The 280757-nt window shown below is 47.6% G+C and overlaps 4 protein-coding genes, 2 long non-coding RNA genes and 1 other non-coding gene across 20 annotated transcripts; 3 read left to right on the forward strand and 4 right to left on the reverse strand.

Moving 5' to 3' along the window:
- Window positions 1–4634: 4634 nt before the first annotated feature.
- On the forward strand, window positions 4635–22646 carry BID (BH3 interacting domain death agonist). 3 transcript variants are annotated; one of them, XM_014478071.2, is made up of 6 exons: window positions 4635–4728; window positions 16681–16739; window positions 18538–18742; window positions 19912–20051; window positions 20503–20715; window positions 21750–22646. In XM_014478071.2, exons 2-6 carry the CDS (start codon window positions 16728–16730, stop codon window positions 21756–21758), a joined length of 579 nt encoding a protein of 192 aa, XP_014333557.1. In that variant the 5' UTR covers window positions 4635–4728; window positions 16681–16727; the 3' UTR covers window positions 21759–22646. The 3 variants fall into 3 exon arrangements, with proteins under 3 accessions (XP_014333557.1, XP_014333556.1, XP_005895269.1); XM_014478070.2 differs by having other exon boundaries at window positions 21747–22644; XM_005895207.3 differs by lacking the exon at window positions 4635–4728 and adding an exon at window positions 4735–4878 and having other exon boundaries at window positions 21747–22644.
- Window positions 22647–25541: 2895 nt separating this feature from the next.
- Window positions 25542–76102, reverse strand: BCL2L13 (BCL2 like 13). Of its 11 annotated transcripts, XR_011464338.1 has the most exons (8): window positions 75962–76102; window positions 67579–67749; window positions 50456–50563; window positions 47489–47645; window positions 43861–43930; window positions 39616–39731; window positions 38986–39129; window positions 27478–27616 (listed from the first exon to the last, which is right to left on the reverse strand). XR_011464338.1 is itself a non-coding variant. In XM_070371647.1 (7 exons), the coding sequence occupies exons 2-7, from the start codon at window positions 67697–67699 to the stop codon at window positions 26900–26902; spliced, it is 1317 nt and encodes a 438-aa protein (XP_070227748.1). In that variant the 5' UTR covers window positions 67700–67749; window positions 75962–76102; the 3' UTR covers window positions 25542–26899. The 11 variants fall into 11 exon arrangements, 8 of the variants coding, with proteins under 8 accessions (XP_070227748.1, XP_070227749.1, XP_070227753.1 ...); XM_070371647.1 differs by lacking the exon at window positions 39616–39731 and having other exon boundaries at window positions 25542–27616; XM_070371648.1 differs by lacking the exon at window positions 39616–39731 and having other exon boundaries at window positions 25542–27616; window positions 75873–76009.
- On the forward strand, window positions 75962–97699 carry ATP6V1E1 (ATPase H+ transporting V1 subunit E1). Of its 2 annotated transcripts, none has more exons than XM_070371655.1 (9): window positions 75962–76410; window positions 85660–85725; window positions 86851–86960; window positions 87341–87407; window positions 92578–92667; window positions 93436–93504; window positions 95209–95303; window positions 96254–96341; window positions 97181–97699. In XM_070371655.1, the coding sequence occupies exons 1-9, from the start codon at window positions 76084–76086 to the stop codon at window positions 97241–97243; spliced, it is 975 nt and encodes a 324-aa protein (XP_070227756.1). In that variant the 5' UTR covers window positions 75962–76083; the 3' UTR covers window positions 97244–97699. The 2 variants fall into 2 exon arrangements, with proteins under 2 accessions (XP_070227756.1, XP_005895266.1); XM_005895204.3 differs by lacking the exon at window positions 75962–76410 and adding an exon at window positions 83991–84149.
- A 7208-nt stretch (window positions 97700–104907) lies between these two features.
- On the reverse strand, window positions 104908–222117 carry CECR2 (CECR2 histone acetyl-lysine reader). The gene is made up of 18 exons (XM_070371646.1): window positions 221836–222117; window positions 147096–147190; window positions 136084–136267; window positions 135113–135252; window positions 134324–134428; window positions 131611–131660; window positions 130812–130981; window positions 121681–121834; window positions 117598–117727; window positions 117282–117319; window positions 117104–117195; window positions 116791–116917; window positions 115969–116258; window positions 115382–115510; window positions 114450–115266; window positions 110036–111386; window positions 108753–108864; window positions 104908–108289 (listed from the first exon to the last, which is right to left on the reverse strand). The coding sequence occupies exons 1-18, from the start codon at window positions 221959–221961 to the stop codon at window positions 108284–108286; spliced, it is 4116 nt and encodes a 1371-aa protein (XP_070227747.1). The 5' UTR covers window positions 221962–222117; the 3' UTR covers window positions 104908–108283.
- Window positions 198682–198785, reverse strand: LOC138988095 (U6 spliceosomal RNA). Its single transcript, XR_011464430.1, has one exon. It is a non-coding gene; the product is annotated as a U6 spliceosomal RNA (small nuclear RNA).
- A 12751-nt stretch (window positions 222118–234868) lies between the features above and the next one.
- LOC138987864 (uncharacterized) lies at window positions 234869–244408 on the forward strand. Its single transcript, XR_011464142.1, has 3 exons — window positions 234869–236173; window positions 239854–240290; window positions 241859–244408. It is a non-coding gene; the product is annotated as an uncharacterized lncRNA (long non-coding RNA).
- A 9572-nt stretch (window positions 244409–253980) lies between these two features.
- LOC138987865 (uncharacterized) lies at window positions 253981–255872 on the reverse strand. The gene is made up of 3 exons (XR_011464143.1): window positions 255757–255872; window positions 255446–255581; window positions 253981–255144 (listed from the first exon to the last, which is right to left on the reverse strand). It is a non-coding gene; the product is annotated as an uncharacterized lncRNA (long non-coding RNA).
- Window positions 255873–280757: the final 24885 nt, after the last annotated feature.

The following is a 280757-nucleotide window of genomic DNA, read 5'->3' on the forward strand; positions in this document are numbered from 1 at the left end:
TCGTTCCTCCCCGTGAGTCCCCAGGGCACAGGCTGCCCTCCGCAGTGGCAGTGGGTGGGTCAGCACTGAACAAGGCAGCTGCTTCCCAGAGCCTCTGGCCCTGTGTGGGCGTTGGGCAGAAAAGAGTCAGCGTAGCCCGAGGTTCTGGGCAGGAGGTCTGGGTTGGGCCGGTGCCTGCAGGGGAGGGGCCGTGGTGACCCCCTTTGGTTCCTCAGGGCCCTTGATTAGAGCTGGAGACGGGCAGGGTTGGCTGCGGTTCATAGGTGCCCGCATGGCAGGAGGCGGTGGTGGCTTCAGGCTGACAGCAGAGGGCAAGCCGCCTGGAGCTGCTACTGTTCCCCTGCAAGGACCCACCTCATCTGTGGCTCCGAGTCTGTCTACAGCCTGGTGCCCACGGCCCTGTCGTAGGAGCTACAGTGGGAAGTGGGAAGCACACACGGGCTGTCTCTCTGACCAGGAGACTCTCCCCGTGGGATGCTCAGTGAGGAGGGAGGAAGCCTTCCATCCTGTTAGCTGGGCCAGGGCAGGACACATGGGCCTCCAGCGTGGCTCCCAGATGGCCTGTGGCTGCGGGCTTGGCAGGTGGCGTTTGGTGGCAGCCCCACCTCCAGACTTCACCTGGCAGTGGAGCCCCAGATGCTGTGGGCCTGAGGAGGCACCTGTTCCCAGGAAGACACAGAGGGAGACAGTGGCCGGAGCGCACACCACCCCATCCCCACGCGGCTTCTCAGAGCCAGGTTCTGGTTCTCGGGTGGGACCGGGCTGGATGGGATCCAAGCCAAGGACCTTACCCCAACAGTGCACAGCCTTGTTCCTGGAGACTAGTCCCCAGAGGCCCTGAAGGGCTGAGGCTCCTGCATCTTGCAGATGCCTCACCTGGCATGACTTGATGTTCTTGAAAGGTCGGAGACCCAGGAGGACAGAGGAGCTGGTCCCTCCAGCCCAGGGCTACCTCACATGGTCTGTAGAGCCCGCAGAGTTGCAGTTTCTTCGTGATGATTTCAAATGTTGGCCTGAATCTCTGTTTCATCCCAGGAACTTAGTTTACTGCTCTGCACAGACAGCGTCCCAGGACGTTCCGAGGGGCCACCACCAGGAGACCGTGAGGCTGGATGATGCTGGGCCTTCCACAGTCAGCTGGAGGGGACCCCCAGAAGGCCTCCATCCCCCTTCCTGGAAGCTCCGGAGAGAAGCCTGGGCTGCCAGGTTCTCCAGTGGGGAGATGTCCGAAAGAGGCCTCCAGAAGAGCCAGGTGTCCTCACCCTCCTAGGGAGGGTCGCAGAGGTAAACAAGGATGAGGCCTGTTGGTGGTGACCATGTCCTTGGCCGGAAGGAGGGGGAGCAGGGAGGAAGTGGCAGGGCTAAAGGCAGGTGCTATTTCTCCTTCTGTGTGGAAGAGGATCTCTTTCCCACTCAATAAGCAAATGCACACCCTCGGGGCAGGACTCCCCCATTAAAGCCCCTGCGGGCCCCCCTACTAGTGGGCGTCCAGTGGGGCCAGGCTGCCATGTCTCAACAGCCCCCAGCATCCCCACCCCCAACAACCTCCACTCCCTCCTCTGCCGCAGGTCTGGAAGGAGTGGGCAGAGGAACAGGGCCTTCTGCCCCGAGCTCTTTGTCCAGGCTGAGGACAGCCGCTCCTCCAGCGTCGCCCAGGGGCCCTGGGGTGGGGTGGTGGGAGGAGGCTCACCTCTGTTGGTGGAAAAGCTGGGTGGGAGGGTGAGGGGTGAAAAGACGTGTCGGAACAACTAGGCGCCCGCTGGTGTCACCTGGGCTCTTCGCTGGAGTCTGTTCTGACTGTAGCCAGGCCACGGAGCCCGGAGGGTCACGATGGAGTTTTCTCAGGCACCAGGTAGTCCTGTGGAGGTGACTCTGCTCTGGTTCCCAGAGTGGAGGCCTCCCTAGTTAATGTTGGTTGTTGGCTGGAGCTTTGCCCACTCCAGGGCCGGCAGCTCTCCTCCCCGTCTCCACCAGCAGGATTTGCACTACGGTCCTCTCTCCTGACTCTGCTGCCTGTCCTTCAAGATCCAGAGCCTCGACTCTGTCTTGGTGGGAAAGCACCTTGGAGGTTGGGAGCTGGTCCACCCCCTCCCAGCCCCAGACCTTTCTCCATGGACGGGGTAGTGGCCCCTTCCAATCAGCCACTCGCCCTCAGCCTCCACTCCCTGGCCTCCCACAGTGGCCCCTCAGAGCGGGGCAGGGAGCATAGAGGAGGACCCTGGAGGGCCCTGGTTCCGGAAAGTGCTCTCCCAGACTCTGCTGGTCTGGTTGATGGTCAAGAGCTGAGAGGGCCCAACCTGCAGGAACTGACTGTCAGTCCTGATCCCTGCAGTGAAGCGCTGCTGTGGCAGAAATGGAGGACGGCTTGGCCCCACAGATTAGGAGTCAGCTGGGTGCCAGGTGTGAGCAAGTGGTGTCTGGGATCCCTAGAGGCAGGACAGGGGCATCTTGGGAGGGGCACCCAGGGGTGGGGCATGAGCCCCGCTGCCGTCTAGAGCCCCCACCCCAAAGACATTTGTTTTCGGGAAGTCAGGCCTCACTTCCCAGGTTTCAAGGGACACGAGCCCATCAAAACAGCAGCAACCGTGTGCATGGCCCCTCAGAGTCCCAACCTCAGCCCTGCAGGCTCCCAGGGCCCTTGGCTTGTCTGCCCAGCCCAGGCTCCATGGTGGAAGCAGCTCAGGAGGAAGGTAGGGGACATCCCTGTGTCTCTCTCCTCTTCCTGTCCCTTCAGAACCCAGTGCCCTGTGCCTGGATCACCTTCTAACCCTTGCTTCTGACTCCTGGCCACCCACATAACAGCTTGATATTTGTACACATTACAAATTGATCACCAATTAGTCTAGTTAACATCCATCACCTCACATCCTGAAATTTTTTTTTCTCTGGATGAAAACCTGTAAGGTCTACTGTCTCAGCAACTTTCATGTACACAACACAGCAGTGTTAACCGGTCCCCACGCAGAACATTTCATTCCCGGGACGTATTTGTTTTATAACTGGAAGTTTGTGTCTTTCGACCCCCTTCACCATATACCACTCACACCCACCCTGCCTCTGGAAACCACCAGTCTGTTTTCTTATCTGAGTTCAGGTGTTTTTAGATTCCACATGTAAGTGAGATCACACAGCATTTGTTTTTCTCTGACTTATCTCACTAAGCATAATGCCCTTACGGTCCATCCACATTCTTGCAAAGAGCAGGAACTCCCATTTATGGCTGAACAGTATTCCATATATATATACACACACACACACACACACACACACACACACACACACATCTTCGTTACTGGTTTATCAGCCCTTGGACATTGAGGTTATCCCTGTACCTTGGCTATTGTAAATAATGCTACAGTGAATGTAGAGGTACAGATAGCTCTTCAGGATAGTGATTTCATTGTTTTGGATAAATACCCAGATGCAGAATTGCTAGATCATATAGTAGTTCTGTTCTTAATTTTTGGAGGAATTTCCATAGTGTCTGCACCAACTGACATTCCCTGCATCAGTACACAGGGGTTAGTACACTTTTTTGAAAGTGAAGTCACAGTCAGAAGCCTGGGTAAGGAGACCGAGAGGCATGTCGTCTGTCCGTCACTCAGAACGGGTGAGTGCGAGCTGGTGCTGAGGCTTGAAGGACGACTGGTTGTATGCACTGGTTAGAAGTTATACTCCTGACAAAACTGCAGTGAAAGCCCGGGAGCAGCTTTTAGGGAACATGATTGGGCCTGGCTGGACCCCATGGCGTACTGGCAATGCATTTGTTGCCCTAGAATGTAGTGGAGGTGGCGGTTGGGGTGGCTAATGGCTTATGCAGGCGGCCTCAGCGGCAGGTACTGGGGTCTGTTTCCAGCCACTGCGGGGAGAGAGTGCTGAGCTGGGGCCCCGACGGGTGGCTTGTGCTGTTGTCCCTTCACACAGTCCTGTGTTGATTGTCATGAACGTGCCCTTGTTCAGATTTCCTAGATCGTCCCTGTTCACACTTCCTTCACAGGTGCACATAAAAGTCAGAGAGTTTCTTTAAAGTTAGGTGTGAGATAAAGCCGGTCTCCTGTGCAGTGGAAATTGGCAACTTTGTCCTTTGCTTGTAGGATGTGAAATCTGTCCCTCTGTCTCTCTTGTGTTGGCTGCCAGGAGATCCATTTTAAAGAATTACTTGCTGTGTATACTTTAACCACTTGGATACGCAGCTCTGATAGAGAAGCCAAGCTGGGACGTGGATAACACGGCCTACATTTGAAACCTGCTCCATTATTTGACCTTTGTTACATAGCTTTCATTCATTGTAAAATTGGGGCCACAAGTCATTTAAGAAAAAGTGGAAAGTACAAAGAGGAAAATCCAGTGACTTTGTAACTTTACTGTAAGCATTCGATGGTTTCTGGTTATATTTCCTTCCTGTCTTTTTGTTTGTCAAGTTTGGTTTCTATTCCTGAGTTCCTGTCTAGCGACTGCCCTGGTCCCTCTCGGCCTCTGTTCCTGCTTCTCGGCACTAAGCCTCCTGGCACCGGGGGGGGCGGGGCGGGGCCTGGAGGCGGGGCGGGGCCGCGGAGCTCTTTGGGGAATGATGATGGGTTGGGGCCGTGGCCGGTGTGGGCGGGGCGGGAACTACAGGAAATGGGCTCACGGCGGCTGCGCGCCCCGCCCCCGGGACGTGGTCTTTTCCCGCGCGCGCCCGGTGCGCTACGTCGCGCTGCTGTCCGGCCGCCTCGCTCTGCGGTGGAGGTGAGTATTGCCTGCCGTCTGCGCCTCCGGCCCCCTGGCTCCCCTCTCCCGACCCCACGCTCCGTCCTGCTGTTCCTTCCGCGTGGGGCGGCCGCGGGTCCAGGCGCCTCCCCGGCTCGCGCCGCACTGGACGTGCTGCGGGCGGTGAAGGTAGGTTTATGGAGTGAAATAATGACCGGAAACCCCGGGAGGGCGAGACCTCGGCCGGCAGGCCGGGCGCGGGACGCCCTGCGCTGCCGGGGTAGGAGAGCCCTCACGGGGAGGGTGCTCGTCACCCGGAGGGATGGTCTTCACTGAGGGGGCCTCACCACGGAGACGTTTCCGGGCGACTCCCCCCTCCCCCCACGGCTGTGCCCTATCTGCTGGTCTGTCTGCTGCCCAGGCCTCCTCGGCGGCCTCTGCGGGGGCAAGTGGTTCCAATCTCGGTCCCGCCGTCGGGGCCCGGGTGGGTCGGGAAGGGGGCGCTCTTGGACCTGCGTCCCTGCCATCTCTGGGCAGAGCCTGAACCCGGGCCCCCTAGTCCTGGAAGAGAGTCTGTGGTCGAGCCGGGGGAGGGTGGGAGGAGCCCGCCGGCTGCCGAGATCGAGGTGGCTCTAGGAAGGCACCGGGAGAAGCGGATGGGGTGGCCAGAGGGGCGGCCTGGAAGGGTCGGTCGTCTCTGGGCGGGGCTCGGGGGGCTGCGCGGACCCCGTGCTGTGTGGTGGGAATGGCGACCTTGGGACTCGGGGATATGCAGGCTCTGGAGCAAAGAGCTACCCGAACAGGGACTGGGTTACTGTTGTCTTGAGTCAGTCCATCTGAGATGGACTCTGAGGTGCTGGGGAGGGGGCTCTGCTCCCAGGCTTTCCCAGACCCAGGACTGGAGGTCCCACTCATTGCAGAGGAGAATGGCCCGCCAGGGAGCCCCAGCACGGAGGAGGAACGATGAGGGTGACCGGCCTCCCAGGGCCAGGGTCCTGGCAGCGCTGGAGGTGGTGAGCGATATTGCTGCTGTTTTTTGCCTGTTGCAGGGAGAGGGCCTGGGTCCTGATCCCGGACCGAGTGCTGTGCTGGGGTTCTGGGACACTGCCTCTGGGCAGTGGACCCTCAGAAGCCTTGCTCCAGAGCTGTGGCCAGTGCTCCTGTGGCTGCATCTCTGGTGGTGGGTGTCGGGTGGAGGGAGTGCGGGCGTGGAGTGCCTGCCCCACTGGACCTCCAGTGCTCACCTGGCTGGGCCCCCAGAGGTCACGTGAGTGCTCACCTGAGGACAAGCCTGGAGATGGCAGCTGTGACAGAGTTCACAGTGCCACACACACACACTGGTCCAAGCCTGTGACCTCAGAGTCCAGCTCTTCTGGTTGGAGTGGCCTGCCTGGGTTCCCCATGCTGCCTTGCCTGGTACCTCGACCTGTTAGAGACGGGGATGGGGTGGGGGGTGGTGGGATGTGGGCAGGGCCCTGCCTTTCTGCGCACCCCTCCCTGCTGGCAGCTGTGGGGGTGGGGAAAGCATTGGGCTGGTGCCTGGACCCTGGACCCTTGTTGGGGCTGTTCTCCAACAACTGTCCTGGCCTCCCGGTCCCCAACCCCCACCCGGAACCCAGCTCTTCCCTCCTTCCTTTCCTCCTTTTCCTGATGTGTTTCCTTCCTCTTTTCTTCCTGCTGTGCTGGACTGATTGGGAAAGTTGCCCATGAATAGCAAACGTGAGCACCTGGATGGACCACAGAGCAACCACTTCTGGAGGTTGTGTGAAAATTGAGTTCTCATTGGCTCTTGTGTACAGTGCCCAGCGTCCTGGAAGCCACCCACTTAGATGGCAAGGAAGTGGCTCGTTTGCAGTCACCCTCTGCCTGCAAGTGTCCTGTCAACTTGGGCAGGGGAGGGAACCAGTGCCCTCTGAGTCAAACGCAGCAGGGTTAAGAGGGGCTGGTGACCTTCAGGTGCACGAAAACCTTCTGTCCTTGGGGAGGGAGGTGGCAGCCAGGAGCAAGCTGCCACACGTGAGGAGAGGCCTCTTCTGGGTCCAGGGCTCCTGCTCACCAGAAGGCCATGGAGGCATCCCTTTGCTTTTCTGTGGCTCTAAGGGGAGAGTAGTTATTGCAGAGGTCAACCTTGACGCCCCAGGGGGGCTTCAGGACACCTGGCCCCCACGGGTCATCTTGCCCCCCCCGCCCTGTGCACGCATCTCTCTGGGGCCAGGGAGGGCAGGGCAGCGGGAGACATGGACACTGGACTTGGAGCACCTGGTGGGGTGGGGGAGTTGCACTTCCAGGGCCTGTGTGTGGGGTGGCTCCCCCACTTATCTCACTGTCCCCTCCTTCATGCTGCGTTTTTCTAAAACTACTTTTTTGAGATATTTCCTATGCTATAAAATTTGCAAACTCGAAGTGGTTTCCAGTGTATTTGCAAAGTTGTGCAACCATCACCACAGTCTAATTTTAGAATGTCTCAACAGCCCCAGAAGAAACCAGGCACATCATCGGTTACCCCCAGTCCCTTCATCCCCACAGCCCCAGGCAACACTTTTTCCTCTGTGGATTCACCAGTTCTGGGACGTTCACATCAATGGAATCATACCATGAATCATTCCAGGAATGAACTCTGGTTTTCTGTGACTAGATTTTTTTCACTCAGCCTCATGTTTCAGAGTTCATCCATGTTGCAGCCTGTATGAGAAATTCACTCCCATTTTTATGGTCAAATAATACTCTATTTTATGGATCTGCTACATTTTCCTTATCCATTCAACAGTTGATCGACATTCGACTTTTGGTTATTTTGGATGGCGTCGTGACAAACGTTCATGTGGGCGTGCGTCTTCATTTGTGTTGTGTGTATACGTAGCTAGGAGTGGAATTTCTGGGTCATGTGATAACTCTTAACATTTTGGAAAGAGTGAAGAGTCTTCCCGACCCCGGGATCAAACGCGGGTCTCCTGCGTTGCAGGCAGACTGTTCACTGTCTGCGCCACCAGGGAAGCCTAACGTTTTGAGGAGCTGCAAAACTTCAAAGCGTCTGCACTCTTTTCCACACCTGCCCTGCCCCCCGGAGATCTGTGCATGTGATGTGGGGTCCCGGCTGAGCCGCGTCTTTGCTGCCTCTTGCTGTCAGCTTTCGATTCCAGCCCTCGTGGATGTGAAAGTGAATCTCCGCATTCACTTTTCTTTCTTTTCTTACTTCCTCCCTCCCTTCCTTTGCACTTTATGCTTGGCTTTTAGTAAAGATTTTAGTTCCCTGACCAGGGAGCCCTAACCACCAGGAAATTCCCCTTCATTGCGGTTTGATTAGCATTTTTGTAGTGGGGTCACACAGAGTCGGACACGACTGAAGTGACTCAGCAGCTTAGCTGTTGACCATCTGTATGTCTTTGGATCCTGTTAAAATCTTTCACCCAGTTTGCAATTGAAATGTGTTTTTGTTGTTACAAGAATTCTTTATATATATTTGAGTACTAGTCCCTTGTCTGATGAATTACTTGCAAGCATTTTTTTCCCCCTATCTGGATTGTCTTTTCATTGCTTATGTCCTTTGAAGCGCAAAGGTTTAATTATCAAGTTCAGTTTATCTATTTTTCTCTTTGTATGGCTTGTTCTTCTCTCATATGGTGTCGTATCTAAGAAATCACTGCCTCATCCAAGGCCGTAAAGTTTTATGTCTTTGTTCTCTTCTATGATCTATGCTGAGGTAGATTTTGTGTATAATACGAGGGAGGGGCCTCAACTGATGCTTTTGCTCCCAGGTGTCTCAGTACCGTTCGCCGAGGAGCCTGTTCCTTACGCGGCTCTTGACCCCTTGGTCAGAGGTGGATGCACCGCAGGCATTAGGCTTTGTGTCTGGACTGTCACTTCTGCGCCACTGCCGGTACCACACGGTCTCGATTCCTGTCACTCAGTCATATGTCTTGAAGTTGGGGAGTGAGTCTACCAGCTTTGTTCTTTTTCTCATTGGCTATTCTGTGCCCCTTGCATTTCCTAATGAAAGAGGAACCATTTCTCTCTTTCTGTGAAAAAGCCTGGTGGGAGCTTGCGGGGATCCTGTTGAGTCCATGGGTGTTCTTCCAGCTTGTGGACCGGAATGAGCCCGCTTATTTGGATCTGTGCTTTTCTGCAACGAAAAGCGTGTGCACTTTTCAGGGTACAGCTCTTACGCTTCTTCTGTCCAACAAGTGTTCCAGAGTATTTAACTTTTCTCGCTGCCATCCTAGTTCTGTTTCTCTTTCGGATGCTAATCGCTGGCACACACAAGTACAGTGGGCGTACACGGTCTGTGTCCTGCAATGTTGGTGAACTCACTTGTTACTTGCTGGGCTGTTTTAGTGGATTCGTTGGGCGTTTCCACATGTGAGCTCTTATCTAATTGGGATGTCTTACAGCCTCTCTGTTGATTCCAGTGTGTGCAGCCAGGGTTGAAAACCAGTGGTCCTTTAAGATGGAGCGGGGACCAAGTAGGGGAGCAGGTGAGCAAGCGGTGGGGTCTGTGGGGAAGCCTGAAGGCGGGAAGCCCAGCACAGAAGAGGCAGAGATTGGCGTCCCACACTCCGGCGAGTCCAGGCGGTGCGTGGTGGAAGTGGGGCCCCAGTGTGTCCCGGGTGAGTCGTCAGAAGGAGCTCACGAGGGCGCTGGGCTGGGCTCCCGCTCGCTTCCATTCACTCGCTTCAGGGGAAGGACTGGCACAGGTGATCTGAGTGGAACTGGCAGCTGCCATACAAACCCATGTTTTCAGAAACTGGCTGAATCATCTTACTGGTTTCTTCGTTAATTAATGAACTAAATAAAATCTTGGACATATTTCATTTTATTATTCTATATTTGTGGGGAAATCATGGTTTTGCGCTTTCTGTGTTGGCAGTTTTGGAGCCATCCCCAAAAGCGTGCCTGGTGGACTTGGCCCCAGAGGCCGTGTCTCAGGCCAGTGGAACAGCTCTGTCCAGACAGTGTTTGGCTGGGTTTCAGGTTTGCGCGCGTGGACAGGTTTCTCCACTGGTGGTCTTGCTGACCGTGTCCTTGTGCGAGACGTGGAAGGTCTCTCTGTGTCGAGCACGAGAGGACGGAGAATCCGGGTGGTCAGACGGCGGTTTGTGTCCTTGGTCTTTTGAGCTCAGTTCATAATTTTGTGCCACCACAGGGAACCAGTCCTTGCATCTGGACGCGTGAGCCTTGGCGTTTCTGTGTTTGCTCTTGACTTGGCGCTGAACTTGTGGGACCGAAGCTGGGTGCTGTCTGTGTGTCTGCTATTCAGAAAGACCTTTGCCTCTTGGCGTGTAAATGTGGGAAGCATTTTTTTCATCACTGAGGAGTTTGGTTGTGAAGTATCTTAAATTGGAAGAACTGTGTCCTCATTGGCTTTTGGACCTAAATAAATATGCTTATGTAAGTCAAATTTATCTAAAATTTCCATGAAATGAGGAAATCTCATTTCTAGTAGTTTAAATACATTAGACTTTCAAAAAATTAAAAATACACCAAAACAAACTCAGAAATGTTTTAAGAACATATGTTCACAAACACTCACAGATACAGAAAACAAGCCAGTGGTTACCAGTGGGGAGTGGGCTTCCCTGGTGGCTCAGATGGTAAAGAATCTGCCTACAAGGTGGGAGACCCAGGTTTGATTCCTGGGTCAGGAAGATCCCCTGGAGAAGGAAATGGCAGCCCACTCCAGTACTCTCACCTATAGAAACCCATGGACAGAGGAGCTGGGCAGGCTATGGTCCACGGGGTCACAAGAGTTGGACAAGACTTAGCAACTAAACCACTGCCAGTGGGGAGAGGGAAGGCGGGGCACGGTGGGGTTAGGGGGTTAAGTGTAGAATACGTGAGCTCAAAGGGCAGTGCCGCACACCACAGGAACATAGTATCTTATAGTAATTATGAAGCCGTATAACCTTTAAAAACTGTGGATACTATGTTGCATACCTGTAACTTATATAATACTGTATATCAACTATATCTCAATATAAAAAGAGTACAGGTTCACATAGTTAAGGTAAATCTTTGGCAAATGAGAATAAATTAATTTTGGATTTTAAAAAGCTGTGTTTTCTCTGATTTATCAATATTACTGATAAATCAATACTTAATATTGATTACATGTAGTAATCAATATTCACTATACTAGTAAATTGTATATTATATGCTAATTGGTTCCTCTCTGCCCCACCCCCCACCCCCTGCAAACTTCTATAGGTTTCCTTCTCAAATCAACTGATACTATTCTTAGTGTTTAAGGTTACGAGAAATGTAAATTTGTTTTCACCTAAACTGAATAGAATTCTGACAGTGTTTCTAACAGTACTCCAGATTACAGCATGAACACTGAATTAATGATGGCAATCATTGTACACCCAGGCGATTTCTAAATAAGACAGGATCCAAAAGCATTGGGTACCAGGTGTATTTTAAGTGTTTTCAGTGTTCTCAGCAGGGCTTTGTCGTTGGCTGGCATCACTGAGTGTGTGTGCGCCTGGGGGAAGCTCAGGATGTGTGTGGCTGGGAAGTGACATCTGAACTGTGTGAGACCTAGTCACCTGATTCTCTGTGAAAGAATCAGTCACTTTGGTTAAGTCTCTTAATTAAAATGGATGGCAGAGAAAACTGTTGTGTTAATAGATATGCTTTTATTTTCAAGGGAAAGGTCTAGTTCCTCCCCCCAACCTTTTGGTCTCTAAGACTTACACACAAAAATGACTGAGGACCCTGAAAAGCTTTTGATTAACCAGGTTTTATCTATTTTCTGTGTTAGAAAGTAAAACTGGAGAAAATTTTACAATATTGTTGGTATGTTTGGACGTATCAGTGCACGTTGCTTGTTAACGTTTTTAACACAGTGCGTTACAGGACAGAGCTTTTAGTGACAACGTGGTTTCATAATGTTGCAAATCCCTTAAATGTCTGAGACTGAAAAGAAGCTGTGAAAGTTTGCTTGGTTTGTTTGTTTTTGGATTTTTGGCCTCACCGCATAGCTTGCGGGAAATTAGTTTCCAGATCAGGGCTTGAGCCTGGGCGCCCTGCGTTGGAAGCATGGAATCCTAACCACTGCACCGCCTGGGAAGCCCTAAAATGATAATTTTTGATGCTTTATGTTCTAAAGGGAAAAACAGTCCCACCAAGAACAAAGGTTCGTCACTTATGAGGAGCTAAGGGGTTCTTAGTTCACTGACAACCGTGCCCTGTTCCGCAGGCTTCCCTGACCCCGTCGTAAATGACCAGGTGGGCTCTGATGGTGCTTCTGGAGGTTGGACCCTGAATTGAGAGGAAAAACGTTGTTTTCAGGATATGTTTTACACCTACAACTGTCATTGAGACTTCCCAGAGAATCCCACAGGCCATTCATCTTCTAAAAAGAGCGATTATGTAATCAGCTTTGTTTGACATGTTACTGTGGGAAGAGCAGCTGTCTGAAGAGGTGCTGGCTCACGCTTCCTTGGTCTAGTTTACAGGAAAATGTAACACACATGTGAGTGTTGCAGAAACTCTGTGCTCCGTGGGGACGCCGTCGCTGTCCATAATCTGTTTATTCTCAGGGGAACACAGATCACAAGAGACTCTGACCCTCTCCCGTCTGCTCTTGTTGGAGAAGTCTGTGAGTCACCGCTGGCAGGCCCTGCCCTCTGGAGGCGACTCAGGGCTGTTCGGTGTGTGTCCGCAGTAGAGGACAGACTCCGAGGCTCATGCCAGTGGTTATACCGGGCACTTGGAACTAGTGCTGCTGCACAAACGGGCTTCAGGAGCTCAGAGCTGCACCTGGGGCTGCGGGAGGGCTCCGGGCTCTTCTGGAGGCAGCAGGGGGCGAGGCCACGGCGGGACCTGGTGGTGCGCTTGCAGTGGTGCTGAGATGGCATTTGTTCCCTAGACACATGAGGAACCTTTCTCTTTCTGAAACTCTCTGTAGCCCATACACATCTGTTAGATGGAACTGACATCTGGTTCCCCCCGATAGAATTAAGTTTCCTCATTTTGTGTGGTGGCTCAACAGTGAAGAACCCACCTGCAATACAGGAGACCTGGGTTTGATTCGTGAGTTGGGAAGATCTCCTGGAGGAGGAAATGGCAACCCACTCCAGTATTCTTGCCTGGGGAATCCCTAAAGACAGAGGAGCCTGGCGGGCTACTGTCCACGGCGTTTCAAGCAGTCAGACATGACTTAGGAACTAAATAACAACAAACTGTTGCTTGCATAGGTTCAAAAGGAAGTTTTTTTCAAACATTTTTGATTGTGGTGGAACAGATGCAAAATTATACATATAATCATTTTATGTGTGCAGCTCAGTAGCATGAATAAGGAATTAGTAATTCTCTAGAAACGGACATGATTGCTCGTGTAAGTGGAGCCGGGCCGTGTGTGTCTTCCTGTGTCTGGCTTGTTTCATTCGGTGTGACGTCTCAGCGTTCCTCCATGTTGCCACAGTTTCCCTGTTTTTTGTATGTGGGGGAAAATGTATGTCCACCTGCAGTGAGACCCCCCACCCCCACCGTCCCGTCCAGAACCCTGCGTCTTACCACCCGGGCCGCCGGCCACTTGGGGTCTGCCCTTGGGGTCTGCCTCCTGTCACTTGGCACAGCGTCCTCAGGGTCCCGCGTGCAGCAGGTGCCAGGATTTCCCTCTTTCTGAGGCTGAGTGAAGCTCACTGTGATGGGCACAGTGCTGTCCGCTCACCCGTCGTGGACATTTGCACTACTGTCCCTTGTTCTTTTTACTGGGATGTAGTATAATTTGACAAAACAAGAACTTTCCTGGGAACGTCCTATCTCTGAATGGTGCTTGTGTGAGCCGCTGTGATATGCCACTTGTCTCAGAACTGAGCTGCCTTTTAGGGAGCGAAGCCTGTAGAGCCTCTCGGGAAAGCCAGTCTGGGCCAAGGGTCCCCGCCTACTGTGATGGAAAGGAAGGTTGCCTCCTGCAGGCCAGGGAACCTGAGATGACCAGAGTGAACATACAAGTGGATGGTGGCGGAGCAGCCGGCCCAGTCCTCACCCACAGTGACCAGTCATCCACTCACACAGAGTGACCAGCCCAGGGAGGTCAAGTCAGACTGCTCTCTGGGACAGTCCAGACACGATCACTGACAGCTCCCTAATTTTTGTTCCTGCCTGTGACGTGCAGCCAGGCTGGCCATCACATAGGTGGCCCTGGCCAGCAGGCCCCCAGCTCTCTCCACGGCTGCCCCACAGACCTGCCCCCTCCTTTGTCTGCCACGTGTGAGTGTCTGATCAGTGTCCCTGGTCCCCTGCCCGGGCTTGCTTTGCTCCAGACAAGTCCCACACGTTTAGGGGAGCTGCAGGTGGTGGACCCCGCACACTGCTTCACCTGTCTTCTGCCCTCAGGGTGGCAGAGTTCAGCCCAAGGTTCCTGGTGAAAATTTCCAGACGGAAGGTGATCTTGTGACCTTGTGTTGTTGTTCAGTCGCTCAGTCGTGTCCAACTCTTTGCGACCCCATGGACTGCAGCACGCCAGGCCTCCCTGTCCTTCACCATCTCCTGGAGCTGGCTCAAACTCATATCCCTTGTGACAGTGATGCCATCCAACCATCTCATCCTCTGTCATCCCCTTCTCCTCCTGCCCTCAATCTTTCCCAGCATCAGGGTCTTTTCTAAGGAGTTGGCTCTTCACATCAGGTGGCCAAAGTATTGGAGCTTCAGCTTTAGCATCAGTTCTTCCAATGAATATTCAGGACTGATTTCCTTTAGGATTGACTGGTTGGATCTCCTTGCAGTCCAAGGGACTCTCAAGAGTCTTCTCCAATACCACAGTTCAAAAGCATCAATTCTTCAGCGCTCAGCTTTCTTTATGGTCCAGCTCTTACATCCATACATGATGACTGGAAAAATCATAGCTTTGGCTAGATGGACCTTTGTCAGCAAAATTATGTCTCTGCTTTTTAGTATGCTGTCTAGGTTGGTCATCAGAGAAGGCAATGGCACCCCACTCCAGTACTCTTGCCTGGAGAATCCCATGGACAGAGGAGCCTGGTAGGCTGCAGTCCGTGGGGTTGCGGAGTCAGACATGACTGAGCGACTTCACTCTCACTTTTCACTTTCATGCATTGGAGAAGGAAATGGCAACCCACTCCAGTGTTCTTGCCTGGAGAATCCCAGAGACGGCGGAGCCTGGTGGGTTGCTGTCTGTGGGGTCAGACACAGTCGGACACGATTGAAGCGACTTAGCAGCAGCAGCAGCAGGTTAGTCATAGCTTTTCTTCCAAGGAGCAAACATCTTTTAATTTCATGGCTGCAGTCACCATCTGCAGTGATTTTGGAGCCCAAGAAAATAAAGTCGCTCACTGTTTCCATCATTTCCCTGTCTGTTTCCCATGAAGGACCAGATGCTGTGATCTTTGTTTTTTGAATGTTGAATTTTCAGCCAGCTTTTTCATTTTCTTTCACCTTCATCAAGAGGCTCTTTTATTTCCTCTTTGCTTTCTGCCATAAGGGTGGTGTCATCTGCATATCCAAGGTTATTGATATTTCTCCCTGCAGTATTGATTCCAGCTAGTGCTTCATTCAGCCCGGTGTTTCGCATGATGTACTCTGCATATAAGTTAAATAAGCAGGGTAATAATATACAGCCTTGACATACTCCTTTCTCAATTTGGAACCAGTCCGTTGTTCCATGTCCAGTTCTAACTGTTATTTCTTGCCCTGCATACAGGTTTCTCAGGAGGCAGGTGAGATGGTCTGTTATTCCCACCTCTTTAAGAATTTTCCACAGTTTTTTGTGATCCACACAGTCAACGGCTTTAACATAATCAATGAAGCAGATGTTTTTCTGGAATTCTCTTGCTTTTTCGATGATCCAGTGGATGTTGGCAGTTTGATCTCTGGTTCCTTTGCCTTTTCTAAGTCCAGCTTGAACATCTGGAAGTTCTCAGTTCAGGTACTGTTGAAGCCTGGCTTGGAGAATTTTGAGCATTACTTTGCTATCGTGTGAGATGAGTGCAATTGTGTGGTAGTTTGAAGATTCTTTGGCATTGCCTTTCTTTGGGATTGGAATGAAAACTGACCTTTTCCAGTCCTGTGGCCACTGCTGAGTTTTCCAAATTTGCTGGCATATTGAGTGCAACGCTTTAACAGCAGCATCTTTTAGGATTTGAAATAGCTCAGCTGGAATTCCATCACCTCCACTAGCTTTGTTCATGATGATGCTTCCTAAGGTCCCCTTGACTTCACGCTCCAGGATCGTGGTTATCTGGGTCATTAAGATCTTTTTTGTATAGTTCTTCTGTGTATACTTGCCACCTCTTACATCTTCTGCTCCTGTCTCCTGGAGGTGAACTGGTTTTCTTTTCTGTTTTTAACCTCCTGTGTATGTAGGAACCATATGGAATTGCCAAGTTTGACTTTGCCCTACAAAGCAGCGATTCATTGGGTTTAGCCTAATACTGTGTATAAACAGAGTATGCTGTGCATACATTTTAAAACGGGTTGTTCTGTTGAGACTGATCTGCAGACACTTGTTACTCTGTTTGGGTGTCTCTACGATGCACACAGAGCTCTCAGTCTTCTATATTTTCCACGTCGGGGGCATAATCTTCTAAGATTTGGTCTGATGAGCTTTCACCTATGCAGTTGTTTAGTGTGGAATTGACGCCATCCCAAAGCCTTAGTCTTCCGTGACTGTCAGGTAGACATTCTTTCTCCTCCTGTTACACACCTTGCCGTGCAGCCACGGTGCCTTGGGGCCGGCAGCCGGGTAGGGTCTGCAGTGGGACAGATCTGTGGAAATGTCTAGGAATTGCTCGTGGAGGGAGCCCAGTGCTCTGAGTGTTCACTTAGAAACTGTCTGGGAGCCAGATGGCCCTGCCTGCCTGACCAGTGAGCTCAGGGTGGGAGGCTGGACCTGAGGTGGGGGGTGGTCTTGGTCTCAGTTACGAGGAAACTCAGGTGTGTGGCCCGGGATGCAGATGAGGGGAGCCAGGGCCCAGATGACTCCGTTATCCCCTGCGGGGCTCCACGCCCACCCTGCATGTCCTCTTCCAGGCCGTCCACCCGGAATCCTGTGAGCCGGAGCCCGTGAAGCTTAGGCCATGGATTTGAAGGTCAGATGATGCGGTGGTCATGGCGGGGGTGGGGCGGGCCTGGGGTAACTGGAGCACACAAGCCCCTGTCTGCTCACTGCCTGTGCCTGGTCGATCCTGGAATGCAAGATGGGTTCAAGGATGTAGGGTCCTTGAGCAGGTTTAGGGTTCAGAAGGGAAGCTGCAGCCGAGCCAATCAGGAGCTCTCATCCATCTCCTTCCCACCGTGGCTTGTGTGGTGTCTTGGGGCGCCCCCTCCCCCCGGGCCCTCCCTCTACATCCCCTCCAGCCCTTCGGGTGCGGCTGCAGGTCTGGGGCCCTCCTGGTGACTTGTGAGCTTGGGCCAGCTTTCTGAATCTGAGCGGACAGCACTGGGGAGGAGGTGTGCTTGGTGGGAGCTTCTGGAGCAGCGCTGTGCCAGGCACGGGGCCTTATGCTTCCCAGCCTGGCGGGTCAGGAGCCACTCAGGCAGGAGGGTTTCGGGGAGCTGCCCCTGTGCGGCTTACCTCAATGGCCTCAGGGTGAGGGGGATGCAGAGACTCGCTCCCGGGGTTTGCTTTCCCCTTTTCCCTCGACATGGGAGTGCCCCATAGTTGGGTTTGTGGGGAGACATCCTTCAGCTTCCTCTTTCTCCCTGCCGTCAGAATTTTCATCCTCTTACAGATTTTTCTGATTTTTCACCTTTGTTAAGCGCTCAGCTCAGCAGCATTAAGTTACTCACGTGGCCATATCCCCACCGGCTCTCCCTCAGCCCTGTCCAAGAATAGAGCCCCGAATCAGGATGACCTGGCCTCAGCATGACATCTGCAAAGACCCCCCCTTTCCCAGTTAGGTCCTGCTCTCAGGTTCTGGGGGATGCAGTCCAGCTGCCACAGCCCCCTCCTCCCCCGAGCAGGACGCCTCCTGAGGTAGAGGGAGCACCTTCGGCAGTCTCTCAGCTGCCATGCTGCCTGGCCTCCCTGTGAAGATTTAGTAGAGCTGTTAGGTGCATTTCCCCTTTTAGGACGAATTCTGGAGAAGTAGAGGCTGCATAGCAATACGTATGCATTTTATTTAAAACACTTTGCCCTCTAAAAACTGTCCTCTAAGCGTTCTCTGATTTTTTTTCCCTCCCTTTTCACACTTGCTGCACTGATCTTTGTTGTTGTAGCACGCGAGGAGGTTTTTAGTTGAGGCATGTGGGATCTAGTTCCTTGCCCAGATTGAACCCAAGCTGGACCCCCTGCTCTGGAAGCTTAGAGTCTTAGCTACTGGGGCACCAGGGAAGTCCCTCTGATTAATCAGAGTATTTTTCTAATCTTTTCTAATGAAAAATATTAAAGACTCAGGAGTACATTTTACTAGGATCTTTACTTTCTCCCCTTGGCCCTCCCGGCCCAGGCTGTGAGCTAGGCGTTCCTGGCCTCTCCAGACGCCCTCTCACCCCAGCCCTGCCCGCACATGCTCTTCTGGTTGTAGCATCCCGCCTGTCCCGTGCTGTTTGTGGGCCCGGCAGGGGCTTACCCACCTGAGGGTGGCCAGGCCTGCTCAGAGGCAGGTGGTGTTTGTGGTCACCAGTGCCCAGGTGTGCTGAAAATCTGCTTTAGCACAGCGCCATCCTGGGCCCAGGAGACGATGGGAGCGGAGGCGAGCAGGGGTGGCCCCGACCCGTGCCTCCCCTGGAGGCAGCAGCTGGATCACCTCTTGCACGGTTGGAGCCTTTCTCGATGTCTGCAGGAGGGAGGCTCTGCTCACTGGCCCCTGCCTGCCTAGAGGGTGCTCAGGCCTTGGACCAGTGAGGCCAGCCCAGGACCACATTCCCACAGTCCTCTCCTCGCAGGTTAGCAACGGCCCCAGCCCTGGGGACGAGCGCACCACGAGCCTGCTGCTGCTGGGCTTCCTGCAGAGCTGCCCCCACTCCTGCTTCCAGAGGGAGCTGGAGGCGCTGGGTCACGAGCTGCCTGGGCACCTGTTCCATGATGACGAGCTGCAGACGGACGGCAACCGCTGCAGCCACTTCCCCTTGGCAGCGGAAGCGGAGACAGGTAGGCACTGGCCAGCCTCCTCGGCCCTGGGGCCTTCAGGCTCGGCCCCCCATGTCCAGTGGAACAGGCCTCTTGGAGTCTGATCGGTGAAAACCCACTAAGCTTCCGGAGGACTCTGGGCATCAATGTCCCCCATGGATTCACATCTGTGTGCTACAGCCATGCCGACCTCCACGGTCACCAGGCAGTGGGGACCCCGGGCTCGTGCCTGGGGCCGGGCTGTTCCCCCAGCTTCAGCTTTTACCACAGTGCTGCCTCCACAGAGGCCGCCGGGAGCCCCTTGGGAACTCCCCAGGGAGCCTTTTCAAGTTGTGAGTCAGCCTGTTCCCAGGAGGCCTGGCTTGGAGCCACCTCTTAAGAGGTCCCCACCAACCAGGGCCCCCTTGGGGACAGAGTAGGAAGGTGTGGGGGCAGGAGGAGCTTTGCTATCCCTGGGGCCCCCCCCCTCTCACCACCCCACCCTTAGACTTCAGAGCCTTGCTGGAGGCACAGGGCAGGGCCCTCAGGTAGGAAACTGGCCTGTGGGTCAGGAACCTGATGTTTGGCAGTAAAGCGCAGGACAGGCCTGGCCGTGTTCACTCGGCTGGATGGGGAGGCCGAGGGGGCACTGGGGGAGGTGGCGGCAGCTGGAGCAAACCAGAGGGGGGCCAGGCTGCAGTGGCATCTTGGGGGTGAGTGGTCTTGTCAACCAAGTAGTCCAGGTCAGAGGTCGTGGCTTATCCCCGAGCAGAGGGCGGGCACGTGGGGGATTCTGGGGGCAGGAGGGGACTACATGCATGTCTCCAGGTCCAAGCATCTCACTGGGCCGTGTGGGGCAGGAGGGACGCAGCGCCTGCCCCTCTGAGTGTGCACTTGCCTGTCCTGCACCCACTGAGCTCTGGGCTGTGTGGCTGGGAGTCAGCCCCACAGCCGAAAATGCCCGAGCCCGGAACCTTCTCTTCTGGTAGGGGGAGCTCAGAGCACTAGGAAGGAAGTGCGGAGTTGGGGGGCGCTGTGCGTTGGAGCAGACCCAGGGACAGCGGCTGGGGCGACAGATCACTGCCGCTTGCTGGACGACGGCTATTCGCCGCGTGTGAGCGCTTCGCTGCTCTAGTCGCCCTAGTAGTTGTGGGGGCCCCGGGGGAGGGTGTGAGCAGGCGTCACCTCAATCTGCCTCGTCTGGACGTTAGATTCTGAGCGTCAGGAGGAGGCAGTCCGCGAAGTCGCCCGGCAGCTCGCCCAGATTGGGGACAGGCTGGAGGGCAGCATCCGCCCAGGGATGGTGGCCGGCCTGGCCTCACGCTTCAGTGTCAGGAGCCTGTCGGAGGAGGTGAGTGGGGAAACCACGGGGCCACTGAGGTCTGTCCTCTGCCTCCTGGCAGACAGACCAGCGTGAGCTTCCACAGAAGCTGGGGGGAGAATCAGCTTAGAGAATTGTCTCCCAGAAGAACTGTCACCCGGCCTCTGAAAACCTGAACCTCAAATCAGGCTCAGGAGTTGGGAGACAACACCCTCAGTGTCACGAGTAGGACTCTTCCCAAAACGGGGCCTGAAACACACTCGTGCCGGGCCCGGCCAGTCAGCTTCCTGCCCCCGGGAAGGCCATCCACTTAGGGAGCCTCCCGGCCATTGTGGCTCCCAGGCCACTGGCGCCTGGCGCCCACCTCACTGTTAGTGCGGAAGGTCCTCTGGGGTCCAGGGGTTCACGGAGGCCTCTCCCTGCACCCGTGTGCTGGCCCCAGCCCTGGGTGGGTAACCACACCCCGCTTCCACGTGCGCAGGACAGGAGGCAGTGCCTGGCGGCTGCGCTGGAACAGCTCATGCAAACCTGCCCTCCTGACATGGACCACGAGAAGACCCAGCTCCTGCTCACCATGCTCTTGGCCAAAAAGATAGCCGACCACTCGCCAGCCTTGCTCCGAGATGTCTTCCACACAACGGTGACCTTCATCAACCAGAACCTCCTCGCCTACGTGAGGAACTTAGTCCGAAATGTAAGACCCAGTGGTGGATGAGCCCAGCCTTGGTCTCCCTTCCCCCTACCTGCCCCCTCCCTGAGCTCTAGGATCCTCACTGCGGGAGTCATGGAGGAGATGGTTGTGGTGAATGCCTTGTTTCTGAGGTGGCTGCTGTCACAGGCTCTTGGGAGGTGGGAGTATGGGGGAAGGGCAAGCACAAGCGATGTGCCAAGCTGGGCTTCCCTGGTCTGCTCTCAGCTCCACCTTTTCACAAATGAGCATCAGTTCAGTTCAATCGCTCAGTCGTATCCGACTCTTAGCAACCCTGTGGACTGCAGCACGCCAGGCCTCCCTGTCCATCACCAACTTCCAGAGTTTACTCAAACTCATGTCCATTGAGTCCATGATGCCATCCAACCATCTCATCTTCTGTTGCTCCCTTCTCCTCCCACCTTCAATCTTTCCCAGCATTAGGGTCTTTTCAAATTAGTCAGCTCTTCACATCAGGTGGCCAAAGTACTGGAGTTCCAGTATCAGTCCTTCCAATGAATATTCAGGGCTGATTTCCTTTAGGATGGACTGGTATAGTTTAAATTAAAAACATGCTTTACCTTGGGTGAGAGGTCGAAAGGGGGTTAAAAACCACACCATTTGTCCTCCAACCAGGGTATTAGAAAGTCTGGTTTCACAGACCAGCTGGAAGGGAAGTAGACATACCTTGTCTGTAAACTTGAAGATACTGGTGAGTGGAGTTTTATGTGTCGGCAGCACTGCTCAGGTATCTGACCCTTTCTTTCACTATGTACTGATGAGCCTTGAAGGCATTCTCTGTGCGTGGCTCTGAAGTTACATAGGCATTTACAACCGGAGGGTGGCACCAACTTGGCGTCAAACCAGGCTAACTGGTGGAAGGAGAGAAGCCTTTTCTAAGAGCTTCCAGACCCTGCAGGGCTGCAACAGAACCTCTCGGTAGAGCCGCTCGGGTGCTGAGTGTGGGCCTGGAGGCCCCGGTGTGGGGTCCTGGTCTGCGACCCTGGCCCACCCCAGCTCCTCCTCTCTCGCTCCAGCAGATGGACTGAGTGACCACTCGGCAAAAGCAGACTGTGAAGACGCAGGCGGTGTCAGCGTTGTAGCTGCCGCCTCCACGGACACGAGCTTCGGCCACTGATCCAGGCCCAAGACGATCACGGAGTGCCACCTCACCATTTTAAAGCCCGGGGCTGTTTAAGACTTGCTGCGCTAGCGCACTTGGACAGAGATGTTCACGTGTGCCTGTGGACATTTCTTCTGCATCCACCCCCACACTGTGCCTTTGTCTACTGTTGGCCAGGAAGGTCCCCACCTGAAAGTCACCCAGAAGCAGACTGGGACTTCCTGTGGTCCAGTAGTTAGGACTCTGCACTTCGGCTGCTGGAGCCTGGGTTTGATCCCTGGTTGGGGAACAGATCCCAAAAGCCTTGTGGTTCAGCCAAAACAGAAAATAAAGGCAAACTGTTCAGACAGAAAACAAGAACACACTTGTTGTTAAAACAACCTTACTTTTTACAATAGTGTGGGACTTACCAGTGGTCCAGTGGTTAAGACTCTGCTTCTACTGCTGAGGCCTCCATCTGATCCCTGATTAGGAACTAAGATCCCACCTGCCTCATGGTGCAGCCAAAACCAAGGGCCACTGCCTGCCATGTCCGAGGAGGACCAGAGAGGGCTGGAGGGGAGTCCCTGTACTCCTTAGAGTGGGAAACTCCCCTGTGAACAGCCTTCATACCAAGCAAGTGCAGGCTTTCTGTTTAAAGACCAAACACCACAAGAGGTTCTGGACTCAAATCAAGGTATAGAGGTGATTTAGAGGCCCATGGTAACCAGTCTCCAGTGTAACTAAATGCACCCTTTTCTCTGACGGAAGTCAAGATTTTGATACGAATTTTAAGCCGCTGGAGCAGCTACTGCCTATCTGTTAGTGATCTTACCTGTGCACCTTCCAGCCCTGCCCCCCTGCTCATCTGTGCCTAAACTGCTTCAGGCAGAACACGTTTCTAGGCGTGAAAGATGTAAGAACAGACTTAAACATTCAGCATCTTTGGCAGTTTCCTTTCCTGGAGACAGAATACAAGAAGTACCCAAAGCAATCGGGACTTCCCTGGTGGTCCAGTGGTTAATCACCTGCCTTGTAACGCAGGGGACACGGGTTCAGTCCCCGGTCAGGGACCGGAGACCCCACACGGGGTTGGGGGCGGGGGGGGCAGTGGAAGCCCTGCAACTACTGAGCCCACGTGGCAACAAAACAGCCCACGTGTTGCCAGTAAGACCCAGTGCAGCCAAGCAAGTAAACACCAACAAAGCGATCACTGCCCACTGAAAGAAACGGAAACAGGGAGCACTCACGCTTAGAACAGCACAGCCTCATCTGCTCCCGGCGACAAGCGTCGCCTAGGACCGGTCTGTGTTCCACGTGCGTTTGATGCTGGGTGCGGCTCCAGATCGCAGGTCACTGGTGACAGAACACCCGTGTTAACTGAACATGGTGTCCTGGGGAAGAACGTGAACACGAGTAACGAAGTACTAACACATTCTTGTTGCCAAAACCACTTCTCTGTTCCATGAGTTCAAACTTACCAAAAAAAATAGCTACACGGTTCGGCGTCAAACGCACAGCACCCGAGGCTGGGCCTCAGGCTGACAGCTGCAGGGGGGCGCAAAGTCAATGCAGGTAGTGTGGTCGAGCGTCCGGAAACAAATCTCCCAGGTTTAAAGGGTTCACCTCAGTGGGAACAGTCACACACACACACACCAGTCAGTACATCTCAGCAGGGAGATATTTTCTCTCAGGAGGGGGATGATTCTCTTCCAGGAGCAATTAAAAGTGTTGTAAAAGAAGCTCTAAAGCACCAAATAACCCCACTATCTCTTAGAACACTTCACCTTACCTACCACTGTTCTGCTTATGTTAATTCAGTAATCCTCTCTTGATAAAGTTTATGCAGGTTTTGGTGTCGGGTTTTCTCTGGTGGCTTAGAGGTTAAAGCGTCTGCCTGGAATGCAGGAGATCCGGGTTCGATCCCTGGGCCGGGAAGATCCCCTGAAGGAAATGGCAACCCACTCCAGTACTCTTGCCTGGAGAATCCCATGGAGGGAGGAGCCTGGTAGGCTACAGTCCATGGGGTTGCAAAGAGTCGGACATGACTGAGCGACTTCACTTTCTAGACCAAGTGAGAGATACTGTCGGTCACGAAGCAAGATGCATGGTGTGGCTCTTCTCCCCGCAGCGGTCTCTCGTGTGGATGTCCCGACCCCGAGTGTGTCCCAGCCGCCTCACTCGGCCTGTCCAAGCAGCTGATGCCTCTTAGGTCAGGATCCTTGTGGACAGAGGGGGACGTGCATGATTACTTGAATTAAGCAATGGTTACAGAAAACAGAAGATGCTCAGTCACTGAAGTCTGGAGGCGGGCTTGCTGTGCACATGGGCTCCTGAGGACCCAGCGCGCACGGCTGAGCTGCCTCTGGGGTCACAGCCCAGGAGCCACTTGCATTCTCAGCAAGTTCACCAGCTGTGCCCGCTGGGTCTCGGGCTGCTGTCAGACAAGGCTGGTGGTCTGGAGGGAGCCCTGAGTTACCATGTGGACGGAGTCTTCAGTCCTCACTGCACTTCACCTCCAGTGCGTTCTCCCGACACTGCTTCCAGCAGAGCACGCTCTTCCCAGAGCCGAGCTCTGTGCCTCCCGACGACAGGCACAGACGCAGGTGAGGAGAGAGCAGAGGGGCCTTGGGCAGGAAAGGGGCCACGTCTCACCTCAGCACTGAGTAAGGGTGAGGGGCGGAATCCAGAACACGCCAACCTCCGTCAAGGAGGCATAAAGAAGCACTTTTACTCTGAGGAAATGGACAACTAAGACATCAGGAGAAACAGGAGGCCCAGGAAAACCGTGAGCTGCTGTCTGTCCCTTTGGAGCTGGCCAAGGATCCAGCCCCTCCAGACTCAGTGGGTGAGGAGGTGTCAGCCCGCCCTGGGCGGGCGGCGTCAGCAAGCGCTCTAACCGTGGGTCACACTTCAGCCGCGGTCTCCCGTGAGCGTGTGCCCCGTGCATTGGGAGGGCCCCGCAGGACACACCAGTGCTGCATCTGACACCAGACACAGGCGGCGGTGCTGATGTCCCGGAGGCACCCTGGGACCAACCAGGCTTTTGCGGGCCAAGACTGCTACCATTTACCACAGAGAACATAAATCAGCATTCTTTAATTCTGGTGTTTTCCTCAAGAAACCGTGAGTGGCTTTCGCCAACTGATGAGAAGTCATGACATTCAATAGCACATTAAGAGTGCTGGAGACCCACCAACCAGAACCAGCAATGGCTTGGCAGAGAAATCCCCGCTCAAAGGCAAAGCCGCCTGGGTCACCACTGAGCACTGCACCCAGCCCCGCCTCACTCCTCCTGCCGTGGAGGACGTGGACCCCAGACCCCAGCCTCCGCCCGCTGCTCACAAGCAACCCGGCTCCCATCGGAGCTTCAGCACCTTCAGCCAGTGGGTTTGAGGATCCAGAGTTTAAAAATGTAAACGCTGGAAGGAAAGCGTTATAAAAGGGAAAAGGACAATGCCGATGCAGCAGACCACACGCGAGGAGGAAGACAAGCTCCACGACACGAGCCCCACCTGCTCTCCGCCGGCTCCTCAGTCCAGGTGCAGAGCTCAACACCTCCCTCCCCAGGAGTCACAGGGCACGCCTGGGGCAGTGCACACACGCGCACACGGACACACACACGCTCCAGGCCCTTCTGCCCAATTGTAAACAGTACTGCTTTAGGAGGATTTAATTTCAAAAAATGAAAATAATAAAGCGCATTTAAAACATCAAGTTTTGGTGATGGTGATAGGTAATGTAATTTTATTACAAATTTCAGGATCTAAAAAGTAACCTGTTACATTGACTAAGGTAACTCTGAGATGACCCGTCTCAGGCACGGTCCTGTTAGTGACTCGACCTCGGGAGAAGAGACACAGTCCCCCCGCCCCCCACCATGTGAGGCGCAGGCCGTGCACGGGGCTATGCCGTATCCCCGGCACATGCCGACCACAACCTCCGTGGCCGTCGCTCTGGCATCTGGGCTGTGATGAGCTCTGTGTGAGCCTCCTGCTGGACTCTGAAAGACAAGCAGGAGCCTCAAGGGTGGCCCCTCTCCTGCTTTTTAACTTCAATGGTATTTAGGAGACTGTGCTGAAGAAGAGTACGTCCCCTGGGCTGAAGCCCAGTATGGGAGCTCTTACTACAAGCAGGTGACGAAGAGGGGCCATGTGACCAGTGAGAAGTCTGCAGCCAGAACCCAGGCGAACCCAGGCTACAGACAGTGACCGCTGGAGAGACACCCCACCAGGTGGCCACCAACAGAAGGGCTGCAAGCCACCTCAGGGGGTCAGCCAAGCTACCCTCCTGCTTCTGTACAAGAGACAGCTTGCCCACAGTCATGGGCAGGGCCTGGGTCTCGTCTTATATTTACTTTTTAAAAGACTACAGGCAGCATCTTTATGAGGGGAGCCGAGAGAAGCATTGGGCAAGACCTCTCCACGGGCCGGCAGGGACCCGGGCGCGGAGGGCAGGGCAGTACCTGAGAGGCGGTGGAGACCGCAGAGCACTTGGGCTGCGGGACCAACGGGAAGAACAGAGGAGCCCAGAGTAGGGGTCGTAAAGCGCACGCTCTTGGCAGAGGGGAGGCTCCAGGCCGGAGTGCGTCAGCAGCTGAGGGGCCCACAGCCAAGCCCTCCTGCCTGGACCCCCAGGTGCCCACGAGAACCCTCTGCCTCTGAGGCTCTCACGGGACCCATTACCCCGGGGACGTTTGGCAACATCGGGGGGTGCTGTCACCAAAGGGGAAGGTGCTACGGGGGCTGATGGGGGAGGCTACGCACCCTCGGGGGCACAGGTGCTCACAGCCGGGGTTGCCCAGATGCCACAGACAAGACTGAGGAAGCATTTGACACCCTAGACCCTGAATCTCAGAGGAACCCAGGCCAGGGACCGCCCAGCAGACCGCGTGCACAGCCTCTACCTCAAGCCCCGGCAGGTGGGCCGCCCCTGCCCTGCTGACCCAGCTCCTCACCCCAGAGCGTCCTGCGGATGTCCAACCAGCTGCTGCCCATTCGGATTCAGTCGAGACAACTAAAACCCTCGTTCTTTCTCCTGGGTCCCGAGTCCTGGCAGCAGGTCACGGTGGACCCCGAGGAGGAAAACCTATTTCTTCCGCAGAGCCAGTGCCAACCCGACCGCCACTGCTAGGATGGCCATGGCAGCCGCCCCTCCCAAGAGCAGGAGGGACCTGCCCTCGGGCAGCGGGCCGGCCTTCTCGAGGTCGCCTGGGCGGGGCCCTACCCTGAGTGCCCCCTGCCCTCCAGTGGCCTCTTCCCGGCTCGGCGGGGCTGAAGGGGGCTCCGCTGGGGACTTGGGTGGCAGGACCCCCTTCCGCTCCAGTTCAGAAGCTTCTGCTGGGGCTGCTTCTGCCTCCTCTTCACCGAGCTCCACAAACAGGGACGTCGTGGGACTGGCCCTGGGGACGGCCGCCATCAGGGCAGGGGCCGGCGCGGCCGCCTCCCCCACGCCCTCGGGGATCTCCTCCCGCTCCACGTGCACGATGTCGGAGTTGGAGGAGTTGTTCTCGCTCTTCTCTGCGGCCCCGTTGCTATCCAAGCTCTTGACCTCCTCGGGGTCCACTGTGACCTGCTGCCAGGACTCGGGGCCCAGGGACACCGGCAGGCTCTCCGTGTGCCAGCTCTGGCTGGCGGACAGTGACACGGGCAAGCTCTCGGCCTGCCAGGAGGCCGTGGCCGTGGAGGGCGACTCCGGGGGACTGACGTGCGTGGAGCTGTCGCTGGGCAGAATGTAGATGTCGTTGCTGTCCTCCGCGGCACCCGCGGGGCACTCCTCCTCTGACTCCAGGTTAAAGACGGTGCCCTAGAAGAGGAGCACGTGGTCAGCACAAGGGCACTAAAGCAACCTCTGTGAACACACATCGGGAAAACTCCCTCCTAAGTTGAGCCTGAGGAACAAATACATCATTTAAAATGATGGCGTTTCTGGACTGAACACACTCGCCTGCAGACCAATGCAGAGGAGGAGTTTCCAACAAGATGGTTCTCTAAGCACGTCCTGAACGCTGCATCAGCAGAAAGCTGATGCACATCCCATTCGACTTCACACACACTTAACACAGTAAATAACACGGCCCGGCAGAGGAAGAAGCACAGGCAGGCAGCTGGTGCTCCAGGCTCACCACTGGCTCAGCAGACCAGGACAATATGTTTTGGCAGCGGCTGGGGAGGCAAGGGTGAGTGGGAGCCTGGCCCAGGAGAGGCCCAGAAACACGGAGCAGGGGACTGAACAAGCCTGGAGTGACCAGGGAGGGGCTGGCAGTGGACAGAGGGCTCAGAGCTACGGCCTGAACTCCGCTGCACGGGACCGCTTGGTCACAGATGGAGCTGCCCCCATGGGCGGCACAGGCTCCTGCCCTTCCACTGGGTGGGAGCCACAGAGAGGCAGCGTGGCCGTGGCCACGAGCTCCGGTCACAGGGAAGAACGGACTCAATTTTGGTGCTTAACAAATTGACTGTCTAGACATGAAGACGAGTCACGCGTTTCACGTGACACCGGCAGCCCTGACCAGGGGCTCATGTTGGAGATGGACGGGAGGTCTCGCCGAGCCTGGACGATACCACAGATGGTGACAAGAGGCTGCAGAGTGTATGCGAGCACACTGGCTCCCACTCTGTCAAGGAGAATAATTCTGTTCTTCAGCCAAGACCAGACCCTTTCTGGTCAGACATGGTTAACTCCCTGCGTCCTTGTCCTTAGAGTCACATCTGCTGATGCTCTGCGCACCACTGGTTCTGCAGTCACAGGAGGCATGGCTCCACTGGGCTTGGAGCAGCCTCATGACGACTGTTCAAGCTGACTCCAGAGGCCCTGAGAGTCAGCGTGCTCCCGGAAGGGTACTCCCAGCAAGGGCTGAAAAGAGACCCTCTCACAGCAAAAAAAGTGAAAACAGTGAAAGTTGCACAGTCGTGTCCAACTCTTTGCAACCCCATGGGACTGTAGTCTGCCAGGCTTCTCTGCCCATGGGATTCTCCAGGCAAGAATACTGGAGTGGGTTGCTATTTCCTTCTCCAGGGGATCGAACCCGGGTCTCTTGCATTGCAGGCAAATTCTTTACCAACTGAGCTACTAGGGAAGCCCAAGAGTTGGTTTAAAAAGCAAAAGCAAAAGAAACATAACAAAAAAGGTAAAAATTTTAATCCTCAGAAAGGAGACTTTTGCTAATTTTTGTTTTTGGCCACTGGGCATGTGGGATCTTAGCTCCCCAATCAGGGGTTGAACTGCATCCGCTGAAGTGGAAGTGTGCAGCCCTGACCTCTGGGCCACCAGGAAAGCCATCCTGTGATGGTACTGTTTTATTAAAGGCTCGAAGCCCAAACAAGTGAAACGGGAATTTCAGAAGTTCCATTATGATGAAATGAGGGAAAAGTTAAACTAAGACCGCATTTAGTACAGTTACTTTTCTCTTCATTTTTAACAACTCAAAGCTGAAAGTTAAGAACCTTCTGTCGTTATCTAGTAGACTTCTTCACCACACAGCACTATCAGCAGGGCTGTCAAGACAACAGCTCGGCAAGAGCCAGGGGCTCAACACCAGTCAGGCTCAGCCGCTTTTTCCCTGCTGTCGTGGACTCCTTACAATTTATTTCTGTATATTGGTCGTGACATTTTAATCATGATTTACCCAAAATTTTGTGCTTTATGTAAGAAATTTTAAAGAAAGAATAGATGATCACTGAAACTTTTGCTTCTGGTCAGCTAAAGCAAGAATCTCAATTGGAGGCCCCTCCGGCGACAGTCACGGTCACTACTGGAAGGCAGGCTGTCTCAGAGAGAAGGCGCCAAAGAGAAGCGGGGGAGGTCTTCACCTACACGCAGCACAGCAACAACTTCAATCACTTTCAGCACAAAATACTTGTATCACTGCAAACAGCGGTATCTTTAGTCCCACTGACACAAAAACACAAAGGAATAAATTCAAGGGCTCAAAAATATAAAATTAATTGGGACCAACAAGAGTTTAACAGAGAACTGTGTTCTGTTTAAACAGATGGCGCCCAAGAAGTAGGAACTCGCCCAAGGTCCCTCAGCTACTGTGAGAATCGGGCAACCATGTCCTTCCGAAGACCGGACTTAATTCATTTTGCCGTCAAAATAAGGAAACCGAAGCACCGAGGAGGGTGCACACCTGGCCTGAAGCCCACGGCGGGGGCTGGTGCTGACCGGGCGGCTCGCCTGGGGGTCCGAGCCCCTGCCTCCCACATTGGTGCTTTTCCTGAGTTTACGGCGAGAAGTAACTGGAAAATGCTATTCTTGGTGTTTCCATCAAGCAAATACAGAAGTTATGTTCAGGAAATTCTTCAAGTAAAAAGGAAGGCAGAGAAGAAACTGAAATATCTGAAGGGACCACAGTGGAATAGGTGGGTACAAGTGAAGCGGACTGGGATCACCCGGAGAAGCACCTCGAAGCTGCAGCAGCGCTCTGCCGCGTCTGCATCCGCCGCACTGCTTCCCTTCTACTCCCATTCACACAGGTACAAGCTGCTGTGCCACTTCAGGCACTGCTTCACTCGCAGGGCCACAGCTGCCGAGGAGCTGATCCCCTGAGGACGTTCAAGACCACGCTCCCCGGGGAGCTCATTCAGGGACTCAGCCCACCTGTCACCCCAGCCCTTATCACCAAGAAGATAACACAGACGCCTGCTCCTCTATACTCGGTCAGACAGGGTACTAGCAATCAAAAGGCTCTGAGATCACTATTAATCTAAAATTAGAAAACAGAGGGACTTCCTGGCAGTCCAGTGGTTAAGACTCCACAATCCTGAGGCAGGGGGCCCAGGTTCAGTCCCTGACTGGAACTAAGACCCTGCATGATGCAGCCAAAATAATAAAATAAAAAATAAAACTACAAAAACAGAAAAAGAAAACAGAGTGTGAGAGAGATTTATATTAAGGTAACTTTCCACCTTAATATGATGACTAAGACCCACAAAGGACACATTTAAACACAGTGCAGTAAACACCCACACTCACACATGAAACGAGCAGATCTCGCGAAACACTGAGCCATTAATACACTAAAATTATTTCAGCTGCACAACCCCCTGAACTGACTTTAGATCACAAACTGTATGTCACCTCCCAGAGTGTGAAAATTCAAACAGATTCCGACCTAAAAGTTCCCAAGTCTTCTGATGTCCTTGATTCAAACAAAACCTTTTTGAGGTTTGCAGTTCTTAAAATAGAAATGGGAAGCTTCAAATCAAAGGAAAAAAGACAAAAATTAATTTTATTCAAGCTATTTATTATTATTATAGATGACAAATCCCCCCATGATCTAATCTTTCACAGTGAGGTTTGATTCACAACACATTGTACAACCCCAAGGAGAAGCCTGTCCCACAGTGACCCTCGCAGGCGCAGAAGCTGGGGCAGGCAGTCCTGCTCACAGCTGGCTGTGCCCTGACCACTGCCCAGCAAAGTGAGAACCAACACTTGAAGGAAACTTCTATCAGACTTGGGAAGAAGAAGAAAACACACACACTAGAGATGCGTCTGAAAACCTGATACTTGTAAAAAACGTCACGTGTTCACAGAATACTCTCATACCATCTGCTCCTCCATATTGTAACAGATGAAACTGAGGCTCAGTGACATTAAATGAATTCCCCCCAAACTCAGGGTTAATGACTGGCAGAGCTGGGTCCACAAACAAATCGTGATTCCAACCTCCCCTTCCAGAAGCGTGTGCGCGCACGCACACACGCCCCCACCCTACTGTCCCAGTACAGACCAGCAGTCACTTTCCACATCTCTCTAGAAAGCTGCTGCCGGTCCATAAGATGTGCGCTCCTGACTGTACCCCAACTGACCCCGCCTTCCCAGCCTCTGAATACTGTGACACTCCCCACAGCACAGAACGTGCCGCCCAGCCCTTCCCATCTGCCTCCTCAACCAGACCTGAGCTCACAGGAGGCCTGCTTCACTCAGCACCCAGAAAACCTACCCTGTAACTGAGGAACTAGTGGGGGCTCAGTGAGAACAAAACAGAAAACCTTCCCAGGGGCTCAGACGTCTCCACTCTGCCCTGCAGTGGGTTAAAAAGCTCAACCACCAGAAATCTCAAGGACTGTGCGAGAAGAGAGGAGATGACACAGGGCCAAGGGCTGCCCTGGGGCTGGAGGAAGCCAGGCGGGCTGGGGGTGGGGGCACAGGGACTGCCAGAGGGAAGCCCCACAGTTCTGGGAGTCACCCCAGACCCCTGCTCTGGGTGGGCGAGGGCACAGGAGCCCCTCTGAAGCAGCCAAGCACCCCGCTCTCCCTGACAAGCTCTGCCGGCAGGGGAAACCAGTTAACCACCGCCTGACCCCAGAGGAGGGAAATGCCCAGCACTGCCCCACCCTGGCCATCTGTGCCATCTGGGGAGGAGGGAGAAAGAGAAGCTCCTGTCAAGTTCAGGGGTGGGGGACCCCACAGGCTCGCTCACCTGCAAAGTCCTATTTACAGGCCTGCAAACTCATCTCCTCCTGATGCCTCACCACGTCACCCAGACCTCCGGACGCAGTTCCTTCTATCTGGGACAGCAAGCCTGGCTATCCAGAAAAAAGGACAAGGCACAGCAAAAAGAGAACGTACACACACACCAGAGCCAGACATGGCAGGGATGCAGGAGTTATAATCAGGCTCTTTCTGGGGACTTCCCTTGTGATCCAGTGCCTAAGACTCTAGGCTTCCAAAGCAAGGGGCAAGGGTTTGATCCCCAGTCAGGAAACTAAGACCCACCTGCCTCATGGCACAGTCAAAACTTTAAAAAAAAAAAAAAAAAAATCTGTTTTACAAAAATGAACCTAGGCACCTATTCACTCAAAACAGGTCACAGGGAATCCCCGGTGGCCCAGTGGGTAAGGCTCTGCACTTTCACGGCTGAGCGCCTAGGTTTGATCCCGGCGTCAGAACGAAGATCCCACAAGCCATGTGGTGCGCGGGAGCAGGGGCGGATCGTACATCTAAATGTAAAATGCAAAACTCTGAGAAAATGCCACAGGAGAGAAGCTAAAAGATCGTGGGCCTGGTGATGACTGTTTAGAAAGAAGGCACAATCAATGAGAGAGGTGAATGAAAAGCTAGACTACTGAAGAGATAATTCTGAGAGAATGAGAAGAAAAGGCACAGACTGGGAGAAAATACTTGCAAAAGACACATCCAATAAGGGACTGTTACCCAAAATAACACAAAGAACTCTTAAAATTCAACATTAAGAAAATAAACAACCAATTTAAAAAATGCGCCTGGGTCTTCCCTAGTGGTCCAGTGTTTAAGACTTCGCTTCCAGCAGGGGATGTGGGTTCAATCCCTGGTCAGGGAACAAAGGTCCCACAAGCCACTTGGCAAGTATTCAGTGCTAACAAGGAAAGGAGGAAACTCAAATGCATATTACTAAGTGAAAAAAGCCAATGTGAAAAGGCTACATACTTTGTGTCTCCCAACAGTATGGTCTTCTGGAAAAGCAACGCTATGGGGCAATTCAGAGGTCAGTGGCTGCCAGAGTTCAGAGGGAGGGAGGACAAACAGGGGAAGCCCAGAGGGTTTCTAGAGCAATGAGACCAGCACTCATGGGACACATGTCACCATAAATTCATCCCAACCCACAGAATGCATAGCCAGCATCACCAAGAGGTCTGGACCCTAATGTAAACTGCGGACTCTGGGGGATGCTGGCGTGCCTCTCAACAAGTGTAATGGAGGCTCCATCTGGCCAGGGCTGCCAGCGGGAGGCTCTCCTGTGTGGAGGCAGGGAGTTAATGTGAAATCTCTGCACCTTCTGGTAAACATTTCCATAAACCTAAAACTGTTCTGCTGCTGCTAAGTTGCTTCAGTCATATCAGACTCTGTTCTAAAACCTCTCAATTCAGTACAATGGCAAATCATCTCAAACACAGTACAATGGTGGGGGGGGGGGGACACTTGAAGACAAAATATTCATAAAACAAGACCTAGGACAAGCAAAGGAGAAGGCAATGGCAACCCTCTCCAGTACTCTTGCCTGGAAAATCCCATGAATGGAGGAGCCTGGTAGACTGCAGTCCATGGGGTCGTGAAGAGTCAGACACGACTGAGCAACTTCACTTTCTCTTTTCACTTTCATGCACTGGAGAAGGAAACGGCAACCCACTCCAGTGTTCTTGCCTGGAGAATCCCAGGGATGGTGGAGCCTGGTGGGTTGCCATCTATGGGGTCGCAGAGTCAGACACGACTGAAGCGACTTAGCAGCAGCAGCAGGACAAGCAAAACTCCCTGCAGACCTCCAAAGACATTTATCCCAGCCATTTCTTTCTATGATTCAGACAACAAAGAATCACTTTTCTTTCTTCAAATCTCTAAGGCCAACACCTGCCTTACAACTCACTACACAGGGTCACCCCACCGACTACACTACACAGGGCCACCCCACCGACTACAGCTCAGTACACAGGGCCACCCCACTCACCCCAAGTCACTGCCTCCTTCACTGCCTCTCCTGCAGGTTTGAGAAGCCAGCTCCACTTCAGGAGCTCACGTTCAAGCGGCTGCAGACAGACACAGCCGGGGAAGTCATATGACAGACCTTATGTAACAGACATGCACCACCACGTGCCCAGTGACCCTCCTCCGGGCCGGTGTTGTCAGGACCTGTCAATGCACGTCCACACCAAGTGCCTGGAAGGAGATGCGTGCTGACGCTTTCTGTCAGAGGATGTATTTTCCCCAATTAGCCAGAAAAGCATGCTCTTGGTTTTAAATACAAAAACACAGGGTGCTCAAATGTAACAGTGTGAAATACAGATTGGGCACTCACATTTATAAAGGACACATTTTAAATATTAACACACTAATCACTCATACATACTGTTCTATTTTAAGCGTACAGATTTTAGTTGAATAAAATATTTTATAACGAATTATAATTACCACCAAAGTTTGAGGCACTCCATCATAAAGAAATAGAACACTGAGAAGGGGATAAACAATGCCCCCTCTACGCTCCTCCTCCTCCATCACAGAGCACCATCCAGGCTAGGAAGGTCCCTGGGGGAGCCGCCCACGGGCAGCAGCAATGACAACAGTAGGAGGGCACTGGGAACCCGAGGCTGGAGCAGGGCATCCTGCCTCTGTCCACGAAAGTCACGGGAAGGGCAGGCACGCGGGGAGGGCTCTGCTGGAGGCAGTGGCAAGAGAAGCGGCTGCCACCATGACAGCCCTGCCCCCAAGGAGATAGCAGCAACTGTGTCTGCCGTGAAAACCTCACCAGCAGAGCCCCCACTCCCACAAGGGGAGGCCGTACAAGGAGGGAGGGAAGGTGATGCTCTGAAGACACGTGCTGACAGTATCTGACCCCCCACCCCCCCCACCCAAGGAGCTCCATCAGAGGCGCCTGAACACTCACATCTTTACAAAGGAGAGAGAGGGAGCCGTGAAAAAAGGGGGCACCATCTCTGCAGAATCTCTCAAGGTGTCTCCCCTCTTCCCTCCTGGTGTCTGCTTCAGGGCTGGGCATCTACACTGGGGATGTTCCTACAGCACCCACCCAGGGCAGGAAAGCTCCTGGTGAAGAGAGGAGGGTCTTGTCACAAAAGTCTCTTTGAACCCAAGACCACTGTCAGCATGATCTCACCGACCTGACCCACACCATCTACTTTGATGGTCCAAGTTCCAGCAAGCTCAAATCCAGTATTTCATTCAAACTCCGAGAAGCATTTTACTAACCTCATTCCCTTTTCAGCCTGTTAGACACTCTGAATGCTAAAAGGTTATCTGATGATATGAAGGAATTATTTTTAATTTTTTTGTGATGCAATAATGGTATTGTAATGTAAAATTTTAAATGAACCTTATCTTCAGAGATACACAGTGAAATCTTTGCAGAGAAAATTATAGGATGTCTGGATTTCGCTTCAAAATAATATTAAGACGGGAAGTGATTAGGCCAAGACTGATGCATGACTGGCAGTAAGTCAATGGTTGTTAGGACTAAGGGATGGGGCTCGTTACATGCACTTCTCTGTTTCACATATACTCAGAATTCTGCAAAAGAAAACTCTTTTTATAAAAGTAAGTAGTGTAAGGGATCCTCTATGACCCACCTCCCAGAATACTGGAAATAAAAGCAAAAATAAACAAATGGGACCTACTTAAACTCAAAAGCTTCTGCACAACAAAGGAAACTATAAGCAAGGTGAAAAGACAGCCTTCAGAATGGGAGAAAATAATAGCAAATGAAGCAACTGACAAACAACTAATCTCAAAAATATACAAGCAACTCCTACAGCTCAATTCCAGAAAAATAAATGACCCAATCAAAAAATGGGCCAAAGAACTAAATAGACATTTCTCCGAAGAAGACATACAGATGGCTAACAAACACATGAAAAGATGCTCAACATCACTCATTATCAGAGAAATGCAAATCAAAACCACTATGAGGTACCATTTCACACCAGTCAGAATGGCTGTGATCCAAAAGTCTACAAGCAATAAATGCTGGAGAGGGTGTGGAGAAAAGGGAACCCTATTACACTGTTGGTGGGAATGCAAACTAGTACAGCCACTATGGAGAACACTGTGGAGATTCCTTAAAAAACTGGAAATAGAACTGCCTTATGACCCAGCAATCCCACTGCTGGGCATACACACTGAGGAAACCAGAAGGGAAAGGGACACGTGTACCCCAATGTTCATCGCAGCACTGTTTATAATAGCCAGGACATGGAAGCAACCTAGATGTCCATCAGCAGATGAATGGATAAGAAAACTGTGGAACATATACACAATGGAGTATTACTCAGCCATTAAAAAGAATACATTTGAATCAGTTCTAATGAGGTGGATGAAACTGGAGCCTATTATACAGAGTGAAGTAAGCCAGAAGGAAAAACACCAATACAGTATACTAACGCATATATACGGAATTTAGAAAGATGGTAACAATAACCCTGTGTACGAGACAGCAAAAGAAGACACTGATGTATAGAACAGTCTTATGGACTCTGTGGGAGAGGGAGAGGGTGGGAAGATTTGGGAGAATGGCATTGAAACATGTAGAATATCATGTATGAAATGAGTCGCCAGTCCAGGTTCGATGCACGATACTGGATGCTTGGGGCTGGTGCACTGGGATGACCCAGAGGGATGGTATGGGGAGGGAGGAGGGTTCAGGATGGGGAACACATGTATACCTGTGGTGGATTCATTACGATATTTGGCAAAACCAATACAATATTGTAAAGTTTAAAAAAAAAAAAAAATAGTAGTGTAAGGGACTTCCCTGGTGGTCCAGTGGTTAAGAATCCACCTTGCAATGCAGGGGATGCAGGTTTGATCCCTGGTGGGGGAACTAAGATCCCACACGCCATGGAGCCAGTAAGCCCGTGCATGGCAACTAGAGTCCGTGCGCCTGCATGAATGATCCCACATGACTAAACGAGGACCCAGCAGCTCAGATCTGACTCAGCCAGAGACCCACGGGAGTGACCAGAGACTGACAAGAAAAAGAGACCTTCCCCCAGAGAAAACACCAGGTGGTTGTGAAGAAATGTCATGGGAAGCAAGGCACAGATAATCCGAATCTCATACAAACTGTTCCAGTGTACAGGGGGAAAAAAGGAGACATTCTTCCCAACTGCAAATTCTTTTATGAAGGCTTAAAACTGAAACACAACAAGGAAAGTTACAGACAAGCCTCACTCATGGAGGTTGATATAACTAAATGGTGACATGTTAAAGGCACTCACATTAATATCAGGAAAAGGACGAGGATGGATTAACACCAAAGCTGTTAATACTGTGCTGGAGGTCCTGATTAGTACAGTGCCTTTTTTAAAAAAAAAGACTCAAAGGAAAAAAAAAAACCTGATATTATTCACACATGGTGCGGTTTTCTATGTAGGAAACCCAAAGGAACCAGAGATAGTCAGACTCATAAGATAGCTGAGCACATGTGCTGGATAGAAAATCAATATGGAAAAATCAATTTAACAAAGGAGCCATAGTTATGTAAGATGCTAACGTGGGAAACTGGGGGAAGGGGATGTGGGATTGCTTTACCTTCGTAACTTGTAAATTTACAATTATTCCTAAACAATCTTATTTTAATAAATAATTATTAAAATTAATAAGTCTGACAATAGTAAGTGTTATGGAAGAGACAGAACAACAAAATTTCTCACATTAAAAAAATTTTCACAAGCTGCTGACAGAGGACAAGTCGGAAAACACTGTGAAAACAGTTGGGCGTTGTCTTGCAACTCAGAACATGTCTACACTGCTGGAACCGGAAATTCCTTCCCAGGCGTATGGCCAGAGGCACTCCTGCACACGTGCCCGACAGTGTTCCAAAGAGCAATGCTTCCAACCGCAGAAAGGTGGACCTGTCCAGCGGCAAGACTGTCGTTAAATAAACTACCGATAAGCTGGGACATATTTAAAAACCAAACGCCCACCAACACGTGGACTCAGATTACGCATTCGCAGAGGGAATCCACAGAGGGTGAAAACTGGTGTGGAGAGGGGAGAATCGTAGCCACGTCAAAGGCCTTGGCCTCGGCACACAGACAGACTTGGATGTGCACTTTGAAAATCTCTCATGGGGAGGGAGATGATAAGAATAAACATGTCTAAAAAGGATCCTCAGGAAGGAAGGAGATAATGAAAAAAAGTTGAGAAACAATGACCTAGATGAATCTCAAGAATATAACAGTGAATGAAAAAAGCAAATTACAGAGGAATACATATGACACTATTTACATAAAGTCCAAACAAACAAGATAATACACTATCTGGGAATACGTGTATATTGAAGCTACAATTCAGACAGGGGCCGCCCCTGTATGTGGAAATCCAGGGGCGAAGAGGAGACCCCGAGGGCTGGCTGTGCTCTTCCTTCCGCGGGACGGTAGACACACAGTTGCTCATTTACTAGTCCTCATCCCTTGGTTACCTCTGTGCTCTTTGCTAGTGTAAAATGTTTCATAAACACTTTTTAAAAATACCACATATGTACTCAGAAGTATTGCAAAATCTTAGTAGATTAAACTGCATGAATAGCCTTTCCATTGATCACCATTCAATCACAATATTAATACTGAATGATAATACCAATGAATTTAACCTAGGCTGTTAAAAACAACCATGAAAGACTTAATTTTTTTTCTTAAAGAAAAAATTTAGAACAACCACAACAACTTGCAGGCACGTACCCAGCCACCCTGCTGGATGATGTACTCGGCCGCGTGGTCCTCCAGGAACGTCACGCCGAACTGCAGCAGCGCGCCCAGCGGCTCCTGGCCGCGTTTCGTCAGCTCCAGAAGCATTTGTCGTAGCAAAATCAGAGGCACCAAAATCTTCAACACAAAGATGAGGGAGTAAAACACAAACTGAAATTCGTACAGGTCATTCTACATGTTCAATTACTAGAAAACACATTTCGTGCATCTCTATGGAATTCCCTTTTTATTATAATAAACAGTGACCTCAACATGAATTTTGGAGAAAACTGCATGTACGTTTTATACCACAGGGTGGTACAAATGTCATTATATGAAAACAACCAGGCCTCCGTGTGTGCACACACGCATGTTATGTGTAATTACATATGTACAGGAAATTCACTGAAGCATTAAAACAGCTAAAGACTGGAAATGACCCAACAGGCACTGTCAAATTTTGGTCATCCAGAAAAATATCAAGAAGCTGTTAAAATGAATTAGACTGTGCACTGCCCAACTGCCAAGATTTATCTTCAGTGAAAAAAGATAAAGCAGGGTGTGTACAATGATGGCACCATTTGCGTGAACACTGTAGAACCCTCCAGTATTTTTGGAAAATACCTAAGAAACTGGCGACAGTGGCAGCCTAGGAAGAGCGCAGCGGGGACACGGTGCCAACACACTTTCAAGTGTGCATCTTTTGCACTTGGTGCACGCTGTCCTTGTCCGTTTATTACCTAATTGAACACAACACTTTCAAAGTCATGAACCATCTTACACAAGTCATCAAAAACCAGAGTTGTTAGTATCACTAATAACCTTATGGCTCAATATTAAAAAGTCATTAAAATTTATGACAGAGACTAACTAGAGTCCTTTTCCTTCCCCAAAACGCCCTGCATACTGAAGAGAACTAAGTACTTTCAGCTAACCATCTGCCTGAAATCCTTCTGACTACAACATCAAAAAGGACCGCCAAAGGAAATGAAACCAGTTTCCTGTCACTGACCTGCCAAGGTCATAGCTGAGGGATTACAATATATTTCTGCAGAAGAGGACAAACAGAAAAGACAATGAGTTTATATCCTTACTAATATTCTTTGTTTGTTTTTTTTTTAAGTAAAAGCGGCTCCGAGGGAATCTCTATTAAAAAGTCTGAAAGAAAAATGTGGCAAACACACATCTTCCTTTTTGGTATTCTAAAAGAACTCTAGCCCCAAGTGCAGTCAAAATCGCTTCTCAGCACCAGCAGAGGGGTGCAGGGCTACAGACAGGACTCCACAAGGCTTTCTGCACGAGCAGACACCTGCAGCACTCCTGAAAAGAGGAGCACAGCTGCTCGTCCAGCTCCATATTCAGTCTCAGCTGGGGCAGGGAGGGGAGCTGTGAACCAGCCCAGCAGACACATCACACCAACCCCTAGGGCCTGGGGCCCTGCAGGCCTCAAAACATTCTCATTTCCCACAGTAATGTACTACATGCAATGTCTTAAAGTTATTCACATTTAAGCTCTACTGCCTCTCAGAAATGAGCCGCAAATGTTTCAGACTTGCCATATAGAGTAATACTCTTATTGTTTAAAATTCACCTCTTTCACGTATCAAGCGTAGCTGCCCTAGTTTTATGATACAATAATCTAGAGATAAGCCTGTAATCCTCTCACTGTCTTAACGTTAGTCCTTAACCGTATTCCCTCTGATTCACTATTACTTTTTACGCTGAAATCTAACCTTCTAGTCCATTCTTCATATAGCAACTGCTCCACCGCTTTCATCATTTGTTACTCTTTCCTGAATCTTCTTCACTGCAATTACATACTCCTTGAAATGCAGTGAGTGCAGAGGCTTCCTTTTGTAAGACTAGCATCTTCTACTTGGTTGATGACACTCTCACAGTTTATAACTTAGATCGTCTTTGTACAGTCATACCCACTGCCCTCTAACTGCTGTGGTCACAAAGCTTCATGGGTATTTCTACAATTGTTTCCATCAACTCCACATTTCACTATTCACAAGAGTTCTGTATCATCTGTACACCTAATGGACAGCAAGGACATCAAACCAGTCAATTCTAAGGGAAATCAACCCTGAAAACTCATTGGAAGGACTGACGCTGAAGCTGAAGCTCCAATACTTTGGCCACATGATGCGAAGAGCTGACTCACTGGAAAAGACCCTGACGCTGGGAAAGATTGAGGGCAAGAGGACAACAGGGCAGAGAGGATGAGATGGTTGGATGGCATCACTGACTCAATGGACATGAACTTGGGTGAACTCCGGGAGATGGTTAGGGACAGGGAGGCCTGGCAAATACTATTCGTGAGCTTTGTTTGGATCTCAATTCTCAAACGAGCTTAGGAAAATATCTTCATGAAACTGGGAAGATGTGAATACTAAACAGGCTGTCTGATGATATTAAAATTACTGCTAATAATTGAGGTGTTGGAAATACACACTAATGTATCTACAGGGTGTGCGTCAAGATAATCCAGGGGAGAGTGGGGAACAGACGAACAAGACCAGACACAGGCTGACAACTGCTGAGGCTGAGGGACGGGTGCAAGTCCATCACACTGCGTGCTCCACTCTGTACACCTGACGTTTCAGTACAAGATTTTAAAAGATGAGTGATGTAATTTGCACTAAAAATCAACCAAAGCAAACGAACTCTTCCTTGCTATTGCACTTCCACAGTCTACTTGTTACCATGTGAGCACCAGGCACTAAACACTCTAGCTTTCCTCTCTCATGGTCATTTTCTTCTTTTCCTATAAGCAGATAAGTTCAGAGAAAAAAACCAATCGCCATGAGGGATAATAAAGAATTAAAGAATAACCCATAATTCTGAGATAACTACTACGGATTATTTAATATTCTGGCATACATTCCAATTATTTTCCTCAGTATATACATTCTACACAGCCTACATTTTACACATATACTTTTGAAAAAATCATTCTATTAATATGGGTTTGTGACCAGCTTTTCTTCCTCCAGTTACTTTGATTTAAAGAGCATTTTACCGAGATGCTTTTACAATCTTTACTCAGATGAACTGACATTCAGCTTGGAAACTGGGCATGCTTTGTGAATACTTTTTCATTTGCGCCTCATTTACCTACCAGACAGCCACTTCATATAGTGATGTTATATCAAAATTTTGCAAATACTTGTGCAAAATATAAAATACAAGATATGGGCTAAATGCTTAAATTAGCCAATCTGATTTTGACTGGGGTGGAAGGAGGCATTTCAGCTGCTTATCATGACAAGCTGGGCTCTTTTCTGCCCTAAGGGACTGAGAGAGCAGCGCGGGACCGCACAGCAGGTCCTATTCCAGGGGCTTCACTTCCACGAAGGCTCAAGCCTCGCGGAGTCTGGCCTGTGGTTCAGGTAAGGGACTGAAATGAACTAGGGAATGGGGTGGTGGGGAAAAAGGATGGGTGAGGAGGAAACATGAAGACTGGGGTTACTTGCATTTTTTTGGATAACCATAGGATGCGGAAAGGGAGACAAACAAGAGCTGACTGTAACAATCTTAAGGGCAATAGGATAAAAACGTAAGATAGGGGACAAGGCTAGTGATATTAGGGATCTCAATTATTTGCTGTTGGATATACAAAGAAATACATCATAACCAAGCTCACTTTTATTTATAAAATCTATTTCAAGTGTTCATAAGAGAGGTTTGCTTTATTCCATAAAGTAAGTGAAACAGATATTCTAACAACTCTTTCACAGTAACATAATATAACTCTAACAGCGACTGTTTGGGAACAAGGCTCCATGTGTCAAAGCTAACACAACAGCCACTGTTTGCGGAGTGCTCACTGTGGTGCCAGATGATGCCCTAAAACAAGCACTCAACACATATGATGTCATTCAGTTCTAGTAACACTTCTGAGGTTAGTGGTATGGTCTCCATGTCACAAATGTGAACATCAAGACCTCACCTGCTTAACTAACCTGCCCTAAGATGTGCACCTAGTCAGTGGCAAAGCTGATACAGAAACAAGTCCGATTACAGGCCCATGATGCTAATGATTATGCTCTAATGCCTTCAAAGCCTGTATTAAGGTGAGTAAAAATAATATACATCAATTAGATATATGAAGTCACACAGTCTGGCTTATAGCAGTATAATTCTCAGTAGAGGGGCTACTTATAAAAATAACTGTATTGCACTTTCTCATCCCAAGCACCACATCACTAAGGGCCAGACCTCCTCCTGGTGAACTGGATGAGCCTAGACCACCTCTCCCGAGACTCTGCCTCAACAAGGTGACAAGTGGACCACATGGCCTGAAACAGTGGGTGAGCAGCAAGGGAGAGCAGAAAGACACCAAACACTAAAGTGGGAATCAGATCTCAGCTCCAGTGCTGGTTCTAACATGTACTGGTCAAGGGGTCTTAAGCAAGAACTTTTCTTTTATAACTGATTCTTCACCTGACCTAATAAGACAAAAGCTAATGAAGTCCCTTCTGCCCCCTCTGAGGGGACAGCTGCAACACTCAGATGAGACATGGCATGAGACACCTTGTCAACATCAGCACAACCAAGGCTCCTCCTGTAAGAACCCCAGAAGCCGTCCCAAATGGAGCCTGTGCTTTTCCCCAAAAACATACTCACCTGTGCACAAACAACCGTCTGGAGAGAAATGAAGAGATAATGGGGATTCAGGACAGATGGAAGGAAGATAGAGCACGACAGCACCCTCGGTTCTGGGCCAGCCTTCATCAGACACACCCACGTAACACAGCTGGGTTCATGGAACAATGAGCTCTCACACGATGCTAACAATCCCCTCCTGGACTTTATCATTAACACACTACAATCTTGTAACAGAAAAGATAACTTGGTTGATACCTTATTCCAGCCGCTGGCATGAACTGTGGTCTCCAGTGTACATTCCCGATATGCCTGATATGTCACTGGCCTGTAGGGATTTTTTTTAAAAATCTGTGTCACAAAGAAGGAAAATTCTAAATTTCCAGATGAATAAATATACAGTCACTACTCTGCTGTAGAACTTGCACTAAAGTAACACAGATGATTCAACAGATAATTTTCTATGAGACTGGCTTTTACCATTTGCTATGCATTTTTCTTTAAGCATTCTCTACAGGTAAGATTTATGCTACCAGCTTGGGAAAGCAGTTCACAACATAAGAAAAATAACAATATTTTTGTAATTGAATCTTATCCAATAAGATTTCTATGTTGCAGATAAATATATACAGTTATTAATAGAATCAAGTAAGAGCAAACAATAAAAATGATTTTGTTAATATAAAACAACAATATAAACTCCTAAAGGCAAAAAATGTAAAGTATTTAAAACTTACAGAGATATTGTCACTGGAAGACTGTTCAAATTGGAGGCATAAGAAGGCAAATAAACATGCTACTTTAAATCTGGAGTCACTGACGCCAGCTCCAGGCCAAGGCTCTCCTGCCCATTCCAGTCACACAGACACTCATCTACTGAGGGGATGTGAGTGCTGTGTTCTATGCCTGGGTTTCTGTGCAAATTAACAACCACAACAGATACTTGGCAGCAAGGTGAAGGCACCAAGTGCTTGCATAACAGATTTAATAAAAATTTACCTCCACCCACCTTTTGTGGGCAAAGAATTAACACACATGTTAAAAAAAGGAGAGGAATCTTGCTTTTAAAGGATTGTAAAATTCACTCCAAAGGCATTTTCTGCTTTGAACAACCTGATCACTTCAGTCTTTTGAACAGTTAAGACTTATAACAGGTACACTTCCTGGTAGCTTACTGTGATGTTTTACATTTTAATACATTTGTGCTTTATATATCCTAGTACACACTAGGAAACTGAAGCTCAGAAAAGCTAAGAGACTATCCTAAATCCACAGAGATGGCAAAGGGCAACACAGAATAGGAATTCACACCCAATGAGCTCTGGCTCCAAAGGCCACAAGGTCCCTGTTTTGAATCAGGGTTTTGACATGGTCACGATGGCAGTGATGCCCCTGGTAGCTGGCCAGCATCTGGACTGCAACGGGAGAGGAACCACCGGATGGCAGAGACTCGCTAAGAAAAAAGACCCTACGATAGCTCACCAATGATTTCTGTAATGGATACATGTTAAAACTAGAATATTTTTAACACACTGAGTTAAATACAATGTATTTTAAAATCTACATTTAATTTTTTTACACAGCTGCTAGAAAATGTCAAGTTACATACGTGTGACCTTCATTTCCCGTTGGACAGCGCACAGGTCTGGACATTACACAGAACAGCTCTGACACACGTGTGGCCCTCTTCTGTAAGTCTGTGCGACAGCGTACCACCGGGACACTGAAGTACCAACACCATGGGTGGCCCTTCCAGTAAGATATTATGTACGACCTTCCTGCTGTCACATTTCCACTGAAGTACCCGGAGAACAGCTGGAAGACTTGGGCCGACACTGGACTCCAGCAAACAGGCTACCATCTGCTGCCCACGTGCTCCCTGCAGCTCTACTTGGGCATTCAGTCCCTTCACGTCCTTTCCTGAACTGAACTGTCTGCTGCTGCTGGGCGGCACAGGGGTCCTGACGGGGAGTTTATCAGGCTAAATGACGTTAGCATCCGCCAGAATGAAACATGATTTGAAACGCTGTATGTACACACATATATGCACATTAGAGATTCAGCAGATTAAAACGCTCCAAGGGAAATTGAAACACAGAAAACAAGCAGCCTGAAAAACCAGCCCGATCTAATGAGCGACCTGACTCTGCAAAGAAGAAGACTGAGGGGAGGAACTTTTTAAATTTAAAGATCTTTCTTTTTTGCCATGCTGTGAGGCTTGCAGGATCTTAGGGATTGAAGCTGTACCCTTGGTAGTGAAACTGCAAAGTCTAACCACTGGACAGCCAGGACAATTTGGGGAAAAAAACCTTCAAATTGCTGGTGCTTGGCTATGTGAAGAGTTCACAATTAATTTTCTACTTCAACAAAACTGGAGGAATAAGTGGTATTTTCTACCTTAAAAGATACTGCCACCAACCTGTATAATACTTGTAGTTCACCATCAGTTATTCTCAAGGTATTAGTAACTTTTTAGAGTTGTTAAGCTACTGGGAAAACAAAACAAATATTCACCCAAGACCGTATTTTTTAAAAATATAATTTACTTTGCAGTGAAAAGGTACCATCTTTTCCTGTAGATCATGAAAAGGACTCCGAAAACATATAATCCTGTCCTTCATGTAATTGTACATATATAAAACTATACTGTTTCTCAGAGAACTAATAATATCCCAGTAAAGTTAAAATTAACACAGAAACTGAGATAGAGGGAAATGATTGATACAAAAAATCTGCATCAAGGTTGGGAACAGGTTTTGTCTCATGCTTCTCAGTTACTTTAATCCCAGTCCTAACCGCTTTTGTAAGTTTTCTATGTTTATTTTGGCCAAAAAGCAGGTTTATTCAAATCTAAGATGAAATCTCCACACATAAACTAAATCAAAGTACGGCTCCTCTCGCGTCAGAAGCTTGGAAATTGCCTGACCGCGCCCGCCCCCAACAAACACTCCATAAGCCACTGCTGGGCTGCACCTCCACATTTTCTGTGGAAGTTGTAATTCCCACACCCAGGATCTTGTCCCCACATTTATTTTTAAAACTTTCTATGTATAAAGTTAAGAAAATCTAGATATGATTTTCATTTCACTGTTTCCTATGTATAGTTTGGATTTTTACATTTACTCATGTCACTAGAATATGAAGAAACAAACGGAATTCACCTTAAACCCAAATTGCTTCCTTCTAACAAATGGCAACATACACACTTTGCTTTGTCAAGGTAAGGGATCACCTACTACAACAGTGACTTGGCACCTGAATATTGGCCCTTTTAGTAAAGGAACCGTCTTCACCTTGTGTTAACTGCAGTCAATCTTTATTAAGACAGACATTTTTTTTCTAATTCATACCAATTTCTTAACAACTCTAAGCAAAGAATTAAGGAAAAGGAATTTTTAAGATTTTCAATAAATGACTTGGCTTTCTGCTAATAGACTTTCACGATGAGCTTCTTGCTTCTGGCTGACAGCTGGAAGAGAAGTTCCCACAGCAGGAGTGTGGCAGAAGCACCACGGGCAGGTGTGCAACCCAAAGCTGAGCCACATCCGGGCGCCCCAAGCTGACACAACGCCAACCCCACCGTACAGTGTGTGAGACCCAGCCATTCCAGTCATGCTGGCCAGGACAGTGGTGGTAAAAAGTGGTTAGGACCAGTGAAACAGCCTGCAGTTACAACCAGGGAAAGCATCTGTTGAAACCAGACAGTCCAACAAATAAATACAGTCAAATTCATGCTGGAACAATTACATCACTGCTCAAAATGAAAAAGGAGAGGATTAGGGAAAGCAAAAAAGGAAAAAATGAAGGCAAGTGAGAAAAGCGACACTGTTCACCTAAATAAGGCCTTCAGAGCGTGGAGCGGTGGGGACTTGCCCGAGGCACTCACCGGCTGAGCAGCGTCTGCAAGGCCCCGAGCAGAGGCGCCCGCAGCTCCTGCGCCGCCTTCTCCCCGAGGTGGGCCAGGCAGTCCTCCACGGAGCTGTCCGGGTTCGCGGGGCTGAACACGGGCGAGGTGTGGCGGTCGAAGCCTGTGCTGGCGAAGGCTGAAGAAGCAAAAGGTGCACCCTCATGAATGAGCAGGTGAGAAGTTGTGCTATAAGCCCAGGGGGTTAGGATGCGGACTACTGGGAACCATAGCATAGTGTAAGCCACTGAAAACGTCAGACGATCGTTACTGGGCATTAATCTTTCTTTCAAGAGGCCCTATTTAAAGATTTTCTTAAAGAAAGATTTTTATGGAAAATCTCAGTTTCAAGAGAAGAAAAGGGCTAACATGACATGTCAAAATGCTCAGACCAGCTTTGTGAATGACTGCAGACCCGTTCCAACCAAGATGGCGAAGGAGAGCCTCTCCCAGCCCATCACCCAGGGGGGTCTGACGATTTGTTTTCACCTCTAGAAATGTGGCTCTTCTTAAACCAGATTCTCATCAGTTTTTCCCCCTCAGAGGACCTCGTGACCTTCATTCTCTTTCAGAGCAAACTTTTAAACTCACAGTCATGCACTCTGCCCACCCACAGAGCCAGCCCCTCCTCCATTCCTCACTCCCTGTTACACAGACGCAGCCCTGCTCTGACTGCAGTAATAATCCATGCTGGTCCAGGGAGCAGACAGGACATATAACCCCTGGTTGTGGGGACAAGCGGCGTGCTGTCCTGGGAATCTGCCCTGCATCCTGTTTGAAGCATCAATCAGTTAAATGTAAGGAAAGGAAAATAAAAGAAGATTAATGTTAAGTTTCTAATTTTCTATAAATTTATACTTATATTCTTTCCTTACTAACAGGGAGCTGATTTATACACATGATTTCTATTTCTTCTTTTTAAAAATTACTGGGCAGGGAATTCCCTGGTCCACCGCTGCTGCTGCTAAGTCGCTTCAGTCGTGTCCGACTCTGCGCAACCCCACAGACGGCAGCCCTCCAGGCTCCTCTCTCCCTGTGATTCTCCAGGCAAGAATACTGGAGTGGGTTGCCAATTCCTTCTCCAATGCATGCATGCATGCTAAGTCGCTTCAGCTGTATCCAACTCTGTGCGAGCGCACGGACAGCAGCTCACCAAGCTCCGCTGTCCACAGGGTTCTCCAGCAGGAATACTGGAGTGGGTTGCCAGTTCCTTCTCCTCCTTGGTCCACTAGTTCCAACCAATACTTTCACTGCCAGTGGCCTAGATTTAGATTTGATCCCTAGTTGGAGAACTATGATCCTACAAGCAGTGAGGGGAAGCAAATCAAATCAATCAAATCCCATCAATACGATCCATTCATAATCCAATCTAATCGATCTGAATTAATCCCATCAATAAATTAAGTAAATCCAGGCAATGCTACTGCACAATTAGTGTAACACAGTATGTTGCCAACATAACTTTCATATGCACTGAGAAGCCAAAAATGCATGTGATTTTTTATTAAAACATCTGCTCTACTGCGGTAGCCTGAGAGCAGACCCACAGTGTCTCTGAGGTGCCTGTTGCCAGCTCCAACCTGCTCTAGCCACCCTATCTCACCTGAGGGGGAGGGGAAAAAACCCAGAAATCGGCGTGAAGTTCTCAGTCCAGAGGCATAAGCCCACTGAAGACTGAGATCTACCACAGGGTCCCAGAGAGCTTCCCCCTCCCCACAGCCCACCACCACCTCACTAAACACTAATTTACAACAGTCCCTGTTATTCAGTCAAATCAAATCAATCCGATCCCATTCCATCAAATCAATCAAAATCAAATCACTCAAATAAGTAAATAAAATCTTATCAAATCAAACACGTGGGTATGTGTGGATGACCCTTGAAAACACTGCTAAGTGACAGAAGCCAGTCACAAGCTGCTGCTCAGTGTGTGACTCCACGTACATACAGACCCTGACAGGAAAATGTATGGAGACAGGAAGCAGATTAGTTGGGGATGATATGGCTGGGGGGCGGGGGGCAGATGGGAAGTCACTGTTACCTTCTACAGGGTTTCTTTTGGGGATGTGAACAATGTTCCAATTTTAGACTGTGGTGATGGCTGTACAATTCTGTGATTATACTAACCACTGAACTGTATACCTTTAAATGGATAAATTTTTGGTATATATCTCAATAAAGCTGCAAAAATTATTTATGGAAAGTAAAGGAAGATATAACCCAGGGCTGCTCTGGTGGTACAGTGGTTAAGAATCCGCCTGCCACGCAGGGGACATGAGTTCAATCCCTGGTCTGGGAAAATTCTACATGCCACAGAGCAACTGGGCCCCTGCTCCGCAACTGTAGCCTGCGCTCTGTAGTAAGAGAAGGCACCACAGTGAAGAGCACGCCTTCTCACCATAACTAGAGACAGCCTGTGTGCAGCCACGAAGACCCAGCAGAGCCAAGAGTAAAATAAAAATAATTAAAAAAAAAACCCAAATGCTTCTCTCCACAAATAAGGGAAAGACTGAGTAAATCTTCGTTTGATATATGGATTTTTAAAGTTTACGATTTAATGTTAAGCACAAAGTCTGTGCCATAAAATCACAGGCACAGTGCTGCGACCACCATCTACAGTACATCCATGAGAAGGAAGGCAGCACACTGACAGCTCTCTAACATTATTAATATAAAGATAACAAATCACACTGAACGGAAAGTACCTTAACATGACTGTTTAATCCAATACTTAACACCAGAAAAGGGTCCATCTCATCTGCTGCGTATATTTTAGAAACTTATCAATATAAACAGATCCCCCAGGAAAGGAAAAGGTACCTTCTAGTTTCACCACTATAATCCTAGACCCAAGGAGTTATGTAATGCTGTGAACACTTGACTGTAAAAAAACGAATGAAACCACACCAACAGAGCCACTAATTAACTAGGAAATAAGAATAAAGAGACCTTCAGAAATTTCTTTGTCCAGGGATTTGAGCTCTTCTTCAATTTCAGTTTTAACTTTTAATAAAACTTCTTGATCCAGAGATTGTGAAACTGTATCTTGCTGAACCCCTGAAAGCAACAAGAAAGGTTACAGAAAACATTAGAACATGGATAGGATGTTTAAGCATTAAGTCAGAAAGTACAAAATCAAAACTCATTATCATGGCCAAAGGCTAGGAGAACTGTAAAAATGAGGAGGCTGAGGCCAGGCAGGTTGCACCACTAGCCCACCCCTGGAGGAGCCGTGACTGGAGCTCAGGCCTCAGGCCAGTGTGAGGACAGAACCACCAATTCAGCCTGCGTCCCGTCTTCCGGTTGGGCTGCTAGGAAGAAGACAGCTCAGAAACATTTCTGACATAATAGAGAAGAAAACCTGAAAGGTTATCATGTTCCCTTACCTTCGTATCTTCATGCAAACTGCGTTCCAAGAGAAGGCCCATGATCAACAAAGCATTTGTATCTTCCAACTTAGGAAAACCACGAACACAACCAAGTGTGAGGCAAAAGCTACTCTCACGCAGTAAAAGGAAAGAAGGGCTTGGTCTGTAGCACACAAAGGAGAACAGAGGAAGCTAACCAAAATAAAACTCAGATCCTCAAAAGGGTTTCTGTCGTGGGAAATATACAATTCCTTAGGTATTTGTACCAGAAATGCAACAGAAAGGATCCCCTCATGGTCCCGGTTAATATATATCTGGTTAAATGACATTTGATTGAACATTTCTGCCTATGTAAATATCTTAGTTGAAACTACATAAATAAAAATTTTAAAACATTACCTACAACAATATGCTACTAAGCAACCGATGGATCACTGAAGAAATCAAAATGGAAATAAAAATACCTGGAGACAAGTGAAAATGGAAACACAACAACCCCAAATCCATGGATTAAAGATTTATAAAGACCTGAAACCATAAAATTCTAGAAGAAAACAGGCAGTATGCACTTTGACATGGATCTCAGCATTTTTTTGGCTATGTCTCCCCAGGCAAGGGAACAAAAGCAAAAATGAACAAATGGGACTTCATCAAACTAAAAAGCCTTCGCATGGTGAAAAAAACCATGTGCAAAGTATAAAGGCAGCCTAATGAATAGAAGATATTTGCAAACAATAACATCTGGCATATATAAAGAACACATACAGCTAGACATTAAAAAAAAAACAACCAAACAGAAAAGCCTCAATTTAAATTGGGCAGAGGACCTCAATAGGTATTTCCAAAGAAGACACAAAGATGCCACCAGGCACATGAAAAGATGTTCAACATCACTAATTACCCGGAAAATGCAAGTCAAAGCCACATTGAGATTAACGCCTCACACCTGTCAAAGCATCTATTACCAAAGAGGCAGTAAATAACAAACACTGACAAGGTGGTACACTGTCGTGAAAATGGAGATGATACCTGTGGCTGTTTAACTGATACAGTCAATACAGAAACCAATACAGAGGCTCCTCAAAAAGTTAAAAACAGACCACCATAGTATCCAACAATTCCACCTCCAGATATCATGCTGAAGAAAATAATTCAAAAAGATCCAAGTGTGTGTGTATATATATATATGGCTTCCCTTGTTGGCTCAGCTGGTAAAGAATAGGCCTGCAGTGTGGGAGACCCCGGTTCGATCCCTGGGTTGGGAAGATCCCCTGGAGAAAGGAAAGGTTACCCACTCCACTATTCTGGCCTGGAGAATTTACACACATACACATACACACACACACACACACACACATCCCCCAAAGAAATGCAAAAAGGCAAAATGATTGATTGCCTGAGGAGATACAAATAGCTGAGAAAAGAAGAGAAGCAAAATGGAAAGGAGAAAGGGAAAGCTATACCCATTTGAATGCAGAGTTCCAAAGAACAGCAAGGAGAGATAAGAAAGCCTTCCTCAGTGATCAATATGAAGAAATAGATGAAAATAATAGAATGGGAAAGACTAGAGATCTCTTCAAGAAAATCAGAGATATCAAGAGAACATTTCATGCAAAGATGGGCACAATAAAGGACAGAAATGGTATGGACTTGACAGAAGCAAAAGATATTAAGAAGAGGTGGCAAGAATACACAGAAGAACTATACAAAAAAGATCTTCATGACCCAGATAACCATGATAGTGAGATCACTCAGCTAGAGCCTGACATCCTGGAATGTGAAGTCAAGTGGTCCTTAGCAAGCGTCACTATGAACAAAGCTAGTAGAGGGAATGGAATTCCAGCTGAGCTATTTCAAATCCTCAAAGATATTGTGAAAGTGCTGCACTCAATATACCAGCAAATTTGGAAAACTCAGCAGTGGCCACAGGACTGGAAAAGGTCAGTTTTCATTCCAATCCCAAAGAAAGGCAATGCCAAAGACTGCTCAAACTACCACACAATTGCACTCATCTCACACGCTAGTAAAGTAATGCTCAAAATTCTCCAAGCCAGGCTTCAACAGTTTGTGAACTGTGAACTTCCAGATGTTCAAGCTGGATTTAGAAAAGGCAGAGGAACCAGAGATCAAATTGTCAACATCCGATGGATCATCAGAAAAGCAAGAGAGTTCCAGAAAAACATCCAGTTCTGCTTTATTGACTACACCAAAGCCTTTGACTGTGTGGATCACAACAAACTGTGGAAAATTCTTAAAGAGATGGGAATACCAGACCACCTGACCTGCCTCCTGAGAAATCTGTATGCAGGTCAGGAAGCAACAGTTAGAACTGGACATGGAACAACAGACTGGTTACAAATAGGAAAAGGAATATGTCAAGGCTGTATACTGTCACCCTGCTTATGAGTACATCATGAGCAATGCTGGGCTGGATGAAGCACAAGCTGGAATCAAGATTGCTGGGAGAAATATCAATAACCTCAGATATGCAGATGACACCACCTTTATGGCAAAAAGCAAAGAAGAACTAAAGAGCCTCTTGATGAAAGTGAAAGAGGAGAGTGAAAAAGTTGGCTTAAAACTGAACATTCAGAAAACTAAGATCATGGCATCTGGTCCCATCACTTCATGGCAAATAGAGAAACAATGGAAACAGTGACAGACTTTATTTTCTTGGGCTCCAAAATCACTGCAGATGGTGACTGCACCCATGAAATTAAAAGACACTTGCTCCTTGGAAGAAAAGCTATGACCAACCTAGACAGCATTTAATTAAAAAGCAGACATTACTTTGCCAACAAAGGTCTGTCTAGTCAAAGGTATGGTTTTTCCAGTGATCACGTATGGATGTGAGAGTTGGACTATAAATACTGAAACGGATGAGATGGTTGGATGAGTCTGTTTCTGTTTTGTTACATTTGTTCATTTGTTTTGTTTTTTAGATTCCATATATAAGTGAAATCATACGGTATTTGTCTTTGTCTGACTTCCTTCACTTACCATAATACCCTCTAGGTCCATCCATGTTGTCACAGATGGCAGGATTTCCTTCTTTTTTAGTGGCTGAACAGTTCAGTTCAGTCGCTCAGTCGTGTCCGACTCTTTTCGACCCCATGGGTCCCAAGGCCTCCCTGTCTATCACCAACTCCCTGAGTTTACTCAAACTCATGTCTATTGAGTTGGTGATGCCATCCAACCATCTCATCCACTTCAGTGTTCTTGCCTTGAGAAGCCCATGAACAGTATGAAAGGCTGAACAGTATTCCGTCATGTATGTGCGCCACACCTTCTTTATCCATTGATTCGTCTGCTGATGGACACTTACGGTGTTCCCATGCTTAATTATTGTCAATAGTGCTGCAGTGAGCATGGGTGTGTGTGTATCAGTTCAGCTCAGTTGCTCAGTCGTGTCCAACTCTTTGCGACTCTTTCAGACCCTTTGAACTGAACCTAACTGAACTGTTCAGCCACTAAAAAGAATGAAATCCTGCCATCTGTGACAACACGGATGGGCCTAGAGGATATCATGCTAAGTGCAAGAAGTCAGACAAAGACAAATACCATATGATTTCACTTATAAATGGAATCTAAAAAACAAAACAAGTGAACAAATATAACAAAACAGAAACAGACTCATAGAGAACCAACAGGTAGCTACCAGAAGGGAGAGGGGTGGGGATGATAAAAAAAAAAAGAATGCCGATTAGCCTGCTTGTGGCGATCACTTCACAATCAATGTTTATATGAAACCATCACACTGTACACCTTAAATACATGCAATTTTTGTTAATGATTCTTAATAAAGTTGGTAAGTTTTTAAATTACATAAAACAAAAACAATCTTATGCAAAATTTCAAGACAATGTATCCTATGAGGAGGGTAATCTTTATAAATTCTCGTCAAGCATAAAAATCTATCTTGGCGTATGGGCTTTTTGTTTTATTCTGGTAAAATACACCTAACAAATTTTACCATCTTTATCATTTTTAAGTCTACAGTTCAGTGGTATTAAATACATTCATAATGTTGTGCAGCCATCACTGCCATACACCTCCAGAACTCTTCATTTTGTAAAACTGAAACTTCAGACCCATTAAACAGTAACTCTCCATGACCTCCTCTCTTCAGCCCTTGACAACCATCACTGTGCTTTTGCTATAGAATTCTGACTACTCAAAGTACTTTACCTAAGTGCAATCAGACAGCATTTGTATGTCAGGGACTAGCTTAGTTCACTTACAGACAGACTTATAATAAATTAAAGTTGGTTATAATTAAAACAGGCTTTCCTTTTTAAAGTAATTTGTAGTTCAGATGGCTCTACAATGGCACTAATATAATTACACTAGTCAGTAAAGTGACTTCTAGAATATATGCAACATTATTAAAATAAGGCAAACACAAATCAGAAAATTATTGTGGGTCGATCATTTCTTTAGAAGAAATTCTCTCTCTTCCTTCTGGCTTTCTGGAAGGCATCTCGATAGAAGGGAAGGAAAGCTTTCCTGCCAAGCACTCCAGTTCATTACCCAGGACCTCAGGCAAGGAAAACAGCCTTCTTGAACCTGTACTGTTACTGAAACAGGGAAACAATACCTGCCACAAAGGGAAGCTGTCAAGGGCAAAGAGATAAGCAAGTTAAGTTTCACCACATCAAAAATGCTCAATAAAGGGCTTCTCTTGTGGTCCAGGGGTTGAGTCCGCCTGCCAATGCAGGGGACGTGAGTTAAGTCCCTGGTCCAGGAGGATGCCACGTGCTGCAGAGCAGCTGAGTCCGCGCGCCCCAAGTGCTGAGCCTGCACCTAGTGCCGGTGTTCTGGGCGAGGAGCCCAAGCACCGTGACTGGAGAGCAGCCCCCCGCTCACCGCAGCTAGAGAAGAGCCCGCTCAAGGCACCAAAGGCCCAGCACAGCCAACAAATCAACATCACTTAAAAAAAGCGCTACAGACAATGACCCCACTCACCACCCCTTCCAAATCTCTAAACGTTGTTAACGTTGCACAGTGTGCACAGAATCAGCTCACCATGGATTTCTAATTAACGATGTTCACACAGAACCTGCTTTCAGTACACTCAAAGTCTGGACCAGCAGGAACAACCTTCAGTTTACATAAAGCCAAAGCATCTGTTTTAACACCAGCAGTTACTCTTGTTCTCCAACTGCTGCAACAGAGAACAGCCTAGGGCTTAATATCAATTGATCTAAAACTAAAATGTATCTTTTCCTGAACACATGTCCAACAGAATTTAATTAATTTATATCAAAAAATGCAGAAGAAAAGTTAACTTTTTAACTCTAAGGGTACACTTCACAATAAATTCGTCTGAGACATTTCACCAGGAAGCTACAGTCCTAAATACCAGAAGGTCCCTGGTGTTCTACCTTTCCCAACGTGACCTATCTCTAAGGGACTTGACTTCAAACTTTCTCCAGGCTCAAATAATCTCTGCCATGCTCAACAATGTAAGAATTTTGGTCAGTCACTGCCATGAGCTACAGCGAACACAGTGCTTTTAACAAAAATTCTTCAAACATAATTCCACAACAGAAGCAGAGTAAACACCAGGCTGAAAAGCTTGAGTCAGCCCTTTAAGTTATGCAAAATCATCTTAAACTCAACATCTGCTAGCTGGCTCCTGACCTGTCCTTACTCAGAAACAGACTCTTGCCAGTCAATACAGCCTGCCAGGTAAACTTTTTATAAGGTTTCCTCACATAAGAGGCAGTCCCTCCATTCCACACATTCTAGAATTTATCCTCAAATTAAGCTGGATCATCAGAAAAATCCCCAGACAGTATCAACTATCTGTTTCAACTGAGTGCACTTTAGTGTCATTTCCTTAGCTTTTATCCAGAATTCCACAAAAAGACAAAAGTTTTGAAATGTAACACTGTATTTGATATTGACAGTTTCTACTGCATTTCTTTGTGTCCTATGTAATAAAGCTCTACGTGAAAAACAATTCTCTTAAAGAATAACATTCCCCTTAAAATAGCATAGCTTCTTCTGGGAACTAAATATAGTAGTTCCCTTTGTGGTTTCAGCTAACCGCATCAGCCACGGTCCCAAATACTGCACAGAAAATTTTAGAAACAAAACTCATTAATTTTACACTGCACACCATTCTGTCTAATGTAATGAAATCTGGTGGGGTCCTGAGACCTGAGTCATAGCCAGCATGTCCAGACCATGTAAGCTACCCACCCATTAGTACAGAACACGCAGCGTCTGGTGGTAGGCGGCACCACCCGAGAATCCTGGAGCACACTCCCATGGACACGGGGAGCTACTGCCCACCTCCACTTTGCTTTGGCTTTGCCTCAGAACCAAGTTCACTGCTCAACGCTGAGATGACTGCACAGGACCCTACAGACAACGTACCTGTGATCCACTGCTCCCACTATGGAAATGTACAGTCTTCCTATTCTGACTCCATTACAACTTACTTCCATTATGTTCTAATTATAAGCCACATTAAATGATACATGGTGTAAAATTAAAAAAAATTAATTCCTCTTCCCACCCAGTAGGAACTCACTGCCAATTTACTCACTAACAAAAAAAGACATTTTTACCTAACCTGGACTCTTCCTTTTCCTGGTTATTTAGTTCTGTCCACCCTGCAAGAACCAATTTCTCTTTTTTTGGTGATGCCAAATGGCTTGCAGGATCTCAGTTCCCTGACCAGGGATTGAACCAGGCCCTCAGGAGTGAAAGCGCCAAGTCCTCACCACTGGACCACAAGGGAACTCCCTGCAAGGACCAATTTAAGTCTACTTCACTGACTACTTACGTATCATTGACACTGAACATGTGTATCATTTAACCTGTGCCTCACAGTTCAATACTTAAATATACACTGTCTTGTACCTATGATTTTGTAGTTTATTATCATTAGTCTGACCTGATTACAAACTATTTGAGCTAGTCCCTTGGTCCTAGACTTATGTCAAGTAAAGACTAAAAAAACACACAAATACTTGACATCAACAGCTGTCACTGTCTCTGTGATGAAGACTCAAAGGATTACAACGTATAACCCGACAACCTTGCTGGGAAGAAGGGACACAAGAAAGGAGGCAACAGAATGAAACTTATTAACAGATTCAGAGGGATTTGTAAAAGTTAGCAGCATATTTTGAGGCTACCTCAAATATTTTAAAAAGTTAAAAGAAATAAATAAAATGAGTAGTCCTTTACTGGAAGAGAGTAGGAACACAGGCCAACCACATACACAGGCCAGTAACGAGAACATTTATGGTGCCAGCCTGTGACGGAGGAGACCGCAGAGGAGGGACGGCAAGAGTAAGACCTCAATCACCAGCTCACGCTCACGAGGGGCTTCACCAACGTCTGGATCACAGAACTTTAGATCTGAAAAGGTCAAGGTTAGTCCACCCATCTCATACGAAGAATATGGGACTTAGTAAATTTAGATGACTTGCCCAGGCACAAATAAATTATACAGAAATCAGATTAGAAAGTAGATATTCTGATAAGAAACATTATTACTAAATTCAAAAACATGATTACAATTTCTGAAGTATAATGAATGAAAAATAAGGAATATATGAATGCTTTATTTGCCATCTGCCTCTTTTAGGAAAATCTGCATGCCTAAAACATATACACATCCCCACACCCATCACACCACTCCCAATTCCACCACCATGCCACAAAGAAAATGACAATAATGTCTTGGTTACCATATGCCTCATCCTGTCAGATTAAAGAAAAGCAGCTGATTAAAGGCGTACCTATTCTCATGAGACTAATGTGACGCTAATTACACACGACAAGTTGTCATACTTGATAATAAGCCATGTGGAAAACCTAAACCAGTAAAAAGTCTACTGCTGTCAGGATACAAAAGGCTATTTCTTCAGCTAACCCATGACATAGACAGATTCACTGATTTTCTTTTAATCAACCCCCACTCCACCCTGACTTCGAAAAAAAACAGAGCTATACACAGGACCAATGCAGCATAAATCCTGCACTATAAATCCAGAAAAATATTTCAAAGATAAACAAACTTTATCACACTTAAATCCCACCCACCTCAATGTCAAAGAAAGGGTCAGGTGACTCAGCAACCATCATATTCCAGCCCCGGAATGCACTCAAAATGAGTATCAGATCAACAAGCTTAGAAAAGTTTTATGTATGGCCTAGACCTCTGAGAGCAAGAATGTTTTCTAAATCTATGGTTCCCCAAACTGGGGCACATTAGAAGTACCAGGAGAATATTAAACAATAATGAAGCAATAATTAAAGATACAGATTCCCAGGCCCCATGGAGCACCTGGTTCAGCAGGTGTGGGGCAGTGCTCCATGATCTTTGTTTTGACAGGAATGCAGATGTTCAGACTAGACAAGAAAGTCAAGTGAGCATCCACTCAAAGTCCGGGTTCATAGTACTCAGGATCAAACATCTCCTGTTCCTTATAGAAAGACTCGAGAAGAAACTTAAAAAGCGCACATCCCCAGAAAGAGGGAACTGAACCAGAACCTGGGGTCACACAAGACTGGCCTGAAAGCTGACCTGAGATGGTGATACTCCCCAAACTGACCTATGGAGTCAGTGCAATCCCATCAAAATTCCAACTGCCTCTGGGAATGGACAAGACAGTCCTGAAATTCAAACACAACTGCAAAAGACAGAACATGGTCAAAGCAATTTTGAAAAAGAACAAGGTTGAAGGATTACTCATACTTCACAATTTCAAAACTTACTACAAAGCTGTAAGCAGTCAACATAATGTGGTAATGGTGTAAGAACTGACATATAAACAAGTCGAATCTGAGAGCCAGAAATAAACCCATATATTTAAGGTCAACTGATTTTTGATAAGGGTAAAAAGATATTCAATGAAGAAAACTATAGCCTTTACAACAAATGGCGCTGGAACAACTTGATATTCCCACATAAAAGGATGAATCTGGACCCCACACTTCACATAAGAAAATTAATTCAACAGACAATAAGGTGCTACTGTACAGCGCAGGGAACTACACCCAATCTCCTGGGAGAAATCATAATGGAAAAGAACATAAAAAAATAATGTATATATGTGTAACTAACTCACTTTGTTGTACAGCAGAAATTAGCACAACATTGTCAATCAACTAACTTCAATTTTTTAAATTTTTAAAAATTCCTAAATGGTAATAAAAAAATTAATTCAAAATGGATCAAAGATCTAAATTTAAGAGCTAAAAAGTGTAAAGCTCTTAGAAGTAAACCGGTGAAAATGTGTGTGACCCTGGATTAGGCAACTGTTTCTTAGATACAATACCAAAAAACTAGAAATCAAAGAAAACATAAACAAGATTCTATAAAAATTTAAAACTTCTACATGTCCAAGAAAACACAAAGCACAAAATCGAAGACACCATCTGCAACTATATATATATATATATATCTATCTCTTTCTTATAAGGGTCTGCTATAAAGAATTCTTACAATTTAACAACAGAAAGACAAATAACCCAATTTTAAAATGGACAAAGTATATGAATATTTCTCCAATTATACAAATGGCCAGTAAGCACATGAAAAGATGTTCAGCATCTTTAGACATTAAGTGAAAGAAAGTGAAGTCGCTCAGTCGTGTCCAACTCTTTGCGACCCCGTGGACTGTCGCCCACCAGTCTCCTCCATCCACGGGATTCTCCAGGCAAGAATATTGCAAATTAAAAGCACAGAGAGCTATCACTGCACACCACCAGGATAGCTATAAGCAAAAAAATATGGACAATAGGGACTGCTCTAGCAGTCCAGTGGCTAGGGGTCTGTGCTCCCAATGAGGGGGCGTGGGTTCAATCCCGGGTCAGGGAACTAGACACCACATGCCTCAACTCCTGCACTCGGCCAACTAGGGCCCTGTGCTGCCAGATCAGTGAAGAATATTTTAAAACAAACAGCAAATTTGGTAAAGAAGCAGAGAACGGGAACCCCCATGTACTGCTGGTGGGAACAGTACAGCCGCTTTAGAACACAGCTTAGTAGTTTCTAACAAAGCTAAACATACTCTTACCGTAAGACCTAGCAATCATGCTCCTTTGTATTATCCAAGTGAGTTAAAAACTTACATATATACAAAAGCTGCACAGGATGTTTATCAGAGTTTTATATGTAACTGCCAAAACTTGGAAGTAACCAAGATGTTCTTCAATAGGTGAATGGATAAACAAACTGTGGTACATCCACACAATGAAATATTACTCAGCAATAAAAAGAAATGAGCTATCACAAGGAGATACCACTTCTTATTCATTAGGAGAACTGCGACAAAAGGGCAGAAAACAGCAATGTTGGTGAGGGTGTGGTGAAATCAGAACCCCTGTGCACTGCTGACCGGACGGTAAAATAACGCAGCAACTGGCGGGGAAAGGCTGGCACGTGCTCAGAACACTTAAATGTAGGATGGCCCAGCCATTTCACAACTGGCTATCTGCCCAAGAGAACGGCAAGCTGACACTCAGACCATTCATGCGCCGATTCCCATCACTGCGTTATTCACCACCGTCAAAGTAGAGATAACCCAATGTCTACCAGCCAGATGAATGGGTAAACAAAACAAGCTTTCTACACACAAGGCAACATGAGTCAGCCTTAAAAAGGAGTAAAAGTCTGAAAAACGCTGCAACACAGGTGACCCTTACAGACACGATGCTAAGCAAAACAAGCTGGACACAATAGGACAGACACTGTGCGATTTCACTCCAATGAGACTCAGAGACCGGAGGAGAACAGTGTGTGCTGAGAGGGGGACGGGTGAGTAGAATGGGGGATTAGTGTTTTAACAGCTGAATGAATATCCAGCCAGCACCACGACGACATGCATTCGACAGTCACATTACTAATTAGCAGACACGAACCTACTCTCCTTCCTAACCTAAGACACGTCTTATTGAATCCCTATTAATGACTACAACATCAAGGTGTTCTGTATTAACACAAGCAAAGTTGAACGTAACAAGTTCTTACTTGGGATCACATACACAAATCAGCGGGACTTCTGCTAGTCAGAATATATATAACGTTGAACTTATTCAACACGAACTAATGGAGTCCAGTCGAGCTGACAACTTCTGGAAAAGCACAGAGTTAACTATTTAAGGAGAAGTTATGTACCCAGCACATGACTCACTGAGGAAAAAATGAAAGCCATTTCATGTGACAGAAATCTTGAGTAATGATAGGGCCACCTTCTTTAGCCTCCTCTTCTCACACCTATTGCTTCATGAACTTGGAACCAAACCCTAACCACACTGCACCACTGCACGCTGCAGAGGCTCTATTTGTAGGAGCACGCGCAGAAGGGAGCTCTCCTCAGGCTTTAGGTAACAAACTGGAGAGCAAGGCAGCAGAGAGAGCGATTAGAGCCCAAGTTTCCTGCCCCCCGCCCGAAGAGGTTAGCACACACATTTGCATACGATACTGTGTACTTGGGCTTAAGGAAACAATACAAGGATAACAACCAAATTTCAAAACCAAAACAGAAACATCAAAGCAGGTAAACCTCTCAGATCCTACAAGATTTGGGTAGGAAAAAAGTTCTATGCTCAAGCAGAAAGAAAAAAAAAGATTAACACAGGCTTATATAGATGCGTAGGTCTTTACAAACTTAATAAATCACAGGGCTTGAAAAGGCCTGGTTTTTGTGGACCATGAAGTTTGTTACAGTTAAAAAATATTGTGAATAAGTGGAATCTGGGTAGATGGGAACATATGTATGTATTTGAGTAACCAACTCATCTAGTTTGCCCGGGACTTTCCCAGTTTTACTCAAGCCTGGGCAAACTGGACAGCTGGTCACCCTAATGTGCACACAGGGCAGATACACTAATGAGGACAGGAGTCTAGGCTGCAATAATAAAGCGGTGGCTTCAGCAACTTAACCCAAAGGTGCCCCCCTCCTGTGTGCGCCGTATCTAATCTGGGGACTGGAGGCAAGAAGCCTGTGCCCTACAGTGACTCAGCAGCCCCGCCTGAGGGTGGCGGTGCTCTCCGGAGACTGCATCCTCAGGAACACCCCTTCCCCTTGAATCAGCCTACACACACCACAGGCAAGGGAAGCACGGGGAGAAGGCACACTGGCCCTTAAATGCCACAGCCTGGCAGTGACACAGGCCCCGACACCCGAGTTTCACTGGCTGGGACCAGTCTCATGGCCCTGCTTAGATGCAATTTCCTTCATGCCTCAGATAGAAAGGGAAGCAGGTCTGGGGAATCATCAGGAACCACTGTCACAGGAAATCCAGAAAAACATCCACTTCTGCTTCACTGACTATGCAAAAGCCTGTGACTGTGTGGATCATAAGAAACTGGAAAATTCTTAAAGAGATGGGAATACCAGACCACCTTACCTGCCTCCTGAGAAATCTGTATGTAGGTCAAGAAGCAACAGTTAGAACTGGACATGAAACAACAGATGGGTTCAAAATTGGGAAAGGAGTACAACAAGGCTGAATATTGTCACCTGCTTATTTAATATATGCAGAGTAATTCAAGCGAAATCCTGGGCTGGATAAATCACAGGCTGGAATCAAGATTGCTGCGCGAAACATCAACAACCTCAGATATGCAGATAACACCACCCTAAAGGCAAAAAGTATACGAACTAAAGTCTCTTGATGAGGATGAAAGAGGAGAGTGAAAAAGCTGGCTTAAAACTCAAAAACCAAGATCATGGCATCTGGTCCCACCACTTCATGGCAAACAGATAGGGAAAAGTGGAAACACTGACAGATTTTATTTTCTTGGGCTCCAAAATCACTTCGGACAGTGCTGCAGCCATGAAATTAAAGATGCTTGCTCCTTGGAAGGAAAGCTATGACAAACCTAGACAGCGTATTAAAAACCAGAGACATCACTTTACCAACGAAGTTTTGTTGAGTCAAAGCTATTGTTTTTCCAGTAGTCATGTACGGATGTGAAAGCTGGACCATAAAGAAAGCTGAGTGCTTAAGAATGGATGCTTTTGAACTGTGGTGCTGGAGAAGACTCTTGAGAGTCCCTTGGATCAAACCAGTCAATCCTAAAGGATATCAACCCTGAATATTCATTGCAAGGACTGATGCTGAAGCTCCAATACTTTGGCCACCTGATATAAAGAGCCGACTCACTGGAAAAGACTGTGATGCTGGGAAAGACTGAGGGAATGAGGAGAAGATGAGTTAACAGATGATGAGATGGTTAGATGGCATCCCTGACTCAACAGACATGAGTTTGAGCAGCTCCGGGAGGTAGTGAAGGACAGGAAAGCCTAGTGTGCTGAGGTCCACGGGCCTGCAGAGTCAGACACGACTTAGCACCGGAACAACGGTCACGGGGCAACTCAGCTCAAGTGAAAAACTAACAGGACTAAGAATGGCTCACGGACAGTCTAAAGCAACAGCAGCCAGGAGACGCAACAGGTAATGGGGTCTTCTGTGGGGGAGACTGAGGGAAAAAGAGCACCTGTGGGTTCCTGCTGTGAGAGGTAATGTAAGGAAGGGCAGCGTGCTTGTGGCCTTCAAATTACATGATGGAGAACACAGGAAAAGAAGGAGAAAAGTCAGGAGACATTTCTTTCAAATCCTGAGGCAGGATTTAAAGGAAAATGGGAGAATCGTCACAAAACTGTAACGGTTAATAATAGTAGACAAAGAAAGAGGGAAAGAAAGAGGAAGGAAGCAGAGATGAGAGTTAAAGGATGACTCTAATGTTTCAAGCCTGGAGAGCAGGTGGTTAAGACTCTGCATTTCCAATGCAGGGGTGTGGGTTCAATTCCTGATCTGGGAACTGAGATCCCACCTGCCGCATAGCATGGCCAAAAGAAAGGAAGCAATTATCTGAAAAAAGACCAATTAGTCTGTCTGGGACTTACTCACTTGGCTGAATCTGGGGTGCTGAGGTCAACACTGAAAAATTACTATCCCTGCTATGCTAACTGAGATTCTACTGACAATGACCTCAATCAGGTGTTACATGAAACAAGGGATGGCTTTCACGGCACGTAAACTGGAGGGGTGGGCGGCTGGGAGGGGTGGGCTGCAGGAGCCCCAGCGTCCCTGTGTGTGCCCAGCATGACAACTGAAGGCGAACGTCCTCTGATCGAGCCCTCTCCACGGCTGGCAATGAAATAACTAGGCAGGTGCAGCGGCCACATGACTGCTCGCTCCTTTTTGGTTCTGCAGTTTGACTCTGGACAATTTACAAAGGTAAATAACCGTTAGAGGAGGGGGGAAGCAACATGCAGAACGGCTCTTCACTACCCTCTCTACAAATCATGTGCTGAAAAAAAAAATAAATCATGTGCTGAGTTACCAGACCCACTGCAGGTTGAGCACATGCAGACAGATGGCAGATGCCACCCAGCACCCGTGTACAGGGCGTGTGCCTGCCAAGAGTCAGGTATCGTTCTCCCAGCCTATTTATTATATTGGGAATACTGGGACTTCCTGGCAGTCCAGTGCTTAGGACTCTGCACTTTCAATTTGAGGTCGGCAGGGTGGGGGCAGGTAGATCCAATATAACCAGTAAACCAGTATACAGTATAACCAGTAAAGTTATACTGGTCACTGAAATGATGCAATTGACTGAAAATTACAGATATCACTGAAGTATGATATGTAGTGAGGCTTGCTAAAAGCGAAATTATGTTTTGTGAAGCTGCTTTTGAAAATACGACCTCAAGTTAGGTGTGAGAGAAACAACTGTAAAAGATCAGAGGGGAAAAAATCATGAAAATCTAGAACGTCTCTTCACTGAAACTACAAGTGCTTCTGCGCGCTTTCTCCACTTTAAGCATAAATTTTAAAGTGCACGTAACAGGTACGGAAGTACAGCCTATGGAGAAAGAGGACCTGGAATTCCAACCAGCAGACTCATATTCAGAAGAAAACTGCCTTACCACACAGCAAAATTACCAAGTAAATGTACATTTATTAACATTTTAATTGCAATTTCTTATAACCACCACTTTGTTTAGAATTCCTTCTTGCCTTGACTTCTTCAGTAAAAGCCCTACTACCAGTGTGAGGGACCTGGATAAAAGGGGTCCTATGGTAAACCAAAAACTGTGTCGCAGTCTATCAATGTTTGAAAACATGGAAACATTCAGACATGCAATAATGGAGACACAATACAGAAACATGTAAACATGATAAAATGGTGGGGAAAAAGATCACCATAATCACTGTAACCACTTATCACAACTATTTGAAAACTTTGCAGTAGTGCTCACTCGTGTCCACTTTTTGTGACCCCATAGACGGCAGCCCGCCAGGCTCCTCCGTCCATGGGATTCTCCAGGCAAGAACACTGGAGTGGGTTGCCATTTCCTTCTCCAGGGATCTTCCTGATCCAGGGGTCAAACCCGTGTCTCTCTAATCTCCTGCATGGCAGGCGGGTTCCTCACTACTAGTGCCACCTGGGAAGCTCTTAACAACTATGTGAACACTGAGCAATATCGGAAGACAACACAAAGTAAGACAGCTGCTGAGTTTGGTGAAATAATAAATTAAATACTTGAAATATTATTTAAATATTTAAGCAATAAATAAAATTTTAGTAGGAAAAAAATTTTCTTTTATGGTGTCTTCGAAGCTATTTTGATATAATTTTGTGTAAACAGCTACTGAGCTCAGTGAATTCAAAATATGATTCAATGTTTAAAACACAACACACCCTCGAATTATATGTCAGCATTTACAAGCTCTGTTAAGACATCTCTGGTCATCCCTATAGTTGGAATGGCTACAGGAGCCCATCTTTTCTGAATCACAACAGGAAACTTTCTTGAGCTAAAATAGCAGCAGATAAGAACTACCTCCAGAGCTACAGTAAAATCTGTGATGAGAATATTTAAGAAGATGATGTTATATATTAATGAGGAAGACTAGTTCAGACTCTAATAAGCTTTGTCTGCCAAGTTAAAATATACACAACTCCACAATACAAAGAATTGTGCTAAAAACTCTCTAAGCCTGAGAGATTAATCCCGTTTAAATCTAACATCCTCACTACTATATAAAGAATAGATAAAGAAGGACCTGCTGTACAGCACAGAGAACTATGCTCAGTATTTTGTAACAACCTAGAAGATGGAAGAGTCTGAAAAAGAACTGACATGTGTCTATAACCGAATCACTGCTGCACACCTGAAGCTAACACAGCACTGTAAATAAACTACACTTCGATCAAAAAAACTTAATATCCTTGAAGAAACATAATTCTAAGAGCTTGTTATAAACTTCAAAAATAATTATTTAATTCTAATCTATATCCTGTTAAGTAGGAAATCTCTAAAGGCAGATGTAGTTCTATTTATTACATGTATTTAGTATGTTTTTTACCTCTACGAATGGCAGTCATTCAAAATATTGAGCTCGTGGGCCTCCCCTGGTGGTCCAGGGGTTAAGAATCCATGCTTCCACTGCAAGGGGCACAGGTTCAATCCCTGGTTAGGGAACTAAGATCTCTTAAACCAAGCGGTGCAACCAAAAAAAAAAATCAAGTTGTTAAAAAAAAATTAAAAGTCATGCTTCTGGGAATGGATCAGGGGTTGGGAAGGGACAGAGTGAAGGGTTAGTCTTTAAGAGCTGACAGCATTATTCAGACTCACAGCCACGGCTATACAGTGCTGAGACCCACATTTTGGTACACATTAATTATTACTACTTAATTCAACCACAAGCCAAAGACGATACCTTGGGGTGAGGAAGCAGGCTGCTCCTGCAGCTTCTCCTGAGAGAGGAGTCCCAAGTAGCTGAGAACCACGTACTTCGTTTCATAGTGAAATCCTAGAGGCACGGTAGTTGAGGACGCCATGGGGGTGGCCGGCAGAGCTCCGAAAATGTCTACTTACAGATGTACAAAACCTAAAACCAGAAGAGTATTTTTTTAGGGTACAGTTCATTACACGCCAGGATGTCCCGGGTGGCCCATGGCTGGGAATCCACCTTGCAACACAGGGGACTTGGTTCCATCCCGGGCGGGGAACTAAGAGGCCACATGCCTCAGGGGCAACTGAGCTCACAACACAACTAGAGCCCAACTCCAGAGTCCCTGCGCTGTACCGGAATATCCTGAGTGCCGCAACTGAGACGTGATGCAGTCAAGTAAACACAGAGTTTCTTTTTTAAAGTTTGCTACATGCCAATACATTCTCCCATTAACTCCAATCATTCAACTAATACCAAAATAAACATTCCTCAGACTTATCCTTGGTAATCTTTAAAAAACGTAACTTCAGTTTACTTACAGTAGGAATGCATGTATTCAGATTTCAGGTCAAAAGCACACTTCCCTTTCTATCTCCCCCAGTTACCCTACTTTCACCTGTGTGGCAAGAACAGCAGCTCTGCCCTCTCTTTATGCTGCACCACGCCCCCAGCCAGTACGTCTCATTCTTCTACTATTAAAGCCTTCATATTCCAGCAGGGTCCATGGTGCACAGCTGCAGGTGACATCTCTCGTTTCCTCCACAGCTTCGTGTGCCATACAACTAGTCTGAGCCCGAGCAGTGAGAGAAGCAGCTGTGTGTGCAGTGGGGTGGTGGCGGGTCCTCTCCTTGCAGACTTCCTCTCACCTCCTCTCTGGACTTGAAATGTGACGATGGCAGACACCTCCAGGGGGCAGCACAAGACAGGAGAGACCTGGGCCCCTGAATGACGCTGCAGAGCACAGCCGCTCTGCCCACTTTTACTGCCCGCCTCTGAACTCTTCCTCAAGTCAATTTTATTCTGATTCTCTTCAGGAGGTACTTTAACTTGTACCCTAATCAGTGCGAGTCCAACTCCACTTCTCCACCTGGACCCAACTGTTTTACCTACCACGTACCCCTGTTTTAAAGACCTATTCTTTTGGCAACTTTCAAATATATCATGCAGAATTATATATACTATGTTCACCAGGCTGTAAGTTACAAACTCAGGATTTATTTATATCGTAATCAGTTTGTATCTTTTAACTCCTACTATGTATCTTAATAGTCACTGCAAACCAAAGTGTTTTATTAAGGTTTCCAAATAATTGTTTTCTACTTAAAGCAATGATACAGACTATTTTAAGATCTTAAGAAATATCTGATAAAAGAAAAACATTCAGATAACCCACAACAGGAAAAAGAGACAGGGAATGTTGACAAAATATAAGATCTGTACTGCTGCTGCTGCTAAGTTGCTTCAGTCGTGTCCAACTCTGTGTGACCCCATAGACGGCAGCCCACCAGGCTCCCCGGTCCCTGGGATTCTCCAGGCAAGAACACTGGAGTGGGTTGCCATTTCCTACTCCAATGGATGAAAGTGAAAAGTGAAAGTGAAGTCGCTCAGTCTGTCCAACTCTTCGCGACCCCATGGATTGTAGCCCACCAGGCTCCTCCATCCATGGGATTTTCCAGGCAAGAGTACTGGAGTGGGGTGCCATTGTACTAAACTAAGATAAATGAATAAACAACGAAACAAAGTATGGAGAATTTGAAATACACAGAATAAAAGGATGACTATATAAAGAGATTAAAAAGAATGAACATAAAAGTCTGGTTTCAAGGGGAGAAAGGAGTCTGAGAACAGAGACAAAAGGTCTGACAATTCTTGAATTTTGTCACAATGAAAGAGACTTAAGCATGCTTACATTCAGTGAAAGCCAATTAGAAATAAAAAGAGAGCAAGGAATAAATTAGTAAGTAAAGTTCCGAAAGAGAGGAGAACAGAGGAAATCAATAACAAAATGTAACCTTTGAAAAGTCTCAGTTGTTTTTGTTAAGAGGAAAAAAGAAGTACTCATCTTCTGAATAATGCTTTAAATTTAAAAATAAATGAATTTTCTAGAATTTGTTATAATCAAATTTCTTGTATTTATCCAGGCACCCCAATGCAGCACTATTTACAATAACCAAGCCACGGAAGCAACCTAATGTCCACTGACAGAGGAATGGATAAAAATGATGTGGTGTTTACACAGACACACACACACACGTGTGCATGCATGGACTGGAATATTACTCAGCCATAAAAAAGAATGAAATAATGCCATTTGCAGCAACACAGATGCACCTACAGATTACTACACTAAGTGAAATAATTCAGAAAGAGGAAGACTAATGGCATATGACATTACACGTGGAATCTAAAATATGACACAAATGAGCTCGTCTACGAAACAGAAACAGGCTGGCAGTGGCCGAGGGGCGGAGGGAGGGGCGGACTGGATCGGGACTGTGGGGTTTGCAGATGCGAACTACGCTATAATGGATCAACAACAAGGTCCTAGTGTACAGCGCGAGGAAGCATGTTCCCCGTGATAAATCACGATGGAAAAGAATGTGTACGTGTGCACAGCAATCACTCTGATGTACAGCAGAAATTACCGCATAGAACACCTGACTGGTTCAGTTGGGAAAAGAGTACAAGGCTGTATATTGTCACCCTGCTTACTTAACTTCTATGCAGAGTACATCATGTGAAATGCCATGCTGGATGAATCACAAGCTGAAATCAGGATTGCTGGGAGAACTATCAACAACCTCAGATATGCATATACCACTCAAATAGAAGAACTGAAGAGGAATAAAGCCTTTTGATGGGAGTGAAAAAGGAGAGTGAAAAAGCTGGCTTAAAACTCAACATTCAAAAAACTAAGATCATGGCGTTTGGTCCCATCACTTCATGGCAAATGGAAGGGGGAAAAGTGAAAACAGATTTTATTTTCTGGGACTTCAAAATTACTTCGGACGGCGACTGCAGCCATGAAATTAAAAGACACTTGATCCTTGGAAGGAAAGCTATGATAAACCTAGACAGCATATTAAAAAGCAGAGACATCACTTTGCCGACAAAAGTCCATCTAGTCACAGCTATGTTTTTCCAGTAGTCATGATGGATGTGAAAGCTGGACCATAAACAAGGCTGAGCGCTGAAGAATTAATGCTTTCAAACTGTGGTGCTGGAGAAGACTCTTGAGAATCCCTTGGACTGCAAGGAGAACAAAGCAGTCAATTCTAAAGGAAATCAACCCTGAATATTCACTGGAAGGACTGATGCTGAAGCTCCAATACTTTGGCCACTTGATGCAAAGAGCCAATTCATTGGAAAAGACCCCGATGCTGGGAAAGATTGAAGGCAAAAGGAGAAGGGGGTGAAGGAGGATGAGATAGTTAGACAGCATCACCTATTCAACGAACATGAATTTGAGCTAACTCCAGGAGATAGTGAAGGACAGGAGCCTGGTGTGCTGCAGTCCATGAGGTCGAAAAGAGCTGGACTGACTTAGCTACTGAACAACAACAGAAATTCCACAATATTGGGAATTCCCTGGTGGTCCAGTGGTTAGGATTTGGAGCTTTCACTGCCCTGGCCCAGGTTCAATCCCTGGTTGGGGAACTAGATCCCACAAGCCACATGGTGTGGGAAGAAAAGAGAAAGAAATTAACACAACATTGTAAATCAACTATACTACAATAAAATGAATTCTTGGAAAAATTCCTTATATTTATCAGAAATCCACATCTCTGAAGACACTTTTAATTACACACCAGCCCAGACGCTACACACAAAGCATCTAGGATTTTTAATCTAGTGCTCTTCAAATTTCCTTGGAAATCCCAACTGCCTAACCATAAATGCCATAAAGCTGACCAGAGTTGGACATGACTTGGCGACTGAACAACGAATGCCATCTTAGTCATGATTTCATAATTCCCCACCTTCCAAACTCTGCATCCTGTTCACAGTGAAGTCCTCAGCTGTAGCGTACATGTCAGTAGCCATACACCCACACGGCTGATGAATGACTATTACACTTAACGATTCACACTAAGGAAGAAGACGGTCACACACATTTAAGTCATTTCAGTTTAGCACACAGTCTTTAAGCTTCACATGTGTCTCTGACGTCCTAAACACAGCACACCCACAGGTTAAAACATCCGTCCAGCTCCTCTAACTCTGCCTAAGCTGCCAGTTTCAGAGCAGTGGAGCAGCTCGTTCAGGTGATGGCGCAGGCAGACCTCAGAAACACGACTATGTGTCTACAACACGGGGAATACGGCCCATTTTTATAACAGCTGTAAATGGAGTAAACCTTTAAAACCTTGGAATCACTATGCTGTGTAACTGTAACATATAATATCGCACATCAACTTCAATTAAAAAGACACGCTATTTTATGTCCGGTGCACTTGTATTCAGTTACAATTTCTCAAAGGTACTGAGGACATGCCGAGTGCATACTCCACAGCCCCGCTGCTGGATGCTTTGGGAACAGGGCAGCCACTCCCTCTGCCACACTCTATGCAGACTGAAGTCAGCATGCCGAACCAAGGGCTCCCGCGTTTCTAACACATACCACAAATTTCCCTTGCACGAGACCTCCACTGCTGAAGGACTGTCACAGAAGATGTCACAGAAATCCTCCACACCGGAAGGAAAAAGTAGCAGTCTCAACTTTATTAATGGAGAGACAGAAGTAGACAATTTATCTGCCGAAAATCAGAAGAGCTGGTGAACAGCACAACCAGCTGGCGGAGAGCACTCTCCTCCGTTCTGACCTCGCAGGCCTGCTCCCTTCCAATACACACCCGGCAGCGGCAGCGTTTGGGCAGCGTTCGGGTGGGCGTGAGAGGACACAAAAGTGAAAACACTCCCACTGATGACAACGGGAAGAAACGGGAGAAAAACAAGGCAAGGTCCCAAATATCAGACGCCCATAGTACCGAAAGAAGCAATTTTGTCAATTTTGAGAATGGGGTGGTGGCGGGGAGGGAGAGGACAGGCTAAAGGAAAAGGAAACACGCTCTGAGCCCAGCAGCTAGTCTTCCTGGAAGCAGGGGCCACGCTCAGGTCCAGTCTGCTACTACCTCATCCACCAGGGGACGTTCCTGTCTGAGACAGCACAAGCCTCTTTCCAATGATGAGAAAGACACAGCCACTTTTACTCTTTACGTTCCATCTAGAACACCTAATTCAAATTAGGTGTAAGTATTCTTGGTGTCAAGAAATGATTAAACACAAGAATGATCTTCAATATAAAAACTCCTGTTTTTTGCACAATTCTAACAAGCTATTGAATACAGCTGTATTGCCCAGCCGTTTCTTTCTCTGCCTTACATCTTAAGTTTGCTCGTCTCTCAAGTTACAGGTAGCTGTCAGCCAGATGGATGGCCTGAGGAAGCTCAGGGTAACTTAATCCGTGTTTATACATAGGCAATCCACCTATGTTTATACATAGGTGGGTTTATACAGTGTCAAACCCACAATTTCACAATAAACAGTTTGCTTTCCCTAAAACTGGATTTCTACTATGAAGACCAGTGCAAATGCCAGGACAGCAGTGTAGGAATTGGGTATTTTGTATGAAGGGTAGCCAGAATGCCTACAGCAACCATTAGATTCTGCGTTAAAATCTTATGAAAAGCAAACCTGCAGCAACTCAGGTGTCTTGCAGTTGTTTCCCAACCTTGTCTCATCATGACCACCTTGGCTGCTATTACAGACAAACTTCTAACACCAACCTCAGAAATACTGACTTAGAATATCACACCTATATTGTATTTCTTAACCCCACAGAACCCTTAACACAAACACAATTACAATTTAACACGATGTATTATATTATTTTAGGAAGCTTTGTTTTTAAGACCATTTCCTCCCACCAAAATAAAATGGTAACCTTATTATATTGTTAAATACTCCCATATGGAGTTGAGTAGATCTATAATCTCAGTTTATAAAGAGAAATGTGAGAGTCCACAGACAGTTCAGTTACAAACGAAAACACTGCAGTTTTAAACATTAACAGACTTTCTGATTCCCAGACTCCAGTCCCATTGGTGGTTTGAGTAAAGACTTTTTTTTAAAGCTCCAGAAATGAACATGAACTCCAATAACTTCGTTTTTTTCTTTTTAACTTCATCTTTTTAATCCATACTTTATTAGTTCTTACAGAATTCCAGAACTTTCTCCCAAAGGAAAGTTACATAATCCTAATAAATATTGTGAAACTGCAGAAATTTCACTGGGTCCAACTGAGAAGCTCAACTACGCATTTCATTTTAAAATTCAGCAGACACTAAATTATTTTAGTGTACAACTGGAACACACCTAATTGAAGAGGCCAGTTCAATCCCGTGTTAAGAGCCATCCACAAACGTCTCCACGCAGCAGCTGGCAAACGAAGATAATGTGCTTACAGAGTAACGCCTCACTCTCTCTCCCCCCACAAACATGTAGTTTGACTTTCACAGTAAGTAATCAGGCTTCCCATGTATGCGGATAACGTGCATAAAAGGGAGAGGTAACTGTCAGCTTCTCTGCTCCACTCCTAAGTATATGACAGAGAAAAGAAAACACACACTCTCCTGGCAAAAACAAGTTCACATGAATGGTCACGGCAGCAGTATGTAACAGTCAAACTGTGGAAATAATTCCCCATTAACTGATGAATCTGTAAAATGTGGTCTATTCATACGCTGCATATTATGTGGCCATAAAAAGGAATGAATTGCCAATACCTGCTACAACATGGAAATAAAAAAAAAAAGCTAGTCACAAAACCCCACATATTGTATAATTCTGTTCCTATGAAATATCCAGAACTGGCAGATCTACAGAGACAACCTAAAACAGATCTGCCTGGGTAGGAGAGTGTGGGGATACAGAATGACTGCTGCCAGGTAGAGAGTTTCTCTTGTGGCTGCTAAAAACTGCAGTGATAGTTCTACAGTCCGTGACTACACACGTGAACGGCTTGATGGTACCTCAATAAAGCTGTTTTAAAAAAAAATCAGCTACTCTGAAAATAGCCCCCTCCCTTCAACCCTGTTAATACGTATTAATTAATAACTCTTGGTGAACACTCATGTGGAATAAGATATGCGTCAAAATCAAGTTTGAAAAACCACGATTTTAACTGTGGCAGGACCACAGTTAAAACTTGTTTTGCATGTCTAAAATGTTTCAGAAAAGAAACATATTCCTAAAACAATCATTATTATTGCAAATCACCCGTCCTAAAAGCTTAGCCGAATAAGATACGAAGTAAATGTTGAGTAACTGATGTGCACCTTTTCTTTACCAAACAGGTTGGACTCAACCACATGTATCCTTCAGCTGAACTCAGCTACGGGGATACAGGACGGCATAAGTAAATTCATCATTTGGGAAAGAAAAAAAAAAAACTGAGAATGGTACCTAACCAATCAGAGTAAAAGGATTTCAAAGTCCCTAACGGTCTATTATCAAGCGAAGCAAATTCCACAATGGTTTAAATATTTGCAATTTACGGTGTTTAAGTTTATCCAGCTGCGTATGTGAGGTATCAACAGTTCACTATCAACACAAACACTTGCTTAATTTTCTGGGTGACTGAAGAAAAAAAAAAAGAAGGTACTAGAAGGGTGTGGCAACTCATCCAAGGTCACACAACAAGTCAGGGCATAGACCAGCATTCTGGTTTGGACCAAACCTCCCGGGGAAATCGCACTGACAGTTTCGCAGGACTTGTTTGTTTTGCTCCAAATAGTAAAGTTAAAAAAAAAAAAAAGGAAGGCGGGAGGGGACCGTCTGTTTCGCTTAAAACTTGCAGAGACAACAAGCTGGCCCCGCGAGGAACGGCGCTCGTGCGGGCAGCGGGCAAACTCCGCAGGGCGGCGGCCAGGGCCCAGGACCTGCGGGCAAGCCTAGGCCTGGAAAGTTCGAGCACGAAGGAAAAACACTCAGGGACGCCCTGGGATGGTGGGAGAAAGACCAAAGGGAGAGACCACCTAGCGCGAACCGTGTGTCTCCACGGGTGGGGAAACTGAACATGTGAAATAATGTAACAGCAAATGACAGCGGCGTCCGAGCCGCCGGGAGAGGGACCGTGAACCTCAGAGAGAAGCCGCGACCCGGCTGGCGGGCGGGGAGCCAAGACTCGAGCCCCGCGCACGCACCCCTCGCCCGAGGCCCACCCTCGCCCAGGCAAGTCTGCGGGGCAGCGGGCTGGCCTCGCGCCCTCAGCTTCTCACTCTTTCGTCTCCCGCGTCGGCCTCTGGACACCTCCGGCGGCGCTGGGAGAGGGCCCGGCGCGGCCTGCCCGCGACCCTACTCCCCTCACCTGGCTCAGGCCCCTGCAACCCGAAGAGGTGAAGGAGGCGGCGGCAGGTGCTGCACACACGAACCCGCGGCGGCGGCGGCGGCGGCGGCTCCGACCCGCTGCCCTAATCTACCGCCGCCGCCATGTTGGCGGGTGAGGTCACCCCGGCGTGCTTCCGTCACCGCCGGCGTTGGGGCGGGGCGCGGGCGCGCCGCAAGGGGGCGGATGTGCCCTCCAGAGCGGAAGTCTGGACCACAGAGGTTTTGTGGTGGAGGCACCACCCTTCTTCCCGCAGACGTGACCCGGAAGGACCACTCTCTCCTGGCCTACTCTCCACTTGGAGAGCCGCTCTATGGTTCCGCCGCCGGAGGTGGCCGCCACGGGCTGCTGAGAAGGGGGCTGACTGGGATGGGCCCACCGTCGTGGGTGCGGAGGCGGGCAAAGCCTGCGGGAGCAGCTGCAGGCGCAGCGTGAGTGTGTGTAGGCGAGCCGGCTGACGGAGTGTCGGGTCCTGGGAGCGCCGGCGCAGCAACACTGGGGAGCTGGGTCACTGCGGATGCGGGGCGGTGGGGGCGACTCAGCGCCGCAACGAAGGCACGCTTTGGCACCCGCCCCGCGAGGGAATCTAAGGGAGCCACGGTGTCTGCACGCCTGACGGCCCGGAGGAGGGGCCGAAGAATAGAAGGCCTTTGGGCAGTGTCCCTGCTAGTGGGGTCAGAGGGTTCTTTCTATGCTGATGAAGATGTTTTCCGGTTGATTGTGCTGGTGGTTGAGCAGCTCTGGATACTCTTGAAGCCATTTAATTGTATTCAGTTGTAGACTTCAAAAAGGTGAAGTGTATGTGAAGTATATTTCTCAATAAAGCTGTGAAAAAAGAAGTGATGAAAACCTGAATTGATGGGAGGGTGAGTGGCGGAATCCGAAAGAGGGTTGGAGTTAGTGTCCTAGGAGGCTTGGGGCCGGCGTGATTGACTCGGGTGGTGGTGCCTTGGCAGTGAAATCGGATAGATTTGCCCAGAAAAGACTTAGCTAAGAAAAATATAAATCACTCCTTAGTAGTGCCTATTAATCGAGCTATGTTAAATTTTCCCCATCGTCCAAGTAATGGCTCTTATGGTTTTTAAGCCAGGATCACGCATTGCGCTTGGTTGTTAAATCTTTTAACGGTCTCTTAGACTTAATTTTTAAAAAGTTGACTTTTTGAATTGTACAGAAATTACTCAGCGATAAAAAGGGACCGCTGATACGTTACAATATGGATTAATCTGAAAATGTTTATATTGAGTCGAAGAAGCAAGACTTAAAAATGTATACACACTTTGTGATTCCATTTAGAAGGATTTCAGGAACAGGCAAAATTAATCAATGGTTATAGAAATCAGCACTGTTGCCTCAGAGTGTGGGATTGACTAGAAAAGAGCTTTCACTAGGGTGATGAAAAGAGTCTTTATAGTATGGTGGTCACACAGGTGTCAGGACTCATCTAATTGTACTTCGTAAGTCTATGTGAGGTAGGAGATAGATGAGCTCCAGGTTTGACATTTACAGCTGGCCTTCTATTTGCATTTCATGAGGCAGGAAGAAGTGGGCTTCAAATTACATACTTAAAACTAGTCTCCTGTTTGCCTTCCCTGAGACGCGAGATAGGTGGGCTCCAATTGAGGAATTTACAATCAGCCTCCTGTTTGCCCTCCAAAATGGAAGTAACAGCAGTCATAGCAATAGTCAGGGTGATAATATGGCAAGGACAAAGACGGGCAAAACCCTGTTTGAGTAACAGATTAAGAGATCTCTGCTCCCCCTGTATTTTGGGGACAAGTGATAACACCAGAAAGGCTCCTTGGGGTCAAAAGTCAAGGGATAATTCTAGGCCATAATGAGTCTTCCTTCTCCCAGAAGCCTTCACTTTGAGATCAGTCTTGCCCAAGGTGTGCGTGCGAACCCCAGGGGAGGGTCCTGAGACAAATCAACCTGAGGGGACAAACAAGATGATCAGCCTGAGGGAAGACAAAGACCCAGAAAACTGCCACCTTATAAAGGATTTAAACTTAACCAAAGACATGTCACTCTCTCTCTGACCCTGTGTACTTTTCTTTTCAATCAACTTTTCCTTTTTACCTTCTTCCTCCCCTGAATTCATTCTTACCTAGTTGGTTAGTCCCTGTGGTCCAGTGGTTAGGACTCCCTGTCTAGGAAACTAAGACTTTGTTTCTGCTCGCTGCTACTTACTGCTCCTGTGTCCGAAATCATATGCAGTTCATTCTATGTAAATTTTTTAAAAAAGCCATGTAAAATAATCCTGTGTGGCAGGTTGCCAATTCAATATATGGTTAGGTAAATTTTGGACTGTTTTCAGCTTTAGGGTTGGTTTTCACCCCTTTTCTAAAAAAGTGTTTGAATGTATACAAGGATAACATATAAGCCAATGGAGTTGAAAGGTCAGAATGGTCCTTCATTGCTTTGCAACAGAGACCAGTGGGGGAAGGGGTAGTCTTTTCAGCAAACAGTGGTAAAATAATGTCATTCTTTTACAGAAATTACTTTAATCACAAGCAGTTCATGATTTTCAGAGGTTTTGGGGGTTTTTTCCCAACAGATCTTAAGTGACACAGAGTCCTAGACTGTAGCCTGATGTGATTATAAAATCTAAACTAATTACATTCACTTTATTCTTGTTCATCAGTTGTTTATTGAATGCCGACTATTATCAGGCCGTGTGCTGGATGCTGGGAAAAACCATGACATCGTCTCTGTTGTGAAGCTGACACTTTCGTTGAAAAACCAGATAAAACATAGAAATAAAAGGGGGGGAAAAAGCTTATAATTGTGGTATATCCTGAAGTAAACAAACAAGGGACAGGAGTAGAAAAGGTGAGAGGGTGTTGATGGAAAGGGACTGATAAACAAGCCAAGGGGCAAGTGCAGGAAAAGATTTTCTCAGGTGAAAAGCTTGAGAACAAACCAGTAAAGCTCTGACCTGATGAGAAGGGGAAGGGGAGTGATAAGATCAGTGAGGTGGCAGGGCCGGTTCAGGCAGCTCCCCAAGAGCACATGGGAGCCACAGGAGGTTATAAATTGGAGAGTGATTAGAGGTCATTACTTGTGCCATGCGGATGGATGACTGGTTGGAAGGGGCACAAAAATGTAAGCACCTAAGTTAGACTTTCACTACTTTCTGCCATCATTTTTTTCTTTGTAAAATTAATTCCTCAACATTCAAAGACAGATGACCTTAGTTTCTCTCTGTGAGTGTCCTCCCCAGCAGACAAACTGGTCTATTTATTCTGGTGACTCAATTTACAGATAAACCACAGACTGAGGTCTTAGCTTGGAAGCAGGTTAGACAAGGAGCATGTAAACCATCTCTAAGTGACTAACCTGAAAGGAATTTAGGTCAGCAATTTGGGTGAAGCCATAAGGTAAAGAACCCACCTGCCAATGCAGGAGACAAAAGAGACGTGGGTTCAACCCCTGGGTCAGGAAAATCCCCTGGAGGAGGAAATGACAACCCACTCCAGTGTTCTTGCCTTAATGCCATGGGCAGAGGAGCCTGGCAGGCTATAGGACCACAAAGAATCAGACAAGACAGCACATAGATAAATAGGCTTATCTGGGAATGGGATTTTTGGAATTTGTCTGAAAAGTTGTTTTAATAAAACTTCTTCACAAGACCTAAGCTAATATAGGAGGAAATTGGATTTGGAAAACCACCAACTAGTTAATTTTGGTGTGTTACTCCTAGTAACTCTCATTTCTGCTTCACTCTGTGAACTTTACCTGGTTCTTATGGGGAGAGGGGGAGCTGCACCAAAGGGAATGCTAAGTGTATCTGTATCTTTTATTTAAAAAGAGAAGCCCTAAGGCAAATGTGACAAATGCTGATTCTCAACTGGATGGTGGTACATGTACATTTGAATTATTCTTTGTACTTTTCTGTATTTTTTAATGTCTTAGAATAATAATCATAAAAATCAGCACACTGTTTTCCAAAAAACAAAAGCACACTTATCTGGATAGTGTCACATCTGTCCCAGACATTAATTTCATACGTGATTAGACAGCCTGCCGGGGACCAGCCCCGGCTGATCCAGGGTATTCGAAGGAGAGACGGCATAGGCGAGGATCAGGATACAATAGCTTCAATTAGATATTAATTAAAGATATAAAGAGTAATAGAATAAGGATAGCTCAGTAGGAAAATTCAGTGGAGAAAAGAGGCTGAGTAGCTTGGTTTACGTGGGAGACCAATAAAACTTCAAGACAAGAAGTTTGCACCACTTACGTAGGCCGCAGGCGTCCTTCCGTTCTCCCGAAGGAGAGGAGACACTGAGGCCTCCCTGGTCGGATCTTAGAAGCCCAGGCATAATTAGTAAGCATGGTGGGTTCTGCGCTCCAGATGGAGACTCAGCCAGAGTGAGAGAGAGAGCGACATGGGGAGACCAGTATTTCGAGAAACTGATCCCAATTCTTTATTTTCCAGAGTCTGTTTTTATACACTGAGATGTTATACAAAAGTCACGTGGGGACAGCAGTCCTGACTTGTATTAAAGTCAGGTGCTTCACACAAATGTATACAGAGGTCTTAGGGTGTTACATCATCTTCTGGCCAGGGGGCCTGCTGACAATTCTGACCCTCTCCTTGTGACAGCGGTCAGTCAATCAGGACACTTATTTCTCCAGGGCTGATTATTCTCAAAACAGACGCCACCCAAATAAAGTTACATTCCTACAGGGTGAGGGTGTAGTGGGTTTTAGTTAAGGAAAGAATTTACTTAGCCTAAGGTCTAACGTGATTAATATCAAAGGTTAATACTTATTCCTTCTATATATTCATTAATGTGTGTAAGGGCAGGGGATGTGGAGACGTAGCAACAAACATTGGCTCAACAAATGAAAAACCCTTCACCAACACAATTTCTAATCAGCCCATTATACTTATACTAATAGTTTTCTAACTTTTCTAAGGAACCTGTTTTTAGAAGGTTTAAAGCATCTCGTGCCTCTCACGGTTGGGAGGCTGTGAGCAATCACATGTGGCTGGACGAGCCTGTCAGGCAGGCTAGAGAACCTTCAGAGGAGTTTGAGGGTTAAAACACTCTTGTCACACCCAAGAGTTTTTATTGACTGGAGCTCTAGGTTAACTCCTTCTCCGAAAGAGGTGGTGGGGGACAGCCCCCCGTAAAGTCAGAGGTGTAGGTAAGAGCACAAAGTAGTAAAGTAGGCAGGCTCTGGTAATGGGGGTAGATGCTTGAGAATTTCCAGGGGGACTCCTGAGGCTCGATCCCGCCTTTGCGTATGTCGAGCCTCCTTCCTCATGACTTTTGTCACGGGCGGAGTACCTCACTCTGGCCCCCAACAGACAGGTACTTAGGAAATGGCAACCCAAGAATTCCAGTGTTCTTGCCTGGAGAATCCCAGGGACAGGGGAGCCTGGTGGGCTGCCGTCTATGGGGTCCCACAGGGTCGGACACGACTGAAGTGACTTAGCAGCAGCAACGGCAGTTTTTTGTTTGTTTTTTTAAATATTTATTTGATTGGTCTTGGTTGTGGCACTCAGGATTTTTTTTTTTTTTTTAACTGCAGCATGTGTGATCTAGTTCCCTTACCAGGGTTCGAACCCAGGCCCCCTTCATTGGGAGTGCAGAGTCTTAGTCCCTGAACCACCGTGGAAGTCCCAGGACATGTGTTAGTTTGCTATTCTCACTCCTCAGCGCCACATAATTGCACAGCATTGTAAAAAAAAAACAGGAGGAGGACTTCCCTGGAGGTCCAGTGGTTAGGACTCCATGCTTCCACTGTAGGGAGTATGGGTTCCATCCTGGTCAGGGAAGCTCTGCATCCTGCATGGTGTGGCCAAAAATAAAAAAATGGGAAGAGGGACTGTAATCCAAATGAGTGAAGACCATCTCAGCCTGACCTGGTCTTGCATTTCCTGCACTGGCAGAGAGAGGCTTTACCCCCAGTGCCATCTGGGACGCTGTGCGTGTAGCAACAAGGGTCCAGTACGCTCAAAAATAAATTCAAAAAATTTAATGAGAAAATGCAGAAAGAAAGGAAAATAGGCAAGATAAAATAGTAATACTTCAGCCATTAGACAAAGTCAAGGACCTTTAGTTCTTTAAGAGCTATAGATAATATTCTGAGCTGTCCTTTGAGCTGTTTTGCAGATACTGAGACCCTCACCAGGTGGAAGAAGTTAACACTATGATGCCCACAAGCACATTGACCCAAGTTCAGTTCAGTCGCTCAGTCCAGTACGACTCTGTGACCCCATGGGCTGCAGCATGCCAGGCTTCCCTGTCCATCACCAACTCCCAGAGCTTACTCAGACTCATCTCCATTGAGTCAGTGATGCCATCCAACCATCTCATCCTCTGTCATCCCCTCCTCCTCCTGCCTTCAATCCTTCCAGCATCAGGGTCTTTTCCAATGAGTCAGTTCTTCGAGTCAGGTGGCCAAAGTATTGGAGCTTCAGCATCAGTCCTTCCAATGAATATTTAGGACTGACTTTGATCTTGCAGTCCAAGGGACTCTCAAGAGTCTTCTCCAATACCGCAGTTCAAAAGCATCAATTCTTTGGCACTCAGCTGTCTATATAGTCCAATGCTCACATCCATACAGGACTACTGGAAAAACCACAGCTTTGACCAGACAGACCTTTGTCGGCACAGTAATGTCTCTGCTTTTTAATGTGCTGTCTAGGTTGGTCATAGCTTTTCGTCCAAGGAGCAAGTATGTTTTAATTTCATGGCTGCAGTCACTATCTGAAGTGATTTTGGAACCCAAGAAAATTAAAGTCTCTCACTGTTTCCATTGTTTCTCCATCTATTTGCCATGGAGTGATGGGACCAGATGCCATGATTTTCCTTTTTTGAATGTTGAGTTTTAAGCCAACTTTTTCACTCTCATTCATTCTCATTTCACTCTCACTCTCTTTCACTTTCATCAAGAGGCTCTTTAGTTCTTCTTTGCTTTCTGCCATAAGGGTGGCATCATCTGCATATCTGAGGTTATTGATACTTACGGCAATCTTGATTCCAGCTTATACTTTATTTTGCATGATGTACTCTGCATGTAAGTTAAATAATAAGCAGGGTGACAATATGCAGCCTTGACATACTCCTTTCCCAATTTGGAACCAGTCTTGTTTCATGTCCAGTTCTAAATGACCCCAGACCAGTTGAAACCAGAAGGTTGATAATGCTGACTTCCAGCCTTCACCCAATCAAAACAATGTCCATGGGCTGATCACACGCTTCTCCTTGAACACTGTAAGACTACTCACTACCCCTCCAGGGCAAGACAGTTTTGAAGGCATTAGCCTGCTGTGGCCTCCTCCTCTCCTGGCAAAGCAATAAAAATAGTTTTTTACTCCATGCAAAAAATAAAAAAAAACCCCACACTATCTCTGAGATTTAGTCTGGCACCGGTGAAGAGGCTGAATATTCTGCAACAAGGGGAAGCTAAGGAAATTGATTAAGCCGTAGGCTTTTGTCCACACATCAGCGTTGGCTAATGAATTATATAATGTACCCCAGAAAGGTAAAAGGCTTCTATTACGGGAAGCAGTTTTTAGGGGCTCTCAATTTTCTGTAAATGTAAAGCTCCTCTGTGAGTGCATGTGTGTATTAGTCACTCAGTCGTGTCTGACTCTGCGATCCCACGGACTGTATAGCCCTCCAGGCTTCTCTGTCCATGGAATTCTGCAGGCAAGCATACAGGGGTGGGTTGCCATTCCCTTCTCCAAAAAGCTCCTCTAAAAACCTGTTAGTAAAAATACTGAAACTTTTGCTTCCATTAGGGCCAGGGCAGTAAAATAAATTCTGGCTGGCAGAAATAAACGTTTTTAAAGAACACAGTCGACAATGCTCAGCAGTCAGACGCCTAACGGCGAACCTTCTACCCGACCCCCAAGCGGGCTACTAGGGAAAAAACCCATGAGGGGTCACGAGTCGGCGACGGGGGCGGGGCAGGACTTCCGGGTTGCTCTCTTTCCCCACTGGCTGGGCTGCTCTCTCCCCACTGGCTGGGCTGCCCGGCGTCCTGCGCAGGAACCGGAAGTCGAGCTCACAAAACAGGAGGCGGGGAGCTTCGCCGGCTTTCGTCTCCCTTTCTCCCGTCTCCTGTGTTAGGTCTTACCTCCGGCCGATCGTCCGCCGCCGCACGGCTTGCCGCCATGGCCCTCAGCGATGCAGACGTGCAGAAGCAGGTGAGCGCCAAGCTGGGCTCCAGGAGGCAGGCGGGCGCATCCCCGGCCTGGATAAGCCCCGCGGCGGCCTCGTCGGCCAGGCCTCCTCCGTTCCTGGGGCCCTGCCTCAGCTGCCGGGCGTCGGCGGTGGGCGTGCCGCGGGGCTGTGCGGGTCGGGGCTGGCCCTGGGGTCGCGGCGCTGGCGCGGCGCCTCGTCGTTCGCGGGCTGGGCGGGCGTTGAGCGTCTAGGCCCGGCCTTCGGGAAGGATCCTCAGGCCACAGTTTTTAGGGAAGTCGGCCCCTTCTTTCTGAAGTTTGTAGGAAAACGCTGACTAACGCTTACGCACCGTCTTGTGAGTCTTGTTACGTGAGGAATTCGGTGTTTCTTCCTTGGAAATTTCCATTTCCTCGGAAACGTCTTTGCTTTTATTCGTTATCTAATCAGCGCTCAGAAGGGCGGAGTGTCTCCTTTAAGTGCATCTTCGGCTGATCACAGAAGGCGGCAAGAACAGCTCTGGGGGGAAGCTTAAGGCGTCTTCACAAGGTGCCGTGCGGGCGTGAGCATCAGCCCGTGCGGCGTCCGAGCGTCGCTGTGGGGAAGGACGCGGTGCCCTCCACACTGCCTAGTAGTGGTCACCTCCCGGCCCCGGCCCTCTCACCCCTGATTAGGATAGAGCGAGAACTAAGGGTTCCCCAGGAAGAATACCTTATAAAGGTAAAACCGTGGTGAAAATCAAAGGCATCTTTTGTTTCTGTAAAACGGTTAAGAGTGAAGAAATGTATGGCCTGTACCCCTACACGTTCCGCGGGGTCTCCATCAGGGCGACGCCTGCGCTCCCCGTAATTCTCATCAGTGACCGGGCTGAGCACCAAGCGCAGACCAGACGCGTAGAAATCCTGGGTGTCCAGATTCCTCCCCCCCCCCCGTATTCAAGTATTTGTCCATGTTGCTTTTCCTGTCTGAGGAGTATGGTCGTTTATTTCAGCAAATCTCTAAAGGAATCGGACTGCAAAAGGGTAAAACCGAGTAGATTTAGCAGGAAGAAGAAAAGTGTAATTTAAGGGCAGATTTTTCTGTCTTGGGGCGGAGTTAAATGTCCTGAAGCAGGTGACTTTCTCTTGTCGGAACTCCCAGAGGCGCGGTGTGTTCCTGTTGACTGTAAACGGGCTTCTCAGATGGAGGTTAAAATGAGTGTTTTGCTCTAGGCTGTGCTGATCTCGTCAGATCTAGTAGCAGGGGGTCCAGCAGGAGCGATAAAGGCAGATAATGCAGGTTTGAATCAGGGTTTACCTCTGGAGGCCAGTGGCTTTTAGCATTTATAAACTGTGTTTATTTATTACTGTATTTATTTCCTATTAAAGAGTTTGTGGGTCTTTTTTGGATGTGGACCATTTTCAAAGTCTATATTGGATTTGTTACAACATTGCAACATCACCTGAGAAGGGAAATGCACTTCAGTAAATGATTATTGAATGAATCAGAAAAGATATATTTTCTTGTCATTCAAAAATAACCTTTTCGTTCTTCTAGATTAAGCACATGATGGCTTTTATTGAACAAGAAGCCAATGAGAAAGCAGAAGAAATTGATGCAAAGGTGAGATTCCACTGTCTAGGTTAAAGAAGTTACCTGAGTTTTATATGGTCTTGCTTTCCTAATTAGTACTGAATAACATTGCTTAACAGAGCAATTTTGAGTTGCATAGTATGTCTGTATGTTATGTAAAATTGTTCTTTTCTCTAGGTATAATCAAATACCATTTAATACTTAATTTTCATTGTTCTTTTAATTTATTCTCCAGTAGTACAAATAAAGGTTATATTTCCCTGTGCTGTAAACTGTATCCTTGTTGCATGTTTAATATTGTTTTGATGACCATCTGAGTGCTGCAGTTTCTTGTATAACTAGTTTCCTTATTTCTCTCTGGGACAAATATTAGCACTTAATGTTTCAGCTGCTAAATGCATTTTTATTTTAAAGTAGTCTTATCTCATATGACGCCATCATCTGTACTTATTTCCTGTGATAGGTGTAGTAATAAGCTGTTAGGCATTTATTTTAGAACATGAAGGTTCCAGTAGCTGTGCAAAACATTAAATATCTGAATGAGTAACTTTAGCTAACTTCCAAAGTCATAATTTCTTACTGCCTGAAAATCACAGACAGTTGACACACTGAGATAGTCTTTGTAAAAAGTGACTGCTCAAAAAAAAAAATAAAGTTTACTTAAGGTTAAAAAAAAAGTGACTACTCAATAATTAACACTAAAAAAACTAATAACTCAAATTTATATAGTTGATCATTTTAAAAGGACTGTTAGATTTTGAACGACAAGGAAAGAATACTATTTTTATTTTATAAGGGAAGACACTTAGACTGAGATTACTTGACCAAATATTTTAGACAGTAACTCAGATCTTCTAACTCCAAATTCTGTATCTTTTTCATATACAGAATCTTCTGATTATATACTTTGTAAATTTGTTTGTGGGTACTATTATCCTTGATTAAATTTTTACTCTGGCTTCATTTATGATAAAAATCACTGATCTTTCCTTTTGAACAAAAGGAATGAGGAGTACTCTTTGAAGATGAGTCATAACACTTTTTCATTTTAGATATAGAATAAAGTGAATTTAAGCAAATACCCTGGTCACCAGCAGCTTAAAATAAAATTGTCAAATCTGTATAATGAAATAATAATAATTAATTTCTTGGTAGGCAGAAGAAGAGTTCAACATTGAGAAAGGTCGTCTTGTCCAAACCCAAAGACTGAAGATTATGGAATATTATGAGAAGAAAGAAAAGCAGATTGAGCAGCAGAAGAAAATGTGAGCTTTGAAAATCACTGGGCTGAGAGGGTCCAGCAGGTGCACTGGGGTCAGCAGATACGGGTTCTGGTTTTATCTGGACCACTCACTGCTTATCTAACCTTGGTCACTCTGCTTAACTTCCCTTTCCTCACTTGGGAACATGGAAGCCTCACTGGATTACTGAAATATACAGTTGAAATAACTGATAAAGTCTTGCCACTTGGTAAGCACTCAATAAATATTTCGTAATATTTGAGAATAGGTGGGTATAAAGCACTGCATTATTTCAGGGAGTTCTGTTTGGGTCCGTACAGAGAAAGGTATTTGCGTATCTGAAGAAGGGTGTACATTTTTTTCTCTGCAGCTCTAGTGATGATACTTTTCCATGCCTTTTGCAGTCAGATGTCCAATTTGATGAATCAAGCGAGGCTCAAAGTCCTCAGAGCGAGAGATGACCTTATCACAGTGAGTAATTAGTCCCTTTAGTTATAGTATTATAAAATGTTTGTCTATTATCGAGAATTCATTAGTTCATATTGGATTAAGGACTTGATTAATGATTTTTAGAGAGAAAACCTTTGGTTAGCAAATCAGTACAGTAGGTATTGTAATAAATAAAGAAATGAATAAGATATGTGTCCCATTTTCAAGGACTCACTGCTCTGACAACATATAGACTCTTCTGGGTCACATAACTCATGATGGAGGACCGTAGAGTGCGGGTGATGGGGGCTTGAGGCTGGAAAGCCTGAATGGAGTAACATAGGGGCCCTGAGTGCACGTGAGGAACCTTTGAGTACTTTCAGTAGAAGGGTGTTGAAGTTTTCACTTTATTTTATGAAGAATATCATATATAGGGTTCATGATGTAAGTTCATAAGTATGTAGACTAAATTTAACAGGGAAGAGGTTAGACACGTAACCGTCTGCAGAGTATTGTCATCCAAAGGACAGGGCAGGAACATACACTTAGGTCAGGCAGCCTGAAGGAATTTGAATTAATTCAGAAACCAGGGAATTCCCTGTGGGTCCAGTCGTCAGGTCTCCGGACTTCTACTGCAGGGGCCATGGGTTCAGTCTCCTGTCGGGGAGCTAAGAACCTGCGAACCACATGGCATGACCAGAAAGGAAAATTCAGAAACCAATCATGGACGCCTCTATATGCACTGCTACTCATATTGTTGTTGCGGAGGCCCTAGATTTCTTAACAAATGGAGAGATAAGTTAGATAAATATTGGGAAGGAAGAAACATACTGTTTTGATGCTACAATTATATACTAAAAAATACAACACCCAAAAAACACTAAGAACTAGTGATTAGTTCAAATGGTGACTGGCTACAAAGAGAATATACAGAAATTGATAGTTTTTCCACATGCCAGCAGTAACTAATTAGGAATAAATGTTAATGAATAGGCCCAATGTGGAAAAGCTGTAAAACTGGAGATATAAAACTTGACTAAGTAGAAGACATACCATCTTAGATGACTAAAGAAACACAAATATCTTAAGATGTTGGTCTCGTCACATGACTAGTGTGATGGCAGCAAGGACTGAGTGGGTTGTCAGTGGGGATGCATTTTATAGGAGGACACTCTGGACATTGGCTGCGGATTGATCTTCTGCTGCCTCCTTTAAGACTGATACAAAATCCTGAATTTCAGGCCTGGCTGCCTAGAAGAGTGGTGGTTCTATTAATGAAATAGGAAGTCAGGAGAGCGGACTCTTTTAAGAACAACAATCAGATGACTTTGACTTTGGACCTGTTTAGAGGGGCCAGGAAGCTTCCAGATGGAAATGTCTGCTAGGGTGTCTCAAGTGTGAGGACACACTGTAACAACACAGCAGGAACTACAGCAGAATCCTCTGACGTAGAGCAGCAGCCCACCCAGCATTGTGAGTACAAGTGTGCTCCAGTAGAGAGAAGAGTAGCTCCCCTAACACCTATTACAGACCCCAGAGTAGCCAGGGGCTTCCCTGGCGGCTCAGACTGTAAAAGAATCCGCCTGCAATGTGGGAGACCTGGATCTGATCCCTGGGTTGGGAAGATCCCCTGGAACAGGGCATGGCAACCCACTCCAGTGTTCTTGTCTGCAGAATCCCCATGGACACAGGAGCCTGGCGGGCTACAGTCCACGGAGTCGCAAAGAGTCGGACACGACTAAGCACAGCACAAGCACAGCAGCACAAACTAGCCAGAGTTTATCTGCTTCTTAAACTCTTACACCCACATGTCTTTCTGATTTCAGTACCAACTTGATCTTTTAGTTTTCACTCACCTGTTTTCATTTCCTAGCTAGGTTCCCTTGAGGGAGGCAGCTGTGTGGGTTGCAGGGTTTTGTGTTGCTCAGTCCTGTAGGAGTCGAGACAAAAGACTGTGTCTGCACTACAGCCTTTTGAGGGTGACTATGAAGAATTAAGTCAGTCATAGCTTGGAGACGGAATTGGAGAGAGCAGCATGAACCAAAACCAGGAATCGACAACACGAGCAGGAAATGGAATTGTCCAGAAGAGCAGGGAATATAGGAGCTGAGGCTGGAGAGAGACACCAGCGTTTGGTTAGACTTGATGCCTACTCAGGAGCGTGGAAAGTATCCTTTTACCTTTTCTCTTAACCCTTAATAGGCATGGAGATCTCATGGAGGGCCTTGTTAAAATGCAAACTCCAGGCCCCATTTTCCAGAGATTTTGGTGGCCTCATCGGGCATAAACAGCCCAGAGTAATCTTGTTGCAGGGCGTCTAAAGGAGCATGCTGTAGGATTAGGTTTGTGTTGGAGAAAGAGAACTGGTGATGTAGGGAGAGAAAATGAGGTTATGGCTTAACTTGGATCTGAAGGTCAAAAAGCAGAGAAGCCCAGACCAAATGGCAGCAGTGGTCATTAAGAGAAGGCCAGGGCCTCGTCCACAGATTGTTAAAGATTGGAGTCTGTAGGACTTGGTGACTGCAGGTTGTGAGGAGTCGAAAAAGACTTAAGGTTTTCTTACCAGGTAAGGCACCTGGATAGGTATTGGTAAATACAGGGGGAACAGCAGGTGGAGAATGTGATGAATCTTGGCATTTGAACGGCTTCAGAAGACCAGGTGAGTTTAGGAGAGAGGTTGGGGCTGGCATATAGACAGCTGTCAAGCCCAGTCTGTGTGTGGATGAGCTCATCACCATTGTGGATGTAGGATTCCACTGTCAGGCAACCACCTGAGAAGCCTCGAGCTTAACAGCCAGGAAAATAAGACATTCTAAGGACATGGGGAAAGCAGTCATGTGGAAGGAGAATAAGAAGCCAGGGACAGAACTCTTTATTTTTCTCTTGTTTTGTTGAGCTGTTAGCATTTCGATAGATACCAAATGCAGTTATTCTGTAACGTGCAGCGTTTCAGAACACATTGTGAGCTTTTGTTTTGCTGATTAGAATTTTGCGAAAATAAATGTTGCTCTAATTCAGTTGTTCTAAAGCACTTGTTTCCTTCGGCCTTTGCAGCCTAACACTGGGCCATGGGGGACTTTTCGGTTTAGCAAACCCCAGTAACCAGCCCCAACTATGAGATGATGGGGAGCAGGGCAACATGTCCATGTTTCAGTGCAGTTTGCTCTTTTAAAACCTTCATTTTTCCAGCTTGCGCATAGAATCAAACTATTGAAGAAGGGGATTTGTCAAGCAGTTGGCTAGGAAAGGATGGGGAAACAGATGGAAGGACATGGTAGCAAACAGGCAAGCTCTGCTGCCCGCAGTGCTTCATCCTTTGGTTGTTCTTCTCACTGTTGACCTTGTCCCGCTGCCTTGCCCCGACGCTTTCCAGTGTTAGAGCCCGTTTTTGGGATCTCTGTGAGGTGTGAGTTTCTGTTTCACCACTGTCTGCTGTTCGGTGGGTGCATTTGTTAGCTTCTTTGAACCTTTTGTTTCTAGTAGAATGGGGAAAGCACACACCTGAAGGTTCATGTAGGAAAAGTGCCTGTATAGTGCCTCATGCGGAAGAGGGCAGCGACAGTCTTCTCCTGTCACTCTCTAAGCCTCACACCTTGTAAGGCACTGTTCCTGTTGTTGGGAGATAGAGCACAAGTACCCTGCAGAAATTCTGATGTGTTGGTCCCTGAAGTAGAGATTGCCGGTGCTGGGATTGACGGCCAGCTGACTGTCCACACGTGGAAGGACCAAGGAAACATGGTTCTGTTGTCGTCGTCATCATCAGGTTTCAGTTTCTTGATTTCTAGGAGCATGGTCCTAAATCTTCAGGAAGCTAGAGGCAGGTGCAGGTGGACAACTCTCAAAGTACTGATCTGTAGGCTGAGAGGTAAAGACAGTGACTTACACCTCTCTCCATGAGGCATCAGGCTGCAGCCAGAAGCTGAGTTTAGAATCAGTATCACTGGAGTATTGATGCCTAGTAACATCACTGCTCGTAACTTACCGTCCTCACCTGTAGGGCACGTCTGTTCAGTGGACAGGAATGCTCTAGATAGGGGACGACACAATTTCCGTTAGGTTTTAGCTTTCTTATCTGGAGTTCAGTTTTTTCCAACTTCCTGTGCCCTTGCTTGTAGTTGTGGGCGGTGTTAAGACTCATTTACCCATTTCCAGATTTTTCATAGTGGGTTATTTTTATAAACAGCTGCACTGCTATTTAGAGGTTGACTTGATTCTCATAATGTAAGGCTGTCTCCAAACTCCCCTTTCCACCCTTACCTGCTTGACCAGTGTGGATGGTCAATTCTAGCATAAAGAAACGTGCTTGAGGGATCTCTTGGTGAGGAGGGGCTTAAGTTTCTTTCAGCCAGATGTATAACACAAATGCTGTAAACCTTTGTGCCATGAGCTTCCTAGATTATGAAGGCTTAAAATGCTTGGCAGTGGTTCCTGGAAAGTGGTGGGGTCAAGGGTGACTCACTCACAGAACCACTTCCTTCTCTCTACCCTCACTTCCCAAATTCTGATTGGTCTCTAGGTGAGCATGTAGCTTCCCTCTCCTCTTTAAATCCCCCACAATCGTTCTAGAGATTGTGTTCAGTAGAGTAGATGCGTGGGAAACTTTTTGGGATGGAATGTTCATGACAGTGTTGGGTGGACAGCAGTGGAACTGAGGGGTATTATCTCTGCCTGGGTCCACTTTTAGCCAGTAAACCAATATACGCTTATCACTTACAGAGTAATTTCCAGTGTGTTCTTTGCAACCATGTGAGATTTCTGTTTCTGTTAAAGAAGTGTTTGTTACAGATGATTAGAAAATACAAACTTAACACAAAATTGAAATCATTGATAGTCCAGCCTCTTTACAGGTAAACATTGATGACACTTTGTTCTCTGTTCAGAGACTCTTTCTTTTCTAAATAAAAAATAGAACCATCTTAAATGACTGTCTTAATGCTACAACTTGCTTTTCCAGTCTGTGTCACACATTTGTGTCAGTCGGTAGGGCTCTTCCGCTAGGGCATTGTCTCCCTGAGAGCTGAGCTGGCGCTGCTTCTGTGTATCTGTGACCTTAGCACAGCATCTGCTTTACTGTGCACCTCAGAGAACGTCTGTGGAGTGAAAACCGCCACAGAGTGAGAACTGATTGGACACAAGCTGGGCCAGCCCCGTGTGGGTTCTGAGCGGAATACCCAGGTGCTTGGACAACTTTTTTGTTTTCCACCCTTTGTAGGACCTACTAAATGAAGCAAAACAGAGACTCAGCAAAGTGGTAAAAGATACAACCAGGTACCAAGTGCTGCTGGATGGACTGGTCCTCCAGGTAAGTCTGTAGGTCAGGTGTACCACAGATGGCCACGCGCCTGCAGAACCGACAGTGTGAGAAGCCCGCTGTGCCCCTCCTGCGTCGTCTTGTGAACACACAGCTCCTGCGTGTTCTCATCTTGGCTCTTTGCCTCGTCGAGGAAGAGATGCTTGGGAGGACGGTGGTATCTCGCAGGTTGAATGAGACTGATACCTTTTTAATGGTTCTCTGTAACCCCCAACTATAAACCTTCCTAATTTTATTTCACCACTGAAATGCTTGTTTTAGGTATTGAGGTTTAGACCACAGGCTGTATAAACTATGTTTCCTGCTCAGGACAAACAGTATTTGTCCTCAACCTAGCTGTATTTTGGGCTTCCCTGGTGGCTCAGAGGTTAAAGATCTGCCTGCAATATGGGAGACCTGGGTTCGATCCCTGGGTTGGGAAGATCCCTGGAGAAGGAAATGGCAACCCACTCCAGTATTCTTGCCTGGAGAATCCCATAGACAGAGGAGCCTGGTGGGCTACAGTCCACAGGGTCGCAGAGAGTCAGACACGACTGAGCGACTTCACTTTCACTTAGCTGTATTTTGTTCCCATCACTAGAGCATTTGGGTGTATTTATCTGGTTTGTGACACCAGAGTCTTCCCATTTTATTGTGCTGTGTAGGCCCTCTTTGGGGGAACTTAGGACTTTTCCCCCAACTCTGAGAGAATTATAAAGACATTCTGTTTGCTGTTGCTTTATTTTATAGTTTGTGCTGATTGCATCTGTGCTTTAATAGGGTTTGTACCAGTTGCTGGAGCCCCGGATGATCGTTCGCTGCAGGAAACAGGATTTCCCTCTGGTGAAGGTAAAGTTTGAAAAAAATCCTTTTTCTTTTTAAAGATCAATGTGTTGGGTATGAAATGACAGCTCAGCCATGGAGACTAGAAGTCTTCACTCATTGGAGATTCTGACTTCAGTGTACCCAAGCCTCTGATTTACTGTCTCAAAGAAATCAAGCTGCCAGCTGTGTTAGTACCCTCCTCCCTTCCTGGAGACCTTGTATACCATGATCTGAAAATTCAGTAAGAACGGTACCTACTGGATTGGAGCCGAGGATAGGCAAGACCACAGAGAAGTGGCATACTCCCAGAGCAGCAGGGCTTGGTGCTAACTTAGTACTGTCCTACACCTGGAGGAGGCCAGGAGGTACCAGCAAAGTGATGACAGAGAGTCACTGCCAGAGGCCAGTGTTGAGGAGCTTCTCTCTTAAGGGAGGAGACCTTGGCCCCAGGGAGGACCAAGGCCCTGGCAGGCACACGGTGGCAACAGAAGGATCCTTAGGTTGTAGACCCACCCCCCACCACCAGCTCTGATTATGTGCCAGCTACTCTGTTCAGGTCGTTCTTCCCTGTAGCTTACAGTCGGGCGAGGTTGAGAGAGCTTAGTCCCTTAGTGACTACATTTTAACGCACAGTATGTTTGTGGCTGCCCCAGGTCACTTGTCTCCTAGGAGAGCAGACTGCCAGGTGGGGAGCAGTGTTCACTCTTATCTCCACTGTGAACTAGTGAGCTGTGCCAGGGACCCGGAGCCCGGCTTGGGCCGCCCACCTAGACGTGGGGCAGTGCACCTTGGTGGGCGTCGCTGTGAAGCTGCTGGGGCCGGATGCCGCCAGAGTGGCATCTGCTCTCCATGGTGACACTGTGTGAGACCTGAGGAATAGGAAGAATTCAGTGTATGTGTACATCTGTTCAACTGGTAACAGGATCATAAAAAGACTAAAGTTCCGTCATGATGTTATTAGTGTCTTGCTGGAGCCCACACCTGGTGCTACCTTCAGTCAGGTTAGAACCTCTTCCATCTACCCTATACCCCTTCCCCCAGCTCACTCCTTTTTAAAATGTGGTAAAAAGTGCATTAAATTTACCATTGTTACCAGTTTTAAGCATACAGTTCTGTGCTTTAAGTACATTCGCTGTTCTGCAACTGTCCCCACCCTCCTTCTGCAGAACTTTCCATCTTCCAAACTGAACAGCAACTCCATGAGCCCCTGGCAGGCGCATCCTGCTCCTGTCTGTATCACACGGCTACTCTAGTGCCTCTGTAAGAGGAATCCTACCAAGCCTGTCCTTTGGTGATGGGCTTACTTCACTTGGCATATTGTCTTCAAGGTTCATTGATGGTATAGCCAGAGTTGGAATTTCCTTTTTTAAGGATGAATCTATGGACCACATTTTATTTACTCATTTGTGTTTATAGACACCTGGGTGGTTTCTACCATTTGACTGTTAAAAATAAGTGGGAATATCTTTGCTTGTATAGATTGTTGGTTTTGAGGATAACTGTTCTGTGTGTGTGGTCAAGTTGCTTATTTGTGTCTGACTCTCTGTGACTCCATGGACTGTAGCCCATCAGGCTCCTCTGTTCATGAAATTGTCCTGGCACAAATACTGGAGTGGGTTGCTGTTTCCTCTTCCAGGGGATCTTCCCAACCCAGGGATCGAACCCACATCTCCTGTGGTTCCTGCATAGTTTTTGATGACACCTCTGTGTTTTTTTTTGTCTTTCCAGGCTGCAGTGCAAAAAGCAATCCCTGTGTACAAAGTTGCAACCAAAAGAGACGTTGATGTCCAGATTGACCAGGAGGCCTACCTGCCCGAGGAGATGTAAGGAGTGCTTCTGCTTTTAACATGCAAGTGGCTCTGGCTGCATGAACAGCCACATGCTGGACCTTCCTTGTGTCCGCTGGGCTCAGTGTGCTGGAGGGCAGTGGAACCCCGCTCATTTGTGCCTCCTGTCAGCTCCTGTTGGTCTCCTCTTGTGAACCAGATTCTTATGGTTCCTCCTGCCAAACAGCAGAACAGATTTTGTACCCAGAAGTTGAAGCTCGGTACACGTGTGACTAGATGCTGAGAAAGGGGGTGGCTCCCTCTGGCCAGGAAACTACTTTCATGTCTGGCTGGTGGACTCCGTGGTGTGGACTGAGCATTCTTGGTGCTTCTACTGACGGCTGGGTGCAGTGGGGTTGGCCACAGGAGCTCCTGGGCGGGGAGGCCAGGGCATTGTTTCCTTGTAGCTTTCCAGCTCTTGGCAGCTGCCATGAGGTAATGTCTATGCGGAGCTGACCCAGGGCTCAGGATCCAAAGCCACTCTGCTGATGGGTAATTAGCGGCGGGAGGAGATAAAACCGACAAGCAGTTTGAGGTCTGGTAAATAGCAGGTTCCAGTCAGGGCCACTGTTCACGGTGTTTTGAGTCTGGACCCTTAGAAAAGTCAGACAGTACATACCCTGGATGTTAGAGCACCTACTCCAGAATTAAACAGAGACGCTTCACCTCTGAGGGGTTTGCTCACAGCTGACTGGAGCCTGGATCAGATGAGGACTGGGACTGTTGATTGGCAAATGGGGACAGAATTCCCCTTTTTGTTCTGTTAGGGAGGGGCAAGTTGTTGGAGTTAACCAAGTGAGGTTGGCACATAGTCACTTGGGATGAGTTACAGTTTCAAATTGATTGTGTATGTTCATTGGCCTCTACTCAAGAGGAAGAAGGTAACTGCACCACGGGTCTGTTTTCCTTAGATCTATACACATGGTTCTTTACCTTGTTCTTTGTAGAGCCGGCGGTGTTGAGATCTATAACGGGGACCGCAAGATCAAGGTGTCCAACACACTCGAAAGTCGGCTGGACCTCATAGCCCAGCAGGTGAGTGTGGGGACACTTCTCAGTCAGTTGGCCTGGGGTTACTTTGAGGTGATGTGGAGAACGTGTCGTTGGTATTTGAGATTTGTCGCTCTTTGTACGTTTTGGGACATTTTCTTGAATGGAGGTTTGGACATTTAGTGTCATTTGCTGAGATGATACCATGTATATGAGGGTGGGCTTGGGGATAGAACAAGGGCTTTGTCTGTCTAGGATCTCACTACGTGTGAGATGTATCGGGGTGCTTAAGAGATGCTTTACTACGGAATTGCTTAACGAAGGCCCTAGAACCCCACACCCCTGAGCGAGTGACAGGAATCAAGTCGCTTGTTAGAGGAATTGCTGCTGGGTTCCCGTGTTTGCAGAAAGCGGTCGCGAAAGTTGAGTTGTCCCCGGTGTGGGGCCTTTTCAGGAGTGCGGTCTGCTTGACCACCAGGCACACGTGGGTAAATTTGTAAAACTAGGTAAACTGAACGTCCTTTCCAGAGCTGCATTGACCACACGTGGACGGCAGCCACCGTCCTGAGGTTGGGCCCTTGGGGTTTTCCAGTTGCTACTGGAGGCCTCAGCACATGCCTGCCTTGTCTACTCGGCACAGGGTGGGTGCTCTGTCTGTTGAGAGAGCGTCACTTCTGCCCATGTCAGAACATGACGGAAGCCCCGGATGGTGGTGACTTCTGTCGCTTCTCTTTGTCCCCATTAAGCAGTGGCCTGAAGCCCAGAGGTGTGATCGTCACCTCTCTCTCGGCCTCTGCTGGGATAAGTGGTTGGCCCTGTGGCTGCGGCTCAGGTGGGTCCGTGCCAGGCCGCACTGCCTCACAGAAGTTCTCCACTCTTCACAGATGATGCCCGAAGTGCGGGGAGCCTTGTTTGGTGCAAATGCCAACAGGAAGTTTTTGGACTAAGCCAGCAGGAGGTGCGTGACGAGGACGCTCCCGTCATTGGAAGAAACGAGATGGCCTGTATAGCTTCCTCTTTGCTGTCCCCTGCCCTTATTTGTCAGTGGGTGCTCTTCTGTAGCTAATGTTCTCCGACTGATGGGTAATGATGGGAGTCTCAGTTAGTACATTAGGAAACCTTCCTCTAGCTTGTCTCAAAGTAGCACAGTTCCCGCCGTTCTGTAGCGTGCAGTTGCGGGGCCAGGTGCGTGCGTGTCCCGCACCTGCTGCTGTCCTGGGCTCCACCATCCAGCCTACAGGCGGTGGGGTGGTAGACTCAGTCCTCAAGTGCATGTGGGCCTCATCCCTTCCGGCAGCAGCAGCTTCTCGCCTACGTGTTTGGACCTAGAAGTGTCTGTAAATGTGATTTAAGGTCTATTCCATGAATCTGCTCTATTTATTAAAACACAACGTGGAGGTGGATGTCGCTGTGGTTTATTACACAAGGGCTGCGACTCCACTGGGCGATCTGGAATGCCGGAGCCACAGCCCAGCAGTGGTGGGCCACCGACGGCTCCCTCCCTCTTCCTCTGCTTCTGCTCCTTTTCATCCAGCTCTCACCCTGAGGCACCCTCCACAAGGGGCTCTGGAGGGGCTGACGGCTTGATTAAGGAAGGTGTATTAGATTTGGTAGCATCAGAGAAGGTGGCGGCGCAGGCCCGGGGAGAGGAGTTGCTGTGTGTTTGGTGCATCAAGACTTAAAACCCTGTGTGACCTGAAGATAAGGTGTCAGTCAGTCCTCCACCCTCAGGATGACCTGAGTTGACTCAAGTGTAGCTTTGTCCTAAATGGACGCAGCTGGGAAGACGCGCGGTCTCCTCACAGCCTTCACGTCACACAGGGCTCCACGGGTGGAGGATGTGGGGCCAGGGGACCCCCAGCCTTGGGACGGCTGTCGTGGTCCTCTTGAACTAAAATACAATCCTGCTTTTCCCCACATCAGTGCTAGGATGAACTAAGTTATTTACTCAGAATTAACAATAGCAAATCCTCAAACTGACTCAGTTGAGATGCAGTGACGACCCTGTCTGTTCAGGTGGCAGGCTCCTGAGCACTGGGGGCCTGGTCACCCAGGGATGGGCCTGAGAGGGAGAGGGCAAGCGGTGACCACGACGGCTGCTCACACCCAGTGCTCCCCGATGCCCCGGGCGACCCTGAAGAATGGGCTGTGAGCAGCGCCCTTCAGGAAGGCCAACCTGAGGGCAGGGTTCCGCCCCCGCCCCACCGTGCCCCCTCCCCACTCCTGGGTGGGGCCTGTGCCACCAGCACGGAGGGACCCTCACCTGCACAGTCGCTGATGCCGCTGTAGCTGTTCACTGCAGCCTAAGTTTGGATTTGAGTTTCCAAAGCTATCGAAAGACAGTCACTAGTTAGTCTGCCCGCCCTTTTGTCAACACGACATCCCAGATTCCTTGTATAAACACCCCGTGGGGTCTGTCACGGGGGTCCTTCCCCTCTTGGGGACTCCTTTACAAAATGACACACTGTCTGAGGGCCCAGCTCGGGGGGCAGAGTGGCCCGAGACAGGAGAGCCCTCTGCCCCCAGCCTTCCAGAGGCATCACTTGTGGCAGCAGCTACGGAGCCTGCAACACAGCCAGATGCGGGCTTGCTGACCACAAAATCAAGGGCTGGACCTGGAGGCTGACAGGATCCTAGTCCAGCAAGTTAGGGACAACCTGGGAAGTCTGTTCTGATCCCACGTGAAGGGGGAGAGGATCATGCAGTGCCCAGCATCCTGCTGTGGCATCTCAGGCACCTCCCATGTGCCCGCAGCTCAGCTCCCAGCAGCTCACACCTGTCAGGCAGCTCCCACTGCAGATGCCACTGGGGGCTGGAGTCGTGTCCTGTCACAGGCCAGCACACTGCCCCTCCACCCTCCCTTGGTATTCAGCCTGATCCCCATGGGCTGCCACTCACCCAGCTGGGTAAACAAACCAAGCTCTGAAAACAGACTGCCCGGGAGGCTGAGGCCAGGACAGTGCCACAGCCCTAGCAAGGGCCTTCCTTGCCGACCCCAAGAACTGGCCCCGGGCAACGGGGAGCATGGACAGAACTGGACAGTGCCTGCGGCTGACCTGTTTCCGTTCCTCAGCATAAACACAGATCGACGGGATGGACCCACAGCCCAGAAACAGTCAACTAATGCCTGACGAGGGAACCAGTGGCAGTGACGGCTCCTTAGTGAACGGTGCTGGGAAAACTGGACATTGACTTGCAGAAGAGCTCGACTGCTGTCTTACACCACTCATACAGATGGATCGAGCACCTGAGAGCATTAAACTCCCAACAGCGGGAAAAGTTCCATGACATGGGAACCTAAAGCACATGCAACAGAAGGTAAAAGAAACAAGTGAGACCACATCAGACCAAAAGCTTCCGCACAGCGGTGGAAACCAGCCACCCAATGAAAAGGCCGCCTACTTAATGTGGTGGGGCAGGGGCCAACTGCAAGCATACACCTGATACGGGGCCAATACGAGAATTCACAGACGCAACGGGCAAAGAACACAGGAGAAAACGCTGCATGAACTTAGTCCTCAGGGAACCCACTAAGATCACCTTCCATCTGTCACACTGGCCATAAATCAGAACGTGGAGAGAACCCTAGTGCACTGCCGGTGGAAACGCACCCGTGTCCACAGCAGTAGCCAAGGTGTGGAAGCAAAGTGTCCAGGACGGATGAGTGAAGAGACAGTAAAAGTCACACAGAATCATACTCTGTGATTTCCCCGATATGCAGAATCTATTAAAAAATGCAAACACAGAAAAAAAGAGGGGATATGTGGTTCGCAGAGGGAGGTGGAGACTGAGTGAACTGGGTGAGGCCCCAGCGTGCAGTTACAAGGTCAGTATGTCCTGGCGGTGTGGTGCTCAGTGTGGCAACTGCAGTTAACACTGTTCTGTGTGAGAACGTTGCTGAGAGTAGATCCCAGATGTTCTTAGCATTTTTGTAACTGCGAGCAAGGGCTGTTCCCAGTGGTGATCAGGCTGCAGTTTGTGGTTGTCAGGTCATCGTGCTGAACACCTTGGACGCACACAGTGGCCAAGTGTCACTCACCCTCAATAAAACCGAGAATGTGTCTGCTGGTTGACAACGGAACATATCCTTTCTATATGGCCGGTCTCGAACCTCCAAATGCACATTTACGTGTGCAGACACGTGAACCGAGGCCCGGCGGCCACTAGCTCCCACCACCATACAGAAAAAGAGCACGATGCACCCGCCTTGCGGGAACGGCTACTGGAAGAAGTCACTGGCTGCCAACTCGATGGCCTTCTCCACAGGGAACAAGGTCAGGTCACTGCCCCCGGAAGGGAATGGTGAGGGTTGGGGGCATCTGCAGCCACAGGGACCAGCTCCAGCCAGTGAGGTTCTGGAACACTGGGGTCCCGGTGAGTCGGGGGGCTCTTCTGTTTTACTGAGGCCCCCTTTCTTTTTATCGATCCACTTGGCCTGTGCCTGAACTCCTCACGAGCTGCCTGGTGCAGGTCCTACAAGTTACTTCTGTCTTACATGTATGTACCCTTGAGATGACACGCAACCAGTTCTCCAAACTAAGCCCGATTGTAAGATCCCGAGGGGCGGCTATGTGGGTCCCATGGCTTTGCCTTCACACTCAGAGCATGGCCATATCAGCCCCTCAGTCCAGCCTTGTGTCCATTTCTCACAGCACAATAATCTTGGTGTGTGTCCCTGGCTGGGGACACTAAGGGGAAAGTGTTCACACTCTCTGGGTCCTCAGGTCACCTTGTTCCCACACCTGGCGTTTCCTGTCCACCCCTCCCCTCTTGAATCTTTGTCCAGAGCCAGGTCACTGTCGGCTTCCCCGGGGTTTACTCCCGGCATCCGAGGACCCGTCTGTCTCTTCCTGCAGGCTTCCCGTCCAGACTTGGACAGCAGTGCCTGGCACTAGGCCCACCTTTTCCGAGTCGACGTCACCCTTTCAGAAAACCACTGATTGCGGTTTTCTCCCCCAAAACAAAGCCCCTGGAGATGCCCACAACATGCTGGCCGCCCGGTAACGAAGACAGGCTCTCCAGATACCAGGACCTCCTCCCAGCACCCAGTTTCTTCTGACATTTTGATTCCAAGGCCCACAAGTTCCCAGAAGAGGGCAGACCGAGCATGTGGGCAGCTGGAGTGGCGGCCCCAGAGCCTCTCTGATGATATCCAACCAGGATGTGAGAGAAACGCCTTCCCAGACCCATGGGAGAATGTCCCCAGTGCCCTGGGTGCCGTGTGATTGTTGGCACTGCAGCTTCTCAGCCTACAAAACCTAAGTCACAGTCTGCCTGTTTCCACAAACAAGACTTTACCAAAGTCCCGTCAGTTACCCCTTCTCGAGTGCCTGCCTCTACCTAAAAGAGTGACGTTCCACTGGGTTCCAAGGAGCCTGTCTCCCAGACTCCCAGATACAGGACCCACACGAGGTAAAGTGTGGCCACAAGCAGATCATTGCAAGCTCTAAACATGCTGCTTTTCTGCTCAGTGGACACCTTGTTGGAAGTGCGTGTTCTTAACTGTTGACAGTGGCTCTCATTCACCAAACACATAGCAAGGGGAACAGGGTTAGACGCAGGTAACGGTTTAAGCCACCAGTGTATTTAAGCAAATAGCATGGGATCAGAGGCAGGCTATGATTTAAGTAAACAGGTCACACTCAGTTCTGACCTTAAGCCTGAAATGAAATTGAAATATTTTTTGAAAGCTTTTACACGTAGCTCAGGTGGTAGGGACCAGTCAGAGAGCCCAGAGGCTGCCCTGAGGGAGCTGAACCCCGAAGCACAGAGCTGGCTGCCTTACAGAAGACCCCGGCCTCCCCGTGGGGCTGGTAGACGACTCAGCTGTTGGGGGGCAGGGGTGGCTATGGGGGCTGCTGGGGCCAGGGTGGAGGAGGGGGGCGTTGGAACACCTGCAGGGCCAGGGCTGAGGAGCGTCCACTCCTCCCTGTGCTCCTCTCCCCCTTGGATTCCGTCCTGGCCACACGGCTCGCTGTGCCCCTGTGCGCCCTGGGCCGAGTGTCTCAGCAAAGCACATCAGTGGAGGCATGGCAGGACTCAGGGGGGCGACCTGTGTGTCCCCACTGACTTGGCCAAGATGCAGCTGCAGAACCAGTGTGGACAGGAAACCTACAAAGGCAGGCATGTGGGGGCAGGCGTGCGTATCAGGGTGCAGGGCCCCGGAAGACGGGCAAGGCTGGGCAGCGGCTGGCTCACCCTGGCCCCGCTGGGCCACTTGCCCAGTGGCCGTGAGGACCGGGGCGGGGAGGAGGGGGGCGCAGCGGGTGGCGGCACAGGCTTGGGAGAGAGATTCAAGCCAGAACGAGGCTCAGGGGAGCCAGAACAGAACCAGCCAGGAATGGAGCAGAGACTGGCCCCTGGGGAGTAGCCCCAGTCAGGGTCAGTGCGTGCACACACATGCTTCTCTCCAGTCAAGGTTACCATGCATGCACACACGCCCACTTCTCTCCTGACCCGCCATGGACAGGCGGATGGGTAATGCGTTCTGCTCACATGTTGCTGGCGTCCAGCCTCTTGCCCCGTTCGCCTCCCTTTACTGTGAGGTCTGCAGGGAAGTCGCGTCCCCCTTTCTGTCCTGTGAGTGACCGATTACAGGTGCGCAGAAGAGCCTTCGTTCCATAAATGCTGAGAAGTGACATCTTAGTTCCTGGGGCTGGGATGCAACGTGCTTTCCTCCTGCCAAATCAAGCCTTGGACATGCTCCAAGGACCAACTGCAGGGCTCTCAAAAACAACTGTCATCCTGCCACCCTCTGGAAGAAGCTTCAGACCCAAGCTCTGAGAAGCAGGCAGTGCTTTTCCAAACTGAGAGATTTCTTGAAGGCAGCTGCGTGGTACCCGCATCACCCTGAACGCCAAGGGACAGGCTCAGAACACCACAGCTGCCTTCCTGGCTATTCTCTCACAGTCCCTCTCTCACTGCAGAGTTTGGTTAAAATCACCCACGGCAACAAACAGTGAGCCTGGGTTGCAGAAGGGGAACAAAACTGGTACAACCTAAGACCCAGCACAGCCCAAAATACATAAATATTTAAATAATAAAAAACCCAAAGGAAAACCACACGGCCCTTTCAGGGCCTAGTGTTTGGGGGAGGGGATAGCCTGGGCCCGCAGCCCAGAGGCCCCCCTCCCAGAGGCCTCTCCAGAAGGGTTCAGGGTGAAGGTCGCCTCTGAGGGCCCAGCCCTGGGTGAATCTCACCCTAGAGGTGCTCCCCATTTATCAAACTCAGCCACCTTTCCTCCCAGTGATGGAGAGGATTAGAGACAAAAGTCATTACTGTTCAATACGAGGGAACCTTTGCATGTTTCCAGACATCAAACAGCAAGCTCCACCAGAACTGAGACCAACCCACTCTTCACTCACGACTGGCTTCCTGTCTCTTCCCTGGTTCCTCCCCACCAACTCTTGTTTTTTGTGCCAATCTGAAGCAAGCAAGGGTGTTGGGGATGGTACACCCGGGGCTTAACAAGTGTAAAGGTCAAACAGTAATTCTGAAAATGGGGTAGATTAACTAACACGTTCCACGGAACCAGACTCCAGAGCTGACCAGTGGGAAGACTCTGTTTTGGTCTCAAGGAGACAGACCTGGGAAACATACCCTGAGGGACTCAGCTAAGCTCTGCCTAAAACTATCAGAACATTCTGGCCTTTGGTGAAGAGATTCATGTCACGGCGAGAGAAGTTGCAGCTGGGAATCCAAAAGTCAGAACCCAACTGGACCTGTGTTCAGGGTGTGGTGCTAGTCCACAGGGGCCCACTCATCAGGACAGCAAAGGGGCCAGGGTCCCAGCCGCCTGCCCCCACTCCTCCAACCCAGGCCAAGGAGACTCAGAATCAAGTGAGACAAACGCTCCGGCTGGCTTCATGTCAAAATTGAGGTTTATGCATGAAGTCCACTTTAAAGTTACTTTTGTTTAAATGACTCATGTAGAACTTTACAGGAAAGCGTGGGGGACTGACGACACTGTGAGGATGGCAGGAATGCAGTCTCATGACTGCATCAGCCAACTCAACGACAACATACCAAGGGGGACAACGTGACCACACACACCCGCGGGCCACAGGGTCACGGCCCAGGAAGCAAGAGATCACTAACGAGGCCCATGGTTTAAGGATAAGGCCGACCAGGAATCTCCAGTGTCTTAACGGCTTACAGCCACCTGATAAGAAGGTGGCCAACTACTCCTCCCCCAACCCCAACAACAAAAACCCTCCCAGAGCACGCTGCTGTTCACAGGGCTTCGCCCTGCTGGAGCTGCCCACTGCCTTCCCGGCCCCAGCAGCATGTTACCCACGGGCCCCAGTGCGGGTGTCGGGAAGGTGGGGTTCATGCCCGGGCCTGGGCGGTGAGGGCGTCCCTGGGGCCCCACACGCCTGGCTAGGCAGTGTGTACAATCCCCACGCTGCTGAGGCCTGCCAGCCAGCGGTTCTCCATGGAGCACCCCCGCTCCCCACAATCCACACGGGGCCTTCGGTGACTGAGTGGGCCGAGGGGGCCGCCTCTCTGGGCGGCGGCACTGGGCCTCAAACCTCTGTCCTGGTGGGACTTTGCCTCGACGATAAAAGACGACAGTGACATGGGACACACACAACTCACACATCACCCTGCTCTTTTAAGAATGAACTTTATACAAAATAACCAATTCATATGGAAATAAATCTACAGACCTCCAAGGATCAAAAAGATTTTTAAACAGTTGTTTTAAAAAATTATCCAACACACAGTATAGAACTAAGTACTGAGGTAAGTGTGGCTCTCAGTGAAACAGGGGATCAGCAGACCAGACAAAATATACACAATATAAAAATAAATAGCATTCCCCTTCCCAGTACTGGCCAGGATCACGCACAGGAATCTGCAGCAGGAGAGCGGGCGTGGGCCCAGCTGGGGGCAGCGTTCAGTGCCTCACTCCCGGGCCCACCACCCTCTCCAAACACACAGGACACTCAGCTGGTTAAGAGGCTTTTCCATATCAGCCGCCAGGGCTCAGCGAGGGAGAGACCAGGCGGCGATGCCGCTGACCATCTGCTCGGCCCGGGCCCATGAAGCACAGGAGGATGGAGCAGCTGGAGGTCAGGCTCGCACCCGCCTCACATGAGGACACAGCAGGGAAGGCCCAGCACCCCAGGGAGAGTCCAGACCCAGAACAGGAGGAACCAAGTCTCAGTTGAGGGCCAGCCCCTGGCAGGGGAACCCGCACCCAAGGGGCAGAGGCTGAACAGCCCGCCTCCCAGCGCCCCGCTCTCCTTGGGGGCACCCTGGCCCTTCCCCTGGGCTCTGACTCACTGGCCGCAGCCGCTCTCCAAAGGTCCCTGCCTTGGGGCTGCTGGCTGAGGGATCCTGGGAGAATCCAAACCAGGACCTGAGAGCCGTGTGTGTGGCTGAGATGGAAACTTTCAAAAAGCGAGAAAACCCAGAGCCTACGCGGCCCACTCCTGGAACTGGCAGGAACCAGCACAAGTCACAAGGACGCTCCCGGGGTCTAGGGGCCAAGCTGGCCGGGGGCTGAAGGTACTCAGTCCACACGAAAGGCAGCCTTCTGAGAGTCACCCGGCCCCGCCCAGGGAGGACGCCCTGCTGACGACAGGCGCGAGGGCCCCAGGGAGGCAGATGGACACAGCAGCACTAGTCTCACTTTGAAGGCGGGACAAGAAAAGGTTCTGAACAGGAGTCCACGCGTCTGTTGCCACTCGGCCTCCACCTGTCTTCAGCCTACTAAGTTTTAGCCAACAGCTCTTCTTACAGGAGGGGAAAAACTCAAGGCCAGAAACATTCCATAAGGCTCTTGTTTGCTCTCTGGATCTTTTCTCTCTCCTGGGTCTGGGGAAGACAGTTTCTAACATAACGACTCTAAGGTGAGTGGTGGACAGGAGTCCTCCAGGTCCCTGACAGGTGGCAGCGGTCCCAGGGGAATGCCGCCCCAGGACCTCCTCCCAGGCTAGTTCTGGTCAGGAAGAGTGCACGGGCCCTGAACGGGGGTGGCCCTGTGGGGCAACGCAGCACAGAGCCGCACTCCCAACAGGGCTCCCAGTGCCTGGCCTCTCTGCTCACCCCGAAGGGAGGCTCTGGGGCAGCAGGAGATGGGGTTGGGGCTGGGGGGCTGAGCCACCAGAGGGCTGTGCACGGTGGGCAGACAGAATGGGCAGGATTGCCATAGTCCTCCTGGCCCTACCCCGGCCCGGTTCCCCTCAAGGCAAGGGTGCCCGAGGCCTTGCACCCAAGCAGGCTCTGGGCTGGGAACAGAGGCAGGGGCCACGGTCTCCCCTCCAAGTGGGTGTACAGACACACACAGAGGCTGAGTGTGCCAAGCATGTTCCCTCACTGCTAGAGAGCAAAGCTGGATCTGTCCACGACCCTTCCCCATCCTTCCCAAATGCCGATGCTGATGTCCCCACCTTGAACGACATCACGCCCGTGACAGGGCTCCAACAAGAACCAGAATCCAATGAGAACACAGCCCCCAAACTTGCCCCACTTGAAAGCATGCCAAATTTAAAGTTTAAATAAGTCTGTTTAAAAAAAAAAATCATGTTTCTGCGCATGTCTGGAAGGCACCTGCGTTCCCAGCGCTCCCCCTGCCTGAGCGCAGCATCTGGGCGTCTGGAGCCGGCGTTGGTCTCCGCGGGGACTCTACTACTGGGAGCGCGGGTTTGCTCCAGCTTCAGCAAGGGCGCTGGGGCTGGATGGAAGGTTCTCTTGGCCCCTCACACAGCTGAATTTATAAGAACAAGCGCAGATCAATCAACCAATGTTTCCTGCAAGCTTTTCTACTATCTCAAAGGCATGCTTAGAAATACGCTATTTTTACAAAGACCTGTGACTTCAAGGTATCTCCCCCTTCAGTTGCTTCCTCCTTTGCTTTTGTGGGATATTCAAAAGCTTAAAACAGGAGTCCTAACTTTGGTGGCATCTCAGCTAAACTCAAAGAATACTAAACAGGGAGAATCCAGTGTCGCTTGCTTCTAAAACCATAATAAAGTAACTGAATACTGTAGAACTGTTTCCTATCACAGACAAGTGACTTCAAGAACTTGTTCTCGACAGCTATTTTAAATCACCACGACATACTTTACTATATTCACATAAAATGGATAAAAACTATATATACTGAAATATTCCTAAATTCCAGCTGTAAATCTATAGGATACATTTTTCCTATTAAAAACTGTGCAGCTTCTTCATTGACACTAAGCATATACAAACCTGAGTAGTCACTGCCACAAACTGGGATTCGTGCAGGAAGCTTGTGACGCCTTCCAGACCACAGTCCCGGCAGGTCTGTGACGGGACGCGTCACCGCACCTTCCAACGAGCAAATGCTCCTGATACTGGTTTACACCTATCTGGCGGGCAGCTGGCCAGCCAGGAGGGGCACTGCTATCTCAGACCATGACCTGGGTGCCAGGCAAGGGGGGGGGGGGTGCCAGGTGAGGCGGCTGCCCGAGGGCAAGAGCCGTCAGAGGAACAGCAGCGGCCAGGTGTGCCCCTCCTGCAGCCCCCCAAGAGTGAGTGGGAAAGGGCTGTAAACACAGGGGTCGGCAGGGCTGCGGGCCCACCGGCCAGACTCTATCCTCATCACCCGCCCTCCCACTGTATGTACAATACATTCACCACCGACAGAAGTCATCACAAAGGCAACATGAAAACTCTGTAAACTGGACCCAGCTCCAAACACACCCACACAAGTAGTCCTGTCCCCAGATGGCTACCTGAGTGCAGCTGCCATGACAGCCCACCAGCACCGCCCCCAGGTCAGGACGGTCTTCCCTGAACAAGTGTCCCAGGGCCTGGAGAAACCACCAGAGTCCAGCCTGTCTGGTCCCCACTTTCGCCCAGGACTTTGCAAGCACATGAGTCGTGAGGAGGGGCGTCCAGGCTTCAGGCCACACGTGACGTGATGCTGGAGACAGGAGAGGCGGGTGGGGCCGGGCCCCGTTCTCCACTTGCAGCTCTCTGTTTCCCTGGGGCTTGTCTCCTCCTGGGACTAGCTCTGAGAGAAGCAAAATACAGTTTCAGCGAAACTGATACATGTTAACTGTTAAAAACGACAAAGCCAAGGAGCCACACACACTCTTCCCATCTAGGAAAATGGCCCCATGTTGCTTCGTTGGGCAGTCCCGCAGGTGTGGTTTCTGAGTCCTGGACCCTGACTCAGTCCAGTGGCCAAGGACTGTTGCCTCCAGGAAGACCGGCGGTGGGGGTGGGGGACCCCGACTCTTCCAGACGAGGCAGACAAGGAGTCACACTACAGGAGCCAGTCTGGGGAAGGAAATCTAACCCATCTCAGAGCTGGTGCCTGGGACAGGAATAAGGGGCTGGCGGGGTGGGAGGGAGCTGCTCCCGAGGCCCTCTGGCCCCATGGCCCACAGGACACAACCCCTTTCCAGACACAGCCCCTGGAGCCACAGCTGCCCGGAACCACACAGACAGCTCTCACTGTCCACCATTCTGACCTGATCGAGTGGAAGCGTTGGGGGCTTCTGGGGGGGCAGCTCCTCCTGTGATGCCGCTGGTGCCGGCGTCTTTGGGAACGAGGGCCGGGACTGGACCGAGGGCCCCTGCAGTCTAGAGACATGAGGAAGGAACGGTCAGGAATGCATGTGATGTTCTCAGTACAAAGGAAAAGGCGCATAGCCCCACCTGGACCAACTGGGTGAGTGACTCCAACCCAGGGGCTGCCACGTGAGGCAGGAAAGACATGGCTGACGCCACCTGCACAGTGCTCCTGACAAAGGTGAGGAAACAGTGACAAGAGGCCAGAGCCTAGGGCACTCTGTCTTTGAAAAACAAAGAATGCAAAGCCAATGTTGTAAATTACTGAGCAGGCACAGCATCCAAATGTAGAGCCATGAAATGTGACTGGATCCTGAACGGGGAAAAATCAGAGCAAAACAGAGAGAGAAACAGCTACAAGGACACTTCGGGGACAACTGGAGACATCAGACAGTGCCTCCATCAGACCACTACCACCACTTCCCTGGCCAGGGTAGGGTCTGGGCTGTACCAGGAGGATGCCCTCGGCTAGGAGACACACCAAAGGCTCAAAAGAGAAGGCAAAGGACGGACAGGAAACGTGCCAGACATTCAGAGAGGGGTGAGCACACGCAGAGGGAAGGCCCTCAAGCCAGGCACCGGGGGCTGGGACGACCCAGGGGGGCACTCGGGTTCTCACTGGGGCTGGGGGGACCAGGGGGGCACTCGGATTCTCAGGGTGGTCTGTGCTGCTTTATGATGGGGCTTCCCAACCTTGACCTGGAGACTCCCTGGATCTCAGGTCGCCTCACTGGCCTCAAGACACAGCCACTAGAATTATCAGGGAGTGGTATGTGGCCAGGTCTGGCTCTGGATACACTGAGTTTTCATTCAGTATCAGTAGAGAAATGAATGGTGAGGGGTGAGACCAGGATACCACCCGTGACTACCCACCCGGATCTGAGAGCCCCTCTCCCTGGCAGAAGTCTGCCCACAGCCCCAGAACTCTGGCCATTAGGTGTCTGAAACCTAACCCGACAGCACTGCAATGCCAATTCACTTTCACAAAGAAAAAAAGACCACACACAAAACTGGGTTCTAATGCCAGTGCTTTCCCAGGAAGCCCCGAGCACACAGCCCACGCGCTCCTCCCGGGCCCAGACCACCCAAGTCGGTCTTTCATTCCCAAGCTCGCTTCTCTTTGGGAGACTAGCATCTACCCTGCTCCTGCCCGTAGAAAAAAGGCACGCAGCTGCAGCCTTACCCGGACGGTCTGTACATCTCCTGGAAGGACGCCCTCGCCCCACTTCCGGGGCCCATCTGCTCCATCATCACGGCCTGGAAGTGGCCCAGGCCCTCCTCAGGGTAACGGTAGAGGGGGCACTCGGGGGACAGGCCGTTGGGCTGGGCCGCCACTGGGCGGTGAGGCGGGTGAGTAGCCGAGGGGGAGGCGTAAGCCCTGGGCTGGAAATGCGTGGCTGGCCGCTGTGGGGGGTAAGGTGGCCCGGCGTGCAGCATCACTGCGTGTGGGGGGAAGGCGGGTGAACCGAAGGTCATGCCCGGGCCCAGTGGGGCTGGGGGCGCGCCGTAGAGACACTCGCTGGCCGACAGGGAGCCCTGCCGCCTGGCAGCCGCGTTGTGGTTATCCAAGTCCAGGAACTCTTTGGGGCTCTCTGGCTGCTCCATAGACTCATCCTGCTTGCCCTCAGGGCCGGGGTTCTGCCCCTCGGCCATCTTGGCAGCAACGGCGTCCACCCGCGTGGGCGAAGTTAAGGCAGCGCCCAGAGCCTCCACCGCGTCCACCCGCGCAGGGGGCGTTAAGGCAGCACTTAGCACCTCGCAGCCCTGCAGCCCCGTCACAGCACTCTTGTCGGGGAAGAGGGGCCTGGCAGGGGTGGGCTGAGCTGGGGGGGGCCCGCTCGGGCTTACGGGGGCTGCGAGGTGTCTCGGCCAGTCTGAGAAGCCCTGTGGACACGAGTAGTAAGGAGTCCGCGGGTAGTGGTGGTAGGAAGGCTGCGGTGGCGGCTGATAGGGATACCGCATGCCCTGGTGGGGGCGGTACCGAGGGAAGACTCCAGAATGAGGGTCATGAGACTGAAATGCCCGAGGGGGAAAGGGAGGAGGGTGCGGGGCTGGAGGCTTGCCCCCCATCACAGGACCCACAGGCTGCAGGCCTGGGCCTACATGGTACCGTGTGGCGGAGCTGGGGAACTCCAAGCCGGGCGTGTACAGAGGGGAGCACGTGGGCTCTGCAGGAGGCCCAGCCTCGGGTGGCGCCCTACTCTTGCCCTCAGACCCACATGGGGAGGCTTCTACCCGCAGTCCGTTTTCGGGCAGTGGCCCCAGGTCTGCCAGGGTGCATGCCTGGGCGGGTGGGCTGGCGAAGCCACTCCCTGAGAGCCAGGCAGACCTGACCGTGCTCGCTGGGCAGCCGTCCCCAGGTTCCGAGGACTCCGGCCTGAGCTCTGGGCCCTCTGGGCCCCTTCCTTGGGGTGAGCTCCGCCTGGCAAAGTCAGCCTGCAGAGGGGGCGCAGGGTGAGGTAGCTGTTTGAGGAACGCCCCCTCTGAAGCACCGACACTCGCTGGTCTCTCCTCCAGCCCAGGCAAGGGATCCGCTGCAAGGAAAGCAGAGACAAAGTCGCACTTGGCGAGCTGAAACCCCAGCACACGACAGGAACAGACAGTCAAAATGATGACAACGTGCCCCCCACCCTGCCCACCGCCGGACAAGCAAGGGGCTGTGATCTGTGTGCAGGCTGGCTGGGAGGCATCGCCTTGACAGTGAGGAGGAGGGACCAGGACGCTGGTCTGAGGGACTGAGGGCGCTGGGAAGGCCGGATCCTGACAGCATCCTGCAGGCAGGACACCCACCCAGGGGAACACAAACAGGACTAGATGAATATTTGCTAAATGAATGACAACACCCGCCGTGCCTGGGCTTCTTGAAAATAAGACATGGACAGTATATAACACTCAAAGGGCATCTTCAAGGAATTACAGAAATTTAATACACAATCATTAACCTACTGGACTCAAATGCTTAATTACAGACTCAGAATTCTTTACCTTGCTATTGTTTTTGGCCATAAATGCATCTTATTATTATGATCTCTCAGGGAGGGCAGAGTTGTTGCCCAAGGGTATCAAAATAGGATTCTGGTCAGAGCTTACAGACAAGATCAAGAATTCAGACCTTTACGATCAACTAGGACTGCTGGCTCCTGAAAAACTAACACTGGCTTTAAAGATCACAAGTACAAGCTGCACAAGAATGATGAAAAGGTGCACTTTTCATCATTCAGTCAACAAAAAACATGCCAACGCCTTACAACAGACACAGAAATAAACGCAAAACCCCTTAAAGACATGACACCATAAAACTCCTGCAAGAAAACAGGCAAAACATTCTCTGACATAAACTGTCACAGACCAGTCTTCCAAGGCAGTAGAAATTAAAGCAAAAATAAAAAAGTGGGACCTAATTAAACCTGCAAGCTTTTGTACAACAAAGGAAACCATAAACGAAATGGAAAGACTATCTACGGACTGGGAGAATATAGCTGCGGAGGATGAGACCAGCAAGGACTTAATCTCCAAAATATACAAGCAGCTCATACAACTCAACCAAAAAACAAACCCAATCAAAACATGGGCAGAAGACCTAAACACACATTTCTTCAATTAAGACACACAGATAGCCAAGAGGCCAAGATAAAAAGATGTTCATCATCACTGAACTAGAGAAATGCAAATTTAAACCACAATGAGGTACCAACTCACACCAGTCAGAATGGACGCCACTAAAAAGTCTATAAATAATAAACAGTGGAGAGGGTGCGGAGAAAGGGAACCCTCTTACCTGTTGGTGGGAATATAAATTGGTACAGACGCTATGGAGAACAGCGTGGAGGTTCTTTAAAAAACTAAACACAGAGTTAACGTATGCTCCTACAATCCCACTCCTGCGCAGGTATTTGCAGAAAGTAAGTGTTAGTCACGCAGTCGTGCCCGACTCTTTGTGACCCCATGGACTGCAGCCCACAGGCTCCTCTCTCCATGAGATTTTCCAGGCAAGGATACTGGAGTGGGTTGCCAATTCCTTCTCTAGGGGATCTTCCCAACCCAGGGATCAAACCTGGGTCTCCTGCACCGCAGGCAGATTCTTTACCACCTGAGCTACAAGGGAAGCCCTTTGTAGAAAACCATAATTCAAAAAGATACACGCACCCCGATGTTCACTGCAGCACTATTTAGAACAGCCAGGACATGGAAGCAACTCTAGATGCCTATCAACAGAGGAACGCATAAAGACGTGGTGCGTATACACTGTGGAACGTTGCTCGGTCATAAAAAAGAATAAATAATGCCATTTGCAACACTATGGATGGACCTAGAGATTACATACTAAATGAAGTAAATCAGAAAGAGATACATGTACGGTATCACTTATATGCGGGATTTAAAACATGACACAAGAGAAGTTATCTATGAAACAGAGACAAACTCGCAGACGGAGAGCGCACACTTGTGACTCAAGAGAAGGGTGGGCAGGACAGCGAGGGACAGGGAGATTGGGGTTGGCAGAGACAAACTATTATATACAGAGTGGATAAACAACATCTGACTTCAGCACAGAGAAATAACATTCAATATCCTGCGACAAACCACGATGGAAAAGAATATGGAAAAGAATGTATATATGTATAACTATCACTCTGCTGTATAGCAGATACTAATTAGCACAACACTGTACATCAGCTATACTTCATTAAGAAAAAATAAAGGCAAACAAAACAACACAAACATCATGGCAACGAAGCAAACAGACTGCCCCTGAGACTCTCCCTCCAAAGCTCTGAATTCCAGTCACATCTGAAATCATGCCTGGAAAGTCGTGCTGCAGGTGGCATTCACAGAGTCAGCCTCCCCTCCAAGAAATCACCTGAAGGGAGTCTGCGCTCCTGGCCCTCCACCCAGTTGATAAGGAACCACATCACTCTGTAGATGCCCAGGTGCCACGGCTCCCACACGGACACATGCTAGATGTCCGTCCTCAACCAGCCGGAGTCACACAGAGGAGTCTCTTGCACTTGAGTTCACTACTCTCGTCGACGGCACTTCTAGAGCCCTCTTGACGACGCGCCCATCTCACTACTGCTCCGCAGCCCCGGCGCTCGCAGATGTGGGCCCACTGAGAAAGGCATGCAGAGAACTGGGCCAGGAGTAAAGCCCTGAGGACATGCTCCCCGAGGGTCACTTCAGGACAGTCCTTTTCAAGTGAGGCTGGGTGACGCAGAGCTTGCACACACGGATGCCAGGTCCGCTGTGTCGGGTTTGAATCGGTCTCCCCACTTAAGAGCTGAATGAAGGCAAATAACCACCTTTGTGCCCTGGAGCTTCCATCCATACAAACAAGAATACTAGTCAAAGTTCCCTCAAAGCTTATTCTGAGAGTGAAATAAGCACGGGAAGGCTCAGCACGAGTGGAGACACAGCAAGAATGCAGCTGTGCAGCACGGTTACCGCAAATCCTCGGACCACGGTGGGCTCAACCCAGAGATGTGCAAGTGAAAGGGACCAGAGGCCAGTTGACACTTTGTTTCCTAGTCTGCATAAAAGGATGGGTCACTAATTAACAGGGCAGATGCGGGGGGAGGGGGTGCGCATGCACACAGTACCTTGGCCGTTCTCAGGCTCCTGCACGTCACTGCTGTCCTGTGTCCTCCCAGGGTCCCCTGAGGCAGGCTTGGGGGCCACCAGGCCCATGGGTGGGAAAGGGCCAGGCAGGCGGGGCGGTGCAGGCTGGCGGGGGTGGTAAGGCACGCCTGGCGGGCATCCACGGGAGGAGAGCTGCTGCATGGCCAGCATCTCAGGGCTGTCCAGCATGGAGTCCCCACCCTGCACGCCCCGCAGGGCTGGGGCCGGAGCTCCAAACAGAGAACCCAGTGCCGGGGCTGCAGGGGGCTGGAGCCGCTGTGCGCCAGGTTTACAGGGGGGGTGCAGGTACCCTGAAGGAGGAACGCTGTGAGGTAGGAAGCCGGATTGTTCTGTCCACTGGTTTGGGGGGAGGGGAGGTCTCATCACTCGGGAATCCATCATGTGACCCAGAGGGCGGGGCTGGTGAGAAGGTCCTGGCCCCACGGGGGGCTTCTCGTCTGGCCCCAAGGGTCCTGGGTTTGCAGCACCGTGGCTCCCGTTCCAGACCGCAGAGTGCACTCGGCTCAGGTACTTGTAGGGTCGGTACATGTGGCTGGGAGGGACTTCTGGGCTCTCGGGGAAGTCTGGGGGTCGGGCTGGAGCACCCCCGTGCCTGGGAGGAAGGAGCCCTGGCTGGAAATGAGTTGGGGGATACACGCGCCCATCCTGGCTGGGGCCGCTCATCTGACTGAGCGGCAAGGGTCCAGGTCGAGAGCCCATGTCAGCAAGGGAGGCCAGCCCTCCGCAGGCCAGCTTCTCATCAGGGGGGCCTCGGTGGTGGTTAATTCCAGCTGGAGGCTGGCAACAAAAAAAGGGAAGCTGTGTTAACCCCGTGGTTACTCAATTTACCCTGGGGAGCAACGGGATTCTAGAACACACCTTTGCACCTACACGCACCGAGCAGTCTGCTTACCTGCACCGCCAGAGGCGCGGGCTGCAGGCCAGGCCCACGGGCGGGCGGGCCCGGGGCTCCAGAGGAGACACTGACTGCAGCAGGGTCCGACCCCCGGAGAGGACAAAACGCTCCCTGTCCTGCTGGCCTCTGGAGGGCACGGGGCAAAGGCAGGGAGGAGGAGGAGAGAGCACACCCTTCACGTCCTGAAGACCAGGCTCCGGCTGGTGGAGGAGCCCCACTGCCCCGGCCGACAGAGGGCGGGGCAGGGGCTCCCATCCCCACCCTCAGAGCCCCTCCCCCCTGCTCCCCAGGAAAGGTGCACTTATGTACTGGATGTTCCCCATTCTTTGACTTACAAGGAGTGAGATGTTAATTCAAATTTTTGCCCCAGTGGGAACGTGTAGTTCAAATGATTAACAAAAAGGATTTAAGACAGATGAAGACTAAATGAAGATGGGGGAGAACTTCACACCCGCCCAGTCCCTAATCAGAAGAAACCACTACGGGATGAAGTTGATCCTCGCTGGCTAGCTTGAGAAGAGAAGCTGGCCGGATCCACCGAGACACAGGGGCCCAGAGAGGCAGCTGCTGTTTGAGGCACCCACCTGGCCAGGGGGCTGAACGGAGCTGCTCTGACCGGCCCCAGAGGCAGTGGCACGGCGGCCCAGGGGCAGCGCCTTCCCTCCGTTCTCCGCGGGCTGCCTCCGGCCTGGTGCCTCCGAGTCCCGGGAGCGGGTGCACACGTGGCCCCGCGCGCCCCGCCCCCGCCTCTTCTCCCGCCTCTCCTCCTCCCGCATCCACGGCTCCTCGTCTGTGTCCCCGTCCTCCCCAGGAAAATGCTTCAGCATCGCCCGGTGGAAGCACCTCTCCAGGTTGTCCGACATCTTGGTGTACTCTGTGGGGGACAGAGGTCTGAGCCCCCACCCCGGGCAGGCCCCCAGACCACCTCCCCCCAATCAACTGTGAGTCTGCCAGGCTTCAGTGCCTCCTGCCTTCTAGGGCTACAGACATGACACGGGACACAATTTATGGCCTAAGAAACTGTCCAGCCTGTGTGGCTGGCACAGTGGCCCCTGGACCCCAAACCGGTAAAAATTTAATTCTTCAATGCCAAACTGCAGAAACGTTCAGTCCAATCACTGAACCTCCAAGCTTCGGCACCTGCAGCGACACCGGCGGCGTCATCCAAGGTCTGCCCTGCGACTCTAAGACAGTGGGTGAGCAGGCCCAGGACGAAACCGGGACCAGCAGCCGCCACGCCTCTGGCTGTGGAGGACGACAGAGACGGGCACAGCCCAGCCCATGGCTTCAACACACCCTCTCTTCACAGTCCTGAGAAAGGGCTGAACCTGGAGACTGGAAACGCCTGTTTTCCTTGGTTCTGCTGCTGCAGCAGGCTAGAGCCACAGCACCCCTCCTCCACTCACCGCTGCTCTCCCCATTGTATTTTCGACAATTCCTGAACATAGTCTTCATGTCGTTCACAAACTCCTCCTTGGTACAGTATGAACCTCCATTCAGTTTCTTCTCCATGCTTGAAATATCCATGGGGACCTACAACAGGCCACACTCGTTACTATCCATCGGAGAACAGTGCTTCGTAGTCCCCACACCACTAGGAGCTGTTTGAAAGCCTGGGAAGCACCCAGCACCCAGCCCTGAGGAGAGCCAGCTGATTACACAACAACACAACCACAGAGGCGCACGCTACAGTCGTACAGCTGACAAGGCTTCCTCTACCTTAATGATCTGGTAGTAGTTAGGGGCATACGATTCATCCACTGGTTCCAAAAAGGGCCAGGAATCCTTGTGAGCCTTCACCACGTCCAGAACTGAGGGGCCAAAGAGAAGAGGAGGGTCAGCACACATACCTGGGAACAGACTTGGTGGAACACAGGAGTGGAGCATGGGAACTGACCTTTGTACATGGCGGTGAAGTCATCATCCAGCTCGAAGCTGTGAATCAGAGAGTGAGAAATCAGCAGTGACGGAGACCCCCTGCTCTCCCCAGCGCCCTGGATTCAACCTGATGTCACAGCTCTCCAGACCAAGACTTGGAACAGTCCCCAGGAAACATCTGTAAACCTCTGCTAAGGTAAGTCTATAACACTGATGACCTCCAGAAAACACGAGGGAGTGAGGGTCGGCACACTCATCCCCTCCCTTGTCTACAAAATGACAGCTGGCCTGACCCCACACCAGGCAGCTGAGGGCTAGGGGCACTCTGCACTCACGGGTCTCTCGTCCTCTTCTCGGCCCGAGGCGGGGACTGGGGGTCCAGGTGGGACAGCTGGGGGGGCAGCGCCTTGCCCTGGGCCAGCAGCCAGGCCCGCTCCTCCCTGAGCCGTCGCCTCTTGGCTCGATCTGCAAGAACACAGAGCAGAGGCGCGTCAGGACTCCACAAGGGAGACACGTGCCCGACTGCACCCTCTGCCGACCTCTCTGTGCTGACAGGACGGTGCTAGAGTGAGAAGGCTTTAAGGGACTTCTGTCCTGAGGTCACAGAGATGGGGTCAGGGAGGCAAGCGGGCCCTGGTGGGTTGGGGAAGGAGCAAGAGAGAAGGGAAGCAGAGGGCCGACAGTCACCCGCGCTGAACACCTCAAGCCCTTTCTATGTTGCCCACACAAAGACAGTATCTCCTGTTTAGGACCAGACCTCAGTCCAAACACACCAGGACTGTGCAAGGCCCCTGAAGCGCTCGCACTGGTTATCCTCACTCTGTGCCCGCTCCACGCCCCCACCTCCGGCACAGCTGTCTGACTCCATCCACACTGGTGCAGGAGGTGCCAGGGAAGTGAAGAAGCCAGCGGGACAGCCCAGGAGCTGGAAGGGGAGGCCTTCTCTGGCTCCCAGACATGGCCACAAGAAACACACTTGCCATGCACTGCTGGCCTGCTGGCAGTGGGGAAGGAAGAAGCAAGGACTCAGGGCACCACCAGAAGGCAAGACACATGACGGAGGGATAGGTTGGAAGGTGCCCGGTGGGAGCAGACACGGCCCGCAGACGCCCGCTCCCACCAAGCTCCCTCTGCTCAAATGTCATGCCTGTGTATAAATAAACTTGTATGTGTAAGAGAATCTATACCTGCTTTAAGTATCAGCGACATTTTGCTATCAACTTTTACTAAAATTGGTTTCTAAGAAAGAGAACGATTTCAAGCCTAAAGAAAAGTAAAACTAAATTAATGAACATCCATGTATCAAACTGTTAAACATTCAGTTCAGTTCAGTCACTCAGTCGTGTCCGACTCTCTGCAACCCCATGAATCGCAGCACGCCAGGTCTCCCTGTCCATCACCAACTCCCGGAGTTCACTCAGACTCACGTCCATCGAGTCAGTGATGCCATCCAGCCATCTCATCCTCTGTCCTTCCTTTCTCCTCCTGCCCCCAATCCCTCCCAGCATCAGAATCTTTTCCAATGAGTCAATTCTTCGCATGAGGTGGCCAAAGAACTACAGTTTCAGCTTCAGCATCATTCCTTCCAAAGAAATCCCAGGGCTGATCTCCTTCAGAATGGACTGGTTGGATCTCCATGCAGTCCAAGGGACTCTCAAGAGTCTTCTCCAACATCACAGTTCAAAAGCATCAATTCTTCGGCGCTCAGCCTTCTTCACAGTCCAACTCTCACATTCATACATGACCACAGGAAAAACCATAGCCTTGGCTAGACTGACCTTTGTTGGCAAAGTAATGTTAAACATTAGGCGTCATGAACTCAATTCAGGATTTCACAACTAGCAACCAGTCAACCGATTCTTCACATCATCAGAATTACTGTCTGGACACACATCTCCCCAGGCTCAGGCAAGCCCCGGGGACCACAGGTGGGGTCAGCGCCAGCGCCCCTCCACGGCTACAGATAGTCCTTCACAAGTGATGCCACCACCTCACTCACTCCCACGGCGTGACGTGATGAGTGTAACGTGGAATTCTGATGTTTCTGTTTGCCTGTTCCAGACAAGAGTGACCTAATATTTACTACTTGTCAACATGTGGCCAAAAAGTTCCTTTGATTTTTAAGTAAAAGTAAGACAGATAAAAAACAACAAAAACAGTAAGAACAACAAACTGGTTCCAAATAGGAAGCGGAGTATGTCAAGGCTGCATATTGTCACCCTGCTTATTTAACTTATTTGTAGAGTACATCAGGAGAAATACTGGGCTGGAGCAAACACAAGCTGGAATCAAGACTGCCAAGAGAAATATCAATAACCTCAGATATGCAAATGACACCACCCTTATGGCAGAAAGTGAAGAGGAACTAAAAAGCCTCTTGATGAAGGTGAAAGAGGAGAGTGAAAAAGTTGGCTTAAAGCTCAACATTCAGAAAACGATGATCATGGCATCTGGTCTCATCACTTCATGGGAAATAGATGGGGAAACAGTGGAAACAGTGTCAGACTTTATTTTTCTGGGCTCCAAAATCACTGCAGATGGTGACTGCAGCCATGAAATTAAAAGACACTTACTCCTTGGAAGGAAAGTTATGACCAACCTAGACAGCATATTCAAAAGCATAGACATCACTTTGCCAACAAAGGTCCGTCTAGTCAAGGCTATGGTTTTTCCAGTGGTCATGTATGGATGTGAGAGTTGGACTGTGAAGAAGGCTGAGCGCCGAAGAATTGATGCTTTTGAACTGTGGTGTTAGAGAAGACTCTTGAGAGTCCCTTGGACTGCAAGGAGATCCAACCAGTCCATTCTGAAGGAGATCAGCCCTGGGATTTCTTTGGAAGGAATGATGCTGAAGCTGAAACTGCAGTACTTTGGCCACCTCATGCGAAGAGTTGACTCATTGGAAAAGACTCTGATGCTGGGAGGGATTGGGGGCAGGAGAAGGGAACGACAGAGGATGAGATGGCTGGATGGCATCACTGACTCGATGGACGTGAGTCTGAGTGAACTCCGGGAGTTGGTGATGGACAGGGAGGCCTGGCGTGCTGCAATTCCTGGGGTCGCAAAGAGTCGGACACGACTGAGCGACTGAACTGAACTGAAGACATTTTTCATTTGCACCAACAATTTTATTGATTATGTATTCTCCATTTTGTGTCATTATTTTCTGCTATTTTTCAGGCAACTTCATTATTCCATCTTCCCAAAACTTTATCATTTTGAGCAAAGAACTGTTTCAGGTGCCTTTTACAGCCTTCCAGGGAAGTGAAATTTTTTTCCTTTAAGAGAATTTTGTAAAGACCAAAACAAATGGAAATCCAAGGGTACAATGTCTGGTGAATACGGAGGATGAATCAGAACTTCTCAGCCAAGCTGTAACAGTTTTGCCTGGTCATCAAAGAAACATGCAGCCTTGCCTTATCCTGATAGAAAACTATGAGTTTTCTGTTGACTAATTCTGCATGCTTTTCGTTGAGTGCTGCTTTCAGTTGGACTAACTGGGAGCCATACTTGTTGGAATTAATCACTTGGTTTTCCAGAAGGAGCTCGTAACAGAGGACCCCTTACGATCCCGCCACATACACAACGTCAGCTTCTCTGGATGAAGACCTGCCTCGGTGTGGTGCTGAGACCCCCAATGGCACTTGTCAATATTCCTTCTCTGCTCTCACTGTGTCATCCCTTCCTTTCCCCACTTTGGTGAGCATCTTTATGGCCATTACTTTAACTCTTTATCAAACAAATTTTTCTGAGGTTTTATTCTCCTATTTGGAACATATTCTTCTGTGTCTTCATTTTGCTAGACCCTCTGTGTCGGTTTCTACGCAGCAGATGAAGAACCACCTCCCCGTCCTAAAGGCGGAACCTCACAAAGGAGGCCAGCCTTTGTGTTCAGCCCTGCTCAGCTCTGCCATCTCTCAACCCTCTGTGGTGCTTATCCAGACGGTCCGATGGATTTTAGTAAGTCCCAGTAGTTGAGAACATGCAAAGACCTGTCAGTTTCCCTACCTCAGCACCTAGATTCAGCAGGTCAGGGTGAGTAAAACTGTGTGATGGTGGCAAGAGGTGCGAACCCCAGCGACAAAACAAGCCAGTCGGGCAGTGAGGCACCGTGTGCTGGACCCAGTCCATGATGCTGTGCTGTGTATGCGAAAGAGTGTATGCAAACAAGTGTGGAAGAGGCTACACGAGTGCATTAAAGACACTGAGGGTTCTGGAATCACTGTCAAGGTCAGGAATGCAGGGAGCCTATTATGAATCAGAAGGCAGTAACTAGGGAAGCGAGGGGTCATCACATGATAAGGCCAGATGCAGCCCAGCCGAGAAGGCAGGAAGGAATCCAGAACGAGGGCAAGGACACTGCAGGGCAGGCCCCGGGGCCCCCCGCCCCCACCCCTGGCCCGGCAGAGCGCTCCTACCTTCCACGGCCTTGACCCTCTCCTCCAGCTCCCGCTTCCTCTCCTCCTTCAGCAGCTGCTCCTGCTCCTTCTTCTGCACCGCGAGAAGGATCTGGCGCTCCTCCTCCTCCTCCCGGTGCTTCTGTTTCTCTAGCCTGCTGAGCACAGGGGTCTCCTGCGAGGGGCCAAGAAGCTCGGTCAACACGTAATAAAGCAAAACCAGGCCTTTGCTCTGAGTGCAGAGTCCACATTTTCTATCCCACACGCAGCATTAGATAGCTGGATGACTTCTGCCTTAAATGCAAGTTCATCTTGTCATCTGTGCAATCAATGAATGAGTACAGACACACACTGACAAGACACAATGGGGAATGAACAGGAGGGAGCTGGGCCCGACGGTCACGCAACTGGTCGTCTCTGGGAGACAACCTTCTGGAGAGGAGGCACCAATCCCCCCTAAGTAAGGAAGAAAGGGGGAGACAGCACAGACAACTTCAGTCATCTGCACGCCTCAGAAACGCCGAACTTCTGTACTTTACTAATCAAGCAATTTAAAAAGAGGGTTCGGTGGGAAGGGCCACCATTTTGCCTTAAGGAATAGAAAAGAGATGAAGTGACAGCACAGAAATGCACCTGCCTAAGAAATTCAAGGAACGAAAAGACAAACCAGGACCACCACCACCAGTTGTTCCTCAAGTCTTACTCTGGGTGTTTCCAACAGCGCTAGTTCTGAACCATCTGTAGCCCACAAAACTCAAGCTAGGGCTGAAATCATTATGTTCAATTTCTTCCCTGGACTTCTGTGCTGATGCGTAAGCCACGACTTTTTCTTTTTTAAAATTATTATTGAAGAGGTAATAATTGTTACCTGTAATAACAGAGAATGCCTATAAGATGCACAGATACAGAAAGAGGAATCGGGTGTCTGCAAAGGGAAAACGCACATTACACTAGCAAGAAACATCAATTATTCCAAGTCAGGTGAAACTAAGTCAGGAATGTTTTTCTTTTCAGTAGAAAGAATACCTAAGAATTTTCTACATAAATATCTTTATTCTGTAGAAATTACACAAGTGGTCTTGACGTGGAGAGAGAAAGATGATGGCAGACTGCCATCCAAATGCAAAGTGTTAGTCACTCAGTCATGTCCGACTCCTTGCGACCTCATGGACTGTAGCCCACCAGGCTCCTCTGTCCATGGGATTTTCCAGGCAAGAATACTAGAATGGATTGCCATGACCTGCTCCAGGGTGTCTTCCTGACCCAGAGATCAAACCCAGGTCTCCTGCACTGCAGGCAGACTCTTTACTGTCTGAGCCACCAGGGAAGGACATACATATGTATGCCATACATACAAAATCATCATTAAACACAGAAACCAATCTGATTGAAGTTTTTTACTTTTTAATGGTCCTTAAAACGAGTTTCAATTATCATTTGACTCAGAAATAGAAAGTGCTCTTCCCTAGATAACAGACCTTCTGAAAGTCATTTTTAACTGTTCAAATTCTGAGCCTGACTTTAAAAGAGCTGGCTAACAAATAAGGTAAAAATCTTTCAGAGTAAAAGAGGAGAGATGAGAATTTTTTAAAACTTAACTACTTTTACTGTACACATGATACTGTAGTTAGTCGCCCAAATAGAATTAAACAAAGTTACTTGACTTCTAGATCCTATAACCAGAATGGGCGGTCCACACTGGGTTTGAATGAGCCAGATGCGCTTTCAGAAATGGGGCTGCTGCAGGAATCTCATGGACAAGCCACCCACTGACAGGGAAGCACCTTCGCACCCTCTGCCCCTTCATCCCACCACAGGTCTCTAATCACACCCACTGTGGCAACATCTGTCCCTTGCTGAGAGGTCGTGTGGCGATGCTATTAACAAAGCAAAGCAGACCAAACCTCTCCTCTGCTCAGCTCAACAAGGATCCATGGATGGGGTGGCGGACAGGCAGGGGACAGGTGAACACACGCCTGGCAGGCGGAATTACTTCCTTCAAAAAAAGTGCTGCATTTTCTATACATCAGACCCACTGAAAAGGCAGAGAAAAGCAAGTGCTAACCACACAGTGAGGACAGCATGAACGTGTCCTCCCCTGCACAAAGACATGTTACAGACGACAAGCATCTCAGCGACAACAGTAACCTGGTAAACAAACAAGACAGATGCCTCCCGCCCAAAGTCAGTGCAAGGAGAAGAAAAGGCGAAAATAGATCATCATGCACATCCTAAGACTATATAATTTTTTCCAACACGTACAACAGGGTATTATTCTTAATAAGGAAAGATATCTAAAGCAATTAACAGCTGTTGCTGTTCAGTTGCTAAGTCTTGTCTGACTCTGTGACCACCAAAAAAATGCAACATGAGTACAAAATTCACAGAAGGTAAATAAAACACATCCATGATCCTAAGAAAAAACAAAATAGAATATGCACTCACAGCACTGTAAAAGATGAAAAAAGTGGCATGTCTGCAAAGACGTGGTAGCACAGATGGCTCACAGTGCTGGGGCCACAGGTCTTCCAAAGGACAAGTGAGACACGTGTTAGGAGCCCTGGGCAGAGCAGCGACACCGTGGGACTTCATCTCACAGTCAGACAGCCGGGCAAGTGTTTCTGAGTACGTTACAGTCAACAGTATTTAAAACATCGAAAAACTGTGAATATCCTATAGGTTTAAAATAGGTAAATTACATAACTACTATATAGTCATTAAAATTGTTTTTCTGAGGAATATTTAATGAAATATGAAAAGGCTCATGACATTAAATGAAAACCGGGTCACAAGACGACAGGCAGTATGATCCCAGGTTTCCAATAAACGCACAGAGAAAAGGCCTGAAGCAAACACAGGAAGCTGTACACAGGGAACCTTGCTACTGTGCCTCCTGCACTTTTTACACTCAGTCTCTCGTTTTCTACAAGAGTGTAGAAATTATTTAGGACACAGAACAACCCCTTCCCAAATAAGCTGGGGAAATCATCCAGTATTACATGTTCTACAATGATCTAATTTTTATTAACTTTTTTAATAGAGATCACATAGTAGTGGGAGTAAATTCTAAAATTCAAATGTTAAAAGTACCAAGAGGTTGCTATCATGTATAGATTTTACAGTGAGGCATTAAAATTGACTTTAAATAGATTAAGACATTTTGCTAAAATGGAAACAGGAATTTTTTAATTTTTTGTACAAGTATAGCTGATTTACAACGTTGCCTTAGTTTCTGCTGTACAGCAAAGTGAATTAGTTACTGTTGTCATTTGGTAGCTAAGTCATGTCCGACTCTTTGGGACCCTATGGACTGTAGCCCTCCAAGCTCCTCTGTCCTCCGCCATCTCCTGAAGTTTGCTAAAATTCATGTCCATTTAGGTGATGACACTATTCCACCATCTCATCCCCTGATGCTTCCTCCTTTTGACTTCAGTCAGTTATACATATACACATATCCACACTTCAGTCTAGACTCCATTCCTATACAGGTCATTACAAACCACTGAATAGAGTTCCCTGTGCTATACACTAGGTTCCTATTAACTATCTTTTATATATTAAAGCAAAAAATTTAAAACTTAAGAAAATCATAAATGCCAAGGACTGCTGCAAAATCAGAGATTATGCATCATTTAGAAACACACATAAAGACACTGAGGTGAAATTCACACAAAATGAACAACTGTCAGTGCACAGCTGAGGGGTGCTCAGCATACTCACAGCGCCTGGCAACCACCATCTGGTTGACCACAGAGCACCCTCAACACCAGAGACAAAGCCCTGACCTCCATCCCAGCCACGCCGCACCCTCGCGCTCCAGCCCCTGGCGACCGTCAAGTGACTCTCTTTCTGTGGATCTATTTATTCTGGACACTTTACACACATGGAAGTATACACGTTTTGTCCAGTCCAGGTCAGCCGCTCATCGTGTCCGACTCTTGGTGACCCCATGAACCACAGCACGCCAGGCCTCCCTGTCCATCACCAACTCCCGGAGTTCACTCAGACTCACGTCCATCGAGTCGGGATGCCATCCAGCCATCTCATCCTCCGTCGTCCCCTTTCTCCTGCCCCTAATCCCTCCCAGCATCAGGGTCTTTTCCAATGAGTCAACTCTTCACATGAGGTGGTTTGTCTAGTTAGTTGTTTTTAAAATACATTAATATTTATACTAAGCACGTAAGAAGTAATAACTTACTGGGATGATTTGAGAGAATAGCATTGAAACACGTATATCACCATATGTGAAATAGATGACCAGTCCAAGTTCGATGCATGAAACAGGGCACTCAAAGCCGGTGCACCGGGATGACCCAGAGGGATGGGATGGGGAGGGGGTGAGAAGGGGGTTTGGGACAGGGGGACACATGTACACCTGTGGCTGATTTATGTCAATGTATGGCAAAAAACACCACAATATTGTAAAGTAATTAGCCTCCAATTAAAATAAATTAATAAAAATAATAATTTAGTCACCTGATATTAGAGTATCGTGAAAAAGCAAACTTGTAAGCTCAATCGCATACAAATAATTCTATTAAAAAATGAGCCAAGGATCTGAACAGACATTTTTCCAAGAAAGACACACAGATGGTTAGCAGACACATGAAAAGAGGCTCAACATCATTAATCATCAGAGAAATGCAAATCAAAACCTCACACCTGTTAGAATGGCCATGATGGGTATCAACAAAATGACAAGAGATGGCAAGTGCTGACAAGGACATGGCAAAAAGGGAATTCTTGTGCACTGTTGGTGGGAATGTAAACTAGTACAGACACTATGGAAAAAGAGCACAGAGGTTCCTTGAAAAATAAAAAACAGAATTTGATCACATGACCCAGCATTTCTATTCCTGCCTATCTTTCCAAAGAAAGTAAAAGCACAGCCTGAACAGGAACACAACTCCCAGGGTCACTGAAGCACAAGAGCCAAAACTCAGACGTAACCTAATGTCCATCGGTGGATGGAGGAACGGAGAAGAGGCGGCGTATGTACAAGGGTATATTACTCAGTCACAAACAGGAAAATGCTGCCACGCGTGACTACATGGATGACATGAGGGCATTATGCTAAGTGAGATTAAGTCAGAGAAAAGCAAATACTGTATCAACTCACCTACATGTAGAGTCTAAAAACACTGAACTCAAGATACAGATGACAGACAGGGGTGGGCAAAATGAGTGAAGGCAGTCAGCAGTACAGACATCCATTTATAAAATAAATAACTCCTGGGGATGAGATGGGCTTCCCTGATAGCTCAGAATCCACCTATAATGTAGGAAACCCCGGTTCAATTCCTGGGTCGGAAAGATCCCCTGGAGAAGGGATAGGCTACCCGCTCCAGTATTCTTGTGGCTCAACTGGTAAAGAATCTGCCTGCAATGAGGGAGACATGGGTTCAATCCCTGGGTTGGGAAGATCCCCTGGAGAAGGGAAAAGTGATGAGATGCGCAACATGGTGACCACAGTCAATAATACTGTGTTGTATGTAAACAGAGAGTAGATTTTTAAAGTTACTCATCACAAGAAAAAACTCCATGTGAGGTGACAGATATTAACTAGACCTCCTGGTGATCGTTTTGCAAGGTATGCAATTATCAAATCATTATGTTGTACACTCAAAACTAACGTTACACACCAATTACACCTCAAACAAAAAAAAAAATGTCTGCAATTCCAAGAGCTCAACAACAACAAAACTCAGAGCAGAGTGCCCACAAAGGCTGAGAACAAGAAGCAAGGTCCAGGACCTACCTGTGTAACATGCTCCTGACCACCCCTGCTCACGGGGACCCTTCTGTCCATTTTAATCCCTGCCTGTCCCCCAACCTGCCTTCTCCAGGCTCCCCCACCTCAGGTTGCTGGCTGCAAACACTTCTGCTCAGTGAGACACCACTTTGCCTCACACTTCCTATGCCTATTCTCTTTCACTATAATTAATGTTTTATAAATTCAGTAGTTCCCATTTGATGTGAATTCTCAAACAGTTTCATTTTATATAAATTGCATCATACACATTTAGGAAAAAACATGTATGAAATGCACCAAGAGTGTTTTAAATTTCCATGCAACTTTCTAGGCAGTGTGCTACCCCATGGAAGGGACAAGACTGATGACCTGAAGTTACTTGCGGCAGGCAGTCTTTTAAACTGTCAACAGTTTAATTGTTCAAACTTCAATGGTTTAAAGAACCAGTAAAGTTAATAAAAAAATATACATATATATATGTTAATAGCAGTTAAAAAAATATCTTCACTATTTGCACTGCAACATTTTTTCTTCCAAAGGGGGTATGAAACAGCGCTTAGAAATCCTCAACAATACAAACAGAATCTGGCTGAAGCTCAGCCCAGAACTCCCCATCCACCCACCCCACCCCCACCCCATCAACTCCAGCAGCACAAGGAGGACCCGAACTCCCTGGCCACAGGTGTGCCCAGAGCCTCCTGACAAAAAAAAAGCACTGGAACAGAGTTTCAGAGGTCAGCACAGTGACCCTTTGCTGGTATTTCCCCCGGAGTCATAATCAAGACTTTCTGGGGCAAGAAGACTGGACTCCTGGGAGACCAGAAAACCTGCCAATAAGGCTTTAAAGACCTAAAGATTTTTTCGCCTATTTAAACAGAAGCACAAAACTCATGCCACACCAGAGGCTTTCTTCAACATACTCAGTACTGTAACAGACATCAAGAACCTCTTCAATATCAAGAAGAGCGGAATAAACAAACAACACTGCAAGGAAGAGCCAAAACCTTGAGTGTTTAAAGCTAAGCTTTTGCTGGCAGCCAATGAAGAACCTTCCTGTCTGTCTGTATTCAGGTTACTGTGCAAGCTGAGATGTAAAACAGGACATTTAGGGCTCAGCCCAGGGCAGTGAGCAGAGATGGGAACGAGCTTTCAAACTGTACAGGTAAACAGACAGCAGGAGCCCATCCAGGCCAATGAGGCAGAAAACCAGTTGAGAACTATGGCTGGACAGCTGACTGAGGCCACTCCAAAGCCAGGGACCCAAAGGAAGAGGAGACCTGGGAGATCAGGCAGTTAGGCAGAAGAGAACCCTGCACAGGACCGAAGAGACTTGTTCGTATACCTCCAACACCAATGTATTTACGAGCTGAAGAAAAAAAGAGGATGAGTCCAAATACACTGTAAACACAGAAATTCATGAAGGAGCATTTCCCTCTTCAGGGCTCAAGCCAGACAGACAACCGGCTGTGACATCAATGACTACAAGGCCGGGGGGTCCACACTGGCACAGGCCATCAGACACAGCCTGCAGAAGTGTTTTCTGACCACGCACTGCCTCAAAAGCCAGTGGAACATCTGTGCTAGGAGTCAAGGGGCTGAAAACCAGAGCAAGTCTGGAGTAGAGGAGGGTGCCCCTCACTCCTGCCCCACACTCTCCTAGTTAAACACCCTCAGCTTCCCCCCTCCCGTGCAGTCCAGGTCTCTCAGACCTCTTAGCAAATGGAAACAGCCGTTTAAACTCATTGACTGCTCTAAACTACTTGACAGACAGACCAGAGGGCTCCAGAGCGGGCTCCCAGCAGGCTCCACTCCTTGCAATCTTGCTGGTGCACTTCATGGAACTGGCATTTACATCACTGAGCAAGGAGTGAATTTAAATTCATCCAGAATGGGGCTCTAAGATACCTGTATGTCAATGGTAGCCAAGCCAATTCTTTCTTCATTTTATAACTATTTGGAAATTATCATTTCTTAAAGTTTTAGTGAATAAATCTGAATAGTTCTGGAGCCTCTGATGGGATCCCTGTGTGAAAACTCCCCTAATTACTGGTCTGCTAAGCTTCTTTGCTGCATAATGCCGATTCTGATTTTTGTGCATAATCACCCCATTTAACTAAAGCTTGCATATTTAAAGTACTGGACAACTTTCAAAATATCAAATCTGTTATTCGATCCTTTAGTTTCTAATGTCTTGAAAATTGCACTTAAGATTTAAGTTCCTCTCTCGCAAAGAATCAACTCCTGATATTTTCTGTATCAAAACCACTTGTTTTATGCTTGTAAATTTTTCCCCTTAACTCCCTAATCTAAAGTCTTTTCAGTTAAAAAGGCAGAAATTACAAAAGAGTTTAAGCAGGTTAGGAACATGCCTTACAGATGATTCAAGGTGCTGTCATTAATCATACAATCTCTATTTAGTTACTCTAAGAAAACTAGACTCCATATCTCGAGTCCTGGACAAAAATGGTCACAGTGGGCTGTGGACGACAAGATCCAAGAGGAATCATCATTACCAGGACAAAGAACACCAATGAGGAGACGCTCAATGAAAACGCAATTCCTGAAGCCCTGAAGTCAGACCTTCTACGATTCGCCCCAAAGCACTGATCTGCTCAATAGTTACACGTATCACCGAACGCACAGCGCATCACTGTCACTGTATCTGTGCTGCAGCAGGAACTCGTAACACTTTCTCCCCAGGTTTCAGGGCAGCACTGGCATTCTTATGTTTTCTGTTAACAACCATTAAGAATCTGAAGCATCAATTTTATCGAAACTGGATGGTTATCAGGCATTGACCACAGAACAGGCACGCCACAGAGTCACCTGGAGGTTACGGTGACAAGGAAGATGTGGCTCATGACCTGGAGCTGCCTCCACAACTCCAGATGAAACTTAGGATGAGCAGACACCTTGTGGGGGAAACCTCAGGCTAAGACAGTCCAGGGAGAGCACACAGAAACAACTCCAGAAGGGCTTCTGAGAGCCTCGGAACAGGCAAGAGCAGACGGGATGCACGGGAAGAGGCCAGGACTGGAGTGCCGGGAGGTTAGAGGAGGAACTGAGGGAGCAAGAAGGACAACCCTCAGACAGGTCTGAACTCTGAGAGGGAGACCACCAGATGAGTTTTCTAAAAGGGGGAAAGCAGCAGCAGCATATGCACAAGGAGAGGTATGCAAAGAGCGCTCTGCCGAGACACACCTGGGGTCCAGGAACCATGAGGGTGGGGAGCATGAGGGCTAAACCCCAGGACCCACAGTAAGCAAAATGGAGGCTCGAGGTCCTACTCTTGGGGCCCGGAGGAAAGCAGGCCTGCTCAGCAGAGCGAGGGGCCGAGCATGTCTCTGAGGAAGGCACCCTGCCCAGAGCAGCTTCACACTACGTGGGCCCGTGTGCGCACCTTCTGGGCGATCATGCTGCAGATCTCAGGCAGGAAGTCCTCGCTGAGCAGTTTGTAGAGCTGGCGCTCTCGTACAGAGGTCCTCTCCCGGAAACTCTCGGTGACCTGTCTCCACTCCTGCTCAGTCTGGCACAGGAGCCACCAGGAGCCTTGCCCTGGTCCCTGGGACCCTAGAAGAGAAAGTCATGGTCAGGAAATAGGCCCCATGGATCTCCTTCTCCTCTCTGCCCTCAGGTTCACTGGCACCCTGGGTTACCCTTTAAGGCTGATAATGTATACTTCAGATGTTCTGGCTACTCTCCTGTTCACAACTAAGAGCTATGAAGGCAATACAAACACAACTATGGTGACCTTCAGACTCTAATAACCTAGAAATGTTCCGATGCATCTGCTTTTCTACATAAATGTCTTTGAGCTTCAGGAGTGTTCCTTGTTACATTGAGATACTGTAAATTGCTTTTTCTCCTCAAATGTTTGTATTGTATTACAGATTGCATAAAAAGTCTACATAAGAACACAGTACACATCCTTATGTTGTAAAGTATTTCACGTTAAAAGAAGGCTCTTGACAAGCTTTGCATTCATCCCAATGTTAGGAGCCTATTACACTGGGCCTGGGAAGCAGCTCAAGTGAAGTGACCTGGTCCTGATCTCGAGGGATTTTAAGGAGAGATGGACACAGGGAGACAATGTGTGAGGGGCAAGGAGGCTGGTGGGAAGACTACTGCAACGGTCCCAGCAGTCTGCACCAGACTCTGGAAGGTGACGTAAGCCCTCCAACCCCTACGAAGGCCGTTACCGTTTCTTGTCTGCAACTCAGATGCTGAGGAGTTCTCTTCCTGCTTGTCACTAGAACAAAGGAAAGGGGTCACCATTAAAACAAAAACACGGCCAAAATTTTCTGTGCTTCCCTAGAAGGAAGGAACACTGGCTTCCTATTAATACCAGAAGTGTTTGTATGTGTGTTTGCATGTAATGCACATTGGCTTACTATTAATACTAGGAGAGAGAAAATGTGTGTGCGTATAAGGCACAATGCCTTACTATTAGTATCAGAAAAGAGAGAGTGTGTGTGTATAAGGCACAGCGGCTTACTACTAACACCAGGAGAGAATGTGTGTGTGTCTCTGACACGTCAGCAGAGCAAGGTCAGGAACATGGAGGCGGGCAAGTTGGCACAGAGAGGGGGAGGACAACACACAGGAATACGGCACCACTGCCCAGGAATGGAGGAGCTCAGTGTCGACACTGAAAGGCCAAGGAAAGGGCTTGCTACCCGACTGAGGGCTGCACTGAGCAGAAGACTGTTGAACTAACCCCCACAGCAGGTTGAAGTGAGCAACACAGGTTCTGAGGTTGCCCACCCCCGCTCAAGGCATGCCACCTTGACCTCAGCAAAGTCAACGAAATTCCCTGGAAAACGGGACCGTTAATGATATAAGATACAAACACACTCAGCATTACGTGACCAATAGTGCTGTCTCCCTAGACCATGAAGGGCATGCTCTGGATGTTCTAGCCCTGTACAGCCTCCTGGAAGAATGGCAATGCCCCGCATCGTTGCTGCCGACGAAGGCAGCCACAGGCCGCACTCACCCACTAGGCTGAAGCGTGGCTGGTGTGACTGAGGAACTGAACTTTAAACTTTATTTATTAAAAAAAAAAAAAAAAACATTAAAAATTATTTTAGGGACTGAACTTTCTCTTCATTTATTTTCCCCCTTCTACATATATCTTACTGTGTTTCTTTTTCATCATTCTTTAAAAAAAAAAACAACTTTTAACTGAGGTATAGTTTCAGGTGTACAACAAACGCAGTGAGCACAATTTTTAAAGATTACACTCCATATACAGTTATTATAAAACACTGGCACATCTCTGTGACATACTCATTTCTACCTCTGTCCCCTAGCTCACCCCTCCCCCTTCTGTTTCCCCACTGCTCATTCCCAGTTTGTTCTCTGTATCTGCTTTGTTACATTCACTAGTTTTACTTTTTAGATTTCACAAAATTTTATTTAATTTAAAAATACTTCAATACAGCACTGGATTCAGAACGCTACAGAATAAAGTCACCAGCAGAGGGCAGCACAGGAGCACTGGGCTTGTGAGGTGAGGACACTCCTCTGTGGCTCTCTGATTCTGGGGCTCAAGGGAACCAAAGATGAATGTACAGAACAGCTTGCTGGATTTACATGGACGTGTAGGCTGCTAACAAAACCCAGAAACTGATGTCTTGTGTATAAAACACAATGACAGGACTATTTCTCACAAATTCTGGTGGGAGGAAAGCTTGCATTCTATGGTCAAAATTTCAGAAAAGTTAAGTGGAACACTGATTGTTAAAACAAAAAAACCAAATTCTGATTGACTGATTCATAATCAGATCCCTAAAAACATTTATTAGCAGTTAATAAGCAACACAGTGAAATCTGGTCCACTTCAGGCATTTAGCTTCTTATTTAAGCAGTTCTAACAATAAGGAATGATACTAAAGCTGAAACTCCAGTACTTTGGCCACCTCATGCGAAGAGTTGACTCACTGGAAAAGACTCTGATGCTGGGAGGGATTGGGGGCAGGAGGAGAGGGGGACGACAGAGGATGAGATGGCTGGATGCCATCACTGACTCGATGGACGTAGGTCTGAGTGAACTCCGGGAGTTGGTGATGGACAGGGAGGCCTGGCATGCTGCGATTCATGGGGTCGCAAAGAGTCGGACACGACTGAGCAACTGAAGTGAACTGAACAATAAACCAGAGAACAAGGAAGCAGTTTGCCCTGTGTTATTAGAATTTTTAAGACTGTGACTTAACTTCCGTAAGTGAATAATTATATATCTGATCCTTAAGTAAAAGGTATCAAAGTATTTTTACACAGTACAGGTCAGACCCTCAAAACTCTTATATTGAGATTCACATGGTGGATATTCCCAAAAGACAACGACATACTAAAATAAAATTTCCTGGGACTTCCCTAATGGTCCAGTGCTCAAGATTCTGAGCTTCCACTGCAGGAGATCCCTGGTTGGGAAACTAAAATCCTGCCTGCATGAAGCACACTGTGGCCAAACAATTAAAATTTTCCCAAAATATAACAATCTTTTTCTTTGCTAAAATTAAATACCAAATAAACACTTAAAAATGTTTAAGGTCTCATCTTAACAAAATGAGTTCTAAACACAATAAAGCACAGTTAACTACTGAAGTCTTCTTACCAGGAAAGAACTCCTAGACTCACAGTATTAACTCACTCCACCTCCTGTGTAGAAATCGGGGGCAAAGGGATCTGAAGGGCACTTCCTGTGAGCAGGTGCCTTCCACTGCCAGAGCCCCCACTGCCCAGGGGGAGGGCTCCCAGACAGCTGGTAACTTGAGAGGGTCCGGGGCCGGGAACCCCAAGGACTCCAGTGCACACCCACGTCCTCCCCGAGACACAGAGAGCAAGCACGGAGTGAGCCCTTCCAGCATAAGGGTTTGGGTTAGGGACCTTCACACACTAAGATTTTCTCACCTCATGAAAGTTTCCTCCTGTAGTTTTTTCCGTTTTGGGGGTCTTCCTCTTCTTTTACCTGTTTTCCCAGGAACACTTGAGACATTTTTTTGTCCTTCACTTTCCCTAAGAAATAGTACATTAAGCAGAAATGTCAGTCGTCTGGCCACAAGGTTACTAAATAGGACAAAGGCAGCAGTTACAGGGACAGGACAGGGCAACCTCACGTCCTCCGTTATTATTAATAAAACGTGGAACCAAGGAAATGGACGTCTCCCACACGAACATCTGGACTGGTAAAGAATCTACCTGCAATGCGGGAGACTGGGTTTGATCCCTGGGTTGGGAAGGGAAAGGCTACCCACTCCAGTATCCTGGCCTGGAGAATTCCATGGACTGTACAGTCCATGGGGCCACAGAGACATGACTAAGAGACCTTCACTTTTCAGGCTTCCCTAACAGCAAAGGGCCCAGCAACCTGAAGTGCGGGGAAGATGGCAGCACAGCTCGGGGACGCTGCCCGAGGCCTCTTTCTTGCCAAGACCCCAGGTAGGATGGGGTTCTCCAGAACCCACTCTGCCACAGGGAAGGCCCAGGGCGCACTGGTGCTGCCAAAAACTGGCCCCAGCATCAGCCCAGGGAGCAGGGCTGGAGAGCGAGTCCTCTGTGCTTCTGTGTGGCGCGCCTCCTCGCAGGCATGCTGCGACATGCGCTCCCTCCTCCACAAGAGAAGCTAAACTGTGCAGGGGAATTCGGAGGCACTGGGCGTTAACGACGGTGGCGACGGCAACACGACCTCCAGGAAGGTACCTGCTCAGAGCGAGCTCTCCATGGGACCCCCCTTGTGCCGGGTCCTCCTTGTACATTCGCGTTCCGTAAAAATACCAGTAGAGGGCCCCCGAGCTGTCCTCGCCCAGCGGCTCCACGCGGAGACTGTCTGCATCCAGGCCCTGCGCAGGTCAGGGAAAGAGGTTTGGGCAACAACAGAAAACGGAAACAAGGATTTGAAATATATTCTCACAGATCCCTCACATTACAATGGCCAAACACCTGGGGTAATTCTCATTCTGGGTCCAGACATATCGGACCAGGATAAGGCTCCTGCTCCAAGAATAGGATGTGGAAATATTTTAAACCCTCCCCATCACTGCCCCCGTGTTGCCAAAAACAGAGAAAGCCACAAGAATTCTGATGAACTTGTGACACATCTGGCTTGGAACCACACGAGGAGAGACAAGCCCCACAGGAGAGTCAGTGCTGTGGCAGCCTCAACCCACACGATGCTGGGCCACCAGCCGGCCCAGCCCAGCGCTCCCCACTGACCAGCATCACCTCACTGCCGCCCCTGGTGACTGAGACCAAGGCCTTGGTGAAGGCCGGGCTGAGCTGGGCTACAGATCTCACCACAGTTCCCACCCAAGCCCACAGGCACCCCCGACCTCCCAGTGAGGGCAGGATCAGGTGAGGGAGAGGTGGCCAGAGCCCCGCCCAGCACACTTCTGCTGCGTGCATGCAGCGTGTGGTGGGAATGGGGTCAAGTCCTTGGGAGGTGTCATAAATCTTAATTATGCCAAGTCAAATTTCAGATCTCAGGAAATAACATTCAGTGACTAATGTAACCCTAATTCTGGCTGATGACAGAGCGGACAGGAGCCTACGACTGTTCCCATGGCAGCAGGGACCCAGGATATGGAAAGGGGAACACACCAAAGCGGCCAGCACAACCCAGAGCCGGCTTCCCTGAACCGCAGCTCCAGGGAGGATGCCTGTCAGTCACGCACCTTGAGGAGGTCGAAGACGTCGTCTGCGTCCAGCCGGTAGTCACAAAGGCGGTGGAGAATCTCCACTCGGGTGCGCAGGGGCAGGTCCTGGAAGCTGGCCTCCCGCAGAGGGTTGGGCTTCCCCTCCTCCAGCTCCCAGCGGTAGTTGATGATGTCCTCCAGGTAGCTGTGGAAGGTCTGAGGCCTAGCCAGTGGCCCAGACACAAAGGTGTGTGAATACCACACAGAGTATTGGGGGGTGGGGGCAGGGGGCACTGGGGCTGATACATCTTCAACAGTAGAACTGAAAGCCCCTGGAAGGGCCTGCGAGGCCCTTGAGGAAATGCTTGTTACTGCACCATCTCCTTGGAGCTGACAGTGTCAAGTCCCAAAGATTACCAATATTTAAGAAAGCTTCTCACAGAAGGGGTTGTTCTGCACGTTCAGCCACACACAGCACATTGTGCGGCAGCGGCTGCACGTGTGCAGCGGCAGACACCGAAAGAGGCCGTGTCGACTGTCACCTTACAGGCAGACGCTATGGAGCTCAAGAGGCATTCAGTTTACATAGGCAGACTACAGACCTCAGGGGGCATTTAGTTCAAAGTCAGGTCCGTGACTTAAGAGGGCAAACAGCAAAGAAGGCTAGGGTCTGCCTGGTTTAATCCATTCATGTTTCATGTTCTGATGCAAAGGTAGAAAACCTCCTCCAGAACACAAGCATGAACAAGCAAGAACACAGAACACATTCATGTGCTATTACATGTAACCCTGTAGGCATGATACAAAATACTATCTTCTAAACTTGAGAGGTTTTTCTGCAGGAAACATTTAAAACAGTTCAATGACAACTTAAATTTCTGACTAGTACCTAAATGTGCCTTGTATATAACAGTGTGCTATGCATGCCCGCGTGCTTAGCCATGTCTGACTCTTTGCAACCCTATGGACTATAGCCTGCCAGGCTCCTCTGTCTATGGGATTCTCCAGGCAAAAATACTGGAGCGGTTGCCAAGTTTCCTTCTCCAGGGATCTTCCTGACTCAGGGACTGAACCTGCATCTCCTGTGTTTCCTGCACTGCAGGTGGGTTCTTTCCCCACTGAGCCATCAGGAAAGCCCCGGTATGTAACAAAGTGATGTTTCATTGTTAGATAGTTACGCTGTATCTCAACTATTAAAGAATCTGGATACAATTTCACCTAATGCTTGATTTAAAAACATTTTTCTCACTAAACGACAGCTCCAAAGGAATTATGTAGGTCAATATTTTTAAAAGAGGCAGTTACCATGTTATTTTATAATCTATGGTAGTTACAGCTGTAGAAAAAGTCAGAAGAAATACTCTTAGAAAAAATCAAAGGGCCTTAGGCAACTAAGAAATGAAACATTTTGCTCTTTCAAAGACAGAGGAACTTCATTTCTGTCCCACTGATACCTCAAACTAGCATAGAGTGAATGTGGGTAGCTCATCGAAATCCATCATGACACCTGGGAACAGGGCTCTCAGCCCAGGGACCCGAGGGAGCCCTGCCTGCAGCACCTGCCGCTCTTACAAACTGAGGCCACCAGTGCAGGGCGCTTGTTCTGGATGGTTATCACCAATCCTTTCAATAGAACAAAAAGACTGAAGCACATGGTCCATGTCCATGTTCCTTCTTGTCTGAAAGAAGTTCTAAATGCTAATTCCCCTTCCCCTCTCCTTAAAATAGCTTGCAAGAGACAGACATAACTATCTCTCCACACTCCAGGGTGAGCATCTCAGAACCCCAGCAGAGAACTGCTCGTTTTGCTTTCCGCAGAACAAGCTTCCACCAGGAGACCCACGTGACGTGGGAGGTGTGGCCAAGCAGGGAAACAACCTTCCTGAGATCACCTGAGTAAAAGGAAGACTGCTGTGTCAGTTCTGAGACGTGAAAGGGTATCTGCAGTCCACGTGCAGGCAGCAGTGAGGACCTGGCATCCCAGTGCCATGTAGAGACGAAACAGAAAAATTCAGTTCAGTTCAGTCACTCAGTCATGTCCGACTCTGCAACCCCATGGACTGCAGCACGCTAGGCTTCCCTGTCCATCACCAACTCCTGGAGTTTACTCAAACTCATCTCCATTGAATCGGTGATGCCATCCAACCATCTCATCCTCTGTCATCCCCTTCTCTTCCTGCCTGCAATCTTACCCATCATCAGGGTCTTTTAAAATGAGTCAGTTCTTCGCATCAGGTGGCCAAAGTATTGGAGTTTCAATTTCAGCATCAGTCCTTCCAATGAATATTCAGGGCTGATTTCCTTTAGGATGGACTGGCTAGATCTCTTTGCTGTCCTACACTACAGTTCAAAAGCATCAATTCTTCAGTGTTCAGCTTTCTTTATGGTCCAACTCTCACATCCACAAATAGAGAGACTAACTTTTGGTAATTCCTAAAAGGCCCCACAAGAACATTTGAAAAGTACTTATTCATAAAGATCATAAAACAATTCAGCCCAAAACCACTAAACCAATGCCTCTTTTGTAGGACTATATGGTACCTGCCATGTCTTGAAATCAATTAAGAAATCATGACAAGTAAAAAATCATGACAATTTCAAACTCAAGGAAAATATGACTAAGATATAAAACATTTTAACAGGGAAATACATATATAACAGATTTTGTGTATATGAATGCTTATGTTAGGTAAAAAAGAAGAGTATTAAAAGTCATCTAGAAATGTTTGAAAAGCTACTTGGAAATCTTTGTCTTTAAAAAGATAAAGAACTGTCTTTAGTGGAAACCAGATGGGACCTTAATTAAATATTATTTGTATGAATTGGAAGTCTGGAGTGTCAAGTTTAAGGTGAGAAATGGTACAGTACGAATTCTAAACAGCTTCTGATAATTAAAGATGCACCCTGCTACCCCAGAATCACTCTCTCTCACACATACATACACATACGTACACACACACACACACACACACACAGATACATACATGCACCCACAAAGTCTATAAGAAATAAAGTGAAATACTTAAAAAAGAAACCATTGAAGGACAAAGGAAGGAAAAAAAAATAAGAAGGAAACAGGTGAAGAGACACTTATTAGTCATTTAGGGAATGCAAATCAAAACCCAATAAGGTACCATGCCACACCCACCAGGAAGGCTAAAATTAGACAGACAGGTAAGAACAAGTGCTAACTGCTTATTAACTCCGAGAAAGGGGAATGCTCGTACACTTAGTGGGAATATGAAACGATGCAGTTGCTTTGCAAATATTTGGCGAGTTGCTCAAAACTTAAACGGAATTACCATATGACCCAACCATTCCACTCTTGGGTACACAGGCAAGAGAAATGAAACTTACATCCATACAAAAACAAGTACACTAATGTTCATACAGCAGCACGATTCACAATGGTCAGAAACTGAAATAGCACCATGTCCATGAGCTAATAGAGAAATAAAACATACAACAGAGTATTTTCTGACCATAAAATGAATGAGTCCTTGATTCATGATACAATGTGTTTGAAAACATGCTAAATAAAATGAGCCTAATACCTACATGTATGTATTCCACCTACAGAAGCACCTAGAATAGTAAATGAACAACGTGCACAGAAAGCCCATTAGTTAGTGGAACTGGTGACTGCAGGGAGTGAGGAGCGACAGCTCATGGGTGTGAGGTGTCTCATGAGGCTGATAAAACGTTCTGGAATTCAACAGTAGTGATGACTATACAATCCGTGAAATATTCTTAACACCCGCCCATGAGGTAGGCATTGAAAAACCCCAGAGACCCAAGTGGAAAACCAACCATACCAATAATTATACTAAATGTAAGTGAATTAACAGTCAAACACTACTTAGTAGTAAATTTATAGCTTTGAAATGCCTATATTGAAAAGAAAAAAGGCTCATAACCAGTACTATAACTTAAGAAGAAAGAAAAAGAAGGGTAGGCCAAAGTAAACAGAAGAAATAATAAAGATAAATCAATAAAACAAAAAAGACTTTAAAAAGAAAACGAACAGTAGGTAAGGTTAAAAGTTGGTTCCTTAGTAAACATTTTAAAAGTTGATAAACCTGTACAAAGAATCAACTTCTAGAGGGAAAGAGAGACAGAACAGACACATCGGGAATGAAAATGGAAACACCACTGTAGATCCTACAGATATTAAGAGAATAACAGAATGTTATGAATAGCACTACAGAAATAAATTTAAAAACTGAAACAGACAAATTCCTTGAAAAATGCCAAAATGACTTACCAAAGTCATGGCTTAAGAAACAGACCATCCAGAAGATAGAGGAACCCTCCTACACTGTTGGTGGCGATGTAAATGCGTACAGCTACTATGCAGAACAGTTTGGAGGTTTCTCAAAAAACAGAGAATGGTGCTGGCGTATGATCCAGCAGTCCCATTCCTGGTATATATCCACACAAAACTATAATTCAAAAAGATACATGCACCCCTTATGTTCACAGCAGCACTATTCATAATAGCTAAGACATGGAAGCAACATAGATTTTCATCAACAGATGACTGGATAAAGATGTGGTACATATAAACAGTGGAATGTTACTCAAGCATAAAAAGAATGAAATAACGCCACTTGCAGCAACACAGATGGACCTAGAGATGACCACACTGAGTGAAGAGACAGACACCATACGATATCACTTATATGTGAAATCTAAATATGACACAGACTTACCTATGAAACAAACTCACAGACACAGAAAACAGGTATGTGGTTGCCAAAGAAAGGGGGTGTGGGGGGAGTGATGGATTGGGAGTCTGGGATTAGCAGATGCAAACTGGTATATACAGAATGGATAAACAACAAGGCCTGTTGTACAGCACAGGGAACTATATTCAATATCCTGTGATAAACCACAGGAAAAATGGAAAAGAATATGAAAAAGGATATATATGTATGATTGAATCACTCTGTTGTACAGCTGAAATTAGTGCAATACTATACTTAAATAAATTTTTTTTTTAAAAAGGTGGTGGTCCAGTGGTTAAGATTCTACCTTCCACTGCAGGGGCCGCAGGTGTGATCCCTGATCAGGGAACTAAGACCCCACATGCTGGCTGGTGTGGCCAAAAATTAAAATTAAAAAAAACTTTTTTAAGAAATAAAACACCCAAATAGCCTTAATCTATTAAAGAAACTGAATCAATAATACTCACATAAAACCTTGCACAAAGAAAACTACAAACCCAAAGGCTTTCAGTGGTGAACTGTTCAAAAGAAATTACACAGACTTTTTCAGAAACCAGAGAAGGGAAATGCTTCTCAACCCATCTGCCAAACCTGACAAAGATTTCTAAGCAAATAAAAGTACAGGCCAATATTCTTCATCACCGTCCTCAAAACAGCAGCAAATTGAATTCAGCAAGAGACAAAAGGGACAGCACTTCATCACACTTCATGGTGAAAGGCTGTATACTTCCCCCAAGATCAGGAACAACACCAGAGTTGTGGCCAGCACAGTGTCAAGACAAGAGAAGGAAGCTCTTGGGACAGAGGCTGAAGCAGAAGCAGACAACAGAAACTCCTCAGTTATCTTCAAGACCAATGAACCAAGAAGCGGGTTCAGGAAGCATCAGTAATAAGGTCAACATAAAAAGATCAACTGTATTTTACATATACTGGCAACAAGTAGCTGGAAAATATAAAAGCTCAAGCACAAATGGAAAGATGCATAATATCTTTACACTGAAACCATACAATATTCCTGAAATTAAAGCAGATAAACAAATGGTGAGATACGTATCATGGTCAAGGACTGGGGAATTCAACATCGGTCGGTGTCCATTTTCTGTAGCAGGCCTTTTTTGGGGGGTGGCAGGGCTGACAACTTGATTTTTAAATTTGTATGCTAAGAACCCAGAATAGTCAAAACACTTAAAAAGCAAAACTAAAATATAAAAAAGGTGGAGAACACTCTCAATTTCAAGACAATCTGATACTTGAATAGACTGAACATACATGAAACTCATAAGTAAAAAATGTGGACCCTGACCTTCTGCTTCACACCACAGACAAATACTAACTCAAAATGCATCATAATAACTGCAAAAAGTTGAAACTATAAAACTAAGAGAAAACCTCAAAGAAAATCTATTGACATTAAAGGTATGTCCTGATTTGGAAATATTAATAACACCCCAGAAAAAACTGATAGATTAGACTTCAACAAAATTAAAACTTATCGTTCTTTAAAAGACAGTGTCAAACAAACAGGTAAGCTACACATCAGGAAAAAACAGTCATAGCCTGTTATTTACCTCGTCATCAGGGGAATGCAAACTGAAACCACAATGAGTTACCACATTACACGCAACAGAATCAGTAAAATGAAAACCTGGGTAAAATTAAAAATAATAAATGTTGGCAAAGATATGGAGCAACCACAGTGGTCAAGAAAACAAGTCTGGCAGTTTCTTAACATCAAACACACTCTCCTATGGGACCCAGCAATTCCCAAGAAAATGAAGAGACGTTCACAAAAACTTGTGCAGATGCTTCCAGCTGCTTCATTCCTTACAGCCCCACTGGAGGCAGCACACAAGTCCACCAGTTAGTAGACAGAACACTTGAGTCATTTTTGCACTGGATACAACTGAGACTCCTCCCTCAAGGAACAAAGCACTGACGTGGACGGCAGCATCAGCGAGCGCCACGCACTCTGGGCTTCCCGAAAGACGCGGACACGCAGTGATCCCAACCAGAAGCAGCTCTGCAGGAAGGCCAAACAACCTTATCCACAGGGACCAGACCACCGTATAGGACACGGCAGGTTTCTCTGGGAGGGTGGGGGTTCATCCACAGGGACCAGACCACCGTATAGGACACGGCAGGTTTCTCTGGGAGGGTGGGGGTTAGATTTAGTGCAAAGGGGGCACTTTCTGGGGAGATGGAAATGTCGTATTATCTTGAACAGCATGCTGACCGAGTTCATGGAATTAGAAACAAGAACCTATTTTTCTAAAAACGGACAGGCAAACTATGACCCATGGACCAAATCTGGCCTGAGTGTCTATCTTTAGACTGTAAGCTAAGAATGTAAAAATCATTCTTTTTTAAAAGTTGGGAGAAAAATGAAATCAAAAGAATATTATTTCATGACATATGAAAATAATATAGAATTCAAATTCCAGTGTCCATAAAACTCTAAAAAAACAGCCACAGGGACTTCCCTGGTGATCCAATGGCTAAGATTCGCGCTCCCAATGCAGGGGACCTGGGTTCAATCCCTGGTTAGGGAAGTAGATCCCATATGCCACAACAGAGACACGGCACAGCTTGCGAGTTAACTACCTAGCTAGCTACTTAAATAAATGAGTAAATTAAAAACACCCACATCCAGTATCAGCCATGAAGCATTGCTCTCCCCACTACTAAAAGCTCCAGACTGCTCTAAGGATGTCATAAATAATTTAATTTAATCTAAGTCAATATTATTATTAATAAATAAATTTAGTAATAGGTATGCTTATCATTCCCATTTTACAGGTGAGGCAAGTAATACAGAAAGAGATGATGAACTGTCTTCTCTCTCTATAGTTACTAGGTTGTACCCGACTCTAGCAACCCCATGGACTGTAGCTTGCCAGGCTCCTCCATCAGTGGGAATCTCCAGGCAACAATATTGGAGTAGGTTGCCGTTTCCTTCTCTGGGGGATCTTCCCGACCCAGGAATCAAACCTGGATCTCCTGCATTGCAGGCAGATTCTTTACCAACTGAGTTACGAGGGAAGCCCTTTCTTAGCTCCACGTAATAGCTAAGTCTTAGAAGCAGGAAAGAAAAGCATTCATTTGTACAAAATCCTCTTTATTTAGGGTGGGATGAAAAGAAAGCCTCTGAGAATACTGAGCACAAATTCACTCTAAATGCACGTGGATACCACTGGAGAGACAGAGTAACGATCACTTCGGGCAGTTCCTTTCAGTGGAAAAAGTAAAATTCACTGCGATGCTTCCTTGTCTGAGTGATCACTGCACACAAGTGTATTCAGTTTGCATAAATTCACTACACTGCAGAGTAAGGAACATGCCTTTTCTGTGTATTACTACAGATCATCATCAACAAGTTTTTAGAAGGGTGAAGCCTCACTCCAGACTAGTTAATTCAACTTGGTCAACCAGATCTCACACTTAACTTCACCATTCAGAAATGTTTTTGTTTCAGTATACTCATCTATTTTTTTCTAACACAAACACTTTGTTTTCTGAAATGCTGTGACATATCACAGGTATGCTCTGACGAAGGCTAGAACCAACACTTGCCTCCCTGGACCAGCAGAGAACAGCAGGACCAATGCCGCGCCACACCACCGCGCAGGACAGGGTGATGATGAGCGCTGAGGGCACGAGGGGCTGAAGGCTCCCCGCTCCTTCTGTCCTTCAGAGACTCGCAGCTTCCTTCAACAGCAGAAAAGTCACCGAAGCAGTGCTGGCAAAAAGGGAAAACTCTCTGCTCTCGGTTACACCACCACCTGAAATTTCAGGACATTTGACCAGGCTCATTTGTTTGTTTTTTAAAATAAATTAACATCTGATTTCAAAAGAAATTGTTTAGGAGTAACTGATACAGTGCTGTCATGAGGAAGAAGCTAATGTTAAGAGGCTGGGCGCCAGCACACAGCTGCAAGAGACAGAACCCATGAGGAGGCAGCTCTGCAAACGTAAACAAGTATTTCTTGTGCTTGATCATCGCCAACACACCTGTGAAGACAAGGCCTAAGTATGAAAGAGGAAATTCCAGTACAGATTTCAAATGTGCACGATCATCTAGGAAAGGTGAGCTGGACATCTTGCCAGGCTGTAGGCACTGGGTCATTACCTTCACACCCTCACAGGCCTTTGTGCTGTGTTCGCCTCGCCCCTCAGGCCTCATCCATTCACTCACTCCTTCCTGGTCTCCGGTGCTCCCTACCCTGGGGACCACACCTCCAAACTTGTCACCCAGCCTACAAGGCCTACTGGGCTCCCACTCCTGCTGTGCTGTGGCCACTGGATTCCTTGAGTGGCTGAGCGTTCAGAGACGAGTGGGCAAAGAAGGTGGTGGTGGGCTACGCAAGCCCCACACGTGCACAATGACACCAGCCAAGGCGATAAGAGCCCCCAGCTGGGGCTGGGCCCTGTCTTCCCTCCAGCTGAGAGGTGTCTTAGATGATTTCCAACAGAAAGGGGTTTAATCGTGAAGTCTCATTTTATATGGTGGCAATGAATCAAAATTTAATAGAGCCAAGATTCTGCAGCTCAAACCAATCACATTTTTGAACCACATGGGACTTTCTGCAACCCCCTAGGCGCTGCTCCAGGGCTTCAAGCCCCAGGAGCAACCCTCCCACCTGCACTTCATGAGCGGGTCTGTCCTTCCTGCGTTCACCCACTTATTGGGCTCCCTTGGGAAGCACCCACGTGAAGACTCAATTCCCTGGCCCTTTTCTCAAACACCTGCGTGCTCTGCAGACTTTAGAGCACTTCTGTGGCCAGAGCACACACTCTGTGGTGGGAACCAGGACTGAGGGTTCTGAGGGCGTCTGTCCTACAGCACCCTGGCCAGAGTGAGGTGAGGCAAAGGGACCCCTTGGACCCTGATGAGTCATAGGTGAAATAAAACAACCTCTGGAATGAGCAGCCTGGAAATGCATTGTTTTGAATCTTTTTTGGGGGGCCATGCAGCATGTGGATCTTAGCTCCCTGACCAGGGACTGAGCCTATGCTCACTGCAGCGGAAGTATGGAGTCTCAACCACTGGACCGCCAGGGAGGTCCTGTATTTCTTTAATCTTAAACGGGCCTTTCTTTTGACTCAGTGACAATACTTACAGAAATTTAAAATAAGAGCATGATTCACTAGGTGTACAAGCTTTTATGTCCAAGGCTATGTGAAATATGTTTATAACAGTTAAAGAGTTAAGGCACAAATGTTCATCTACTAAACTGGGGTATCTGACAATCCTATTTAGAGAAACATTAGTTATGATAACTAAATGTAAGATAAGAAAAAGTGAAATTATATACACATTATGACTACAACAGTGCTTAAAAAACCACACAAACTCCCCAAGCCACAGCTCAAAAAGCAAACCCTTCCTCATTGTGTCTGAGTGATAAGGCATATGTTTCCTCCTGCTCTTTGTCCAGCATGACAGCCTGGACGCCCCTGGGGACGGACAGCACTCCAGAGCACCCAGGAGAGCACCCCCACCGTGTCAGGGCGGCTGAGGACCACGATGGGTGCAGGAGCAGCTCACCACCCTCACTCACGTTGTACCCACATGTCGACTCCCAGCCCTGACAGGCCCCTAAGAGTGAGCTTACTACAACAGAAATATTCCACACACCGCCTTTCGTTCACTGTCCAAAAACTACAAACCATAACAGCCCAAACTTCTGTTTGGTCTGGGGGACCAGGACTGGGAACCTCATCCAGTCTCTGCTTCCCAGAAGTGTCCCACAGTTCAATGCCATGTGGGAACAGGATAAAGAGAATGGCTACCGAGTCCCTGGAAACAAGGGCCAAGGCCTGAGCAGGAAGAGCCTGTACTTGCTGACAGAGATGAAATTCAGCTCCACGTTTCTACCTGTCTCACGTGTAAGGGAGAGGGTGTACTTGGCGGCTACGGTGTGAGAGGCCCAGAAGCTCCATCTCAGAATGATGCTACTGTTCACAGGAACAAGAGACACAGACCCAAGGGGCAGAACGACAGTAAGAATCTAATTTTGTTCGGCATCGATTTACCAATACTGGAAACAAAGATGAGAAAGTAAGGCCTACACTGAGAGGAAAACACTCCATGTGACTGTGGCAGCTGGGAACCTAAGGGGAAGGGCTCTAGATTTGTGAGAGTGGGAAAAAGACAATACAATGAAAACGCAGCTGCAGAAGCAGCAAAAGGCAGGGCCCAGAGCCACGTGTGAATACACTGTATGTCTCGGCCGATGATCTGCTCAGGTTTGCTCCAGGAGATACGAAACATCACTAGGACTAGTTAATTCCTTCCACTGCCAGGAGAGGACTGGGGTTACTCACGTGATGTCCCTTCGCTGATAGCAGCCCTGGAGCAGGCGGGCGATCAGGTCGCTGATGAACTCCACGTCATCTCTGTGGAGAGCTGCTTCTAACTCCTAAGGAGGGGGAGACAGGGGCGAGAGCTCAGACTCAGAGGCAGATCCCCAACACCCCGCCAGTGGCCCTCCCCCCACACCACCACAGCTCATCACGGCACTGTCCTTTCTGACTTGATGCAGCTCTTTGATTTTCTAGGCGTTTACTCCCCTATTGCTCTTACCAAGCTCCATTTCTTTCATCTGTACACCTCTTTTTATAAATCAGTGCCATCGCTTCTCAGACTTTTGGCTAAGATCAGGTGTATAAGTCAGTGCCAGCACAGTCACAAAAGAGCTTAACTTATGTAAACAGGCTGTATTGCTTTCTATTTTAATGCAGGAGTGTAATGGAGCAGATGTATAATTGATCAAAAAGCATTCATTTACTGAAGTTTCAACAAGTAAGCCAACTGCAACAGCTCTCCAGAATCATGCCACTTGGAACGTTCTGTGCGCACACAGCCTGTCGGACCTAATAGCAGTGAGGTGCTGCCCATGCGGGGGTCGGGGGCGAATCCCAGGGGACAGGGGACAGGCATGTGGGATTCAGGCAGAGATGGCACACATACACTAAACGAGGGTTCACTGAGGAGCTACAGGGACAGAGGTGACAGCTGGGATTTGGGGGCCCCTATTCCTTTCCTTCTCAAGCTCCCACAGTGAACAGTCACCACTCCCAGGACACAGGCCCACATCCACCTGCTGTGCAAGCCGACTCCCCGGGATCCACTCTGCTGGTGGCGTGGTCGGCTCATAACCAGACTCAGGGTCTTGTAAGTGGGTCCAAAAGCACCAAGGGCACCAGCTTCTGACCTCCACACTGAGGAGCAGGCAGTGTGCACAAGGAGGTCCACTTCTACTAGAAATACGGGAAGGCCTTTGGCTCGATATTTTAATCCTTCTGTTTATTGTTCTATGTTCAAAAGTTCCTAAGTTTGTAAACAACCCGGGAACATCACGTGGCACAAGCATTACTAAGCACACTAACTGACAGAAACAAACAACTGAAGCCAACAACGCGAGCAGGAAGGGGCCCTGGACACCTTGAACGCCAGGGCCTCAGTGTGAAAACACCGTGCCAGCCCAAGGGCAAGTGTGGCCGGGATGCGCAAACCTGACACAAGGGCACCTACTCTTCTGGGCAGACACCAGGGATGCTGAGCCCGCTCTTCCAGGAGAACTGGGTGGGCCTGAAATATCTGCCATGTGAGCTCTGAGAAGAACTTGTGACGCTTATGAATACAAGTGCCACCCTGCCTCACACGTCACCCACAGGATACGGAAACGCACGAAACACAACATTCCTTTGTAGACGTATCTCTATTATATTGTGCCTCAAATTCAGAAGCACCTAGAAAACAGACCAAATCAGACTCGGTGACTCGGGAGAGGCACTTTCCCCGGCGCCCTGCAGGACCCAGCCTGCAGAGTCACTGCTCCGTCAGAGGCTGGACCTAAGTGTCCTCCCCGCAGCGGCCACAGGCAGCCAGGGCTCCCTGCACAGCCTCCGCTCTCACGGCCCTGCGCCCAGTGTCACAGAGAGACAGCAGAGCAGAAGCAGGACAGCAATTTTAATCCCACTGAACAAAAAGAGGACTCGCTTATCAGTTAAAATTTTTTCACTTCAATGGATACAGAGTTAGAGATTTGCAAGATCAAGACGTTCTGGAACAGATTCATAGCAACATGAATACACTTAACACAACCAGACTGTGCCCTGACACTTAACACCAGTGGACGGTGCACTTACACATAAGCAGTGCTGGACTGCACCCTGACACTCAACATTCCTAGGCTGTGCACGTCAACGGAACACCACTGGACTGTGTCCTTACACCTCACACTACAGACCGTGTACCTGTAACAGTTAGCGAAGTAGAGTTTATGTATCTTTGATCACAATTCAGGGGGTCGGGGAGAGAACTTGCCACATTACAAGTATCCCCAGGCAGAAGCTACGGTGATTTAAATGAGGGGATACTTATAAATGCCAGACCAGCCTGATGCACAGTGAACGCTCCGTAATGTGTGAGCCCTGCAGTCAATTCATTCCCAAGTGACGGTGTGTAGAAAAAAACAGATTGAAGAAACAGAAAGTGGTCTTTTCAAAAATCAGATTTCTGAACAATAGAAACTCAAACTTTCTTTTAATACATGGCCTGTATGCATGATGTTTTTGAACTGTGGTGTTGGAGAAGATTCTTGCTGCTGCTGCTAAGTCGCTTCAGTCGTGTCTGACTCTGCGACCCCATAGACGGCAGCCTACCAGGCTCCTCCATCCCTGGGATTCTACAGGCAAGAACACTGGAGTGGACTGCCATTTCCTTCTCCGATGCATGAAAGTGAAAAGTGAAAGTGAAGTCGCTCAGTCATTTCTGACTCTTTGTGATCCCACGGACTGCAACCTACCAGGCTCCTCCGTCCATGGGATTTACCAGGCAAGAGTACTGGAGTGGGTTGCCATTGCCTTCTCGGAGAAGACTCTTGAGAGTCCCTTGAATTGCAAAGGGATCCATCCAACCAGCCCATCCTAAATGAAATCAGTCCTAAATATACACTGGAAGGATTGATGCTGAAACTCCAATACTTTGGCCACGTGATACAAAGAACTAACTCATTGGAGAAGACCCTGATGCTGAAAGACTGAAGGCAGGAGGAGAAGGGGACCTCAGAGGATGAGCTGGTTGGATGCCATCACCGACTTGAGTGTGAGCAAGTTCCAGGAGTTGGTAATGGACAGAGAAGCCTGGCATGCTGCAGTCCATGGGGTCGCAAAGAGTCAGACTGCACTGAGCGACTGAACTGAACTGATGCATGAGCCAATAAAACTACCTCCAACCCAGGTTATTCACAGCTTCACTACTTCCACCTTCAGCCCAGAGCCCAGGCTAAGGCAACCAGGGTCTTTAAACACTCTTCAAAAGCCCCGCCCCCGCCGCTCCTCCTCACTCCACACCCCCTTTTGTATTCCCTTTTCACTGTGGGCACTGAGCTGTGAGCACAGAAATCTGAACTCTGCCAAGATGCTCTGGGACGGGGGTGGGGGGAGCAACCAGCAAATCACCGAGAAGGGACCAAGCAGGGCTCCTGAGCGTCACGCTCGCCCTCCTTGCAGCTGGCGTCACAGCTCATTAGGAATGAGCCTGTTCAGCCCTGGGACCTGGCAGTAGCTGCTGAGAAAAGGACCCCAGGGTGAGCCAGGGAGGAGTCGGGGGGTAGGGGCCTTGAGCCTGTGTTGTGGAAACTTTTCCCCAAACAGGGAGTACATCCTGGAGAGGCAGCCCAGGAACATCACTAACTCCTCCACGCCAGCACGGCTCAGCAACTGCTCTGCTCTCAAAGCTCACTGCAGGGCCTCCTAGTAATGGACCCAATCCCGAGATCCCAAATCTTCTTTATCTTTTGTGAAACAAGGTAGAGAGAACAACTTTCCTTCCCTCAACTCCAAGGAAGAAGGGAGATGACGGACGTGCACACTCCAGGCACAAAGACCCCACTAAGTTTCCCCAAGGAGGGAAAGGCCTGAGGAAACAGCTACCTGGGTCTCACTTGATGTAAAAGGCACAGATCTTTCTCACCTGCACAGGGACCAGCTGCAAGGCAGTGGGGATCACAGTCAAAGGTGGGGGTTTCCATGCACGCCCAGGCCTGTGCTCACACAAAGGAGGTGCAAAGCTGGCCCTCTGAGGGCCATCCCAGCTGCTCTCTGAGACAGGCTGCCTGGCGAGCAGGCCCAGGCCTCAGAAAGCACCCCTGGCACTTTGGCAGCTGATGCTTCTAACCTGGTATAAATTACCTTCATCCCAAAGGCTGCTCGAGACAGTTCACACCGTATTGGCAGCTCTACGCTGCAGACACGACAGCCATCACCAGTCATGACGTAGGGAGCAACTTTCTAGAAAGGAAACCACACAGCTCCCCTCAGGCTGAAAAATACTGATCAAAGCAATAAATGTATAAACCTACATGAATATGCTTGTCTGAAAAGGTATAAATTACCAAAACTGGCTCCAGATATTAAAAAAGGGATCTGAAGTTACACACATCTTCTCCCACAGGCAAGCCCCAGAATACAGAAGGAACTGCTGAGCACTGAAGAGATGGGAGTCTCAGCAGCCCAGCCAGGAGGCTGGTGCTCAGCCTCAGACTAGGGTCGGAATCTGGACTTCACGCCGAGACTGTGCCCTCGGAACCCATGGCACGTGGCTCATGGCACAGCTTCCTAGAGAGCTGGGTTTCCTCTGATGGTTTTGTTTTCATAATTGTAGCTTGTGGTCATTTGGAAAGGTATACTATTTTTAACTTAAACATGTGAATGAATTTCAAAAATAAAACTGGAGATGTGGTCAGACAACTTATGTCAAAGCTATTTCATTCAGCCAGAAGCCCTAGACCCCTGGGGTTAAGCAGCCCCACTCCTTGCTCACCACTGGACTGGCCAGAAATAATTTAGGTGTAACCAGGAAAGAGGAGCCTGGTGGGCTGCCATCTATGGGGTCGCACAGAGTCGGACACAACTGAAGCGACTTAGCAGCAGCAGTGAAATCAGGGAGAGAAGCAACAATCAAGCCTGGAAGTTAATCTGGGTGTGGTGTGCAGGCCAGGGCAACACAGGCCCAGGGTGAGACAGTCCCAGGCCCAGCCCAGGGAGGACAACAAGGACGACAGTGAGTCAGGGCAGAGGCTGAAAGGGGAGCTGCAGAAGCAAAGTTCATGAGATGTTGCAACTGTAGGTGGAAGGCAGAGAACAGGACATCTCAGGGAACTTTTAATACTGTGCCCAGCCCCCCAACAAGACAATGGATCTCTAACTGGTGAAAAACTAAGTGGGGGCGGGGCGGGGACAGATAACAAAGCGGGAAATATCCTGGCTGTTCATGTGTCATCACGCCCTGGTCTCCTGGGGGACAACAGCACAGAACACTGGACACATGACTTGGATGTGCGGGGCCGTCTCATCTGCCAATCAGCTCAGCCTCCATGGTCACATGACAGGGGGTGTCACGAGGGAAAAGGCCCCTGTGCCTAAAGACGCGCTCTGTGCCTGGCTTCGCAGCTCATGCTGAGGCTGCCAACAGGCTGAGACACCCTCTCGGGGAGCATCACAACTGGGAGGGGGCAAGCGGTCCCCATTCCCGGTAGAGACGGCAGTGATTAAGAATGAGCTTGCTCAGCAGAGGAAGGGCCAGGAAGTGAAGAGAGAAGACCAAAGATAGGAGCCTGGAGCAACCAGGCTGAAGGATGAACTTCCAGAAATGCCTGCCATCAAACTACGAGGAGAAATCTGAGAAGATAGGACAAACTAGCAATGACCAGGGTGCAGTTATAACTGAGAGAACAGTTATGAACTCACTGGGAAAAGAAAAAGAATGCTCTAACCCATCTGGAAAATTCTTTAAGAAATGGGAATACCAGACCTGAGCTGCCTCCTGAGAAATCTGTATGCAGGTAAAGAAGTAACAGAATTGGACATGGAACAAGAGACTGGTTCCAAATTCGGAAAGGAGTACATTAAGGCTGTATACTGTCATCCTGCTTATTTAATTTATATCAGAGTGTATCAGGCAAAATGCTGAGCTGGATGAAGCACAAGCTGGAATCAAGACTGCCAGGAGAAATATCAATAACTTCAGATACGCAGATGACACCACACTTATGGCAGAAAACAGAAGAACTGAAGAGCCTGTTGATGAAAGTGAAAGAGGAGAGTCACAAAGTTGGCTTAAAACTCAACATTCAAAAATCAAAGACCATGGCATCCGGTCCCATCACTTCATGGCAAACAGATGGGGAAACAATGGAAACAGTGACACTGACTTTATTTTCTTGGGCTCCAAAATCACTGCAGATGGTGACCGCACCCATGAAATTAGAAGACGCTTGCTCCTTCGAAGAAAAGCTATGACCAACCTAGACAGCATATTAAAAAGCAGAGACATTACTTTGCCGACAAAGGTCTGTCTAGTCAAAGCTATGGTTTATCCAGTGGTCATGTATGAATGTGAGAGTTGGACTATAAAGAAAGCTGAGCGCCGAAGAATTGATGCTTTTGAACTGTGGTGTTGGAGAAGACTCTGAGAGTCTATTGGACTGCAAGGGAGATCCAACCAGTCCATCCCAAAGGAAACCAGTCCTGAATATTCATTGAAAGAACTGATGCTGAAGCAGAAACTCCAATACTTTGGCCTCCTGATGCGAAGAACTGACTCATTGGAAAAGACCCTGATGCTGGGAGGGGTTGGGGGCAGGAGGAAAAGGGGACGACAGAGGATGAGATGGTTGAATGACATCACAGACACGACAGACATGAGTTTGAGTAAGCTCCAGGAGTTGGTGATGGACAGGGAAGCCTGGCAGTCCATGGGGTTGCAAAGAGTCAGACACAACTGATCGACTGAATTGAACCTGTCCTCATGCTCTCTAAAGGTGTCCCCAGATGCTGACCCAGCCCAGTCCCTGGTGGGGCAGGGCCCTTCACCAGGCTGGGGAGAAACAACCCCTCTTCTGGTTCTTAGCTCCCTGATGAGGACGTGGGTCTGGTATCAGGAAGGCGTGTGTGTTAAATGACAGGTATCTATTTCAAATAAATAACAATGTCCTATGCCACAGCACAAGGAGCTACATTTAGTGTTCCACTATGATAAACCATAGTGGAAAAGAATATGAAAAAGAATGCATATGTATGTTTAAGTGAGTCACTTGGCTACAGAGCAGTCATTAACACAACACTATCATACTTTGGCCACCTCATGCGAAGAGTTGACTCATTGGAAAAGACCCTGATGCTGGGAAGGATTGGGGGCAGGAGGAGAAGGGGACGACAGAGGATGAGATGGCTGGATGGCATCACTGACTCGATGGACGTGAGTCTCAGTGAAGTCCGAGAGTTGGTGATGGACAGGGAGGCCTGGCGTGCTGCAATTCATGGGGTCGCAAAGAGTCGGACACGACTGAGCGACTGATCTGATCTGATCATCGAAAAAGCAAGAGAGTTCCAAAAAAACATCTATTTCTGCTTTATTGACTATGCCAAAGCCTTTGACTGTGTGGATCACAATAAACTGTGGAAAATTCTTCAAGAGATGGGAATACCAGACCACCTGACCTGCCTCTTGAGAAACCTATATGCAGGTCAGAAAGCAAGTTAGAACTGGACATGGAACAAGAGACTAGTTCCAAATAGGAAAAGGAGTACGTTAAGGCTGCATATTGTCACCCTGCTTATTTAATTTATATGCAGAGTACATCAGGAGAAATGCTGGACTGGAAGAAACACAAGCTGGAATCAAGGTTGCCGGAAGAAATATCAATAACCTCAGATATGCAGATGACACCACCCTTATGGCAGAAAGTGAAGAGGAACTAAAACGCCTCTTGATGAAAGTGAAAGAGGAGAGTGAAAAAGTTGGCTTAAAGCTCAACATTAAGAAAACAAAGATCATGGCATCTGGTCCCATCACTTCATGGGAAATAGACGGGGAAACAGTGGCTGACTTTATTTTTGGGGGCTCCAAAAATCACTGCAGATGATGACTGCAGCCATGGAATTAAAAGACGCTTACTCCTTGGAAGGAAAGTTATGACCAACCTAGATAGCATATTCAAAAGCAGAGACATCACTTTGCCAACAAAGGTCCGTCTAGTCAAGGCTATGGTTTTTCCAGTGGTCATGTATGGATGAGAGAGATGGACTGTGAAGAAGGCTGAGCGCCAAAGAATTGATGCTTTTGAACTGTGGTGTTGAAGAAGACTCTTGAGGGTCCCTTGGACTGCAAGGAGATCCAACCAGTCCATTCTGAAGGAGATCAGCCCTGGGATTTCTTTGGAAGGAATGATGCTGAAGCTGAACTCCAATGCTTTGGCCACCTCATGCGAAGAGTTGACTCATTGGAAAAGACTCTGATGCTGGGAGGGATTGGGGGCAGGAGGAAAAGGGGACGACAGAGGATGAGATGGCTGGATGGCATCACGGACTCGATGGATGTGAGTCTGAGTGAACTCCAGGAGTTGGTGATGGACAGGGAGGCCTGGCGTGCTGCAATTCCTGGGGTCGCAAGAGTCGGACCAAACTGAGCGACTGAACTGAACTAGATAATTCACTATACTTCAATTAAAAATAAATTAAAAAAAATAAACAGACGGCATTCTGAGACCCTGGGCCCACTGACCCTGTTAGGGTTTTGCATCTACACACTGAGCGCCCAGCTGGCCACCTGGAAGCACTCAAGGCAGAGCCAGCGCCAGGCCCCGCAGGAGCTTCCGCGAAGGGACACCCGAGAAGCATGGCGGTGTGGCTCTGCTGGGCTGAAGAAAGACTCCTCAACAAAATTCTCTCACAAAACAGTCATGAGGCTTTCCTGGTGGCTCAGTGGTAAAGAATCTGCTGGCCAGTGCAGGAGACAAGGGTTCGATCCCTGGTCCGGAAAGATCCCACAGAACAACTAAGCCCATGAACCGTAAGTACTAAGCCCATGCTTCACAACCAGAGCAGCCGTGCAATGAGAAGCCCATGTAGCCAAACAGAGAGCAGCTGCTGCTCCCCATACCTAGAGTAAGCCCGCACATGGCAACGAAGATCCAGTGCAGCCATAAAGAAAGAAATTGTTTTTAAAAAAACAAGTTACGTAGAACATTAATACTGATCAAGTTCCTTCTATTACAGGACACTTACACAACTGTTTTATTTTGGGGTAAGAAATTAAGGAAGATACAACAGCTTGAGACAACCTCAATCAATGCTAGTTCTGGCTGCCTGCAAAGAGCACCGATTGAATCATTTTTCAAGGAGGTTCCCTGGGTTGATAACAAGTGTTGAAAGTCATGTTAAATAGAAACATACAAGTGCTTATGTTGTAATGACCATGGCTATACACCCATGGAGTAATTAAAAGCCCAACTATCTTACTACTAAGCGAAAAGGGACTTGGAACAAAATTTTCAGAAATGAGTATTAAAAGCAGATTCAAAAAGACAGAAGTGAGGCTGAAGTATTCTAGAAATCTGCCCTTGAGATCTTCAAAAGTGGTTCTAGTGATGAATAAATTTCTGGAAATAAGGATGGGGGAAAAGCAATTATTTCTAAACTTAAAAATCCAAATGTTATCTATTGTGTGGCAGAAACCAACATAACATTGTAAAGCAATTATCTTTCAATTAAATTTTTTTAAAAATTCAAAGGTTTATGTAAAATCCCCAAAGTAAGATTTCCGAACAGAAATTTGACTATTTTATCTCTGTTGTTAGAAGTTTAAATACACTATGACACAACAGTCCGAAGTTTGCCCGAATCACCACATGGCGAAGATGGCGTGTAGCGTAAATTTAAGCACCCGTGGGAAGTCTTCATGTTATCACTACTACAGAAGGAACTAGGTCAGAATTCTTAATTCCCACTCTTTCCACTTCACCAAAAAGGCAGAGACCATTAACGCCGGAAAGGGAAAATACCATGGGGAATGATACTGAACGATGACCCCATTTCTTCTGAAACATGGCTTATTCAACATTCAAACAGACCAGAGTCACTGCCCACCCTCTACACCACCAGATCCCCTCCCAACCAGTTACTAACGCAAATCCTCCAGGTCACTTCAGATGCAGCCTTTTCATCTCCAGGTCTCTCCTCGTTTTCCCTCCGGTGTCCCCTCATCCTCCACATAAAAACTGGACTCTTTATCACGCTGATTAGAAAAACAAATAAGCCAATATCTTCCAGTCAAAATTTACCATTGTCTGCAGTGGGAAATGTAAACTTCACAGAAGGAGGCAGTTGGAAGGTTTTAACAAGAAAAATACGCCTGAGGTTCTTAAGAATTAGGTAGGAGACTCTGGGTTTGATCAAGGTTTTGATGCAAACAACCTGGAGAATGGAGCAGTGACACAGGCAGACGGGAAAGAAGGCGGACCACCGGCAAGGAAAGGACAAACCAAGGCCTCCACGGCCACGTGCATGGCCACTCTTGCCGCCTCCTGGTGCACACGTGTCTGTGCAAGTGCCTGGGACCGCCAGGCCAGGACACGACACGACATCAACATCATACATCCACGTGAGACTTTACTCCTGAAAGTGTCCTGAGTGTAGGATAAATGTTGACAGCTGCCAAAATTACTAAGGGGGAGGGGCGGAGGAAGAGGTGTAGAAACCCCTAGAGCAGACCCACTTCTTCAGGGATGCACGTGGCCAGGCCACTTGAGACAATGGACAAATTGGAGTAAAAATACTCCAGGCATGTGGTCTCCCTGAAAACTCTCTCACTAGTCAAGAACTTCATCAGCTGGCCTTAAGCAAGAAGACTCCTGGTTAATTATCTGCCTCCAACTGAGAAACCAGTAGCTCTGGAACAGTGAAACTGCACTAAATGACTGACTGAACCTCAGGGGTGGTTGAAAAGAATCTGTGCAAAATATTGTAGCTAGCACCAGTGATGTACACTCACCCTCTTTCTGACCAATCTGCACCTGAGCCAGCTCTAAGGCCCAGGCAGGAGGAGCAGGTAAATTTGTCTGTGCTCTCCTCTGCCCTGACCTCCCTCCTTCTCCAGGCTTCCCCTCCACCTCCTCCAACTCTCCCGCAGGCCTCCTGCCATTTATACTCCACTCCCTCCTCAGAATCCCAAAACCAGGGATCAACAGAAGGACCTGACCCTCAGAGGGCCCAGCAGGAGAGCAAGCCCAGCACAAGGAGCTGCCCCGTCCCATAGCTCTGGTAGAAAGCCTTTCAGTCACCCCTGACCCTTCTCTCATTTTACAGCCTACCCAGCAAGGGGCCTGGTGACTCTCCTGCAAATCCAACTCAGAAACTGTTGGGTCCTCCTCCAGCTGCTCTCTCAGCATCAACCCCTCAGGGCCTCCTAACTGGACCCTGCCCAGGGACATGACAGGCTCAAGTCAGAACAAAGCTCCAGAGGGACCCTGCAGGCAGCCCCCTGCAGATCCTCAGCTCTCCGACCCCAGTCCCCATCAGCCAGCCTCCTGCCTGCTCCTGGGGGACCCATAGTGCTCCTGCCACAGGCTGGGTGGCAGGACCCCATTCTGCACCTGCAGGGTTGCCCATCATTGTCCAGTCCACCTACTGGGATTTTTCTAGTTAACCGATCACTTATTTAGTACATGTTCATTTCTTTTCTTCCTTCCACTGTTATTATGTAAACCCCTTAAGAAGCTTCCTAGTTTTTACATGTGCCTGTTTCCCTACATGCCCATGAGTATTTAGTACTTGTGTTTGAAAACTGGTAAGGACCCACACGGAGAAGGCAATGGCACCCCACTCCAGTACTCTTGCCTGGAAAATCCCATGGATGGAGGAGCCTGGTAGGCTGCAGTCCATGGGGTCACTACTGAGTCAGACACAACTGAGCGACTCCACTTTCACTTTTCACTTTCATGCATTGGGGAAGGAAATGGCAACCCACTCCAGTGTTCTTGCCTGGAGAATCCCAGGGACGGGGGAGCCTGGTGGGCTGCCATCTATGGGGTCGCACAGAGTCGGACACGACTGAAGTGACAGAAGTAGCAGCAAGGACTCACAAGCCAAGATTCCAGACTGAAGACTATCAAAAAAAAGAGAAGCCCTAAGCTCTAGCTATCCTGAAGGACAATAATTTAAAATACGAATGTGGAAAAGCATATAATGAAAATAAAAGCATCTGAAACATTTAATGACCACTTGGAAGTGTGGTCTGAAGTCATCTGTGAAAGCTCTTTTCCAAAAATTTAATCTGGAGGAATTCACTTATAAAGCAGGCACAGGGGTTGGTCTCAGGTTAAATTAAGCTCACAGGCTCCAGGAGCCCTTCCAGGGTCAGTGCAGTACAAAACGACCTCAACTGACCCTTTCAAAATTCTCTGCTTTAAATGGAGAGCTCACTGCAAACTAACCAGCGGTACTTTTCAAAAATCACAGGTATGTCCCCATCTTTACAACAGTTTTATTTAGTCTCTTCAGTTGGAAAGAAGGCCCTTCCTTCGTGCCGCCCACTCACCCAGGGGAGAGGGGCTCTCAGGTCCAGAGGCAGGCCTGCAGGCCCACACGCTTCTGCCGTTGCTCTCACCTAGAGACCGGTCACACATGGCACATGTGGCGGACAGAGGCGTGCTATGTTTCTTTCTCTGCCTGAGGCACCATCAGCTATGAACGCTGGAAAAGGGGCTTGAAAAATTACATCTAAGGAGCTGACAGATTATTAAGAAAGACTTTGCTGGACAACTTACTGATATTGGTGAGAGGCAAAACTAAGTAAGCTGTGCAGCAAAACAAGTTGCTTTGAAGGAAAAGAATAAACTGAACCAACAGAGGAGAGAAACGCTCCTCCCATGCAATTAACTGAAACTTCTGTACAATCGCAACTTTCTGTTCTGCTGACAAAATGACAGTTCATTACACGCCTGCAGGAGAGACCTTGTTTCCGTGATGCTGGGAATGAGGGGGCACTCACAACTGGGAGGAGGGCTGCTGTCCCCAAACAGGTCTCCAGGACACAGCAAAGGAAAGGGAAGACTAATCCAAACCTGAAACCACCACCTGCTAGTCTGGGTAGAGACGGGAGACCGCTAACACTGAAGAGACCCCAAGGGGCCATGTCCTAGGCAGGAAAAGTATTGGTGCAAATGTGACAGAGTTCTCCACCCAAAAAGAAACACAGGATGTGAAGCACAGGATGCAGCTCCAGCATGAGGCACAGAATGGGAAAAGTCGCTCAGTCGTGTCTGACTCTTTTCTTTGCAACCCTACGGACTGTACAGTCCATGGAATTCTCCAGGCCAAAATACTGGAGTGGATAGCCTTTCCCTTCTCCAGGGCATCTTCCCAACCCAGGGAACGAATCCAGGTCTCCCACATTCCAGACAGATTCTTTACCAGCTGAGCCACAACGGAAGCTGAAGAATACTGGAGCGGGTAGCCTATCCCTTTCTCCAGGGGATCTTCCCGACCCAGGGATTGAACTGGGGTCTCCTGCATCACAGGCAGATTCTTTACCAGCTGAGCCACCAGGGAAACCTACGAGCACAGATTCAGACCCTAAGAGTAGCTGGCAAATGACAGACTCCACAACATCTAAGTGTCTCTGTCCAGACATAGAAACTAGAAGCTTCACACTTAAATAAGAAGGGCAAGAAAACCGAGCCCCTTAAATCAGGGCCCCTCTCAAAGTGCAAAGTGAGACTTCAGGTTACAAGTGTAAACTGACAGGTGTCACAGGTGACGGGCTCCTGAGCAGAGGGTAAAGCCGTTTCCCACGGGGATGTACGTCAGCAAGCCTGGCGGCCTTCTCTGGCACAAACACCCGCTGCCTCCTGCCTGGCAGTGGGATCCACTTTTCAGCTGGACCGTGCATCCTGACGCCCTGCACCTGCGCTCTGGCCTGCAACGTGAACGTGAGCTGTGAGGCTCATCGCAGATCACTCTGGACCAGTCACCCTGCTGCTGCAAACCACAGTCCCACAAAACGTAGCGGCTTCAAACCACCAGCATGTTCTTTCTCACCCTGCCCTCAGTGGGTGGGGAGCTTGGAGCTGCCTGGCCTCAGGGCTCTGGTGTGCAGCCACCAGATGCTGGCCAGGGTTCCATCAGCTAAGGACCGTCCACGCTCCCGGGGCTCACATCCACGGCAGGCACTGCGTGAGCCAGTCAGTCCCCCTACAGAGGCTCCACACGACTGCCGGAGTGTCCTCGTGCTGTGTGACACACAAGCCAGGAGGCCAAGGCTGAGGCCGTCCTGTCCCGGCCTCAGAAGGCACACTGCCCCTCCCGCTGGATTCCACAGGCCCTGTGCATCAGCCCAATTCAGATTGGGAGGGGACAAGATCACTGGGACATGTCAGAAGCTGGCAGTTTTACACTCTTCTAAGTTGTAGTTACTAAAAGCCACTAGTACTAAGTTTGTCTCTGAAATCCACCAACAACATCCAAGCTATAATATTGAACTTCTCACTCACCAAACAGTAATAAGACCGAACAAAAGCTGGCATATTGACTGCAGCACTTTAACAGCATCGTCTTTTAGGGTTTGAAATAGCTCAGCTGGAATTCCATCACCTCCACTAGCTTTGTTCTTACTGATGCCTCCTAAGGCCCACTTGACTTCACATTCCAGGATGTCTGGCTTTAAGTGAGTGATCACACCATCATAGTTATTTGAGTCATGAAGATCTTTTTTGAATAGTTCTTCTGTGTATTCATGCCACCTCTTCTTAATATCTTCTGCTTCTGTTAGGTCCATACCATTTCTGTCCTTTACTGTGCCCATCTTGGCATGAAATGTTCCCCTAGTATCCCTAATTTTCTTGAAGAGATCTCTAGTCTTTGCCATTCTATTATTTTCCTCTATTTCTTTGCATTGTTCACTTAGGAAGGCTTTCTTATTTCTCCTTGCTATTCTCTGGAACTCTGCATTCAGATGGGTACATCTATCCTCTTCTTTGCCTTCCACTTCTTTTCTCACCTATCTATAAGGACACCTCAGACAATCATTTTGCCCTCTTGCATTTTTCTTGGGAACAGTTTTGATCATCTCCTCCTGTACACAATATTACGAACCTCTGTCCATAGTTCATACCTGAATGGCCTAGGGGTTTTCTCTACTGTCTTCAATTTAAGTCTGAAGTTTGCAATAAGGAGTTCATGATTTGAGCCACAGTCAGCTCCCGGTTTTGTTTTTGCTGACTGTATAGAGCTTCTCCATCTTCAGCTGCAAAGAATATAATCAATCTGATTTCAGTATTGACCACCTGGTGATGGCCATATGTAGAGTCCTCTCTTGTGCTGTTGGAAGATGGTGTTTGCTTTGACCAGTGCATTTTCTTGGTAAAACTGTTACCTTTGCTCTGCTTCATTTTGTACTCCAAGGCCAAATTGCCTGTTACTCCAGGTATTTGCATTCCAGTCCCTTATGATGAAAGGGACTTTTTTTTTTGGTGTTAGTTCTAGAAGGTCCTATAGCTCTTCAAAGAACCACTCACTCAACTTCAGCTTCTTTGGCATTAGTGCTTCACAAGTGACGGCCATGTCGGCTAGCTCACACTGAGCCCTGGCTATGTGGTAGACACCGTGCTACACTCTCCACATCCACTACCTCAACCTCCTCCACTGCCGTGTCCCTAACTCAGCATTTACTGGAAATATCTGGGTAGCAGGAGGACAACTGGAACCAGAGGTCAAGTTGAGAAGATGCCTGACCTGAGACCAAAAGGATGTAAAGCAGCCAGCCACAGAGAAGACACAAGCGAGGGCTTTCCAGGCAAATGAAGCCATGGCTAAAACGCTGTAAGGAGCTGCAAGGCAGGAGCAGACCTGAAGTGCAGGATGAAGTGGGCCTCGCAAACTGAGACACGAAGAGTCTATCTTCTGTGACAATGAACAGGAAGCTCTTAAGCAGCAAATCAACAGTCTGGATTTGTTTATTACTCCAGCTGCTGGTGGCATGTGCACTAGAGATCGGTTAGAAGTGAACGATGATCCAGACATGGGATATTGGTGGCTGGCCTAGAGCAGCAGCAGGTCAAGGGAGGAAAAGAAGGGCAGATATTCCAGATCCATGCTGAGAGTCAAACTAACAGAATGGCTGGAAGGCAGGAAATGTGGAAGGCAGAAAAGAAGCAGGAGACTAAGAAGATAAAGGGATCTGGGTGTAGGCAAAACTTCAGTAAATGGTGACATTTTTTACAGTGGATAACACTGGATTAGAGGTTGGAGAAATCAAACTGACATAGTAACTCAGGAAGAAGAGGGAAGTGTACACACAGGGGATGGTGAGGTACACAGACAGTGCTTTTCGAAACATACATATGACCAGCAACTAATGAGATCTTTTCATTGCACAGGCTTCTGCACTGTTTCAATGTTAAGAAATTGAGGTAATGTATCACTTTTTTCAGTTAAAAACTATCTTTTTTAGCTCCAGAGATATAACTGACAAATAATGTAAGATACTTAAAAGTATAATTTGATACACATAGACACAATGAAAAGATAACCACCATCCACTCATTAACACATCTGTCACCCCATGTACTTACACCCCTCTTGGGGGGTGGGAAGAAATTTAAATTCTACTTTTCAGAAAATCTCATACAATACTGTTGCCAACTACAGTCACCATCCTCAGATCTCATTCCTCTTATAACTGTGAGTTTATGCCCTTTCTCCAGCCTCTCTCAATTTCCCCAACTTTCAGCAACCAGTCTTCTACTCTGTCTCTACGAGTTCCATTTAAATCCACGTAGCATTTCTCCTTCTGTGTCCGGCTTATTTCACTCAGCATAATGCCCTCTGGGTTCATCCACGTTGCTGCAAATGGCAGGATTTCCTTCTCTTTAAAGGCTGAATAATATTTACCTGGATGCACATACAGACCACACCTTCTCGATCAGCTTCCCCAGTGACAGGCCCTCAGGTTGTTTCCATAATGCTGCAATGATTGTAGGAGAACAGGCTTGTCCTCAAGACAACGATATCCTCTGGATTATATGGTAATTGTGTTTTGAATTTCTTGAGGAACCTCCATACTCTTTTTCATAGTGTCCGTACTAGCTTATGTTCCTACCAGCAGTGCACAAGGATTCTCCTTTCTCCATATCCTCGCCAGGAGGGGACAGCACTAGCTACCATTTGTCTGTTTGCTAACAGCCATTCTGACAGGTGTGAGATGACACCTAACTGTGATTTTGATTTGCACTTCCCTGATGATTAGTGATGCTGAGTACCTTTTCATATACCAGCCAAATGGTAGAGGAGTTAACACCTGGGAGTGATCATGACCTTCTCCCCTTCCCTGTGGGCACCTTTCCATCATCCATCCTCCTAGGCTCTCATAGGATTCTTACTGCTTAAAGGGACCCTGCCTTTTTCTTTCTTTCAAGATTAATTTCAAAAATAATAAAATCATTTAAAATAGGATTACAATTACTAACAAGTTATAGCTAAGAAAAATTTTAACAAGGAAATCACCCTGTGGAATACTACCAGGTGGTAAAATTAAGTATGTGGAACTAACCTAAACGCACACCACTCTAACCTGATGTACAGCTATCGACCCACTTTCTTGTTTTTATGTATTCCAAATATAAGGATTTCTAGAATGCTTGGGTCAGAGGTTTCATTTTTTTAAGAAAACAAGCTCAAAAAGAGGAGCTGAGAGATGCAGACAAAGGAATATGTCAAAGCAAGACTAGATCACAATTAAATGGGCCCAAATAAAGAATAGGGAAAAGGTTCTTTAAAGTAAGAAAAGGGTTTTTTCCCAAGTTAAAAAATAAAAATCCACCTGAACAAAACATCAGCAAATTCTCCCAGTTATTACTTATTCCATCATTAAGCCAAAATCTAAACAGCTCTATAGAATTGTTAGGGGAAGCACACTGATTGAAACCACCCACCCTGGCCAGGCACCATAGTAACCATTTGCATGAGCTGTTTTATGACAGGAGATCCTGATAAGGAATCAGTTCAGTTCAGTTCAGTCGCTCAGTGTGTCCGACTCTTTGCGACCCCATGAATCGCAGCACGCCAGGCCTCCCTGTCCATCACCAACTCCCGGAGTTCACCCAGACACACGTCCATGGAGTCAGTGATGCCATCCAGCCATCTCATCCTCTGTCGTCCCCTTCTCCTCCTGCCCCCAACCCCTCCCAGCATCAGAATCTTTTCCAATGAGTCAACTCTTCACATGAGGTGGCCAAAGTACTGGAGTTTCAGCTTTAGCATCATTCCTTCCAAAGAAATCCCAGGGCTGATCTCCTTCAGAATGGACTGGTTGGATCTCCTTGCAGTCCAAGGGACTCTCAAGAGTCTTCTCCAACACCACAGTTCAAAAGCATCAATTCTTCAGCGCTCAGCCTTCTTCATAGTCCAACTCACATCCATACATGACCACTGGAAAAACTATAGCCTTGACTAGACGGACCTTTGTTGGCAAAGTGATGTCTCTGCTTTTGAATATGCTGTCTAGGTTGGTCATAACTTTCCTTCCAAGGAGTAAGCGATAAGGAATACCGAACTAATAAGCCGCCACCAACGGGAAGAGTTCGGGAAAGGTCAAAGGAGACACCACGTGTCCGTCCACTCCCCAGAATCCCTCTCGCCTGCATCCATCTTGGCTGAGCAATGCATGCGCCACCAGGAAAGACTCTGAATTAGAATAATCGGCCAAAGACCACCAGGAAACTAATCCCATCACCACAAAACCCGAGACTGCGAGCCACGCGGCAGAGCAGCTCTCCTGGGTTCCCTTCCCTACTGCTCTCCCCCCGGGCGCCCTTTCCCAATAAAGTCTCTTGCTCTGTCAGCACATGTGTCTCCTCGGACAATTCATTTCCGAGTGTTAGACAAGAGCCCAGTTTTAGGCCCTGGAAGGGGTCCCCATTCCTGCACGAGAATCATTTCCTGGTAATTCTTAAACATACTGTTTATAATTTCTATTGACAAATTCACACATGAAAATATGACTGTTCTATGCAAAGAATAGTAACAGGTAAATATCCTACAATGTTAAGACTTCCCATATAAAGTTACAATTCAATCATTGCAGTGCTGGCCTAGGAACAGACCCTAGAATGATGGAGGAGATGTGTATGAACCTAACAGCATTTCAAATAACAGAAAAAAGATTAATCAGTAAATGATTCTGGCATAACTGGCTCATTTTCTGGAAAACAGTGGATTCCAATTTAACACCACACACTTGATTTAAATAATAAAAGCTAACAATATCAAAACACGGTCTTTCTAAGCATTCTATCCACAGAAGAAAATTCAAACAGCCCAGCATGACCGGTGAGTAGACTGTAGTCAAGACCAACACCCAGTGAGTAAAGCCCTGCGACAGAGCACTAGCGGCCTCTGGTAGAGACAGAGCGCATTAAACCCCATCTGCAGCGGCATACAAGAAGAAATGACAGAAAAGAAGCACTGCCACTCATCACAAGTTACAAAGGGAAAAAAAGAGTAGTTCCACGTTTGCCTATCAAAGGGCCAAAACAGCAGGCTCATACACTGATAGTTTATTCCACACTTCTGAAACAAGAAAACGGTACTTTTGTGAACAAAAATTATTAAAATGAATATTGAGATAGTTTTCATTACAGTACTAAAAAGAACACTGGCAGCGTTACTGAAAAGGCTGGGGTTCAGCGCCTGTAGTGCAGTAATTAACAAGTTAGGCTCCATGACTGTGAAGTCACTTTTGTCTCTCTAGTTTAAAACTCTGGGTTACAGTCTGAGACCACGTCATCAAACTCATCACTCTTCTTTTCAGGACGTTCATAAGAAAACATGAAGACGTTACTTTAAGCAATGTTTTAGAGAAGTATACCTCCACACGTGGTCTATGGACCTGAACATCTCTTGAGGGCACTTACTAAAAAACAACAAACACAGGACTCTTTCCAAAACAGGGTCGGGGTGGGGGTGGTGTCATGGAGTAAGACATAAGTAAATTATTAAACCTCTAGGGAGGCACACCAGGCAACACTTTTTTAAAAAGGTTTCATCAGGTTTGAATATATAATACGTCATTCTATACAAATAGGGGTGTGTGTGTGCGTGTATGTGCTCAATTGTGTCCAACTCTGCGACCTCATGGACCCTAGCCCATAAGGTTCCTCTGTCCATGGGATTTTCCAGGCAAGAACGCTGGAGTGGGTTGCCACGTCCTTCTCCATATAAATAAGGGTAAGCGGTTTTTAAAAAGCCTACCACAGCACAAAAGTCATTTCATTAACTAGAATAAAACTATGTGGTTCATGTATTAAAATGATCATCTAAGCACACCCATGCCTTCTACCATATTCCTGCCTTTAGAAGGTCTAACTCATCCAGCAGCATCCAAGATCTCCAACAACAGCCAGCCAGCTCTGCCGCCCCAGCACACATCACCTGCCATGATATCAGACCCAACAACCCTGAGTGACCGCAGAGTGAGAAACACGGTCACCCAGAGATACACTGCTCTACCTTCTTGCACATCAACTTACCAATAAATGTTCCACACAACACAGGTTAAGTCTCCAGTGACTGTACACACGTCATGGTGAGCACCTCTGTTTTGCAGCAGATAGTGGACAAGGAAGACTAGCTAAAGTGCATAAAAGTCTACCTGGCTCAATCTAGCTCTGGGAATTAATGTTTAAGGATTGACAGAAGCTATAGCCAGTCTTGGCTTCTTAGCCCTAAACTGGCGGAGCACGGTAGGATTTCATTCCTAATAAATCTTTTGAGAGACAACTGAAATTAAAAAATGCTTTCTTACAACTCTTTGCTATGTACCATTCCCTTCCATTTCTCCCCAAGGAAAACTGCATTCTGTACAGATCAGGCTGCTGCTGTGGTTTAGTCTCTAAGTTCTGTTTGACTCTTCTGTGACCCCCATGGACTGCAGTCCACCAGGCTCCTCTGTCCATGCGATTTCCCAGGCAAGAATACTTGAGCAGGTTGCCATTACCTTCGCTGGAGGATCTTTCCTAACCCAGAGGTGGAATCCCTGTCTCCTGAACTGGCAGGCAGATTCTGTACCTCTGAGCCACTGGGAAGCCCCACCAGATCAGGTTCCATACCCAATAATCAAGAGGCCCAAGGAGGCAACAAGCAGACAGAGCATGAACAGGGCAGGGACAGCACAGGACAGATCTGATTCAACTCAAACGTAGGTTCCATCAGTTACTAGAGGTATGACCAGAGGCATTGTCAGTTTTGTGCCATAAAACAGAGAAAGAGTTCAATTTTTCAGTCACCGGGGCAAACGGGACAAGTAACCAGAAACGTAACTTAAGGCACGTGGACCTGAGGACATCAAGTTCAGGTGCAAGGAAGCCCTCTGATAAATCATTAGGATTGCAATGCCTGAGCAACGGTGTTTATCCTTTCTACAAAATGCTGTAAATGACTATGTACGTACATGCATACATACGAAAACACTTTATATAAAAAGGGCAATCATACTCTTCATTCTAGGTGTTTCATAAATGCAATCTTTTTTCCTCTTTGCTTATCTTCTACATCAGTAATACTTCATCCTTTCTTGCTTTTCTTAATGCACATAAAGTCACATATATGGTTGATAGAAATATGAATGCAGATTACACAAAAGCATGTGACGGTTGGCTTTTTCTTAACTGATGAACATCACCCATACTTCTCCACACACAGCTTTCCTCATGATCTTGTACAAATTCCTCCACGTCGACAGGTAGAGCTCCAACTCATTCTTTGAGAGGCTACCTAACAGACCACGATATAACATTTTCTGTTCATTCACTCTGCTACAGATGGACTTTTTGTTCATTTTGGTTTCCATTTTTTGCCACTTATAACCATGTCACACTTCACTTTCTTGTTCATAAGGCCCTGCTGTTGTTTTCCACTATGGGCTAAAATCCCAGCAGTGCTAACAGAACAAAAGAGTTTGCTCTAAGATCAGGAACAAGGCAAGGATGCCCACTTCAAGCACTGTTATTCAACACATACTGGACATTTTACACAGAGCAATGAGACAAGAAATAGAAACAAATGCCGCCCAATCAGAAAGAAGTAGTAAAATTATCTCTGTTCATAGATTACATCATCTCATGTGTAGAAAACCCTAAAGGTAATAATAAAAAACTTTTAGAATTAACAAATGAATTCAGAAAAGTAACAGGATACAAACTCAACACATAAAACTCAGCTGCATTTCTATATACATGAAAACATTTTTTTAATACAAAAATAATTCCACTTACATGAGCATCAAAACAGAAATACTTAGGAATTAATCAAGGAGGTGTAAGATTTGTATTGATCCAATAAAAACTACAAAACATGTGAATGAAGTTAAAGGCATAAATAAATGGAAACACATCCCATGTTCACTAAAGGACTTAATATTGTGAAGATGTCAATACTACCATACATTCAATGTAATCGCTATAAAAACCTCAGATGTCTTTTGCAGAAACATCATAAAATTTACATGGATTCTCAAGGGGACCCAAATAGCCAAAGCTATTGAAAAGGAACAAAAGTGGAGCACTCTCACGTCTTCATTACAAAACTTACTACAACGCTACAGTAACCAAAACATACGCCAACAGAATCGAGTGCCCAGAAATAAATGTTTGACACGTGGTCAGATGACCTTGACAAGAACAATCTTTCCAACAACTAGTGGTGGGGAAATGGGATAGTCACGTTGGAAAAAAACCATGAAGTGAGAGGAGCTAGACCTTCACGCATGTGTCGGTGAGGCCACACTGAACAGGTCACAGGCTGGGCAGAACGGACCCAGTGTGTACCATCACACACACAAAAGTTCATTCAAAGTGGATCAAAAATCTAAACGTGAGATCTAAAACTATAAAACTCTTAGGAGAGAACATGGGGCAAAATATTCATGAATTTCAACTTGGCAGTGATTTCCTGGATATCACAGGCAGCAAAAGTAGACTTCCCCAAAAGTTAAAAATTTTGCACATCAAAAGACATCAACAGAGTAAATAGGCAACTTACAAAATGGAATATTTGTAAATCATACATCCACTACAGGATTAATATCCACCATACATAGAGATTCATAAAACTCAACAACAACAAAAAATTAACAATAAAATTAAAAGATGGGCAGGGCTTTCCTGATGGGTGAGTGGTAAAGAATACGCCTGCCAATGCAAGAGACAGGGGTTAGATCCCTGGTTCATGAAGATCCCACATGCCTTGGAGCAACTGAGTCCATGCAGCACAGCTACTGAGCTTGTACCCTTGAGCCAGGGAGCTGCCAACTACTGATCCCAAGTGCTACGACTACCGAAGCCCACACACCCTACAGCCTGTGCTCGGCAAGAAAAGAAGCCACTGCCACAAAAAGCTTGTGCCCTGCAACTAGACAAATGCCCATGCAGCAACAAAGACCCAGCACAGACAAAAAGAACTAATTTTTTTTAAAAATACTGATTTTTTAAAAGAATGGGCAAAGGACTTGATATTTCTCCAAAGATACAAATGGCCAATAAGCACATGACAAAATCCTCAATATCACTTATCATTAGGGGAGAAAAATCAAAACTGCAATGCAGTTATCACCTCACATCCATCAGGATGGCTACAACAGGGGGAAAACAGTGTTGGCAAGAATGTAGAGAAGTTAAAGCCCTTTGTACACTACTGGTGAGACTGTAAAATGGAACAACCACCATGCAAAGGTGGGTCCTCACGAATTAAAAATTATCCGCATGTTTAGCACTTTCACATCTGGGTTTATACCCCAAAGAATTGAAAGCAGGGTCTCAAAGAGATATTGAGTGCACCTCTGTTAACAACAGTATAGTTCACAACAGCTAAAATATGGAAGCAAATCTAGTGTCCATCGATGGATGGACTGATTTTTTAAATGTGGTTTAGGGACTTTCCTGGTGGCCCAGTGGTTAAGACTATGTTTACACTGCAGAGGGGCAGGGTGCCATCCTTGGCGGGGGAACTGGGATCTTGCATGCTGCATGGACACCAAAATAAAAACAGAAAAGTCTAGAGATACAATGGAATATTATTCAGCCTTAAAAGACAAAGATATGACATATTCTACAACATGGATGAACCCTGAGGGCATTATGCTAAATGAAATATGCCCACCACGAAAAGATTTCACTTATGTGAGGTACTTAGAACAGTCAAAATCAGAGACACATAAAGAGAAAGGTGGTTACCCAGGGCTGGGGGAGGGGGAATGGGGACTAAATATAAGAGTTTCAATTTCATAAGAGGAAAAGTTCTGGGGCTGGATGGTGGCAACAGGTGCATGTTATGAACGTACTTAATACCGATACACTGTAACACTTTATAAGTGCTTAGAATGATACACTTTCATGTTATGTATATTTTATGACAATTTTAAAAACTAAAAAAAAAAAAAAGAAATCCACAATGAACTATCACTAACTCCCCAACCCCCAAATTCAATGAGTAACCACTCTGCGACAGAGTCTGTGTGTCTATGTTTTAATTTTACTAAATGTCATATTATTTTCCAAAAAGGCAGTATCAATACCATTTCCCAACAGCAACGTACTTAAGAGTACCCTTTTCTCTTCCAGTAAGATTTTTGTTGTTATTTGGTTGTTAACTCGTGTCCAACTCTTTGTGACCCCATGCAGCACACCAGGCTCCTCCGTACTCTACTATCTCCCAGAGTTTGCTCAAACTCACGGCCATTGAATCAATGATGCTATCTAACATCTCATCTTCTACCACCCCCTTCTCCTGCCCTCAATCTTTCGCAGCATCAGAGTCTTTCTTTTCCAGTGAGTCGGCTCTTCGCATCAGGGGACCAAAGTATTAGAGCTTCAGCATCAGTCCTCCCAATGAATATTTAGGGTTGATTTTCTTTTGGATTGACTGTTTGATCTCCCAGCTGTCCAAGAGACTCTCAAGAGTCTATTCTAGCATCACAATTCAAAAGCACCAATTCTTTGGTGCTCAGCCATTTTTATGGTCCAAGGCTCACATCCACGCATGACTTCTGGAAAAACCATAGCTTTGACAAGACGGAACTTGCAAAGTGATGTTGCTTCTTGACCCACATACAAGTTTCTCAGAAGACCAGTCAGGTGGTCTGGCATTCCCATCTCTTTAAGAATTTTCCATAGTTTGTTATGATCCACATATGAAACAGATGTTTTTCTGGAACTCCTTTGCTTTCTCCATGATCCAATGAAAGTCAGCAATTTGATCTCTGGTTTCTCTGCCTTTTCTAAATCCAGCTTGTACATCTGAAGTTCCTGGTTCACACACTGCTGAAGCCCAGCTTGATGGGTTTTGAGCACAACCCTGTTAGCATGTGAGATGAGCACAAATGTACGTAGTCGGAACATTCTTTGGTACTGCCCTTCTTTGGGACTGGAAAGAAAACTGACCTTTTCCAGTCCTGTGGCCACTGCTGACTTTTCCAAATCTGTATATTGAGTGCTGCACTTTAACAGCATTATCTTTTAGGATTTTAAATAGCTCACCTGGAATTCTACCACCTCCACTAGCTTTGTTTGTAGTAATACCTCCTAAGGCCCACTTTCAAACTCCAGGATGTCTGGCTCTAGGTGAGTGACCACACCACTGCGGTTATCTGGGGCACTAAGACCTTTTTTGTAGTTCTTCTGCGTATACTTGCCACCTCTTCTTAATCTCTTACTTCTGCCAGGTCCTTACCGTTTCTGTCCTTTATCATGCCCATTCCTGCAGGAAATGTTTCCTTGATCTCTAGCCTTTTCCATTCTATTGTTTTCCTCTGTTTTTTTGCACTGATCATTTAAGGCCTTCTTATCTCTCCTTGCTATTTTCTATCCATATAATTTCTGCCAGTCAGAACGGCATCTTTTCAGGTATTTCCTGGCCATTTATACTTGTTCTTCTGTGACTTACTTCTTCGTGCCCTGTGCCCATTGTTCCATTGGGATACTGACTCTTTATAGTCACCTAGTTTGCCAATACTTTGTTCTTAAATTTCTTGTATGTCCACTGACTTAATGATATCTTGTTACATGACTTTTTTAAACTTCTATGATCTAATGTTTGTCTTTTACATGTTAGAACAGGGGCCAGCAAACTATAGTCTGCCACTTGCTACCATAAAGAAATGCAAAGTTTTATTGAAACATACCCTTACCCAAGGTCATATTACACAACCGACAGTATCTGGCCCTTTATCAAAAAAAAAAGTCACCAATGGGTGCTATAAAATGTCAAAAAAATGGAGTGCCTGGTATGTCTCCCTTCCTGTCCACCTCCAGAAGAATTTAAGCTCCAAAGGACTTTTGTTTTATTCATTGACATACTACATAAAAGAGTAACTGGCAAACAGTACCTATTAAACTTTCAGAATGAATGCAAGGTCCTCGAGCTTTCATAATCTTATTTACAAATGTAACCAAATATTATAGTTTAATAGTATTGCAATAAAAGAAAAATCCCAGAATTCCCTGGCAGTCCAGTGGCTGAAACTCCACGCTTTCTCCGTACACGGGGCACGGGTTCCATTCCTGGTCAGAAAACTGGGATCCCGCACATCATGTAGTGTGGCCAAAAAAAAATTGTTATTTTAAAGAGGAAAAATTATTTTTATTAGCAATGTGTGATCTTATTAAGTTTCATTGTTAAAAAAAAAAAAAAATCAATGAGAATCAGTACACCACAGTTTCATAGCTGAGAAGTATCCCAACAGTAAGGTCATCCCATATGGGAAACATTTTGGGTTCAATTTGATGTCTTTAAAAAAAAAAAAAAATCAATAAATTGTTTTAGAGATTCTTTATATACAAGCATCAACACAGAGCACTCAAGACACTGATTATAAATTATTCTTCAGTTAACAAATCTGATGAAGGTGTCTAAGCATTTTCACCTTAAAGAATCTGAAGAGGAGGGGGAACACTCCCCACTGAACTTGATAACCAGCAACACATACAGCTTTAGGTTCTGGGCTCAGCTTATCTACAATAAATACAAGACAACAGGCTCATTTTAGAACTCAAACCGGAGGAGACACATGTCATCTGGGGTGCTTTTTCCTCCTGTTATTTTGCGTCTAAGCATAACTTTCCACTGCGCTGTGAGACTATGTGTTCTATTCAACTTAGTAAAGGAAAAAAAACTAAGCCCAAAATATAATGTATAATCCTTTCAACTTCTGTCTTTATGTCAAAGTTTTCTTAGCAAAATACTAGAGGGAAATACTCCAAGATCATAGAAAAAAATTGTCATAACCCTTGTAACATTACAGTCTAACTTCTTTTATCCCAAAAAATAAACACTGTCCTTTTAAACTATTAAATTACACTGAACAGCATCTATGTTTCATTGCTACGGTCAATGAAGATGGGGTAATGCTCTCACCACATTCTTGAGTCTAAGTACAATTTTCCTTCTACTTTCTTAGACACTTTGGAAACCATGCATAACCCCTAGTAACATGCAGTAATGCACTTCTTGCACTTTCAAGGTTGACAAATTTTAAAAGCTTTTTTAACCCTATACCATCTATATATTTCTGCTGATAGTGAACAGTGTGACATCAGGAAAAAAGATACCTGGGTATCTTATACCTAAGAAGACTACGTCTGAAAAAAGCAGGAACTTCCCTAACTAAATAAATCTATCTATAATAACCTACCACTAAGAAAAAGGTGAGATCATAAAGAAGAAAGAACAGAAAATGGACAAGGAATAACAAAGAAAGAAAGAAGAAAAATCCATCTCCAAGTTCTCAGTGACTGGGGTGGGGGGAAGAAAAGTACTGAAAGAAGACTCTCATGATGCCATATGTATCCAGAAAAGTGTGTGTGTGCAGGGTGATTACAGTTCCAAGAAGCTGGAATTTAAACTAAGACTGAGGCAGCAGCACACAGATGAAAGGAGGCCCCTTTAACATTTGCTCCTGGAGGCCAGCAATGCTCAGCAGTTGGCTGGAGACTAAGCTGGCCCATCCTGTGGAGCTACAACAAAGGGACGAAACAAACTCGAGTCCCCAGGGCCCCCCTCCCGACAACGCGTGAAACAACTTGATAAATGATGGCTCTGTCGGAACGGGGAGATGGAGACGTCTGGGAGCAGAGGGGGATGTACCTCATTTAGGAGGCCGAGGGGGAGGGGGAGCCGGAAGGGAGGCAGAGTGGCAGAGAGAAGCAAGACCACCTTATCACACAAACAATCCAGCAGAGACCCTGGAAGCAAACACTCACAGCCCACCCAATGCCCAGAAACTGAAGTCCTCTCCTCAGAGTACACCAAGAGATGGCACAAGGCACCAGGATTCTAAGGGCAAAGTTTTCACCTTGTGTGGCCCATTTTCCAGCCTCAAGGCCAAGCTTTAAAAAGCACTGTACTCCGGTTACTTCATTCATTTGGGGATGACCTGAAATATAAACTCCACCCCAGAAACATAAACCCCACCCCCACCCAGCCTGTGCCTAAAGGCTGCTGATTGGGAACTAAAAACCAGAACACAGAGCCCAAAGTTCAGCTCAAGCCAAGGAAACTAATTAATTACCCTAAAACAGAACCAGGGGGAGCTCACAAGGGGATCCAACACTTAAACCCTCCTCCTTTCCTTCCTCTAGAGTGCGTGCAGGACTATTAATACAACCTCTCCTGCCTGATGACTGTCCTGTGTGGAGAAAACTCAGTCAGCCTGAGAAGCAGGCATAGGAGGTACCTCCACCTGAGAGAACTGTGGAATTAGCAGTGGTTCAAACATGAGTTTTCAAAATCAGTTACCCAAAGTGTAATTAACTACTGATGAAAGGCAATCAAGCACATTTACAAAGATACAACTCAAAGGTGGGGACAAACAGGAAGCACGTAAAGAATCTTAACTGACTCGAGTCTTTTCAAGTCTCTCCAATGTGTCCTGATGAACCTGAAACAGGCAGTATGAAATACTGCCAGTTGTATCACTGAATACAAACTCCAGCTAAAGCTTATCAAACAGCTTTGACTGTAACTAAGCATAATTAAAAGGAACAGCAAACTGCATTCCAAGAAAGTGAAATTAGAGGATTTATCTTTGCTGATGCCCAGTACCTTCAGGAATTACTGATAACTCATATACGATGGCCCCAAATCTAATTTACTAGCATGTATTTCAGAGCATCTGACATAGAAGTTCATGCTCAGAGAGATACTGTATAGCCTAGGGGCAGGACAACCAGTGAAAATAACCATTCCAGCAGGTTAAGTTGGTGGGTCCTGCTCCCAACAGTTTCATTTTTCTCAGGGTCTTGTAGAAGGCAATCCAGGTAACATAGTGAGTCGAATTCAGGATACATGTGTTTACGATCCATCCAGAATTTCCACTGCATTAAACAAAAACTTGTTCAGCAACCAATCTCACTTGTTAATTCCTCAGAAAACTGCCTTTTTAGGCTTTGTACAGCTCAAAAGGGGCTCCAGGCTTTCTAAACGTAGCAAAGACAAGAGGCACTACACCACGAATCTCATTGTGAGACAAGCGCAGCCAACAGCCCACCAAGCACAACCCTACCTCCCAATTCTACCTCACCTCTCAATCTTGCTGCCAGTGTCTGAGGCTCGTAAATAACAGCATTCCTGTGTGTGGGCTGTCCACCTTCATCACGTAATTTAAAAAGGTTTATGGGTCAACTGGTCTGTGATACCTAAGAGATTATAAGCTGGTAGCATGAAGAAATATTTGTTTGGTCAACAGTTTTATTGTTTTGTTTAACTGGTTGCGTAACTTTTTTAAAAGTCTGGATCTCTCACCTCTTGAACAATCAGAAGCTTTAACTCTGCCCCCATGGTTCTCTGTGACAAGGTTCAGCTGCAGCTGATTCAGCTACAGAAGAGACGCGCACCCTGCAGTCCACCAGCTGGAACTCAGCCTACCCCATCACTCCGTCGGCAAGTCGCCCACCTGGCTCTGCGGGAATCCCTGCCATCACATGCCGCTTGGCAACCTCAGCAAGCGGCGACCCAGGCTGCAGGAGGACAGGCCACTCAGTGCTCCTCTCCAAGGTGAGCAGGCCTGGGGATGCCCGTCACTCTCTTCAGGGCACCCCACCCGAAAGAACCAATTTTCACCTCCTTCAGAAAATATCCCCCTCCTTTAAAATGCACACAATCACATGTGAATATTAACAACAATGAAACGACGGGAAGAATGTCTTGATTTTAACTTCTCAGACCAAATCAAGATATGATTTGAGCTGATATGTTACTGACCAAGTTTTAAATCCCTTCATCAGTTCTCCACATAAACTTTTGACAAACCCTGGGCATTACACTAACAGCATTCCTATAAAACCTGTCAACTGTTACTGACACAAATTACATATAAAAGTGTTTCTAAGAACTTTTAGATGCAGCCTCACATACACCTTCACTTCAACCAGTGATGCCACTCTATCAGTTAACCCTCCAGTTCCCATGATACGTAAGCTTCCCACCCCAAAGTCAGAGTAGCAACGAAGTACCAGGGAAAATACCAGGCACTATGACTGCAGACCTTCCTGGAGTGTCTTTAAAGTCTTTGAAAGCTATAATCAAAAAGACAGATAAAAGCAAGTGTTACTGAGGAATGGGAAGGATGGAAGCCTCACACACTGCTGGGGGAAATGTGAAATGGCGCAGCCACTTGGGAAAAGTCTGGCAGTTCTTCAGGAGAAATGAATACCTACATCCACACAAAGGCTTTTATACATGATGTTCATAATAGCAGCATTATTCACAATGGCCCAAAGTGAAAACAACTTAAATGCCTATCAGCTCATGAATGGATAAACAAAATGTGGTGTATCCAAAAACCAGAACACTCCTCGGCAACAAAGAGGTGAAGTACTAACACCTGTCTAGCACAGAGACCCCTAAGTAAAAGAAGCTAGTCACAAAAGGCCACATTTTATACTATTCCATTTACCAGAAACATCTAGAACTGGCAAACCCAGACACAGGAAGGAGATCAGAAGTTTCTGGAGGATGGAGTGTGAGAAGGGAATAGAGGGTGACTGTCCAGAAGTCAGAAGTTTCTGTTAGAGGTAGTGGAAAATGTTCTAGCACTGATCGTGGTAATGGCTGCACAGCTCTGTGGATACACTAAAACCAATAAATTGCATATTTTAAATGGGCAAATTGTGTGGTTTGTGAATATCTCAATGAACTGTTACCAGAAAGAAGTAAGTCTTTGAAAAAATACCAGGAAGTGTAGTCTGGATTTTTTGGTTGTGATTGAGGTTACGGTTGTTTTTCATTTTAAAGTAATGCTCCAATAATTCAAAATGGAAATACTTTTTTCAGTGCACTGAATTCAGGTTGAATAGCAGTGTATAAAAGCAAAGTACTGATGGCAGTTATTCAGCATCTATATACAAATCATTTTACGCTGAGGTTCAAGAAGGAATGGATCTCCCTGAGAAATTAATGGATTTGAGCAAAGACTAGGACGTCGTGGAGGATGACCTAGACCACCAACTCACTGAGAACAGGAAATGTCTGTATAATAATCTCAGCGTCAGGCGCTATGCCTGATGCTTCACACATGCACTAGTTGTAATCCTGCCAACAACCCTGCAAGATGGGTGTCACTATCTTCATCTGAAACAGCCAAACTGCCTCAAGACCGGGAGAGAACAGTTCAACTCAGTAATCGAAGCTTCAGCTTCCTGATCCATGAAAGAAATAATGATGTTCCCTAAATCAGAGCAGTTTTAAGAGCTCTATGAAACAAGGTGTATTAAGAACCTGGCATTATTTGCAGTAACATGGAAGGACCTAGAGATAATCATACTAAGTGAAGCCAAAAAGAGAAAGAAAAAACCCACATGACATCACTTATATGTGGGATCTAAAATATGGTAAAAGTGAACTAAGAGACAGAAACAGACTCGAAGACTAGAGAACAGGCCTGTGGCTGCCAAGGCGGGTGTGGGGAAGGAAGGGCTGGGAGGTAGGGGTTTGCAGGTGCAAACTACCATATACAGGACGGATACACACAAGGTCCTACTATACGGGGACTAGCCTGTAACCAACATTCAACTGAGTAATATCCAATATCCTGCAGTAAACCATAATGGAAAAGGACGTGAGAAAGAATGTATATTTAATGGACACAGTAAATAGTTTCTTTTACCCCCGCTTCAGTGAAAACAGACAAAGCCTTCAGAAAGCTGCCAAAAACATGCATAAATGATGGGGGTTATGATCCTATTCAAAGATCATCACTACTGTCATCTTCACCAGGGCTTTCTGAGCAACAAACGAGGAAACACGGCATTCACAGAGGTTACTGTGTTGGCCAAACAAAATAACAGTTAATCTGACATACATTTAATGATGTATGTTACCATAATTGTGCTAAATCATAAATCTAAATGGTGGCAGTGATCGTCCATAATTATTATGACTTACATAGGAAGAGTAACTGTCTTCAGTAATTGCCATCTTCTGAAAACCACAGAGACACTGCAGCCACACCCACAGAGACAATAAAGCTTGCACAGCGTGACTGGAGCTCAAGGAAGAACCCTACTTTCCCCAGCATTACAATCTGCCGCGCGGCCCCACTGGGAGAGGGCTGGCAGGAGAGGAGGGGGAATCCATCACGGCCTGAGAGACACGGGCACTGGGTGCAGCGTGCTGGGGGTCGAGGGGAGAGGGTTAGCGCGTGACGAACCGGGCAAGGATGAGACGGCTCAGAGAAGTTCTTGGAGAACTGGGGGCAACAGAAGAGCAACAGATGGAATGATGGCCGAAAGACCCACGGGACAGGGTCATGGGTAGGGCTCCGAAAGGCAGGAGCACACCAGCAGAATCCGTGCCCAGAAATCCACGTTCATGTTCACCATGTGCATAAATAGAACAGGTTTTTATCATCCAGCACCCTACTGTACGTCTGCCCAGTTTAACAGGACTGATCTATGAAAGATATACTGCAGCTAAAATGGCCAGAAAAAAAAAAACCAGAGTTGCCCAGTAGCTAGTAGCCTGACATGATCTGAAGAGCCCGAGACAACCTTTTAAAAAGTTAGTGCGGACTTCCCTGGTAAAGAACCTGCCTGCCAGTGCAGGAGACACGGGTTATATCCCTGATCCAGGAAGATGCCATAGGCCACGGAGCAATAAGCCTCTCGCCACAACTACTGAGCCTGTGCTCCGGAGCCCGGGAGCTGGAACCACTGAGCCTGATGCTGCAACCACGGAAACTCCTGAAATGAGAAATCCCCACTCTCAGCAACTAAAGGAAAAAAAAGCCTACGCGTCAACGAAGACCCAGCAAAGACAAAAATAAATAATTTTTTTAAAAAAGAAAGCTAGTTGTTTTAGAAAGCTGGAACAAGAGTCCCTGCCCCCAAGCCTACACGTGGAACCACTAAAGTTAGGGCAGAGGCGTAAGGTGCTCAGGAGAGCAGATTCACCATGTGCTGCCACGCAGGGGGCCTAAGAATGCAGTTACTGGGACCAGACAAAAGTATGTCCCCCACTAGGCTGGGGGGAAGGGAAAGAATGCATGTTGTGGGTTCTAATGCTCACCCCCTGACTGCGTGGTCCTGGTGTGTGTGTTTTGAGGGGGCTGATATCACTCTAAGGGGCAGGAGGAACTCTTATGGAAATGCCACCGTTGATATTTTGTTTGGGGTGCTGGTTACACAGGTATATCCAACTGTTGAAATGCAACTGTATACTTAATAAAGTGGATTAATTTTTTTTCTTAAGATTGGGAAGTTAAACACATTCTATGTAGACTTTTTCTCAAAATAAGTAAATTCAAAGTTTAGGCCATAAATTCATGAAGAGTGGTACAGTGGTAAACTTCGCAATATACAGAAATCCTGGCTACCCAGAAGTTCCGCTTCCAAGGAAACTCCAGGAAGCCACAATTTACGTTTCGCCCTAAATAGAGACTGAAGCAAAGACACTGATTTCTTAACATTTTTCCCTCACTTTTTGCAAAACTTGACCAGTGAATTAATCTACGAAACTTTCACTAACTACAAGTTATTAAGTTGCTACAAAAATATTCCTTGGAACTAAAAGTAATTGTTGCTTCTCCAAGAAGCAAGTACTGTCCAGAAAACTTCTAATTTTATAAAGTGAAACTTAATTACCAAGAGGTGACCCTCAAAGAAAACATAATAGTAGCCCATGGTTGTGGATGGCCAGTATTTATCTAAATGTGCTCTCTATTTGAATTCATACCACAGAAACTTGCTGAATTTATGTAAGAAAGCTCATCAGAAATTAAGTCTCTTCCTCAACAAAAAGGATGGGCAAAACACTCACCAAACCTATGTGATGAAGCAATTTTAAATTCTTAAAAGAAGTTCCTCTGTTGTGAAAGAACACACCTGACAACTTCAATAGAACATTATATATCAAGAGACTTTAAAAAGACTAGCCCCCTAATCACAACTGCGCACATCTGATATCACTGGTACTTTATTACTAAAAAAAAAAAAAGGCAAAGCACTGTAACAATCTGGAGAAGTAATTAGACAAACAGTACCCATCCATTCACTGGTGACTGAGATCTGAATCCGGGCAATTTAGAGCCCAAGCCCTTAACTAACACCCTCCATTGCCTCACCAGGCATTACTGAGGGGAAGATATTTATCAATATTTGACAACCAAGTAAACCAATACAAAAATCAGTAAGAAATAATAAATGTCTAGAAAAAGAAAACAATTAAAAAGATATGCACTCCACCTTCTTGACTCACGAAGTCAAGCAATTCTAAATTCAGTATTAGTAATCATTTTGAAAAGCACTAAATAAATATAAAAATCACTACTCCTTTCTTTGTGTCTCAACTTACCTTTGACCCTACACATATCCTTAGCTGCCTAGGTTCAAATATTTTACATGAAATTCATCACCATTAAAGGGGCTGTGTTCATAGGTATTTCAGTAAACAGGGCACTCAACTCCCTTAGCACTAACTGCTGGCTTCATAATTTCACCATTTCAGCCTCTCCAACACAGAATGGGAATGATCTAGAAATAGAAAACAACCCCAAAACGTTTCTTCCCAGACATCATCAGTATACTAGAAAACCTTGGCCTCAGAAGGCAGTGATGAAGCCTCAAATCTCCAGTGAACAAAATTTAAATGGAAGAAGGAAGTTGGTTCTCAGTGGACTACAAATGGATGGATGATTGATTGATAGATTAAAAGCTTCACATTATTTACAGAATAAACCAAGCAAGGAGATAAAATTAAATTGCTGAAGTCAACATTTTTCATCTCCAAATTCAGACTCACTTATAACACAACCATCGTCTCAGGAAGAGGTACTACCAGGCATGTTCCTCCCCACCAACAAGGCAGGCTTAGAGCAGAGGCAGGATGACTGCTGGCCCAGGGAGGCCCAGACTGCCATAGCGCTCACCGCCTGGTCTTTCGCTCTGTGCGGCGGGCATTTCCACAGTAGAATGTAGGGTAACGAAAATGAACTATATATAATACAACAGCATGCACATACAATTTTATTGAAAACACAGTTGATTATTATCATCTTATATTAAGAAATACCCACAAATATAGACAGAGGAATTCTTTAGTACTGCAGAAATGGCTTGTAAAAGAGATCTATTGAATGGGTTGGTGCAGGAGCTGTGCTGCATACTGAAGGGCTGTGAATGCCGACTGGGAGAACAATCTAATGAGTCAGAATACAGTACAAGTTTCTTTTCCCATTGAAATAACTATTAACCTTATATATAAAAATTAATACCATATACTACAAGGTCCTATATATAGCATAGAGAACTATATTCAATATCCTAAGTTACAATGGAAAAAAATTTTTTTAAATTATGTATAACTGAATCACTGCTGTATAGCAGAAACACTGTAAATCAACTATATTTCAATTTAAAAATTTAAATACAAAAAAATGTGTACCAGGCAACGTAGATAACCTATACTGAAATCCTGAATGGTCACACTTCTGATTTTACCTTATTCAAGTCACGTTATTAGTGCTGCTTTCTGGTGGTATAACTAAAGTGATCGCAATCCACTATTATTACACCTCTGCTACTGACTTGAGGCCAACACAAATAATATATGAAATAAAAAGGTCAAAAGATTTTTGAGATAATCACAACTGAATACAGTATATCACTTCTAGACTGTATAACATAAATGGCAAATTTATCAAGAGTAGTGAAATATACTCTCTCATTCAGCTAAGATCTATCATGATTTGTTCATCTTACTAGCAAGCCAAACAGTTCTAATAAATGCACTCTGCCTATCCATAAGAAAATATTACTATAGTAAAAACCTCTTTGTATGCCTAGTGATTAGCACACAGATGCTATACCATGAGAACTTTCTGGAATACAAAATCGTAGATTTTCAGATTTTTACTGTACTTTGATGTACTATACTATAGGTCACATTGTTCCCAAGAGTTCCAGATGCATTTGGCCACTACATTATCTCATTTCAACTTCATCCCCAGATAGTTCACATGCTGCATGCAAAGTTGCTCAGTCGTGTCCAACTCTCTGCAACCCCGTGAACTGTAGCCCGCCAGGCTCCTCTGTCCACGGCATTCTCCAGCAAGAACACTGGAGTGGGTTGCCATGCCCTGCTCCAGGGAATCTTCCCGATCGAGGGACTGAACTTGGGTCTCTTAAGTCTCCTGCACTGGCAGGTGGGTTCTTTACTGCTAACGCCACCTGGGAAGCCCCAGATAGTTCACACGTGGTGCTAAAAGGGGATATTAACACTACTTCATGCAAGCACATTTGGAAGAACATGATCTCTCTTTTCCACTATAATGTACAAACATTTGTTTCCCTTCTCTCCAGTTTATAGCAAAAGGGGAGATTTCAGATACTGTACAATAGTTTTGTACCTTGTATCCTGTTATATGGAATTATTTCTATAGGGGAATTACAATTTTATCTTGAATACCATGAGTTTTACAACACAATGAAATAACTGGAAGAGACCTAGGGCGCAGTGGAATAGGCACTGTAAAGCACTACTCTGGAATCATTTAGAAAACGGTATCTGTCTATGGGTACTTCTCTAGAGGAACAATATAAAATATGAAGGAAATTACAAGCCCCGTCATACTGCCTGCGCTCCAGCGAATTATACCCAAAATGCCAGTCCTGTCCCAATTCACATATGGATTACTCTAAGTTTCAAAAGTCTTTATTTGAAATGTGTAGCAAGAAAGCAGTTCACCTAATAAGCAGCAGCATATTGAATGAAAACACTGGGCCAAAAAGGCAGGGCAGAATACTGAACCTTCTAAGAAGGGAAGAAAAAGGACACTGAAGTCAGAGACTCGGACGAAATGCCAAGTGCCTGTCAACAGGCACATTTCACTGGCAAGAAGAAAATCGTTTCATCTATCGATTCATGTATTCAAACACTTAAGGGCCCACTGCTACACACAAAAGGCACCAATACAAATGCCTTCTAAGTGAACTGAGTCACCACCATACTTTTCCACCATCTAAATAAGAGACAATTTAGGAAGAAGTATTTTAAGAGTTGTCTATAGGCAACTCTTAACTTTTACAACCACACTTCAGGAATTCGTCACTGGTTACAGATTCCTCACACATGTAAGCATGCCCCAAAAGGAAAGATCACCAAGAAGGGCGAAGGTGAATGATGGACAGATTTGGCCCCGATGAGCTATGATACACTCCACCTCCTCACCCCAACAAGTTTTCTCCCATCCTAGAGAGTGAGCAAAAAGATTACATCTGCATCTGCTCAAATTAATCTTTTAGGTACATTCTTTACCAACTAAGGTAATTCACATCAGTAACAATACTTGCAATACACCTCAAAACTTGGTCATCTGAAACCCTGTCTTCCAGAGACTTGGACTGATTCTAGACTCTGTCTTCCAAGTAAATGTATGTGAAACTTGGACTAATTTTAAACTGCTCATCTAGCTTTCAGAACATCTGGAGAGGAGGGTTGGTCTAAAATGTCAGACTGAATACCAAATGGAAAACTGGACCTAAGGTCCTGCAGCAGAGAAGGTTCTCTGAGACCAAACACCCACTTTCCTGCTGCTCAGACCAGAGTATCCAAACAGTGTGTGTGTGTCTGAGGGGTGAGGAGGCAGGGGAGCAAGACAAGCAGTGGCTGGACAGTGAGTGTGACCAAACAGGTCGCCTAACGCCAAGACAGAACAGTGCATTAAGGATCCAATTAGAACAGTTAAAAGCAAAGTTTAAGCATCACTTGAGGTCTTGACCAGTAAGTGCCTGGAAAAGGGAACCTTACAAGGAAGACGCACCCCTCCAGCACTGTGAGGACACAGCTTGTTCCTGTTTTCCCCACACTCCAGCTTTGTTCTCCCACAAGAATAACTCCTTGATTCTGATCCCTTTATAGGAGGTTCACAATCATCACAGGTCTCCCTCATCTAAAACCAGCCTATGGGCTCTGCGGAGGATGTCTTTCCAACAAGGTCAAGGAAAGGTCTGTGTGTCCCAAGAGTGGCAGTGGGGCTGAGCCCAGACTCTCTCCACCTCAGAGTGGTTTTAAAGAGTGTTTCCTGAAGAGAACTGTAACAGTGCTAATCAGAAGAGTCTGACTGCAGCCCATCTTGGGGGACAGAGTGCAAATGCACAAAACACCGCAGTGCCCACCCCGTCAGGAGAAAGGAGGCGGCTGAGCCCAGAGGAAGGCAGCGCCCCCTAATGGAAACGGCAAGTCATGTGCAAGCTTCTTGAGTGACTTCGAGAGCTCTGAGGGATATAGCAGACTTCCCGATACAACCATCCCAACCTCAGAAGTCCTCATTTGCGGTTGGCTGAGCCTCCAGAAAAAAAGGGTTTACCGGCTGACCCCACAGCATGGGGCAGGGGGTGGTGGGCGGAGGGCGTCTTTCTATCTTCCATCAGTTAGATCTGCTGAAGACGGGAGGGATCTGAAAGGGTCCTCGTATCCCTCCCCCAAAGTGAAAAACCAGCAAGCGATACTGCTGCACTGGGAGCCAAAGGCTCAGGCTCTTCAGCCCTGAGAATGGGAGCCACGCCGAAGCCCAAGCCTGCTTTAGGCACACACAGCACAGAAGCAGCTGCAGGGCGCAGGGTGGGGCAGGGAATGAAAATGCAGTCAGAGACAGAAAACCAAGGGTAGCTCTAAGAAAACAACTGGCCTTGGCTGCACCACTGAGTCTCAATGGTGGCAATTCCTAAGGTCTTACTTTGGGGAACCAGACTAGATACACAGAACTTACCCTTTCCCAAGGGCAATTTATTGTAACTCCTAGTTACAATAAAGAAGAACACCAAAACTGCAGCCACAGCTATTGATCATCATTCATTCAACATGCAAAAGAAATGAGGTACGTTATTACAGTATCAGCCATGACAAACAAAAACATCACTTACTGATTTCTACAGCAGTACTGAGTATTAACACAGAAAATGTTCATTATATATGACTTTAAAAAGAAATAAAACTATATAATATGTTATAATGGGCTTCCCACGTGGCTCAGTAGTAAAGAATCCGCCTCCCAATGCAGGAGACACTGGAGACCTGGGTTTGATTCCTGCATTGGGAAGATTCCCTGGAGTAGAAAATGGTAACCCACTCCAGTATTCTTGCCTAGAGAATCCCATGGACAGCGGAGCTTTGTGGGCTACAGTCTGTGGGGTCGCAAAGAGCCAGACACGACTGAGCACACACATACATAAAGCGACGTTATAATGATACCACGTATTTTAAAAGTATTCAGTATATGTCTGCATGATATAAATAGATTTACACTGGCTCAAAATAATTATAAATAATCATTACACTTTTTTGCCCATTTCAATCCCATCTCTGCACTGGATATTTCCAGATCTATCTAACCTGACAATTACTTTCAGCAAAACCCAGCTTTTATATCTCACATCCACTACATCACGTTCATCTGCTGAGGGGAGGCCCAGATGGTCTTTCACACTGGACTGGACAGCAGGAAGTGATGGACTCGCTCCAAAGAGCAAAGCCTCCGCCTGTAGCCTTCTGTTAACCCTCCCCGTCTCATCCGCCCCATTCTCAGTTCCTGTATGTGCCCTCTGCATAAATAAGCAAGCTCTGTCCTCCAAGTGTCTCTTCCCATAAGGCAGGGAGAAATAGCAATGTAACACTAAATTAATTCTCAAATAAAGCAATGCTCTTACTTTAGTCTCCTAATCCAAAAACATCAGTCTATGCTTGGTGTTAAAAGCTATTACAGGTACTCAGAGTACATAGCCCCTGATCACAAAGAACTAATAAAACTTAGAGTCCAACTAATAAAACAGAACTCATAAATATGCAACAGAGAGAAAATTACAAAATACTTTTAACTGCTAGGCTTGGCTCTCATTTCCAACCCCAACCGAACCCACCACCTTACTGTACGACTTTGGGCAAAGTCCTCATCTGTAAAATGGGAGTTAAACCTAGATGATCTTACCTTCCAGAGTTCTAGAAACAACCAATCAGGGAAGGAAAGATAAATGTGGGCTTCTAGTATGAGTTACGAGTTTACCTATAAGCAGACAACAACTGAGACTAAACACCAAGTGAATATGGCAACAGGAAAAAAATCTCCAGTCTTACTATACAAGCAGAGCAATCTGAAAGCAAATGCAAAGAAGAGTATTCTCTCCTTCCTCCCATCACAGAAACCCTGCACGTGGGTTACTGCATCCACAAATCTACTGTCAGGAGAGGAGAGGAGAGGAACCTGTGTGTGCAACAGCTCTGGATCAGGCACAGTTACGAAGACAAACATGCGTTAGGCATAGTCTCTGATTTGAGGAAGTTTATTTCATTTCATTCATTCAGTGAATATTTACTGAGCACCTACTATGTACACAGACAAAGGAACATGTTCCAGGCAAGAGTAAATAGGACAGACAAGATTACCGCTCAAAAAACTCACAGTCCTGGGTGTACACAAAAAAACGCCAACCGCAAAAAAAGAAAACTGAAAAGAGCAATATGACAGAGAGCGACGCTCAGGAAGAGGCAGCGCTGCTCTAAACTGGCTGACTGTGAACAAAAGCGTGTGTAAGGGGAATTTGCTGTATTATTCTCTCCACAATACTCACTCGAAATTTTTACAACAAGCCATAGACGGCAAGATAATCAGTGCAGGTTTCACATGTGAGATGACACGTGAGCTAAGATTCGAAAACCAGTACAAGGCATGTCTCCCTATGCGCAGAGAGGCAACTGCTGGTGCAGAGGCCTCAAGGAGCTGGGATCCTTCATGAGAAAAAGGGCTCATGTGCCCACACCAAGAGCCAGGGAGAGGAAGGAACAGGCCAGGAGTGGATGCAGAGCCTGTGGGGACCCTATTACACAATGGTAAGGAATTCAGAGTTTACTCTAAACCCAAGAAGCAGCCACTACAGGGTTTTAAGCAGGAATGAAAACATAGGAATATACTTGTTTTTGTTTTTAATTACAAAGCAATACAAATTAGGTGCTAAATGACTCCAAACACATTTATGTTTAGTAATGGGATGAATTTACCTCCCTAATCACTTCAGTTCCTAATTTCAAGCACATCAATGTAAGGACATTTAGGTTCAGTACCTGGGGAGGTGGCTCAGAAGCATACCGGGTAAGAAAGAATCAGTGAGAAATTAAATTCTGTTACAGACGTCCAAGGGCTTCCCTGGTGGCTCAGCTGGTAAAGAATCCGCCTGCAATGTGGGAGACTTGGGTTCAATTCCTGAGTTGGGAAGATCCCCTGGAGAAGGGAAGGGCTGCCCATGCCAGTATTCTGGCCTGGAAAATTAAGAGTCGGACATGACTGAGCAACTTTCACAGACATCCATAAAAACTCTGAGCAAACAGATTGTGGGCTAGAACTTCAGACTCATGTAAAGCAGAAAACTATTCTGGCTACTGGGCCAGCAGCCACATAAATAAAGGGAAAAGGTCAAATGAATGATTTCCCCCCATCACTAACAGAAAAGAATGGGGACCCCAGATGCCATGTCCATGCTCCTGATTTCTCATCCAGTTTATTTCTTAAAAACCTTATAAAAAGAATTTAGAATCCAGAGACATTAAAAAAAAAAAAAGACTCCATAGAGACAGAAGCCGATTAGTGGTGGCCAGGGCTGGGGCAGGGAATGGAGCATTGTCTAAAGGTGTGAGGTCTCCTTGTGGGGTGATGGATATATCCTGGGACTACAAAGAGATGGCAGTTGCACAACATACTGAATTTACTAAATGCCACTGAATTATACACTTTAAAGTGGTTAATGGTTAACTTTATGTTATGTGGATTTTACCTTGAATCTTAAAATGAAGTTGAAAAGAATGAAAAATAAGAGCAGCTGATGGCGAGTATGTACATCACTGGAAGCAGTTTTAGATTCAGATTCTGATCAAAACTCAAGATAAACTGAATGCAGACCATTCTTAAGCTCAGCAGTACTGACATTTTGGCCCAGAGCACTATTCTGTTCTGGGGACTGTGGATATTTGGCAATTTCCTGGGCTTCTAACCACTGAATACTAGGGGGCCCCCTGTCCTAACTTGTGGCAACTAAATATGTCTCAAGACTGTCAAAGTCCCTTTGAGGGGCATGGCACCCTGCTGTCAAACAACCACTAACTTTTCTGCATCTGAATTTCCTCAACCACCGGATGCCCATCACCTTACCCAAGGTCTCTTTCATTTCTGGAATTCTAGTCCATATTTGGTTCACCACCAGTGATCTATAATCTAGTGCAGCCTTCTCTTCCACTAACCTTCCTCTGTGTCTTACAAGGCTGCTTCAAGGATATGAAATAACCAAGGAAATGCTTTAGTGAAACCTCCTCAAAGAGTAAAACTGGCTAGCCGAAAGAAATGCTGGTATAGAAGTTCTTCCATTAAGACTCCAAGATCAGTTAATAAAGGAATATTCAAGTCAGAGAACTAGTTTCCAAATCTGTAATTTCGTTTTTATTTAATATGCCTCTTAAATGAGATCTTCTCTTGAAATTAACTGAAACATCCTTTCTCATAGTTTTCAAGGATTTTAGGCTCCTCTGTATTCATACATGAACACCTCAGGAATCCTGGGCAGTAAAGGGTTAACCTACTAAGTTCTGTGTATGCTCAAAGAATTACAACCAACTTCATTTAATTATTAAGTAGCCAATAAGCTAATCTCTGTGGCTGGTTAGTGCACTAATGAAATAAGGCCTTCCAGCTCAGAGCTGTCATTCTAATCAGGACACTGTTCTCAGCTAGTAGAAAGAGATGGCAGGATCTAAGCACTCACATTATGAATTTGGGGAAAGAGAAAAGAATCTATGTCATATTTCACTCTTTGTGTTTAAAGGTACCCAAGCTCCTGAACTGACATTTAAAGAAAACTCCAGCCAACGACAGCAGACCACACATTCTTTTCAAGTACACATTAAATAACTAGCAAGCCCACGTTATGGACCACAATACAAGTCTCAATCAACTTTAAAGGATGCCAACTTGAGGCAAGAAACTATGGAGTAGAGGAGGCATGTATCCCCAAAAGAAAATAATAGACAAAAACAACAGACAACCCCACTAGCAAAGACAAACATATCCCCACATACACGCTGGCTACTGGTTACTTCTTTTAGTGAGCTGCTTCTCTACATGTTCTTGACTTTCTCAACTATTACATTTGCTCTTATTGTTATAATGTCTTCTTATATATTAAGAACATGTACCACATGTTTTCATATTCACTATAAATGTTTTTTCTTTACAGTTTAATTTTGCATTAAAATTATGAATATGAGAAGTTAAAAAAAAAGATGCCAACTCTACTTGTCTGACCAAAATAGAATTAAGTTAGAAATCAATAACAGAAAACTCTGACAGATCCCCAAGTATATGAAACTAAATTAACATACTTCTAAATAACTTTAGGAAAAAAATCAAAATAAAAGGGTGATAAGCCTGAATGCTTTTCCCTCAGATGAAGAACAAGACAAGGATGACTGCTCTGGTTGCTTCTATTTGACGTTTTATGGGGAGTTCTAGACAGAGCAATAAAGCAAGAAAAATAAAAGGTACCCAGATCAGAAACAAGCAAAACTGTCTTATTTATAGACATCATCACATCATCTATGTTGAAAACCCAATGGAATCTACAAAAATACTGCTAAAAAAGTGAATTTAGGAAAATTACAGGATATAAGATCAATATATAAAACTCAATTGCATGTTTATAAACTAGCAAAAAACAACTGGAATCTTTTTAAAATGTACAACAGCACAGTAAAAACCAACTTCTTAAATGATTAAAAATTTTTAAAATATACAACAGCATAGAAAACAAGTATAAAATGCTTCAGGAAAAAATCCAACAAAAGGTAGGACCTAAACTGAAAAACATAATATTTTTCTGTGAGAAACTAAATAAAATCTAAACAAACAGAAAAGACTAAATACTATTAAAAGGTCAATTTCCCACAAGATCTGTATATTCCTCACAATCCCATTCAAAATCTCAGCATAATTCTAAAATCCATATAGAAGTACAAAGGACATAAAATAGGCAGAGTGAATATAACTAACATTATTTAATTTTAAGAATTATGACAAAATTATAGTAATCAAGACAGTGTGGTATTAGCCTAAAAACAGACAAGTTCAATAATGAGACAGGATAATGGTCCAGAAGTGAGCCCACACATATGTAAGCAACTGATTCTTTATAAAAGGACAAAAGCAATTCAATGAATAAAGGATGTCCTTTCAACAAATGGTGCCACAATATACACAAAACAAAACAACAGTTGTGATTAATGCCTCACACCATAAGCAAAAATCAATTCAAAATGGATCATAGATCTAAATATAAAATCCAAAACAGGGTTTCCCTTGTGGCTCTGTGGTATAAAAAAAAAAAAATCCACCTGCCAATGAGGGAGACATGGGTTTGATTCCTGGTTCGGGAGGATCACATACTGAAGAGCAACAGGGCTGTGCGCCACAACCGCCGACCTAGAGCCTGGGACCCGCGCCTGCTGAAGCCTGCGAGCCCTAGAGCCCACACTCAGCAACAAGAGAAGCCCGCGCACCGCAACTAGAGAGCAGCCCCAGCTTGCCGAAACTAGAGCAAGGCCCATGGAGCAACAAAGACCCAGCACAGCCAAAAAAAACACAAATATTTTTTTAAAACAATAAAACCTAAAGAAAATATTAAGAACAGCTTCCCCAGTGGCCCAGTGGTTAAGACTCCACACTTCTACCACAGAGGGTGTGGTGGGGAAGTTCCACATGCCTCAAGGTGCAGCCCTCCTCCGCCAAAGACAATGTAAGAGAAAACCTCTGTGACCCTGGGCAAGGAAAAATGTCTTAGATATGATGATAACAAAAGCACAACCATAAAAGAAAAAATTGATAAATTAGAATTCGAAAATTGTAATTTATTAATTAGAAAAGACAACTCATAGACTAGAAAAGAGAAAATTCATAGACTGAAAGAAAAGACAACTCACATAGTGAAAGAAAAGATATGTAAATAATTCTGACAAAGGACTTCCATCCAGAACATATACACCTAACAGACTAATTTTTAAAATAACCAAAATATCCTAATAGAAATTCCATCAACAATACGTGAATCACTAACACACACATGGAAAGGTGCTGACTATCATCATCATTAGGGAAGCAGCACTCCACACCACCAGAACGTCATAATCACACAGACGATACTGAGCAGTGATGATGAGGGGAAAAACTGGAACTCGTGCAGCCACTGTGGTAACAAGTTAGGGGTTTATTATAAAGTCAAACAACTCCAGTTCCACTCCTAGGTACCCAGGCAGGAGAAAAGAAAATACATGCTCACAAAAATACCCATTAGCAAACACACCAAGTTATTATTCATACCAAAACAAACGGTGGAAACAATCCAAACGTCCACCACCTCACAAAAAGATCAAGAGAGAAGAGGAGTATATCTTTATAACGGAATATAACTCAGTCAGAAAGTATTCGAGGGACTTCCCTGGAGGTGCAATGGTTAATACTCTGCGGTTCTACTGCAGGGGGTACAGCTTCAGTCCCCGGTTGGGGGACTAAAATCCCAAATGTTGTGCAGCCAAAAAGACAAAAAGGGTTCAAAAAAGAAAAACTGAGGACATATCCAAAAGACATAGGCTTACCTGAAAGAACCACAAAGGCCAAAGCTAGGACAATTTGGGCAACAAAGCTCACAGAGCAAAATGAGTATCCAGAGTCTCCAGCTGACAGTAACAGGCTGAGGAGACATGCTGTCAACAAAGCATAAAGCTGAAGCCAAGACTGAAAACCGAATCAAAGACGGACACGTATTCAAATAAAGTCTGGGTTTAGTTAGCAGCATTGTACCAAAGTATCTTCATTTTGACAAATGTACCCTGGTCATGTAAGATTAAACATCAGGAAGGCTGGGTAAAAGGTATTCAGCAGGAGTCAGAAAACTAATGTCCACTGACCGAAATCCAACCAGCCACCTGCTCTTATCAAGTTTTATTGAGGAAGTTCACCCGTGGTCCAGTGGTTAGGACTTGGCGCTTTCACTGCCAGGGCCTGAGTTCTGTCCCTGGTTGGGGAATTAAGATTTCGCAAGCCACATGGCATACCAAAGGAAAAAAAAAAAAAAATCTACTGGAACATAGCCATACCCTTCATTTACTTATTGTCCAGCTATGGCCGCTTTTGCCTTACACTGGCAGAACTAAGCTATTCCAAGAAGAGACAATCTGTCCACAAAGCCTAAAATACTTACTATCTGGCCCTCCACAGAAAAAGTTTGCTAACAGGGTAATACATGAACTCTCGGTACTGTGACAGTAACTTTTCAGTAAATCTAAAATGATTCTAAAATATAAAGGGTTCGGGGCTTCCCTTGTGGCTTAGTGATGAAGCCACACTCCTGCCAATGCAGGAGACATAGGTTCGATCCTTGGTCTGAGAAGAATCCACACGCCACGGAGCAACTCAGCCTGTGCAATGCAATTACTGAGCCCTCATGCCACAACTACCGAAGCCCACGCGCCCTAGAGCCCGTGCTCAGCAAAAAGAGAGGCTACCACAATGAGAAGCTCGCTCCGCAACTAGAGAGTAGATCCTGCTCATTGCAAGGACAAGGCTCTCTTGGGGTCCCCTCAACCAACTGTACAAAGATAGATGAGATTATGATTACACAGATATGCAGCCAGTTACTTAAGAGAGCCCCCACCCCCTTCAGAACCTCTCCCCTCTCTCTGGCCTTCCCAGGCTTGCTGGCTTTCCTCATGTTCCCAAACCTGGGAGAAAAGCAGATGGCAGTCAGCACAGGACTCAAAATGCAACCCCTGTTTAAATACAAAGATTTTAAATTCAAATTGAAGTGTTCTGCAGGAAGCAAGACATTGCGAAGCGCCTCCCCTAGGGGCTGGGAGGTAGTGATCTCTGGCTTCCTTGATCTCAGCTGCGCGACCCCATAGACGGCAGCCCACCAGGCTCCCCCGTCCCTGGGATTCTCCAGGCAAGAACACTGGAGTGGGTTGCCATTTCCTTCTCCAATGCATGAAAGTGAAAAGTGAAAGTGAAGTCGCTCAGTCGTGTCTGACTCTTTGCAACCCCATGGACTGCAGCCTACCAGGCTCCTCTGCCCATGGGATTTTCCAGGCAAGAGTACTGGAGTGGGGTGCCATTGCCTTCTCCGCACCACTCCTTAATAGTCAGTGGTAGGAAACCACTACCACCTACTCCAGAACACCTCATGGCTGCGTGTTGCTGAGCCCTCCACTTCCCCCATACCTTTTTTTTCTTTTGTGTATTACAAACCTCTTTTCCTCAGTGAGGCAACCTGAGTTTGGGATAAAAACTGAAGATATTCCTGAAGATTACACTGCAACTACACTCACAGGGCAAAGACCTGTATTTTTCAACTTCAAGGAAGCTAAAACATTTTTAAGAAAAATTTACAAATCAAACACAAAACATTATCTAATACCTGGCGGTGGTTTAGTTGGTAAGTCGTGTCCGACTCTCGCGGTCCCATGGAGGTAGCCCAGCAGGCTCCTCTGTCCATGGGGTTTCCCAGGCAAGAATAATGGAGTGGGTTGCCGTTTCTTTCTCCAGGGGATCTTCCCCACCCAGGGATCGAACGCAGGTCTCCTGCCCAGCAGGCAGACTCTTTATCGACTGAGCTACCAAGGAATTCCGTTTATTCTAGACATGATCCCTGCAGGTACAACATAGTAGATACTGTCCAGGTCCTCAGAAAGTCTGAAGAAAAATGAGGAAGCTCACACAAAATGTGGAAGCCAAATGTGATTTCTAGATTTTTTTAAAAAGTAATACTATTTTAGAAGTTAATATAAAATATATCCAACTATGATATGTTCACTTGAGAATAAGCCAAATAAAGAAAAAATAATCACCACAGAAGCTTCAGCTTGCCAGCTTTAAATTTGAAGATATGCTTAAAGAATGTGTCTCTTAAATCTTAAGATTTCTGAACAAAATTCAGAAAGGATGACTAACTATATTTACGTTAGTAAAATCCACCATTTCCATTCATGGTGTACTCATGCCTAAGCACACTTCCGATGCTCCACTCACCTCCCACACCGTCCAAATCCTAACCACATGCACAAGTGGTCTTCCCAGGAGAAAACCCGGAAACATCAGAGCGGAAGACAACTTGCCTCACCTGAAGATGAGAAAGCGGAGGTCCAGCGAATGGAGGAGACCTCCAAGGTCCCAAAGCTAAAACTTGGAGTGAGGCCAGGCTCCCCAGCCTGGCGGCCCAGCGCCTGCCCTGAGCAAGGCCTCCCTCCCTGTTCCGCGTCCCTGCTGAACCAGACCAGCTCACACCTCTGAGCCCAGTGCTTCTCCTGCTTCAATATGCACAGGAATCACCTGGAAACCTCACTTAAATTCAAAGTCTGAAACAGCAATCTCAGAGTGAGGCCTACGATTCTGCATTTCTAACAAGCTCCCAAGCGATGCTGCTGCTGCTGGTCCGAGGTCCACGGATGGAAGGGAAGGTCTGGCAGCGTGCGATTCTATCCTAGCCAATTCAGACTTTTACTTCCTGTACAATTTATGACTCCTGAGTCTACAGGAAATCTCCCTAGCCCTCAGTCTTCTCATAAAAATTCTGTTTTATAAGGCCCAAATGATAGAATTCATACATCTATTCAAAATTCTTGGCATTTACTGAATTTTTGGTGAATAGCTAATTTGAATACAACTTTTAAGTTGGCATTATTCAGGTATTTAACATGTTTTAAGGCACTTAATTTCCATATGAATTCAATGGGTAAGTATATTATCCCCACTTTTAAAAATGAGAAAACTGGGTGTGCCGGCAGTCAGTGTCACAGCGCAGTGCCACACAGGTGCAGAGCACGGCCAGGGGAGGACGCCCAGGTTGGCCCACAACCTGCACTAAGCACCTCACTCTCCAGAAATGCTGTTATTTTTCCTCCTCAACTCCAAATCCCAGTTCACAATTTCCACCACACGTTTCTAACTTGAGGCTGTGTGTAAGCCTCAAGCGTGCCCCACGTTTACCACCTTCACCCCAGACGCAATCCTCATCTCAATGAAGAGTAACTGCATCTGGGCGGCCCCCAAGCCAGAGTCCCAAGACTCACGGGGATGGGAGAGTCCTCCCATTAAGTCCGCACCCCCTCCTCACAGCACTGAGCTTTACAACACCCACACTGTCCTGAGGTGAAATTCACAGATAATGATGCCTTCTTACAACCATAAATATAACTTACAACCATGAACATAATTGATATGACCCCAACTATAATCAAGAGAAGACAGAAATTAAGTACATAATAAAAAGTATTCCAAAATGTAAATGCTTAAGCATGGACTCACTAGAAGACACAGCAGTCATCTGTTAACACAGAACCCAAAATAAAAACACAGACCAACACCGAGCTGAGGTGTAAGCAATTAACTATGATCAGTGATGAGTAAGATACGATATAGGATATTCCCAAACAGTGAAAAACTCTCATCAACGTTTCAAACAAAACAGTATCATCTTTCCTTGGTTCTGAACAGTGGCACTACTAAAAATCTTGGTACCTGTTTAAACACTGCAAAAACTACCCTTGTTGACAGGTAAAACCGTAAGTTTGGATTTAAATCCCAGTTTTTCCTTTACCTGCATGAAAGACCTCAGGCTGGACGTGTGACGCCTAGCACCCCCACGCCCATCCTCTCTCCACCAGTGCTGCCTCTGACCTCTGGCACCAAAAGGCCTCCACAAATTCCCAGAACACTCTGGGGATGACACACCCCTGGGGATGGAACTGGGTCCAGTACTAGTCTCTTCAAGCCACTGTCCAACCAACTCTGTGTCCAACCCTCACCCGCAGCCCCATTCAATCTCCAGCTTGGGTCAGCAGCGCTCACCAAGGCAACTGGACAGCCTGGTGGCTGCCTTTCTAGTTCCAACCTGCTGCCTCTGTACTAAGAGGGAACTGAACTCTACTTTCCATTCAGTCAACAAATATTTTCTGCACACTGACTATAAGCCATCCTGCTCTAAACACTATAAATCACAACATTCTCCTGCTCAAACTAGAATAGCTCATCACCTATGGCAATTTTTCAAACAGTGCTCTATTTTTATCTGTTTTATATACTGAGTTCCCGCATAAAATTTCCTTTTAACAAAGTGATTCACAGCTTTAAAAGTTTGAAAACCCCGACTTCAGAATAAAATCAAATAACCTTCCTATCTAACCATCACCTCAGCACTAACTGAGCCTCATCTCCTGTACCCCCATCAACCTTGCAGATGGTTCCACAGTGCCATCCCCCTCTGGCACAGTCTCTTCCTCCCTTCCACATGGCCTGACATCCTACTAAGTGACCCTCTCTCTGTACCTATGCACCTGTTAATTCTCTACCCAGCCTTCCAGGCTAAGGAAGCTGTGAAACCGTCCCAATTCCCCTACACCCATCCCCCAACAGGCTCAGCTATTTTTTTTGTAAAGCTACTAGCTTCTGCTGTATTTTGCACACTTTCATTTCACAAATACTGTACTACAATAGTCTATTTGAACATCTACCTCTATAATATCTCCCCTTCTCTCTCAGAGTTTGTGGGCAGTGACTAAGTCTTTTACTTTACTTTCTGGCACCTGTCAGTGTACAGAGCTCTCCTCCTCTCAAGGGTAAGCTGCCTGAGTGATATTAGTAGGTTTCTCTTCTTCTCAATCTAAAATATAAATTTCCCTACCTGTTGATGTAGGCAAAACCAATACAATATTGTAAAGTAATAAACACTCTCTGATAAAAAAAATAAAAATAAAAAATAAAAAAACAAAACAAAAACAATAAATTTCCCTACCCAAGTGATCAAAATAAATATCACTAACAGTAAACAGCTTCCTAGGTGGCACAGTGGTAAAGAAATCGCTTGCCAATGCAGGAGACACGAGAAATGTGGGTTTGATCCCTGGGTCAGGAAGATCCCCTGCAGAAGGAAATGACAACCCACTCCAGTACTCTTGCCTGGGAAATCCCATGGACAGAGGAGCCTGGCAGGCTACATTCCATGGGGTCGCGCAGAGTCGGACACGACTGAGCACGCAGGCACACACACAACTAATGTTTACATGAAAAGACGGTCATGGAAGGAACAGTCCTACTCACGGCTCGGGGGAAAGTTTGCAGTGATCCAAAACACATCTGCTTCACTGACTATGCGAAAGCCTTGTTGTGATATGGATCACAACAAACTGTGGAAAATTCTTAAAGAGATGGGAATACCGGACCACCTTACCTAATTCCTGAGAAACCTGTATGCAGGTCAAGAAGCAACAGTCAGAATCAAACATGGAACAATGGTTCAAACTTGGGAAAGGAGTATGTCAAGGCTATGTACTGTCACCCTGCTTATTTTTTGTTTTAAATATTTATTCATTTACTTTTATTTATTTTTAATTGAAGCTAATTGCATTACAGTATTGCATTGGTTCTACTGAACATTAACAGGAGTCAGCCATAAGCAACCATGTCCCCCCACTTCCCTCCCCATCCCACCCCTCTAGGTTGTCATTGAGCAAAAATACGGAATGCTTCACAAATCTGCGTGTCATCCTTGCACAGGGGCCATGCTAATCTTCTGTATATTCTTCCAATTTTAGTATATGTACTGCCGAATCAACTATCACCCTGTTGGTTTGTCTTATATGCAGAGTACATCATATGAAATGCCAGGCTGGATTCAAGGCTGCACAAGCTGGAGTCAAAATTGCCAGAAGAAATACCAACAACCTCAGATATGCAGATGACACCACCCTGATGGCAGAAAGTGAAGAGGAACTAAAAAGCCTCTTGATGAAGATGAAAGGAGAGAGTAAACAGCTGGCTTAAAACTCAGCTGGAAGATCATGGCATCTGGCGCCAGCACTCTGTGGCGAACAGAAGGGGAGGGAGCAACAGTGACAGATCTTATTTTCTTGGGCTCCAAAATCATTGCGGATGGCGACTGCGGTCACTGAGAGTAAAAGATGCTTGCCCCTTGGAAGGAAAGCTGACAAATCTAGATGGCACATTAAGAAGCAGAAACATCACTTTGCCGACCAAGGCCTGTATAGTCAAAGCTACAGTTCTCCAGTAGTCATGTACGGACGTGAGACCTGAACCATAAAAAAGCTTTCGAACTGTGATACTGAAGAAGACTTGAGAGCCTCTTGGACTGCAAAAAGATCAAACCAATCAATCCTAAAAGAAGTCAACCCTGAATATTCAGTGGAAGGAATGATGCTGAAGTTGAAGCTCCAACACTTTGGTCACATGATGAGAAGAGCCAACTCACCTGAATCTAGCGAAGACTGAGGGCAGGAGGAGAAGAGGGTGACAGAGAATGAGATGACTGCATGGCATCACCAATTCAACGGACATGAGTTTGAGCAAACTCCAGGAGATACAGTGAAGGACAGAGAAGCCTGCACACTGCAGACAATGAGGTTGCAAAGAGTCCGACACAACTGATTTCAACAGTAACAACTTGAAATCACAGCAGCTTCTGACATGAAATAGTAAGTACCCACGGACACATATGAAACAATCTTGCTACAACTGTTTAACTTGAATCTAATCTTGAGTTAAGAGAAAAACTCAAAACATGTAACATTCTGTAAGACAACTGACTGACACTCATCAAAGGGTTATAAAAAGCAGAAAGTCAGGAGGACTACTCTAGATGAAAAGAAATTAAACAATATCCAGGTGCAATGCAAGAAACCTTGACCAAAACCAAACCAACAATGAAAGATATTTTTCTGATGGAGGCAGGGGGAGGAACTGAATATCAGATTAGATAATACTATAAATATGATAAAGTTATATTATGAAACTTTTTAATTTTCCTTATAACTATTAATAGTATTGTGGCTGTAAAGGAGAATGTTATTTTTATATTGTTCTTAGGCAATGTATGCTGAAATATTTAAGAATGAAATATCATGATGTATGTACGATAAAAAGCCTTTGACTGTGTGGATCACAAAAACTGTGGACAATTCTTAAAGGGATGGGAATACCAGACCACCTCACCTCCCTCCTGAGAAATCTGTACGCAGGTCAAGCAGCAGCAGTTAGAACCGGACATGGAATAATGGACTGGTTCCAAACTGAGAAAGAACGTCAAAGCTGTATACTGTCACCCTGTTTATTTTACTTCCATGCAGAGTACATCATGGGAATGCCAGACTGGAGGAATGAAGTACAAGCTGGAATCAAGATTCCCAGGAAAAATATCAATAACCTCAGATATGCAGATGACACCATCCTTACGGAGAAAGCAAGAGGAACTAAAAAAAAAGCCTCTTTATGAAATTCAAAGAGAAGAGTGAAAACGTTGGCTTACAACTCAACATCCAAAAACCGAAGATCACAGCATCTGGTCCCATCACTTCATGGCAAATCAGATCAGATAAGATCAGATCAGTCGCTCAGTCATGTCCAACTCTTTGCGACCCCATGAATCACAGCGCACCAGGCCTCCCTGTCCATCACCAACTCCTGGAGTTCACTCAGACTCACGTCCATCGAGTCAGTGATGCCATCCAGCCATCTCATCCTCTGTCGTCCCCTTCTCCTCCTGCCTCCCAGCATCAGGGTCTTTTCCAATGAGTCAACTCTTCGAATGAGGTGGCCAAAGTACTGGAGTTTCAGCTTTAGCATCATTCCTTCCAAAGAAATCCCAGGGCTGATCTCCTTCAGAATGGACTGGTTGGATCTCCATGCAGTCCAAGGGACTCTCAAGAGTCTTCTCCAACGCCACAGTTCAAAAGCATCAATTCTTTGGCGCTCAGCTTTCTTCACAGTCCAACTCTCACATTCATATATGACCACAGGAAAAACCATAGCCTTGACTAGACGAACCTTTGTTGGCAAAGTAATGTCTCTGCTTTTCAATATGCTATCTAGGTTGGTCATAACTTTCCTTCCAAGGAGTAAGCGTCTTTTAATTTCATGGCTGCAGTCACCATCTGCAGTGATTTTGGAGCCCCCAAAAATAAAGTCTGACACTGTTTCCACTGTTTCCCCATCTATTTCCCATGAAGTGGTGGGACGGGATGCCGTGATCTTCATTTTCTGAATGTTGAGCTTTAAGCCAACTTTTTCACTCTCCACTTTCACTTTCATCAAGAGGCTTTTGAGTTCCTCTTCACTTTCTGCCATAAGGGTGGTGTCATCTGCATATCTGAGGTTATTGATATTTCTCCCGGCAATCTTGATTCCAGCTTGTGTTTCTTCCAGTCCAGCGTTTCTCATGATGTACTCTGCATATAAGTTAAATAAACAGGGTGACAATATACAGCCTTGACGAACTCCTTTTCCTATTTGGAACCAGTCTGTTGTTCCATGTCCAGTTCTATCTGTTGCTTCCTGACCTGCATACAAATTTCTCAAGAGGCAGATCAGGTGGTCTGGTATTCCCATCTCTTTCAGAATTTTCCACAGTTTATTGTGATCCACACAGTCAAAGGCTTTGGCATAGTCAATAAAGCAGAAATAGATGTTTTTCTGGAACGCTATTGCTTTTTCTATGATCCAGCGGATGTTGGCGATTTGATCTCTGGTTCCTCTGCCTTTTCTAAAACCAGCTTGAACATCAGGAAGTTCACGGTTCACATATTGCTGAAGCCTGGCTTGGAGAATTTTGAGCACAGTGACAGACTTTATTTTCTTGAGCTCCAAAGTCACTGCAGATGGTGACTGCAGCCATAAAATTAAAAGACGCTTGCTCCTTGGAAGAGCTATGACCAACCTAGACTGTGTATTAAAAGCAGAGACATCATCTTGCCAACAAAGGTCCATCTACTCAAAGTTATGGTTTTTCCAGTAGTCATGTATGGATATGACAGTTGGACCATAAAGAAAGCTGAGCACCGAAGAATTGATGCTTTTGAACTGTGATGTTGGAAAAGATTCTTGAGAGTCCCTTGGACTGCAAGAAGACTCACCCAGTCCATCCTAAAGGTAATCAGTCCTGAATATTCATTGGAAGGACTGATGCTGAAGCTCCTGTACTTTGGCGACCTAATGCGAAGAACTGACTCACTGGTAAAGACCCTGATGCTGGGAAAGACTGAACGTGGGAGAAGGGGACAAGAGGATGAGATGGTTGGATGGCATCACCACCCCGATGGAAATTAATTTGAGAAAGCTCTGGGAGTTGGTGATGGACAGGGAATCCTGGCATGCTGCAGTCCGTGGGGTCACAGAGAGTCAGACACAACTGAGCCTGACCATGCATTTTATGCATTATTTAAAAAGTGCTTATTTATGTTTATACACAGTGTGTATGGGCTTCCCGGGAGGCTCAGCGGTAAAGTATCCTCCCCTGGAGGAGGAAATGGCAACCCACTCCATATTCTTGCCTGGGAAACCCCATGGACAAAGGAGCCTGGTGGGCTACAGTCCACGGGATTACAAAGAGTCGGACAGGACTTAGCAGGTGAACAGTTCTGTTCAGTTGCTCAGTCGTGTCCAACTCTTTGCGATCCTATGGACTGTAGCACACCAGGCCTCCCTGTCCATCACTTCCAATGAGCAGTTGTACAACAACAATATTCCCATCATCTGAAGCAGAACTATATTCTGAAGAACTATCCTCTTCTGAGAAACCAGTAGTATATATGCTGCTCAGACAATCAGAGAAAGTATCTGTATAAAATTCACCAAAAAATGTTTCTTCACTCAAAATTTTGTGACGTCATTTTTTGAAAATTTTACACCTATTATATACACAAGGTTGGAGCAAAAACCCAATGGAGCAAAATGTGAATGATAATAACAATACTGAATTGTATAATGAACCCGTGATCAATATGAAGCTCTAACAATGTTATACGATGATGTCAATGGTATCAAGTCTACCAACATGTCTCCAATCAACAACATTTTGGTAACAAAACATGTATTAATACATCTCCAGTTAATACAGTCATAATTGCATGCAGGTGTAAGAAATACTACAGAGAAACCCGAGCACTTTGCTCAGTGTCCTCCAACACCAACATTTTGCACAACTATGATACTGCCACCAGCAAACTACATCCACTGATCTTATTCAGATTTCTCCAGTTTTACTTGTACTAATCTGCATGTGAGTTTGCATTCACAGCTTTTTATCCCATTAATCATTAAGTACTTGAGGAACCGAATGCAAAATAAACAAATTGTTTTTGTTTCTTAAATTATCGTGTACCAACTATCTCAATAATCTACTCTTTATTTTCATCATCAAATTCCGTCCTCCAGAGAAAGAGCTAACACACACAATGCTGATGCTTCTGTAGCACCACTGCAGCCAATTTTTCTTTAAGATTTATTTATTTTTTGGCTGTGCCAGGTCTCCTTTGCTGCATGCAGGCTTTCTCTAGTTGCGGAGAGTGGGAGCTATTCTCTAGCTGCAGTGCGCAGGCTTCTCTTTGCACTGGCATCTCCTGCTGCAGAGTACGTGCTCTAGGGCACCTGGGCTTGGGGAGCTAGGGCACACTGGCTCAGTAGTTGTGGCCTCAGGCTGCAGAGCACTGGCTCAGTAGTTGTGGCACAGGAGCTTTCTTGCTTCCCGCCATGTGGGATCTTCCCGGACCAGGGACTTAACTGATGTCCCTTGCATTGTAAGGCGGATTCTTAACCACTGAAACACCAGGAAAGCCCGCTGCAGCCAACTTTTGAGGAAAATCCCCTTTCACAAACCCAGAATGAAGATATGTCTTTTTCAACATAAAATGATTTCTGTATTCTCCAGAATTAAGCTGAACTTTGCTTCTAAGGGTTAGCCCTCTGGACTGTCCCAGACAGTTCTATGCAAGTAGAAAAATACCACTTACTTCTCAGAGATCAAATGAAGAGCTATAAAGATACTTCTCATACACTATCAACAAAACATGCAAAAAGCAACTATAAAACCACAACTGTAAAACTTCTAGAAGAAAACACAAAAGAAATTCTTGGTGATCTTGGGTTAGGCTATGATTTTTTAAATACAATACCAAAAGCATGATCAAAAAAAAAACAAAACCGTTAAGTTTGATTTCTCGAATTTTAATATTCTGCTATTCAAGAGACACTGTTGAGGAGTTCCCTGGTGGCCTTGTGGTTAGGATTCTTGGCTTTCACAGCTGTGGGAGGGATTCAATCCCTAGTTGTGGAACTGAGATCCTCCAAGCGGCGTGGCAAAAAAAAAAAAAAAAAAAAAAAAGACACTGTTAAGAGCATTAAAGATAAGCCCTAGAACAGAAGAAAATATTTTCTCAGTATGCACCTTATAAAGATCTTCTATTGTAAATACATGAGAAACTCTCAAAACTCAATATTAAGAAAACCCATTTTTTTAAATGAGCAAAAGATTTTTTTTTTTAATGGGCAAGGATTTTAAAAGATAATTCTCCAAAGTATGTGGATGGCAAATAATACTCGGTACAATTAGTCATGAGGCAAATGTCAATTCAAAACACAACGAGACAGCAGTATACACCTATTAGGACAGTTTTCAAAACCACACTGACAAGAACACACTAGACAGAGAGGAACTGAGGCTCACGCACAACTGGAGGGAATGCCGGAAACCACCACACTGCTTTCCAAAGGAACCGCACACTTTCCGGCACTCAACAATCCCGCTGCTCGGTATTCACAATGACACCTGTACATGAGCGCTTAGGCAACTTTATTCATGATCGCCCAAACTAGAACTAGCTCAAATGGTCTTCTGATGAATGGATAAACAAACCGGTGTGTCCCAACAAAGGAATATTTGGCAATAAACAGAACTAACTGCTGACACATGCCACAACAGGAATTAACCTCAAATGCACTCTGCCAAGTAAAGACATGGAACCCAAAGGGCTGCACACTGTACAGTTCCATTTATGTGACACAGATGAGTGACTGCCGAGGGCTAGAGGAAATGCTTAGTTACCAAGGCGCGTGATCAAAGTTCTCGGGGCTATTCTACGCCTTGACTGTGACAGCGTTCCACAACCGTAAAAAGTCACAGAATGTACACAGGGCTGTTAACATGCATAAAGTATGCTGCTGCTGCTGCTAAGTCGCTTCAGTCGTGTCCGACTCTGTGCGACCCCATAGACGGAAGCCCACTAGGCTTCCCGTCCCTGGGATTCTCCAGGCAAGAACACTGGAGTGGGTTGCCATTTCCTTCTCCAATGCATGAAAGTGAAAAGTGAAAGTGAAGTCGCTCAGTCCGACTCTGAGCGACCCCATGGACTGCAGCCTACCGGGCTCCTCTGTCCATGGGATTTTCCAGACAAGAGTACTGGAGTGGGGTGCCATCGCCTTCTCCGGCATAAAGTATACATTAATTGAAATAATTTAAAAAGAAATTTGTTTGGAAAACAATTTGGCAGTTTCTTATAAAGTTAAGATGACCCAACAATTCCATGGCTAGCTATTTACTCAAAAGAATTGATAACAAATATCTACACCAAGACTTATAAGTGAATATGCGAAGTGGAAGTCACTCAGTCGTGTCTAACTCTTTGTGACCCCGTGGGCTCCTCTGTCCAGTGAGTTCTCCAGGCAAGAATGCTGGAGTGGGTTGCCATTTCCTTCTCCAGTAAGTGAATATATAAGCACTTATATTCATAACAACTGAGACACACAACAATACGCCTCTCAAAATCATGCTGACCAAAGCCAGATACAAAGGAACATGGACTGTGAGACTATCTATGTGAAATTCTAGGGATGGCAAACTAATCTACAGTCACAGAAAGCAGATCAGTGACTGCCAAGGGACACAAGGAAAATTCGGTGGTGACAAAAATGTTCTATATTTTTGCGGGTGATTTTTGACTGCGGTATGCGGCTTGTGGGATCTTAGTTCCCTGAACAAGGATCAAACCTGTGCTCTCAGCAGTGGAAGCACAGAGTCCTAACCACTGGACCACAAGGAAACTCCCTCAAAATGTTCTACATCTTGATTGAAGTAAAGATACTCAAAAGGGTGCATGCATTGGTCAAAACTCAAACTACATACTTAAAAAAGATGCAAGTTTATTGTATTTATAGTCAACAAAACTGATTTTAAAACACAATGTTAATGAACACTTGACTCTTAGCATAACCCTATGGAATGAGCAAAAAACTCTCCAACAAAGAAGCTGAGGCTCAGAGAGTCTTGTCCACACCTTGAGCACTGCCTGGACTGGAGCCAGTATTATTCCAATGAAATCTTTTTTCCTTATTATTTCACCTCACATATTTACAGCTTGAAGTTTAAATCATTTGATCAACTTTTCCCTATTACTGGGATAAATGACTTGGCTTCAATCTGCTTAAAAACTATCCCCAAAACCAAACAAATATGTAATCCAGGATAGAGGTGAAGGACAACATCTATAAAAGTCACTGTGGGGACAAGTGACAACATTCAGATATTGATATATTACAGGATTATTGTTAATTTCTTAAATGTGAATATGCTGATGCAGTCATGTGGGAGAGGGTCCCTATTCTTAGGAAGCGCATGGCAAAGTATTTCAGGAGAAAAGTATCACACTGCCAGCTTACTTTCTAATGGTTCATCAAAAAAGAAAACATAAAGTAGAATGTTAACAACTGGTGAATCTAAACTAAAGGTATGCAAGGCTCATCTATATTTGTCTTTGAACTTCACTGTAGATTTGAAACATTTTTAAGTATAACGAAAAAAGACCTGAAGCTTTACAATTTTTTTATCATTTACAAATTATTTTACTTTGTAAATATTAGTATATCAATGTTTATCCACTTTAGATGAAATTTTCAAGAAAAAAAAATTATAAAATCAGATACTAGAAACAGTTTTGAATCAAACACTTTTAAATCTATGAGTGAAAACTATAAACGCCAGTCTTCCCCTGGCAGTTCAGTGGAGAGGAATCCGCCTGCCAATGCAGGGGATACAGGTTCCATCCTTGGTCGGGGAAGATCCTAAATGCCTCAGCGCCTAAGCCCGTGCACCACGATTCCTAAGCCTGTGCTCTAGAGCTCACAAGTCGCCACTACGGAGCCTGCATGTTGCAACTACCGAAACCCGTGCGCCTAGAGCCTGTGCTGGCATAAGAGGAGCCACTGCAGTGACAAGACCATGCGCTGCAATGAAGAGCAAAGCCATAAAGACCCAGAGAAGCTAAAACAAATAAAATTTAAATAAAATTATTTATTAAATTATGAATGCCAACTTTTAAGTGTGAAAAGAATGATACAATTTGAAAATAACAATTTGGCAACTATTATGTAATAACTGACTCAGGCAAAGCACTGTGCAAGGATTAAAATGGGTGAAATTTTGATGGTAAACAGGACATTTACATAGCATCTCCCAACCAGGTATGTCTCCTATTATAAGGGAAAGACAGTAAATTCACAGCGGAGAGAGCTGGCAGACACCACCTCAAACCAAGCAATGATAATAATAACCATCGCCATCGGACTAAGTGACATCACGTGACTCTTGATCTGCTGCCCTAAGGACACACCGCTCCTTCAGCACTCCTGCCAAAACACAGGACCTCAATTTCATCAAGAGAGTGCATACAACAAACCCATATTGAGGGACAGTCTCCTTTTCAAAAGGTCAAGGTTATGAAAGACAAAGACTGAAAAACTACTCTAGGCTAACAGAGCTGAAAGAGATCCAATGGCTAAATGCAACACATGATCCTACCTTAAAAACCCAAGCCACCAAAATAATTTCTAAAATACTACTTAATTTAAAATCATAAAAACCTATAAATTACACATTAATATCTAAAGATCTTATTCAGTATTAATTTCCTGATTCTGATAACTGTACTATGGCTATGTAAGAAAACGTCTGTATTTTAAAGCTGTTGAACTTTAGTCATAGCCAGACTAGTCTCCCAATGCATGGTTCCCTCTGTTCAGCCATACAACCTTGCCTCTGGTTTAGAGTTTATTGGGATTGGGATCTAAAACCACTTGTAAACTCTGATATGGTGAAGTCAATTATCCTTAAAATTTATTGCCATTAGAGAGTATTTATGTATTTTATTAATGTGTTTGCTTCCTCCTAAGTAAAAGTCTCGAGAAGGCAATGGCACCCCACTCCAGTACTCTTGCCTGGAAAATCCCATGGACAGAGGAGCCTGGTAGGCTGCAGTCCATGAGGTCGCTAAGAGTCCGACACGACTGAGCGACTTCACTTTCACTTTTCACTTTCATGCATTGGAGAAGGAAATGGCAACCCACTCCAGTGTTCTTGCCTGGAGAATCCCAGGGATGGCGGAGCCTGGTGGACTGCCATCTATGGGGTCGCACAGAGTTGGACACGACTGAAGTGACTTAGCAGCAGTATAGTATATACGTTAGTCACTCAGTTGTGTTGACTCTTTGCAACCCCATGGGCTGTAGCCCGCTAGGCCCTTCTGTCCATGGGATTCTCCAGGCAAAAATACTGGAGTGGGTTGCTATCCCCTTCTCCAGGGGATCCTCCTGACCCAGGGATAGAACCAAGGTCTCCTGCATTGCAGGCAGATTGTTTACCATCTGAGCTAAAGGGAATTCCTTTTTAAGGCATAAAAACACTGAAACGTTTAGAAGTGAGGTGTATCGTGTCTGCAACTTACGCTCAGGGAACAGACAGACGGTTCCTAGGCAGAGGTGGTGTGATGGGTAAACGGGCCAGCAGCACAAATCTCCTTTCATAAGGGGATGGGATGTACAACATGGTGACTGTGGTCAGCAATACTGTGTTGTACGACTGGTATGTGAAAACTGCTGAGAGAACAGATCTTAAAAAGTTCTCTTTGCAAGAAAAAAATTTTGTAACTATAGGTGGTATTGAATGCTAGCTAGACTTGTTGCAGCGATCAGCCCTTAATATATACAAATATGGAATCATTATGCTGTTCACTTGAAACTAACATGTTATATGTCAACTGCATTTCAATTAAAAAAAAGTACAGATAAGTTGACACATGAGAAACACTAAGCAGTGCCTGGAGCACCCATAGTGGGCACCAAATTCATGTTAGTTTTTGTCATGAAATGTAAGATAAAAATTGACTATGAAATTCAAGATGAGACTTCAAACATAGACAGTAATAAGAGAAGTCTAATGAACAAAAACACTAGTCCTATCTTGGGTAGAAAAAAAATCTTTCTGTCCATGGCTGTTATGATAGTAAACAACTAAAAATAAAACCTCAATGCTCCATTGAGGATTGGTTAAATAAAATCAGACCATAAATGCTCCGAAGCTATTAAAGTCACAATGTATGCTATGAAAGGGCATTCTACATCGTGTATTATTGTTAACTGAATTAAACAGGAATCTGGAGAGTATGTAAAAGCATGAGCCCATGTTTATAAAATATTTAATACACGCACATACCCTTCTTTGGGGGGCAAGGAGTGCAGACTCCCCCAGATGCTTGGGGGTTCCTGCAGGATGGACAGCAGTGGCGGCGGTGGCAGGGGGAGGCTGAAGTCTTCCTATTAATCCCCTTAATTTCTGCTCCTCCAAATGCAAGAGTTTGGTTTGCATAGAGGATTCTTGTTGTGACCTAAATGCTTTTTCACACTAGCATGGTAACCCTTGTATTTCCTAAACTACAATCCCAAGAATGGGGATTGATCCAGTGCATCTTTTCAGGCAAGATGTCAGGTTACCAGCCAGGATATAGACTTAATATAGACACAGGAGGAGAGAAAGGGGGCAAAGGGCAGGTAGAACAGTCAGATTAACTTCCAAAAATTTTTGTACAGCCAGGAAGGAGATAAGACAAACAAATAAGTGAAGGAAATACTCCTTTCTGTGGAGCTGTTACTCCCCCAGGCATGGGGAACTGTGATTAGAAAGAACATATCACACTGCTGGGCTTCCCTCATAGCTCACCTGGTTAAGAATCCACCTGCGATGCAGGAGAACCCAGTTCGATTCCTGGGTCAGATAGATCTGCTGGAGAAGGGATAAGCTACCCACTTCAGTATTCTGGACTGGAGAATTCCATGGACTGTATAGTCCACGGGGTCGCAAAGAGTAAGGCACAACTGAACGACTTTCACATCGCACTGATAGCTATCCTGTTTGTACATAAACTCTCGTTACAGAAGGATCAGAGTCCCATTTAAGTAGTAGTCTTCAGTTCAGTCGCTCAGTCGTGTCCGACTCTTTGCGACCCTGTGGACTGCAGCACGCCAGGCCTCTCTGTCCATCACCAACTCCAGGAGTTTACTCAAACTCATGTCCATTGAGTCAGTGATGCCATCCACCCATCTCATCCTCTGTCGTCCCCTTCTCCTCCCGCCTTCAATCTTTCCCAGCATCAGGGGCTTTTCCAATGAGTCAGCTCTTCGCATCAGGTGGCAAAGTATTGGATAGAGTTTCAGCTTCAGCATCAGCTACACTATCAGTAGTAGTCTTACAGATCATTAAATACTAACAGACAGAATCTAAGAACTGGAGACTTTCAAACAATCAATAGATAAACAAATCTAAAATTCTAATGATAAAAAGGGTGCATTTCTGGGCCCAGATTTTCATTTTCATTTTCCTAAACAGGAAGCTAAAACAAGGAGCAACTGGCAATGCTAGGGGTGGGGTCACTACCACCCTACCTTCCGACAATCAGAAGGGGAAGAAGAGTGAAGAGGACTGCCAGCACAAAACAGGGAGGAAAATTTGGAAACTGACTCTTTTAAAAAGCCGGGGAAGGGTTGTCCCACAATGCACCTCTTCAGTAAGGCACTAAAATGTTAACACGGGAGGAATTGAGGATTCTTCTTATATTGCATATTATTCATGAAAATTTTTTTAAACATTCATTCTTTTCCACCATTCTCTTAAGCCTCCTAGAGAGCTCTCTTCCTCTCTCATTCCAGGAAAATGCAGTTTTAGCCGCTCCCTCATCCTCTCTCCAACAGCCTTCTCTAATGCCATCTCTTGCTTTTGCTGTTGTTGTTCACTGGCTGCTAAGTCGCGTCCAACTCTGCAACCCCATGGGCTGCAGCATGCCAGGCTCCTTCCTCTGTTCTGCACTATCTCTGAGAGTTTGCTCAAATTCATACCCATTGAGATGGTGATGCTATCTCTAGCCTCTTCAAATCACCAACCCAATGGCTGTTTTCAACTGAAATTGTAATTTTCCTGTACTTCCCTGAAATGCTCAGCAATGCAGACCCTAGAACTGTGCAAGCATCCTGTAACCATGCACAGGCAGCTGCCTGGGCACCTAAGGACATCGTCACTGGGCAGCACACCTGCCACGATCCTCCAGACCCCAGGTTCTAGGACAAACCACCCTGCTTTTTAGTGCAGCGTCCCATCACTTGCAGCCCCCAACATCCTTACCCCATACCACCTTCCTGATGCACCCAACACTACCATCTAGTTCCACTCAAAGCCAGCGACAAAGGTCTCTTCTTCCTGTCACCCCTACCTGCAGCATTTTACACCCACTCCACTCCTAGAGTTAAGCCTAGATATCAAAACACGTAGTACTCAGGACATTCTTTGTCTAAACTTTAAGATCATTCTTGTCTCAAACTTCAGTGCCTGAATAAAAAAGATCCACACAAGCGGGTCTGGCATTCCAGGCCTGCTGCAGCATCCTGCCTCCATCTTTCAGCAGCTCTCCACAGAAGAGAACTCTCATCTCCTTGCGCTGACTTCCTCACTGTGACCCCCTCCCAGCCCTGCCTTCTCCAGGAAGCACTTCACTCAGGACCCCAGAGGCCTTTGAACTCCTAAAGCCACGGCTGCCACCCAGCCAGCCACCCTTTCCTCCCCCACAACTACTCCAATTCCCCAGGGCAGCAGCAGAACCGCACCCAGTCCCTTAGCTCTGCAATCATTCTGGGGCAGTTAGTATTAATAAAAGTGACAACAGAGAAAGGAGACTGCCTGGGATTTCAGATTCCACTTTTCTTTGTAATTTCACTACTACTTTAGATTTCTGTAACATGCAACTCTAAAGTACAGTTATATATAATGAAGAGAGGTGCTCCATCAAAAGTGATGAAAATCTAGCTATATGGACCCAGGCATTCTCAACACTGTTAGAACATTCCCCTCCCAATCCCCAATATCCAGTAAGGAAAGCTGGGGTGCCTGCTTCAACAGCACAGTGGAAAATAGGAGAGAATAGGTCTTTCAGAAACAATGTGTGGGATACTAACCCAAATCAATACCAGCCTAAGAGGGAGAAAAAATTAAATCCCTTAATCATGACACAAGTTTCTCTTAGTCACCTTTCCCCTATCTAAGTGTCCCCTAGACAAAGAACTGATTATAAAAACTGTCTCTCACACCTAGAAGACTCTGCAAACACAACCTTTCAGGGAAATAAAAGAGACACAATGGGGGTGGGGGAGAAAAGATTTGCTAGATTTGCTAATTTAACACATTTTCTGTCAAGCAAATCAACTGTCCTCAGTGTATTGTTGTTGAAACAATGACCACTCAGGGAGTGGTGTTCATCAAAAGCAACTGGCCTAGAGAAAAACACTCTCCCCTCCACCAGACTGCTCAGAGCACTCTCAGCTATAAGAACATACCCCATTCTTAGCAATTATTAATGGGAGGTGACTTGAAGGTTCAACATTAAAAAGATAATAAACAGTTTAGAATAACCGTGGCCCCATCAGTGCCTGTTAGCACTTACTTGCGGGTCACGGGGGAGCACAGAAGGGTGCAGAGTCTGTGATGACATTCAGTCCCAGGGCCACACGCCACCCAAAGAAAGCCCAAGCGGGTGTTGTTGACGTTCGGTCTCCAAGTCATGTCCGACTCTTCGCGACCCAATGGGCTGTATGCAGCACGCCAGACTCCTCTGTCCTTCACCATCTCCCAGAGTTTGCTTAAATTTAAGAGGCTGGGCGGGGCCAAAGCTGAAATGACTGTGACAGTGAGACGCACAGGACAGGACACGTGTCCAGTACCCATCTTCCAGGCCACACAAGGTCAGGGTTCCAAACGCTGCCTTCCGAACGTTTCTACATAAACCGCATGCGCTGGGTGTGTGGATGATCCACATCAGAGTCGCGGCCGGAAGGGCCTGACTCCACACCCGGAGGCCCGCAGTGCGTGACGGCTCAGACCGCCACCACGCAACCTTTCCTGCCGCTAAAATGATGCCCAGTGTGAATCCACTACGCCCGCGGTGCCGCCAGAGCCAAGGCCGCACAGAAGGCCCAGGTTCTGCCTAAATTACACACCTCGTACTGCCTGAGGAGCTCAGTCCCCACACAGGGGCGCACACACTCACTGTCCGCACGCACATGCGGGCGCGCGCGCGCACACGCACGCTCACCACCCCTGGCTTCAGTCCCACAAGAGGGCTGAGAGAGGGCCGCCTTCAGGTATGCACGGCGTCGGGGCTCCCTCTCCACAGCCCCCCAACATGGCACAGGTGGCATCGCGGCTCCCTCTGGACAGCCCCCCAACCTGTTCTCTTCCCCTAAATGATTTTGGGTGGGGCAGGTGTGTAAGGGTGTGTGTATGTGTGTAGGGGTGTGTTTGTGTATCAGTCACTCAGTCGTGTCCGACTCTTTGCAACCCCGTGGACCGAATCTTGCCAGGCTCCCCTGTCCATGGAATTCTCCAGGCCAGAATACTGGAGTGGGTAGCCGTTCCCTTCTCCAGGGGGGATCTTCCCAACCCAGGGATCGAACCCAGGTCTCCTACATTGCAGGTGGATTCTTTATCAACTGAGCTACCAGGGAAGCCCTAAGAAAAGAATTAAAGGATCTGTTTCCCAGATAGAAACAGAATAGAAAGGGAAAGACTAGAGATCTCGTCAAGAAAATTAAAGATACCAAGGGAACATTCCATGCAAAGATGGGCTCGATAAAGGATAGAAATGGTATGGACCGAACAGAAGCAGAAGATATTAAGAGGTGGCAAGAATATACAGAAAAACTATACAAAAAAGATCTTCATGACCCAGATAATCACGATAATGTGATCACTCACCTAGAGCCTGACATCCTGGAATGTGAAGTCAAGTGGGCCTTAGGAAGCATCAATATGAACAAAGCTAGTGGAGGTGATGGAATTCCAGTCGAGCTATTTCAAATCCTAAAAGATGATGCTGTCAAAGCACTGCACTCAATATGCCAGCAAATTTGGAAAACTCACCAGTGGCCACAGGACTGGAAAAGGTCAGTTTTCTTTCCAATCCCAAAGAAAGGCAATGTCAAAGATTGCTCAAACTACCACACAATTACCCTCATCTCAAAAGCTAGCAAAGTAATGCTCAAAATATTCCATGCCAGGCTTCAACAGTACATGAACCATGAACTTCAGATGTTCAAGTTGGATTTAGAAAAGGCAGAGGAACCAGAGATCAAACTGCCAACATCCCTTGGATCACTGAGAAAGCAAGAGACTTCCAGAGAAACATCTACTTCTGCTTTATTGACTATGCCAAAGCCTTTGACTGTGTGGACCACAGCAAACTGGAAAATTCTTAAAGAGATGGGAATACCAGACCACCTGACCTACCTCCTGAGAAATCTGTATGCAGGTCAACAAGCAACAGTTAGAACTGGACATGGAACAACAGACTGGTTCCAAATTGGGAAAAGAGTACATCAAGGCTGTATATTGTCAGCCTGCTTATTTTACTTATATGCAGAGTACATCATGCAAAATGCCAGGATGAATGAAGCACAAGCTGGAATCAAGATCGCCGGAGAAATATCAAGAACCTCAGATACGCAGATGATACCACCCTTATGGCAGAAAGTGAAGAACTAAAGAGCCTCTTGATGAAAATGAAAGAGTAAAAATGTTGGCTTAAAGCTCAACATTCAGAAAACTAAGATCATGGCATCTGGTCCCATCACTTCATGGTAAACAGATGGAGAAACAATCTAAACAGTGAGAGACTATTTTGGGGGGCTAAATCCAAAATCACTGCAGATGGTGACTGAAGCCATGAAATTAAAAGATGCTTGCTCCTAGGAAGAAAAGTTATGACCAACCTAGACAACAAATTAAAAAGCAGAGATATTACTTTGCCAACAAAGGTCCATCTAATCAAAGCTTTGGTTTTTCCAGTAGTCATGTATGGATGTGAGAGCTGGACTATAAAGAAAGCTGAGTGCCGAAGAATTGATGCTTTTGAACTGCAGTGTTGGAGAAGACTCTTGAGAGTCCCTGGGACTGCATGGAGATCCAACCAGTCAATCCTAAAGGAAATCAGTCCTGAATATTCATTGGAAGGACTGATGCTGAAGCTGAAACTCCAATACTTTGGCCACCTGATGCGAAGAACTGACTCACTGGAAAAGACCCTGATGCTGGGAATGATTGAAGGCGAAAGGAGAAGGGGACGACAGAGGATGAGATGGTTGGATGCCATCACCAACTTGATGGACATGAGTTTGACTAAACTCCGGGAGTTGGTGATGGACAGGGAGGCCTGGTGTACTGTAGTCTATGAGGTAGCAGAGAGTCAGACACGACTGAGCGACTGAACTGTTTTCCCGGGCTGATGACAGCAAAGTCGGCATAAATAAATCCCTTCAACCCTACACAATAAAACATTACATCCAGAACATGACTCCCTATGGGGAGGAGTCCCCCCACCTCAGGGCCCAGTGTTCTTCAGGGACAGGAGGCATCACCGCGACACACGCAGCAGTGGTCAGCACTGAATACCCTGATGCAACAAGGCTGGGAGAATCCTGAGCTCAGTACCACCACCTGAAGACTCCTGTCTAAATCAAAGAAAGAGAATTCCAGAGTTTTCCAGAATAAACAAGTTTGTTTTCCAGAATAAACAAGTTTGTTTTCCAGAATAAACAAGTATTTGTTACAGGCTCCTGTAGAGAAAACAATATAAAAGCATTCAAGGAACAGAGTCCTGTGAAACAGGAAAATACAGGGAAGGGGGGCACAGCTGCCTGGAAAGCTTCGCCATCAGCCCCAGACCAAAACTTTTACCCGCCTCCATTCAAAGTTCTACGTGTTGAACGATATTCAATTTAAGTGAATAAATAGAAGTGCAGGGGAAAGAACACAATTTAAGACCTTCATCTTCCCGAGTTTCTCATAATCCCAAAATACAAAATATTAGTTTGAAAGGACCTCGAAGACAGTGAAAATATCAATATCAACAGCTTCACTGTTGAAGCTACCGTCAACGTAATGTATTTGCAGACAGGATTTCCACAGAAAGACAAACTCATATAATCTATGAAGACATGAAGTGTGGATTTGCTGCTTTAGTTTGGTACAAAATTAATTTCTAAGATAGGGACCCCAACACAGCATATAAAAAAAGAAAGTGAAAGTGTTAGTCACTCAGTGGACTCTTTTTGGCTACCCCATGGACTGTAACCTGCCAGGCCCCTCTGTCCATAGGATTTTCCAGGCAAGAATACTGGAGTGGGTTGTCATTCCCTTCTCCAAGGGATCTTCCCAACCCAGGAATCCAGTCCTCCAGCTTTGCAGGCAGATTCTTTACTGTCTGAGCCACCTGGCCCTAACCAATGAGCTCAGGAAAACTTTTTGGATCAGCTACCTGTGCCTTGCATGCTGAGAAACATCTCAGGGGAATCACGGCACTTTGGCCAGAGGAACATCCTAGAAATCACCTAGTCCACAACTGTCTTTTTATAGATAGGGCATCTGAAACCAAATGATCTGCCTAAAATCGCAGCACCAGGTAATGACAGAGGTGGGTCCACAGTCCAGGTTTCTGGCTCTCTGCATGATTCCTTTGACAAGTACCTTCAATCCCATCAACTATATCTAAGGCCATCTAGTTAGAAACTGTGCCTTCTGTCCCCCTGGACTCTGTCCACACCCACTTTTTATCTAAACCACCGTGTGCACTGGCAGTTTCCCAGCAATGCCAGAGCTCCTCATTCTTACCCCCAACCCAACACACCACAAAAAGCCAGCCCCTTAAAAAAAACAAACTGGAATTCAGCCCTCAGCCTCTCCTGATCAAAGGGCAGACGGTCGGTTGTACCGAATGCTGCCATGTTGCCAAGTCGTATTTTGGGCTTCCTCACTGTGTTCCAGAAAATTAAGCAAGACCGAACTGAACTTCCGTGGTAAAGCAAGCCACATGCTAACATGAGTTGTCCTTCAGAGATGAGAGGTTACTGCCCTTTCCACAACTGGAGAATCTCTACCCTTTTGAAGCTTCTCGAACAGGCAAATGAAAACGAAGACAACGACTTCCCCTTTAAGACACTGGTATAAGCAGAATGGGATCCAGGGTTCACCTTGGGGGAGTTACACTCTGAGGGAGCAGTCCCCCCTTTCAGGTTTCAAAACCTACCCTCTGTTATTCACATCCTGTTCTTGGGCTTTCCTCCTCAGAGGAGGAGCATATCCTGAGTCTTCAGGAGACACTGATCATCTGGTATTTTCCGTTCAATAGATCATTGTAACTACTAATTTTTGCACCATGCAGCACGTGGGTTCCCTGACCAGGTAACCCTGACACCCTGCAGTGAAGCGCAGTCTTAACCACTGGACCACTAGGGAAGTCCCACAAACTACTAGTTTTTAAATAATTTTAAGTCCCCTATTTCCTTCAGTCCTGCTCAAATGCCATCTTCTCAGTGAGGCCACCCACACCTTTGCAATCCCATGCACTGCAGCCTACCAGACTCCTCTGCCCATGGGATTTCCCAGGCAAGGAGACTGGAGCAGGAAGCCATTCCCTTCGCCAGAGGATCTTCCCAACCTTTTCAGGGGATCAAACTCAAGTCTCCTGCACTGCAGGTAGATTCTTCACTGTCTGAGCCACCAAAGAAACCCCTCCCACGTCTAATCACCCTATTTTAAATTGTAACCCCCCCCAACTTGGCCCTCTCTGTGCCAGTTTATTATTATCTGTCTCCTTCCACTAAAGGAGGAGTGTTTGTGTTATGTTCACATCTGTATCTCCAAGCACTCAATATACTGCATCTAGCACATAGTGGATGCTCAATAAGTATTTGCTGAAAGAACCAAATGAAATCATGAACTTGTCCCTCTGTATTCAGCAGAATACAGATCCTTTAAAAGGATCTTTTGTACCCCCTCATTATTAAGAGCCGAAGAACTCTAGATCTGCACTGTGAAATCTTGGCCATTACTTCTAGGTCCAGCCTTTCATTTTTATACATAATGAAAACTAAAGTAGAAGCTGTGTGATATAGCAGCACCAGCAAAGAATTTGGTATCAAAGAACCTAAGATCCAGGTGAGAGTCTATGCAAGAAACTTAGCCTGTCTCAACTTCCAATTTCCTCATCTGCAAAACTGCTAATTCCCAGTAATGATTAATGATGACGATGGACAAAATGAGAAAACATTTGGAAAATGTACAAAGTGCTATACAAGTGTCCTTCACCATTAGGCTATTTGACCTGCCGAAGGTCACAGAGGCAGCAGTAGCAAAACAAGCATAAGAATTCAAGTTTTCTAACTCCTGATCCAGGGGATCTCATGTCATGAAACTAGCCTCTGGTTCCCCTATTCAAGGCCAACTTAAATCTTTCATCTAGTTCAAGGCCTTTTAACCTTTGTTTGGTTGGGGTCGCTTTCAAAATTTGAAGAAAGTGACAGCAGAGTACATACATGTACACCAACACAAAACCTCCTCTAACCCATCCTTGGGCCCCAGGCCCAGAGAACTAAGACTGCTGTACCAATAAGTTTCTCTAGGCAAGTTTTTTATCACCTATTTTCATAATTATGAATAATATTTATGAATAAACATAATAATGCTTAATAATTCACACCTAAGGATTCATTCTCAAAGCAGGAAGCTCGGGGTAAAAAAGTACATGGGACTATTAAAAATCAGATTATTTTCATCATGTTGCTGCTGTATGAACCAGATAATTCTACATGACCATTTTCAAATAATCACATAGAGGCCCCGTAGTTTCTTCTCTGGAGAAAATATACCCAAAATGTTTATAATGGAATTTCTCCCTGCAACCCTATACCCATCACAATTAACTCCAGACAAGATTACCGAAGATGGTCTATCCTCCCTTAACTGCAATCTAGTTAAGTATGATGCTATTCACTGTAAAGAGCACTTGTTAGGGGAAAAAAGAAAATCAGTACTAAATCTTCAGGAAGGTCAATTCACTATTCTTCATTCTCTAATCAGGACAAAACATAACCAGCCTAATCCACTGGAATGTTAAACAATCATAGAAAACTTGATATAAATGAAGTGCTTCCAAATTTGATAATCCTGAGGCAAAGGAGGTGTGCCATGAGCTTCTTTGGTAATCCATCCAGTTAAGCAGCTAGTAACAGATGTTTCATAATACCAACCACTGAATTCAGTATCATTAATCTACAGTTATCCAGCTACACACAGCTCAGTCTCCTCATCTGGAAAATTAAAACGGGCCACAAATACGCTGTGAACATGTTTGGGAATTTCTAAGTAACAGTTTTTATCCCTGAGTGGTGGGATTATGGGTGATTTAATTCTCTTACCTATATTTTGCTATAATTTTCAAGTTTTATATTGTGATTATGCACTGCTTTTTAAAACCACAAATTTTGAACTTAAAATATGTCTACATATTTGCAGATTTTTGATCTGATGACTGCAGAACCCCTATCTGGGGGGCAGCAACACAGATGTCCCTAAACACAACCCAAAAAACAAGAATCCAGTATACTGACTCTTCTAATTAAATCCTGTACATTCAAGGCTAATTAACAGAGGGAAAAGGTTTTCTTACATGCAAAAATAAAAATATCCATGCTTTGGGGACCAGTTAAATGGGAGGTCTTGACCTCTTACAGAATTGCAGCATGAATGCTCCCAGCCTGTGAGCTATCTAAGAGATTGCCTTGTTTTAGATAAATAGAAGCCAAGTCCTTGAAGATTCTGCTTCCTAAATTTTCTGTAAATCCATGGGTTCAGTTTGGTTGTCAAGAGTAAGATGAGTACTTTCCCACAGCTGAAAACTAGTTTCCTAAAAAAGCTGATATCCAACTTCTACCACTTGGTATTATTCATTTCTATCTTTTAAAGTTACAGTAAATTAAGATTATAGTGTCTTTCCAGCCATCCTAACAGGTACAATTCAGTATTAATACTGTTTTTTGTTTGTCTGTTTTTAAGAAGATTCTTCCAGTGCATCATAAACTGTAATCAAGTGATCCTTCTTCAGTTCAGAACGGTAAATTATTAGATTAAAAAAAAAAATCACCTAACCAAAATAAATTTATTTCTTAGAGAATCAAAACTAATCATGTTCCCAGTAAGTTCTGCACTCTCCGAATCAAATTTGCTAGAAACCTAAAAATTACTTTGAAAATTTTAATTTCTGGTAATTAGTGAAAACTTTAACCTGTATTCAAATTCATCAAAACACTTCATGTGAAAAAGATTACAGAAGAATTGCAGGAGTAAGTCACTAATAGTCATCGACTGAACATCTCCAAATTATAGAGATATGGATGATCACAATACGTACAAGCTGAATTCCAAATATTCATTCGTATATACTTCAAATAGCATACATTTTAACTACAACCACCAAAAAAGTGTCACTTGCAAGAAATACTGGGATCCGAAGCGAAAAAACTCATCTCAAGTGGCCCTGATTATTCACCTGTAGCAACGATTTTTCACTTCTGTTATACATACAAATTGGACCTCTCAGATCAGGTTACATTTCCTTTTGGAATTAAAGCAGCTAATACTTAGAAACCACAGATTTATTTCTTAGAACATAAGGCGTTATTTATACGTTACTCTAGATTTCTGTAACAATTTAGGACAAAATTAGTTACCTCTTTTTTTTTTTCCAATCAACCAAACGGGAATATTTGGATTTTTGAAAGATGAAGTTTTCTCCACAGTGTTTTTAGACGGGGTTCGTAAACTCTAACCTGTAATTCAGCACCGCCTCAGTTTTATCACATTTCAGGGAGAAAATGGGGCAGGGGCAAGTTTAGCGGCACCACGACGGCATTGTCACCACAACACCTCCCACCACAGCCACCATTTTGAGCAGCAGAATTAAAGTGCTGAGGATTTTGACCAACTAAAAGGAAACACGGGGTCTTCGGGACAGTTGTGGAGCAAGTCCTGACGCTCAGCATTCCCCAATCTGCCGTTTCTCCCCCTCAGTCCGCGGGAACCGCCGTCCCACTCTCATTTTTAGAAAAAGCCGTGCTCGTCCGAGTCACGTCCCAACTTTGAAAACGGCGTGCGGCGCCGGGCCCCCGCACCCGAGGCCGCCGCATTGTCGTCGTCGCCGCCGCCGCCGCCCGCCCGCCGGCCCGCACCCTCCCGGCTGCCGCCGGGCGCGCCTCCCGCGGGCGGCGGACCCATGGCCCCCGCTCGCCGGTCTCGCACCTTTGTCCGGGGCCGCGGCACCGACCGGCCGCGCGCTCGGCCCCAGGCGGCCGGGGGAGGGGTCGGGGCGCCGGCCGGGGGCGCCCGCCCGCCAGCCCGCCGGGCCCCACAAAGCCCGCTGCCCGCTATCCTGACCGCCCGGCCCCGCGCTGCGCCCGCCGGGACGCCGCCCGGAGTAACGGCCCAACTTTCCCCACCGCCCGGGTCCCCTCAGCCCGGACCCCGACCCCCGCCCGCCCACCCGGGCCGGCCGGGAGCGCTCCTCGCGCTCAGCCCCCCACTCAGTCCCTCAGAGTCAGCCGCTCGGAGGTCCCCGCGCGCCGCCGCCCCGACCCCCTACCCGGGTCCCGACCCCCCACCCCGGCCCGGCCCGGCCCGCGCACCTCGATCTCGAAGTCCGGCAGGCGGAACGCCGTGCGGAAGAGCGAGCAGAAGTGCGCGATGGCCGGCACTTCCCACCACGAGCGCAGCTCGCCCAGCCCGGCCGCGCCGCCCTCCTCGGGGCGCATCTCCGGCCGTGCCGCCGCCTCCGCGCCCGCCGCCCGCCCGCTCCCGGAGCCACTCCGGCCGAGCTACCGCGGCGGCTGCCCCGGGCCCATCGCGCCGCGGCCCGGCCGCCCAGCCCGCACAATGTCGCCGCGGCTCGCGGGGAACAGATGGGCCGGGGGCGGGCGGGGGCGGGGCCTCGGCACAACAACAACCCCGCCCCCGCCCCCGCCCGCCGCCCGCGGGCCGCGCTTGGGCGGGGGAGGGGCGCCCGAGGGCCGGGGGGAGGGGCTGCGGCCGAGCACCGCCCCCCAGCCCCACCGGGCCCCGCCCCCACGTGGCCGGGGGTCGCGCCCCTCGGAGGCCGGCGGTCTGCGCCTTGCTGGGCTGCGCCCACGTGGGTCCCGGGCGGCGGACCCCACACCCGGACAGAGCCCGCGGCCTCCTGCCCCTCCCGGGCCGGGGGACCTCCCCCTCGCCGTCCGCGGTGCGCGGGGTGCTGCGTGGGGGTGGGGGTGGTTCCCCCTGGCCCGGGGGGCGCCAGCACTCCAGTCCCGTCCGGTCCCGGGCGCAGCCCCTCGGGGACCCGCGTGGGGACCTCTGAGCACGGACGCCCGCCGGACGGGCTGGCGCAGTGGCCTCACTCAGCTGGGATGTTATGGACTGCGCCTCCGGTTTATTCTCTCCCTCGTTTTATTCCCATCAATTTAGTAACCTGTTCTTTTTTATATATATAAGGCAGCATTAAAAAAAAATCTTAAAGAACATGTACATTTAACTAGATGTTTACTGGAAGAAAATACTTCATCCAACACTGCACACTACCCCGCCACTCGCCCCCTGCCCCAAACTTAGATAGTTGTGCTCGCTTATTACCTCAACTATTGAATGCTTTAAAATTCACCCGCAGATGCTACCACGTGTCCATCTTTGAAAAAAATGAGCGCCTATCTGAACCCCCCCAGGAGCAGAGGCTGCATTTGAGTGTGTAACGCGCAGCTCCAAGGCAGATGCCTGATGACCAGGTGAGGTGTGGGAAGGGTGACACGCACCGTGGGGTGACCCACCTGACCTGAATTCGCACTCTCTTCTGGGGACTCTCTAACCCCTGTCTGTCTGCATTTCCGCACGGATCAGCCTGACTTTCCTCACCTTTCCTTCTCTTTTGTGTAAGGGTTCCTGCTTCCCTTCACATTTGTTTCTAATCCATTACATCCTGCCTTTCTGCTTCCCCGCCTTTTCCCGGTTCTCCTCTGGCTCCTCATCCTGCCCTTTACCCTTTTCCATCTTACCTGTCCCTCGGTGATCTGGGCCCCAGCCTGGTAGTCACAGCGCCTAAAAAGTCACATACCAGCAAGCAGAAAGGTGACAAGTTTGGGATACTCTGGCCTGTTTGAATGAGCGCTGCCCTCCCCACACACTGCCGGGTCCTGGAATCCAGCCACACTACCCTGGGGTGTGGGGGGCGGGAGCAGTGCTGGTGGTGGCTGAGGGGGTCACCCCTCGGTGGTGCTGGTCCTGGCCCATCCTCAGCACCCTCGCACCCATGCTGCCTTCTTCATCTGAGGGTCACCTCTCGGTATCCCATTGGACAGGCACACAGCTTCAAACCTCTTTCTTTCTCTCTCTCTCCTCTCTGGCTCTGATCCACTGTAACTCTCCCCGCAACCCCCCCACCCCCAACCAGAGCAGGTCCTCCTCCTCCAGCCCAGAGGTTTTCTGTGTCTCCTCGGGGTTCCTCAAGTTCCGGCTCCATCTGGAGCCTCACATTTGTACCCATGCCTTCTTCTGCCTCTGTTGGAGTTGATACCCACAATCCTTGACTGTTTGTTCCACCTTTCCCCTGGGATTTAACTGCCTCAAATCTGTTTTCTGGGCTGGCTTCACCCTTACCTCCTGAGACCTGGATCACTGACCCTGGTGCCTCCCGGTACACCCACCTCCTTCCTTCTTCCCAGGACTCTCAGCGCTGCCTGCCCCTGCCTTTTTAATACTGGCCCATTTCTCACCCTACAAACACCAGTTGTTTCTTATCCTGTTCCCAAAAGGCATACAGTTCTCATACTTTCTCTGTCTCTCTCTTTTGCCCTCTCTGCCTCTTTTCTGTTTGTGAGCACTGTTGATCTGAGATGACCTTGGAAGTGCCAAAAGAAATTCTCTTCCAGATTTCCTACCACCTCCACTTCCATACCATCTTCTAATTAAATATCTTCCATTAAACACACACACAATACTTAGTTTGACTAACCTGTTTCGCTTGTTAATTAATGTGGCAAAAAATATTTGAATTTCTCTTTGCAAAATCTGCCAAAATCTCAGCTGTTACGGGATTATTCTAGGTTCCTAGAGGATGATCTGGGGAACTAACCAGCATTTTCTAACACCATTTCTCTGAGAAATACATTGCGAATTCTGTATGATCAGCTAAGAACAATTACTTGAACCTTGGAAGGCGCGTGACAAAAGTACGGTTCTTCCAGGTTTCTTCCTGCTAACCAGGACTAGAATTCAAATCTTCTAGCCGATCATCCAGTCGGATTACACTGCTTCTCACTTCTCCAGTTGCCGTTTCTACCCCTTTGCCTGCACACCTGGACGTGGTTGCTCCTCGATTCAGTCCAGGAGCCCAGCTGGAGCCGCAGTGAGGCAGAACCATTATCCTGTCACTTTAGCTGTCTCCACATCTGAGTCCAGGTCCCTCCCGAAGTACTGGCACAGCCCTCCTTTCTCAGTAGAGAGCTACCTTCCATAGGGTGCTATTCCCAGAGAGGACTGTAAGTCAGGCTAATTTTAACATTTTAAGATCGTGGAAAGTGAGTTGTATTAGTAGTCAGGAAAGTTGGCTGTCCCTTAGAAAAGACTTAATCTCTTGCATGTGTATTTCATCTGTGAGGAGGGGCTTAACTCATGGTCCCTGAACCCTATAGCTTCACCTTTAGAGTATGACCAGCTTTAATGTTCTAAAATGTAAATTCAATCATGTCATTCACCTGCTCAAAATTCTATGACTCTCCCTTGATCATGAAAGTCCATTGAGTCTTAACTCAAGCCACAGTTTGGCTCCCACCTGCCTTCCCAGCCTCACCTGCAATCCCCACCCCCACCTCATCCAACCAGTGACTCCTTCCCTCCCGTCAAACTGGTTCACTCACCCCCGGATCTTCTTGCTCCTCCCTTTTGATCCTGCCCTTTCAATTGCTTACAAAGACAGCTCAACTTCTCAGATCACTCAAAACTCACCTCCTTCCTAAAGCTTTCCTGAAACACCCCCGCTTAGGGGTATTTGTCTAGGTACTCTGGAGAAACTACAGTGTGTATGACTCACTAGTCAACCACTTCCTTGGGTCATCATTCTATTATTTATTTTGAAGTGCTACTTAAATCTTTCGCTGTAGTTGGGGGTGTCTTTTCTTCTCATCCAGATTAGACTTGAGTATGTGGGGGTAATCCTTCCTAATACACAGAAACTAAATGATTGATTATTTAATGATGACATAAAACCGTAAAAAAAATTAGAACTTCTTAAAATGCCTGATGTTGATTTACTTACCTTTCCTTCATTCCTTCCTCTGCCTTTTAGCTTTCTCCCTCCTGGAACTCATTCACTCAAAGGTCATGCCTTTCTCAATACAGTCATATCTTCAGGGGATTGATTGACTCCAGGACCCCCAGGATATCAAAAGTCACTGGAGTCCCTTTTATAAAGTGGCATAGAGTGGTCAGCCCATATCCGCAGTTACCCGCAGTCATGGATTCAACCAACCAAGGATGGATCCATCTTCAGCTTGGCTTTTCTCCTGAGCCCCAGGGTCATTTCCCCCAAATGCCAGTTGGATGTTGAATCTCACCATGTTAAAAGGAAGGTGGGAAACTAGCTCTGGATTTTTTCTTTGTAAGTCACACACCTTACTGACTTTGTATTTCCTTTAATGGAACAATCATAGTTCCAGACCACCAGGTTCACCCTCAACTCTCTGCTTTTGTCCTGGCTAGTCATAACCACAGTCGTGTGGGTTCTGCCTCCATGAAGTCTCTTGTATTCCCCGTTCTTTTTGACACCCTCAGTCTCCACCCCAATCGAGGTTCTTTCATCTCTCTAGTTGAGAAGCTTCCTAACTGGTTCTCTTTCTTCTGGTTTATCTCCTCCTCTGTCTCTCCATTGTGGCTGGATTAATCTTCTTAGAAGTGTGCGTCAGTTCTAAGAAGGTAAATTTAATGTGTTCTTAAACCCAGTATATCCACCAGATTATTATTTCAACATGTGTTATCAGTATTAAAAATATCCATGAGATGGTCTACATGCATTTTTCTTCATGGCAGTTCTTTGGAATCTGTGTGTGCATTTTACAGTTAACCGCAGGCATCTCTGTTAGGACCCACCATCTCAGTGCTGCATGGGGCACTCGTGGGTGGTAGGTGCTGTGTTGGACAGACAGGTCTGTAGGTACCCACATGCCCAGGACTCACCCTGAACACTCTGACCCTCTGGACCCCGGTCTGGACCCATCCACATCCTCCTGCCTGCACCCTCCTCCAGGCAGGCCTCCCTGAACACTCTCAGTTCAGTTCAGTTCAGTTCAGTCGCTCAGTCGTGTCCGACGCTTTGCGACCCCATGAATCACAGCACACCAGGCCTCCCTGTCTATCACCAACTCCCGGAGTTCACCCAGACTCACGTCCATCGAGTCAGTGATGCCATCCAGCCATCTCATCCTCTGTCGTCCCCTTCTCCTCCTGCCCCCAATCCCTCCCAGCATCAGAGTCTTTTCCAATGAGTCAACTCTTCGCATGAGGTGGCCAAAGTACTGGAGTTTCAGCTTTAGCATCATTCCTTCCAAAGAAATCCCAGGGCTGATCTTCTTCAGAATGGACTGGTTGGATCTCCTTGCAGTCCAAGGGACTCTCAAGAGTCTTCTCCAACACCACAGTTCAAAAGCATCAATTCTTCGGCGCTCAGCCTTCTTCACAGTCCAACTCTCACTCTAGCCTAGTGCTAAATCTCCCAATTCACCTCTTTTATTTATGTTTGGTTTTACCAAGAAAATCCCAGCTCTTTCCTCAGGAATAGCTCTTGGACTGTTCTCCTTGGAGCAGGCTACAAATAACTGGTCTATATGAGTGTTGATGAAATAAATGTATTAATATTACTAATATCTTCACAGAAAACGCTACTCTTTGAACATAGTTTTTTACAATGTAGAAATTTTTTAAATTGAGATATAGTTGGTGTGCAATATTGTATAGGTTGCAGGTGTACAGCATCGTGGCTTACAATTTTTAAAAGTTATACTGCATTGATAGTTACTATAAAATAGTGGCTCTGTTCCCCCTCCTGTACAATATATCCTCATAGCTTATTTATAACATATTTTTAACCATGAAGAACACTGGGGAATTCCCTGACAGTCCAGAGGTTAGGACTCTGCACTTTCACTGCCAGGGACCCAGGTTCAGTCCCTGGTCAGGGAATTAAGATCCCATAAGCTGCAAGTCGCAGCCAAAAAACAAAACAAAACAGAGAGGGAGAAGAAAGTTGGTGATCAAAGTTTGTAGATTTTTTTTTTTAATAATTTTATTTATTTTTCACTGTGCTGGGCCTTTCTTGCCGCACAGGCTTTCTCTAGTTGCGGCGAGCAGGGGCTACCCTCTTGTTGCAGTACAACTGCTTCTCAGTGCAGTGGCTTCTCTTGTTGCAGAACATGGGCTCTCAGGCACATGGGCTCGGGCACATGGGCTCAGTAGCTGTAGCTCCTGGACTCTAGAGCACAGACTCAGTAGCTATGGCACCCTGACTTAGTTGCTCCACGGTGTGTGGGACTGCAAGGGGATCCAACCAGTTCATCCTAAAGGAAATCAGTCCTGAATATTCATTGGAAGGACTGATGCTGAAGCTGAAACTCCAATACTTTGGCCACCTGATGCAAAGAACTGACTCATTGGAAAAGACCCTGATACTGGGAAAGATTGAAGACGGAAGGAGAAGGGGACAACAAAGGATGAGATGGTTGGATGGTATTACCGACTCAATGAACATGAGTTTGAGTAAACTCCGGGAGTTGGTGATGGACAGGGAGGCCTGGAGTGCTGCAGTCCATGAGATCGCAAAGAGTCAGACACAACTGAGTTACTGAACTGAACTGAACTGAATTGTGTGGGACACAACTGAAGCGACTGAGCATAGTAAGGCTGGTAAGCTATTACCGCTAGGAAACCCCAGCCTGAGGCTTGAAACCCTCGGGCCAGCAGGGAGGCCCGGAGCAGCCCGCCCGGCTGCAGTCCCCAGAGGAAGGCTCTGTCTGCTCTGGCTCAAACCAGCTGGCACCAGAGCTGGAGGCTGCGTCCTTGGCGTGGTTCTGACACCACATGCAGCCTTTAAGGAGATTACTGCAATGTTAGTTAACCCGGTTCTCAGCCGCTAGACGGGGCAAGGGGGTGTCCCTTCTGCTCGCGTCTGTGGTTCAGGACTCGGAACCTCACCAGATTTTACTGCCTGCTGAAACTTCTTCAGTCCTCTTCTAGAAACTGTACCCAAGAATCAGCTTCTGTGCTGCCTCCGGGCGACTTGGTTTCTGTTGTTCTGTTCAGAAATTCCTTCTCGAATTCCTGGCATGTCCACCTCTCGCCTATCTCATTGTGGCATCTCCCCTTGTTCTTGACACCAGGTCAAATAGCTTTGTAGCATCTCAGTTCTCCGAGCCGTTCAGAAGCTGGTGAGTCTTAGTGAGTTCTTCCGTTAATCTCTTCTCAAAGGGCCTCCAATCCTTCATTTCTTTAACTTTCCTTTTTAATTATTTTAGCTCCTTGTGTCATTCCTCTGGTCTCAGACCCTCCCTACTCAGTTTACAGGTCACATTATTTTGGTTGACAGAGTGCCCGGGGTTCTGTACACCTGGCCTCAGACTCCCTCGCTGGGCCAGTTATGTCCCTCCTATTGGGTCCACGTGACGTAGAAATAACTGTTTGGGTAGAAAACTCAGTCTCTCGCCTCGAGGGTTTTCTAATGCAGTTGATAAGGTTTATCTGTGCAGTACAGCACAGAAGTATGCTGTGAGATGTTCAAGTCATGAAGGGCTGCGAAGTCATGCAGCCCACGTGCTCCTTTGGAGAGGAGTTCCGAGTGGAATCTAGTGTGAGCTGGAGGGCTTGGGGAGGCCACCTTGACTTGGTGAGAAACACAGCTGGATATCTGCATTCATAGCTTCAAATCTATTTGTTTTTACATTTTTTTTTTAACATTTGGCTGCACTTCACGGCTTGAGGAATCTTAATAGTTCCCTGACCAGGAATCGAACCCTCATACTCAGCAGTGAAAGCATAGAGTCCTAACCACAGGACCACTGGGGAATTCCCATAGCTTAAACTTTGGAATAAAATTCTCTTGATGTCAAAGCCAATTAAGATGGAATAATTTTTTTAACTTAGAGGAATAGTAGAGAAAGCACTTGTAGTAGAGAGGCAAGTGTGGCGTTTTTGGATTCAGAAGGCCTGGGACTCAGGCTGTAATTTTAGTCCCAGCTGAACCAGCTGCTTTAGAATCAGCTGCCCTATGAGCTTGTTTCTCACACTACATTTTCTCAGATACTCGATAGGAATCATACAGACTCCTGTTTAGCTCCATGACTGATACATGGAGCAAAGGAGAAAATTGTTTAAACCATAAACTGTCACATTCATAGGAAGAATATTAATTTCATTATTTTTAATCCTGTTCAACACAAAAGTGGTGTACTTCCTTAAAAATGTGTAGTTCCAATTTATCTAGACAGGTCCCAAGTCAGATCACTCTTACATGCATGAGCCCATTCGTTTAATGTATACAACATATCTCAAGTACCCATCACCTTGAATAAGAAGATGCAAAGTCGGAGGGTAAAGAGGGTCTTAGTTGCCATCACCGTAAAAACCATTTATCGATGTGCTCTGGATTTCTTGATCTGAGTGTGTTTTTTAAAGAGGAATATATAGAGGGGTGGGAAAAGATGGGAGGTAGGAAGGAGGTTCAAGAGGCGGGGATATGTGTATACCTATGGCTAATTCATGTTGATGTGTGGTGGAAGCCAAACCAACATTGTGAAGCAATTATTCTTCAATTAAAAATAAATGAATTTTTTAAAAACTTAAAATATAAAAAAAGAAAGCAAAAAAAAACACAAAGGAACATGGAAGTTAGCTTCTCTTGCTTATGATCTTTATTTTTAGGAATAAAGAGTAAACATGTATATAGTATAGAGTAACTTTAAACAATTACAGTGAACACTGTTCATTTTATTACTATACAACATCAGATTATTATTTTGTTTAAGCTAACATCATTCTTAAACAACAACAACAAAAATCTGCTTTTCTTGAATATGACTGTGAGATGAACATCATTTCCTAATTTGACTGCTCCAGGCACTTAGTCAATAAATGTTTTTTAAGCAGCTGCTATGTCCTAAGCAAGGTTGTAAGAGTTGAGCACATAGAAATGCCTAGAGCGTCAAACCTGTTATGTTTACGGTGTCATTATTTTTTAAATTAACAAGCCTCCCTTCCCTTCCCTCACTCCAGAGCCAAGAAAGAAGAGCCTGTGAAATGGTGGCTTTTGTTTGGCTGACAAGTCTAAAGGGATTGGGAGCTCCAGAGGGAGAGACTGGCTGGTGAAGGGGAGAAGGCCCTGTGGTGACCGCAGTTAGGTTGTGTAGACTCAGAGGTGATTATGCTGCTAGGGTTAGTCATGCCAAAGAGTGAGAGCTTCCTGGTAAAACACAGAGAGAGCAGCCGGCAACTTGAGTTCCATCCTGCGCCACCAAAACACAAGCTAATATGATGGCCTTGGAAAGCAAGTGTTCTCAAGGCACATACATCCCTGCTCGGCTAACAGCCTGAGTTAACAGGCTTCCCAGTCAATGGGGGAAACACATCTCTCCTGGGACAGTGCTGTGGCCAGGAACTCTGCAAGTGTCTCTAAGGACTCCGGGTCCCTGGGATGTGCCTTTGGAAACCCAGCCTCCAGCCAGGCTTGGCCTCCAGCTAGAGGCTCAGTGGTCAGCTGTGAAGAACAAATGGACACCAGCAATTCCTTCACAGGGACCCGAGTGTCCATGTGCACCCCCGTCACGCGTGGCACAGAGTGGCATTTCTCGCTGGCCAAGTAAACACACCCAGTTCATTTTGTCAGTGTTTATGTGTTTGTTTATTTAAAGCAGGACCCAGATGTATATTGAGATTCTTCATTTTGTCTTCTCAGCACCTAGAGCAGCATGAAGTGTGGGAGTAAAATCAAATCAAACAGAAGCAGTCACGTGCTGAAGGCCTTTTCTGCTCCGGGCACAGCACCAGGCTCTTGATTCACATTTACGAAGTTCCATAAACCAGGGTCTGAGCACTTTGGCAGGGACAGTGTAGACAAGAAGGCAAACGGATACACTGAGGTTCTCAGTTTTAAGTGTCAGTGCAGAGTGGTGCAAACTAGCATGGACACACGAGGTCTCCTTGGATGAGGGGGCGCTGGTGGAGCCTGTTAAGTGGAGGCGCGGCCCAGAGGCTGTAGCAGCACCCTGGGCTGGAGCCTGGAGGCTTGAGGCTGGTGGCTACCCCGAGACCCAGGAAGCAAGAAGGCTTTGTGATGAAGCCACTGAGAGGTTTTGAGCAAGAGAATCACATGAACTGATCTCTCTTTTAGAAAGACTTCTTAGAGTCCTGCTGAAGCTCTTAGCCAAGGTTCTTCTTGGGATTGCACATAAAAAAACAAATGAAAACAGAAGTGGCTTCACCAGTGCTCAGAGCTGTGGTGCCCTGTCCCTTGATCTGGTAAGCAAGCTTATACTGTAGCAACCAGGACAGCAGTAGCTTTGGGCGAGTCATCCATCACACAGCTAGTTATGCTGAGCTAATGGACATGAAAAGTTCCAGACTTTTTTTCTTTTTTTTGGCACATTTAAACGTATTTTAAATGTTGAAAAGATAGCATAGAGTTGCATCATAGTTATAAAAATTACTTACAGAATTAAAAGATTTGTATTGCCTTCGAAATGCAGAGAACATTCTGTATAATATAAAATTAAATTTAAAAATGAATCCAAGCTTGAAAGATGAAGTCATTTACCTAATTTTAAAATGCAAACATGAAGACCCCTGAACTATAAACCTTCATTCCAACTGCACTAATAATGGAAAATACAAAAAGCATAGCATTTCCAAGGAACCACAGACATTTCAACCATAATTATTTTCTGTTATAACAATTGTTCCTGTTTAATCTTTAGAGAACTTTCTCTTTTTAAGACAGTTTAAAAATGTTTTCAGGCACTACAATTTGTGACAATTGGAACAGTCTTCTAATGGGTCCTCGGTATTCAGAGATTCAAGCCCAGTGCACTTCAACTGCCAAACTTTTAAGTAAACTGTCAGGCCAAGGGTCCCTCCAGCTATGTTTTTGGAATCGACTTTCAGAACCTGATTACCCAATTCACCATTTACCTGCTGGAAGATGACCCTCTTAGCCTACACTCCACAGGCTCTGCTATCGGCAAAGATGCCAGTTACTATCATGTGGAGACCACGAGGAAGTTTCAGAAAAGTGTTTTCAAATACAACCTAGAGGAAGCGGCTTATGAGATTGCTGTATCATTGCTGCTGGAGAAAAAAAATCGTGTTAAATGTGCTTCTTGGCTCCTCCAAAGACATCATGAGTCTTCGGTCTCATCCACGCAGCATCCTTCCTTGAGGACCCTGGTCAGCGTCCTCCCTAACTGTGCTGCCAGCCCCCACTCACCCAGACCTCACTCCAGCCCCCGACTGGCCAGCCCACCCCTCAGCTGGTGCTGAGGGCAGAGAACCAGTGTCACCTGTCTGACTGCTGTTCCCCTGGCCTCGAATTTGGCTCGCATCTTTTTTTTTTTAATAAAAAAGCAGGTTTTGGGGGAGTTTTTTAGTCTATGTCTTGGGCTACATCAGGTCTTTCTTTAAAAAAACAAAACCTTTATTTATGACTGCGCTGGGTCTTCATTGCTGTGTGCAGTCTTTCTCTACTTGAGGTGAGCAGGGGCTGCTCTTTGCTGCGGTGCACAGGTCTCTCTTTGCGGTGGCTTCTTTTGTTGAGGAGCACAGGCTCTAGGGGCTCAGGCTCAATAGTTGTGGCCCACAAGCTTAGTTGCCCCACAGCACATGGAATCTTCCCGAACCATGGATTGAACCTGCATCTCCTGCATTGCAGGAGGATTCTTTACAGCTGCACCACTGGGGATGCCCTCCTTGTGTTTCTACGCTCTGTGAAACCATCTTTCTCCTTCAAGACCCATCTTACAGGTGGTATCTCTGGGCTTCCTCCCAGTCCTCGCTCTACTGTATACATGTGCATTAGAGCCTCGTTTGACTGTACACAGTGCCTAGGGAGTATTCACTGTCCCTGGAACACTGTTGCAATCCACATCCCTCCAGTGGGTAGGTGGTTGGTGCCTGACTCTGCAAGAACAAAGGGATGCCTGCACACATATCTGTCTTTCCTTCAGCTAATCCATCAGCTGGTGTTTCTAAAGCATCTGCTCATCATGTGCAAGGCACTTGGACTTGACAAGAGATTTTTTAAATCTTTTTGTTTAATAAAACAGAGTTTTTTTGTTTTTGTTTTGAGTGTTGTTATTTACTATGAGAATACCAAAGATGTAAGAGACATGGCTTCTAATCTCAAGAGACATTCAGCCAGATTTCCCTGGTGCTTCCGATGCTGGGAACATAGGTTCAATCCCTGGTCAGGAAACTAAGATCCCAGGTGCCATGGGACTTGGCCAAAAAAAAAAAAGAAGAAACAGGCAAATAAGCAAGAGATTGCTGTTAAAAAAGAGAGAGACAATTCAACCTTCAGAGGGAGGTGCAACTTTGCTCCATGCTGCTGCTGCTGCTAAGTCGCTTCAGTCGTGTCCGACCCTGTGCGACCCCAGACAGCAGCCCACCAGGCTCCTCCGTCCCTGGGATTCTCCAGGCAAGAACGCTGGAGTGGGTTGCCATTTTCTTCTCCAATGTATCCATGCATGCTAAGTCACTTCAGTTGTGTCCAACTCTGTGCGACCCTGTGGACAACAGCCCACCAGGCTCCTCCATCCACAGGATTCTCCTGACAAGAATACTGGGGTGGGTTGCCATTTCCTTCTCCCTTTGCTCCATGAAACAAATGTAAATAATGTCTGCAAATTCCTATTAAGGAAGAAAGTGGGAGAGGGATGACCCCAGACAAAGAGCTGGTGTGTCTTTTTTGCTTTTTCCCCACAAATAAACAAACTTTAATAGATATTATTTTGTATTTATATAGCACCTTCTTCAAGAACCTTCGGTGCTTTACAGACATTTTATCTAATTAATCCCACAACAACCCTGTGAGGTAGGTACTACTCCCATTTTACAAGATAAGGAGACTGAAGCACAGAGAGGTTAAGTGACTTGCCCAAGATCTCACAGTTAAATGCACTACGTGACCCTGGGTGGGTCTCGTCATCACCTTGCTGAATCTGTTTCCCTATCTGGTGGAATTAATGCTTTGATTTCTGTGATGGCTGAGGGTTCTCAGGGTCATGGGGTGCCTGGAAGGGTGACGTGATTGTAGTTCAGGGCTGTTGAGGAAAGTTCCAGGCCAGTCCTAGCTGAACTTGAATGTGGGTGAGGTCAGGAGAGCCAGAGAGGAGGCATAAAGGCATAGGAGATAAACACCAGGACAGGCCAGGGCAGGTTGGCCGGCGCTTGAGAGGTGGACGGGACCAGGCTCCCAGGGTGGGGTGTTTGTTAGGACGATTGGGAAATGGCCAGGGGAGGCCACCTCGGGCCAGGAAGGACTCAGGGGAGAAGCGCTGGAGTCACTGGGGCTATTTTAGGATACTTGCAAAAGGCAGCACGAGGTGCTAGGTCCAAGATTAGCTTTGCAGCCACAGGAAGACAGAGCCACGGCCGGAGAGCAGCTTCAAAGACAGAATCAGGAAGTTGCTGGGCTCTCCAGTCTGCAGAAGGTGAGTCAATGGCACCTTTGGGTCTTAGTCTGAGACTGAATAAACAGGCTACTGACAGGCTCTGACACCTCGAGGCAACAATGGCCCCACCCCAGCAGCCCTTGGAGTTGAGAAGCACAAGCTGGAATCAAGATTGCAGGGAGAAACATCAATAACCTCAGATATGCAGGTGACACCACCCTTATAGCAGAAAGTGAAGAACTGAAGAGCCTCTTGATGAAAGTGAAAGAGGAGAGTGAAAAAGTTGGCTTAAAACTCAACATTCAGAAAACTAAGATCATGGCATCTGGTCCTATCACTTCATGGCAAATAGATGGGGAAACAGTGACAGACTTTATTTTTTGGGTTCCAAAATCACTGCAGATGGTGACTGAAGCCATGAAATTAAAAGATGCTAGCTCCTTGGAAGAAAAGTTATGACCAACCTAGACAGCAAATTAAAAAGCATAGACATTACTTTGCCGACAAAGGTCCATCTAGTCAAAGCTATGGTTTTTCCAGTAGTCATGTATGGATGTGAGAGATGGACTATAAAGAAAGCTGAGCACCGAAGAATGGATGCTTTTGAACTGTGGTGTTGAAGAAGACTTTTGAGGGTCCCTTGGCTGCAAGGAGACCAAACCAGTCCATCCTTAGAGAAATCAGTCCTGAATATTCATTGTAAGGACTGATGCTGAAGCTGAAACTCCAATACTTTTCGAAGAACTGACTCATTGGAAAAGACCCTGATGCTAGGAAATATTGAGGGAGGGAGGAGAAGGGGATGACAGAGGATGAGATGGTTGGATGGCATCACTGACTCTATGGACATGAGTTTAACTCCAGGAGTTGGTGATGGACAGGGAGGCCTAGCATGCTGCAGTTCATAGGGTTGCAAAGAGTAAGACACGACTGAGCTGAACTGAACTGAACACACCACTACACTGTAGAAGGGAACTGCTACCCACCCCAGTATTCTGGCCTGGAGAATTCCATGGACAGAGGAACCTGGCAGGTTATAGTCCATGGGGTTGCCAAGAGTTGAACACGACTGAGAGACTTTCGCTTTACTACACGATGCACTTAGCGGGCTGCTGCCACCGAGAACAGCCTAGACTCACTTCTCCTTTTTTAATAGGACTTAATAGTAGTGTGGGTTTTTTGTTTTGTTTTGCTTTTTTGGCCGCTCCATGCAGCTTGTGAGATCTTATTTCCCAAGCCAAGGAATGAACCTACGCCCCTGCATCCCCACATTGGAAGCCATTGAGAGCCCCAACTTGTAAGCTCTGGACCCCCAGGGATGTTCTAGTGTGTTTAAAAATCCTTTTGGGCATGAAACTTTCAAGTTTTATCTTAACCAAAAACTTGGATGTTTTGCTCCTGTTTCCTGAGAAATTAAAAAGTATATTAAATCAATGGTGTCCAGATTTATGGATCTGGAGGAGTGTGAACACTGGTTTTATGTAGATTTGAAACTAGATTGTATTAAAATGCCACTCCAAATACTGTTGCCCTCAGGAAGGGCATCTGGGTGGTTCATGGACAGAGGTGAAATGAAGAAAAGTGATCTACTTCAAACAAAATGTGGAAAACAGAAGGTCTAAATTGGGACTTCCCTGGTGGTCTAGTGGCTAAGACTCCATGCTCCCAGTGCAAGGGATCCAGGTTCCGTCCCTGGTCAGGGAACTAGATCCCACATGCCACAACTAAAAAAGATCCATATGCCACAGCTAAGATCCCGTGCAGCCAAATAAATAAATGATATATATTTTTTAAAAGAATAGATTACTTTATACCAGTGAATTTCTAATCTCAAGACAAGCACACACACCCGTGCTCACAACCTGAGAGTACCAGCTGCATCACGGGAAGCTGGGCCTGCCACGATGTTCCGAGTGATAGAAAGAAAGGCAGCGAGAGGCCCCCGAACCTATTGCATCAAGTCAAGTCGGAAGATGCCAGAAACTGAGGGAGAGTCCACGAGAAAGTGAGCAGCGCGTGCTTTGGGAGGAAAGGAGAGGAAAGCCACCGTCAGCACGAGCCTTGGTGTCACAGAGGGCAACCCTCCCCGATGGACAGATAAGCGCGCTGTGGGCTGAGCCGCCCTTGGTGCTGTGTCCTGGCCCAGGAGATAGGGAGGTCCCGCTTTGCTCCTGGTTTGCAGGAGGCGCCCTGTTTCCCCTTTACCCCTTATCTCTTACTGAAGCCAGAGCTGAAAGGGAAGAATAGAGTTTCAGGTCAACTGATTTTCTGTTCCCCTGGGACTCAGAAGCACTGTCTGAAACCCAGCCTCTGGTCCCCAGGGACACACCTTGGTGGGATTCAAGAATTAGAGCGTAACTGAAGGCATTGTGAGGAATCTGGGGTTATCTTACATACACTATGGTGTGTAAAACAGCCCTTCCAGGAGACAGGGCAAAACTTCTGTACAGCTCAGGGAGTTCAGTTCAGGGTCTGTGATGACCTAGAGGGGTGAATGGGATGGGAGGTGGAGGGAAGTCCAAGAGGGAGGGGATATATATATATATATATATATATACACATATAGCTGATTCACTTCATTGTACAGCAGAAACAGATTATTATAAGGCAATTTTACTTCAATAAAAAAAAGGATTTGGGGATATCCTTCACTGAGTACAAGACTGAGACTGACTGACCAGGAGCCATGTGGTCCAGCTCAGTTCAACTCAATTCATTCTCCTCGAAAGACATAGAAGCACCTACTATATGCTAGGAACTGTGTTAATATAAGAGACACACAGGTATCTCAGAAATGAGTGCTGGCCTCCGACAGTCTGGGGTGTCTGGAGAAGACCAGTAGGAAATTCAAGTGGACTGTGCAGCTTCTTGGTCCTCAGGGGAGTGCAGGCAGGATTTCCGGAGATGAGTCTAGAAGGTTATACTGGGTGCCAGAGGAGGAGGCAAGGTGAGGCCCTCTCGGCCCTTCTGGCTCCTCTGGGTTTTTTTAGAATCAGCCAGAAGAGCAGCTAGCCCAGCCCCTCCCTAATGGTTCAGCCTTCGAGGTGTGAAGGTTGGATCCCAGGGGCCCCCATCAAACAGGAAATGGCTTGCAAGTGAGTTAGCCATTGTCTGCTCCAGCCTGCACTATCTGCTGAGTCCCTCACTCCTGAGTTTCCTTGTTCATTTTCCTGTTGGCTTCCCTGAATTTTTAGGAGAGTTCCCTTGGCAGATTCTCACTAGTCCCCAGCTGCGTTAGGAGGGGGCGGGAGGGGAGCTGGTGCTTTTCCACAGCTGGGCCAGGGGGAATGACCAGCAATGGGAGGCCAGGCCTTTGCTGGCAGCTGGACTCAGCACCAGTGGTACAGTACCGCAGGGGCACCAGCCTAGAAAGGTTCACAGTCTCATAGGGAATGGATGCTCCCTGATGGATGGAGAGACAGCCACTGGGGAGGGGGCTGAAGGCCCACCCCAGCTGCCTCCGTGGGGCTGGTCCCTTAGAAAACGGCAGCGAGGCCGAGTCTACATCACTCAATTTATTTGTTCAAGGAGGTGGAACCAACAACACCAGCCCTTTACTTTTTATTTTATTTTTTGGCCACACTGCAATGCAGATGGGATCTTTGTTCCCCAACCAGGGATCAAACCCATGCCCCCTCAGTAACAGTGTAGAGTCCTAACCACTGGCCCACCAGAGAGGTTGCCTAGCTCTGTTTATTCAGTGTTCTGCTTTTCTAATCTTTTACTGTAAGCAAGTATTATTCTATAATAAACGAATTTTTAAATCACCCCAAATTTAAGTGTTTTATAAATCTGAATTTGTGAGGGTGAGTTACATGTGTATTAGAAGGGTCTGCATATCACCTGGTGTGTCTGTATTTTATATCTTTAATCGATAGCCTTAATTTTCAGAGTTGACAATGTCAGTGGGTACCATGCAGATGTGTGAGTGCAGCCAGGGAAGACTGCCCGTGGCTCTGAGCCCAAGAATCGGTGGAGACTGGCTGCCCTCTGCGTCTGGGGTCCAGCCTGCACCCGTGCTGTGAGCCGTGTGCAGCCCAGCCTCCCTGCCTCGTTGCCCGGCTGCAGACTTGCGGCCTGAGCTGATGCGGCGAGGCCGGATCCCTCCTCGCTGTCCATTCACCACCCAGCGGCAGCAGTGTGTCCCGCTGCCGCCCTCCCCATGCCTGCTCAGCGGTGGGACTGCCAGCGTCTGGCTCCCGTGCAGGCAGAACAGGTGTGTCCTCGAACCTTTCCTGTGGGTGAGGTGAGTCTGACTTAAGAACGAAGTTGCTGGGACCGCTGAGGAAATGAGGTATGAGGACCAGACCCGGCGGAGTCAGACAGACCTGGTGTCCAGCGAACCCAGGTGTTTAACAGGCTGTGGGGTCACAGGTCAGCCGAGGCCTGAGGGCTCCCCGCTAGGCAACGTGGTCTTCTTTCCTGTCTGAGTTCCCTGTGAAAGAATGGGGCCTTGATGAAGCAGGGCGACTGTTTTTCAGATCTGAGTTGCTTAATAACGTCCTTGGCTCTGTGGAGGCTTTTCCTGACATATCTTGTCTCCCTCACATTTTATTGTTAGTCTGGCCTGACTTTGCAAGAAAATGGATTGTCTTTGATGATTAGACTCTAAAAGTTTGTCCAGTAGGCGGCTAGAACCAAGAGGCAGTGTGGTTTGGGCAAAGAGCAACAGAATGGGAAGACAGACTCTGGGATTGGTGGCCCCTTCCCCAGTATTTTATTATGAAAAATTTCAAACACACAGAAAAATTGTAAGAATTGTACAGTGAACATGTATATACTTGCCATGTATGTGTATTCTACAACTAACATTTCCTTCTGTTTGCTTTATCACTTACCTACCCAGCCAGCTGTCCGTCTAGACACACAGCACTTGATCTTATTTTCTGATATATTTGAGATAACAGTCCGTCTCACCTCTAAACACTTGTACGAATATATGGATAACTGAAGTCATTTATGGTTCTTTCTATTTAGGTAAAACTCACCTATAGTGAAATAAACAAATTACCTACAGCATTGAGATGGTTGGATGGCATCACTGACTCTGTGGACATGAATTTGAGTAAGCTCCAGGAGTTGGTGATGGACAGGGAAGCCTGGCGTGCTACAGTCCATGAGGTCGCAAAGAGTTGGACACAACTGAACGACTGAACTGACTGACCTACAGTGTTCTAACCAAGGAGCTTCGACAAAGGCTTACACCTCTGTAACCCAACCTTTTTTTTAAATCAAAGATTTTTTTTTTTAACGTGGACCATTTTTTAAGTCTTCATTGAATTCGTTACAATATTGCTTCTGTTTTATGTTTTAGTTTTTTGGCCTCAGGGAGTGTGGGATCTTAGTTCCCCAACCAGGGATTGAACCCACATTGCCTGCTTTGGAAGGCGAAGTCTTAACCACTGGACCACCAGGTGAGTCTGTCTGTTTTCTTTCACTGATCTATTTGATTTTCCCTATGTCTAGGCCCAGATTTTCTTCACACTGATTGTGTAAGTGGTCCATTCAGTGACGTCCTGGCCTCGTCCCCCCGTCCCCACGGTGAGTCACTGTGCCTCCCTGACGTGGGAGGCCACGTCCTTGGTGCCTAGACTGCACTCTATTTTTGATCAGCATTTCTCTGTTGATTCTACAACGTGCTTGTTTTGAGAGAAGCTTTATTGACTTGAGGATCTGCCTGAATTCCCAATCTCTCTGTAACTCTGGAGTCTTGTTTCTGTCTCATAATCTCAGAAGAGTGGGCCCCATCATTTCGAGTTGACCAGAATTCGCTGGTGTCTCTGGCAGGAATGTCTTATAATCAGAGACACCTGACAGCAGCCATGACAATGGGGTGTCCTGTAAAGAGGGTACCATATACTTTACCTTCCAAACCAGGGCACTTTGGAGATTGAAAGAGGTCATTATTTACAAGGATGCCAGGACCCTGGTGTAAACCACGCCTGCCCCAGGGCGCATGGCAGCCCTGTCAACACACCGCTCAGGATTCAGCCGGATACACTCCTTCAACAGTCATTGTTCAAAGGTCTAAGGGCCAAGAGAGATTCTAAGACGATAAACCTAAACCGTGATTTCTGCCCTAAGAAACCTGCAGTGTCGCTGGGAAAGCAAACAACAGACAGGGAAGGATGTGAGTGCCACGGCTGGTGCTCACACAGGGTTCCTTGTGAGGAGGTGGGAATCCCAGGACTCAAGCTGGGCCCCAGAAGGTTGGGGGTGGCAGAGGGTATGTTGCAGAAAGCTTTCAGGTACCAGGTGAGCAACTGAGGTAATGAACGCGACAATGTTACTCACAAGCTGGGTTCGCATAGCCTTTAAGTCATCAGAAATGGGGCTCTTGCCTGGAAGGAAAAGAGGTAGTGCTGTCCAATCCACGTGGCCAGGAGAAGCGAGAGCAGCTCCTGGGAGCTGAGCACGGGACTGCTCTTGCTTTGGCTTCCTTGAAGGCCCATTTGCAGCTGCGCCTGGGATGGGAGGGCCACACTCCCCTGGATGACCGCATCTGGCCAATTCTGGCGCCCCGAGAGGGAATTCCAGCCCTGGGCTCTGCAGCTCCCCTTCTCTCTCCTGCCTACACCTTCCTCTGTGTCTCATGAGCCCCGCCCCCATTCCCACCTGAGCGGTGGCTCTTGTCACTTCCCAACTGGAGGGGCCACCACGGCCCACCAGCGTGCCCTCTAGCCTGCAGAGAGGGTTTCTAAACATAACCCATCCCCTCTCTGCCCTGCCCACTGTGCTCACAGGTCGCTTCCGTAGCTAAGTACCCGGGGCCCTGGGACCAGGTGCGCTGCTGTTCCTCTGACCTCATCCACGCGGTCACCCCCAGCCGCTCACGACCGCCCACCTTCCTAGCGCGCTTCACATTGCTTCACCTTCCCCCTCACCCCGGGCCCTGGTCCTCTCTGTCCCCTCCTCTCCCCCATCCACCCTCCTTGACTGGCCCTGGAGGCCAGCCCCTGACCTCCCCGCCTCCTTCCTCCAGGTTCCAGGGACACGAGTGTCCACAGCACCTGGGAGCGTCCGTCTCCCGTGAGACCGGACTTCTCGACTGACACTTTGGACCAGGCCCTTCTTCGCTATGTCTCCAGGACCACAAAGTGACATTGTCCCCATCGAGAACCACCAACTCCGACATTGGCTCCTTTGGGTCAGATAGCCTGTCTGTACTGTTAACATCCCTAGGGCTTCTCCTGGTGCATCAGAGAGCATAGGTGGTTGATAAACACACATGCAATGAATGATGGGGAAAATGAACCACTGTTCTCTTGATTTTGCTGTCAGGACAGTCAGATGGTAAAACCTCTGGGTAAGACAACTTAGCATTATCTATAAAATCACAATTAATATGCCCTGTGATCCAGTGATTTTTCTGTAGGAATTTCTTCTGCAGCTTTACTCATACGTGTGTAAAATGATCAACGTTCCAGGTTATGTACTGAAGCTTTGTTTTAATAACAAAAGACAGGATGTCTTACGGCCCGTCTGTGGGACACATCAACTAAATCGTGGCCCTTCATACCAGGAATGCAAGACAGCTGCCACTAGAAGGAGAAACCCTCCATGTACTGACTTGAAAGATGTATTATGGAACTTTGAAGAGCAAAATGCAGAGTGGACTATTTGTACTTAATTGTATCTATATAAAGAAACACTGTTTCCATCGTCTCCCCATCTATTTGCCATGAAATGATAGACCGGATGCCATGATCTTAGTTTTTTGAATGTTGATTCTTAAGCCAGCTTTTTCACACTGTTTCACTTTCATGGGGACTCTTTAGTTCCTCTTGGCTTTCTGCCATAAGGGTGGTGTCATCTGCATATCTGAGGTTATTGATGTTTCTCCCAGTGATCTTGATTCCAGCTTGTACTTCATTCACCAGCCCTGCATTTCCCATGATGTACTCTGCATATAAGTTAAAAAAGCAGGGTGACAATATACAGCCTTGACGAACTCCCAGTCCATTGTTTCATGTTCGGTTCTAACTGTTGCTTCTTGACCTGCATACAGATTTCTCAGGAGGCAAGTCAGGTGGTCTGGTGTTCCCATCTCTTTTAAGAATTTCCCACAGTTTGTTGTGATCCACACAGTCAAAGGCTTTGGCATAGTCAATAAAGCAGAAGTACGTGTTTTTCTAGGATTCTCTTGCTTTTGCTATGATCCAATGGATGTTGGCAATTTGATCTCTGGTTCTTCTGCCTTTTCTAAATCCAACTTGAACATCTGGAAGTTCACAGTTCATGTACTGTTGAAGCCTGGCTTAGAGAATTTTGAGCATTACTTTACTAGTGCGTAAGATGAGGGCAATTGTGCAGTAGTTTGAACATTCTTTGGCTTTGCCTTTCTTTGGGATTGGAATGAAAACTCACCTTTTCCAGTCCTGGGGCCAAATGCTGAGTTTTTCAAATTTGCTGGCATGTTGAATGCAGCACTTTAACAGCATCATCTTTTAGGATTTGAAATAGGTTAGCTGGAATTCCATCACCTCCACTAGCTTTGTTCATGGTGATGCCTCCTAAGGCTCACTTGACTTTGCATTCTGGGATGTCTGACTCTAGGAGAGTGATAACACCATTGTGGTTATCTGGGTCATTAAGATCTTTTATGAATAGTTCTTCTGTGTATTCATGCCACCTCTTCTTAATATCTTCTGCTTCTGTTAAGTCTATACCATTTCTGTCCTTTATTGTGCCCATCTTTGCATGAAATGTTCCCTTGGTATCTCTAATTTTCTTGAAGAGATCTCTAGTCTTTCCCATTCTATTATTTCCCTCTATTTCTTTGCATTGATCACTTAGGAAGACTTCTTACATCTCCTTGCTATTCTCTGGAACTCTGCATTCAAATGGTTATGTCTTTCCTCTTCTCCTTTGCCTTTAGCTTCTCTTCTTTTCTCAGCTATTTGTAAGGTCTCCTCAGACAACCATTTTGCCAAAATCACTGCAGATGGTGACTACAGCCATAAAATTAAAAGATGCTTGCTCCTTGGAAGAAAAGCTATACCCAACCTAGACAGCATATTAAAAAGCAGAGACATTACTTTGCCAACAAAAGTCTGTATAGTCAAAGCTATGGTTTTTCCAGCAGTCACGTATGGATGTGAGAGTTGTACTATAAAGGAAGCTGACCGCCGAAGAATGGATGCTTTTGAAATGTGGTGTTGGAGAAGACCCTTGAGAGTCCCTTGGAGAGCAAGGAAAGCCAACCAGTCCATCCTGAAGGAAATCAGTCCTGAATATTCATTGGAAGGACTGATGCTAAAGCTGAAACTCCAATACTTTGGCCACCTGATGCAAAGAACTGACTCATTGCAAACGACCCTGATACTTGGAAAGATTGAAGGTGGGCAGAGAAGGGGACGACAGAGGATGAGATGGTTGGATGGCATCACCGCCTTGATGGACATGAGTTTGAGCAAGCTCCAGGAGATGGTGAAGGACAGGGAAGCCTGGTGTGCTGCAGTCCATGGGGTCACAAAGAGTCAGACACGACTGAGTGACTGAACTGAACTGAAAGAAACTGGAAAAACACACCAGGTGCTGGTACGAGTAGCCACACGTGGGGGAGGGGGTGGGAATGGGATGGGTCTGGGCAGAACAAGAGCAAGAAGTGGAGGAAGATTTTTCATTGAGTTCTTATTTGTGCTTTCCGATTTTTAAACCTTATATATGTATTGCCTACTTGAAATAATTCTGTTTTGGCTGTGCTGCATGGCTTTTGGAATTTTAGTTCCTTGACCAAGATTCAAACCCATGCCCCGTGCAGTGGAAGCATGGAGTCATAACCACTGGACCTGCAGGGAAGTCCCAAAATAATTATTTGTATAAGGCAGAAAATTGTAATGAAATTTACATGTAATAAAATGTGCACAATTCTAATAATTGGTTAGTTCAATAAAATCTTATTATAATAGTTACTGCTGCAAAGAAGAGTTCTCTATTAAAATATAGAAAAACCTTTTTCACATCCCTGCCCATTCACATCCCATATAAAAATACTGGGTATTTCTAGTTTTAATAAAGTGTCCTCTAAAAAAAGTTTCTGGGCAACACATGTCTCTCTAGTCCAGTGTAACAGTCAGTAGTTTTTCCCCAGTTATACCTGCAAGAAGCTGCTCCCTAATGTTTACTGAGACACAGCCGAGGATGCTCTGAGGGGCATGAAATGAACAGGATACACCCCCTATTTCTGAGCTGTTTATATCCCAGGGCGAATCCCCTGCCTGGATCCTTTACAGTGTTTGGATCTTTGTCATCTCTTACTCTGAGCCCTGACCCTTTAAAAATTTTTACTGGAGTCTAGTTGATTTACGATGTTGTGTTGGTTTCTGCTGTACACCAGAGTGAATCAGTTCTGCATATATTAATACGTATGTCCACTCTGTTTTAGATTCTTTTCTCATGTAGGTTATCACAGTGTTGAGCCAGGGTTCCCAGTGCTCCACAGCAGGTCCTTATTAGTTATCAGAGCCGCTCTCTGAAATAGCTCCACCTCCTCCTCCCTCTCCAGTCCCTCACCTCCTCCTTCTTCTCCAGTCCCTCACGTCACGCTCTCTGATTTTCTCACAAATATATATCCATTTGATCATTGTTCATCTTCTCCAGCTAGTATAGCACCTGCCCCATAGCAGACTTTCGATAACTATCTGGTGAACAAAGAAATAAATGAGTTGAGAAAGGAGATCTGAGCCTCCCCTGTTCTAGAGGATGTTGTAGACAGTACAGAGGCCAAATATGGTCAAGAAGAATCAGGGACTGTCTGTGTGAGTCCTTGGATGGGGATGGCTGGAGAGTCATAAAGATGATGGATCCGAGGTCTCCCTGGTACCTCAGTGGGTTAAAAATAATCCCTAAGCAGCTAACAGGACACCAGTGGGGGGGACAGACCTGAATTCTGCACAAAGATAATCCAGTGGAGTGAAAAACCCAAGCCAGGGACTTCCCTGGTGGTCTGCTGGTTAAGAATCAGCCTCCCCACTTGGGGAACACAGGTTCAGTTCTTGGTTGAGGGACTAAGATCCCACATGCCTCGGGGTAACCTAAACCTAAGCACCACAACTAGAGAAATCCAATGCGGCAACGAGGACCCAGCACAGCCACAAAGCAAACAAACAAACAACAACAACAAAAAAAAAAACCCAGCCAGAGCCCCAGTATTATTGTTCAGTCGCTAAGTCGTGTCCAGCTCTGCAACCCCATGGACGGCAGCACACCAAGCTTCTCTGTCCTTCACCATCTCCCGGAGACCACCCCACCTTGAGATGCCTTCATCCCTGGCCTGTACCCCCACTTTGGAGGCAAAACAGCTGGGGGTCCAGGACATGGCCCTTGGCCCTGGGCCTCACTGGGGGGTCCGCAGCTGTTCCCTGTCTCTGTCCCTGATTCTACTAGTGGTGCTCCCCTCGCTAGGTGGTTGTGAGAGTTATATGAATTAATACTCGAGAGGACCTTAGAGTTGTGCCTGGAATATGATGAGCACTTAATCGATGTTACTTGTGGTCGTTTTGTCCTTGGATTCTCTGTCTCCTTCTCCAGCTCATTTTCCAGGTCCCCAGAGGTGACTCAGCTTGGCCTGTTCACCTTCTTTCCTCTGTGCATTTTATCACATGATCCTTCTGAGCTGCATCCAGCATAGGCAGTGAGCTCTGAGTCCTTCCTGCTTTTCCCCCCGAGCTCCAGCCCCAGTCCCAGTCCCCCCAGACCCTGACTCGGTGGCCCTGTCAGCACCAGCATCAACACTCCTGATTCCAGTTTGTTGTCTCTGGAAGGTGGGCTCTTTGATGTCTCCCCAGACTTTGATGTCTAAATAGCTGATGAGTCCTTCACTTGTCTGCACCCTGCCTGCCCTGGTGCTCCCCTGAATTGGCGTTCTCACCACGCACCAGGACCAAGCTGTAACTCCTGCTTCCTCTCCTCTGCACCTCACCACCAATTAATCACAAATTGTACAATAAATCTCACACGACCTTCTTCTGCTCTCAGAGGCCTCTGGGGTCTCCTCCTGTCCAATCTACTAACTCCAAGCTCCCGGAAGCTTGTGAAGCTTTCCTGAATCCAGCTCCCAACGATTCCTCTGCCAGCTCAGCCTCTTCAAGCTCTAGCTCTTTTTCACATCACTCAGCTCAAATGGCTGTTGACCAGCCTCCACTATTTATTTATTTATTTTGGCTGCATGTGGTATCTTAGTTCCCGGACAAGGGATCAAATCTGGACCCTCATGCCCCATGAACTGGAGGGCAGAGTCTTAACCACCGGACCAGAGGGGAAGTTCTCCCATCTCCCTACCGAAATCCCTAACCCTATTCGCCCTCAAAGCCCAGTGTATGCGACACCTCCTCCAGGAGGCCCTTCCTGACTTATTGACCCTCTTAAGCTCTTTCACACTTTCTACCACTTTTATTCCACTTCTCACTTAGTGCTTCGTGTTGTAATTGTTCTTCATTTCCCCGGCCTGGCCCTCCTGACAGATCACAGACTTTGTGGGCAGGGCCCTATTCGGTGTACATCTGTGCATCTGACAGTTCACGTAGTAGATTCTTCATACACGTGAACGAACAAGTAAAATCATAGTGTTTTGAACCCAGTTCTGTGTGTAATTTTCCCAAAAAATCTGATGGTAGCAACGGCTGCCATCCAGTCATAATGTAAACCAGAAAGTACACTTTAGAGGATAATTTAATTTCCTTGGCTCATTAAATCCCATAATTTGGGAAGTGGCTTCAGGGATGTGGTCATTTTCCTTTTCAGCCCCAAACCCAGACCATTAGCTCATGAAGAGTCAACATGTGGGAATGTTTATCAGCTTCTAAATGCCAGCACAGACGTGTTGCTGCTGCTAACAGCCGGTCAGTTAGCAGACACAGTCCTTCACGCGCCCAGACGCTTGCACGGGAAGAGAGAAACGCAAAACACATTTAAGGTGTCCTCACTGCCACTTGATTACAATACAAAGTCAGCACCCTCAAAAAAATTAAAAAATCAATAAGGCTAGCGAGTTCCCCAGCGGCCTCGTGAGTAGGATTCTTCTGGTGCTCTCACTGCCGGGGCCTGGGTTCCATCCCTGGGCGAGGAACTGAGATCCCACAAGTTGTTGCAGCCAAAATAAAAACAGAGAGGGCTAGTGTGTATGGTAATGGTAATGGTATGGTAATGGTAATGTCAGAGGAATTTAGAGAAAATAAGGATAAAAATAATACCATTTGAGTGCTTAGTATTTGTCAACTTACTATCGTTATTTCGTAGGGTTTCCCCCCATATCTTATGAGCTAAGTATTAATATTCTCATTTTACAAATAAAGAAACCAAGGTTACAGGTTAGGTGATTTTTCTCAAGGTCTAGAAACATAAATAAAAAGATTGTTGTCTACCAGTTGGGTTTAAACACACTCTGCTTCCATCCTGGCTCAGCTCCCTGGAGCACCCTCTGAAACTGAACCGCTGTTTTGCAGAAAGTTCCATAGTTCTTAAGCAATGTTGCTCCTGACTTCCCTTGTTGCTCCTGACTTCCCTATGGCACTGAGGGCCTCCACCAAGTGCCTCAACAACCTGCCCTCCAGCCCGAGGGCCAAGCACTTCCTACTTTGAACTCTGGGCAGAAGGGAACATCTCAGACCCCACTTCCTTTTACCAATTCCACTGTGTCTCAGTTAAATGTTTTTGATGGTAAGTAGCTAAAAGACATAAGCAAGCAAAAAAAGAGAAAGCTTGTTATAAGGATGTGAAGAAATGTCACCAGACCCCAGGTGTCACATCTGGTCAAGCTTCCCAAGGGCTGAGGCCTGGGCCTGGGAGGTGCTGGCCCCCATTGTTCCCTAGGTGTTGGTTCGGGTCCCCTGCTGGCACAGGCAGCGGATGCTGCCCTGCGTTCCCAAGTTCAAAGTCATCAGCTGCTGTGGAAGAGATTCACTAGTGCCTAGGAACCCTGACTTCAGATTTACAGGCGAGAAAGCCGGCGGCTCCCCGTGTCAAGTGTCCAGGGAGTTCAGGGTCCTTTGCACACACGTGGCCCTTGCGGTCCTTCCCTATGTGGGGGGCATTTGGGGAGAGGGTCTTGAAAAAATCAAATCCAACCAAATGGACCTACTGCAGTCTACCTTGCCCACCCACCTCACCCTAGAGAAATCTCCACCTTCCTTCCAATCCCAGCTCAAGAGCCATGATTTTGGTATTTTTTTTGCCTTAAACCAGTTTTAGGACCTCCCACCTCGTAGGTCCTCGCAAAGGACAGTTGTTCCAGAAACGTAGGTTGAGTTGAGTGGAGCTGCAGTGGAGAAGCAGCCTTCAGGCCCTTACAGTGGGGACACGATTTCCTTCAGGGGAGGGGGCAGGAGGTCAGGGCTTGGGGGTGGCCCCCGTCCTGGGGTCATGAGGAGACCGAGGCCCAGGAGAAGCCTGGGCGGGGGGTGGGGCGCTGCAGGGAGCTGGGCTTCGGGCAAACGGAGGCAGAGCAAGAAGGGACAGAAGAGCTTCTACAGCAGGGGTCGCTGTGGGCGGGGGGGCACCCACATGCACACACGCACAGGCACACAGGCATGCACAGGCACGCGCACGCATATAGGCACACGCTCACAGGCCTGGGCACACGCAAGCCACACGCACACACATAGAGTCATGGGTACATGCAGAGCTGCGGCAAGAGGAGCGAGCACTCAGAGGCCCAAGGCCCAGGGTGGCCAGGTGACTGCGCGGGGCCTCAGGCATGGGCAGGAGAGGACAGGTCGGGGTCCAGCGAACAGACCAAAAGGAGGGTAGGCCCGGCGCATGCCAGCCCCTGCTGTGTGTCTCCTCCGTACCTGGTACCCCTCACAGCCCTCCTTGTAAGCAGGTGACTGAGCCCACACAGTTTGGGAAGGAGCCGGTCCCCACGGACCGGCCCAGTTTACCCTCCTACAGACAGGAGGGAGCCTTGCTGTTCTGAGGCTTCACCAGAGTTATTCCCTAGCGGGGCTCTGGGGCACCCCTCAGAACCCATCAGAGGAGCAACCACTTTACTCTCCAGCTTGCTTTTCTGATGTATGTTTTCAAACCAAGGACAAGAGACAGTTTATCTCAAACCTCGTCCTATGCTGGGCGAGTTTGGTGCTTTCTTTACTGTTCAAGGCAGCTCTTAAAGGGAGTGATGGGCCAGCCATCAGAAATTGTCTTTGATTAAAAATAAAATAACTTAGACTTCCTTGGTGGTCCAGCGGCTCAGACTCTGCACTCCAAGTGTAGGAGGCCCGCGTTTGATCCCTGGTCCAGCACTGAGATCCTTTAGGCCACGATGAAGACTTGGTGCAGCCAAGTAAATGAGTAACTATCATAAATAAAACAACTTAAAATACAAACACAATACCCACCTGGTCAGATATTTCTCTGTCCTTTTATTTTTCTTTTCCTTATACATTAGCAGGTTTGCAGAGAAAACTTAAGAGGGACTCCTAACCCCTTATTAATACACAAGTCCCTGTCTTTTCCAGTTAAAAGTCTGAGCTTCCTAGTAACAGGCCCTACAGGTTAAAGTGTCCAAAATTATTAATTAGAAGCAGAGGCCAGTAAATTATTAGATGTCATTCTGTTTCTCTTCCAGACATTTGGCCTTTGAAGATGATATAGACTGTTATCTAAACAAGCAAAAAAAAAAAAAAAAAGAAAGAAAGAAAGAAAAAAAAGGCAATTAACTTGGTTCCAAAGAGGTGATCAAATGCTAGGAACAGATCAGTGGGTTGGGGAGGAAACTTAGATCAGAGTAAAGAGAGGCTTAATCTCCCCCATCCTCCTCCCGTCTGTTCTCTGCAGGTGGTACATGGCACCTGCAGGGTGGTTAGGGGAGAGCAGGTGAGCCGTGACCTTGAAAGTTGGGGTTCAGGTCAGGCTCTGGCGAGGGCTCTGAGTGACCAAGACGTGCTGCTGTCTTAGCAAGAGCTTTCCTGTGAGCTGAACTAAGCAAACCTAAAAACAATTTAATCAGGGCCATTATTAAGTTGGCTTAAGTGAACTTAGAGTTTCACATCAGATGTCATGCCCAAAGGGGTGATTCTGGTTAATAATACGTGTTGTACACTTGAACTTTGCTGAGAGTGGATCTGGGGTGTCCTTACCATACACATGGAGGTGCTGGGGAGGTGGCAGGTGGATTCCACACATACGTACAAGTTTCTTGTCAATTATACCTCAGATGGTGACCGCAGCCATGAAATTAAAAGACGCTTACTCCTTGGAAGGAAAGTTATGACCAACCTAGATAGCATATTCAAAAGCAGAGACACTACTTTGCCAACAAAAGTCCGTCTAGTCAAGGGTATGGTTTTTCGAGTGGTCATGTATGGATGTGAGAGTTGGACTGTGAAGAAAGCTGAACGCCGAAGAATTGATGCTTTTGAACTGTGGTGTTAGAGAAGACTCTTGAGAGTCCCTTGGACTGCAAGGAGATCCAACCAGTCCATTCTGAAGGAGATCAGCCCTGGGATTTCTTTGGAAGGACTGATGCTAAAGCTGAAACTCCAGTACTTTGGCCACCTCATGCGAAGAGTTGACACATTGGAAAAGACTCTGATGCTGGGAGGGGTTGGGGGCAGGAGGAAAAGGGGACGACAGAGGATGAGATGGCTGGATGGCATCATTGACTCAATGGACGTGAGTCTGAGTGAACTCCGGAAGTTGGTGATGGACAGGGAGGCCTGGTGTGCTGCGATTCATGTGGTCGCAAAGAGTCGGACATGACTGAGCGACTGAACTGAACTGAACTGAACTGAAAGCTGGAGGACTTAATTATAGAATCGGAGTTTTAGATCTGAAACTGATTTCAAAGGGATCTAGTTCAGTCCCTTCGTTTTATAGAAACGGGAAAATAGGGGTGATGCAATTGCTGACAGCTGCCCAGCAGGTCAAGAAAAGGACACCAGGTGCCCCATCACAGATGCGTCCTCTGGGCTAAAATCTCTCTCTTTTCTTGCTCTCCGATGGCCTGAGCTTGTCAGCAAACTGGACCTTCCTTTTCTGACCTTCCCTTCTGGTCCCTAACACCCAGGAGTCTCCTCGTCCAGAGCTGGGAATGGAGGGCTTTCTCCTGCCAGGCAGACGGGAGGTTTTGAATTTGCCGGAGTGGAAGCAGACAGATGATCTGCTTCTGGTGATAACTAACGCCGTGGTGACCAGCGGGTGGTCGTGGCACCTGCAGCCAGGAGCACAGGGCAGGACATCTCAGACTCTAGTGGCACGGAGTGTGAGGCTGGGACCCTGTCTCAGTCCACTTGGGCTGCTTCAACAAGACACCAGAGCCTGCAAGTAGCTCTCACGGTCTGGCTGAGCATGAGCGTCCACGATGAGGGCAGAGTCCGAGTGCGGTGAGGGGCCCTTCCTGGTTCAGAGACGCCGTCTTCCTGTCGTGCCCTCACTAGTGGGAAGGAGGGAGGGCATTCATCCTGTACACAGCCTGGTCACTCCCACACCCTGATCACCTCTCCAAGGCTCTGCCGTCACCCTGGGGATCAGGATTTTAGCATGTGAAATTTGGAGGGACACACGTGTTCAGGCCATCACAGACCCAGTCCCTTAAAGTCATTGTGTTTCAATATGTGTGTTCAGTCGCTAACTCACGTTCGCCTCTGTTACCCCATGGACTGCTGCATGCCAGGCTTCCCTGTCCTTCACCATCTCCCAGAGTATGCTCAGAGTATACGTCCTTTGCGTTGCTGATCCCACCCAACCATCTCATCCCCTGCTACCCCTTCTCCTTCATTTCAATAATGCCCTGTATTTCAGTAGATACATGTTATTGTTATGTATTAATACTTGCACAAATCTTTGCCTGGGCACTGCAAGGACAAAAAGATGAGAACCTCCGCGGCCCCAGTTACATCGGACATAGCCTACTTTCACACTTGAGTCGAAGTTTCTCTTTTTTGTGGTTGTTTTTCTGTTCTTGACCAAAATATCAAGACCAGGGTTTCTATCCCTAGAGAAGGAAAAAGGCAACCCATTCTACTCCAGTGTTCCTGCCTGGAAAATTCCATGGACAGAGGAGCCTGGTGTGTTACAGTCCATGGGGTGCAAAGAGCCGGACACGACTGAACTAACTCAGCACAGAGTTTCTATAGACACACATTTCTACAGAGCAGTGAGCACCATCTGAGAGTCAGTGTAATGCTCCCCAACTCTCCCCAGCTCATTCCAGGTATCTTATGTATATGTGAGGAGTGGGTTGAATGAATGTTAATTTGTATATTCCTTCATACTCTTCATTAAATATAAAGGGGATTTACCTCTCCCCACCTCCCAACCAAGGAAACGCGCCAAAGCAAAAGAAACCCATGATCGCCCAGCGCTCACATCACACAACAGTTTGAAGCACCAAGAATACTCGAGTGTGGTATCTTTATCCTAAGAGTATGTTAGTCACCTCATCAGCCATTTGTATTTTCCAGGTTTCTTAGATTTTTTTTTTTTTTTGGCGTGTGGACCATTTTTTTAAAACGTCTTTATTGAATTTATTACAGTATTGCTTTTGTTTTATGTTTTGGTTTTTCCACCGAGAGAGGCACATGGAATCTTAGCTCCCCAACCAGGGATGGAATCCACGCCCTCTGCGTTGGATGGTGAAGTCTTAACCACTGGACTCCGAGGGAAGTCCCTGTTTTTGCTGGTTTTCCTGGGGGAATAAAACATTAAAAATTCAATCCTTCAGCAGAGGGAACGGAGAGACACGGGCAGCAGGCTGCAGTGAGAAGCGGCCTCTCCAGCGGGGCTGACTGCCGAGGTGGCCTCTTGATTCCAGGACCCCGCCGGCCACTTGGCCGCTGAGCCCGGAGGTGGCAGGTGGTGTGATCACTGAGGCGGGAACTGACTTTGGAGTTCGCTGAGGCACAGAACGCTCCCAGGGATCCTTGTTTCAAAAGACGAAACCAAACAAACCTAGTTGCTAACCTTAAACAGCCTATAGCAGCGTCATTTAAAAAGGTAAATTATACGTACATACATGTGTATGCTTACGGATGACACAAATCAAATGAATATATACTCCGTCTTTAATTTTTCCCTTTTTGCAAAGCTGAGATTAAAATGTTGCATCTGATGCTTTGTTTATTAACAACAGCAAAGGACTTCTGCTAACTGGAGGCAGGTGTGGGGGTGTGGGGGGTGGGGGAGGGTGAAGGAGGGGAGTGGGGAACCAAGCTCAGAGAATCAAATGAAACTGAAGTGGAAGTCGCTCAGTCGTGTCGGACTCTTTGCGAAACCACCGACTGTACAATCCATGGAATTCTCCAGGCCAGAATACTGGAGTGGGTAGCCTTCCCCTTCTCCAGGGGATCTTCCCAACCCAGGGATCGAACCCAGTCTCCCACATTGCAGGCGGATTCTTTACCAGCTGAGCCACAAGGGAAGCCCCAGAGAACCAAAGCAAGGATCAAGCCACCCACTCTGAAAGGATTCTCAGCAGTTAGCCGGCTCTCAGGCGCTGATTCCAACTTACCTCCAGCCTCTGGTTTCTGCTCAGTATTTACTAAAAGGGAGCTACCAATGGGCTTGGAGGGGGTTGTCAAGTGCCCTGTGTGGTCGGGGTACGGACCCCTGGGGTTAGTTCCCATCTAAATTAGATGAGACAGGGGCATTGGTGCAGATAGTTCCCCCAAAGGAAGGACACTGGGCAAATATTAACACAAGAAAAGCACAGGTGCACCACGGGAAGTGAGGCTGGGAGTAGCAGCTGGTGAGGCCAAGGGAGCCTGAAGACAGTGTCTCAGCCAAGTGGTTAGTAACTCAACCTCCAGGGCCTGGACTCACAGCCTCACCACGTGGTCACTCCCAGGGTCCTGAGAAGGAAGACAATATCCACCTTTGCTCTGGACCCCTGGGGAGGGGTTTGGCTTTGTGTTCGGATGTGTGGGTCTGCCTCTGGCAGCCTGTGGTAGGAATGGAGTGACGGTGGGAGGGAAGAGCAGCTCAGAAGAGACCACCCCCCAGCATCCCACGTCATCCAACCGCTGACAGGCACAGAGAAGGGGCATGCCATGATCGTGAACATGGGGGGTGAAACACGCCAGCCTCGGCCCCCAGCACACACAGGTACACACACACAGGGCACACACACATGTGAACACAAATACACGCGGTGGTGTGGGAAAGAAGCTGTGGTGCATGGAGGCCAGGTCCAGGGTTCAGGCGTGATTGGGAGAGCTTCAGGGCTCCTCCGAATGCCGGAGGAACAGTGGCGACGTCGTGGGCCTTCAGGCTGACTCTGTGCAGTGGGCCATTCATCTCGCCCCTCCAATGTCCACGAGAAACTTGGATGATCTGCGAAGGCAATTAAGTGAGTTTATTTGTCTGAGAAATTCCATGGTCTGTGAGCTGTCGAGGACTCGGGTCTTGCTGTGGAGCCAGGAGCCTGGGGTGCTGACTGGCGGGGCTCGTCACCAGCTCTGGCCTAGATCTGGACGTGCGGGTGACCAGCGGCCTCCTCCTGCCTGCCCCACCCTCCACCTGCATCCAGGTCTCCCTCCTGCTGGTGCACTCAGCGTGATGCTCCCCGCTCTGGCTCTGGGAATGAGGCTGTTTTCATAGGACTGAGGGGAAGGAGGTGGGTGTTCGCCCATACCTGACACACGCAGGGCTTCGCTGCCTTCGTTCTAGAGCCTTCACCAGCATCACACTGTTCTTCACCTAGGACTGTTGCTCTGCAGAGGCTGGAACGTCCTTCCTCTCTGCCCTGGACCCACAGCCCACACCACGTCCTATGCAATAAACGCCACTTGGATTAGGAATAAAATTTATTGCCCATTTTGTAAAGTAAGCATCACAGTTACCTACTAAGCCATTTTAGATCGTTAGGGGGAAAAAGAGTCAAATAAAAACAAATTACTAACTTACAAAACAATTGCCTTTTACAAAAAAAAAAAACAAACAAACCTGTCAATACTTTCCCTTTGTGGTTTTCTGTATCATGTGAATAAAGGTTACTCTAATTTATGTATCCCCATGAAAACAACACCCACAGCACCTAAACCTGATGTTGTGATTTTGTTTCCAAAATGAAAATGTCTTTTTTATTTTGCTGGGTAAAGTAACTAGGGTTGGATTTTATCAAAGTTAAGTAACAATTTTCCCAGAAAGGAAACATGTTTCTCGGTATTCCCAATCGGTTTTGACCTACTTTAGGCATTGTACACAGTGTACACGTGGGAGTTTTTATTTTATCTCTACCGAATGTTTTCAGCACAGAGTCAGGACACGTGAGCACAGGGTGCAGAGTCTGCTCTTAGCGATGCTGACTGCCGTGTCCTGTGCACAAGCCGTGGGCCGTGCAAGCCCCTTACTGCCTCAGTGGTCCCTCTGAGTAACCTGGGAGGAGAGCATCTCTGCAGGACGCTGTGTCCGCAGGAATTCTCATCACAAGTCTTGAAATCAGGTGGTCAGGACCTCAAGGACCACCTCCCATCACCCCAGGTATACACACTGGGCCAGGAGCGGAGGCCCTGGTGCAGAAGTGGACATCACGGATAATCCCAACAGATGACCTCCCTCTGGCCACGGTTGGCCTGGCCCCACAGCCACTGCGAGCCCCCCTGGCAGCTCCCTGGCTCTGTACCAGGGTTCTATTCCCTGAGAGACCAGCCAGATGTCTGGAGACAGCTTCCCTTCCTCAGACCCCTTCCAGCAAGGAAACGGTTCCTCTCTGTGTCCTCGTTGCACACTTGTCCTGGATGTAGATCTGCTTTCCTTCGTTCTATCAGTCCCAAAACTGTGACACTAACAAATGCCCTGCACACTCCTAAGGTGTCCCATGAATACTGTTTTAAAGTGAAAGAAATAAGCAACGCACTGCTGTCCCGAGATCCCACGGTCTCCCCAGGAGCCCCTCAGTGGACAGGTTAAGCGGAGGGAGGGAAAAATGGTGTTTGTTTTGCTTTGAGGGAGTTTTCACAATACCCCACCCTCAGGACTGACAACCTGGGGGGAGAGCAGGGATGGGAAGATAGAGGATGCTGGCTAGAGAATGAATGTCGGAAAAGCCTCAAATGTGCTTTTATTTGTTTTACTTACTCAATAAAGATATGGTCAATGTTTTAAAAGTATGGAGGTGATAGTGTAGTCGCTAAGTCTTGTGACCCTGTGGACTGCAGCCCTCCAGGCTCCTCTGTCCATGGGATTTCCCAGACTGGAGGGGGTTGCCTTTTCCTTCCCCACCCAGGGATTGAATCCATGTCTCCTGAAATGCAGGCAGATTCTTTACCACTGAGCCACCAGGGAAGCCCTTTTAAATGCATGCTTTCCCCCAAAGATATTTTAAATCCAGTTCAATAATAATGGTCAAGTCTTTTGAAATCAATAAAAGCACCTGATTATTGTTTTAGTTCCAAAAATAATACATCTAGTTGTTGGTTCAGGAAAACAACAGAAATCATTTAAGTGTTTTCTAAAACTGTCATGAGCACTGGGTATTTTCTGACTGGTATCGGCAAATAAAATAGGAATGTGTTGAGGTTTCCTCCACCAACACCAGCTCCCATCCCATAGGCTTCCTCTGGTTTGCACTTTTGTAACAAGGCAGAAGGGAGGAATGTCAAGGTCTTTGGAGTCGCAAAAGCTGCTGCACTCGTTTCTGCTCTGTATTTTGCAAAGGCTCCGTCTGTGAATAAAATGCTGAGATTTAGTTTCTGTGCAAACAGCCTTTTCCACAGAAATCCCCATTTTGAGGATGGATTCCAGTTCACAAAGCCAAGACAGTAACTTTCCGTGTGTTTTTGTTTTTGTATATTATATGTGAGTGTATTTAAATATCCTCTATCTGGGGAGCCAGAGAGGTTGCTGAAATTCTCGCTTGTCAGTGAGATAAACATCAGCTCTTGTCACCCAATCATGTAGATGGCATGACAGATCTTGTGAAGGGCAGACCTAGGCCTGAAACAACTGAGGGATATTTTAATTGGCCGTCCGCATTGTGTGGGCTCATTAGATAATCGCTGCCTCTCCACTCTGTCTCCAGACCTGGTAAAGGTCTGGAGGAGAGGCTGCTGGGTGAGAACACAGCAGGGCGGGAGGGAGGAGATGGTGGAGGGACTCCACGGGTGTGAGGGGACAGGGCTGCAAACCAAAGAACCGTGACAGAGGCCCTGGCGGGGCCCCGGACAGTCCCCCAGAAATTGAGGTTCAGAGGATGCAGAGCAGAGGGGTGGGACAGAGAAGCAGATAGTCCAGAGCAGCCTGGTGGGCTGGCTGGCGATGGGAAGAGGAGACGTCCCGGCTGCTTTGTCCAAAGGGTGCCCAAGAGAAGTGGGTGGGCAGAAACAGGAGCCCGGCCCGGCCCAGATGGAAACAGAGAAGTGGCACCTTCCCCCTTCAGGGTGGGGCTGGGGGGCAGGGGCCGAGGTCAACATGGCACGAGGCTGTCAGGCGGAGCCAGTGAGGCAGCACTAGCGGTGCTGGAGTCTTCCTGCTGCCCCGGGTTTTTTTTTTCCGTTTTTTTTTAATGCTATTTTTTTAAGATTTATGTATTTATTATTATTATTATTTTGGCCATGGTAGGTCTTGGTTGCTGCAAACAGGCTTTCTCTAGTTGCGGCAAGCAGGGGCTACTCTTCACTGTGGTGTGTGGGCTTCTCTTTAGGGTGGCTTCTCTTGTGGATCACAGTCTCCAGGCACACGGGCTTCAGTGGTTGGGGCACACGGTCCCTACAGTGCTGGCTCAGTAGTTACGGAGCACGAGCTTAGTTGCTCTGAGTCATGTGGGATCTTTTCAGACCAGGGATCGACCCAGTGTTCCTTGCATTGCAAGGTGGATCCTTAACCGCTGGACCACCAGGGAAGCCCTGTGCTGCCCTGTTGAAGAAGGTTTTCTAAGGAGTAAACTTATCCGCCCTGTGAAGAAGTTACCCAAGGTCTCAGAGTAAAAAAAAAAGGAGGGGACCCCAATATCCATCGATAAGGGAAAAGTTAAACAAATCATGACCCCCAGACTAAGTCATACTGTGAAGCAGCTGAAAACAACAGTTGAGCATACACCCTGGATGAGAAACCCAGAGCGGAAGTCTGGGTCCAGCAGGCAAGTGGGTGTGTTTGAGTGAGGTGACCCCTGGATGGTGCACCCCAGATGTGGGCAGAGGCCACGGGCTGGGGGCGGGGGGTAGGAGCCACTGTGCAGAGGAGGAGGAGGGGACTTGATTTGTTCTGAGTGTGTTATATTTGTTTACTTGTAAAAGAGGAAAAAGTCACCCACAGCCACAATGAAGGTGACAGGGAAGCAGAGACAGCAGGCAGACGTGAGGCTCTAAATCTGCAAGGTCAGCACAGGAGGGGAGGAGGGACCTGAAGGTCATGGAAGGAAGAGGGGGATGGGCATGAGCAGGTATAAATGAGAAACGATGTGTTGTAAGTGATGTAACTGCGTGCTGGGCTTGTTAACACCTGAGAACCTCAAAACACCTGCTCTTATCCTCGAGAGCCAGGCTGACAGCATCGTCCATGGGGAATTCAGGGGCTGGCAGTCAGGCCGTAGGATGAATCACAGGAAGGAGCAGGAAGAGAGGGGCGTGGAGCAGGCTCGGTGCTGCTCTCCACCCCTGGGGCCCATGCCGACTGTGGACTCCAGCTGGGAACCCTGTCCGCCCCACCTCTGCTTTTCAGTTGGGAACCTGGTCCTCAGAGCTCCCCTCCACCCTGTTTCTCTGCTCCGGCTGCCCCCTGTTCTCAGGAGCCCACCTTCCCTTCCTGTCTGCACTGGGCTTGTCACCTGCAGGGTCCATGCCTGCCCCAACACACCTACGACCTGGATGGGGAGCCCAGTCTTCCCCGCAGCCCCTCTGTCCCCAGCCGGCATCGGCACCTGGGTTCTAGGTAGGTGGGTGGCCAGGAATGTCCTGGAACCAGCCCCACGTGTCCTGGCAGGTCTGCAGGTTCCCACCCACATCTTGCTTGGGTGCACCCAGCTGTTTGGTGGGACTGCCGCCCAGCACTTAGACGTCATGGCCCAGGCAGACCAGAGGGCAGGGAGAGCCACTGGGGACCCGGCCTGGCCAGGCTCAGGGGAGCCGGGGACCAAACAAGGATGTCACCAAGGAAGGTGACCGCCCCGCCCTCGGGCAGGACCCCTGAAATCCCCTCTTGGAGCCTCTCCTGGGAGCCTTGGAGGAGGCACCCCAAGTGCCCCGAGTGGGCCTGTGACTGAGACTGGGCTAGGCTCTCCCCAGGGCCTCCCACCTCCTCAGGTCAGGGAACAATGGCAGCCGCAGGTGTTTGCCCTCGGCTGCTCCTGCCTCTGTGTGGGAGTCAGAGCGTGCAGGAGCCGCGTCTCCTGGCGGTGGAGAGAAGGGGGTCAGGGGTGGGAGAAATGCCTTCATAGCATCTTCCCGTCAGCATGCTGGCTGAGGGTCTGACCTTTCTTGCCCCACAGGATGGGCAGCGCCTGGGCTCCACGTTCTCGGGCTGACCATGCCGAGGCCGGGACCCCGAGTGTGGGGTGCAGGCCGCCTTCCTGTGCCCCGACCCAGCCTGCATTCCCCAAGTGATCAGACTCTTCTGCTGGCTTCACTTCCCTTACTTAGCTCACAGCCCAGAGTGACCAAGCCAGAGACTTCCAGGTTTAGGTCCACAGGGCTCACGGCTCTGGAGGCTCAGCTGGGAACTCTCTCTGATGGTATGGATTTCCAACCATGGAAGTCCCCGAGCACCACGACCAGCAGGGCTGGAGATATGGGAGGGCAGGTACATTCCTGGGATGTGTCCAAGGAAGTTCAGATTCCTCTGAGGTCCTGGGGAGGCTAGGCTCCAGGTCCCGGGTACTCCTTGGGGATGAAGGGATCCCTACCCTCCTCAGGTGGGGTTGGGGAGACCCCATGCCCTGGCCGTCCAGGGGTGGATGAGATAAAAGCAGAGTTCTTTTCAAAATTACTCTGGAAACCCGTATCGCGGCGCGGATGGATAGAAGAACCAACCCTCACTTCTGTCTTCCTACAGGAGAGGGAAAAGAGGCCACTTCTCAAGATGCACGTTTACTCAGAAATGTTGATATGATGGAAGCAGCCGGCATGAAGCATGGATGGAGTGTGGGCTAGGACTATCCGGCCAAGAGCTCCGGAGCTCCAGGCCAGCGGACACGGGCTTCAGGCCAGGAAGGTGGCTACTCTGGACAGTCGTCCTGGGACAACTTCCCCTGAAGGACATGACCCTGCTGGGTGCTGAGATTGAGGCCTCCCTCCCACTGTGGTTCTGACGTTTCCAGGCATTTCCAGGCAATGAAACAGACCAGGCATCCGCCCATGACTAGGGCACAGGGTCTGCTGTGTGTTCCTGGCTATTCCCCGCCCCCGCCTGGGCCTCAGTTTACTCCTTCCTATTCGAAGCCTCAGCAGATACTTTCACGGTTGAAGTGAGGTAAGTTTAGCATGGATGCCCCCATAGGCAGGGGTTGCTCAGAACTTTTGTTTCCCCTTCCTCAAGTTTCCCCCAGAGCAAAGCTGGGGAGTGAGGGGTGGAAGGGTAAGGATGCTGCCCCCGCCCCACCGCCACCCGCACCCCGGCCGCCATCTGACACTGGACACCAGCTGCTTCTTCCTGAGGGTCTTCTGCTGTGGGGACACCCCTCAAAATCACAGACGCTGTCCAATTTTTTCAGAGAAGGAAACCGAGGCTCAGAGGAGTGGAGCAGCCTGTTGGAGGTCATGGAGCCGTCAGCCCATCCATGCGGTTAACCCCCAGTCTGAAGCACTCCTGCTACATTGCTGGGGGGCGTGCGGGTGGTGGGGGTGGGGGTCTAGCCAGCCTCACAGGGACCAAAGCGGCTCAGGGTGAAGGTCAGGCCGTTTGGGAATGGAAGGTGGTCTCATCTCGGGCCCTGTCTTTGGCAGCGATTCTCTCTGAAACCCTGTAGGTGCCAGCTCTTCTGGTGGGGAGCTTGGGGGCGGGGTGGGGGTGGGGTGGGAGGCTGCTCTACAGAGCAGGGAGGAGGGTAGCGGTTGGGGGCAGGCAGGCTCTCCAAGCGGTCAGACCAGCTCTGAGGGCCGGGGAGCAAACAAGCATCTTCCCACCACGACCAGCAGCCCCCACTGGAACTTCAGGAAGTGGAGCTGCTAGGGACCTCCCCCCAAGCCCACCCCCCTCACCTCCTGCCGAGAGTGTCCTCTGCAGAGCACTTCCTGGCCTAATTAAGCAGGGTAATGAGCAGCTGGGGTGGGGGGATGAAAGCCCTGGGTGGCTGGAAGCTGGGACGGTTTACGATGGGCGTCTGCAGCTGGTGACACTCGGGGAAGTCAGTTCTCACAACCCTGGGGGGGCTGCCTGCCGCTCCCACAGCAAGCCCAGGGAATGCTGGGTCTTAGAAGGGGACCTGGCGGGGGTCCTGAGGGGCTCGGGTCTGGGCGAGCAGCTGGTCCAAGCTGTGGCTCAGGCCCTGGCTTCCCCCTGGGCCGGGGCGTCCTTGGCGACCACCACATGTCACCCCATTTCGTTTGATGCTATGGCAGAGCCAGGGGCGGCTTCCTAAGACCACGGGCTCAGAGTGAGGAAATCTGAGCTGGAGCACAGGCACCCGGTTGGTGGGCTGCAGGAGCCCCCAGGCAGGAGCCCTGGGGGACTGGAGGCTGATCACAGGCCAAAGGTCAGCTGTTACCATCCCAACCTGTGCCCCCAGCTAGAACCCCTGCTCCACAGCTACAGCCTCTGTGTTGCACAGGTGTCTGTCCATCTGTCTGTCTGTCCATCTCTCTGTACTCACTGGTCAGTGCCCAGGGGATAGCATGGAGCTGGCCATCCAGTCACTCAGCTGTCACCTTCCCATCAGTAAGGAGAGGGTTGGTGGGTGCCCCCCGCCCAGTGTATTGTGAACCCATGGCCTTCACTGTCTCCGGGGCTGGCCGTGGGAGGTGCCCACGCCCAGTCCCTTCTCAAGGCCTTTCAGACTGGAAGCCTGGTGAGCATTTGCCCTGACCACCCGGGGCAGAGCTGTGTCCACTGGGTCGTCACTGAAGGCAGGAGACACAGGACCCCCCTACACACAAAGCTGACACTTTTGCTTCCCTGGTTTCCTAAATCCATCCTGTTTGGGGCCTAGTCTTCAGAGCCCTGGCTCCTCACTGTGCCTTCTGGGACCAGGGCCCAGGCCGGCCACAGGGAGTCTTTGGGGTCCCTGCTTCTCCACCCCTTCGTCTCCTCTCTGGACTCTCAATTCCTGTCGATTCTCTGGGCCTCTTCTTACTCTTTCTTTTCTCCTAGTTTTACTGAGAAACAGCTGACACGTGACACTGTGAATTTAAGGTGCACAACACAACAACTGGATGTATGTGCTGTGGAATGTTCCTCTTCCTGGACAAAGGGCAGGCGGGTCACAAGTAACCACATTCTGCTTTCTGCCCCCAGGTGGGTGTTTGTGGAAAATGGTCTGCGGTCTTCGGAGATGCAGCGGCGGGTGCCTGAGCCATCCCCCTACCCAGCCCGGGGCCCTTCCCCCTGGGCAGCTCCTGGCCTCTCTGCCTCCCGTGGGCCGGTGACACTGCTGAGAAACCGTGGGCAGAGGCCTTGGTGGGACGGATAGGGGCGGTTCTCTCCTTTGCAGTGAATCTTCCCAAAGGCCTGAGCTGGAGCCTTGAGGCTGGTCAGCCTTGTCTGGAGATGGAGAATCGTGGGCATTTAGGCTGAAGGCCAGGAGCTGGATAGGCTGCTCTGGGCAGGTGGGTTCCGGGGAGCTCAGGGCCTGTGCAAGAGCCCCTGCCTGGAGGTGAGGGTATCTCAGGGGCAAGCAAACAGAGGGACCGTCCCAGGAGGCCCAACGCAGCCCCCAGAGTGTCCATGGGGGCCGGGGACTCGGGAAGATGCTGCCCTGGAGACAAGCTCGGCACCCTGCAGGGCCTGACTTCTCATCCACACGCTTGTACTTCACAGCTCACTTACCTCTGTGCTTATGTGCCATCTGTGTTCAGAAGGGACTCCAGGCCGTTTCTAGGTGATGATGTGGCTCCAGGAATCCAGAGCCGGTGAAGGGTTGAGGTCCAGGCTGTTGGGGAAGGAGGGCTGGTGAGAGGATGATGCCAGCAGAAAACACAGGTTCGAGGAAATGCTGTGACATCTGAGCCTGAGGAGCCACTCCCAGCCCCCTGCCTGGTGGTGGTGACAGAGAGGGAAACTGTGTCTGATGGAGAGGGCTCCCTTCCCACCCCTACCCAATGTGCAGCCTTGCTCAGATGCACTCAGTTTAGCCGGTTGGCAGGGCTCTGCCTCCCTCACCAGGCTGAAGGCCACTGGCCCTGCTTCCAGACCCAGCCTGGACATCCCCGTCAGCATCCATGGTTTGGGCCAGATGCCTCCACAGTGTCCGTCCAGCAGCCCTGCCAAGGCCCTAGGTGACCGCAGACCTCACCTCCAAGTGCCCTGAGCCAGCGCAGTGCCCGGGGAATGGAACCCAGGAAGTATTTGCTGCCCACAAGTTTTTTTTTCTTTTTTGCCCTAAATTATGTGCCAACACCTCACTAACTACCCTATGTGTATTCTGTCCTGTGAGTCTGGTAATTATCCAGTGACATGCGTGCTATCATTATGTCTACTTTACAGATGAGGAAACTGAGATCGGGGTCCGGCCTGAGGGCTCCCAGTGGTGGAACTGGCTTCCTAACTCACACTACTGGAGACTGTGGGGAATTTTCTGCTTAGAGCCTTTTATTGGGACGGTTTTTCTCTGTAGTCAGACGGTTCGCCCTGGAAGGAACAGGAAAAGGCCTCTCCTCACGTCCACGGTGCTTGCTGTGTCAGGAGAGTTTGGGGAGTAGTTTTGTCAATATCAGAGGGAACTTCATGACCCTTTGTGAGCAGTCGGTTTGATACAGTCACAGTGGAGTGTCCCAGACGCACAGACGCGGGGCTCCTCTCAGGCCACAGAGCAAATGGCTGGAGCAGAGCCAACTCCTACTCCTTGTCATTTTCCTGTTTATTAAAACTTCACCCCAGTTCTGCAAACAAGACGAAGGTGAGAAGAAGGTGCAGTAGTAGGCGAGGCCCACCAGGCCAGGGTCGGGGGTCCGACCTGTGGACGTCAGGCCCGTGTCTCCCTTGCAAAGCCTTCTCCGCGGCCACGTCCTCCCCCGAGGTGTGGTCCTCTGCTCTCACTGAGGGAGGCTGGGGAGGCTCCTTCTGACCTCGCGGCCTCCCTGCCTCCCTGGAGCGGCCAAGGCTCTCAGCCAGGGCCCCCGCGTCCTCCTCACGCCCAGGACCCTGGGCCGGGTCTGGAAACATTTTGATTGTCGTAACTGGGGCCACAAAGAGGAACTGCTTGGCCCCAAGCATCAGTACTGCGTGGACAGCGGCTGAGGACCCTGCCCCACGAGCAAGGAGGGACCACCCGCCAGCGTCAGGTGGACCTCCTGGGGCACTGGGTGTGGGGCCCTTTGCTCCTCCCACTTCCACTGTCCCCTTTCCACCTTGCCTCCCACGGAATTTACAGAAAAGGACATGATCGTATTTACTGATTTATTTTCTGGCCTCTCCGTAGGCCTCCATCCAGGGATTGACCCCGTCCCACATGTCCCGCTCCCCAGCAGGGGAAGCACCGGAATGCTGGTGTTTTACATACATCACCTTCCTGTCACCTGGAAAATAAAGAGGAGCTGAGGCTGTGAGGCAGATTGTGTTTTCACTTTGCCACTGGGAACACGAAGGCTCAGAGAGGTTATGTAGCCTGTCCAGGATCACACAGCTCTCAGAGTTTGAGACCAGCTCCCAGCCTTGCAGCCCAGCCCTCCTGCTGCTTCCCACAGAGCGGAGTCAGGCTGCATGGACGTCAGGCTGTATGGACGAAGGGCACAGGGTCAGCACCTGGACAGGAGCTTGTTTTTCTCAAACAGGGGGAGTGCGGGCACTTCGGGGTAAGACAGGCTGACGTTGTCCTGGGCGTCCTGTTCAGCTTCTCAGAACTCAGGTGAGCCAGGAGTAACCTAGACTCAAATTGCTGAGGAAACCTCTGGGGGCCCCACCAGCTCTCCCAGGACGGGCCTTCAGTGGTGGAGCCCTGGGAGCTGGGGGCTTGTTACCCAGAGCCGCCTGGAGCTGACTGCCAGCCCAGAATCTGTTGTGACAACGTTTAGTTTGTTAATGAGAGCACGGCGCTCTGGTGTGTGTGTGTGTGTGCACACACATGAGTGCTACCAGCATGGTGGCCTGTTCTCAGGGTTTCCCCTGGGCCCTGGCCTCTGGGCCCCCCTCCACCCTGGACACCTTCCCCTGCACCCACATTAGACGGACCCCTTCCTCGTGGATTTCCTGGGCCTGGCAGCCTCCTGTTCCTCAGGGACCAGGGGCTGCACAACTGTTTTGCTGGAAGTGGTTGCTGGGGGTGGGGGGGGATGTAGGGCTCCTCCCCAACCCTGGGGTGGGGGGGCAGGGAATGCAGGGCTCCTCCAAGGGCTCCTCCCCAGCCCTGGCGGGGGTGGTGGGGGAGAGAGCAGCTGCCTCTGCAGGGAGCCTGGCTGCTGAGGATGGAGGCAGAAGGGGAGGAGGGGTGGGGCTTGGGGACCTCAGCGTCCCCGTTGCTGTCGGGGAGGAGGAGGAGGAGCAGCTGCAGACTTGTTTATCTGCTCAGCTGTTTGTGTCCAGGAGCCTGAGAGAGACAGAAGCAGCTGGGAGCAGAAAAAGTCGCCCGGCGGGGCCGGCGGTCCTTCTACTTCAGCCGCAGGTCCTGACACCAAAGCAGAATTGCCAGCCCAGGAGAGACGGGAAGGGGCCTCCCTCCCCCCACCTCAGAAGGGTTTCTCTGGGGCCCTTATGCTTGTCTTCACAGTGCAGACACCCGTGTGCCATCCTCGCCGGGGGCAGCATCCTCACCGGGGGGCGGGGGAGGGGAGGGTCCTCTGGGGGAGGCGCGCAGGGCCATCCCTGGGGGCAGGGTCCTCACCGGGGACAGGGTCCGGGGGCGGGCGTGGGCAGCGTTCTCGATGGGGGCAGCGTCCTCCCCAGAGGCAGGATCCTCACCGGGGAGCAGGGTTCTCCCTGGGGGCAGAGTTGTCCAGGGCAGCACCCCCGAGTTAGCACTGGCACAGACATTCCCAGGCTCCTGTCTGCTCTGTCTCCCTTGTGAGCTGCCAAGTCCCTGGGGGCCAAAGCCGCTAGGTCCTGGACTTTGCATCAGCTGGACCAAACCGGTGACAGATAGTCTCCAGCAGGACTGCCCCAACCCTGCTCCTTCTCCCCAAAGCCCCCACCGCCCACCTCTTTGACTGCCCCAGACCTGGCAGACTCACCCACTGGTCCCCTCCCCAGGGGCTCATAGATTGTTTGGTTTTGACTAGGTTAGTAAACACACCAGTCCTCTCAGCAGAGTCGGCTGTAATCACAGTGCAATTTCCACAGTTTGCTTGTTTTTCCCCTTGGCTCTTTTTCCACCTTATTATTTCCTTCTTGCTGTTTGTTTACATGAGAACATGGCTGGAACTCCCTCCCCACCCCCCACCCCCACCCAAGACGAGTCTGGTGGCAGAGGACACTTTCTGTCTCTCTCTGGAGCTCAAAATCAGGGCCCCTCTGTTGACAGAGGCTCTGTTGCTCGGGCCCTGGGCCTGGCAGCTGGGGCGGTGTGAGTGTTGCAGAGGCTTGGACATCATTCCCGATGACTCCTGTGGCCAGAACGCCCACAGGGCCCAGCTCTCTGCTATGGACACAAGGCCCCTGGGGGTTGCGTGGTGCCCATGGGCAGGAAGGAGAGAGCAGGCTGAGCAATCTGAGGAAGGACGAACCTGAGACTGTTGGTCTGTGGGTGGAGGGCGGGGGTCCTTTCTCTGGAGAGGTTGAGGATGGGAGAGTGAGAGCAAGGATCAGCAGGCCCTCCTTGGCCGCTAACGAGTTAGGTGGTCTGGGCAGACACTTCCCCTCCATGGGCATCCTGCTTAAAGGCAGGATTTGGGGCTCTGATCTCTGGGTCCTTTTCTGCTTTACGGATTTTCTCCTTTTAGAATGCTAATTTCTTTGTCTATAGCCCATTTCCTCCTCCAGAGACCAGGTAGCCCCATAAAACCCCTGCTTAATGGTGCTGGTAACCCAGCTGGCGTGGATGACTGCCTGCTTCCCTGAGCCCGGATGCTCTAGCGAAGACCGGTTAAAACTTTGATCACTGGGGAGCTCTGGAAGCTTCCCTCTGTCGGGTCAGGGGCTCCAAAGGGCAGAAGGGCCAGGATACCATAATCCTTAGCGTTTCCTGTGCTATTTCTATGGAACAAGGGCCCCTCCCCCAGACCCCTTACACCACTATACCTCCCTCCGGGCACGATCCCTGAGCTCTGCTTGACAGAGCTTGACTGAAGTCAGGCTCGGGCTCTTCGCCTTTTTAATTTAAATTTTATTTGTATTTGCACACGGGATTCTCCATATTCATGGAGGCCAGCAAGATCTTTAGTTGCAGCGTGTGGGATCTGGTTCCCTTACCAAGGATTGAACCCAGGCTCCCTGCATTGGGAGCACAGAGTCTTAGCTACTGAAAGTCCCCTTTACCCTTTTAAAAATTTTGGCTGCACCATGTGGCCTGTGGGATCTTAGTTGCCCCGTCTGGGATTGAACCTGTGTCTCCTTCAGTGGAAGCACATAGTCTTAAACCCTAGACTTCAGGGAAGTCCAGGCCAGGACTCTTGGGCCTCGGATGGCATTCCTGTCAATTTACCAATGTTGTTGCTGGACACAAAGGATTACAGCAGATACACACGGCCCGGTCCTCAGAGGACACATCTGTCCTGGGTCCCCCATCACGCCCCACAATCTCAGGGAACATGGGAAAGGACATCATTACACTGACCAAAGAACGTATTTCAAAGGTGAGGGTGGAATTTCTTCCTTATGTTTAAGAAAACTGGGTCAACTATACTCCAATAAAATAACTAAAAAAAATAAGAATAAAACTGGAAACTAGAAATTGATTCAAGCAGAAGTGCATTTGCAATCATATATATCTATATATTTTAAGCTGAAAGTTAGACCTTAAAGGCCTGATTAGATTCTGATTAAAGCTTCTTGGCAAGAACACAGCCTATGTGCTGCCTCTGGTTCTATTACCAATGGAGGCATCATTAGGGGGTGGGGCTTATCACAGGGGGAGATGTCTCCAGGGAGGGGACAGGCAAGAAGGAGGCAGACAAGGGCTGGTTCCTAAGACAGGTTCCTACGACAAATCTCAGGACATGTGCCAGGGCAGAGGGTCCTCCTTTAAGACTGGGGGCCTAAGAGGCAAGCTCAGACTCAGGGCTCTAGAGAGCAGCCATCCAGAGAGCCCTGAGCTGCGGCCCAAGGCCCCTCCCAGCAGCTCCTAGGGATCTGAGTGCAGTAGGGCAAAGGAACAGGGCTGATGCAGAGACAGGCAGACCCAGTGTGGCAGGGTCTAAGCTCTTTGGTCTTGGGCTGCTGCTGCTGATAAGTCATTTCAGTCATGTCCGACTCTGTGCGACCCCATAGATGGCAGCCCACCAGGCTCCCCCGTCCCTGGATTTCTCCAGGCAGGAACACTGGGGTGGATTGCCATTTCCTTCTCCAATGCATGAAAGTGAAAAGTGAAAGTGAAGTCGCTCAGTCGTGTCCGACTCTCAGCAAACCCATGGACTGCAGCCTACCAGGCTCCTCCGTCTATGGGATTTTCCAGGCAAGAGTACTGGAGTGGGGTGCCATGGCTTTGGTCTTGGGCAGGTGACTCAAACTCCTTGAGCCTTGGTTTCCCTGGCACCATAATTATCCTACGTAACAGAGGAGTTTTAGAAAAGACCCTGATGCTGGGAAAGATTGAAGGCAGGAGGAGAAGGGGATGATGGAGGAAGAGATGGTTAGGTGGCATCACTGATTCAATGGACATGAGTTTGAGAAAGCTCCGGGAAATGGCGAAGGACAGAAAAGCCTGGAGTGTTGCAGTCCACGGGGTCGCAAAGAGTTGGATACGACTGAGTGACTGAACAACAACAAAAGAGTTTTAGGGACTAGCACCCATGGACAGAGACACGGGCACAGAGGGTGCCCATGAGACGAGCTCATGGTAGTGGAGAGAGCTGTGGACACGGTGATGGGCTGGGTCCAGTAGGTGGGGCTGCCCCTCCTCCCAGCAGTAGGGAGCCCCAGGTGCTGGGTGAGGTGAGGCTTGGAGCAGCTGGAGCTTTGCCACATAAGGGACTGTGGATTCTCTGATTATGAGAAGCTGGTGGAGGCTGGCAGGGCAGAGTCATGTCACATGTCTTCAGGGCCAAAGCCCTCTCCACCCGCTTGCTGCTGACGGGGCTATACCTGCTGGGACAGGTTCCCTGCCTTTGCTGTTTGAGTCCTGGGTTGACCCCATAGTCCTCTGTGATCTGGGTTTTAGGGCCTATCATGTATAGACGAACCCTGGATTTAAAACGAGGGAGAACTCAGCTCTTGAGATTTAAAAATAAATAAACATTCAAACATAAAATGGTGACTGTGGTCTTAAATATGAAAAACCCACCCTGAAATGTGGGTGATGAGCTGAGCGAGCAGTGGGAACCAGGATGAGAATCTGACTCTCCAGCCAGAATCATTTTGGTTTCCAATGACAGAACGTGTAGCTAGGAGAGGCCTGAAGGGCAGGGCGTCTAATTCCACGACAAGAGTCCAGAAGAGGCGTTCAGACAGGCAGGCGCTCAACACTCTCACAGCTCTGTCCCAGCTTCTCTGTGGTCCCCTCAGCTCAGCCCTCGTGACCCAAGGTGGCTGCTGCAGCGCCCACTGTTACACACATTATTCAGTTCAGTTCATTTGCTCACTCGTGTCCGACTCTCTGCAACCCCATGAACTGCAGCACACCAGGCTTCCCTGTCCATCACCAACTCCACAACATACCATTATGACAATAAGCAAGGATGGCAAAGGTGCAGGGTGGTGTCTGCTCCAAAACCCTCTGTCAAGGTCAGGGTTGCCTCGTGCTCTGATCAGAGCAGGTCACACACCTGCTCCAAACCAGTCACTGTCGAAGAAGCCAGGCCCCCCTCCCCCAACGTGGCTCTGACCAATCACATTTCACCCCCTGGGGCTGGGCCCACTTCCCCTGAAGGTATTCAGATCAGATCAGTCGCTCCCTGGTGTCCAACTCTTTGCGACCCCATGAATCGCAGCACGCCAGGCCTCCCTGTCCATCACCAACTCCTGGAGTTCACTCAGACTCACGTCCATCGAGTCAGTGATGCCATCCAGCCGTCTCATCCTCTGTCGTCCCCTTCTCCTCCTGCCCCCAATCCCTCCCAGCATCAGAGTCTTTTCCAATGAGTCAACTCTTTGCATGAGGTGGCCAAAGTACTGGAGTTTCAGCTTTAGCATCATTCCTTCCAAAGAAATCCCTGAAGGTATTACCTCTGTACAAAACCAAAGGAATCGAGCAGAAGTTGGTGGAGGGCCAGCAAGGTCAACCATGGTAACGAAGGAGCATCGTCCCCCGAGCCACTGTCACGAGGTCCCTGGGGAGAGAAGCCAGATTCGAGAAAGGCCCCGGTGTGCAGAGAGCAAACCCACGTGCAGGAGAGCGAGAGGACAGACCCAACTGCGGGGTGGCCTGGCCTTCAGGGAAGGTCGTCAAGTGAGAAGGTTGCCACCTTTAAGAGAAAACCGAGAACTGATCCTGTGACAGCAGGGCAGCCACAACGGCTGTGCCAGCTGCCTGAACCCAGAGCCAGGTGTCAGGCCGTGGTCTGGAGACCCTCTTGGGCCCCATGCTGAGGATCTGGGAGGGAGAGGCGGTCACACCTTTGTCTGAGAGGAGCAGCTGGTTTTGCCTTGAATGGAGGGTCCAGTTTTGCCCAATCTGCAGATCTTTCAAGAGAAGTTCAAACTTTAAAATGTTACATGAAAAAAAAATTTTTTAAGATAAAAAATAAATAATAAAATAAAATAAAAACAAAAAATAAATAAAAAAAAATAAAATGCTACATGAAATTGTCTTGCTTCAAAAAGCTACAAATTAAAAAAAATTATAATTTGGTGGCCCTGGGACTTCCCCAGTGGTCCATGCTCCCAGTGTAGGGGACCTGGGGTCAATCCTGATCAGGGAACTAGATCTCACATAGCCACAACTAAGACCCAGCATAGCCAAATAAATTAATAAAATATTTAAAAAAATAAAATATGGTGGCTTAAATACATCTGTGGGTTAGATTTTGACCTGCAGGTAAACAGGTTTGGAAAATGGGGAAATGTTACTGGGATAATGAAGATTGTTATCAAACATATTTATGTTAATTATTACACAACTTGACTATAAATTTACTAAAAACCATTCAACTGTATAGTGAAATGGATGAATTATATGATACATCAATATGCCTCCATGAGGTATGAAAACATTTGGCCTGTGGACTGGAGGCGTATTCTTCCAAAGTCCTCCCCTGACCTGGTTTTGGGTCTTCTCCCACCTGCTCTGGGTGCTCTTGACAGCAGATCAGGACGACCTTCCCTGGTTGCCAAGGTCACTCTTGCTGGTGGTCCACCAACTCCTCAGACTTGACATCTATCCATGGAGGAGGTAGGATAGCCTGGTGGTGACCAGAGGGCCATGGGGTCACCTGGCCCCTTCCTTTGGCCAGCCCTATGACTCTGGGCACATTAACCTTTGGGTCAGCTCCTTGGTCTCCTCATATCTGTGATGGGAATAGCTCCTGGAGGATTAAATGAGATGATACGTGACATATCCTCACAGTGAAGTCCTTGGGGACTATACATTTATCACTGGGAGATCTCATCTTGTAGAGTGGGAGCCCCCTTCCTCTGCCCGCTCTCCAGAACTCCATCACTAAGCTCCACTGCGCCCAAGGAGGGGGCTCCCCCACCCGCTAGGGGTCCAGAGGCTCTCCAGATTACAGCCTGAGTTTCATTACAGAGAGGTTTAGGTGTGGACCTTGTGGGGCCTTGGGTGTTGTGGGTACAGCTGAGGAAGGGCGCGAGTTGAAGGTGTTTCCTGGGAGTCAGATTTAGGCTCCTTTTCTTTGGAAATTCAAGAAGGGTTGATGGATACCTTCTGCTCCTGTTAAAGCCAGATAGATGTCTGCAGAAGTGACGGTGCCCTGGAGTCACAGTCAGAGACGCAGGGGACGTTATGTGTGGAGGCTATGACCCACCAGCATCAGTGCATTGGGATTCCCAGGCCCAGGGAAGCTTGCCCTCACCACGCTTCCCCACTCTCCCCGACCCCCCCTCCCCACACCCTTCCTTCCACCCCCGACCCCTGCCTGATTTTGCCCTACTAATCTGAGGTCCACCCACCAACATGGCCCCTAAAAGGGCCCTGGGACCCTCACCTTCCCAGTGAAGGTGAATTCTAATCTTGGTTCAGGCAGGTCTATATTCACTGTGCAGTTCCTGAAATGAAAGCACCTTGGCCACCGCCAGGGCCAGGTTGCTGCCCTGGACTCCCAGCCACAAAGAGGGAGGCCCCATCCTGATCAAGGGGCCCAAGAACACCTGGGGACCCAGGAGGGGCTTTGTGACTGGGAGTGAACACAGGGGCCTTCCAGAGGGCAGTATGAGGTATGCGAGGTTGAAGGCAGGCAGGGGGAACCAGGCCAGGTCAGACCCTTGACCTGGAAACTGCAGGGGAGAAAGAAGCTTGTGTCAGCCCACCTGGCTGGTCCTCAGTTCCCTTAGTTCTCATCCGTCTGTCCGATTCCATTTGTCCTTCCTGAATCCTGTAGCCTCTTCCTTCCCCTCTGCCCTCATCCTGTGGACCAGAGCCAGTGTGGCCAGGAGGGAGCCCGGGGCCCCTAAAAAAGCCAGGGGCAGGCTGGGCTGGGGTAGGCTACAGGGATGAGTTCCGGAGTCCTGCAGACAAGGCAGGGTGGCAGGGAGTCCCTTTTCTTCTCCACACTGGGGGTGGAAAATGTCAGTTTACACCTGTTATTGGGGAGTGGGGGATGATGGTGAGCAGAGAAAGCCCGGCAGTTTTCTGGAGGTTTTAGAAACTTGAAATGAAACTCTGAGATCTTGAGTCATCTGTGTGACAGGGCTTCTGACAGCTTTCACTGTTTTGAACAGAAAGACCTATAGCAGGAGCAGCAGCTGGAGACTCCTGGCTGCTTCAGCCCCGGCCTCGTGGCCCACCTCCTTCGGATTCCAGCAGCTCCTGAAGTCTGGCCACCAGTGGAACTGGGTCACTCATGGCCGGGAGGCTCCTGTTGCTTTCTACGGATTTGTCTGTTCGTTCCTCCCCCGCCTCTCCGCCCCCAGCAACAATCTGAGCTCCCTCAGGCCCGGGGTCCAGGTGTCTGACCACCGTCCACTCCCAGGAAGCTCCTCCTGCTCAGACCAGACACATCTGCCCTGCCAGGGGCCCGGGTTCATCACGTGGACGGGACCCTTTCTGTAAGCAGAGGACGAGATAGCCCTTCCTGGAAGCCTAGGGTGCTTCATTCCGAACTCAGTCGATACTTCTGTCTCCTCATCCCATTTAGGTTTGGGGCTGGAATTCCAGATAGTGTCATCTCCAGGCTGGGTCATGTCCCCAGATTCGTACCCTGAGACCCAAGATGGGGCTGTACATGGAGATGAGAGTCTCCTGTATGTGGAGTCAGGGGCTGTACATGGAGCAGGGCCTTCAGAGAGGGATTAAGTGTAAGTGAGGCTCCTGGGGGGAGTCCTGATCCAATCTGGCCGGCGTCCTTACAGGAAGAGAACATTTGGACACAGAGAGACCAGCAGTCCAGGTGAGGACACAGCGAGAAGGTGGCCGCCTCCAAGCCGCGGAGGGAGGAACCAAACCTCTGACACCCTGACCTTGGACTTCCGGCCTCTGGAACTGGGAGGAATGCATCTCCATCATGTAACACCCCTCCCCCACCCCCATTTGGTATTTGGTCATGGCAGTGCCAGCAAGCTCCTGCAGAGAGAGAGCCTGAGACCCTCAGAAGGAAGTGTCACAGATTCAGTGCCCTCCTTCTGGAAATCCCCCATGGCCTCTGGCCCGTGCCTGCAGGTGGGGTTCCCGGAGGGCAGGGTTCTCCGAGGAGCTGTGGTCCACCTGCGTCCTGGGTTTCCCCCTGCAGACAAAATGCCTGTGTGTCCATCAGAGTCCTCCCCTCTCCAGGCCTCCCACGTCCCCCCTACTCCCTCACGCTGCACCCCCACGTTGCACCCAGCTACTCTGGAGTGTCACCTCACACTGTGGCTAAGGGGGTCTTAGGAATGTCCTCCCAGGGCCCAGGTCTCTGCCAGGTGGATGGCGCCAGGCAGCCCACCTGCTGAGCTGTCACCACCTTCAGCTTAGGCCGTCTCCTGGGCCCCAGCCAGGAAGCTGTGACTTGGAGCTGGGGTGGCCACAGAGATGTGAACCCAAACAAGTCCTGGGGAAAGACAGGGAGACAGGAGCAGGCAGAGAACGGAAAGGCAGCTACAAGGGGAGGCAGGGGAGGCCATGTGGACCATCGCCTATTTGTTTATAAGATACAGCTGAGGCCTGGGCCCTGGGCCGTGGGTGAGCATACGCCCCATGATTTATTTAACCCGAGGCCGTCCTGTGTCTGCTGGCTGCTCTTCCATCTCCCCCTGCCAGCACCTGGGGAGGCTGTGTACTCACCTGAGTCCCCGCTGCCCAGGGTCAGCTGTGTGTCGGTCACCCTGGCCCAGCTTTGCCCAGCCCTTTAGGATCTGTTCTTGAGCATACAACCCCTTTACGGTGTTTAAAAACATTCTGCAGGGATCCTTGCAGGCACGCTCGGCTCACCAGGTGGCCTTTTGTGCAATCAAGGACGGTGTTTTCAGGACTTCCCTGGTGGTCCAGTGGTTAAGACTCAGCCTTCTAATGCAGGGGTTGTGGGTTCGATCCCTGGTCAGGGAACTGAGATCTCACATGCTGCAAGGTGTGGCCAAAAATTAAAAATAAATAAATCTTAAAAAAAAAAAAAGCAGCAGTGTTTTCTCGGCTGGCCTGTGACTGCAGAGCTACACACCGAGCCTGCATGGCCTGCCGTGACCTTAGTGACATCGGCAGAGTGCCCTATGCTATAGAACACAGAACAGTCTCAGGTCCAAGGACATCTGTGTTCTCCCCCAAAAAAGTCATATGCTTGAAAGGAGTCAGAATAACATGAACATGTTTTCAGAAAAATCCCGCTCTCACGCCCTGTCCTTCCCACCTGATCCTGAGCATCCAGCCCATGGAGCCAGGCCACCAGCTTCCTGGGTGTGCTCCCAGAGGGGCTTTCCGCAGATGGCCGTGAAGATGTTCTACTCTTTCTTCTTCCTTTCTGAGCCTGGGGTGGCCCAGTATGCCTCTCTGCACCCTTCTTTTTTCTCTTGATGTGAATGAAGTTTGCAGAGAAGGAAGGATTTCTGGTCTGGATAAGGCACAGCACCCCCTGAACAGTCTATCAGGCACCCAGCCTGTCTCTGCTGGGGGCCTGCTGGTCTTTTCCAACATTCGGCTGTGTGCTCAATGGCCATCAGTGACCAGCTTCCCATGGTGTCATTTCCTGCCTGTGACCACTGATTCCTCTCCAGTTCTAACGTCTCTAAGGCCAGTGACCAGCTGGCTGGGTGACAGTCTATTCCAGGTATGGAGGCTCGAGCTGGAATTTTTGAAGCTGACTCACAGCTGGACTGAGAGATGGTCCCAACGCCTCTGAAAGTGCTCTCGGATTTTCTGTAGGAGCCCGCCCTTCTGCCCAGCCCCAGGCCCTCCAAGCCATGTACCCCAGGGTGGTGTGAGCTGCAGCCAAATCCCCAGCCCCAGAAGGAGGCCCCAGCTCAGCCGCGGTCCTGACCCCCTCCCAACCAGGTGGTGCCCTGATCTTGTTGCAGGGAGGAAGCCAGTTCTGACTCCATGTTGGAAACTGTTTTCCTTGACTTGCTTTTACTATTATAACCATCCTCAATGGCTTGCCTGGAGGACCCTGCCCCTCTGCTTGACTGTAAACCAAACTGCTTTTGTTCAGCTCCTGGAGAGATATTTTGTCCCTGCCCACCTGTGAATAGAAGAGATTAACAAACCCCTTCTGAAGGCTGGACATACTCCTGGAGATGCTTTGCAAGACTGAAAACGCTTTCCCTTTCCTTCCCACTGCATCTCCCTCTTTATTCTGCTTTTTGACATTAGTTCCTCCTTGCTTCTTTCTCTCTGATCTATAAAAAGAACCTGGCATCCAGACCCCAATAAGATGGTTATTTTGAGGCTCTAGCCTGCTGTCTTCTTGGTCTGCCGGCTCCCTGATTAAAGTCTCTTCCTTGCCTCAACACCTCGTCTCTCGGATTCCTGGCCTGTCATGCGGTAAGCAGAGTGAGCGTGCACTCTGCACTCGATAACACTCTGACTCACGGGGTCACCGCCTCTGACCACTTCTGCCTGGTCCCCCTCCTCTCCTGATTCTTCTGAGTTCTCAGCTGCCTGGAGAAGGTTCACAGGCAGATTCCCCTTCACCTAAAATGGTCAGCTCAGCCTATAGCAGGGCGCACACATCAGCCTGTAGCCTGAGGCCCTTCTCAACCTCGGCCCCCTTGGCCTCCTTACACAGAAATGACGCAAGTGCCCTGCAGGCTCCTGAAGGGGTGAGGGGGCTGTCCCTTCCTACAGATCATCTGGTGACACAACTCTACTGTCACCCCTGGGGACTCTGGGGGTGAGGGGGGCACCGCCAGGGAGGCCGAGGGCTGCTCTTCAAGCTGGTGTGGGGCTGGGTAGCCACAGAGGCTGGGCTGAAACGGGGTTGTTGGCCCCGGATGCCCAGCCATGTCCAGCCTGGAGCCAGACACCCTCTGTTTCCCTCCTTCCCTCCCTTCCTCACTCTTCCCCAAGGTCTCTGCAGGTACAACCCCCACCCTGTGAGGATGCTCCTCCTCCCTCTGTCACTTCTACCCCCCTACCCGGTCTCATTTAAAACGTCACTCCCTGTGGACACTGCCCGGCTCCCCTGCCCTGGGTGGTTCTGCCTCCTACACTGGTCTCATTCCTCCAGACCCTAGATACGATTTTTTCCACACGTGTAAGTCATGAATCATTGACCTGTGCTCTCCTCTCTGTACAGGCTGCAGAGGGAAGGACTGCCTCTCTGGCACAGGGCCAGGCATGGAACAGGTCTCAGAACAATTCGGTGAATGAACAGAAGAGCAGGAGAGACTCAGAGGCTCGACATTGCTTCATCAGTGAGCACTCAGCCAGCCAGATGCTGGGAACATCAAAATAAACTCTGCTCGGGGTCCCTGCAGTCAGGACCCACATGGAGCCTGTGGGGTGGGGTGGGGGGGATGCTGGTGGGGAAGGGGAGCTCCAGTGGGGCAGAGGGCTCTGGTGGGAAAGAGGGGGCTCTGTTGGGGAGGGGGCCTCTGGTGGGAAAGGAGGGGTTCTGGTGGGGAAGGGGGGCTATGGTGGGGAAAGAGGGCCTCTGATGGGGAGGGAACTCTGGTGGGGAGGGTGCTCCCTATGCCCCTGTTTAATCTGAGTTCCTATCCTCGGTCGAGCTTGCAGTTCTGTGCCCGTTTCTATCCCTGATGGATCTCCCCAACCCCCCTACCCAGTTTTCTGGTGAAATAAGTCCTCCGTGTCACCTTGAGTTACTGACCCCGGGATCCTGTCCTCGGTCGAAGCCCTGGCTTGTCCCGGGAACTTTCCATCTCCTCTCCTGGGATCTTGCGTCCCCTTTCGGTCTCTTTCTTCTCAGCCCTGATGGATTTTTTTTTGTTGTTTTTTTAATAAAGTGCTAGCCCACCCAGTCGGTCCCTTCCCTCCAGCCTGCGTCAGCTCTTCACCCTGACAATAACTGCACTTAAAGATTCATTATTGTCGTTTGCATTTAAAAGGTAATCCTGGTAGCCCCGGGGCAGACTGTTTCTGGTGTTGCAACTTTAAAATATTTAAGACACCTGCATTTGCATTTTAATACATGCCTCGCCAGGTTCCATGTTTGTGGTGGAGTCACCCCAAATCTTTCTATTTGCGTTGAGGGAGAGGAAGCCTGGCGGGGCGCTGGCGTGGGCACACCTAGGAGCAACTCCAGATGCTAATGCAGGTGCTCAGCAGGTTGGGGGTGGCCAGGGTGGCGCACTGGATTTAGAAAAGGCAGAGGAACCAGAGATCAAATTGCCAGCATCCTCTGGATCATCGAAAAAACAAGAGAGTTCCAGAAAAACATCTACTTTTGCTTTGTTGACTATGCCAGAGCCTTTGACTGCGTGGATCACAACAAACTGTGGGAAATTCTTAAATAGATGGGAATACCAGACCACCTGACCTGTGTCCTGAGAAATTTGTATACAGGTCAAGAAGCAACAGTTAGAACTGGACATGGAACAACAGACTGGTTCCAAATAGGAAAAGGGAGTACGTCAAGGTTGTATATCGTCACCCTGCCTATTTAACTTATATGTAGAGCACATCATGCTAAATGCCGGGCTGGATGAAGCACAAGCTGGAATCAAGATTGCTGGGACAAATATCAATAACCTCAGATGTGCAGATGACACCACTCTTATGGCAGAAAGTGAAGAACTAAAGAGCCTCTTGATGAAAGTGAAAGAGAAGAGTGAAAAAGTTAGGCTAAAGCTCAACATTCAGAAAATGAAGATCATTGCATCCGGTCTCATTACTTCATGGCAAATAGATGGGAAAACAGTGGAAACAGCGGCAGACTTTATTTTTTGGAGCTCGGAAATCACTGCAGATGGTGACTGGAGCCATGAAATTAAAAGATGCTCACTCCTTGGAAGAAAAGCTATGACCAACCTAGACAGCATATTAAAAAGCAGAGACATTACTTAACCAACAAAGGTCCGTCTAGTCAAAGCTATGATTTTTCCAGTAATCATGTATGGATGTGAGTTGGACTATAAAGAAAGCTGAACACCGAAGAATGGATGCTTTTGAACTGTGGTGTTGGAGAAGACGCTTGAGAGTCCTTTGGACAGCAAGGAGATCCAACCAGTCAATCCTAAAGAAAATCAATCCTGAATATTCATTGGAAGGACTGATGCTGAAGCTGAAACTCCAATACTTTGGCCACCTGCAACAAAGAACTGACTCAATGGAAAAGACCCTGATGCTGGGAAAGATTGAAAGTGGGAGAAGAAGGGGACGACAGAGGATGAGATGGTTGGATGGCATCACCGACTCAATGGACATGAGTTTGAGTAGGCTCTGGGAGTTGGTGATGGACAGGGAGGCCTGGTGTGCTGCGGTTCATGGAGTCACAAAAAGTTGGACGTGACTGAGTGACTGAACTGAACTGAGGGTGCTGCACGGGTGCTGCACATTGGGCACACCACCCCATGCCCCAGTTGGGAGCCCACCTAGGCCCCCTGCTGACTGAGAGGCTGAGCAGACACACTAGGGGCTCTTTGGCGGGTCTTGGGAAGTAATCATCATTGTGGATTTGTTCTCAGCGTTTTCTGGGTTTTGTTTTGAGTCAGAGACAGCCCTGTTCCCCATCTCTGCCCACCTGCTTGAACCAGCCCTGGGCGGTCTAGTCTGAGCTGAGAACTTCCCTGGGCACTGTCCACAGAGGGTTCTCCTGCTGCAGACCCTGGGAACCGCAGCACTCCAAGCAGCCCTGCCTCTGGCGACAGTGACGCTGACAGTGTCGGGAGCACACGGGACTCCCGGCCCGTCACAGGCCTCCCCTCTGACCCCACGGCACCCTGCGCAGCGCTGTTTCTACGACCTCCAGTCTCAGGCCAGGAAACCGATTTCAGAGCGTTGAAATGACCCGCCGAGGCCACAAGGCTGTGAGTGTTCGGGCTGGTGAGGATCTAGGCTTGGCTGCAGCCATGGGGCGTCGGTGCTGTGTCCACTCTGCCTTCCTCCCTGAAAGGGTGCCCCTTCCCACCTCCCTTCCTCACAGCCCCTCCACCTCCCCCCCCATCCTCCACTGTCCTGCCCCCACACCCGTGATTCCTCTGAAAGCATTTACTTTTTCTTTATTTTTTTGGCTGCACTGGAGATCTGTGGGGTCCTAGTTCCCCATCCAGGGGCTGACCCCAGGCCCTCGGCA

Source organism: Bos mutus, chromosome 5, assembly GCF_027580195.1.
Source record: "Bos mutus isolate GX-2022 chromosome 5, NWIPB_WYAK_1.1, whole genome shotgun sequence".
In the NCBI taxonomy this organism is placed as follows: Eukaryota; Metazoa; Chordata; class Mammalia; order Artiodactyla; family Bovidae; genus Bos; species Bos mutus.

Bases quoted from the DNA above. Each gene is read 5' to 3' on its own strand.
- BID (XM_014478070.2), top strand. The intron at 18,743-19,911 runs GTAGGCACTGGC...TCTGGACGTTAG, and splicing joins GGCAGCGGAAGCGGAGACAG to ATTCTGAGCGTCAGGAGGAG. The intron at 20,052-20,502 runs GTGAGTGGGGAA...CCACGTGCGCAG, and splicing joins TCAGGAGCCTGTCGGAGGAG to GACAGGAGGCAGTGCCTGGC.
- ATP6V1E1 (XM_070371655.1), top strand. From the start codon at position 76,084: ATGTTGGCGGGTGAGGTCACCCCGGCGTGCTTCCGTCACCGCCGGCGT. The intron at 76,411-85,659 runs GTGAGTGTGTGT...TCGTTCTTCTAG, and splicing joins GGAGCAGCTGCAGGCGCAGC to ATTAAGCACATGATGGCTTT. The intron at 93,505-95,208 runs GTAAAGTTTGAA...TTGTCTTTCCAG, and splicing joins AGGATTTCCCTCTGGTGAAG to GCTGCAGTGCAAAAAGCAAT.
- BCL2L13 (XM_070371647.1), bottom strand. From the start codon at position 67,699: ATGGCGTCCTCAACTACCGTGCCTCTAGGATTTCACTATGAAACGAAG. The intron at 39,130-43,860 runs GTATCAACCAAG...TTTGTGTTGAAG, and splicing joins ATGCCAGCGGCTGGAATAAG to ATTTTGGTGCCTCTGATTTT. The intron at 27,617-38,985 runs GTACGTGCCTGC...CTCCTCTTCTAG, and splicing joins TCATCCAGCAGGGTGGCTGG to GGCACCGTCTTTAACCTGGA.
- CECR2 (XM_070371646.1), bottom strand. From the start codon at position 221,961: ATGCGCCCCGAGGAGGGCGGCGCGGCCGGGCTGGGCGAGCTGCGCTCG. The intron at 117,320-117,597 runs GTGAGTGCAGAG...TCTGATTCACAG, and splicing joins GAGAAGAGGACGAGAGACCC to CTTCGAGCTGGATGATGACT. The intron at 108,865-110,035 runs GTAAGGCTGCAG...TCATGTCTCTAG, and splicing joins GAGATGTACAGACCGTCCGG to ACTGCAGGGGCCCTCGGTCC.